Source organism: Colias philodice, chromosome 24, assembly GCF_061535455.1.
Source record: "Colias philodice isolate Cphi_HAF_F1 chromosome 24, ilColPhil1 Martin Lab GWU primary, whole genome shotgun sequence".
NCBI lineage: Eukaryota > Metazoa > Arthropoda > Insecta > Lepidoptera > Pieridae > Colias > Colias philodice.
In genome coordinates, this window is record NC_143109.1 from 5480782 (window position 1) to 5769139 (window position 288358).

General features: G+C 32.7%; 10 protein-coding genes and 2 non-coding genes across 28 annotated transcripts in view; 9 read left to right on the forward strand and 3 right to left on the reverse strand.

Annotated features, from left to right (window-relative positions):
• Nucleotides 1-9726: 9726 nt before the first annotated feature.
• Gat (sodium- and chloride-dependent GABA transporter) lies at nucleotides 9727-33902 on the forward strand. 4 transcript variants are annotated; one of them, XM_089710386.1, is made up of 12 exons: nucleotides 9727-9782; nucleotides 14807-15009; nucleotides 15321-15592; nucleotides 16434-16535; nucleotides 16825-16996; nucleotides 23189-23379; nucleotides 23777-23957; nucleotides 24226-24350; nucleotides 24799-25043; nucleotides 29650-29853; nucleotides 31065-31232; nucleotides 31952-33902. In XM_089710386.1, exons 2-12 carry the CDS (start codon nucleotides 14942-14944, stop codon nucleotides 32042-32044), a joined length of 1821 nt encoding a protein of 606 aa, XP_089566512.1. In that variant the 5' UTR covers nucleotides 9727-9782; nucleotides 14807-14941; the 3' UTR covers nucleotides 32045-33902. The 4 variants fall into 4 exon arrangements, with proteins under 4 accessions (XP_089566512.1, XP_089566513.1, XP_089566514.1 ...); XM_089710387.1 differs by having other exon boundaries at nucleotides 9729-9778; XM_089710388.1 differs by lacking the exon at nucleotides 9727-9782 and adding an exon at nucleotides 12249-12499.
• Nucleotides 33903-35550: 1648 nt separating this feature from the next.
• On the reverse strand, nucleotides 35551-42984 carry LOC149477731 (uncharacterized). 2 transcript variants are annotated; one of them, XM_089710396.1, is made up of 14 exons: nucleotides 42932-42984; nucleotides 42736-42860; nucleotides 42415-42522; nucleotides 41837-42041; nucleotides 40849-41031; nucleotides 40471-40640; nucleotides 40179-40264; nucleotides 39557-39682; nucleotides 38838-38954; nucleotides 38081-38233; nucleotides 37692-37766; nucleotides 37352-37463; nucleotides 36639-36743; nucleotides 35552-36215 (listed from the first exon to the last, which is right to left on the reverse strand). In XM_089710396.1, exons 2-14 carry the CDS (start codon nucleotides 42838-42840, stop codon nucleotides 36039-36041), a joined length of 1722 nt encoding a protein of 573 aa, XP_089566522.1. In that variant the 5' UTR covers nucleotides 42841-42860; nucleotides 42932-42984; the 3' UTR covers nucleotides 35552-36038. The 2 variants fall into 2 exon arrangements, with proteins under 2 accessions (XP_089566523.1, XP_089566522.1); XM_089710397.1 differs by lacking the exon at nucleotides 36639-36743 and having other exon boundaries at nucleotides 35551-36215; nucleotides 42736-42973.
• Nucleotides 42985-44262: 1278 nt separating this feature from the next.
• On the forward strand, nucleotides 44263-50700 carry LOC149477732 (uncharacterized). Of its 2 annotated transcripts, XM_089710270.1 has the most exons (8): nucleotides 44264-44809; nucleotides 45118-45757; nucleotides 46296-46441; nucleotides 46759-46883; nucleotides 48629-48746; nucleotides 49438-49553; nucleotides 49924-50058; nucleotides 50446-50700. In XM_089710270.1, exons 1-8 carry the CDS (start codon nucleotides 44702-44704, stop codon nucleotides 50486-50488), a joined length of 1431 nt encoding a protein of 476 aa, XP_089566396.1. In that variant the 5' UTR covers nucleotides 44264-44701; the 3' UTR covers nucleotides 50489-50700. The 2 variants fall into 2 exon arrangements, with proteins under 2 accessions (XP_089566397.1, XP_089566396.1); XM_089710271.1 differs by lacking the exon at nucleotides 50446-50700 and having other exon boundaries at nucleotides 44263-44809; nucleotides 49438-49549; nucleotides 49924-50011.
• Nucleotides 50701-53445: 2745 nt separating this feature from the next.
• On the forward strand, nucleotides 53446-63969 carry LOC149477733 (uncharacterized). The gene is made up of 10 exons (XM_089710394.1): nucleotides 53446-53604; nucleotides 57245-57430; nucleotides 57872-58033; nucleotides 58496-58666; nucleotides 59352-59478; nucleotides 60084-60252; nucleotides 60780-60906; nucleotides 61456-61590; nucleotides 62055-62603; nucleotides 63765-63969. The coding sequence occupies exons 1-10, from the start codon at nucleotides 53541-53543 to the stop codon at nucleotides 63953-63955; spliced, it is 1881 nt and encodes a 626-aa protein (XP_089566520.1). The 5' UTR covers nucleotides 53446-53540; the 3' UTR covers nucleotides 63956-63969.
• An 814-nt stretch (nucleotides 63970-64783) lies between these two features.
• Nucleotides 64784-117485, forward strand: Cadps (calcium-dependent secretion activator 1). 9 transcript variants are annotated; one of them, XM_089710176.1, is made up of 34 exons: nucleotides 64784-64932; nucleotides 78159-78235; nucleotides 88607-88696; nucleotides 89435-89528; nucleotides 90105-90213; nucleotides 90463-90630; nucleotides 90925-91100; nucleotides 91191-91291; nucleotides 92847-93004; nucleotides 93223-93303; nucleotides 93391-93560; nucleotides 94979-95132; nucleotides 95238-95359; nucleotides 95628-95772; nucleotides 95986-96092; nucleotides 96705-96880; nucleotides 97080-97100; nucleotides 97579-97755; nucleotides 98195-98331; nucleotides 98644-98834; nucleotides 100256-100418; nucleotides 100824-100971; nucleotides 101274-101386; nucleotides 102920-102958; nucleotides 104269-104437; nucleotides 105243-105384; nucleotides 105654-105828; nucleotides 106697-106831; nucleotides 108716-108846; nucleotides 112336-112444; nucleotides 113565-113699; nucleotides 114057-114190; nucleotides 114793-114898; nucleotides 115231-117485. In XM_089710176.1, the coding sequence occupies exons 2-34, from the start codon at nucleotides 78166-78168 to the stop codon at nucleotides 115300-115302; spliced, it is 4218 nt and encodes a 1405-aa protein (XP_089566302.1). In that variant the 5' UTR covers nucleotides 64784-64932; nucleotides 78159-78165; the 3' UTR covers nucleotides 115303-117485. The 9 variants fall into 9 exon arrangements, with proteins under 9 accessions (XP_089566302.1, XP_089566306.1, XP_089566307.1 ...); XM_089710180.1 differs by having other exon boundaries at nucleotides 100277-100418; XM_089710181.1 differs by having other exon boundaries at nucleotides 64785-64932; nucleotides 108746-108846.
• Nucleotides 117486-118200: 715 nt separating this feature from the next.
• Nucleotides 118201-146831, forward strand: LOC149477735 (uncharacterized). 2 transcript variants are annotated; one of them, XM_089710357.1, is made up of 17 exons: nucleotides 118201-118345; nucleotides 131705-131855; nucleotides 133602-133765; nucleotides 134683-134783; nucleotides 136420-136491; nucleotides 136739-136895; nucleotides 139073-139167; nucleotides 139449-139624; nucleotides 139894-139951; nucleotides 140390-140545; nucleotides 141030-141136; nucleotides 141719-141874; nucleotides 142512-142668; nucleotides 143975-144111; nucleotides 144864-145003; nucleotides 145271-145352; nucleotides 145640-146831. In XM_089710357.1, exons 2-17 carry the CDS (start codon nucleotides 131715-131717, stop codon nucleotides 145640-145642), a joined length of 1902 nt encoding a protein of 633 aa, XP_089566483.1. In that variant the 5' UTR covers nucleotides 118201-118345; nucleotides 131705-131714; the 3' UTR covers nucleotides 145643-146831. The 2 variants fall into 2 exon arrangements, with proteins under 2 accessions (XP_089566483.1, XP_089566482.1); XM_089710356.1 differs by having other exon boundaries at nucleotides 143972-144111; nucleotides 145640-146826.
• On the forward strand, nucleotides 132700-132781 carry TRNAS-GCU (transfer RNA serine (anticodon GCU)). Its single transcript has one exon. It is a non-coding gene; the product is annotated as a tRNA-Ser (tRNA).
• Nucleotides 135966-136158, reverse strand: LOC149477737 (U2 spliceosomal RNA). The gene has a single exon (XR_016317586.1). It is a non-coding gene; the product is annotated as a U2 spliceosomal RNA (small nuclear RNA).
• Nucleotides 146832-160092: 13261 nt separating the features above from the next.
• Nucleotides 160093-179318, reverse strand: LOC149477738 (uncharacterized). The gene is made up of 12 exons (XM_089710344.1): nucleotides 178903-179318; nucleotides 172726-173407; nucleotides 171588-171761; nucleotides 170949-171066; nucleotides 170159-170347; nucleotides 169502-169642; nucleotides 165249-165385; nucleotides 164645-164784; nucleotides 163149-163299; nucleotides 162337-162476; nucleotides 161641-161739; nucleotides 160093-161423 (listed from the first exon to the last, which is right to left on the reverse strand). The coding sequence occupies exons 1-12, from the start codon at nucleotides 179111-179113 to the stop codon at nucleotides 160273-160275; spliced, it is 3333 nt and encodes a 1110-aa protein (XP_089566470.1). The 5' UTR covers nucleotides 179114-179318; the 3' UTR covers nucleotides 160093-160272.
• Nucleotides 179319-195313: 15995 nt separating this feature from the next.
• On the forward strand, nucleotides 195314-263697 carry FoxP (forkhead box transcription factor P). 3 transcript variants are annotated; one of them, XM_089710360.1, is made up of 19 exons: nucleotides 195314-196184; nucleotides 216027-216223; nucleotides 216931-217010; nucleotides 220070-220096; nucleotides 244127-244215; nucleotides 244996-245098; nucleotides 245875-246078; nucleotides 246699-246807; nucleotides 248175-248291; nucleotides 248645-248753; nucleotides 249410-249582; nucleotides 251752-251829; nucleotides 252175-252251; nucleotides 253089-253190; nucleotides 253811-253956; nucleotides 258066-258141; nucleotides 261225-261316; nucleotides 261630-261778; nucleotides 262105-263697. In XM_089710360.1, the coding sequence occupies exons 4-19, from the start codon at nucleotides 220076-220078 to the stop codon at nucleotides 262260-262262; spliced, it is 1803 nt and encodes a 600-aa protein (XP_089566486.1). In that variant the 5' UTR covers nucleotides 195314-196184; nucleotides 216027-216223; nucleotides 216931-217010; nucleotides 220070-220075; the 3' UTR covers nucleotides 262263-263697. The 3 variants fall into 3 exon arrangements, with proteins under 3 accessions (XP_089566486.1, XP_089566485.1, XP_089566484.1); XM_089710358.1 differs by lacking the exon at nucleotides 216931-217010 and having other exon boundaries at nucleotides 195315-196184; XM_089710359.1 differs by lacking the exons at nucleotides 216931-217010; nucleotides 220070-220096.
• Nucleotides 263698-278931: 15234 nt separating this feature from the next.
• On the forward strand, nucleotides 278932-282332 carry LOC149477740 (uncharacterized). Its single transcript, XM_089710446.1, has 5 exons — nucleotides 278932-280000; nucleotides 280258-280356; nucleotides 280661-280779; nucleotides 281448-281609; nucleotides 282011-282332. The coding sequence occupies exons 1-5, from the start codon at nucleotides 279043-279045 to the stop codon at nucleotides 282233-282235; spliced, it is 1563 nt and encodes a 520-aa protein (XP_089566572.1). The 5' UTR covers nucleotides 278932-279042; the 3' UTR covers nucleotides 282236-282332.
• A 4965-nt stretch (nucleotides 282333-287297) lies between these two features.
• LOC149477741 (vitellogenin-like) overlaps nucleotides 287298-288358 on the forward strand; it is a 7359-nt gene continuing 6298 nt past the window's right edge. The window contains exons 1-2 of the mRNA XM_089710119.1: nucleotides 287298-287362; nucleotides 288259-288358. The exon at nucleotides 288259-288358 is cut by the window's right edge and continues 2118 nt beyond it. Coding sequence (XP_089566245.1) covers nucleotides 287332-287362; nucleotides 288259-288358 — 131 coding nt within the window. The 5' untranslated portion in view covers nucleotides 287298-287331. The remainder of the gene's footprint in view (nucleotides 287363-288258) is intronic.

Genomic DNA, 288358 nt, shown 5'->3' on the forward strand with positions numbered 1-288358 from the left:
CAAAGTTTCAATTTTGTAGAAACTTAATCCACGTATTTTAACACACACTATGACAGCGCAATTACCTTATGTTTAAAAGACTAATTTTAAGCCTTATCAATACATAAGCTTATTTCATAATAAAACAAATAAAAGAGCCAATTCATGGAAAGGCGTGGAATGCGCGCCGTTTATTTGTGTCTGAGGCGAATCTTACGTTAGTACTCTGACCTACAAGGTTAGATAACAATATAAATAGTTATCGTATTTTCTATTAATTGCATGCACTATAATGGGCAAGTTAAACAATTAAATTTGTCCTTATACGTTTGCATATAAGGGTTATTTTATAGAAATTATATTATAGTTTTAAAAAGGCGCTTGAATAAGGTAAGCTTGAGATAATTTATTGATATGATTATTGCATTGTAATCGTTCCTTGATATGTGTACAGGATCCTTATTATGTGTACAAAGTTGAAATTAAATCTGATGTCCCTTTAAATTGTAAAGAAGTTGGTAACATTAACACAAATGAAGCTAATAAAGGCGTGTAAAAAAAATATCATCACACGAGTTGTATTAGTACAATATTTTATCAAATTAATAAAGTAAGCCTGCCTTACATTATGTTTAAAAATCAAATATTTCTATTAATAGAACAAAAGCTTGGTCATTATTTTAGTCTCTACAAATCAAAAAATATGCTTAGGTAGGTATGTGCTAATTGATTCCCATCTAAACACGTACTTTGTTTAACATAACAGATAAACCGAACAAATATTAACCATTATTTAAAAGAATAATATTAATTTATGTTAGGATTTATTAAAAATATATATTTATTTATAGACGACATTATGCGAAAGGTGATTTCTTCTCATTTTTATAATCATAGAATGTAAAAAGCTTAAAACAATATTCCGCAAGAATGCGAATAATTTATCATCGATGTAATACACGCCATTTTGATCAATTGTTTTTCTAATTTAATCTGGTAACCTACTAACTACCTAAATATTTATATTACCTGCAAAACTTCTTCATAATCCTTTTTTGTAGTTTTTAAATGCACAAACACTTTTGAATCACAACAAAACTAAAATTTAATTTCCCCGTCAATTTGCGAGGGACAAAAAATATCTGTCGTCAAAAGTTTGAATTTCGAACGAAATCAAAATGTGTTTTCTTTTATTTAAAAACCAGCCAGCTATGAAACTTTGAAAGACTTTTCAACTTAAAAAAACATTTAGTCATGAAAAAAATTTAATAATATTTTTGTTTTATATTATTTAATTACTTTTATCGGGAAATAAACTGTCGGTAAAACATTTTACTCATAAGTATTAATATGCTGAAGAATTTTAATTATGTTATTGATGCAGTCCAACTAAATTATAAATTTTAATTTTAATTAAATTTTGAGGTTCACAATTCATAACATTGATTTAAACTGTCCTTTATAGCTTATTTATTATTTTAACGAAAGCTTAAACTTGGCCGCCACCTTCATACAAGTCATTCAAGAAAAGGCCGAAAGCGGGAAACTTATCTTCATTAAATTAATATTCACAACCACGCACTGTCGATATTTATACCCATAAAAGTTCTGTACATTGAATACTAATTTATGTCTATCGGTGAAGGTCACATTTTGACGTGATCAGTAAAATTAAACACATTTTATTGAGTTTTCAATTCTGGCAAGACCACTCCCTAATTTGTATGGGTTCTGTGCTGAGTTTCGCGCCTAGGAATTTTGGTACCTACTTCTTTTTTCTTTTTCTACTTTGGTACTTGATGACGTTTTTAACAAAAACAAAATCGTTAATAGGTATATCAAAAAGAGTTGGTATTGTAATGAATAGAGTTGAAAATGTAAAATAAAAGTAATATAAAGCAGAAATTAGCATTGCTACTTAAAGTTTTTGGATATTGAGCAGCTGAAGAAGTATCTGCTTAGGTAAGTCTTACAATAATTACCTAAAATACCTGTGAATTAATGAAATACCTATGTTTAAAATAAGCCAAGGCATAAAACATAATAGATACCTATTCATAGACATGTAATTATTCACTTTGAGTACTAGGTACCTATGAACGTAGTGCATTAAATTACTTTCATGCATTTTACAGAAAATGGAAAGATCTCGAACCTGCCAAATGGTTAACCATAAATATATCAAACTACAATAATTTAATTTAAGCTCATTTTAAAGTTAATTTTCATATGTCTGCACACAAATCAAGGCGAACGACATAATCTGTGGTTACATCATGCATGCACACAATATTGTTAGTTTAATGATTTACTTAAATACGCTAAAATGCGCGGCAAAATGGCCGAGTGGTGATAATTTCTTTGCGTAAAGGTCATGTCATAGTGGAAAATGGCTTTTGTGCAAATAATAATGAAGGTCTAATAATTTAACCTTAAATAAGTTTTACGTTAAGAAACACTTCAATGAATGCAGTTATACTTAGCAGTTCAAACGAATATTAACTATTGAAAAATTTAATTATGTGGGTATATTATCATTTCATAATACTTATAAGTTATAATATCAGCATTGAAGGTGTAAAAAGGTCCAAGTAAACCTAAGAATTGAAATTAAATCCTAAAACCGTAGTCTTTGAAAAAATGTTTCAGCTTCTATCGCTTTCTCACGCAAGCCAATATATAAACGTCTATGTTTCAACAATTGCTACAAGCTAGTATATTATATTATCTGTGCCTTAAGTATAAACTCAAACTCAAACATTTATTCAATTAAACTTCTTATAAAAGCACTTTTGAATCGTCATATTTTTAACATTTACCACCGGGTATAGGTTTATGGTTTAAATATTACCTATAGTCGAAAATTGTTGTATAAGCTATTTAGAAACTAATAAAATAAAATGATAGTACCGGTACAATATTCCATACACAGATTCCATATCATTTTGTTCTAGCAGCTTACGGGTAATATAGTAACGACAAAGAATTATTATAAAAGTTATAAATCCAACAAAAACTTGTGTAAACGCACCTTTACAATCTTTTGACACGTATTATTACCATTTCGATCAAATGTGTATTTGCGTTTACAATAGATTGTTCAATGGCTATTATTATCCAAGATTTCACATATTGCAAAACTGCGACTAAATCCGGAATTTGATTATTTACATAACTTGAGATTGAACACTCCGAAGTCCGAACCGAATAGAATTAACTCTACTGAAACTGAGATTAAGAGTAGGCAACATCGGATTAATTAATGCATAATATCATTATTATAGAATTATAAAAGACTAGGTTTCCGCCCGCGGCTTCGCCCGCGCAGTCAAAGAAAAACCCGCATAGTTCCCGTTCCCGTGGGATTTCCGGGATTGCGTCATTTTCCCGGGATAAAAAGTAGCCTATGTCCTTTCTCGGGTATCAAAATATCTCCATACCAAATTTCATGAAAATTTGTTCAGTAGTTTAGGCGTGATTGAGTAACAGACAGACAGACAGAGTTACTTTCGCATTTATAATATTAGTATGGATTTTTGTGCTCGATCCTAAGATGTTTGTTTTCTTAACTAGTAATTTAATAATTTATTTCTTTTTAATACACTTAATAATTCAATTGTTTATTATTTATTGCACGTTAAAAGAGTCATCAGTACGTAAATTTACAGAATTATCAAAATCGGTTCATAAACGACGAAGTTATCCGCGAAGACACAAAAAATAAATATATTATATAGGTACGATCGAATTGTGAACCTACTCCTTTTTTTGAAGTCGGTTAAAAAGGACGTTGTTCACAAAAGCTTAAACATAATATTTTAGAAACAATATACTTTTCTCCAGTGTCCATGCATTTATTTCTGTAAATAAAAAGGTAGATAGCGCTCTTTGACAATTTTAATATCACGCACTCTATCGTGCTAACATAAAACTATATTTTGTCCTCTGGAGGTCCTCAGTCCTCCGTCCTCAATCCTCACACATTGTTGACACTATGTTGTTCGTATCTTAAACACTAGATGGCAGTGAAATAAAACCCTCTTATCCTCTTATACGCAGAAGGAATTGATGAGTTTAGGAAAATCTTGAAAATATTGTAAAAAATTCAATTGATTTCCACGATAAAAGAAAAACAATTTACTAGCTAATTATATCCATAAATTAATTACCTACGTATCCTCAGAATATCAAATTAGAAACGATTTGCAATCGTTATGTCTTCAAATATCTATAAGAATTGGATAAAAGTCACTATCATAGGATATAATGTCAAGGTCCTTAGGTCCTTCCTATCTTTGTAACAATAGTGTAGAGATAAAAATTTTATTAGGTTGTAACTTTAAATTTATGCTTTTTGCTTTGAACCAAATTTCAAGACTAATTGTGACTGTATTCTGTGTTGTGTGGGGAAGTACCCTGTAGGTTCTGATACCCTTACGAATGTCGATATTTGAGCGGCTGTATCTATTAATTGCATTAGAAGTTTGATTTTAGACGTGACAACGTCTTATAATTCGATAGAGCCGGCTGCACGCACGAAAAAACATGACTCATGCGGCGTTACCTCGCTTTGAGGCGTTCCATGTAAGGCTTGAAGTGCAAGCGAGAGCGCGGAACGAGCGACAAAGAAGCACAATCGGACGTTGTCACGTTCAACTATCGACAGTAAACCGACTTTACAGACAACCAATTTTTTTTTGACAGCTTCAAGGAATCGTAGATGTTATAGAGTATTCAATTAAATTTAGGCTTGATAGTTGATACATCCACGTGTTCCTGAGAAAAAGATAATTTTTTAGAGATTCTAAAAAAATAATTGCATATTACACGCTATAGAATATAATGCCATAATTATAAAATGCATAATAATGCAGTAAGATTTTTAGTCTAGTAAGGGTTATTCCATGATAGGTAGGTAAATATGTATTAATATTAATACATAATAAAAATCATAATGCGTAGATATATATACGGCTATGGAGATAAAGAAAAAAAAACAGAAAATTCCACAAAACAGTGTTTAAATCCATACAGATGTATGCAACGCTAATGAAAATATGAACTAAAATGATAACAGAGTTAGTTAGTATTGTTTTAAATCAATAAAAATGTGAAATTCGCCATTGATTAGAAAACCTGAATCATTAGGACACAGATAAGCAACAAGTTAGCTTGTAGTAGACTTTTGACATAATTCTTATACAACACTTTCACTAAAGCGCGGCAACGACAAGCCCGTGATTGCTGGGGGCGGCTGGTCCCACGGGAGCGCTCGCATCCGCCGACTTGCGGATGCTGATCCGGTCGGATGCACATGCGAGATGGTATGGGATAGGTCGGAGGATAAGGTAAATAGAGTAAGGTAAGGTTATACACATGTAATTCTAATTAATGCGAGATGCAGACGCTGTGGATGATGCTGATCCGGTCGGTAACAAATAAATAATTTGAATTTGAATTCGGATGCAAGGATCAGGTTGACAGATAACAGTGAAATGAATAGGTATTAATACCTACAGGTAATGGAAAATTTGCATGTGTAGGTATTACGTACCTATTTCAAATGTTGTAACTTTCGTTAACATCGAATCAGTTGTTCGTGGATAACATCTTCTTCTTCTTATATATAAAAATGAATCGCAAAATGTGTTGGTAAGCGCATAACTCGAGAACGGCTGAACCGATTCCGATAATTCTTTTTTTATTGTATTCCTTGAAGTACGAGGATGGTTCTTATGTAGAGAAAACGTAAACATGTACCACGGGCGAAGCCGGGGCGGACCGCTAGTAGAATATAATAATATATTGATATACTGATAATCAATTAAATATCGGTACTAAACACTCGATAAAAAGGTCTAAATAACTCATGAAAATAATAGCTTTCTGCTGGTGAAATAATTTTTTAAATTGGTCCCGTAATTTTTGTATGTGGACAAAACTACGGTAAAGAGCTTGTAAGTTTCAAGACAATGTATTAATAATAGCTGCTTTTTCTAGTAACTATGTAGAAAAAGTAAGTAAAGTAGAAAAATAAATTATAATATATTTATCCCGAGACGTATCCCCGCAACAATGCCGTCTGCATCCATTCGCTCGTTCACACTTAGCGAGTGGGGTAAGCAATTACATTGCTTCCTATACTTCCTGTAGTCAAATTCAGGGTTCAATGTAGGACGTTCATGGCACACTTCACAAGGATGTCATTAAATAGATATAAAATTTATTAAGAATTATTATGTTTGGCCTATCACTGTGTATTATTTCATTTTGTAATCTATACTCTTATACTATATGTTGTGCCAAAGTGAACAAACATACAAACAGAATAAACTAAGTACCTAAGAAGTAGAAAATATTCGTATGTATGTGTACTTACGAATATTTTCGTGAAAATTGATTTTCCATGTTTCGTTATGCTATGTGGCAGATGTATTTGTCACATCAATTACACTAATCCATTTTCCACAGAAGAATATGTCTTCTACTCTACCAAGTACTAGATCGATCATTATTAAATACATTTGGGCAAATTATGCTTAAAAAATATTCCACTTTCAATATCCCTAAGATTTTTGAATTAAAAGTACCTTACTTAAAATAACTACAGAACTATCTTCAAATAAATAAATTATGACATCACTGTCAGAAAATAGGTAGGTACATAGTTGGTAAACAAAAATATCCTCTGCAGTCTACACATACCATTTTTAACGAACAACTACATAAATATATTAATAAATTTATCCTTTATCACTTTTTTAACACTTCCTACTATTAATCAATCATTTAAGGAGATATTAAAAAGAAACAATAAGTCCATAACCAATTAATCATCCAGGAATTGCATTTGTCAGAACCCGGCCCTACATTTCGACCTTGTATCGATCCTGTGACCTACTTTCCAGTTATGGGACCCTTTGAACCTCTATCTATGTATAATTTAATTATTTGTTCCCATAGAGTTAATAGAGTAGGTAATATCTATACATATATATAAAACTCAAAGGTGACTGATATATTATAGTGATCTATCAACGCACAGCCCAAACCACTGGACGTATCGGGCTGAAATTTGGCATGCAGGTAGATGTTAGGACGTAGGCATCCGCTAAGAAAGGGTTTTAGAAAATTCATCCCCTAAAGGGGTAAAATAGGGGATAGAAGTTTGTATGAAACTTTTTATGCGTGAGCGAAGCCGCGGGCAAAAGCTAGTTTTATAATAATAAAAGAAACTAAATGACTGACAATATAAATATGAGCACTATAACGACTCCGACATGTCTCCGACCTTCTTAAACTTAATAAAAAGTGTATCTACCCTTTAATAAGTTAGTTCAGATTATAGAGTATGAGATCTTTATCCGACCTTCAAATATTTAAATAATATTTGAATAATTATGTTACCCCAATATTTTAATTCATTCAGCAATCTCCACTAAATTTTAGGGATGATAAGTAAGTACCTCCCTATCGAATAATAACCTAACATACTGAACAATTTTCAAATTTTCTCATTTGAATGCTTTAATACTAAATAATACTTATAAAATTCTTTAGATGTGGACTACCCTATATTATACTATGAATTCCCTATTAAACACATAAATAATAATGTTACACAGAGAAATTTGTGTTCGATCCTTGAAATTGAAAACCTTCAGGCTTCAGGCGGTAACGTCGATTAAAACACATAAAACCGTTGAACACAATTTTCCCATTAAGTTAACATACATACTTTGGAGAAATGTATCAATGTTCATACATATAAATATAAAGTTTTAAATATTTCGTAAGTAATATATGTACCTATTAACCTATATCAAAGTAGGTTTGATAGATTTCAATAGACAAATCGAAGTTTAACATGTCATAGCACAAGAGGAAAGAATACAAAACAATGCCATGGTTCAGATATTTTTATAGAAAACATAAAGTAATTTGTACTCCACCTCTATTACGATGGCTTTTCTTTATAGCCGAAGGAACCCAAAATAAATCTTTCTTATTATCATACGCATGTTATTTTATGAGTTCACGAGTAAATGGGTGCTGGGGAAACATGATAAAATTTGTTTGTGTTATGTTTAATCATTACAGTATTAGCTATGAAGTTATGCTTGGTTTATTTTCATAAACTTAATACTTGGAAATATTCTTGTTGGGGGTTGACTGAAAGGCTTCTGAAAAGAAAGTTTATATTAATTTAGCTTTCCGCCCGCGGCTTCGTCGGCGTTTTCAAAGAAAAACCCGCATAGTGCCCGTTCCCGTGGGATTTCCGGGATAAATCCTATCCTAGTTAATCCAAGTTACCCTCTATATATGTGTGCTAAATTTGATTGTAATCGGTTCAGTAGTTTTTGCGTGAAAGAGTAACAAACACACACACACACAAACTTTCTCATTTATAATATTAGTATAGGACAAGGTTGGTTCATTTACGATATTCCTTTAATTAATTGTGTATAAAATATTCAAATTAATTTGTTTATTTATTTATGTAATATCCGCTATGTTACCTTAATTTGAATTAAAATAATGTTAGGTATACTCATTAATGATATTCTTTAAAACAAATCATAAGTAGGTATTATTATTTTACGGTTGCAACGAATTATTAAACTTTGAAAATACATATAATATTACTAAATACTAGCTGCTCCGCACGGTTTCACCCGTGGCTCCACTCCTGTTGGTCATAGCGTGATGATATACATATAGCCTACAGGTGGCCTATAGGCTATAGCCTTCCTCGATAAATGAGCTATCTAACACTGATATAATTTTTCAAATCGGACCAGTAGTTCCCGAGATTAGCGCGTTCAAACAAACAAACAAACTCTTCAGCTTAATATAATATTAGTATAGATTTAATAAAATAAGCTCTGACTCTAACAATTTAAGGGCTAAATTTTACCATAATAACTTGGAACTTACGGCGTTATGGAATACATGTTTCAAGTTCATTCTATGTTTGCGATCCTGTGGTGGAAAATTTCGGCGGGAAATCATGAAGCAAGATGGCGGATATTACCCACGCGTCCTTGCAACTTATTACCCCTACGAAGGACCTTTATAAGAAAAGTGTACTTATCGAAAATTTAGTATTTTTTATAATATACTTACACTTATTTACTTATACATTACATATCATACATTACATAATTGATGATTAAAATTTAAAGTAGGTATGTGCGTTTATAAACGCTACCAACAAAGCGCTCTTAATTTTTTTAAATTTATTATTTCATAGACATACTGCTATAAATTTTTGATTTTCACTATAGGTTGGTTTTATAAATAAACAAGAATATATTTAATATCTACATCTATAATTATGTCTGCTTTATGGAAAGATATGCACCGTAATCTACTTTCGTAGTTTCAATCTATCTAAAAACTTTGATTGAAATTCCTTACTCTATCATGACTCTATCACGCTTCAACAAATTAAAAAGGCTACTAGCAAACTAGGTACTACCTGTTGCTAAATACGAGGCCACGAGCAGCAGATAATTTTTCATCTTAATATGAGGCATGTAAAACTTAAGGCAACCAATATACAAATCAAAATTTATTAAAAATATCAGAGTAATACACAATTTAAAACACATCAAGGAACGATTTAAAAAATCTCATATCAGAGTTCGGAGAAAATTTAGTAGGGCGTACAGAATTTACTGTTTTGTACGCATGCGCGCTGTCCAGGATCTTGCCCTGGGTATTGTCCTTTGTCCACACTCCGTACGACCACAGTGAGCGGATCTGACGTCACTAGGCTCTGGATTTCGGCGGGAAAGTAAGTAGGCTTTACTTCCTTTAAACGTAAATGGCTTACTACTTTAAGTTAAGGTAATGAAGAAAAGACGCAAAAAGTGGAATATGTAGGATGATCAACCAGTGATGTTGTTGTTAGGTATTTATTGTCTTTGTGGTAATAACATGAAGCTATTTTCATAACATTTTGATGGATCTTTAACCGATAAGTCGATAACAAACACAAAAAAGAAATAACGGTAGGTACATTATTTTTTTGACTATTTTAGAATAATGTTTTTATCAAAACAGTCAAGCTTCTTTGAGTCATATATTCTTAATTGATAAATAAAGATTTATTTACTTGTTTACGAAATAACATTAGCTATAGGTACAATATTTCTCTCAGTTGAGTGGGCAGTTGATCCGATTCAACCTTCCGTAAAAGCGCCTTTATAGAATCCGATATTTTATTGTCGATCTTTAATTCGATACGATATCGATTCCTTAGTATAATTGAACTGTACCTTGACTGTTTGCTATTTCATATCTATTTTTTTACCTACGTTGTATGAGGACCATAGCTAAAACATAAAAGTATCTAGTCTAATTTAAATTACTCCTTTAAAATAAACTTCTTGTGATAAATCGCCTCAACCTTGTAGAATGCAACCAATCTAAAGACAGTTAAAAATGTTAAAATTATTATTTTCTTTTCGTGAAAAGAGCCGTGTATTTTTATTGAAAGATGAATAAACAGATTTCAGAAATAAGCCGCTTTTTTCCATTCAACTTGGAGATAAAATAGCGTATCAAATTTTTAACATTTTAAAATCCTGTATACATATTGAGAACACGCAGTAACGTGAAGTGCGGAAAACTTGAGTAGGTACCTGTATTAATATATTGTACGTTATAGACACTCAAGAAGGTTTTATATAACAAACCTTCCATCCATACTAATATTATAAATGCGAAAGTAACTCTGTCTGTCTGTCTGTTACTCAATCACGCCTAAACTACTGAACCAATTTGCATGAAATTTGGTATGGAGATATTTTGATACCCGAGAAAGGACATAGTCTACCTTTTATAGCGAAATATGTACCACGGGTGAAGCCGGGGAGGACCACTAGTCGTATATATAAATCCGATATCGTATCGCATAATGTAGATAAGCTTCACGTCAGGATTCATAAGTGTTACTTACAATGTAAGCTGAAAGTAAGAAATAAAGATAGGTAGAAGAGATAGTTATGATAATATGTACAATGTTCTTATTTATAAAATGATTACTGATTAGCAAAACTAATCAATTGCAATATATTCGTTTTGAATCCTAATGTAAATCTTAATCTTAATTCTTAATACTATTATAAAGGCGAAAGTTTGTATGGATGTATGGATGTTTGTTACTCTTTCACGTAAAAACTACTGAACCGATTACAATGCAATTTAGCACACATATAGAGGGTAACTTGGATTAACACATAGGATAGGTTTTATCCCGGAAATCCCACGGGAACGGGAACTATGCGGGTTTTCCTTTGAAAACGCGGGCGAAGCCGCGGGCGGAAATCTAGTAATTCATATACTTCGAAACCTACCTTTTTCTTACTGAAAAGTAAAATCTAGTTACTTAGGTATTTTCAAATTTTCGTGAGCAGATAACTTTCCTTCTACTTCGATTAAATTTTAGGTACCTACTTAATTTATTACTTAGAATTTCTATTAGAAGTGTTTTTGAATTGTTATTATTTTTTAGATAATTTTGTTGTCTCTATGTTCTACAAGTAATAAGTATAGTTTACTGAGAAGCTCTACATACATTGTCTTTTCACGATTCATGATATTCACGTAATACTTGACAAATGATTTTGAAGCAGTACCTATAATCCACAAGGAAATAATATATTACTTATATAAAATACACCAACGGTTAACCTCGGCTTCCAAACTAGGGATATCCTGTGTAATAAACAATATTTATCTGTTAAAATAAACGAACCAGGAAATACATAATGTATAATGCTTACAGCTATTTAATTTTCTTTACTAATGAAATCAAAAAATAGAAAGTTATGCATGATAGAAACAAGGACAATAACCAAAACTCGATAACGACGAATGTTAAGTCTCATTACTCATGTACGTGTACATATTTGAGCTAGATATGAACAAAGTATTTATACTATCTCTACTATTATTTACAAGACATAAGGCAAACAATAATTTCCACACCGAGATAGTAGGAACGCAAAAACTACCCTCCAAAAAAGGAGGGTACTTCCTGTAACCATGGCAACCGTTTTTAAATTCGAAACCCGGTTACCGTAACAGATATTTTTAGCTCCACTTGACGGTGTTGTAGGAAAGGCAGTGGCAACAATCGATCAATTGAACAAACCGGTGCAATGTCATCTAATAGCGCTCCCGCGACTGATCCGACACCATCCGGAGGGTCTAAATTGTCAGCAAACGCTCATAAATTCTTTCAACGACTGACAGTTGTGCGATTCGCATCATCACATGTTCATCCTCTAGCCAGCTATGGCCACTAGAAGCACATTCTCGTTCAAGCATGAGGCGGGACAACACGCACCTGTCAAATTGTCCGCCGCCATCTTGCCTCTGACGTTTGCCGCTGCGTTCAGGAACGCGTTCAGTGAATGTGTATGACGATGTCATTGTGTGTGTTCATTGAATTATAGTGTACGGTGTGTTTCTGTGTGTGCTTTTTTCTGCTAGATTTAAACGGAGGTGGGTTTTTATTTTTTATTTTCGGTGCGTGATATTGACGTAATTTTCTCTGATTCAATACGGTTCTATAGTAAAACGGAACAGAACTTTGTAAAACTAAAATATATCAGATATAAAGGCATCGTCCCCAAAAGTGTAATACTTAAAAGATATTAAAGACGCATATCAAAGGCATAATCAACATCCAGTTGTATGCAAAGCAAATGAAACGCAGTTTGTATTAGGTACTTTGAATTACAGATTGATTTCTTAACAATATTAAAGCAGAAGTTAACCGCACAATATTAAAAATCCGAGTTAGCGATTATAGTATCGTTCCTTTGACCGCTATTAACTTATAACTTTCCCCGCTCTTCTTATTCCTCCCCTACGAGTACCTACGCAGTATTTTCCGGTAAACACACTTAATAAGGAAACCTAGTCTTGTACGAATCAGTTCAGTTACTGAATCAATAAAAAACTTTTATAATATTAATATATATCGCACTATACTTCTTTCGGTATTAAGATAAATCAAAGTACGTCTAAAAGAAGTCTACTTGAATACATGTTTGTATTTGAGTTTATTCCTTTGAGGTTCAGCAACTAACAATAAATCTTTCCACGGTATGACGAATGTCTTAAAATATAACCGTTTAACAATACACGGACTGTGATTCAGCAATACAATATTGAATAGAATAATTGTACCAAACCCGCATATCAATCTTTTTGTCAAGTTCATTTTGCTTGCGTTTATCCCATCTTGATAAATTGCTTTTCAAATGGCATCGAGAATAACAGTTTATATGGGATCAGAAGTGGGATTATTTTTCTTCTAGAAGTAATAATGCAGTAATTAATAGTTTAGGCAATCTTCCGGTTAAATTAATAAATAGGTATTTGTTTCAAGTTCCGTCCCAAAAATCGCAGTAGAAATAATAACGAGAAATTTCAACTATCGTTTAAAGTATTCTATGCTTGTGTATCTACCTAGCAAAAACGTTTTTATCGATCAATATAATGAACGTAATAACAATTGTAGCAAACTTGAAGAGAGGAAGAGCTTCTCAATTAAATAAAGCTCTACATAATATCATAATATTTTTCTTACATTTTAAAATATTTAATTATCCAACCTACTTATTTAGTAAAGCAATTTTTCCTCAACGAACACAAATAGATACATAAATTTCACACACCGTCTTGAATATTGATAAAATGAGAAAGCTGAGCGCGTAAAAATGTAACATAATACACCGAGTACACAGAGACCTGTCAATTCTGCTATTCTTCCTTATCTTCGAGGGCATTTCAATGGAAATCAATAACTCATCTTGAAAAACATCAGATGCTTGACTGGGTTTTTATTCAGAACACCTTCCAGTACTTCCCTCTATATTATTTCTTGGCGTTGAATCATAAGGTCTTCACACTGTTACTTTTTTTTCAATCATCTTCAAAAAAAGGAGGAGGTTTTAAATTGGACTCTTATTTTTTGTTACTTCAGTACTTTCGACTGCGACTGCAATTTTGATAATTATTTTTTTTTATTTAAAAGTTGGTGCCTCCAATAGGTCCATTGTTTTATATTAGGTCTGACAATACTTTGAGGACGGTTTAGTATTACGTTAAAAAATATTATTCCATGCGTTATTAATTTATTGTCATATTATTATTTATCACGTGTTTTCTATTAGTCTTGGTAAAGCAAGATTCGGAAAAACATTGTTTAAGATTTATGGTGTAACTAGGTACTTATAGTTATATTATGTTAATTTATAGGAGAAACTTTTCCATTGATGAAAAGACGTTAACCCTTTGCAAATCTAGATGAAATGCCAGCAAGCCGTAATAGTTTAGATATGTAAATTTTATACACAATTATTGTCCCTTTCAGACTTAAAATGTTTATTTTACTTCGTTACTACATTTATCTATTGAAGCGTTAGTATTTATGTTTTGTTATTTAACAGTTGATATTTAATAATAATATCTAATCATTTTAGCAAATATTTTGCATAAGCGATTCATGCGGACGGATAGAACCGATTTCAAAAAGTGAGGATCATGGTTTAATAAATGTATAACGCATAAAGACGATTTGATATGAAAAAATAAGAATTAATAATGAGTACTACACTCATTATTAATTATTATTTTTTCATATCTTTGCACACTAACTTTTAAAGTGAAAAGCTCTAATGAATTTATAATAGTATTTTATGTTGAACTTACAACTCTCGGTACGAGCATTGTATAATTATATACCGGTTTTCTTTAGATAACTTTTTGATATATATAATGAGCTAATTGAAATAAATTGTTACAGGTCTAATTACTAGTCTAGTCCATGTACTTTATAACAATGTTAAAACACTCTCCCTGACTTACAATCTATAAGGTATATATAGCGAGGGAAATTGTAAAGGAAGATTATTAATTAGTAGATTAACAAATAATTAAAATGGACACGAGAAACGATGGACACGGTGACGACATTGAACTGAGCGTTCAAGGAGCGAGCAAACCCAGGTGAGTCTTATTTATATTATAGGTTTTGGGAAGTACACTGTAGAAATGCAATCTACTACGGGTCTAAATTATATGTACGTAGGTATAACAAATATAATATTTCAAAAGCGTTATACTGAACGTTATCTCTATTTTGTGTCTTTTGTAAACAGATAACTTAATACAATCTTAAGTTACCATATTATTGTATATTTTTCGGAATACTTAAATCATTAAAACGAATTTGTATTTTAACACTATTTCTTTTCATTGCTTATACTTAACTTGGAAATCTAAACAGTATCATTATTTGAATTAAACATGTTTTATAGCGACGTCAAAACAAAATCGGACCTCCCCGAAAGAGGATCATGGGCAAGCAAGTTGGATTTCATCCTCTCGGTAGTGGGTCTCGCGATCGGTTTAGGCAACGTCTGGCGGTTCCCTTACCTGTGCTACAAGAATGGCGGCGGTGCCTTCCTTATCCCCTACTTCTTGACGCTATTCCTCGCAGGGATCCCAATGTTCTTCATGGAATTGGCTATGGGACAGATGCTTACTATCGGCGGCTTGGGAGTGTTTAAGATTGCACCTATATTCAAAGGTAGGTGGAGTTTGAAATCTGTCATTATCAAAGATAAAAAAAAATGTATATGTACTTATATTAAATTTTTTTTGTCAACTTTATTTGTCTTGCGTAAAGACCTCAATTAAGTCATTATATTGGGGTTATAATTAAATCGTCGTCAACTAAATAGCTGTGAAACGTATATACGTACGTAACGTAAACGTATACGTATGCCAAACGTATACTAGAAGGGTGTAACTCGCAGGTTATTAAAGACATTTTAAATTGAATTAAAATTTAATTACTTCATACTTCAAATATTTAAGTAGTTGACCCACTCAAAAATAAAATTAATTAATGTAACTCGCGACATAATTTGGCCATTTTAACTTTCGATATTAACAATAATTAGGTCAACGAGGGTAATTAAATCCACGTTGTTAAAAAGTAATTGCAGTATGAAATGCAACCGTGCGACACACTATAAAGACCCCTATTAAGGTCTAAGACGATCTCCGGTAGGTAATTTAGACCCATTTTCATCCCTTTGTTTAGTTCGTTACAATGCTTTAACTTTAGCAATTTCAGCTGAAAATTACCGAGCATTTGTATCGCGTTTCATGTTCTTTGTTTATAATTTTGTTATTCTAATCCAGCAATATTAACGTTATTTGCCACTTTATCTGAAATTGGATTTCGAGATGGCCATTATGTGGTTATTAATTTTGCCTGTTATTATCACTTTGACGGTGAAAGCACGAATTACTACTACTAACTACTTACGTTTCAATTTTATCTTATAAAGTAGGTATATGATAATATTATTGTCTTATATTTTTCTTCTGTATAAAGGTTTAAATTTGCGATATTATTTTAGGTATCGGATACGCCGCCGCTGTGATGTCCTGCTGGATGAACGTGTACTACATTGTTATCCTGGCTTGGGCGATCTTCTACTTCTTTATGTCGATGCGATCAGGTAATATTCACATTTAATTATCTATATGAGCTATTGCTACCTATTTCCACTAACGCTATTCGATTTTCAGCTTAAAAGTTCACCTAAAAACACTTTTTAATATATTTTCAAGTTATTACTTAATCACGCATGTTTTTATTAATACGCATTGTTTTTACTTTTCGTACAGTCGTAACTATATATGACAAATTTTGACCACTCCTTTATTTACCACTACTATTAACCAGTGTTCATAATTTCTGAAATAATAGGATCTATTCTCAACATATAAACCTCGTATATTCTACAGACGTGCCATGGCGAAACTGCGACAACTATTGGAACACGGACACGTGCGTGAACCCCTACGACCGTAAGAACCTCACTTGCTGGTCCTCGATGAACATGACCACTTACTGCACGCTCAACGGCAGGAATATCAGCAAAGCTGTGCTTTCTGACCCTGTTAAGGAATTCTGGGAGTAAGTAACTATTGACCGAATATCGGAATATTATCAAATAGCTATAGGATATAAACCAACAGTTTCTCCCTGTGGTTTCTCCTCTAAATTATATCATAGATCAGTGTTCTAAAATACTAATATAAGTGATTTTGGATATCCTCCATTTTTTAACACATTATATCAGCATTACATAATAATAAATAAATAAATAAAATCTTTATTTACCAAAAAATTTAAACATTTCATCATTACAGGAGACCCAAACTAGGCTGTTGCCTGTATCTTGGGTATCAAAACGGTGTACAGGTTTCTAGATATGTCGAGTTATACCTTAACTATAATAAAATTTAAAATATAAAAGATAAGTAAATTTAGCGATATGTGTCTAAGTGGATTACTATGTGTGTGTGTGTATTTGTGTGTGTGTGTAAATGTATTATGTATGCGAGTGAGTAAGTTTGGGTGTGAGAGTATTTGTGATTCTGTGCGGATACGTGAGTGAGTGATGTGATTCTGTGCAGATACGTGAGTGTTATGTAAGCGGGTGAGTAAGTTTGTGTGAGAAAGTATTTGTGATTCTGGGCGGATACGTGGGTGAGATCAATAAGTTAATTGTACATTTTAGACCAGATCTTCGGTGTCGCTGTACGTCAATTCATGGAGCCAGGTTTTAATTATTTTCTTACATTTATGCGTGGTGTAATTCTTCAGTGATTTTGCCTTACAGACATTGTTGTAGGTGTGAATGAGTGAATATGATGGGCTTCGTCTGGCAATTTTTGAATTGTATGCAGGGAGTGGGATTCGGAAAGTTCTTTTTCTTGTTAGTTCTTTGTAATCGGGGCGCGAAGCTACAGATTTATGGGTTAGGCAGACTGCTGATAATATGTATAATTGACGAACACGTAGTACATTAAACTCCCGATATAGTTCGTTAGTAGGGAATCTATATGGTTTTTTTAACGTCACTTTGATCAGTGCACGTTGCGCTCTCTCCAACTGCAGAATGTGAGATTTGGCGGCACATCCCCAGACCGAGATGCTGTAGTTTAATACAGATTGACACAGAGATGTGTATACTTGTCTTAAAATGTTAAGAGGGGTACAGTTACGAAGTTTCTTCATTATGAAGATGAGTTTTCTAGTTTTTAATGATACCTCTGCTATATGTTGTTTATAGTTTAAATTACTGTCTAAAGTCACTCCTAAATACTTGATAGAGGTAGTGGCCTCAATATGATTACAATTGCATGTTGGATAGATGATTTTGTCGCTAGTGCAAGAATGAATTTTGATAGACTGATTTGGCGAAAGTTTGGTGTGTGCAGATTTTTTAAAGGACAAGTATTTAGTTTTTTGGAGATTTAAAGTGAGTAGGTTTTTATTGAGAGCTTCTACAATAGTTAATAATCCAGATTCTGCGATCTTGTGTGTGTTTTCCCAATCTGTACCATGAAAGATAATGGCAGTGTCGTCAGCGTAAGCTATTAAGTGGGAGTTTTTTATTGACAGTTTTAGTATGTCATTGATGTAAATAATAAAAAGGGTTGGACCGAGAACGCTTCCCTGAGGAACGCCGAATTCTATTTTTAGTTCGGAGCTAAGCTTTTTGTCAATTTTAATACATTGCCTGCGGTCGGTTAAATAGCTCCTGAACCAATTTAATGAGGTGTCTCTAATACCAATTGACTCTAGTTTCTTTACAAGTAATCCGAGAGATATTGTGTCGAATGCTTTAGCTAGGTCTAAGAAGACGCCAATGCAACAGTTTCCGTTTTCTAAGTGTGAAGATATGGTGTTGGAAAGCAAAGAAATTGCATGTTCAGTAGATTTATTTTTTCTGAATCCAAATTGGTTGTCTGAAATGAGTTGAAATTTATCTAGGTATGAAGTCAGTCTGTAGTTCACGATTTTTTCCAGACCTTTGCCGAGAATACTTAATAAGGCTATAGGTCTGTAGTTTTCCGGGTGATTTTTTATTCCACTTTTATAAATTGGTATTACAACTGCTGTTTTCCAGCAGTTTGGAAACACTCCCGATTCTAAGCTTAAATTGTATATGTATGTAAGAGGATTGATGATTTCAGGAAGAATGGCTTTTATCGTTTGGACTGTGAGATTATCTATACCAGGAGAGCTATCATTATTCATACTGATTATAACTTTACGTACTTCTGTTTCGTCGGTTGGGGGGAGGAAGAAGGATTGCGAAGCAGAGTTACTTATTTCATAGGATTTTATTAAAGCTTCTTGAGATGTGTTTAGTTTATTGAGGATTTTGTCAGATAGAGTTTTCCCGACTGAAGTAAAATATTTATTACAATTGTGAAGGGAGCTGTTAACGTCACTATTAATTTTGAGGAGTTCGATCGGAGAGTTCGACTGATTTGTAGTTTGGCTTATATTTTTGATGGTTTTCCATAGCATTTTTGTGTTAGATTTATTTTGTTCTATAAGATTACTATTGTACTGTATTTTGACATTTCGGAGAACTTTATTGCAGAAGTTTCTGTATCTTTTAAATATGTGTTGACGGAGTAGATCGTTAGGAAAAAGCTTGGAATCTTTGTGTAGTTTATCTCGATGTCTTATGCAACGAATTAAGCCAGGTGTGATCCAAGGCTTAAGATTTGTGAATTTGCGACTTATTACCACTTTTACCGAGTACTTTTCTATGCTTTTAGATAATATTTCATAAAAAGACGAGGATGCCTCATTAACTTGAGCGGAATAGACAGTTTCCTTCCAGTTAATAGATTTAAGTGTGTTTATAAGAGCGTCAATTTCAATTTTCATTCGCCATCGAGGTTCTTTTTGAAATTGCTTTGTCTTCACAACTTGAGCTATAACAATATCGTGATCAGTAATACTGGATTGACATATTGAGCCATAAATTTTTCCAGACGCCTTGATAAAAATGTGATCGAGACACGTTTCGCCGCGTGTAGGTTTAGTAATAGTAGGAAGTAAACAGTGAGATGACATGATACATAAGTAATCTATGGATTGCTGAGTTGTTGGGTTGCAAATGTCGATATTAAGATCTCCAGCCACCACAGCTATGGGTTTATTGCTAAAGGTTTGGAGTAGAGTATCTAACGAAGAAAGGAAAGAATTGTTAACTGGAATGGAGGGGGTACGGTAAATTCCAACTAGTGAAATATTTTGATTTATATTTAGTTTTAAACTATCTGCATTTGCAAGTGAGGAATGTTCGATAACTGAATTGTGGCAATCTTTAACGAAAATAACTACGCCACCGGATTTATTTATCTGGTTTGAAGATCGGAATGAATTGTACCCAGGTAAACTATCAATTATGATATTTTCACATAACCAGCATTCAGTTAAAATAATAGCATCGAAATTATTATGAAACCTACTTAAGTTTGAAGCAAAGTCATCAAAATTTCGTTGTAAGCTTCTAATATTTAATGATAATACCGAAAATCCGTTTGCGTTAAGTTTCAAGCTAAAGTTATTATATTCTTCTATAGACTGGTAGGGATGACATTCAATAGAAATAGATTCATCTAATTCATCAGTTACATTAATTAGTGACATATTGAAAAGATGAATTTATAACATATTGGATTTTACTGAAATAATATTTTGTCATCCCTATAATGAGCTTGAATAAATTATTATGGTTTAAAATGATCTTTTGGGTATTATTACGATTGTATCGCGCGGTTGTTGGTGTTAAAATGTGAGTGTGTGAGTGAACGCGTGAGTGAGTATGTGAGTGTGTTTTATGCTGGAGTGTATGGTGTTGAGTGTATTTACATCTTGTTTTCATCTCAAAGGCACATATCAACTTAAAAATGACAATAAATAACACGGAAAAATAGCTTAAATTAACATTCAACAGAGTTAAATAGAAAGAAATTAAAAACGAAATGAATGTTTTCTTCTCAAAGGCACATATCAACTTAAAAATGACAATAAAGAAAAAGGAAAAACAGCTTAAATTAACATTCAACAATATTAAATACAAAGAAATTAAAAACGAAATGAATGTTTCCTTCTCAAAAGCACATATCAACTTAAAAATAACAATAAATAAAAAGGAAAAACAGCTTAAATTAACATTCAACAAAATTAAATGCAAAGAAATTAAAAACGAAATGAATGTTTTCTTCTCAAAGGCACATATCAACTTAAAAATGACAATAAAGAACATAGAAAAATAGCTTAAATTAACTTTCAACAAAATTAAATACAAAGATATTAAAAACGGAATAAATGCTTTAAAAATTATAAGTTTAGGCTTTTTCACACAATTATTACGTAAAATTATTGAACATAATACAATAGTTGAAACAATGATATTTTTAAACATATTTTTATATAGACCTAATATTGTATTACCACACTTATTTATATAAGAATTTATATGAGCTATAATACAATTAATCAGCTTGTAATGTAGTATATAGAAAGTGAACTTATACTGAAGAATAATACTTAATAGGAAAGATTGCACTATGTTACATTTTGTGAACGTGCCTAGACAAAATATATTATAGTTTAACTTATATTTTAGAACAAAACATGGTATTATGGTAATGAATTTAAGGGTTTGTTGCGGATTTAAGTGGATTGAGTAGTTGGTTGAGATCCTCATGTTTCTTAATGGCGATTGCAGGGTTCCCTTCTTGTTTGCGTATGTAAACGACGCCGTTTTTAACCCAACAGTACTTATAACCACATACCTTTGTCTGTTGTCGAGCGGAACGAAATAAATGTCTGTTTTCTTGAGTTAATCGTTCATTGAAATATATATTCACGTTTTTGTGTCCTGTTGCACTAAGTCCCATATCCAATGCGTTAATTGAATGTTGCTTCATTTTGCCAATTTTCAAAAATTCGTCTCGTTTAATACGGCTCAGAAACCGGGCTATTAAAGGGCGAGGTGATTGATTTAAGTTATTTTCTTTACGCGGGGGGCCTGCACGGGTAATGAAATCCAAATCAGAGTCTTCGATGGGAACACCTAACTTGTGAGTTATTATACGGAATGTATGAGCAGGGTTCTCATTTGGGGTCTCTGGAATGCCTACAATCTCTACTTCGTTGCGGAGTTGGGCTTGTGCGTTTGAGTTCAAACGCTCTTTATATTCAGCCATGGTGTTTTCCAACATAATAATTCGTACTTCTTGACGTTCCAGCTTGGTGTCGAACTCATCAAGACGTAGGTTGCATTTTGAAATATGGTCAGTAAGGGACAGCATTTGTGATTTAATTTCACCGACGGTTTCTCTGATAAGCCTCATTTCGTGAACGATATCAGTGATAGACACGTCCTTCGTGGTATCAGATGGACTGGACGAAGCAGACCTAGGCAGAGGTTCACGGAGAGTATTGGTTTGAGTATTTGTTATATTGTTATTCGGATTTTTCGGATGACATAAAAAACAGGTCCAATTTAATTTAATCTCTTCAGATATCTTCTTAAAATCTGTTATATTTGCACATGTTGTGTGAAAGTAATGTGAGCATTTAGAACATTTCATATTGTGTTGGTTAATTTTTATTATTTTATTACAAGCTCCGCAGTTGCAAGCCATTTTTAAATATAATTTGCTTTAAATCTAAAAATAGAATATCGGTTACGCAAATTCCTTACTTTTGTTGCTTTTGTCGCGTCGCTTCAAATCTGCGACGGAATATTTTCAAAAATAAGAGTCCGTCTCTTTCCCTCGTGAGGTGAAGTGGAGCTGCGCACCGCGAAATTCACTGAATTTAATTTTGAAGTTATTTTAGAATGACGTAACACAGATCGGCACTTTTACACTATTTTGAGACTTATTACAAGAAATGTAGGACTATTATACTGTGAGACTATTATTTTAAATTTATGAACACAAAAAACACGTCTATCCCTGATGAGCCTCGTTGATTTATACATACATACTTTACGCACGATCTATACTTTACCTTTCGATTTGAATAAGTCCTTACTTATCAATACTCAATTTTGGTAAAAACACATAACAATGAATCCTCGTAGTAATCTATTTTTTATTTCATTATTTACCTGTTTTCATCACCTCATATTCTGTTCCGTTCCGTTCCAGCCTTTTAGGACGTCCATTGCAGGACATAGGCCTCCCCCAAAGATTTCCATAACGACCGATCACCTCATATTCTTTACAATTAATTAATAATTCAAATTGTCCATTGATGCTATTCTTTTTACTCCACTAGACGCCGAGCCCTCCAAATCTCAAGTGGCATCGAGCACATCGGCAACATCCGCTGGGAGCTGGCAGGAACACTACTCCTCGTGTGGGTGCTTTGCTACTTCTGCATCTGGAAGGGCGTGCGGTGGACCGGCAAAGTGGTGTACTTCACCGCTCTGTTCCCGTACTTCTTGCTTACCGTGCTGCTGATTAGAGGTAAGGCTCTGAAGGAAGATCTGAATTGTACCCATATTCATTAATAAAAATAGTTGAATTTGAATTTGAAGGCTTTCAGGTTTTAACTGGGAAGATAGGCATAGGACTGTGATATCACAGAATAGTGATGAGTGTTTAGTTTTAAATCGCTTTGTCAATTTGATTGTATATTGATTACTACATAATCAAGTCAGTATAATTGTAAAAACACTTTAACCTATGTATAAATGATTTTTATTATAAAGATGAGTAGAATATTATGTTTTTCGAAACGTATACTTTAAATCGTATTCAAAAAGTTGGATGTTCTCATCTCCAATATTTTTTTTGCTAGAAGTGAACTTCTGTGAATTTTCATAACATTATTTGCAATATTTCTAATCACATTTCTTTCCAGGAATAACCTTGCCCGGAGCGATGGAAGGCATCAAGTTCTACATAATGCCGAACATGTCAAAACTTATGGAGTCCGAAGTGTGGATAGATGCTGTGACGCAGATCTTCTTCTCGTATGGTCTGGGTCTGGGAACTCTGGTTGCCCTTGGCAGTTATAACAAGTTCACTAATAATGTGTACAAGTAAGTTACGAATTTATGCAGATGAATCAAATTAATAACAATTCGATAGAAGTCTCCTAATGGATTTATTAGTACCTTATTACTTACTATTTAAGTCAATATATTGAATTCTATAGGTACATTTGCATATCACCATTAAATTATTGACTTATCCTGTATTAAAATGTGTACCAGTCAATTGTAAGTCCACCTCCTATAAAATACCTCCTATAATAACTTATATAATTTTCATATGCATTAGTGTCCTAATACTAATCTATATTTTCAGAGATGCTCTGATAGTCTGCACTGTAAACTCCAGTACGTCTATGTTCGCCGGTTTTGTGATATTCTCCGTGGTTGGATTCATGGCCCACGAACAACAACGACCAGTTGATGAAGTAGCTGCTTCAGGTATTTTATCATCATCATCATCAACATTTTCTAAGAGATGCCCATTTTTCTGGTCGATTTTATCTTTGAAGCCATCAAGTTTATAGCTAAGCATCATTTAACTTTAAATTTAATTAAATGAAATTGAACGAAGAATTAGCAAGATCTATATTGCACAATTTGTATACACGCAGACTTTAAAATGTTTATAAAATTTATAACGTACTAGAGGTCCGCCCCGGCTTCGCCCGTGGTACATATTTCTCAATAAAAGGTAGCCTATGTCCTTTCTCGGGTATCAAAATATCTCCATACCAAATTTCATGCAAATTGGTTCAGTAGTTTAGGCGTGATTGAGTAACAGACAGACAGACAGGGTTATTTTCGCATTTATAATATTAGTATGGATAATAACTACAGAAACGTTACAAACTACAATTGCATCTACTAATTATAACACTGCTTACAGGTCCCGGCTTAGCTTTCCTGGCGTATCCCTCAGCTGTGCTCCAACTCCCAGGAGCCCCTCTCTGGTCTTGTCTCTTCTTCTTCATGTTGCTCCTCATTGGTCTGGACAGCCAGTTCTGTACCATGGAAGGTTTCATCACCGCTGTTATTGACGAGTGGCCCAAACTTCTCAGACGGAGGAAGGAAATATTCATTGCTATCACTTGCGTCATCTCTTATTTGGTCGGACTGTCGTGTATTTCTGAGGTAAGATTGGTATTAATTTATTTTATTTATTTATTTATTTATTTATTTATGGAACACACAACAATAAATACACATTTCATTATATATAGGATGACATTATCTAATTACATAATTGTATCTTATGTATTTATCAATTATAGGTGTACACAACATTCACATTAATAACACTTATACAATTAAACAAAATAGAAAGAAAAACATAATCAATATACTAAATTTTTATATACTACTGGAAAAACTGTGAATAATTTGATGCTTATACTGTGCGAGGGATCCGAAAAATATATCAAGATCTGGTAAGAGCATTATTTGTTGGTTATAAGTAGCACACAGTCTCGATAATGGAGCATGTTTGCCTAGGTTAGTTTTGCAAACTGGAACACAAAAAAGGTGTTTTACCGGTTTTCTGGGAAGGCGATACGGTATCTGAAAAGCGATGTTAGAAATAATGTCCTCGCAGACAACAGCACCGTTTACACATTTATGGAGAAATAGTAAATCGTGTAATTTGCGACGGTCACGTAACGAAATCATTTTAAAAAAATCTAAGCGTTCACCATATGGGCAGCGATGTGATATACCTCGAGAGGCAAAAGCCAAGTGTCTCGTAAAGGAACGCTGAATAGTTTCAATACGCTGCGAATGTACGGCATAGTAGGGATTCCATACCACACAAGCAAACTCGAGGTGACTGCGAACCAGAGAATTATATAGAACTATTTTAGTTGATGTCCTAAAATGTGAGTCATGTCTTTTAATAAAGCCCAACATCCGTGCTGCATTTTTGATAATATTGTCTAGGTGAGATGTTAACCTAAGTCCGCTATCTAAAGTGACGCCAAGATCCACAATTTGAGTATTTTCAGTTAGTGCAACATTTTCGATATTATATTTAGAATGCAGTAGTGATTTTTTTCGCGTAAATCTTATATAAGAACATTTTTTGGAGTTGATGACCATATAATTAGGTTTACACCAGATTGCTATGTTGTCTAAATCATCCTGAATAGCATTTACGTCTGATAAATTTTCGATCGATTTATAGATTTTTAAGTCGTCAGCAAAGAGAGCATAGTGGCAATGTTTGATGCAGTCAGAAATATCATTAATATAAGTAAGAAATAGCAGTGGACCCAAGTGGGACCCCTGTGGGACTCCAGATGTTGCAGTAAACATACTCGACTTAAAACCCTTCACAACCACTTCCTGCGATCTATTATAAAGGTAAGATGCGAACCATTTCAAAATGGAACCTGATACACCGTAATTCTTTAATTTTATGAGCAGTGTTTCATGATCAACCTTATCAAAAGCGCTGCTGAAGTCCGTGTAGATCGCGTCAACTTGGCCTCCGTTATCCAGTACATTCGTTATGTCAGACAAGAATTTCACAAGATTTGTTTGGATAGAATGACCTTTACGAAAACCATGTTGATGTGGTGATATAAATTTATCCAAGTAGCGAGTAACTATAGGACAAACAAGAGATTCAAAAACCTTTGACAAGGTTGATAAAATAGTGATAGGTCTATAATTACTAACAATGGTTTGGTCACCCTTTTTATATACTGGCACAATCTTGGAAAACTTCCAACGCTCGGGGAATATACCTTGTTCGAGAGACTCATTGAAAATATTAGCTAGAGGAGAAGCTATCGTGACGGCTACACGCTTAAGAAAAATGGGTGGGATAAGATCCGGCCCAGCACCTTTGTTAACATCGAGTTGTTTTAACTTTGCAAGAACCTCTTTTTTGGTAACATTGAATTTGGAACAAGAATCATTATAGCAAGTCATTTTACTCGAACAAATTGGAAGCGCTTTTATTATTGGATTAGAATATATGGATGAAAAATGAGAGGCAAAGAGGTTCGCAATGTCAGGACCGTTTTCTGCGGTAAGATTGTCGAGACACATAACAGACGGTATTGATGATAGACAATTATTTCGCTTACTATTAACATATTTCCAAAATGCTTTACTATCTCTTTTGATGGCTTCTTCAATTTTTTGTTTGTAGTTTTGATGACAACGTGAACTTATTTTTTTGCATCTTTCTCGCAATACATTAAACTCAAACAGATCGCGGGGGTTTCGGAACTGTTTATACTTACGCCTTATTTTATCCTTCTCTTTAATGATACGAATTAAAGCGGGAGAAAACCAGGGAGGATATTTGCTTTTTTTAATGTAACTTTTCGGTACATGATGATCAATTACGCCTTGCAAAACATCATAAAACAGCTCCACCTTCTTATTGATATCATTAACATGTAGGAATTTAGAGTACCAATCAATATTTTCCAGCTCTCGCACAATATCATCATAATTAGCCTTAAAAAAGTTATAGCTAACAAAGTTATTACATCGCAAAGTAGAAGGTACGTTAGATTCGACACACAACAAAAGACTAGGATGATGAGGATCTGGCTTAGTCAATATATCAATCGCCGAGGATACGTTGCAACAAGAGATATTTGTCAGGGCTAAGTCCAACATTTTACCATTGTTATTAAGAACATTATTAATTTTATCAAGATTATTAATGTTTATAAAATCAACAAGAGCACATTCCACATTACCGTGATAGTCAACTGGAACCATTACTTCACGATTAGTACAGATATTGACCCATTTTATATTACCCAAATTAAAATCACCAAGAATTATTACGTTTCCCATTTCCTCTATAACATTATTAGCATTTGAAATAAATCTTTGAAGAGCTTTGTGATTGGTTGGAGGTGGGAGGTAAATAGTACAGATAGGAACATTTTTTACAACACCGTCAATTTCGATTATAACATTTACCCAAAGATCCTCGTATTCGGTTTCGTATTTCAATAGTCTAGAAGACTGAAATTTTCGAGAAACAGCGATTAGAACTCCACCTCCATCCAACTTAGCATTCCTATTACAATTGCGATCTCTACGATATACAGTATACCGGGAATCAAATATCTCACTGCTAGAAATATTACATTTCAGCCACGTTTCACAAAAAACAATTATATCATACGAGTTTAATACTATATTCTTAAATACTTCGTTAGTTTTTGTCCTAAGTCCTCTAACATTTTGATAGTATATGTTAACCATTATGAAGATAATAAAAACCGTCACATTCATACATTAAACAATAATATTAATACAAAGTTAAACCATTTTCTTAATACTATCTAAGCAACGGATCTGCAATGCCTGACTGGTTTCATTTTTGCGCACAAATATTTTTCCATTTCGGACCCAAACAAATTTATAGTTCGTTTCTTTTGCCTTTAATCTAGCAGTAGCATGAAGAATTTTGTTAGCAGGAGTTAAATGCTCAGCAACATAAACTGGCTTATTAGTACCACCAATCCCCAGATGATGTGTACTTAATTTATCATCACTATTACATTTATTATATTTTTGCACCGCTGCAAGTAGGATGTCGCGATGGCGGGGGCTTCTTAATTTGGCAACAACAGCACGCGGCCGACCATCATCTTTATTTATTTTGGCTATGCGAGTTACTTGCACTATATCATCGTCCTTAATATCGGCATTCACTACTTTAGCCAGTTGGTTCAAACAATTCGAAAGATTTTCACTACGGTTTTCAGGAATGCCATTAATTTCCAAATTACTTTCACGTAGATGTTGCTCAGTGTAGGCTAGACGACTTGTGAGATCTTTAACAGTAATCACCAAGGTAGCATTTTCTTTCGTTAGATTAGTCATTATGTTATCATTTTCCTTTACGCGCAGTTTAAGAGCTTCGTACTGGTCGTTTAAAAAAGTAAGTGATTCATGAAAGTCCGAAATTTGTTTTGTTAACGTACTAAACTTGTCACACACTGCTTTGGTGACAGCATTTTGTATCACTTCGGTCATGTCGCTTTTAAAGGAATCCAGTATTTTTTGCAAGCTCGCTTCAGTCACAGGGTTGGAATCATCACTAGCGTTAGGTCGCGACCGGCTTGAGCCTCCCATTTTATTTCTAAGCGTTATATTGCTATCAGCTACGTGTGAGCTCAAATCGTCGTTATTTTATTTATTTATATTTACTACAATAATACAATTCATTATAAATTAAATTAAACTGGCACAAACATAATCTCTTTAGAGAAATGTTCTCTTATGTTCAAGTTCAATCTTATGTTCAGTAACTCTTGATTCTAGTAAAAAAGTTTTAAAGATTTTGATTCCAGTATAAAATAGTATACAAACTGAAGGTCATCACACATTTTAAAATAGAGAGTTGAAGTTCGAATTCAGTAGCAATTTTTTTCTGCTGAGTTAAATTTAATCTTTGTTTACACCCTAATTAAAAGTGGACGCATATTGAAATCATTATGTCATGATTTTTATTTGAGCTCAATCTTTTGCATGCTGTTTATAATAAATACTAGTGGTCCGCCCCGGCTTCGCCCGTGGTACCTACATGTTTAAACTATCCTATCTCTCAAGTTGGATCGAACTGCACATGGTGTGCGAATTTTATTATAATCGGTAGTGGTTTAGGAGTCCATTGAGGACAAACATTGTGACACGAGATTTATGTATATTAAGATTTATCACAAACTTATCCCTATTGAATGAGGAATAAAATCTCTCTTCCCAGGGTGGTATGTATGTATTCCAAATCTTGGACTCGTACGCCGTATCTGGCTTCTGCCTGCTGTTCCTCATCTTCTTCGAATGCGTCTCCATCTCTTGGGCGTTTGGGGTTAACCGCTTCTACGACGGCATCAAGGAGATGATCGGCTACTACCCCACTATTTGGTGGAAGTTCTGCTGGGTTGGCTTCACGCCTGCTATTTGTATTGTGAGTATCAAAAATTCTACTATCGCCCTCAAAATCTTCTATGTTCATTGATATTATTTTGTTTTGGTTATGAATAATTTTTATTACATTTTGTAGAAGCCATTACGTATTTTGAAAATATTGTTTTTTCTATAAATTGTACTTCTTAACCAATTAATTAATAAATTCGTTTAATGCAGCAAAGAACGCAAAATTTGGAATAGAACTTATAGTCCGCCCTTTTTTAAAGAACCAAGAAATAGTTCGAATGTAGAAAAGATTTTCTATTGAAACTCACGCGCAATAGTGTCATTACTTCGGTACCTGTGCTCTTATGAACGTAGCAAATAATGGGTCAATCATTCATTTGAATAGATGCGCTATTGTAAGCTATTAGAATGTCCATTGTGTTGTTTTTAAATCGACATTCCTAGAAAATTACTACTATAGGTAATCGGATGATAAAAGTTGTATTTGTAAATATGTACATAACGATTTTGAAATTAGACATGACAGCTTTTTCCACAATATCATCGAACATTTAACCAATGTAATTGAATTATTCCTTATTTCCAATTTTAACAATCGCCACTATGAGCTTTTATTAGACTTTATTCTTATTATCATAATTTTCTATATATATAAAACTCAAAGGTGACTGATATAGTGATCTATCAACGCACAGCCCAAACCACTGGACGTATCGGGCTGAAATTTGGCATGCAGGTAGATGTTAGGACGTAGGCATCCGCTAAGAAAGGATTTCCCGAAATTCTTGCGGGGAAAAACGGGAATGCACGTACAAAGTCGTGGGCGGAAGCTAGTATAATATATAATTTGTCATTTTACAAACAATCCATCCAGAAGCTGTGAAACCGGCTCCACAATATTTTATCACATAATGTTATCCAATTGTTTTATTCCTGTTATTTATATGTATCACACAATAAGCTATTTCTTTTGTTTGTGATATATCTATTTGCCTTTGTTCCTTTTATTTACAACTAGTGGTCCGCCCCAGCTTCGCCCGTGGTACATATTTCGTAATAAAAGGTAGCCTATGTCCTTTCTCGTGTATCAAAATATCTCCATACCAAATTTCATACAAATTGGTTCAGTAGTTTAGGCGTGATTGAGTAACAGACAGACAGACAGAGTTACTTTCGCATTTATAATATTATATAGTATGGATTAAGTTTATTTTATCCCTCTTATACAAACCTTATCCCCAGAGCGTATTCATCTTCAACCTGGTGCAATGGACCCCAATAAAGTACATGAACTACGAGTACCCGTGGTGGTCGCACGCGTTCGGCTGGTTCACTGCGCTGTCCTCCATGCTGTGCATCCCGGGGTACATGCTGTACCTGTGGAGGGTCACCCCGGGGACTGCTATGGAGGTATTTATTTATTTATTTTTATTTTTTATTTTATTTTATTTTTACATGTATACATAGTTAGATTCCTTACAGCTATTTGTATTACAATATTTATAATTAACTTTAACAAAACAATACGCCAATAAAAAGGAATACCAATAATAAGACAATTAATGTGACAATAGTTTTACATTAAAATTATAACAATGATAAAGTGGAAAAAATTAATTTTTTTTTGGACATGATTTATTTATTTATTTATTACACTTCATATATTAAAAATACTAGTGTAATTGTTTATGTACAAACATGAATGGACAAAGCAGAAAAAAAAGAACTTTCACAAAAAGGCATCATTTGTACAAGGTGGCCTTGTTGCTGAACAGCAATCTCTACCAGGCAACCTTTACTAAATAATCTCTATAATCTAGTAAATCCTCTGTAAGTATATAGTGTTTAATCTTTCATAAGGTCTACTATTTATTCCTATGTTACTATTAAATACTCTATTAATTACTATGTAATAACAATTTATTTATCACTTAACTTATAGTCAATCAATTAATGTGTAGTATATGTATGTAATTTATTTTATTTTTGCGCTTTCGCCTTTATTTTAATACATACAAAAATCGAGACCTCTTTTATTACATGAGAAGGATAATTCAAAAAGGTAGAGATTACAAAAGGTATAACATCTATTTAAAGGTAATTTATTCCATATAAATACATTTTTACAGAAATTCCACACGATCGTCCGCATCCCGGAAGATGTGCCAGCTCTACGCACTAAGATGCAAGCAGAGGAGCAAGCCAAACACGGCAAAGCCTAAACATGATCTCAAACGAGATTCTAATTTACTTGCAAACAAAACGCACAACGTTTAAATGTGCCAAATATTTAAAAGTATTTATCCGCAGTATTATTTATTATTAATTAAGTTGTTTAATCAATAGTGTCGTTATTATTTGAGCTGTATAATTGGCGTGCCAAAATTATTTAGCCGTATAATCAACGCGCTATAAATGATTACTTATATAATAATTATATAAGTCGTATACTCGACGTGCCATAATTATTTAAGCTGTATAACTGGCGTGCCAAATAATTATCAGCCTGTATAATCGGCGTGCTATTAATAATTATTTAAGCCGCATACTCAAGATGACATTATTAAATATTAAGTCGTATAATCGACGTGCCATTATTATTATTAATTATAATTAAGTTTCGTTCTGGGTGCGTCGCGACGCGTTCATGTATGTTTGTTTTACGCTATATTTTCAAGTTAAGTTTACAATGCGATTTAATTAGGTAATTAAAGTTAACTATATATTATCGTCTTCCATTTAGGATGCTTTAAGTGTATTTTACGCGTAGAAACTTGTAGTATTATTTGCATAATCGATTTATACTTATCAAATAATATTCAATATATTTTCCAAGTTTTTGTCTATTATAGCTGTAGTAATGAAGTATTTTAGTAGATATTTAATACTTTTCAGCTTATAATAATAATTAGAGTATAAAGCGTAATTTTATCTAAATGTTGTATTGTGTATAATGACGCCACAGGACACGTCTTAATATAGTCATTTTTAAATCAATGTCTGTTGCAACACAAATTTTAAAGATTAATATTCAATACATGTTCACTTTGTATCGCATGCATTTCGTCGATTTCACATTTAATGTGCATTGTATATTTCTGTTCATAACATTGTTTAACACTAAGAATGATTACCAACATATCGTAGTTTAAGAAATGTTACTTTGGTTTTATGGCTTTAATAGGTTTATGATTTAGTTAAGTTGATTTGGTTATTTTGATCAATTTTAGTTGTAAATGCATTTATAAAAATGTTTATTAGATACGTAATACTCTGTGTTCTATCCGAGACCAAAGATTTTCCACAAATTTACATTCTTGAAAACTTTACAATGTACTGTAGTTTTTTACCAAAAAAACGTAAATTCTTGGCCTAACCTATTTACATTATTTTTCGATTCTATCTATAAATCAAATATTAGTAGTTTTTACTCACATATATATTTAATAAAACTTTTATCGATGCAACAACAGAAGTGTGTGGATTTCAAAAAACTAAGTGTTTATCTGTAATCTATAATAAATAATCATTATAAATGTTTAACGAGTCAATTTCTATAAAAAGTGAACATTCGTAGATGTATGGCGTTTTACAAACAATTATTGCAATTATTATAATCGATTATTATTAAACGATTGTGTACCCCAAATGTAGCGAAAATATTTATTATATTAACTAAATACTTAGTAAATATTAAAAAAATATTTTACCAATTTCTTGATTATAGCAGAATATATCTACAATAATTAGAAGTACTATATCCTAGTATTTATACATAATTATAAAGAATAGTACAATTATTAATCTGAGTTAAAAACGCATAATAAATAATAATGCTCTCTTAAAAGTTATTAAGTATTAAAATATATTCAGCTCTTGCAAAATATAATTTGACATATAACCCATACATATTATTAAATTACATAATTATTTCTTTACAATGTGATTATTAATTATAATTATAACATCCAGGTTACCGTTATTATGTGAGAGATTGTAAAAATAATGTTGTTTATCAATGAATGTCAAATATTTATGTAGCTTAAGGAGTAATCACTTCATTAAATGTTTAAAAAATAATACTTGTTTTATTTTATTGGATACAAGCCCCTCGTACAGATTTCCTTAACCCTGACAAACGTTGGCATTTATTAAATAAATGCACCTAGCCTATTAAAAATTTAGTTGAGATGCCAATGAAACAAAATACTTTTACTAGCGTTCGCTACTATTAAGTATTCTGTGCTTTACATTGCAATTTAAAAAATGTTATAAAACTATAGGTACATGATTTTCAGTATGTAATTACAGTAATTAAATAGGCAACATTTGACGTCTATCAATTTCTTTGTAGGGAGGTAAACTAAAAATATGCCTAAAAATATCGAATTTACTTTAATTAAGTGAATTAATCGATACGGACTTGAAACATTTGTCAATCGGACTTAAAACATATCGCAATTATAAAATTCATCAGACAAATTCCTGTCCAAGTAATAAATTTTCTTCCGTAAATTTAAGGAGCATAATTAACCAAGTATCTACATCAAGATCTACATAATTAAAAAAACAAGGTATAACCACAGTATTACCATTATTTCCTACAGTAGTGCGACGAATGTACTTGTGCAGAGAAACGGAGGGGAACTGGCGGGGGTCGGGCGACGCGGGCCGCGTAAAGCAAACACGCTTAGTTTGCTTTACTTAGCGCGAAAGGATGACGCAGTCGTATTTTTGTGTAATAATTTTATTATACATAGGTACAATTACATATTCTATTATGGCGCGCACAAACTGTTCGGTTTACGGATGTAAATCTACATTGAAATCCCAGAAGGAAACAATATTTCAGAAAGATTGTATTAATTGTATCTGTTGAATTAAAATCAAATCTATGTATATATGTTGTACTCATTATTTTCTAATCAGATTGTACATCCCAATGCGAATGCATTACTTAGTTAAATGTTATAATATACAATTAAGAACATCCAAAAATAAAGTGTCCACGTAAATAATATTTAGCAGTGCAATATCTGTAATTATATATTTATGAACAAATAATTACATCAGATTTAATAATCGCAATTATTTTGAATGTACATATGAATAAAGATTCCATCATAATATTAATAATCACAATTGTTTTATTTCCCATTTGTTGCAACCCTAGCGTATTTTCGTGTGGCAGCGTCATTACCTACGCTGGCGGCGGCATCGCGCGACATCAAAGGCGATTCCTTACTGTAGGAAATAATGGTAATACTGTGGTATAACTATGTACAGTGGAAATTTTCTATAGACCCTGAAGAAAGGTACTTTCAATATTGGAGAAAGCAAATTTTGCTGATAGGAAACATTCCCTTATTGTACAAACCAGGATTTAAATGTTTCTAAAATTCACTTACTATCTGTAACATGACCACGAGGTCGGATTACTGAATCCAGGTAATGACTGCATTATTGCAATATTTATTAGTCTTTGTAAAAAAATATGCTCCTGATACTACTTTAATCAGGTTTCGAAATTATATTTCAAAAAAAAATTAACGATTATACCCAAGTTACAATTAACTAGCATAGTTCTAAGCAAAGGTTTTGACAAATCGTTTATAGGATAATAGTATTGCCATATGAAGATGAATGTACAAAAAGGGTGAAAAATAAAACATTCATTTAATAATAAAAATTCAATATATTACTCTAATAAATAAAATTATTCACATTAACAATATGTAATTGTATTATTTATGAAATTGTGTTAGGAAGAATTTTTTAAATGAAGCAAGTCATTAGTATTTTTCTGACTTCCTGATCTTGAAAAAAACTATTGTGTTAAGTTTTTCAGAATAACACACAATTTATGGATACACACATAGTCCTGATGAAAAAAATTTCATTTTTTTTTTAAATATTAAGTTACTCTGGTAGTAAGTCTGGTCTAGATTGACTTTACGATAGCAACATAGTTTTTATCAGTGTTTCTTGTGTAATTAAACGACATTTTCTGTTTGTCTTTTCAGGCGCTTTTATAGATGCCATATTTTATTTATTAAGACCGCAATACATTTCAAAATTAAAATGCGATGTTCCACTTTGCAAGCTTCGCTGCTATTGGTCAATCGGTTCTTCCATTCTTCAATTGAATATATCCTAAAGAACCTGTTCTTTGAAGGATTCTCGATTCTATGCCCTTGTATTAAGGTTTAGTTCACGTTATCTTAAAGCAGTAGTTGCGGTCTTCGGTCGTCCGTCTCTAGTGAGTTTTAAATGCACTAACTTCATGTGTGTATTGAGAACACCTGATTGGCTGAATTGTGCTAAACATTTTGTACATTTGAACGGCCGCTCGCCTGTGTGCGTGCGCATGTGTGCTTTGCGGGTGCAGTTTCTCTGTAAAAATGAAATAATTTTCAATTGGATCATTTGTTATTGTAGTAATAATATTAGTTAGTTAAAAAGATAATTCTCGAATTGATAATATTATGGCAATAAATCTTTATCTTTATCTTAAAATTTCAGTTATTTTTAAACAAATAGAAACAAATACGGTTTTCTAAAAATATTTCATTATTGTATTCAACATATTCTGCTATAAGTATTTTTCTTAAAAATCAAATCGTATCAAAGGAGTATACAAATGTTTTTGACAGTGACAACATTTATGCTGAACTGACCCAATCGATGTTTTCACAATTTATTTTCTATACTGCAATACTTAACATATTATGAAATAACAATACCCAATCTTTAATTACAAACTAATTATTTATCTACAATACTTAAAATCCTATTAAATAACAATATAAAGCTCACCATAAACACTTTATCGCACATGGAACAGGGAAACACCCGCGGTCTGGTCACACCTTCGTGCGTGTACCGTTTGTGGTCTGTTAGCGACCATTGGTTTACATATGCCTGTGTTTAATTAACAAATATATATATCTATTATTTATGAATATTAGTAAATTTTAAGTGTCCGTCTTAGAATAAACTATCTTTATTAGGAATGTGGTTCAAACTTATGGTTAATAACTTATAATTTTATATCTATACTAATATTATAAAGAGGAAAGGTTTGTACGTATGTATGTATGTATGGTTTTCACGCATAAACTACTGGACCGATTTTGATGAAATTTGGCACAGATAATATGTAGACCCTGAGAAAGAACATAGGTTACCTTTTATTGCGAAATATGTACCACGGGCGAAGCCGGAGCGGACCGCTAGTTGACAATAATTATGTATCTATGTATGTTCCAGTAATGAATTAAACTCAATTTTAATAAACTTAATGTCATTTTAAATACTTCATAAAATATATATATACAGGGTGTGCCATAATGAATGGATAATCTGGTAACTGGAGATAGAGAATGATGTGGCCGTCAAGAAAAATAATTTTTAATAAACGTATTTTTTCGACATATTCGATATTTTAGAAAATTCTCTATCTTTTGTTACATACCAGATTATTAATTACGCCACACCCTATATATTGGTTGTATTTTTTGATTACTTACCTTATCACATTTATCACATTGGAACGGTTTAATGTTGAGATGAATTCTGTTCATGTGTCTCTCTAAATCCCGCTTTATTCCAAACCTCTTGGCACAGTGTTCACATTGCAATCTATAAAATTAAGCAGCCATTTAATTAAGGGCCTAGCCCGTTTGTTTATAACATTTAATTAATATAAGTATTCATACAGATAAATTGTGTCAAACTACATGTTTTTACAATGAGCATTATATGCATATAATTTTTTTTTTTTTTAAATAATAAACGACACTATGGGAATGCCAAATTTCGCCTAGTTTTTCAAAATATCAATAAGTGTGGGTAGTTAAAAATACTTACGGTAACTCAACATACTGAACGTGTGGCGATGTTTTATTTAGGTGTTGTTTTAATGACATTTCCGTTTTGAAATTTCTAAAATCAAAAGAGAAAATATTTTATTTTTTACATTTTTTAGTTCCACACTTTCTTAGATGTGAGATATATTTGAAAAATCTGTTTTTCAATATGAAAATTAAGATAGTATAATTAAAAATATCATTGCGAAAAGACAAACCAATAGGTACACATATAAATATAGGTTATAGATACAGGTATAGATATAAATATAAATGCAGATAAAATATCTACATAAATAAAAGTACAGATAAAACACTGATATAAATATAAATACAGATACTCGATCGAATAAAACTTATTACACTACTACCTGCTAAATGAATACCTACTTATTACACTCGACGCAATAATAATTCTTAGTATTTGAATGTGTTTCTATATGAATCCTCAACGACGCAGCGGAATAGAAGCCCTTACCGCACTGGGGGCAAATATGCCCCTTCGTTTGAGGCACACCGTTGGACGCTTGCTTCGCGTGTTTCCTGAAAATTATCTATATATCTTCTTCTAATATATAAAATTCTCGTGTCACAATGTTTGTCCTCAATGGACTCCTAAACCACTTAACCGATTATAATAAAATTCGCACACCATGTGCAGTTCGATCCAACTTGAGAGATAGGATAGTTTAAACAAGTAGGTACCACGGGCGAAGCCGGAGCGGACAGCTAGTACATATTATATAAATTAAGTATATTTGAAAGTAAAACTTCTTTAGGCGCGTTGAGAGTAAAATTTCAAGGTCGCGTCATGGCAATACCGTCACGTCACAGAGTAAGGCGGCGATTTGGTATCTTTGGATCTTACCAAAGAAGTTTCACTTCTGACATGTGTGCTCGGCACTCACGCTCTTTTTTATATCATTATCTATAGATTTATAACAATACCTGAACTAGGTGTTGCCATAAATATAATCCATTTTATTAAGCGAAAAAATTATCATTATGTAGATTGTCATTCAAATCTATTCAAAATCATTTCATGGCAATAACATCACGTTTGGAGTATCCTTGAATCTTGCCGAAGAAGTTTCACTTCTGACACGTGTTCTCGGCACACACGCTATTTTTTATTTATTATACTTACTTTAGTAAATGCACTCTTAATGAATCAGCATTTACGTAGTTTTTATGGCAATAGTCGCAAGTGACGCGCCGCAGTTTGTGTGAATAATACATGTGTTTCCTTAACGATACTTTTCGCCTGAAATAAATTTCATAAATATAATAATTATAGAGTATATGAGCAGTTAAATAGCAGTGTAGTAGTCAGTTTGTGGCCTTTATTAGTTAGTGTTAAAGGAAATTCTCTTGAGTGAGATATGCCCTATCTCTTTAGCCTACATATTTAAAAGGCATGTACGAAGGTTTAAAAAAAGGCGAGTAAAAATTTGAATATAGCTCATAAATAGCAAGACATAATTATTTTAACTGAGACCATTGTCCTAGTAAAAGATTGGCCGTTTTTTAAACAGCGAAGTTTCACAAAGAGGCTGAGATACTAATTGAACAACTGATTAAGCTAGTTAATATTTTTTCGCCATTTAATAAAGAGGCTAGGCTATTTATTGAACGACTGACAAAGCTAGTTGGATGCAACCTATTTAATTAAGAACTAAATAAAATAAAAAATAAATAAATAAAATTGTTTTATTTCAGGAAATGTCCCTTCCCATATGCAAGTTACAAATTACAATCAAAATACTACTAAATGTATAATATTATGGTTATGGATTTTTATACTAATCTTATTTTTCATCAAAAACGTTAAAATACGTTACTTCATCAATACTTATTTATACTTACTGAAATATCCGTTTACAGAGTGAGCAAGAGAACATTTCTTTTTCATTCGAATGCACCGTATTATAGTGACATTTGATAGTTTCTCTACACACTCGCATTATGCCACATACAGTGCATTTGTATCGACTGAAATAAAAATAAGTGTTAAATAATTACTTATTCTACTAACAAATGGATCTAAATAAAAAAAATAATGTAAGTAATAAAATAAAAAATGTATGCGTGTACTAGAGTACACACGTAAGAAGTGAAACTTCTTTATGACCTTAAAAATGTCACGAGTATGGCGTAACGCAAAAATGTCACGCGTACGGCGTAACGCAAAAATGTCACGCGTACGGCGTAACGCAAAAATGTTACACTAAATTTTTGTCCAACCCCGATAAAGAAGTTTCACTTCAAATAGTGAAAATCATGTTATGTGACATGATGTGATGTGATGTGATGTCATGCCATATTGCGATGTGGTGTGATGTGTTGACATATGAAAACAACATTCACATTTAATAAGGACATGCCAAATTGTTTTTAATTTTTTTATCAATGTATCATAATATAGAATATGAATAAAACTCTTTTTAAGAAGTATTTTCATTTAAAATTAAATCATTATAATACCTACATTTTATGATATTTCTCATGGCTCCTTAATTTCTCGACCGAAATGCACCTTTGTTTACACATACCACATTCATATTCACCATTTGTCTGAAATAAATATTATTAACATAATAAATATCTGTAATATTTTGTTTTGTGAAAATTATTTTCTAAAATTTCGAATGTATGTGATGTGATGTGCTATGCTGTGCTGTGAGATGAGATGAGATGAGATGAGATGGGATGGGATGGGATGGGATGGGATGGGATGAAATGAGACATTATGCTCTCGTTATGCTTGTTATACTTCATACCTCACTGTGTTTCTTCATATGTTTCTCATAAATATCTTTAAACGCGAAACCTTTAACGCAATCCTCACACTTATAAATTGAATTTAAGTACAGCTTTTTCTTTGCTAATAATTCTCTTTCCTTCATAAATTGCGCCTTTGTTATGTATACTGTGTCTACTTTTTGTGCATCTAGAAAAAATCTTAAGAACTTATTATTAGGTAACGAATATATGTTTAGTTACATTTATTTGAAATTAAAAAACATCCAACATGCTTACAAAGCAACAACATTAAGGTCAGTATACAATTTAGACTAAGATTTATTAATTACTTATGTCAAAACAACAAAAATCAGTATCAACTAAATTATATTACAATAAAAAATAAACAATAATACCTTCTATGTCACATGGTGAAATGCATTCTTTCCTCTTAATTTTCGGCTTCTTCTTGAGTTTTGTAGCTGTCTTAATTAATTTATTTACAGATTTTTTATCAATGCTATCTATTAAATCATCTTCAAACTTTACTTCCTCTGTGCTTTCATTTTCTCCTTTTATTGACAGTGGCTCATCATAATCTGTTGATTAGAAATATATAATATATAAATTGTACTCTATTACACCAAACATTGATAGACTATATGTACTAATAATTTCCATATTTGAAACCAATAGAGAAACAAAAATTTAATTCAATGATAATATGTGCATATTAAGAACGAGCTGCTCCGCGGTTTTACCTGTAGTGCTCCGCTCCTGTTGGTCTTAGCGTGATTATATATAGCCTTAAGCCTTCCTCGATAAATGGGCTATCTAACACCGAAATAATTTTTCATTACGGATCAGTAGTTCCCGAGATAAGCGCGTTCAAACAAACAAACTCTTCAGCTTTATAATATTAGTATAGATAGGAACATTTTTACTAAATATGCGCTTTCAATTCATGCTTTCGTATTGTTACGTGCGTTGTTCGTACAGCGCGCGGACGATCCTCTTTGTTCATACAAAACGCTCCATGCGACAACAGTGCGGCACAGATACCGCGGATGCAAAAATTGAAAGTGCCCTAATTTAAAAAATATCACTTATTAGATCTATTTATAATACTTAATTTATTTTTACAAAAATTACAAGCCAATATATAAACTAAAGCTTTAATTTTATTTATTGTAAACTAGATAAAATTTATTAATTAACGGCTGATTTTTCAATCTTTCGTTAAAAATTATTTGTTGAATAAAATATTAAACTACCATTTCAAAAATGTATTCTTATCACCCGTATTTCACAGTTTACAGGTGACATTTTAATATTATCGTATAATACTTTATTGCGTGGTAAGTTTTAACCAAGGATTGAAAAATCGGCCCCAAGTCTACTAACCTATATCATTATCCGTGAAATCCTCATTATTCACATTTTCTTCCTTTTCCACCTTCAATTGGACTTTACTTCTATTAAACACTAAAATAGGAAACGGTTCTTCTTGTATTTCTTCGAAAACATCAATTGTATGTGTGCTTGCGTTTTGTAGATCTAATAGTGGCTGAGTCTCGAGCTTAACAACCTTTATATCTCCATCTGTAATCTGTTAAACTTTCCATTATAAAAGAAAAAATCTAACATTTATTTATTGAATTAGACTTCTTCTAGAAGCACTTTTGAAACGTCATTACATATTTTTAACATTTACCACCGATTTCCAGCAAGAAACTCTATAGTTTTTTTTAAGTTTATTTTTAAATGATATAAAAAAGGCTTTACAATTTAATCAATTGCTTGTTAAACTACAAATGGTCTATAAGTTTGTAAGTAAGTATTTTTTAAATTATTCTTGAAAGTGAAAGCATTTTTTAATAGATCCAGTAGTTCCGGACATCAGAACATACAAACAAACTCATCAGCTTTGTATTATTAGGATAGATTTAACATTAGTTGTCCGTACAATATATTATACTAACACTCTGTAGACTTTGCAGTAACAACTGGTTCCCTTGTACACTATTGATAAAATGTTCAGAATTCTGTGCTATTCTCTTACAAATATAACATAGGCTCAGGCTGTTAGTCTGAAATAAAATGTCATTGTATCAATTATCACATTATAAATGGTTATTAAAATACCAATGTCCAATATTTATTGTTTAGCGATCGTTGGTTGATTAATGTTCATAGGATTGAATAAACTGATTAATAAATTCTTGTAGCATCACTGGCCTAATATTAGTGTATTGTTTTATTAAATACGATTTATTATCCTAGTATGTAATAGTAGAATTCACCTGAAAAATCGTTTTTAAACTATCGTTTTGCACTGTATAAACTTGAGGAACATAGTCATCATTGAAACAGGCAATACACCGTTCGATGGGTTCTGTTACCTCCATTGCTTGTTTTTCCTAAAAAACTTAAGAAACATAGAACATCATTTCAGTTATATTATATTTTATAATGACACCGAATGTATTTACATTTTACGTTTCTGAAACTAATCAAAACATCGCAAAAAATGCCTTTGGTGATTGATTATTTGATTGACAACACAAATAGTGACAATATTCAATGTCAAATTCTAAATCTAACACAGATAATATTATAATATAGTTGCCACTTTATAAAAACAGTGTAGGTATCTAAAGATATTTTATTTATGAATTTGCGCATATTACCCTTTCCTAAATTTAGTAATCACTAAATTTAGAAATGTGCATTCATATTTCCCACGTTATCATCCTAAATACAGAAGTGAGGATGATTTCGCTTACACCTTTTTTTATATGCTTTTTTAGTAAGACTTCATAAATGAATCAGACAGTCAGAAGCACAGAAGCCATACCTCTCTTCTAAATTTACATACTGATATATGTATTAGCAATACATACTCTTAGTTTATAATGAATAATGGGATTTCCTTTTCTAAATTTAGTGGTTAGATTTTAAATAGAGATGTAACGATACCGATACCGATACCGATATATCGGCCGATATAATCGGCAAGTCGATATATCGGTATCGCCGATAATAAAACAACCGATACCGATATCAAACAATTCAAAAAACCGCGCCCATTGCCCAATGAACGATGCGGGAGGCCGCCCGCGCGTGCGCACTTTGTTTTCTGAAAAAACTCTACCAATAGTAAACTTTTACTAGGTACTGATTGTATGTGTATTACTTAAAGTTTAACTGACTTTGTAAAATAATAATACTAAAATAAATGGTTTTGTTGATTTTGATTTGGCATTTTTATTTAAAAGAATACGATTAACATAATAGCATAATTCACTATTTATTTTTCTACCAAGCCATCGATATCGGTATCGCCGATACATTACTACAAAATATATCGGTATCGGTATCGTATCGGCAAAATCATGTATCGTTACATCCCTAATTTTAAACGTAATTTATTCATTATATTATTATCGCGACGTTTCACACACTTTGTAGCGGGTGTGCTGACTGGGAGACTGACTTGATATTTAGTGGCTTAATTTAGGATGGTGTTTTAACGAATAAGAGCATTCTCAAATTCTTTTCTTCTAATTTTTCTAAAGCCCGCCATTCACTACTCGTACCGCGAGCCGAGCCCCGTGATATACCAATTTGTGGACAAATACGTCATCGCCCGCCCCTCTGAACAACGATCATACGTTGTTCTGAGCATCGAAAACACCTGTGGAAAACTCAAAACACACTACACCATGGTACCCACAGATGGTACCGATGCGAGTGTACTAGATAGTTTATCTATGGTATTTATTTATCTTATCTGTATTCTGTGAATGACTGAATGTGTTGTCACTTGTCAGTTGTTTATGGTTGTTTATTTGTTTGGACTTGTGTTTATACTTTATATATTTTTTTTCAATTCAAAGGTTATTAATTTCAGTGTACTTCTAATAAAATATAGAAATAATTTCATTTAATATCCCATTTCAATAACTCAAACTACCTGTGTCAAAGTACTATAATATAAATTTACGCAATCTTTTCATCGCTCATACAATATCTGAAGAAAATTAGATTATAAAAATTCGAATGAATGACAAATGTTTTGATTTTTGTTTAGATATACTTAATAGTAAAAATGCATTTATCGTTACACTAAATTTATACTATTATGATGTACAATAGGTGATTAAACCACCGACTACACTAAACAAACTACACTATTTGGAACATTTTGCTAAAGTATACATACACCTTTGCGCCAATTTATTGGAAATTTATTTAAAGAATAGAATCATGGAAGAAATATGCAGATTGTGTTTAAAAGACTGTACCAGTTCTTTCTACGAAATAGAAGAAGACTGTGCCCTTTTACAACAGCTGTCTTTCTGTTTATCTCATCAGGTATACTTCTAATTTACAACGCACGTTACTATGTATCTTTGTTGTATTTGTTCGTCTACATTATCTGTAGTTACTTCTTAAAATACCTTTAACCTTTAAGTCCTCAGATATACAGCTGGAATCTTGCATGCATGGTTATATTTTAATATTTGATACAAATATTAAAATTTTTCTTTATTAGACAAGCTGCCATCAAGCTGAATCAATATTTTTGCTAACTTTTATTTACTGTCATGCGAGCTTGCTTAGTTAATATGTACAATAACTATGATACACACAGACACAATTCTAATTAAATTTATTTGCAGCTCGCTACAGACAAAAACTTTCCAAAACGAATATGTGTAAGTTGCTCAATTCAAATAGAAGACATTCAGTCGTTTAGACAAATGATTATAGATAACGAACAAGTGTTGCTACATAAACTTGTAGAACTGGGAGATGAAAGGACGAAGAATTATCTTGAAGTGAAGATAGAAATGCAAAATGATGATGAAGCAAATATAAATATCGATAATATTATAAAGGTTGAAAATGAAGAGAATAGTAATGATAGTGCTAAAATGTCAGAAAATGATACAGTCGATAGTATACAAATAGCAAATGTTATTACTTTACACAGTCACATTGATAAAGATATACTTCAAAAAATGGATTATGAGGAAAAATCAGCTTTGGAAGTAGACGTAAATACATGTTTGATGTGTTTCACTATATTTCCAACTAGGAAACTGCTTTTGAAACATTATATGACTGAAGAGAGTAGTAAATATAATGAATTGCTGTCGAAAATTGATTTAAATGAATTGTCGACCACTAAAATTGTTAATGACGTTACAATGTATGGGTGTAAGAAATGTAACAAGGAGTGTAGGACTCAAAAGTTGATGACCACCCATTTGATGAACGTTCATTGTGAGGAGCGCTCGTTTGATTGTAAATTATGTGGTGAGCTTCAAATATTTTCAATATGTTATTTATAATTTTTTTATAGTTTTTGTTTTTATCATTTATATAGTTGTTTTTGCCTGTGGGTTTGTCGCAAGTGCAACAGCATAGCTACATAATCTATACTAATATTATACAGCTGTAGAGTTTGTTTGAACACTCTAATCTCAGGAACTACTGGTCCGATTTGAAAAATTCTTTCGGTGTTAAATAGCCCATTTATCTTGGAAGGCTATAGGCTATATTATATCATCACGCTAAGCACAACAGGAGCTGAGCAATGTGGATAATACCGCAGGGTACAGCTAATGTATATAATTACTAGTGGTCCGCCCCGGCTTCGCCCGTGGTACATATTTCGCAATAAAAGGTAGCCTATGTCCTTTCACGTGTATCAAAATATCTCCATACCAAATTTCATGCAAATTGGTACAGTAGTTTGGGCGTGATTGAGTAACAGACAGACAGACAGAGTTACTTTCGCATTTATAATATATTAGTATGATGTATATAATGTATAATGTAAATCTTGTTACAGGTAGGATGTATATCTCAGCATATGATATTATGAATCATAGCAAGTCTCATGGTAAAAAATACTACTGTTCATTTAAATGTGGATACAGCTCTTCCTATGCACATATACTAAGAAATCATGAAATGTTCCACAAAAAAATGTATAAGGTAATAAACATAAGGTTCATTCCATTGCCCTTAATAGCATTTAATTGTTTATAATAATTAATGTATACCTTTAAAAATATTGTTGTCGCCATAAGCAACTAGATTATTATCTATTTTGTGAGATTGCATTCAATTGTAAAAACTGTGATACCAATTTTCTTTTTTTCGCAATTTAATGCAATACTGTATGTTTTTCTTTCTTCCAATATGTTTTGCGAGACTAATACAAATATCTGATTGATCCTGCGAAATTGTAATTTTATATTTACAATTTTACGGTCACATTAATGTCACTAAAAACATGAATTGTTTTTCAGTATAAATGTGATATCTGTGGAAAGAAGTTTCAAGTCAGAACCTGGTTGGAACAACATCAAAACGTTCATACAGACGTGCGTAAATATGTATGTGATATATGCGGAGCCGGCTTTCATATGGATAGGTATGACACTACCTTATCACAGTATTACCATTATGGCGCTGACTCCACAAGCGAGAGAATCGCGGCGATATTATCGTCGTGCCACGCATTTCTATACACTCTCTATGGAACCGTCTCCACACGGCGATATTATCGCCGCGATGCGACGAGTGGCAATGAGCGTGCAAAACGTCATTACATCGTCGCTAGCCCGCCGCGACTAGCAACGGGCCCGCCGCGCGCTCGCGACGATCGCGCAGCGGGCGCGCTGTCAAACGCAGCGGCATTTCAGCGTTGCCTCTGGTCTTCTCGTAGTTCTCTTCAAGGAAACGTGGCGATACCGTTACGAGTCGCCGCGGAAACGCTGCGATTCCGTTACGACTCGCGACGATACGCGGCGGAATTATCGCTCGTTCGTGGAGATTATCCGACGATATAAGGGCGGACTCGTCGCGATTCTCTCGCTCGTGGAGTCAGCGCCTATTTCCTACAGTAGTGCGACGAATGTACTTGTGCAGAGAAACGGAGGGGAACTGGCGGGGGTCGGGCGACGCGGGCCGCGTAAAGCAAACACGCTTAGTTTGCTTTACCTAGTGCGAAAGGATGACGCAGTCGTATTTTTTGTGTAATAATTTTATTATACATAGGTACTTACATATTATTCTATTATGGCGCGCACAAACTGTTCGGTTTACGGATGTAAATCTACATTGAAATCCCAGAAGGAAACAATATTTCAGAAAGATTGTATTAATTGTATCTGTTGAATTAAAATCAAAGCTATATATATATATATGTTGTCCTCATTATTTTCTAATCAGATTGTACATCCCAATGCGAATGCATTACTTAGTTAAATGTTATAATATACAATTAAGAACATCCAAAAATAAAGTGTCCACGTAAATAATATTTAGCAGTGCAATATCTGTAATTATATATTTATGAACAAATAATTACATCAGATTTCATAATCGCAATTATTTTGAATGTACATATGAATAAAGATTTCATCATAATATTAATAATCACAATTGTTTTATTTCCCATTTGTTGCAACCCTAGCGTATTTTCGTGTGGCAGCGTAAGTACCTACGCTGGCGGCGGCATCGCGCGACATCAAAGGCGATTCCTTACTGTAGGAAATAATGGTAATACTGTGACCTTATCGCCGCGTGATGTAGAACATCGAGAGACAACGCACAAAAAAAATGTGTGCGTGTACTAGTGTACACACGTACGAAGTGAAACTTCTTTATGACCTTATTTTTCAAAAAATAATTTACTATATGCAATTTTACAGAAATACGTCGAACCAAGATGGCGCGTAACGGAAAAATGTCACGCGTAACGATAAAATGTTACACTAAATTTTTTTCCAACCCCGATAAAGAAGTTTCACTTCAAAAAACTACCTTATGGGCCCTTTTCCACCAATAATGTGTGAGGATGTGCAGGGAGGAATGTGTTTGAAAAAACCAATCATATCGCTTCATTTAGTTTAAAGTTTGAAGGGATACTATTGGCTATTTACAAACACGTTCCTCGCTACACATCCTCGCACATTATTGGTGGAAAAGCACCCTAATTCTGTAATTTGTATTGTATATATAGCTTTCTGCTCGCGGCTTCGCCCGCTTTCTTTAAAACCTAATTACTACATAGTATAAAGCAAAGGTCCGTCTCTTGTGTCTGCCTCCAAGGTCTTTAACTACATTTAAAAGTACCTTTTTCAAAATTTAATAAGTGCTAAAATGTTTTTTCAGATATTTAACATCACATAAAACTGCAAAACATCCCGAGACTAGAGCTAACAAGCCGTACACCTGTTCCCACTGTTCCAAGATATTTCACTCGAGAAACAGCCTAATTTTACATCTACAGGTACTTAGAATTATGCTTATAAAGTTATAAATAAATAAATATTTCAGGACAATTTTCACACACAGCACGATCTGATCCCATACTAAGCTTTCGCTTGAGTTATGGAAACCAGATGACTGATAAACATACATATTTTAATTTTAAATAAATACTTATATAGATAATAATCAACACCCAGACACAAAGCTAGTCTATGTTCATTACACAAATATTTTCCACGGGTGGGAATCGAACCCACGACCTCTGGCTTTGTAAAACTGACATGATTAAAAAGAGCAACTATGGAGTTTCTTGCCGGTTCTTCTCCGTAGATAGGTACTGCTTTCCGAATCGGTGGTAAATGTTAAAAATATGTACCTAATGACGTTTCAAAAGTGCTTCTAGAAGAAGTCTAATTGAATAAATAAATGTTTGAGTTTGAGTTTGAGGCTTGGAGGGCAAGGCCACTACCAACCAACACAACCAGTCAGTCCATAATAAAAAAAATATTGGGTATAGGTAGTATTTTTATTTAACTTAAATAAAAATATTTTTTACAAAACGAAACCGCCTTTAGATAGTCAGAACTGAATATGTATGTTTATTAGCCATCTGGTTTCCATAACACAAGTGAAAGCTTAGTATGGGATCAGGCTGTGCCGTGTGTGAAAATTGTCCTGAAATATTTATTAATTATTTGCCTAATTTCAAGGAAAATAACATGGATACTGATTACCTCTGTGACATTTGCGGCAAAGTGATGAAAAACTTGAAACAATTGAAGGCACACAGACGGACACACAATGTAGAGAGGCGTTATGTGTGTGGGTGAGATGGTTTATCTATGTGTACTTTATAATTTGGTTTATCTATGTGTACTTTATAATTCAAACTCAAACTCAAACTCAAACATTTACAATTCCTACTAATATTATGAATGCGAAAGTTTGTGAGGATGGATATGTGTGTGTATGTTTGTTACTCTTTCACGCTACTGAAACTACTTTTACTACTGAACCGATTAAAATGAAATTTAGCACACATATAAAGGGTAACTTGGATTAACACATGCGGGAGCTATGCGGGTTTTTCTTTGAAAACGCGGGCGGAAAGCTAGTAGAATATAATATTTATCTATTCGTAGTAAATAACAAAAAAGATGTGTTTCCCCGCATTCACAAATAAAATTTCCCACCAGGACGTGCAACAAGTCGTTCAAAAAGAGATACAATTTGCGACTTCACGAAATGACGCACACCGACATTAAGATACAGTGTGATTTGTGCGAGCAGACATTCGCACAACGGGGAGGTCTAATTAGGCATATAGCCAGGTGATTTTATATGTATATAGCCTTACTTTTGTGTTATGTGTATATTTTAATATTTATACATTTTTTTAATATTTATACAGTAATGTTGATCAGAAAAAATTAAATCTGTCAAAAAGTTCAAGCCAACTTGTACAGTAACACGTGAGCATAGTACTAAGGGATCCTGGGTTCGATTCCCGGTGGGTATTAAGAAAAAAATGTCTTGGTCTGGCAGCATACAGAAGGCTGATAACTACTTGTCCGTAAAGAAAATCAATCAGTGAAACAAATATATGTGTCGCAGTCATCTGGTCGGATCTGCTATTTGATTGAATGACTAGCGTGTTAATTGAATTACGTCATTCAATTGAATGGGAAATTTTACATGAGAATATTTTTCATTTTCAGAAAACACAAAGATGCAATTAATGCAGGCAATAAAGAAAAATGATGGTTCACAAATAAAGGTGTGGGATAATTAAGTCTTCGAAATGGACTATACCCAAATAATGTGTAAGAGCTTACCGACACGATCGTCGAGATGAATAAAGGAAATAGATCTTATTGCTATGCCATTAGTGCCGTTTTTCCTATAAAAAGTTTATCGTGTACTAAGTTATTAAGAGAAAATGTTATTCAATTCAGAATTTAACTATTATTATAGTTTATAATCACAATATTTGCTACCTCAGGATTGTAAATTTGAACAGGGCTGCCAAAAATAGTACAATATGTTGAAAATTATGTATTTTGGTTATTTATTGAAATAAAACACTCATTTTAATTTCATGACTTTTATTTATCCCTAAAATAAATAAGGTATACATAATCTATACTTAATATTATAAAGCTGAAGAGTTTGTTTGTTTGTTTGTTTTTTTGAACGCGCTAATCTCAAGAACTACTTGTCCGATTTGAAAATTTTCGGTGTTAGATACCACATTCAACGAGGAAGGCTATATCACGTAAAGTATACATCACGCTAAGACCAACAGGAGCGGAGCCACGTGGGTGAAACCGCGGAGCGCAGCTAGTATATTATGTGTTTCTAAGCTAAAGTTTCGATGGACTGTTGTTACTACAGATAACAGAACAGCTAAAAAAATCTTGATGAAATTTAGCACAGAGATAATCTGGGTCTAGGAATATCTATATATTATACAATAATAACATGTTTTATGCCGGTACCACGCGAGCGAAGTCGCTGTATGAAGCTAGTATGCAGTATAATAAAAAATATTGCTCATAACATTTCTAAGAATTACATGAATCAGCACGTATTTTACCATTTATTTAATTATTAAAGCCGCCCCCTGAAATAACTACAATTTTTATCAGGATTCTACTTGCGTACTAACCGGAAATCCTACATTCAGGATTTTTCTATATCTGTATATTTACAAGAAATACGTAGATAGTTACATTATTATGCAGGGTAAAACCACAAAAAAATACAACTTCCGAACCACTAAAAGTTCTAAGTTCTTTACTTATTTAACTACTATCAAAGCTACTATAAAGTATTCTGTGCTTCTGTGCAACTATCTAAATATATAGGTAATTAATAGTACCTACAGGCGAGAGATGCGGGTTCGAATACCGCCTCGTGATTCATTTTTTTCTATTGAAAATTTATATTATCAAAGCTATAAACAATTTATATGTTAATAAAGGAGACTGGAGAGATCAGAAATCATACAAACATTGTAACTGCTAAGTAATTATACTACGTAACATATGCCACAATAACAAGATTTTAAATACAATTTTATCAGTGCCACATGCTGGTCATATTTGGTATTAAAAATCTCCGTCACTCATGAATATTTGAGCTTTTAAGCTTTCTGAAAAAAACTTCAAAAACGTTTCAGTTTAACCAAAGTTTAACCATCTTACAAAGTACGATAATTTTCAAAAATTTCATTGTTATTTTCGTTTAATTTTGTTGTGATCTCTCGAAACTTTATCCCCCCTGACGCATTGAAATCAAGGACCTCTCAACTGTAATACTCGTATATGCCAGGCGCCAGTTACAAGAGACAATTTTAACAATAATTTTAGGCGTACCTACACAATTATTTTTATAGAAATCGCAATCTGTAGGGTCATTCATTTCATATCACAAATGCAATCAATTGGTCATAGTTTTAGTATCTATGTTTATGAATCAGCAAGTTTGGGGTAACTGATAAGATACGATTAAGGGCTTGCTTAATCGCTTTTTACCCGACTACGGCAAAGCAAAAGGAGGGGTTATGATTTTGACAGGCTATGTATGTATGTATGTATGTATGTATGTATGTATGTATGTATGTATGTATGTATGTATGTATGTTCATCTGTTCCCTCGTAACTTCTAAACTACTTATCAGAATTCGACAAATGACATATCATTAGAAGCGTCTTAATTGTCCGCTGGTTATAGGCTATATGGGGTTTCACAAAATCGAATGTGGCGCCCTCTAGCGGACAAAACATACAGAGTAAAAAAATAAAGTTAAGATAAATATGCCGTGTTTGGTATCATTTGAAAGCTTTTTACTTGCACATTTTGAATATATATATATTACTAGCATTTGCTTGTGACTTTACCTGTATTCATGGGCTGATTGCATATAATTCACATCTTTTCGTTCATAGCTTCTTTATTAGTTCATCAATTTAACTTTTGTTTTATACTTTTTCAGCGTCGTTTTTTGTCGTAGTTGGGTTTTAGTTGTTTTACTTTTTATCTTGTTACAAAACAGTAGTTGATAGTATTCATAACTCAGTGAAAAGTCCGCTTCCTTTGATAAAACTCAGCGGCACATCCCGTTTATGTCAAAGAATAAATGCGTAGAAAGGACAGGTGGTCATCAACATTATACCTCCTTTCTAAATAATTAAAATCTAATACAATGTTATGTAATTATGTACAATCCGATGAATGCACACAAAATGTTTTAAAACAGATCAGTTACTGTAGCAAGTTTTTTTTTTCAATCATTTATTCAAGGCTTTTGAACGATTGTTCATGGCAGCCCCATTGTAACAATCAACTTACAAACTAAACACAGATTACTTAACATATATATCTAAATAACAATGAGAACGCCTAGGAGCCAGCGCTATACGTTGAAAGAAAATCTCCCACCATGCCATACACCAACCTGTAGCAAGTTGTATTTACAATCGTTCAATAAAATACAGTATCTAATGATTTAATTAATTATAAGTAATTACTGATATGTTGAACAAAAATGCTATTATATGAAGGCCAAACACAATCCATACACTATTATACCAAAGCTGTTTTTTCCTGGTTAATTTCCGACCACCATTTAATTTGGTGTATCTGTACATAACATATTCTTATCATTGTAACAAAAGCATGAATTTTATGTAGTATTTTAAAATATGTGACCGCAGTACACAACCTAGTTCGATGTATAAGTACTGTATAGTTTAAGCAGATTTAGTGTATTTTTTTAAATATTTATGAAGTTATTTTAAATTAGTGTAAAATGTTATTGAATAGTGTTGTATTGTTGTTTGTTTTGGGATTTTCCCATGTTCCTTTTACAACAGGTAAGATTTATTTTATCTTCTTATATATAAAATTCTCGTGTCACAATGTTAGTCTGCATACTCCTCCGAAACAGGTGAACCGATTCTCATGAAATTTTCTGTGCATATCGGGTAAGTCTGAGAATCGGCCAACATCTATTTTTCATATGTACCACGGGCGAAGCCGGGGCGGGCCGCTAGTTTTATATAAATTTATAGATAAGTACTTACTTTAATCGTGAATATTTTTATACTGGATCCCTAACTTATAATATTTCCAAAAGTAGTCGTTTATAAAATCTTGTTACGATACAAAAGATGCTACCTAACATAAAGGTAGGTATTTGATTAGGTATTTGAAATATTTTAATAAGTAAAACTTTATAGCCATCAATGTGCACCATTGGATCCGTACCTACAAACGTGTAGACTTAATAATCTTATATATAAAAATGAATCGCAAAATGTGTTGGTAAGCGCATAACTCGAGAACGGCTGAACCGATTTCGATAATTCTTTTTTTATTATATTCCTTGAAGTACGAGGATGGTTTTTATGTAGAGAAAACGTAAACATGTACCACGGGCGAAGCCGGGGCGGACCGCTAGTTTATGATATTATTAAAAATCTTTTCTTTAGACTTCATAACAAATTTCAGGATTCTGTTCGTTAACTGAACGGCGTCGATTAAAGGGACTAGGCTCTTAATAATTAAACGGCTGATAAAGCTAATTAGCTGCGACATATAAAACATTTTCGTACCTATGTCTTTATGTCCAAACACCTCTGAAATGGCTGTACCGATTATTATGAATTTTTGGGTATAATTAAGTATCTAGAAACTATTTTTTAATCTCCTATCTCCTAGAACTAAGTGATAAGGGTGTCCTGGCAGATAACGTTAGCCGGGACATATTCTTAGTAACACAACACGATTTACTAATATTTAATCGGTGGTAAATGTTAAAAATATGTATTGACGTTTCAAAAGTGCTTCTCGAAGAAGTCTAATTGAATAAATAAATGTTTGAGTTTGAGTTTTGAGTTTAATAATTTAAATCCGAATGTGTGTTTCTTTGTCATTCTTTCACGTCACAACCATATCACATCGCCGCGATTTTGTGATATGATTTCTGGGGATATTAAAAACATTAGAGAGTGATAGATACTAACTAAGTACCTACTTTTTCACCTGATGCTAAACTGCTGCTGACAGCTAGTTAATTAAATATGTATAAGGGCTGATTTTTCAATCCTTGGTTAAAACTTATTCGTTGAATAATGTATAAAACTACCATTTAAAAAACGTAGGTATTCTAATTGTCCGTATTTGACAGTTTACATGACATTTTAATATTATCGTGTAATACTTTATTGGACGGATAAGTTTTATCCAAGCATTGAAAAATCGGCCCTTAGAGAACAAGTTTTTTAAGTAATTTCCTACTTGTTCTACAATACTTTTTGAATGTTGAATGCAAAAACACATTTTAAAGCGAAAGGTAGCGATATCGATACTTGCGAAGTAGTAGGAAAGTTTAGCTTTTCTTTGGTTCCAAAGCTAAATTTATTGTTAACTAGCTTTCCACGCGGCTTCACACGTAGTTTTCAACGCTGTGTTCTAAAATCTATTTAAAAAAAACCGCATCAATATCCGTTGCGTACTTTTAAAGATTTAAGCATAGGTAAAAAGGGACATAGGGACAGAAAAAGCGACTTTGTTTTATACTATGTAGATATAGCCAAGGGTACATAAATATACACCTAAGAATTGTATAGTAATTTGGTTTATGTAGAGTAACGATGAAAAATAATTTTTCAATAAATAAATGGCTTATTAATTTAATTGAAATTTATTCATAGTTATTTGGCAATCGCTTTTACGATTACTGAAATTTCTAAAAAAGTAACTAATTGATAAATAAATTGAGTCAAAGAACAAAACTATCGAGACATTTGAGCAATTTTTAAACATCTTTTTAGTCCCTCGAGCTTTTTCGATAAAATATTTCTAACAAATTGACTGTAAGTAAAATAAGAACCAACTATTGTACATTGCATCAGCTGAAAATAAACTTAATTAATCAAAATAAATGATGAAATAAATAAACAATTATCAACCGGATGCACGCATTGTTGTCCTCGGGCGAAACTTCCGGTTGTGTAGCGTAGGTGTGACCCTATCGACCTTTTCAATTCCCACTGAGAGCGGAAGATTCCCTGGTGATGGGAAACTTACAGACAATCTAAAAAAGGGCGGTTGAAGACATGGTTTATTTATTTATTACACTGTGTCTACTCACTGTGTTACATATGTGAGGAACTTCAAAAATTTTCCAAGCGAAAAGCTTTCAAAAGGCTGATAATATTTGAAAATGCAATTGCTAGAATTTGAACTTATTAAAAATCTCCATCATGGATATTATCAATTAATGTCTCTCTTGGTAGGCAAATTTCATCCCAAAATAATCTATCGTTTGTATGTCACCATACAAGCCATTTATATGTTTCTTTTTTGCACGCCTCATAAGCGAAGCGTTGAGGTGGGTACTACTGTCACTTCGCGCATAACATCTGATTTTTCAAACTTAAAATGTCTTTATGTATCATACATTGCACTTGTAAGATAATACATACACACACATATTAAGAAAAAACACTATTTTTAACGTTCATGATATTTTTGATGTCATTTTTGTTATTTAAACTAGTTAAAAAACAGTTTAAAAAAGTTCTGTCTTAGACGTCCGTACTCCGTGTGTCTGTATGTGCGGATCCTTTTTCTTGTTAACACGATAGCGACTGAAATACTTTACTAATCGAGTCTTTTTTTTTCTCTTACGCTTGAGTATGCTCAGGAATAGAACCCTTTCATTTTTCAGGGTCTGATTCGATGTGGTTTAATTGTTATTAAATAAACAAAAATAATAATTAATAAATATTTATTAAAAAAAAATTATGAGGCGTGCACTTTTGGATTTTCCAAATTATTTTACAATATAGTGGTCAACGAAGCTAAAATCTTAATACTATTATAAAGGCGAAAGTTTGTATGGATGTATGGATGTATGGATGTTTGTTACTCTTTCACGTAAAAACTACTGAACCGATTACAATGAAATTTAGCACACATATAGAGGGTAACTTGGATTAACACATAGGATAGGTTTTATCCCGGAAATTCCACGGGAACGGGAACTATGCGGGTTTTCCTTTGAAAACGCGGGCGAAGCCGCGAGCGGAAATCTAGTTCATAAATATACCAATCAGGAATACAAATATCATCTGTAGCATACTACGTATCAGTATATCTTTTAATGTAGATCGATGGAGCTGGTGTGTCGTTACCACATTGAAAATCTCAATTAGGTACTAAGAATTTCATTTGATATTTTTAGTTCTTATAGAATTCAAAATATAAATTTAAAGTCTATATAATATTTATAACTAGTTTTCTGGCTGTGATGTCGCCCGCCGTGTCTAAAACCTAATGAATTATACATATAAACCTTCCTCTTTAATCATTGTATCTATTAAAAAACAGCAACAAAATCTGTTGCGTAGTTTTAAAGATCATACTTAGGGACAGGGACAGAGAAACCTGAGAAAGTGTCTTTGTTTTATTCGTAGTGATATTGATAAGGATTTAATTTTCTTCCAGCATCATTTAGCTCATACTCAGACACCATATCGTGTAGGATGCCGCGGCTGGCGCACGGCAGGGTCCGCATGAAGCAGCGTGCTAGGTTCGTGAAGTTCATCTGCCTTCCACGGTACGAGCTCGTGGGGAACAAGTACGCAACTTGCAAGGATGGGAAGTGGGACGTGCCTATGCCTGTGTGTGTTCGTGAGTACATTGAGAAGTTAAACTAGCTTGTTTTAAGCTGAACTTTATGTGTAAAAAATTTCAAAAATTACCGGCATTCCGGTGTAATATTACCTATCATTTGTACTCTATGCTAAAAGTACATACATAGTACAATCTATATATGTTATTACAATTTTAATCAATCTTCACACATAATCAGACTTTCCGATTTTCTTGTAATTACTGTAAGTACTAATTTTTAACAGGTCGAAACTCGAAGCTTTGCTCGAGTTATCAAAATAATCATTTAAAATAGTATAACATATAAACGTAACCATACTATCTTGAGGATAAATCAAAATTGCGAATCACTTGCAGTGGGAACATCAATTATTATTATTCTCATTGATTAGGTATGAATGTAAGTATTAATAATAAGGATTTGATGTTCCTGGTGATGATATTCCCTGAACATTTCAGGCCCTGGTTGCAGTGTACCCCGGGTAGCGAATGGCATCTTTCTGCCCAGTAATGGCTACGCCTGGGTGATGTATTTCTGCCTGCCAGGCTTCAAGCTGGTTGGCTCGTCTGTCATTATATGTGATGGTGTGCAGTGGAACGCATCCGCGCCTATGTGTGTTGGTAATACTGATTTATTTAATCTACATTGTATATAAGAAAAAAAGAGCGTGAGCCGAGCACACGTGTTAAAAGGGAAACTTTTTTGGCAAGATACAAAGATACAAAAATCGTTGCCTTATACCATGACGTGACGTTGATATTTTATTCTCAAAGCGCTCAAGAAGTTTCACTTCAATAAGTGGAATATTAGGAAATATTTGGACAGTTTATTAGTTAGATAGTTACTTCACATATTAACAAGCAAAGAAAATGAAATTATCATGTAATTTTCACTAACTAATTTATTCCTGCCGAGGATCAACTTGAGAATTTCTAAAATGCAATAAGAGATAGCTCTCTTTCGCTCGCATTATCATTTTAACGATTCAATAATTAAAATATCGTTAGCTACAAAATAATGAAGACGTACCTATTTAATGATAACTTTAAGACAGTCTCTATATATCTAAATTTATTTTCCAGACAGCTCGCAGCCTCCTCAATTAAGTTGTGACTTCGAGAGTCCAGACCTCTGCGGTTGGAAACAGGATGAACTACACGATTTCGACTGGAAGAGATTGAATAAGAGGACACCCAGCTCGTTCCTATTTACTGGACCGTCTTTTGATCACACTTTGGGAATAGGGAGAGATGGTACTTAATAAATCTGTAACTTTTGTTGAGTTCTTTGTTTCGTATAGGTACCTTAGAAATGATCATTTAAGTAATAAGCTCTATCATTTTCATGAAATGTTAAAATATTACCAGTTTAGTATTATCTTGTGTTTTAGTTTACGAGAGAATTATACATTTAAGACTTTAACGGAAAAGTCCGATTTTTCAGCTCGATTATTCTTCGGTCGTCTTAAGTCTTCCTGTAACGGCGGGGGCACACGATGCGTTGCGGCGCCGCAACGCTAAGATTTCACCGTGTCAGTGGGCACACGAGCGGTGCGGCGCCGTAACGTTGTTTTGTCGCAGCGGCGCCGTAGCAGCGTTGGACAGTCAGTCCTTCCTTGTGACGCAAAACAACTGAGCGCTGCCGCTCCGGCGTCGCATCGCATTCACCCCTCCCCGCCTCGTCTCGGTGGTTGCAAGTCCGGTGCGGCGCCGGAGCGCATCGTGTGACATGCCACAGATATTTCTATGTAAGACGACGCAGCGACACCGCTCCGGCACCGGACCGCCGCCGCAACGCGTCGTGTGCCCCCGCCGTAAAGTTTGCGAAACGTCGGGTTTTTAATGTACCTAATCAATAATGTATAAATCGCGTTTAACTCAATAATTTATAGATGTTAGCAGTTTGATCAACGTATTTTTATAATATTGTTATTTTTAGGTTATTACATGTACATAGAAAGCACATCAAGACTGGAGAACGATACTGCGCGGTTAATATCACCTATATTTGATAATTCATTGACCAAAGATGGATGTTTCTCATTTTACTATCATATGTTTGGCAAGTAAGTATTACATGGGTACTTTAAAGTTTTATATTAAGTTTTGTTCTTACGGTGTTTTTGGCTTTCTTAGAAATATAGCTTGTAGTGGTTCTTAACCAGAGTATATGTAGCTACAGTAACTATATTTTTGTTTACTTCGTTAATTTTATAACGACATTTTCTATACTGCTCTCTTTGTACCTGCTGTCACTCCAATTACTACAATTTTCTTTCTTTCTTTCTGTCATATCTATAAATAAAAATGTTGTGTGGTTTTATGAAACCACGGTAAAAGTGAAACTGTTCGAACGGTTCCGAACACTGCTTTGTGTAGCGCATGTCGCGTGACGGTCGGCTGCCGAGTAGGTATATCTACCTACTCGGCAGCCGCGATACACGCGACATGCGCTACACAGACCAAAAAGTTTGAGACGATGTAATAAAAGTTTCACTTTAATACTTAATGTGAGATAAAAACGAGAATTAAATAGATTATTACATAGAGAAACACTACAACTGCGAACAAATTGCTCTACAATATTTTACGCTAGCTATTATTGATATTCAGTAACTTCTTGGCACCTACGTCTAATATGTTTAAATTATAACTATCATATTTTTTTCAGAACTTGCGGCGGTCTTCGAGTATACCAGAAACCGGAAAATGTTGATATGCAAACCATATTAAGATCTGAAAATAGGGAAAAATATATTCTTTTCGAGAAATGGGGTAATTTGGGCGACGTTTGGTTTGATGATGTTGCAAAACTAAAGAATTCCTCAGAGAACTTTCAGGTATTTTTCTTATGATTTTGTTGTTATTTGATTTTATTTTGTCTTTGCTTATTACTTTGGTGATCCGTGCAAAATTACGGGTAGGTATTTACTACTCATTATAATAATTAAAACGGTTGTTAGTTACTACTTAGTTATGTTAATTACAACTGCATAAAATACTTATAAATAAATTGAAAATACTTTCCAAGATTTTTTTATTGAAAGAGACGTGTGTTAAAAGACATAATAGAGTAGGTATATTAGACCCATTTTCCTTGGTCACGGCATCACGCGTGAACGGGTGGACCGATTTCGATAATTATTTTTTTATAATATTCCTTGAAGTACGAGGATGGTTCTTATGGAAAGAAAACATAAACATGTACCATGGGCGAAGCCGGGGCGGACCGCTAGTAATATTATAAAATAATTTAAAAACTTTAAGTATAGTTCTCACTTTTTAAATCATCTACCTAATTTCTCCACGTACCTATTTTTTCTTTAATGATATATTAACAGGATTTTTATTATTTTTTCTCTAATAGATTATAATAGAAGGTGTGCGAGGCTCCAGTTTCACAAGTGACATAGCAATAGATGACGTGGCCATTCTTCAGGGCAGTAACTGTACGGAGGCAGCCAGTAAGGCTGTCACTCCTTCGCCTAAATTACGTAAGTGTTTATTATGGAACCGTATTATTTTCTTCATTTTTAGTTTACGTCCATCGTGGTTGCACTAATGCCTTCTAGGAAAGCGCGTACCATCTTAGACCACATCTCAGCTTAACAACAGGCGAGATTGTGGTCAAGCGCTGCCCTATCGACAATAAAAAAATGTCCACTGAAATTTATTTCTATGGTTAGATTATGAGTCTTTGTAAGTAGTATAGTAAATATAATTAGATCCAGCTATCCAATCACGAAAATTCTTTCAAAAGAATGCTAAATTATTTCCAACCGACTTCAGAAAAAGTAGAGGGTCTCAATTTAATTTTTATTTTTTGGGTTCGTTACATCTGCAGTACTTTCGACTAGGTGAACAGATTTTGATAATTATTTGGGAGCTGGTGCCTGCCATATGGTCCTATTTAATTTTGTCTAAGTTCTGACAATTTGACGGCGGTTTTTAGCTATTTTATAAAAAAAGTTTATTCCATCGCGTGTCAATTGGTAATCTGTTTTTGTTATATACTTAATAATAAATAATAATATTTGTCGTAGCGCCAGACTCGTGCGTCGGTCGCTGCGCAATCAGACAGACAGAATTGAACGAGATCGGATGTAGCTGCTCCCCCTACTGCCTCGCGGAGGACACCTGCTGTCCGGACTTCTTCGAAATATGTATCTTTATGCCTGGTTAGTGAGAATATTACTATTTTAATAGTCGATAGATGAGAACTTTTCTATAAGTGATTTATGTACCTATATCCACGTATACCATGTATATTATTCAAGTAGGTATATTTCACCAGTTATGTTTGAGTACAATATGCAATTAAGGGTAAACCTCCAAATTGAAAAATATTACATGTATTTTCTCTAATCTAAACTTACTAATTAATCCATTAAGAATTACTTTGTTAATACAACCAATAATAAAAAGATTTACTTATCTTATATCCAGTATACCTACTTCCTACTTTTTTAATTAAATTCTCAAACACATTTTAATTTATGTTTTTTAATGCCAGAGCAAGCAAAGTGGCACTCTCGTAACACTAGAAGTTTTATAGACGTGTTGCCGACCTTTTAATGACAAATACGCTACAACTCTCTACGAAAACAAACAAAACTATAAAACTATTTCGCATTTCTTACAGACTCAACGACGCCACTAGACGATATAGTTCCAGTAAATAGCACAGAAGAAATCGGGCCGCAAACACAAAAACTTATTCTCACTACACCAGAAACTACCTCAACTTCCACGACGCCATCTACTACTACTGTTACTACTACTACTTCTACTACAACTACTTCGACAACGACTACTTCTACTACTCCTCGTACTACTACTACCACTTCCACTTCAACCACAACAACAACCACACCAAAACCGACTACGAAAACAACGAAAAAACCAACTACAAAATTAACCACTAGAAAACCCACTACTACTACCACGAAGAAACCGACTACAAAAGTTATTCCTAAAACTACAGCTAAAACTACTACAAAAGCTACCAAACCTACTACAAGGAAACCTACTACGACCACAAAATCTACTACAAAAATTTCAACTACAACAGAGTTTGCTCACGGTATCTCAAGAACGTATGAAAATCATAACGTTTATCATGAAATGGTAGAAAAAGCTAAAAAGGAACAACAAGTTGAAACAAGGAAAATTAAACCGCAGAAACCTGAAGGTAAGCTTTATAATCGTGTGCATAAGATCTATTTTATTATTAATTTAACAATTTGGCCAATGGTCAAATCAATTCCTTAAAATATTGATGAAATTGCAAAAAAAAAACGAATTTTGATCAAACCATTATCTCATATTAATTATTATCATTCGGAATTTATTTTCCTTCGATAATAAACCAATTCTCAAAGCTATTTCGAAAAACATTTAAATAAATAAAAAAAAAACCTTCTGTTCTCAAAAATCTCGTAATAAATTAATATGTACTATACACACAGCTTTTAAACATTATGTAAACTGAAGAGAGCTTTTCAGCAGAAAACTGTGAATTGTGTACGAATGAAAGTAGCCCACTGAATAATGTATTGCATCTTACTATAATTGGGCTCCAAGCCAGAATTGTTGTTAATTCCGCTGGATTAATGGAGTGATAAATAAAATATCAAAGCCTGATTACGGGAAAATACTTACATAAGAGCTTTAATTACATAAGGCTATAAATAATTACATAAGGCTTATGTAATTCTGACTGTAATGTTGTTTTTATTGAAATAAAAGAATAATAGATACTCTGGATCTATAGGTTCAAAAAATAACAATTATACCTAATTGCGATAGTTCGTATAACCACAGATTAGATACTTAAGTTATGTACGTAGTATATATCTGTCAACTGTGGTATAACTCCCGGTTGGTCTTAACTGAATAAAGCTACGCAAAATTTACAACAATATCCATCAATAAAAGTTCTTTTACGATCGATCCAGCTATTTTGAGAAAAATAAAAAGACAGAGAGCAAAAAAATATTTAGATACTTAAGTAAAAAATATTACGTTACTTGTTTTAAAGCTTTGATTTAACTTTGCTCCATTTCGTGATTATCACACACAATAACAATAGTATGGACTAACTAGATTTCCACCCGCGGCTTCGCCCGCGTTTTCAAAGGAAAACCCGCATAGTTCCTGTTCCCGTGGGATTTCCGGGATAAAACCTATCCTATGTGTTAATCCAAGTTACCCTCTATATTTGTGCTAAATTTCATTGTAATCGGTTCAGTAGTTTTTACGTGAAAGAGTAACAAACATCCATACATCCATACTTACAAACTTTCGCCTTTATAATAGTATTAAGAATTAAGATATAACAATTTATTTTCAGAATCAAAGTCAAGCAGTACACTCATCATATTACTGACCCTAGGGTTAGTATCAGTTTTATTCGGCAGTGCGATATGTCTGAACAATTTCGCACGGTCGTCCCGTGGTCGTATCGCGATCGCGAGGTTCCGTGGTCGTGTGAGTAACGACCAGGAGGTCCGGTATTTGTCCACGGACGTTGATGATGAATAAATAATTGTAAATAATGTGTGTTTTATTTAAGTTTTCTGTAATGTAATGGGCATAGTAATTAGTAATGTTTTCTATAAAATGAGCCTGTTAACCAAAAGTATACGTAATGTGTAAAAATCCCCTTCTATAAAAATATTCAGATTAAGTATAAAATTGTTCCAGGGATAGTTATGCATAGATAATTTAATACAATTACATCTGTCTCTACATCTTTAAGATTTGTATTTTATGAAAATCAATCTCATATTGTATTAAAACAATATTTGTTTAAAATCATAATATATGTCTTTATAACAAAAAAATATCAGAATACAGAATATACAATAGTAAAGAATATAATACTTATATAATACATACAAAAATTTATAAGTAAAAGTAAGAAAATTGTACTTGACGTTGACTGTAGAGTCACGTAACGTAAGTTAAACTCTGTTACGTAAGACTCTACGTAAAGTAAAGGCAAGCCTTCAAAAAATTACAGCATCGTTCACTAGATGGTGATATTTATAGAAGTAAGTATGTAGCTGAAATCTTACTTTATATCCTGATAACAAAATAACTATACCTTAATTTGTTTGCTAAAATTAATTTGGAAAATAGCAACTCATTTATCAATAAAGATTATGAGATATTAATTTCAAAATTGCAACCCATTCATAGACAGCAACACTAACCGGAAACGCGGGCTTATACAAACCGGTGACCTCGTTTCTAAACATTACCCCGTTTTTACAATGTCACCCACCATGAGGGCGCAGCCTTCGGCGATACCTTATCATAGCAGCTATCGACCGCCGTGCCGCCAATCCGCGGCACGCACGCGCACACCGCACTGCCGGCGGACAGTGTGACATTAGCCCGCACAGACCCGCCACGGCACCCCGCGTAAATAAACTGTAAATACCCCAGTGTTTCTAAATTACACGCCGAATTGATATGGCAGAGACTCTGTCATAATCAGCGGACACAACCAATTGGTAAGTTTAATCAAGCTTTAATCAATAATTGGATTTCTTTTCACTATTTTTAGATGTGCAATTGAGAAGTCGTATATGCGTTATGTTTAATCGCTTTAATATTAATGTAGTTTGTGCTGAAGTATGCATACGCTAGTAAAAGAGATATCTTGTATAATTTAACCATAACAGTGGGTGTACGAAGTTGATAACGTACGTAATTGCTTTTTTACTGTATGTAGTTTCTCTACATTATTCTGTGGCATTACGTCATAATATACCTAATTTATTTAATCCTGACGTATAAAAATATAACTTCATGCGTATGCTTGTATTCTTCTATTTTAATAAGAAATGATTCAACTTAATTGCATGTTTTTTAATTTGCTCTACATAACAATAAATGCAAGCAAAACTATTTTAGTAATATTTACCATGTACATAATTATATGTTTTTCTAAATATGCAAAACAATAAATACGCGCCACATAAAACTAGGACAAAATTGTATCCTTACAAGACATAGTTTGTACATTTTATCATCTTGTCTTGCTGAAGGCCACACACGCCGCTCTTTCTACAGGAAAAGTAAGAAATCATGGTGTAAATCCAGATAGGATTATAGAATAGACAAGGTAAGGTTAGGGATATGGGTCGCTTCCTAAAATGCATTACGTATTCAACTTATGTAGTATTATATATTATGTACTATGTATTGAAGACGCCGGTATGCGGCAGTCCGTAGATTGCGTGAAATGAAAATTCTATATTAAACTTAGCCTATTGTTAGTAAAAGTTTGTTTCAATAGCAAATGATATGTTACAATGAATATTTGTAAGTTTTCCAACATTATACACTAGATTTTTACTTAGTTTTCAACGTTCTTATATTTTCAAAAACGATATTAAAATCTATTTATAGTCAGTGTAGTCTCTTTATTCACCTATTAAAAATAGTTTATTTCAAGTAATGTGATTCTTAAGTTTTCTCTATTATTATTCTTCTCATAATCCATACTAATATTATAAATGCGAAAGTAACTCTGTCTGTCTGTCTGTTACTCAATCACGCCTTAACTACTGAACCAATTTGCATGAAATTTGGTATAGAGATATTTTGATACCCGAGAAAGGACATAGGATAGGTTTTATCCTGGAAATCCTACGGGAACGGGTTTTTCCTTGAAAACGCGGGCGAAGCCGCGGGCAGAAAGCTAGTAGAAGATATGTATTATATCTATTATTAGACTGCAACTTCTAGCGCGAGTAGGATTAACATAAGTTTGATGGCTAACATTACGTATACACTATTATTTATGCTAAAATACCAAATAATACTATTTGATTATGATGGAATTGCAGTATTTTAGACGATATTTTATTTGTCTCTAGCTTTGTTTCTGCCTATTCAAATAATTATTTTGTCCGATATTACAACATCAAAGTTACGTTAAAAAATAGTTAACGTTAAAATTGGTGCTGTCAATAAATGTAGAGTCATTCGTAGATACAATTTTCTTCAAATATAATTTATTTTAAATACAATAGCTGCTTTATTTACCTGTAATGTAAAATAATAATAAGACAAGCATCTAGTGATTCCAGTTTATTTATTTCTTCATTACATAAGCAACGAACTATGCGCAAAATAGAGATAAGAAAATCTGAAAAAAATAACATGAAATAGGCAACATAAACTGAAATAAAAAAGGTTGATAGTTTATCCAAATGCAATATCGTAAATCGCAAATACAGCCAGCTTAGTGACTGTCGGGAAATGCTTAATATAGTGGGTTAAATAAGATTTCCTATTTCTCGAATCGAGCCCGGGTAGAGCTGCCTTTTGGCTGCATTCCAACTTTTCGGGCTGTTCGTTTCAAGGTCTACGACATACATACATATACCTATAGTATGTGGTGGTACTTAACAATGAACCATTTAGCGTAATGTATGCGAAGGTTGGTAGCTTTGGCTTTTGCTGATGGTTAGTTTTTTAATCTATTTTCAAGAGTGAGGGAAAGTTTTTGATTATTAATAAAATGATGTTTATACATATTATTGTAGCCTGCAGGCTATATTATATGTAAACTAGAGGATTGCAGATAATGCAGACCACGTGAAGGATGTTTATTCGTTTAAGGGCTGATTTTTCAATCCTTGGTTAAATCTTATCCGTCCAAAAAAGTATGTATTACACAATAATATACAGATGTCACCTAAAACCTGTCAAAAAGTGGTCAAGTAACACATTTTTAAAATGGTTGTTTAATACGATATTCGATGAATAAGTTTTAACAAAGGATTGAAAAATCGGCCCTAAGTTTAGTAATAACTATTACATAAGGAGTTAATTTTTTTTTAAATCAGGATTCCGCGTTTATTTATAGCGTTTGATTTTTTGCTATAAAAATAGAAAGATTTAATTAAATGATACTTAAATCAATAAACTTATGTTAATTAAGTACATCAGTAGCAAAAAATAATCATTTTCAATCACCTCTTTTGAACTTCATAAAGATTCTAGACATCCATTTAATATACTGATTACACTCATAATAATCGAGGATTTTTTTAAATGTATTTTATTTCAAAACATACTTAAAGAGATTGGCCTAATTTGTATAAAGTGGAAAATGGGATGCTGTTTCGAACCGCTCCTAGATACATTAAGATCATTTAAACCCGGGTTTTATTTGTAAGAGAATTTTGTATTGCAAATAATTAAGCTATAGATAGAATCCATATAAAAAATGAAACCCGTTTTACTCGGTCACGGCATCACGCGTGAACGGGTGGACCAATTTCGATAATTCTTTTTTTATTATATTCCTTGAAGTACGAGGATGGTTCTTATGTAGAGAAAACGTAAACATGTACCACGGGCGAAGCCGGGGCGGACCGCTAGTAGTAGACCGGGAGATACTGACACAAAATTTCGAGTCATTTGTAACAGGATGGCGGTTCTACAGGGTTCTTAGTACGCAATGACAAAAAGAAAAATGATGGTGTGAACGCTGGTACCGGCGGCTTAGTCGCGTGGGCGTTAGTCGAACTCGTCGGAAAATAGCGAAAGTCAAACGATTTGTAACAGTATGGCACTTATTTTTCCTGTAAGTTTGAGGATCAACGAATATAAATACAAAATTTCAAAGATCTAGGTGTTGGAAATCTTCACTTATATAAATTAATAATAAATTTATTTTTCAAGTATGACAGCACTTTTTCCCCCTACTAGAAGTATGGCAAATATAATAATGGTCACATTTTATCAAATACTCTCCAAAAAGCCAAATGCAATACTGGTACAAAAAGATAGGCGAAATAAAAAAAAATTGCAGATTTTCGGCGGTATGGCGACCATTTGGAATCGTCCGAAAAGTATGGCATGGCGATTTTCGTAAATGGCTGCACGACGATGGTTACCTGTGCAAAAGTTAGCTTGGTACAAATGGTTGAATAATTGTTTTTTTTAAATCAACACATTCGCGTCGGTATGGCGGGCTGTAAATCATACCGGAAAAGTATGGCATGACACTACCGCCTACTTCTTTTTTATGGGCTATCGGTAAATTCTAAAATTTTTGTGTTACAAATCGTTTGACTTTCGCTATTTTTCCGACGAGTTCGACTAACGCCCACGCGACTAACCCACCGGTACCAGCGTTCACACCATCATTTTTCTTTTTGTCATTGCGTACTAAGACCCCTGTAGAACCGCCATCCTGTTACAAATGACTCGAAATTTTGTGTCAGTATCTCCCGGTCTATAGGTACATATATAAAAATGAAACCCCTTTTACTCGGTCACGGCATCACGCGTGAACGGGTGGACCAATTTCGATAATTCTTTTTTTATTATATTCCTTGAAGTACGAGGATGGATCTTATGTAGAGAAAACGTAAATATGTATCACGGGCGAAGCCGGGGCGGACTGCTAGTTATACAATAAAAGGCAGCCTAAACGTAATCAAACTATAAAAAACTAATTTGAAAGAAATCTAATTAAAGTAATAATGACTGCGTATTTAGTAAAAGTAGAGTTATTTAACAGAAATACAGTTTTATCATAAACTGTGCCCCGCGGTTTTACCCGCATAGTTCCGCTCCTATTAGACTTAGCGTGATGATAAATAGAGTATATCCTTCCTAGATAAATTGACTACCTAACTAATCAGACCCGTAGTTCCTGAGATTAGCTCTGTCAACTAAAATAAACACTGCAGCTTTATAATATTAGTATAAACTATATAAAAATAAGTAAGTAAGGTTTCCTTCCTGAAGTTCCTGACGTTATAACTCCAGAACGCTCGAATCGATTTCCACGGTTTTGCATTCGTTGGAAAGGTCTCGGGCTCCGTGAGGTTTATAGCAAAGAAAAGGTGTCTCTGGTGGCGAAACGGACTTCGCCAGGTTTGCTAGTATTAGTTTTTTTTTTTTTTCCATGACGCGATCTTGAAATTTTACTCTTAATGCGCCTAAAGAAGTTTCACTTCAAAAGAAAAAATATGAAAGAGAGAAACGTATTATAACATGTTATGATTGTAATTTTCTCCTTATTTAAAAACACCGCATAATACGCCAGGATCTTTTTTAAAAGATACGCTCCAGTGTGATTTAGAATTATGGTCATTGTGTCTTGCTTGTTTACCTACCCTCTGGAAAATAATTGGTTTCTTTTATATTATGCTTTATGACGTTATTCATATTAATATAGCTGTATGAATATTAATCTGCTTAGATACATATCTATATTTCTATAATAAAGACGTGTGGCACTCGGGGACTGCCGCGGTAAAGCATAGCATGCCTTCAAGCCACACCTCCGCCCGTCGGAGGGGGTAGCGTGAGGTTTTTTCGTTACGGAATTTCTAGATTCGGTCCCCGCGCTCAAGGCCTGCGATAGAAGCTATGCAATAGCTTAAAAAATCAGGAACTACTAATTCTAGCACTGTTGGACATGTAGGTAGTAGACACGTGATCCCTATGTAGGCTATGCGTGTACCACTGAGTGCAAAAGACTGTATACGAAAAGGAAAATATAAGGAAAACAAGGCATGGTATAAAGTATTTATTTATATGTATATGAGGATAGAGATATTTCGTCATTCCGCTCGCGAAATAATTAATTAGGTTCAAGGAATATAAAATACTAATATCTTTGAAATTACTTTTGAAATGTCGTTTTATTTCTTAAAGTTAAGCTACTAAATCCCTGTCCAAGTAGTTAAACAAAAAAAAACCGAGATAAAAGGGTATAAGCTTAAAACAATTTATGGCAGAAACAATTAGTTTTAACATGGAAAATTTCAACCCCATTTTACAAATGTAGATATAATCTATTGGGAAAACCGTGTATATAATTATAGAGGGTTGTAACACCGCAATAATTTTGAGGCAACATGGCTTGCCGCAGTGGCTTCTGTTTATTTGATCTCGCTCAGCTTTAGTTAAAATGACACATTTTTCAATAAAATGTAAAGGATAATACTTATGTAATATGTATGTACAATACAGCGGTCTTCAAAGGTTTAGATTATTACATTAATAAGAATTGTGCGATGTCAGAATGTTTACATACATTGTTTTATCTATAACTAGCAAACCGGGCGAACTCCGTTTCGCCACCATAGACACCTTTTCTTTGCTTAATACCTCACGGATCCCGAGACCTTTGCAACGAATGCAAAACCGTGGAAATCGGTTCGTGCGTTCTGGAGTTATAGCATCAGGAAGGAAAACCCGACTTATTTTTATATAGTAGATTGACATATTATAAGCTACCTAAATCTTGGCTTAATCATTTCAGCAGGCTGTGTAAATGCCCATTGCCCCCTAAGTTAATATTGTAAATGTAACGAAATCTTGAATATGATCCTGATTAATCATTAAAGTAAAGGCCTACTCATATTAATTTAATAAATTACCTACCGCCTACTACCTACTTATTATGAAGTACCGTCCATTTACCCCAGAATTTATTACCTAAACACCAACAAAATGAATTCTATTATAAGAACAAACGAGATTTCATTTGAGATTTCAAGCAGAAAATATGTAAATTAAAAAGTGTAAGAAAAAGCCTTAAAAGGAAGCCTATAACGAGCATTCGTGTGCCAATATATAAATTAGAGTAATTAACAATTTTATCCGGGTATCTAAATCATCTAAATTTGGCTATGAATGGTCGGTAATTATTTACCTTACGGGCGCTTGTGCACTACAAGGAATTTTACTGTCCGGCATTCCGATTTTTTACGGTCCGGTTTGGCATGAAAAATCCGATGAATTGGCTTGTGCACCTGTCCGTCTTTACTCGGATCAGTGCGGTACAGTTCAAGGAAGTTTGGCGGTAGAATGCTATCATATTTTTTTTGCATTTTACAATAAACGAGTAACAAATATAGAAGATGAAATATTATATTACTTCGTAAGATATATTATTCTATAAAAGTAAAGTTCCGTAAGAGATTTAAAATGCGTGTTTCACTTATTTATTTTAATCGGTGACGAGGAGCTAAAGCTATTCCCACTTGAACTTTAACTTACCAACACTTACTTAGATAATAATTATAGGTCAATGCATATAAAAATAACAATACCGACTTTTCAAATCACATTGCCAGCTAAAAGGAAGTAAAACAAGAGCTTGCTTTCAATTGGCATATGCTGTAAAAAGAGTAAAATCCAAGCAAGTGGGCATTCGAAAACAATTATATGTACAGCGACTCGTAGACACAAAAAACCATCCGGAATAGGGAAAAGTGAAATGTCGGACAGTAAAATTACGTATAGTGGACAAGCTAGCATTTAGATTAATGGCGTGCCATACCGGACCGTAAAAAATCGGAATGCCGGACAGTAAAATTCCTTGTAGTGCACAAGCGCCCTTTGTGCACTACAAGGAATTTTACTGTCCGGCATTCCGATTTTTTACGGTCCGGTGTGGCATGAAAAAACCGATGAATTGCTTGTGCACCTGTCCGTCTTTACTCGGATCAGTGCGGTACAGTTCAAGGAAGTTTGGCGGTATAATGCCATCATAAATGATTTTTTTTGCATTTTACAAGAAACGATTAAAAATATAGAAGGTGAAATATTATATTATTTCGTTATAATAAAAAGTAAAGTTCCGTAAGAGATTTAAAATGCGTGTTTCACTTATTTATTTTAATCGGTGACGAGGAGCTAAAGCTATTCCCACTTGAACTTTAACTTACCAACACTTACTTAGATAATAATTATAGGTCAATGCTTGGTCAATGTATATAAAATAACAATACCGACTTCTCAAATCTCATTGCCAACTAAAAGAAAGTAAAACAAGAGCTTGCTTTCAATTGGCATATGCAGTAAAAACAGTAAAATCCAAGCAAGTGGGCATTCGAAAACAATTATACCTACAGCGACTCGTAGACACAAAAAACCATCCGGAATAGGGAAAAGTAAAATGTCGGACAGTAAAATTACGTATAGTGCACAAGCTAATATATAGATTAATGGCGTGCCATACCGGACCGTAAAAAATCGGAATGCCGGACCGTAAAATTCCTTGTAGTGGACAAACGCCCTACGGGTTTTTGTATGCCTGCCTTTATAGCTCTATGGAAAGCTGCTTAATTACTTGAGAGTATATATTTTACTAAATTATATTTCCTATTCAGGTGAATAATTAAATTCAACCCTATCAACTTAGTTTTCCCTTATATTTTGTTCGGTATGAATGAAATTGAGCACTCCTTTCCTCCGCTCCTCCTAATTATATAGGTAACATAATTTTTATTGTTAGTGAGAATGAATAGAAAATGTTTGTTTTTCATTTGCTTATCTTTATTTTTTCTAACGTAGAGTTTTTACATAATATCATATCTAATTTCGTCTCATTACCTATTTCACATTACATTATTTAATATTTTAGTCCTTGAATTAGGTAATTATTTAAAGAAAAGCCTTAATAATCAATTAGCACGACTCTAAATGTTATATGATTTTCGTTTTCACGAAAACTAAGGTTATTAAAACCTGAGTTAAAACCGTATAAGATTTGAAATACAAAATTTTTAAATCCGTCTTAGAAGAGCCATAAAAATAAGAGTTGAGTTACCTCTCACTGTAACAATAGATAAGTAAGAGTAAATTTTCTAGTACTTACTGTGAAGTGAAAATGTTTTGTTATAGCACAATGATGGACCTTAGCAACCCTTTGTCTGTGATGCGTTAACAATAGAAAGGGTCATTATAATTTATGCAAGGAAACACGTACTTATTTTTTTTTCATGTACATTGTAGTGTAGGTACTCTTGAAAGAACCTAAAAGCTCTTGAATAGTAATAGTTGATCTGATCTGGTAGTAGAGTTAACATTTTTAGTAGATATACCTACCTACCTACTTACAGGCTACAATATAGATGTTCGCAAGAGTGTTGACACGAAATTTATAAGTTATAATCTTAGTTATAATTCAGTACCTACCTATATATCTTATCACTTTTGTAAATTATCAATATAGGTACTATTACCTAAAACCTATCCTATGTGTTAATCCAAGTTACCGTTAGATCATCATTGACCATTTACGTCTATTTCAGACGATTATCGTAGTCGGTATCGGAGTCTCTATCTACTGAACATCTTACGATGGCTATGTAGACCAATACGCGATGCACAGGTGCGCCCAAATTTGGGACACCTGTGTTCTCCAGGGAGTTGAGCTCCTAAATTTAATTGTAATCGGTTCAGTAGTATTTGCGTGAAAGAGTAACAAACATACATAAATAGACTATTTTTCCATCCATTCTAGCTGCGCAACTTTGTTAACAAAACATTTTACCACGTATTTAACCTGATATTTATTTAATACCTACTAGGCATAATATCCTACCAACAATGGAAATAAAACAATACTTGTATATAGAGTACGCAGAACCAGACGACTGAAGTATCACTTGACTTACTTTAGTTTTGACAAATCCTGTTAAAAACGTGGGGTTTTTTATGTTTGATTATATTTCACGATAAGCTGGGAACTGGATGAAATTTCGTATATACAAAAATATAATAGGCGGGATCAGCTTTTTCAACCGTGGTTAAAATTATGTAGGTAAATAGGTACGTAGTTAGGTACTTAAAACGCAATTCATCCTGTTGAGTAGGTATGTGATATAATTATTTTAAACAATAAGTATTATAATACCCATAAAAATCCTATTTACATATCTTTTGAAGTGTAGGTATACCACAGATACCAAGATTTCCCCACTTAAAAAACAAAAAAGGTATACCACAGATAATTTAATACTATACGTATAGTATATACCTACGTTCAAAGTTTGTGAAACCAAGAGTAGGACGTTTACGTATTTTTATCATCGAGATAAAATGTACGATTTTATGTACTTACTAGCGGTCCGCCCCGGCTTCGCCCGTGGTACATATGAAAAATAGATGTTGGCCGATTCTCAGACTTACCCGATATGCACAGAAAATTTCATGAGAATCGGTCCACCCGTTTCGGAGGAGTATGCAGACTAACATTGTGACACGAGAATTTTATATATAAGACTAGCGGTCCGCCCCGGCTTCGCCCGTGGTACATATGAAAAATAGATGTTGGCCGATTCTCAGACTTACCCGATATGCACAGAAAATTTCATGAGAATCGGTCCACCCGTTTCGGAGGAGTATGCAGACTAACATTGTGACACGAGAATTTTATATATAAGACTAGCGGCCCGCCCCGGCTTCGCCCGTGGTACATATGAAAAATAGATGTTGGCCGATTCTCAGACTTACCCGATATGCACAGAAAATTTCATGAGAATCGGTCCACCCGTTTCGGAGGAGTATGCAGACTAACATTGTGACACGAGAATTTTATATATAAGATTTAAACATCAATTAAAATGTTATAAAAATCATATGTCTGATATTTTAATAATACAAGTTAACAATTAATTAGTTTAACGACTGTCATATTATGTGGCATGCGTGATATCGTCTACATTCAATGTAATCGCTCTCGATGACAATACCGGGAAAGTGCCTTGAAACTATGTGTAATTACGGAAAATTAACCATTTCCACGATAGGTTTATTGTGTAGGAATTTCTGTAAGCTTCTATTTTCTACGTTTCATTTTCTAGATATTTTCATTGGAGACCAATAAATTTTGTTGTATTAGGTATGTGATTTATCATAAATACTTGTTTCCATGTATTAAATTACTCTTTGCTTGCTACAAACAATGCCACATAGTAATTAGTAGTTAACAAATAACAATATAAAATCATTAAATCACACGTGAAATTATTAACAAATAGTATATGTACCATGTATTATATAACTAAACCATTTATTAAAACCTTTGTATACTCGAATGTTATGATTTTGAAATGTTGAGAGTAGCGTTCAAGGTCGCGTCATGGCAATACCGTCACGTCATGCAGTAAGGCGATTTTGGTATTTCTGAAAAGAAGATTCACTTCTGACACGTGTTCTCGGCATACACGCTTTTTTATTATTTATTTTTGGCCAAGAAAAGGCCATGACATGTACCCTTATTATAACCAATTTTACCTTCACCTTTCGATAAAATCTTTTCTTAATTAACTGAAACATGTGTATTTCTTACACGGAGTAGGTATAAAAAATGGCGGCTCTATTGATAGCTTTGCCGTTGAAAGGTGCGATTAATCTTTCACGATATTTTTACAAGAATATTGTTATATTATCTAACGGTTAATCCTATCAGCTATAATAAGATTATTTTCTAGCGTTCTGTTTTACTTATAACGGCTTTGGAATGCTCTATGTTTTTTCTTTTAAGCGTGAATTTCATAATACATTTAAAGATATAGATAAAATATAAATATACTTATAATTAAAATTAATACGTCTGTTTATTTTCAATCTTAATCAAACTTAAATCAGTAATAATACATCTTAATATGTATGAAAGCTGTAGTCTGTAGTAAATGTAACAATAACAGCTTCTCTAGTGGATTTAAAAATTAAAAATCGTGATCATTCACTCGAATGTATCCAAAGATATTTTTTTCGTATATTTCTACACTTTATAAACCACATAATAAACCTTATTAATAAATAAGTAATAATAAATGTTACCATAACAAAATATAGTTCAATATTTAAATTATGAATGACACTGGCTGTATATAATAAAAAAAAGAACAAAAACAAATTTCGAATTTTTGGCGCCAAATGTAACATTTTCACAAGCTTCCACGTAAGCTTCCACGGTTCGTTGTTATTGTGAATAGTGAGTTTAAAACAAGGCTCGGAATATTGCAATATGTAAAGTATTTTCTACTTTAACCGTTTAACCCTTTGTAGCAAAGGCTATTGTATTTTTAACCTTTTTCAGCCTTGTGACTACAGAGTGCAGGTATTTACGGCTTTGAATCCATACAAACTGTTTTTACAATGAATTTAGGATTGTTCTTGTATTATGATTGTTACATCTGTATTCTGTTTGGAAATATATTGAAAAATAACGCGGTTGAAGTTTTTCAGCTTAATTCTTGATTTATTTTTCGCTTCTGTTAATATTGTTCTTCTGTTAATATGAAGTTTATTTCTGGCAATGTTCCTCAGTCATAAACATTGAGTTAATGGTTACTGTATGGTTACTATGTACTACAGTACATAGTAACTCAATGGTCATAAATTGCGATTTTGCATAGGGAAACATATTTATTTATACGATTACCATATATATAATTATCCTAAGTGCACAGTTTCCAATCTTTGATTAATTAAGGATATTTATTTCCCTCGTTGCATCTTATTAAACTCTCATCGAAAATAGAATAATAACTGCGCAGTCTGAAGAAATAATTTAATATTTTAAAAAATAATATCCGAGCTAATTTTCATGTTTTACAATATATCATAGCAAAAAGGATTTTTCTGGGGAAATATTTAATAAGCATGTATGTTTTCATGCTGATAAGGTTATGTTTACCGAAAAACAAGAATTTCCCCTCATCCCCCGGGGATGATGTGATATGGGAGAGATAAACCGTATTACGTGGTTCGTAACAAGATTTTGGATGTATTATATTATGTACCGAATCCCGCGGTTTTACTTGCTTACTTGTAATAATTTTCAATATGTAACATAGAAATTAGAAACCTATTATTTAAATGTTGAAAGAATATTAACTAAATGATGATGAGCAATGGTATAATAGCTCTATAACAAAAAAGAGCGTGTGTGCCGAGAACTCGTGTCAGAAGTGAAACTTCTTTAGCAAGATTCAAAGATACCAAAATTGTCGCATTACTCCATAACGTGACGGTATTACGACCTTGAAATATTCCTCTCAACGTGCTTTAAAAAATTCATTACAAAAATAAAAATAAATATTGAATACATGAATTTAAATAAGGTGTTCTTTGACTATTATCCAAATAAAAAAAGCCATGATTCGAGAACCACCGTCGATTAAAAATACTTCCGCTCCTGTACTGCAGACAACAAGCGTTCTAATTAAAAAAGTAATAAAACCGACAATGTTCGGAACAATACAATTTAATAAAGACGAAGACTTTCACAATTGCATTCGCAAAGCGATATAAAACTTTGAGAGGATATTGCAGCGAATGAATCCGAATTTACCTATTTTTAGTTGAATTAATAAACACAATGCTGTATTGTTGCTTTTATTCAATGTCAAAATGTTGAAGTTCACCGTATAATTTTGTTGTATTTTTAATAAATCTTTTCAATCTCAATTGGTCATACCAGCCAATTATTTTGATAGATATTTTTAAGCTTTAAGTAATAAATTCGGAGTACAATTTAAGTAGACCTACATTATTGTGTAGGCACGTGTAGGTGTAGCTTTTGTCCTTATTAATGTTCTTAAAGGATATTTTTTGACATATTTTGTCGTCTATGAAGTTCTATCCGAAAGGAAAATAGGAAAAAATGTTGTAATTAATAATAAGTCTTGCAATTCTTTCACCATTTTTGAAGTGAAAACTTCTTTAGCGGCGTTGGGTATAAAATCTTAAACTCGCGTCAGGACACGTGACCTGATCGAAAAAGCGTAAGACGGATAGATATCAAACATGCTCAACGTTAATAATCAAGTTTTCACTTCTGCCGGCACTCCCGGAGTGCAACCCGTCTTTTTTTTTTCATATTCCTATAAAACTTGATACATTTGATAGAACCTAGTATAAGGTTATTACATCTTGCAACTTACACACAATTTGTTCACAGAAACACAATGATCGACCCAAGCTCATCTGAAGAGGACAGTGATGATGAACACAAGAAGCAGACCGCGAAACTACCAGGTATGTGTAATTAATAACTTACTAAATGCCCTGTCTTCGTCTGTTTTAAAAAAAAGCCTCTTCATAAAAAGCCTCCATGGAGGCTTTTTTATTTTGCAATTTCTCTCGTTTTTTAAATAACCACCCACAGTTACCTATTATATTCTTTATATCAAAGCTTCAAATATGACGTCAGTCGGCATGAAATTGATTATTTCCGACCCTCAAGTACAATACGACAATTTCCCTTGTGTAGAAACGTGCGTGTTCAAGAGTTATTCTTTTAATTAAAAACCTTATAAAGTTTATACCTAGGTTGTAGGTACTATAAATTCAAACATGCTTGACAATTAGGTTTCTAAGAATAGCATGATTTATATGATTATTGTTTACTGTTGAGTGTAAAGTGACAAGGAACAAGGCATTTCTTGCAATTACGATCACGCGATGGTGTTAGCGGCTGTAGTGTGATAAATTTAAAAGAAGACAGTCAAGAAAGTTCGCTTGAAAAAGGGACTATTTTTAAGCTATTGCATAGCTTCTATCGCGGGCCTTGAGCGCGGGGACCGAATCCAGAAATTCCGTAACGAAAAAACCTCACGCTCCCCACTCCGACGGGCACGGAGGTGTGGCTTGAAGGCATAGCATGCAATAGCTTTACCGCGGCAGTTCCCGAGTGCCTCACGTATTTTTTATTTTTTAATTATTTATAGTACCTATAATAAATGTACTTACTACTCAAAATCAAATTCAAACTCAAACATTTACTTTGAATGAAAGCGAAGATCTTTCGAAGATCTACTGAATGATGAATCGTCATAAGATAGCAATTACCACTGGTTCTGAAGTAACTTTCTGTACAAGAAACTTTGCAGTTGGTCTTTTCAAATACCATAAATATCAAACTCTATATCTGTATATTTCCTTGCAAAATACATGTTTTCAGGTCGAAAACACGACGTCCTCTGTAATTGTTTAGAATTTAGATGAATAAATAATATCGATTGTAATTCACAACCAACATCCTTAAGAATTACCTTTGTGTTTTATTCTAACTTTTAATGTTCTATGTAAATAAAGTGTTTTACGATCCATAAAACTGTAGCTATAAATGCAGTTATATTTATAGATATACCAACGTAATAAGCTTTGCAGTAAAAGTAAAAGGAACCACACATTACCTAGTCAAAGATTTTTATATAAAAACTATTTAAACATTACGGAAAAAACAGCAAATTAAATGTGTCTACAAAGCAATTTTTATCACATTTTACTTCACGAGTTTTCTCACTTCTCAATTTCTAAGACCAATACCGCTTGAGTGCTTACGAACTAAGTTTTCACTGAGCTATTTTTAGAAAAAAGGCGTTTATTTTTTCGTAGTTAAACGGAGTTTTTTACAAAGTGAGGAAGGTTAGTATTAGTTCGAGACTACGGAATGTTATACGATTGAATCTGGCACTAATTTCGATGCATTTAGAAGTGTAAGTAATATTCTAATGTAAAATATCTAGTCAAAGACTAATATGTATTTATACAACTAGAATTTTCAGAAGCTCTTTGAATCCTTAGTCTCATGACAGATGAATTATTTAGCACTGGCTCGTAAAGGTCTCTACAGAGAAGATCGTTTTCTACAGCTAAGCGGATAGTGCTTTCGTCTTTCAAGAGATTATACAGTCTATGTAACGTTTTCAGCGAATTCAATTATAATTTCAATTAGATACAAAAAAGTGAATTCATGTTGAAAATACGAATTAGATATTAATACGTCTTCACTACATAGTATAAAACAAAATAGCTCTTGCTTAAATCTTTAAACTACGCAACGGATTTTGATGCGGTTTTTTTAATAGATAGAGTGATTCAAGAGGAAGGTTTTAGTATATATGTAATTTATTAGGTTTTAGACAAAGGGGGCGAAGCCGCGGGCGTTAAACTAGTGTATTAATATAATAATATGTCTTATTCGTTAGACACTATTTGTAAAAAAATACTTGGATATCAACGGAGGAGTATAATAGGAGTGCCCTACAGTGAAAAATATAATATTTTATATAGAGTAACATAAACAGAGGCCAAGATAGTTTTTTTCAAGTTGTAAAAAAACAAGAAGCCTTGATCCTTATCACAATATAGTGAGAAGTTTTAAAAATAAATTTCTAGTTATTTCTAAGTTTATGGAATGGTCGATGGATGACCTACTTATTTTCTTCTTTTTACTTTATTTTACTCTCCGTCGTAGTTCTAATTAATGTTGTCATTTGTCAGCCCTTTTTACAATAGAACCTTCAAGAAGGCATAGGCACAGTATTACAATATTATTTCCTATTATAATTATGTATAATTTACGGAAGAAAGAATATAAGTGTAATAAAATGCGAAAATGGCGATATTTTTTAGTAAAGATTTAAAATTTCGAGCCTATCGTATGTAGAGACAGATATCTAGAATACAAATAGCGCGCTCCATCTTAGGCCACATCTCAGCTTACCATCAGGCGAGATCGTAGTCAAGCACTTGCCTATCATATTAATATAAAAAAGCTAAATATTGTAATCTCTAATGCATCAGGACACATATAACACGTGTATTTATAGCCTTGTTCAGGCAATGATTATGAAGCCGCTCAAAGTGGGCTTTGTAACTCACGTTACGTAATCTACAAACGCTTCCCTTTGGCTTTATCATGAAAAGTAATCATTTATGGACGAACTTCGTGCTGATGTGCTGTTGTACAGAGAGTTACTTCACTACATAGTATAAAACAAAGTCGTTTTCTCTGTCCCTATGTCCCTTTCTATGCTTAAATCTTTAAAACTATAACGCAACGGATTTTGATGCGTTTTTTTTTAATAGATAGAGTGATTCAAGAGGAAGGTTTTAGTATATAATTTATTAGGTTTTAGACAAAGCTGGGCGAAGCCGCGGGTGGTGAGCTAAAGTTTTAGATAAAAAGAACAAAAGCCGTGTTTATTATTTCGTAGGTATTTAATTTATTACACGAGTTTACATTGAACAATACAAAAAAAATGTGTGCGTGTACTAGAGTACACACGTAAGAAGTGAAACTTCTTTATGTCCTTATTTTTCAAAAAATAATTTACTATATACAATATTAAAGAAATACGTTAGTCACACGCTCGTCGCTACCTACTTAAATATTTACACCGGCCGCTGCTGCAACTCGCTCGCTTCGCTCGCTCGGCTCGTGCGGTAGTTCAAAAGTTAACCTAAGATGCTCGTCGCTTCGCTCCTCGCTACCTATTTACATATTTACACCGGCTGCTGCTGCAACTCGCTCGCTTCGCTCGCTCGGCTCGTGCGGTAGTTCAAAAGTTAACCTAAGATGCTCGTCGCTTCGCTCCTCGCTACCTATTTGAATATTTACGCCGGCCACTGCCACGACTCGCTCGCTTCGCTCGCTTGGCTCGTGCGGTAGTTCAAAAGTTAACCTAAGATGCTCGTCGCTTCGCTCCTCGCTACCTATTTAAATATTTACACCGGCCGCTGCTGCAACTCGCTCGCTTCGCTCGCTCGGCTCGTGCGGTAGTTCAAAAGTTAACCTAAGATGCTCGTCGCTTCGCTCCTCGCTACCTATTTAAATATTTACACCGGCCGCTGCTGCAACTCGCTCGCTTCGCTCGCTCGGCTCGTGCGGTAGTTCAAAAGTTAACCTAAGATGCTCGTCGCTTCGCTCCTCGCTACCTATTTGAATATTTACGCCGGCCACTGCCGTTTTCAGCTTATAAAGGATTTCGACTTAGGCGGATTTTGATTGGACAGAGAGTTTGAGGTTTATTCTTATAAATTTTGAATTCGTAAAATTATAATTGAACACCTGACACCAATCAAGCAAACACGTGTTTACGTGAGTCATAGATTTATTATCGTATACTCCTAAAATGTTTTCTAAGAAACAATAGTGTACTTACATTGTCGGCACGTTCTTAAAGTCGGTAACTTATTTTTGTTCGAACAATAGAGGTAATAAATTCCTAATGATCAAGTTGTAAAGGTTGTAAAATAAAAAATATTCTATATTAAAACGTATATATAATATGTGCGTCATTAATTTCTGACTGTTTCGAAATTTGGTGCAAAATAAAATAGTGTGTAAATAAAATTTGTAAAAAATCAATAAAATAAAACAATTGAGTAAAGATCTATAGGCATATTATGTATGTATTTTTACAAGATATGTATATTATATATTTATACAGGGAACTTCTCAACGTGTTATCTATGAAATTATACTTTTACTCAATTGTTTAATTTTATTTACACACTGTTTTATTTTGCACCAAATCTCGAAACAGTCAGAAATTAATGACGCACATAGTACATAATATATACATATTAAGACAGAGGTTAAGCTTAAATAACTTGAAAAATAAATAACATGATCACGCCCACGTGTTGGTGTTTTAAAAAATTCAATCAAAAACTGAGGTTAACTTTAAATACAATTTTAGAAAAATAAATACCACAATCAACATTCAAATATTAGAAAAAATTGATACCATAATTCCACCCACGTGTTAGTGTATTGAAAAATACAATCAAAAAGTGAGGTTAATCATAAATAACTTAGAAAAATAAATACCATTATTACACCTAAGTATTAGAAAAATAGATATAATTACTTATTTACTTTTTTTAGAAATTCACTGGGATTAGAATTAAAACAAACCCTTTGATTTTGCTGATCACTTTAATATAACATGTATATAGTCACGAGTACGGCGTAACGCAAAAATGTAACGCGCGCGGCGTAACGCAAAAAATGTAACGCGCGCGGCGTAACGCAAAAAATGTCTCACAAAATTTTTGTCCACCCCCGATAAAGAAGTTTCACTTCAATTATACACAGGTCACAGACTCCTCTTTTTTGGTGTCCGATGAAAATAATTTCCAACACATTTCTTAACTCAATCACCTTTTAAGTAATGTATGTAGGTACTATGTATAATGTATATGTAACCATGTTATCTCAAGAGACAATTTTATAACCTAAAGCCTAGATTTTCATCTTAGCTTAAAGTAGCTTATTATAATATGAAAGATATGCCCATGCTAAAGTCTAAAGATCATGGTGCGTGCAGTAAGCACCCTTATTACGCAAGGGTCGTCAGAAGAGCCTTAGCAAAGGGCTGTGTATAATTAAGGGCTAAAATATACGTATATGCTAGGTACAGGTCCGCCATTATCATTATAGGATGCTTCTGTATAATTAATTGATTTGTAACGAAACGATTGAGGTTTGTACCTAATTGACGTCACTGTTTATATGCGATTGTTATTATTTTAATAAGTACACATCTTATCGTTCTGAATAGGGCCTTATAGATTATTGCAATTACAAATTATTTGGTTCTTCTATTTAAAAACATTTTATATAATGCCACGAAATCATTATTTCTGTCTAGTAATTTGAAAAAAATTAGGGATGTAACGATACATGATTTTGCCGATACGATACCGATACCGATATTTGTAGTAATGTATCGGCGATACCGATACCGATACCGATATCGATGGCTTGGTAGAAAAATAAATAGTGAATTATGCATAAAAAGTTACCAACATTTAACAGAGACAACTGTTAATCGTATTCTTTTAAATAAAAATGTCAAATCAAAAAACAACAAAACCATTTATTTTAGTATTATTATTTTACGAAGTCAGTTAAACTTTAAGTAATACACATACAATCAGTACCTAATAAAAGTTTACTATTGGTAGAGTTTTTTCAGAAAACAAAGTGCGCACGCGCGGGCGGCCTCCCGCATCGTTCATTGGGCGCGGGTTTTTGAATTATTTGATATCAAAAAAATTGATTGTTTGTAAAGTAGGTTTACGATCGAGATGTTTACGTGATAACATAATGCAGTGGCAGCGCTCGAGATGAAACGGGAGATCGGTCCGTCTCTCTCTCGTTATACCTGCGATCGCGCTCGTGAGGTTTTGGTGTGACACAAGTTTATGAACATGTCACCCGACTAAAACGATTTTAAAAACGTTATCACGTTAAAAATTAAAAATATTCAAAATTATTTATTTCTTTCCTTTACATAAACAAATTTGTGATTGGAGCACTCCTAGTAAGCAAATAAATGCTTGTGTCAGGAGGTTCCGCTCTTCCTTAACACTATTACAGAAACAGAAATAAAACAATATGAATGAATACAATGCAAAAACATAAAATAAAAGAAAGAATTTAATAAAAAAATATCGGTATCGGTTGATTTATTATCGGCGATACCGATATATCGGCTTGCCGATATATCGGCCGATATATCGGTATCGGTATCGGTATCGTTACATCCCTAAAAAAAATAGATAAACAGCCCCCCTAGTCAAGTGGCTTTCTGTTAGCGTAGCGTTCAATAGAATAGACTACGAATGTATGAGATTGACGTAGGCTGTAGATACGTTTAGCTAGGGGGACGCAGACTAGAGGGGCAGTTGTGTTATTATGAACATATCACTTTCGAATTGAGTACAAACTACAAATATTACTCATAGATTAGGTAAGTAGACATCATTAGTATTAGTATAATTGAGATAGGTATTTAATGTAACAAGAAGCATCCAAAAACTAGTAAGTAGCTAGAAAAATAATATGTAGCTGATAAATAACTACTCACTACAGAATTTGTATAAATAATAATTATCATATTTTTAACACCACCAAAAGAATTCAACCATTAATGCACTCGTCTATTCAGCTGTAAGCTTTAATTTAAAATAACGAGCCAACGAAATAATATTATTCGACCTCTCGAGATCTGGGTTGAAACGCTTCTCCATTTCCAAGAGGTCGTTAGAGTCCAGACTCCGTACCATGAGAATTAAATACATCCCATGAATAAATAAGTGACTACAGAATTAGGGAGTTCTGTTTATTTTCAGATGGCTTAATAAATATGTTTGTTTTTATAGTATACAACAAAGTATCTGTGAGCTACAATTTCGTCTCAACTGTGACACAACAATAAATTACTTTTATTATGAACTAGTTTAAAGATCACGGCTTCGCCCACTTTGTTTAAAACTTAACAAAATACATATTTACTAAAGCATTCTTCATGAACTAACTACACTATCTATAAAAAAACGCAACGCATCCGTTCAAGGTTCATCCATCCATCCGTTGCGTAGTTTTAAAGATTTAAACACACATAGGGACTTTGTTTTATTTTTTACTATGTAGTGAAGTATGTTAATTCTTAATTAGCTCAATTGTTTTTGCTTAATTGAAAACATCGAAACCATATAACAATCAGATACTTAGTTGGCTAAGCTCCACGAAGATTGTTCTGAGTAGCGGAAAATTGGTTAGGGGAACTATTATTTTAATGAAATACTTTGAAAACAATTTTATCTTTACGGTTAGTGAAACCCACGTCTTGCTCTATAATCGGATAAAATAAAAGTTAATAATTTGACGAAATATTATGTTTCATATTTTAATCTGTGAAGAAATTTCAGACGACTACGTATTTCTTAACTAACGTTCAAATTGCGCAAGAAATTGTTCGTGTTTCCTTTTTTTAACAATTAACAACGAAGAAATGTTCACAATGTACAGGACTTCAAATGAACGTAGGTACTTAGGCAACTTAAGAGCAACTCTCGAAGTTTCTTCAATCAAACGGCAACCTTAATAACTAAGTTTCTTACAACGTATCCAATTTCGTTTTAAGTTTCACCCGCTTCGAATTTATGTTATCCTGTTAAAAGTCTGTCGTATTCGAGGCTAGTATTTCAGTTTAAAATATATAATACTAGCTTTCCGCCCGCGGCTTCGCCCGCTTTGTTTAAAACATAATAAATTATATACTTAAACTTTCCTCTTGAATCACTCTATCTATTAAAAAAACCGCACCAAAATCCGTTGCGTAGTTTTAAAGATTTAAGCATACATATGGACATAGGGACAGAGAAAGCGACTTTGTTTTATGCTATACAGTAGTGATTTAATTTTGTTTCTGAACCGTGTTTTCATTTATTTATCCGTTAATTTTAAATGCCGTATTACTTTCAGCCATGTTTGTGTCCATATAGACATTTTTGTGAAAATAATTAAACTTGCGAACATTGCTTTTGAAATATTATATATAACATTACAGAAGCAAAATAAATGGATATTTATTAATAATTAATTAACTATATAAATTCAACAATTTAAATGATAAAATATCTTCGTCGGGTATAATTTTGAATTACAATTTATGCTAGTCTGTGAAGTGACCTAGTTCTTTATAAAACATATTTTCATTCAATCTTTGGTATTAACCATTAATTGAATGAGTTTTAACTGTTATTTTATTTGAATACTTGGCATTTAGCAATATTTAAATACGTTTCTTGTGCAGATTAACTTTGATTGAAGGGTTATTAAATGCCAAAATGTATATAATTATATTATGTAGTACTCTTTTATACCACTATTACACGTGAATCTTTTCACATATAATATAATTGTTAAATAATAAATGAGGGTAGTTTTAATGAGTATCAAGATCAAGACATTGATAATAATAATATGTAAAATGTCTTGATTTTGATTCAGCCTGTAACCACAAAAACGCATTTTAAATCCGCTAAAAAGTGACTAATTTCTTATGAATAAGCATGAAACTGCATGTATTAATTTATTTCCCAGATATCGAAGTCAATATTAATGCACTTCTAATATTTAGAAAAGGAAATGAAGCTACCGGCAAAACAGAAACAACTTAAAATATACTTACACAGATAATTCCACTCTCATTATTCATTCGTATTTGTTCACTCACGATTGTAATATATCCTTTTAAGGTTGATTTATATCCATTTCCAAGAGTAATGTCACGTATAAGCAATATTTAACAGAAACGTCGTATAACTTCCGCGTCTCGAAGCAGAGTGGTCCATATGAGTCATCTGTCGTGTTTATATAATATGCTTAAATGATATTATCTATTGAAGAAATGAGGGTACATCGAAAAACACAAATAGAAAATACTAGTTTGTTAATAAAGAAACGATTCCTAAATAAAACAAGGTGTGCGTGTACACACGTAAGAAGTGAAACTTTTTTATGACCTTATTTTAAAAAATAATTTACTATATGCAACTTTACAGAAATACGTCGAATCACGCGTGGTAGGGATAAGAAAAAGATGGCGCGTAACGGAAAAATGTCACCCGTAACGAAAAAATGTTACACTAATTTTTTTTCCAACCCAGATAAAGAAGTTTCACTTCAATAAACATTTCATAAATTAAACTGTCACGCGTACACGCTTTTCAATTAAAGGAAGACACCAAGGAAATTTATCAAAGAGCATCGCAACAATGAGAATGAGTACAAAGGACAAGGAAAAATTATTATTCCTACTGGAATAACAAATGCCAACCCAGTCTACAAAGTGAACCCTAAAAATACTGAATATTTTTTCGTGAAAATGTTTAATCGTTATATTCTGACCTTGACAATATGAAATGTTTTTTATATTCACAACGAATCGCCAGAATGTTAATTTGCGTGTATTTTTTAAACAAAAAGAGGTTGTAAAATTAGCGAGGTTTCTTTATGTATGCGTATTGCGTACCTACTAGCTTTCCGCCCATGATTTCAACAAATTCCCATAGGAATGAGATGTTTCACCACCGTAAAAAGAAGCTTATTTCACTCTCTAGCCTACTATTTGTCGACATAAAAACAATACCATAAAATAGCTCCATTGCGACCTAAAAAGACGAAATACAAATAAACTATAGCATTCATTATAAAACACATAAAGAAAGGATAACAATTAACGTTATAGTTGACTCGCTAGAAAATATTTTATTTGCTATCGATATTTATTATAATATCAATCTATGGCAAATAGTTTCTTGAAAATTTTCTTCCATTTATTAAGGTAAGGAAAAACATAACAAAAGTTTAATTAATTAACATGATGAGTTTACATTTTTACTGTCAGTTAAAATAGAGGTTATATAAATAGTCTTAAATAAATAGTCATAAAGTTTTATTTATGCCTAAACAATATAATATGTACTTATAAATTTTTAAAGAATAGAAAAAATTCAATGTCAGTTTTCGAACCTGCCTCATGATCGATTTTTTTCTATTCTTTTAAAATTTCTCGTTTATAAAGCATTTGAATGCTATAAAATTAAATCTTATATATAAAAATGAATCGCAAAATGTGTTGGTAAGCGCATAACTCACTAACTGGTAAGAGAAAACATACAGTTCATAATACTAAATATGTACCACGGGCGAAGCCGGGGCGGACCGCTAGTACCTAATAAGAACAAAGATAAAAGACGAAGGACTCGTTTTAACGACTGAAAAAACATATTTCAAGTAATTAAAAATATTTTTTTTCCCAGTTGTTCCTCCCGGTTCATTGGCTGGTGGCAGGCCATCAGTGCGGGGTAAACCAGAACTACCTAGGGGTTCTACTGCCGGGCTACCACCTGGTAAGTATTGGTTAATGATTTTAAATATGGCCGAAAATGTTATGCGTGTGTATGGCTGAAATATTCCTAAAAATTACTTATTACAAGTTATGTATGTTGAAAGCTATGACACAATGATTGAAAAAATATCTGGTCTAAATTTAAACAATTTTTTTATTGTATGTTCTGATTAATATGTACCGTTATAATTCCTTTTTTTTAATTGAATGTACAAAAAGTGCAAACTTGATTTGACATTAATGTTAAATAATTCGGAACCTAACTTTTCAATATAATAGATAGATTTTCTTTTCAACAACCATAAACTATTTCTGCCGTAAAATGCATACGGATCTGAAATAGGACACCCGAGAAAAATCCACAAAGATATATAGGGTCTATTAATACATCGTCTGCAGAATAAGATGTACTAACTTCAGAGTTATTCATTGTTATAGAATGCCAACTTCATTCAACTGAAATAATGCCCTGAGTGCCATTTTCAGGTTCTTTTGTGTTTCCATTATGTCTTTTATTTCGTAATTCACACGGACACTTTATAACTCGAACTTATTCCATTGAAAATATTGCGTAAAAGTGAGCAACGCTTTACAACATTTACGATACAAAATTATGCTTATTTTAAATTTCTCGTCTATAACATTAAAATTAACCTGTATTCAAGAAGTGTAATTTGCTGCAATAGGATTAATTCCGAAGTCCCAGCTAAAGTTTAATATAACTGTGGGATTTATACAGGCGCAAGTCCTCTAACAACTGCACCCCTAGCCGCCCCCCTCCACCCTGCAACCAGACAGAGGGAGGTGCAAGCCCTCGCCCCCCCACAACATGCGTAAGTAGAGCTAACGAGAATATGAAATGCTTAAACAGTTAAAAGCTTTGAAGTGACATGAATATAAAGTGGGAAAGGTTTTGCAGATGATAACTTTCCGGGTATGTTGGAAGTAAAATAAATTAATACTTATAGAGTATGAACATGGAAATAATGTAATATGATACAGTTATGTTTACAAAGCTTTTAATTGTAAGCTACTAAATAGAGTGTCAACAATATAATCAATTTTGAATATTCTAACTCACGACCATTTCGTCTCACGAACCATGTTTGGGTTACTCGTAGATATTAGTTGTAATGGTCGCTTATACATTTACTTCTAAATAATTAATAGAACGATCTTAATCCTTTTATCAAGTTCATATCAAAGTAGAAATGACTTAGATTATATATTATAGTAGATATATAGTACGTAGATTCACAACATAAACTTTCCATACACACTGGCCAATCACACAGTCACATTACCAACAATACCAAAGCTTATTTTGAAGTTTCCAGAACAAAGGTGATTTGCCAAGGTACATGGATGATATCATAACCATTGATTACTTAACGCTATCGATCGTTCAGATCGTTCCTTCGCAGGACGTCGACGGGGAGCGCCAGCTCTGGTGAGGCGCCGGCTCCATCACCAAGCCCTTCTGGAACCAGCCATTCAGATAAAGATCAGGATCCACAGGTACTGTGTAGTTCAGGAAACTAGAAAAATATAATTTATTAATGTGAAGCATTACATTTTGACACATTTAATTTCATGTTTATTGTAAATTAAATGCCTAAAAAGGAAAAAAAAAATATCGAATCGTAGTCATCACGGATGATCCCCTGATTAAGGGTTTGTAATCAATTTTACATAATATAGGAATATCCCAATTGACAAACAAATATTAAAATGAAGATGAAGTATAACAAATTAATTTTACTATAGGAGAAAATCGAAAAGATAGAAGAGGACAAGAAGAGAAGGTTGCAACTGTACGTATTCGTTTCACGATGTATTGCGCATCCGTTCAATGCTAAACAGCCGACAGATATGACGAGGCGCCATACTAAAGTGACTATGCATCAGTTGGAGACGATACAAGCAAGATTTCAGGTAAAAACTGTACTACACTACTAACATTTGTATCACTTTTGTCTCCCTGTGTTTAGGATAGGTTCTACCTTTGAACAATTTGTTATACATTAAAAAGTCGGACCTTGTGATTTTTTTGTATACGATAAAGAATTTTAAATAGCGTGCTTACAGTTTTTTAAACTATAGTTCATTGTCTTGTAACTGTGTAATTGTAACTGTGTAATATAACTTGTAATCAATATAGAATCAAGGGACTTTAAATAATTTCTAATAATTTTTTTTAATCCAAACTATCACGTTTTATATTAACAGGCTTTCCTCAAAGGAGAAACGCAAATCCTGGCTGATGAAGCTTTCCAAAACGCAGTTCAAGCCTATTATGATGTTTTTCTGAAATCTGAAAGAGTTGAGCAAATGGTGAAAGCTGGCGCATGTACCCATAATGATTTCCGCGAAGTATTTAGAAATAACATTGAAAAGCGTGTTAAGTAAGTATTTGAAGAACATTCTATACACGAACATAATACTGAATAAATGAAAGGTAATGTATAAGGTACTTATAAAACCATTTCTTTTAGTGAATGCATTTTCAAATCTCAAGCTGAAATAGATGGTTTAACAAAAGACACGGTTGTAACAACATGGTTGGCGAAACTCGACTGCATCATGAAGGGAACGGGTGAGTGTATTGTTTTTCCAGTTTTCTTTACTATTAGTGCTATAGTTTAACATAAATGTGCTAAAAATGGACAAAGAGCAAATATTCACAAAACACTAGCTCTAAATAACAATGATAGACATAACAATTCACTTGATGAATTTGAAATTGCTTTTAAAATGTTTGCTATTTGTTCGAACAATGAAACGTTTTTAGAGCAACATAATAAAATAAAATGTCTATTAGCATGGTGCCATTTGTGTGAAGTTAATAATGCTTGAGTTTGCAACATGCCTTTGAATGTGTGTTATTAATTTCCGTGTGCTAACTTATTAGTTCTTTCAAGCCTATTCTACGACAGGTAAATGTATTCAATACATAGATTTAGATGTTCTTCCAAAAAAAAAATTAAACCTTACTGACTGATCAGACTTTTTGTGTGATCGTCCTTTTTATTGATAGCTTAGCGTCCCTTAACATATTAGGTTAGATATGTCTGAATTGCATTCTGTGTAAATTTTGATCCCACCAATGTTTTTATAAAACTGTAAGTATTATATAATTTGTGATGTTCCCAAAAAAGTATAAAAAATAACGTCTCGAGTCCTTTCCTATAATCATAAAACTTAACTTGTTTGAGATAACTGAAATCTTGCTAAAAACGAGCTCTAAATCTTTAAAATGCTACTTGTAGAATACCAATCCCAATGGTAGATAAATCTTTATTCAAATAAATCGATAACCAGTTATTTTAACTTAGATTTTAATTTGTGATGTTTATTGTTGTATAATGTTTTGAAATCAATGTGTGTCGCCTGCGTCTGTCTCACTGTGTGTGTTTCTGTCCCACTCTTTCACGATGCCTCTCTCTCACTCCCAGGAATACCAGGTATCACAATATGACAACTGTTCATTATTTCCTTTTCTCATACTTTTCAGCTTTGGTCTTGTGATGTTGCTTCATGTTTGGATGTTGTAGTTAATGTTTTATTATTAATGCCTTATACGTGTATATCTGCTTATTGTGTATAACAATATTTTTTATAACTGTTAACAGTAACAGTTGATGCATTTGTGTATTTTATCATAATTTTAATATCAATGTTATTTATATTATTAAACAGTATTACACATACATTGTTAATGATAAACAATACTTCGTTAATGACACAAGCTTTTAAACTTAGCATATTTTGCTTAATTTACACATATTTTACATACACTTTTATTTTCTGTTTACCCACCTTAGTACTTAAGAACATTACATTTTTCTACTATATAAATAAATATAAAACAATGCACGCTTTCTTTAAATCGTATATATTATAGACATTAATAATGTACTATACTGTACTGTTCCAATATCTACTTCCTATGCATTTATTTTTACTATCACTACGTTTATCAGTTAAAACAAATGACGAAGCAAGCACTATACTTGCAACATTCTCTTCGTTTTCGTAACCTTGCTTTGCCATCACTGGAACCAACACAACTTCCGTTCTCTTCTGTTCTTTCCTTCTCCTCTCCTCTTCTCTTCTCTCCTGTCACGAAATATACACTGATCGGCCATCAGGCATACCAGGAGACGACGAGTCGAAGCGGCCGTCCCGCGCGCAGCAGCAGAGCCTCAACGCGGAGTGCATCCTCAGCAAGGAGCAGCTGTACGACATGTTCCAGCAGATACTAGGGGTCAAGAAGTTCGAGCATCAGCTGCTTTTCAACGCGCTGCTTGTAAGTTGGATTGTTTAACGCACTGCTTGTGACTTTGAATTAATCGTGTTTTCAGGTTATCTAGAACTAAAGTTTGTTGTTACAATTTTCTTTATGGTAGTTAATATGATTGTCAATTGGCGATCCTGCTTATGAATTTGTAGCTATAGGAGGCATTAAAATTAAAATAAAATGAAATGAATATAAATGTGAATTAAATTGTTTATTCTCATGTATAGCTGGATTCGGCGGATGAACAAGCGGCAGCCATAAGAAGAGAATTAGATGGAAGAATGCAGAAAGTCAATGAAATGGAGAAGGTATGTTGAGGGTTCTTCATTTATAAAACCTTATATATACCTTTTATGAAATAAGAAGGTATATTCTACTATCAAACACTGTTTCAGAATCGCAAGTTGATGCCGAAGTTTGTTCTCAAAGAAATGGAGTCACTCTACATAGAAGAACTGAAATCTTCCATCAATATGTTGATGGGCAATCTTGAGTCTCTGCCCGTCTCTAAGGGCGGGGCAGACTCAAAGTATGGCCTCCATAAAATCAAGCGGTATAATCACAGGTCAGTTTGAATTATCGACCCTCAGTAGGTAACATAGTAAATGAAATATATTAACGAACCGAAATAATCAATATTATTAAGATTTATATATATATACTTATTATAATTAAATACTATTCTATTTTAAAGTGATTCAATAAAATTAAGTAACCCTTCAAACTAATCCCACTCAAAAAATGTATTATCAGAATTATATCTTCAATAATTGGTATACCATTGAACACTTCAATATTTGTTTTCCAAATTCTCCCTATGTTTGTTATTTTGATGCTCTATATCTTTGTATTTTTTCTACTTGTTCATTTCTGTTTTGGTTTCTCTGCCCCTGGCACGATACTGGACGGTGTGAAGGAAGTACAAGTAATGAGTCCTTAAATAATAATTTGCGCACGTGTCTTGTGTAGCCCGACTTGTGACACCCTACCCCCGAAAACCTTGTAAATTATACTATCCAAATGTTGTCATTATACAGACCACTGTAGCTTTAGACCGACATAGCGTAGATAGCTTACACTTATGGAGATACAAGTACATAGAGATTTTGGTTACACTCAGCCCTATAATAGATCTCTCACTATTTTCATTTTTATTATAGTGTATCATTGTTTTGTGTCTTCATCGGTAAATGATAATGAGGATAATATAGAACCCCAAACGCATATGTAAACGTGGTCTCTAAATTCTTGAAATATGAAAAATAATTGAAAAAGAAATGACAACTATGGATCCGCTTCCACTTTTTCGCCAGAATGCTTTTTATGAATAGATACTATGAATGAATGTAGGACTCTTGGATAACCAGCTTAAACTGCTAGTCGACAGTATGAAGAAAGCTTTTGATAAGCGTACTATATACGTAGTCAATAACTAACACTCAAAGCGTAAACTTTGCATACAAGGACACATCGACTCACACACTTCTTCGCTTTACATTCTCTTTTTATTTTCACTTTTTCTTCTTCTTTATTATTATTTTTTCTTACACAAGTAAAATTGAAGTCTTCAAAGACGCTTGCTTCTGAATAGGGCTTTGCGTACACTTTGACTATAGCTGTACAGTTATCCATATCACCCTTTCGATCCTTAGTATTAACATAGTTGGTACGTTCCATTATCAATGTAACATTCTCTATTTGCTATGCTTAATCACTCTTGGTCTTGGTGATGGTTCCATATTGTATGCCACCTTTGTTGGGCTTGTGAATGTTTTCTCCTGTGTCATTATTGCCCTATGTGTTTCATGTTGCATTTCTAACCTTTGTGATATTTAATGTTTTATATAATTGTCGATTTTGTGAATATTAATGTAATTTGTCAATGTTTAATTAAAATAATAATGAGAAAACCATCATAAATGAGATAATATTATCTTTTCAACATAATGAATGACTAAAATCTGGTGGTGGTAAAATAAATAGAAATGCTGGACCAGACCCGAGTCCAAGGTTGAGTAAGCAGCTATGTTTCAGATCACAAGGATCTCTAGCGAACAAGTTAACTGGTGAAGGCGACAGCGGTGACGTCGACACACAGCTGACTAAAATGGATGTGGTTCTTACTTTTCAAATCGAGGTAAAAATCACAAACTAAGAAAACATAACAGCGTATAGGAACATTAAACACAAAAGAGTTAATATTTACCATGATTTATGTATAAACTGTACCCTAAAATTATAGGTAGTGGTTATGGAAGTTAAAGGCCTTAAATCTTTAGCGCCCAATAGAATTGTCTATTGTACGATGGAAGTAGAAGGAGGTGACAAACTGCAAACTGATCAAGCTGAAGCATCGAAACCAATGTAAGTATAAACCATTGATTTTAAATGTCTTATTTAGAAATAGTTACCATTAGCAGTTGTCAAAAACTATAGACATAATATTATAATAATACATTGCTAGGTATTTTGATGAATCAAATTAAAACACTGGTCAGTATTAATCTTATTTGAGTAATCCGCTTACACAAAAATGTTAAATATTATTATCACCACACAGTATATAACACTTATTTTAAAAAATGTAATCTATATCAATTATTCTCCGATTTTTCTCTTCCAAACATCAAAGGTGGGATACCCAAGGGGACTTCAGTACAACTCAGCCGTTACCAGCTGTCAAAGTGAAACTTTACACTGAAAATCCTGGAGTCCTCGCTTTAGAAGACAAAGAACTAGGAAAAGTTGTTTTGCGACCTACACCCCTATCTAGCAAGGTATTGACGAATTTCTATTTCTGTTATTTCAAGCATAAAATATTTGAACAGATTATGTAGATGCTATAACATTATCAAAATAACTGTTTGTACCAAAATTACTTTGTATTCGTCACATAGATCTTCTTTCTATTTAATGTGATAAAATTCTCAATGTTGATTAAGGAAACATTATTAACGAAATTGTTTAATTTCATTAAAATTAATTTATAGGCACCAGAATGGCACCGCATGACGGTACCAAAGAATCTTCCTGATCAAGATTTAAGGATCAAAATAGCTTGCAGAATGGACAAACCTCTGAATATGAAGCATTGCGGGTAGTTATACAATTGACTTAAAAATTCAGAGTTTGAAAGATAGCAATACTGTTCAATCTTTGGTTAACATAAATATTGTAGTTACGATAAATTGATAATCACTCTGGATTTGAATCCGGACCCTGTATTAGTAATATAGATAGAGATAAGTATTAACTTTAAAGATTTTTTCATAAATAAGACAAATTGGTAGTGCTTCTACGTTTATTATTATCGTAACCAAATCCTCGTATATTATTATTATAAATGTGAGGATATTCGTATGTTTGCGGATATTATTCTCTTATTATTTACTAGAGGTTCGCCCCGGCTTCGCCCGTTGTACAGTTATAGTTAAATGTTAACGTTTTTTTTTCATAAAAACTATCCTATCTCTCAAGTTGGATCGAACTGCACATGGTGTGCGAATTTTATTATAATCGGTTAAGTGGTTTAGGAGTCCATTGAGGACAAACATTGTGACACGAGATTTATAGTATATTAAGATTACCTATTTACCAGAATAACATAATATGAGCTATAGAAATGGGAAAGGGTAAAACCGCGCGACACAGTAATATCATAGTAGTAATTGTTAAAAATGATATTAATTTTTAAGTATCCGTTCTATAGCTACCTTCACGTAATCGGCAAAGCGGTCTGGAGGAAGTGGAAGCGAAGATACATGGTGCTGGTGCAAGTGAGCCAGTACACCTTCGCACTTTGTTCGTACAAGGATAAGAAATCGGAACCTGCTGAGATGATGCAACTTGACGGGTTCACTGTTGATTATATTGAATTGGCTAGTGGTGAGTTAAATATAGTATTTAATAAGAAATCCTTTGGAAAAGTGGAAATATCGTATCTAGGAATCCTAATTTTTTAATAGTTAAGATTTTAAAGAAGTTAACACTGATCTGGAGTATTGCTTATTTTAACGGATTATTTACATAGCTTTTGATGAAGTAAAGTATAAATTTTTACTAATGATGAGTGATTTGCTTTCAGCTCAACTTATGGTCGGTCAAGGTTAGTAGCAAATTTTAATAGATATACTTTCCTCACTACATAACACCTTAGTTAGTTATTTAGATTCGTGTTTACTTAATTATGAGTTCCATTTTTTTCACAATATAGCCTACATTATGATTTATCTCATCATCATCAATCTCATTCCTTTTCTTCTTTTCAAATATTTATACTTATTTTAAAACTGTTATCTATTAAAAGTACTTCAGCATTAAATTGTTCACATGCGTCTCCAATACCACGACAATTGTCTCTAACATTATTTTTTTCATTTGATCACATAACATTATAAACTTGATTTTCCTGGCGTGGTATTTTTGTCGTCATATTATTTTTGAAGATAGTTTTTTCATTGCATAATACTATTTTAAACCTGACTTTCCCCGTATTCTTCTGGTGATATATTCGATCTTATAGTATTTATACATATACTACTGTAATATATACTCTAAGTATTTGATAATTCCAATATTCCTAGAACTGGAAGGCGCGAAATACTTCATGAACGCGGTACGCGATGGGGAATCCGTTCTCTTGGGGGTGAGCGATGAGAACGAATGCCACTTGTGGGTGATGGCGCTGTATCGAGCTACGGGACAGAGCCATAAACCCACACCGCCTACCACTTCGGATACGCATATTAAGATTATGGGGGGTAAGTTAAAAAGCATTTTTGGGTATTTTAAATGAGGAATGGAGTTGGCTTTTAGAGGGATAAATTAGAAATTCGGAGTTGAATCACTTGTTTCCATTTATTTATTATATTAGAATTAAATTTAAAGTCAGAAAACTTTTTACTTCAATATCATTGATGTCCAATAGATTTTTAATGTAATTTACTATTAAAACCATTTTTTTATGAACAGAATCTGCCTTATTTGTTGAACTTTTCATTTTATTAAATCGTTGTACAAAGTCGTTCATCTGGTTTAAAAGTTTGATTACATTTATTACTAACTATTTCGTAATTATGCTGTTTCGAATTTCACACCTGTTCCTAATTTTTTCTGATAATATATTTTATTTGTCACAAGATTCCAAAGTCCAAAGTCTGTGGTATAATATCAATTAATAATACAATATTTAATATTCAGATGCTGATAAAGCTCGTAAGCATGGAATGGAAGATTATATCCAAGCTGATCCATGTCAGTTTGACCATCATCAACTGTTCTCGATTCTACAATCCCTCACGTTGAAATATCGACTTCAAGACCCTTATTGCTCCTTGGTAAGTGTATACTTATTCAATTATTTCAATCTTATAAAAATAAGCACATTTAAAGCAAACTGTTTTAAATATTCAGATTATTTCATTTGTCAAACTAGACTGCCTGTATTATTACGAGTTATCTAATGAACGATACGACTTTGAACATTACTGTTACAAAATAAGGTGTTAAATTCAATGAATACTTTGTACATTGCCACTTGGACATTTTTTTATTAGTAGGTTTTGAGTCTAGTTTTTTATAGTATGTATATCAATGTTTTTTTATTCTGCTACAATGATGTTACTGTACTTTATGTTATCTCTTACCAGGGTTGGTTTTCCCCTGGACAAGTTTTCGTCCTAGACGAATACTGCGCAAGATACGGAGTACGAGGTTGTTACCGACACTTGTGTTTCCTCTCCGATTTACTAGATGTGGCTGAAAGTGCTACACAAATGGTGGACCCAACTCTAATGCACTATTCCTTCGCATTTTGCGCTAACCACGTACATGGGAACAGGTAAGTTGTGTAAATGCTTTAAATCGATGTTTTAGATGTAAGCAGAATTGCTAATGATGTTAGTGTTGTTGATGAATTAGAAGTAATACGTTAAAGTACAAAAAATGACGCTATAGCAGTAATGCTTGATAATGAAAACGAGAATATTATTGATGAATTAGAAGCGAATAAGCAAACGTTAAAAAACATATTTGATGTTAAGGGAATTGCTATGAATAATAATTTAAAAGTTTTTGGTGAATTAAAAGCGACTAATAATAAAACGTTATCGGACAATTTTATATCCGAGATATTGAATAGTTGTTCATTTAAATATGATATGAATGTTGTCAATTAAGTATCAAAATTTGAAAATGTTTTTCATGAAAATGCTAATTGACGAGCTGATGAAACATTTCTTATTGAAGAAGAAAAGATAAGTAAGTTTTTAATACTCGAAAATATAGTGGTTATTAAAAAGATTTCAAGCAAGTCGACAAAGTATGTTTGTGTCATTTTCAATGTTAGAAAGCATGATTCTGACTAGACTTTTGTGTCTACCTACCTATCTCTATATTCGTGACACTATCGTTACTTACTAACAACCTTTTGTTAAATAATTGTTTATACCAAGTTTATACCTATCTGTTTCTTAATCTTAACATTTATCCTCTTAATTGTAACCTCAATATATTTGGTGTACAGCATTACACAGTATTGGAATTAAAATCAAGCATGTAAAGTATTGCAAAATTGACTTCAATTTTCATTGCATTTAATTTTTCATATTTTCGTTCTTTAAGTTCTTCTGCATTAGATTTTCTTGGATTGGTAAAGACAATCAAATTTTCAAGTTTAAAACTTACAAAAATTAAATTTAATCTGATATCAAGCCCGAATATTTTTTTAAATGATTTTGAAAAGTATGGATTTGATTAATAATAAAACCGAATACATACATTCACAATTTATAATTCCAATACTGTTTGTAGTATTCAGTTCGAATGAGCCTATATTATGTGTATTTCTATAAGCAAAAATATTTAACCCCCTATAACACAACGTCTATGCACTTTATCTATTATATGTGCTTCTTGTGAACTAATGTCCTTTGCATACTAATCTCTGCCTTTTACAAGGAAATTGTGGTATTGGCATTGCGGAAAAATTGAATTTTAAAAGTTCGTAGCGTTACAACAAGCAAAAATCTGACGGAACTTTCTCCGGAATATGAGTCACTTGGTATCGTTTACGATTCGAACACGTCAAAAAATTTTGATAAATCGAATATTTTCGTAGTTCTTTCAGTTACCAATAGATTTTTACTCAATTACCATCATTTCATGATAAATTCACCTGAATAACCAGAAAAAAATCTTTAAAATACTGCAATTTCCTGCCCCCTGCTTGCCCTACTAGAGTACTCAACAAGCCTTTCACAGTACGGCCACGTTGCCTGGCAGGCCCGACGGGGTGGGCAGCATCACGGTCCAGGAGAAGGAGAAGTTCGCGGAGATCAAGGAGCGCCTCAAGACACTGCTGCAGCATCAGATCACTAACTTTAGATATGCGTTCCCGTTTGGGAGGCCGGAGGGCGCTTTGAAGGTAGGTCAATAGAGACAAATGGCGCGATAATAGATCTGGAAGATGAAATGTTTTCACTTAACAGTTCTTTGGCATCATTATTATGGTGCGCAATATTGATACGTTATGACTTGATATTACGCTCTTTGAAAAAATTGCATTCCAAACCAGTAGTAAATGGTAACTATTAATCTAAGTATGTTATGGTGATCCAAAAGCGCTTCTAGAAGTCTAATTGAATAGGTAGAAATAAATGTTTTTGCTCAGTTTTTTTAAATACATTGTCTATATATAAAAAAATATTTTTTTTCAACGGATATTAAAAATAACATTTTTTTATACCTATTTCTCAAATTTTAGTACTAAATTTCGTACGTTGCTTGGTAAAAAATGATATTCATACTACAGGGTAGTTAAACTTTTCAGGCGACATTATTACTCTTGGAAAGAGTTCTAATGAAGGATGTTGTGACTCCAGTAGCACCAGAAGACGTTAGAACCCTGATCCAAAACTGCTTGGAAAACGCCGCGTTACTTAACTATACGACGTTAAGCCAAAAAGCTAATATCGAAGGTATACCTATTTTTTAACGGAGGAAATTGTTAAGAAAAATAGAAATGGTCTACGAATTATTAAGCTTTCTGTTTTGTTGGGAGAAGTCTTTTCCTACACTCTTAAATTTTCTTTTTAATTTATAATTCTCTCAATTGACTTTTCATCATTTTGATTGATTCTTCATAATCTACCAGAATATATTTTAATCAGGACGACAAAGGTAAGTACGTGATACAAAATTAGAATTTATACAATACGGGCTTAACAAAAACTTTTCTTAAACACTATAGTTAATACAAAAATAAATCTATTACAATCAGAGGATCTACGAGGCGATACAATGGTGACGCCAGCGAAGAAATTAGAAGATCTCATACGTTTGGCTGAACTTTGTGTTGATCTGTTACAACAAAACGAAGAACATTATGCTGAGGTATTGATTATTGATTTATATAAAGAAGGAGCTAATCGGTGTGTAGATATAGATGGAGGGAAAGATGTTCCTGATGTTAAATTTATTGAAAATAAAGTAAATGAAGTTTTTGATGTTATTGGTATTATGGTGAATGGTGGAACGTCTTTTCTGAGCCAAGAAATGTCTCAGATTTGAGTTGATAAAAAAATGGAACTTAATTCTGATACATGCTAAAAATGATTATAAATTTAAAACACCGTGAATTTTTGCTAGTGTCTCTGACAATTTGATTGAAATTTTAGATAAAATTTCGTAAAGAATCTATCTACGAAAATAATAATTTGGAGTATAATAGCTTTCACTCGATATTTTATAAAAGACAAAAAACTTAATGTCGCACATCAAAAATTCACAGTTGTGATGTCATAGCACCCTGTCCTATCACTTTTAGTTCAATGATAGCTGAAAATATTTCAAAAAGTGTATGCTACTCTTCAAAAAATATTTTTTAACTGTTCCTTCGACTTTTTTCATTTTCCTTGCTTTTCTATTCACTATCTTACCATAAAGTGCAACGAAAACAATTTTTTATAGTAAAATACTTATTCTAAATATAGTAAAAATCAGTAGGTATGCTATTTGAAACGAGTGTATTAAAAATTTCAACTGCCAATTTAGGATATGACCAAATATCTGTATCCAAGTTATTTTGAGGTAATTTAATGTCAGGTCTACATTTCGTAGTTTTAAAAAATATTTTCAGCTATAAAACGTAATTTCTATTAATTTCTGTCTACAGTAATAGATTTAACAAAATTATTTGCAGTATACATTTTTGCAACTGATTGAATAATAAGATAAAATAAAGTTAAACTAAGGGTAATGATTGAAATTTTCATGCCAATAATATTTGTGTAAGATATTCTATTTAAAAAAGGTAATCTAAATTCTACAATAACACCAATTAACATACTTTTTGACAATATGGTCAAGCTACTTCAAAATGTTTAAGATAACATCGGGAATTTGTTGAATTCGTTTTTCAATATCTATTTCACTATTCCAAAAATTTCCAATAACTATTGTTCTCTGTTGATAATCTTTTTCATTTCAATCAGAAGCAAACTCAATAGTATCAATGTTAACTTGTAAAATTGTATGTGTTTCGTGTTGCTTTGTTTTGGGAGTGAATTTGTATGGTTAATAAAATTACTAACCTACAACGTAAAAAGACTCGGTATATTTATTAAGGTATCTATTGTTTTAAGCATCTCTCTAATATTTATAACCCATTTTATTTCTGAGAAATCCTATGAATGGATCTTCATGATTCCTATCATCATATAGGTATTTGGAATTCATGTTACACAAGTAATGATTTTACAACTACCTTTTTACATTTCTTGTACTACCCGCAATATAGAATATTTGGTGTACACTTCAGCAAAGATAAATATCAACAATGTGTGTAATAAATACAAATTCGCTCACAGACATACAAGCCTGACGACCTTATATTCCACTTCTGTCTTATTTTTTGTTTCTCCGCAGGTTTATAACGCAAAATCGGAATCAACCGGTCAACAAAATGTAACTACTTTGGATGCTCGGCTAACGATCACTTAAATTCACAGACTTGATCATTTCCCACTATGTTGGTCACGGACAAGAACATAATTCGCAAATAGTTTCGTGATCAGACACTCGCTTGCGGCTTAGATTAGATTGAGACCATTGCATGTGGAACATGCAAGGCAGTCAATATTGTATAGATGTGCCAGCGGATACTGAAATCATTAAATATTGTGCGTGATACGTTTTTCGGCATTTATCATTAGCAGTCCAAAATCCTGAAATTTTGATATTTTCACTTTCAACCTACAGTTGTTTATAAAAAAAGGCTTACGCAAACAATAATTGATATTCAAAAGGGGTAGGGATAAAAAAAAATGATGAAGGGAATACAGGAAAAGGCAAAATGAATACAGTACTTCGATATTTGTAGAAAATTAAGTTTTTTAACAAAATGCCAAAGATAAATGCCGAATAAGTATAAATAGCTACCTTTAGTTTGATATTGTTGAACTAGCATTGAGAGTAAGTTGACGCTGCGCAAACGATTAAACTTTTCATTCTAGGCATTACTCAAAATTTATTTTACTTTCCTATAAAATACAGTTACAATTGGCGCGTTTTTAAAGTCACGTCTAAAATGAAAGGTGTTTGAATAATTTTTTTCAACCTCTTCCAATTCTATATTACTATCTCCATCTTGGAAGGTGGGCATATCTACAACTGATTTAATAGATTCTGTTTGCCCTTTGCTGTTAAAGAATTTTACTGCGGGTTTTTCTACACATTTAACACAATTCCTTAATTAATAAGCTTTTGATAATTAGCTTTAACTCATAGATAGATATTACGCACATTATACGAATCTCATTTTGGTTAGTCTTCAACGATTGGTAGATAGATGCATGTCTCTTCTCTCTTACGTGCACATTTATTTGCTTAGAACTATCTATTAAATTGACATCATTTAAATTATAAACAATGCCAATTTGATTCATGGAATTTGCAATTCTTTTATACTCTATCTTTATTTATTACTCCATGATGAAGTTTATATTGACTCTTATTGTAATCTCTTTTAAGTCTAAAATTTACAAAATTGATAAAAAATTAACAACATTTGAAAGTTCTAACTGACAAACAAAATAAAGTTTTCCAATCTGATAGCTTGTAGCTCTATGATATAAATTTTAATTTCACCTCTTACAACGATCTATTGAACACTTTACTCTTTCTACCTGAATAGCACAAAATTTCCTTCGTGTTACAAGCAGAATTACCACCACACTTTCCGTAACTAAAAATTCACAATACTTTTTCCTATACAGGCATTCGCGTGGTTCTCCGACCTTCTTACGGAGCACGCAGAGATATTCTGGGCATTATTCGCCGTTGATATGGACAGGGTTTTAGCTGAACAACCACCAGACACTTGGGATTCATTCCCGTTGTTCCAAATACTTAATGACTATTTGCGCTCCGAGGGTAAGATGAAAGGCAAGCACGTTTTGTTATGGACCTCCTACGTAGAATAGTTTTAGATTAGAATTTAGAACATCATTGGATGCGTTTGCAATATTATAGATAACCCTGGAAATCTTAGATACCTAATTCTAAAATATGATAAAATAGCTAATAAAGATGAATTTAGTTTTTAGATGCCTAATTCTTCAATAAAGAAGAAAGAAAAATAAAAATTTGACTTAATTAGTGACTTAGATGGTTTGATTATTGAAAGTGAAGCACGACTAATAAATAATGAAATAAAGGAATGTTGTGATGACGTGTGAATAAACCCTTATAGTTCTAGTTATAAAATTAGCACCATGATAGATTTGATTTTAAATACGACATTGCATCATAGAATTTCATTTATACTAAACAATGGACAATAAACAAATGAATCTATAATATTGTTAACGTATCCTGAATGCGATCATCATCATCATCGTACGATAGAGTCCCTATAGGAAAATAGATAAAATGCGCCTTTGCGAAAGTGTATAATTAAATAAAAATGTTATTTCATATTGAATTTAAAGTAAATTTGAAAATTCTCAACCAGATTACTAAGATTTTAAGGTATTTGATTGACCTCAATTACTAATCACAAATAAATGAACGATCTTATTAATTTGTGCAAAATTAGTTGTTCTTGTAATACGACTCAACGACTTATCTATATTTTTTAAATTCAAAGAACATCCCTCTACTAAAAATAAAATATCATCTGCTTCTCACGCTTTAGTATCATCACTAACTTATTCTTGAGTTGGAATTAAGAATATATTCTCAATTCCAGAAACCCTAAGAAACGGTCGGTTCCACGAACATTTGCGGGACACATTTGCGCCACTTGTGGTGCGATATGTTGACTTGATGGAGTCGTCTATTTCGCAGTCATTGCATAAAGGCTTTGAAAAGGAACGCTGGGAAATTAAAGGGTAAGTTGAATTAGGAAATGTAAATGTGCCAGTCTATGCATTTTGGTACACTTTAATCAAAACTCAAAAACTTTTTTAATTCATATAACCTTTTTATAGGGCTTAATAGTGTTCAGTTATAGCAATTTTGCAAGTTGTCTGAATGCTTTAGGTTAAAGTAAAAATGGTTAAAATAAATTCTAAAAAACCTTCTACCTATATTCTACCCATAACAGTTATACTAATTTTGAATGTTTTACCCAATCAAAGAAACATTTCCAACCTAACAGAAACGGCTGCGCAACAAGCGAGGAATTATTCTGGAAGCTAGATGCTCTACAGAGCTTCATACGAGACCTGCATTGGCCAGAACCAGAGTTTCGTTCCCACCTGGAGCAGAGGCTCAAGCTGATGGCCAGCGACATGATGGAGACCTGCATACAGAAGACTGAAGCGGCTTTCCAGGTCTGTACCGGTTGTAACAGTTGTGCTATAAATAGTAAGTTATAACAGTTATGTCAACAAGTGTTATAACTTGTTAGAAGTTATGTCTGTTAGCAGTTATATCAGCTATATCGCCAATGTTTAATTCTTAGCAGTTGTAACAGTTATACTACGAGTTATAACTGTTAAAAGTTGAAAAAGTAATATCACCAGCTGTTATAACTGTTAGCAATTGTAACCATTATGACCAGTTTTAATTTTTAGCAGTTGTAACAGTTATATCACCAGTTATAACTATTAACTGGTGAAGACAAGGGCATTTAATCCACAGGACCAAATTTAAAAATTACGTCAAAAACTAAATATCTGGTTAAATGGACAAGCAATAAAACGTAAACAACGATAAAATTTTAATATGAAATCATTCTACAGAACATTATTTTCTTGATAATTAGATCACTATAGGAACAACTTTGTAAGGACAAAGTTTTTGCTACTACTAAACCTATACTTTCATTTTAGTCTATTTTATTTTTCTGCACTCAAGAGGCATTGGCAGTATATCAGCGTCAGGGTTTTTAACTCTGAGCCACGGCCTTAATGGTACTATTTTACTCTGTGTGTGTGTTTTTGAAGTGAAAACTTCTTTAGCGGCGTTGAGCACTTTTTCTGTAATGGGTATAAAATCTTAAACTCGCGTCAGGACACGTGACCTGATCGAAAAAGCGTAAGACGGCTACCATTCCAAAATATCAAACATGCTGAACGTTAATAATCAAGTTTTCACTTCTGCCGGCACTCCCGGAGTGCAACCCGTCTTTTTTTTTATTGTGTTGTTCTATGAATAAATATTTCATCTATCTATCTATCTATCTGTCTATACTTCCAGTCGTGGCTGAAGAAAAGCGTGACATTCATGTCAACTGACTACATCATACCGGCTGAGATCTGCGCCATGGTGAATGTGGCCCTTGACGCTAAGAACCAAGCGCTCAAACTGTGTGCTGTGGAAGGCGTGGATATCGTATGTACCTCTCTGTGATAAAGAGCTGCCTCATACCAATAGATTTATGGTAAATATTTGGTGGTAATGTTGAATCAACATGTTGCGATATAGTCTTGTTATCTTGTTAAAAATTTGTCTAGCAATGGTAAATCAATATGTTGTGAATGTTAACATATTGTAATGCAAAGTTGATAACGTATTTCGAAAAGTGTTGCAGTGTTCATGTCAACATGTTGCTCTGGCTCTGTGTGATGTAGTGTTGATAACATGTTGTAGTGTTGATAACATGTTAACAAGAGTTGCAATGTTGCTGTCAACATGTTGGTGGCAACATTGCATGTTGCAGAGTCGAGACGTGTTGAAATATGCTCGCCTGGTGCAACAAACCAGTTCTTCTAATTCTTATTCATCTGCAGCTTCTATTCCAGCAACATTGTTGATCAATTGTTGCTCATCTAATGTGTACCATGAATACGATAGCGACGTTGCGAGCTACATATCCAAGTTAATATGGAAATGTCTAAATTGCGACGTTGCCAAACCTTTACCAGATTTACCTAACTTGGCGACGGTTTGACAGCGTCGCAATTCGGATATTTCAATATTAACTTGGATGCATAGCTGGAAACGTCGCTATGGCAGTAAATGAGGTACGCTCTTAAAAAATGATCATGTCAACCACAGCCACTAATGCTTAGATTAATTTCACTGCTCCTTTATAATTCATTCCACTACGCACTATAATTCGAATTTTCACTTGTTTTCGCAGGGCTGTCACAACTTTAAATTATAATGCATGTGTGAAATAAATATTTGGAAGAATATCTATTTTTATCATGTCTAATTTTGAATTATAATTATTCAATATTCATTATGCAATTATAACAATTAATAACAGCTTTCTATCAATTTCATATAGATTGCATGCCAAAAATTAAAATTGAAATATACTATTTCTGGCAGCCCTAAAAATTAAAAACCTCATTTCTCATTTAAACCATCCTTGCTATTATCACCGTTGGTTGTTAACATTCTACATACATATATGGGCAATTCGGGGGTTGGTCCAAATTAACAACACATCAATTGGCTTCACACTGCTACCGCTAACGCTACTCGACATTGACGCATCACATACATGTAGACCGCCGGATCGTGATGGAGCTTTTGATTCGTTATTATTTGTGTTGTTGGGTTGTTTGTTAACGGTTTCGGGTTGAGTTAGCGGCACAGTTGCTCACTCAAGGTTTATTTATGTGATTTTATTGTTCAAAATCACTATGTAATGTAATTATATTGTGTGTCTTTATTTGTAACACGAAAAACGTATAAAAATATCAAATGTGTTGATGCCACCATTTAAGTAAATTAAAAACAATGTTGGACCTAAGATAGATCCCTGTAATATACCAATATCTATAATTGTACCATAGTTTGCAGTGTTCTTTGCTTTTATGCCAAATGATAGTAGGAAAGCCACAGAAGGTACGATGTCTTTATTTCTATATTGTTTAGCTTCCCAATTATATTTTATCCAAAGTATTTCCGGTTTACATAGCTAGCTTTGATTTTTATTTAGTCGTTTGTGTTAAAAAAAAATTCATTATTTAACAGTTTTGTATTCATCCTCATCTCTGTATGACTATGAAAAAAGAAATGAAAAGAATCGGTCTAGTGGCTATCGCTGGCCACTGGTATGATCGCTGACCGACCCTTAATCTAACATGCAATTAACGCAGAATTTGAAAAATATTTCGAACGCGTTACTAATTTACTTACCTATTGTTAGTTACAACCGAACCGCTAACAAAACCTAACCCAAATAATCAACCACAAACCGGCATCGAGGGACATGAACATGACACGACACACACAGAATGTTAACACCGACCTCTCTCACAGTACCAGTACCATGCTAAAATGGATGCCCAGATCGAGACGTGTCTGCACGCAATGGCGACCGGCATGACCACGAGACTCTCTGCTGTGCTAGAGGCCACGCTTGCTAAGATCGCGCGCTTCGATGAAGGAAGGTAAGATATATCATTCACATAATATTGTTGAAGTGAAAACTTCTTTAGCGGCGTTGAGCACTTTTTCTGCAATGGGTATAAAATCTTAAACTCGCGTCAGGACACGTGACCTGATCGAAAAAGCGTAAGACGGATGAATATCAAACATGCTCAACGTTAATAATCAAGTTTTCACTTCTGCCGGCACTCCCGGAGTGCAACCCGTCGTTTTTTACAATTCTTTATCCGAACAGCGAGGGAACGTGCTTCCTCAATCTGTGTTCTCCGACAAGTACAATATTGGGGTCTTCAAGGGTAGAGTGAACAGGTGCCTTCTAGGGAAGCGCGTTCCATCTTAGACCACATCTCATCTTAACATCAGGCGAGATTATGGTCAAGCGTTTCCCTATCATAATAAAAAAAAATTGATAGGGTAATATTATTCTAAAAAATATCAAAACTAACTGTAAGGCTTTTTGGGGCTATATCAAAAATAAACGTAAAAATTCATTAACATATCCCGATATTATGCACGATGAAACTCAATCAGCTGATAACGGTGCAGATATATGTGACCTATTTGCAAAATATTTTCACTCAGTGTATGACGGAGCGGAGAACTCGGATCCTATTACGCAACAAGTCCCCACTAATGCTTGTGACAGCCTTGGTTCATTGTATATTGAGCGTAAAAGAATTAGGGAAGTTCTTAAATCATTGGACAGGTCAAAAGGTGCTGGGCCTGATGGATTTCCTCCTATATTATTAGTTGAATGTGCCGATTTACTTTCCTTACCTTTGTGGTTAATCTTTAACGAATCGCTTAATTCTGGAATGTTTCCTATGCAATGGAAATCCGCCAAGGTTGTTCCGATCTTTAAAAGTGGGGATAGTGGTTCAGTTCGTAACTATAGACCTATTTCTATTATATCGACATTTTCCAAGGTATTTGAAATTTGCACGTTGCCTTTTATTCAATATCATTTTAAGAAATATTTAACTGAAAGTCAACATGGGTTCACTAGAGGTCGCTCCACACTTACTAACCTAGTCCATTTTTCTCAAAATATAATTTCTGCCATAGACATCAAACAGCAAGTCGACGTCATATTCACTGATTTTAAAAAGGCGTTTGACATGGTTCCTCATAAAATTTTAATTCACAAGCTAGCAGCACTTGGTTTTTCTGGGTCACTTTTGAAATGGTTGAATAGTTATTTGGACTCACGTTCGTTCTATGTAGTTGCAAATGGGTTCGAATCACCGTATTATAGCATCAAATCTGGCGTACCACAAGGCTCGCACTTGGGCCCTGTGTTGTTTAATATATTTATTAATGACATTGTTAGCTGCTTCCGTAATTCCACGCCATATCTGTTTGCGGACGATCTGAAATTTATGCGTGTAATAACTCACGACGAAGACACTTTTCTCCTTCAACAGGACTTGAATGGCCTTGTATTTTGGTGTGAATCAAATGGCATGAAATTGAATATTGAAAAATGCTGTTATATAACTTTTTCACGAAAACATGTTGGCATTAACTCAAAGTATTACGCCAACAATCAAGAATTAGTCAGAGTTGAAAGTATCAAAGATTTGGGCGTTACTTTTGATCAAAAATTTACTTTCTTAGCCCACATTGAAAATGTTGTAAAAAAGGCCAACCAAATGCTTGGGTTCGTAATCAGAAACGCAAGATTATTCAAATGTCCTAAGACTAAAATTATTCTTTATAATACCTTTGTACGTAATGTCTTAGAATACTGCTCAGTAGTGTGGCGCCCTCACTTTGCTACACATTCACTTAGATTAGAACGGGTTCAAAAAAGGTTTATATGGCACCTTGTCTATAGTCAAAATTTAAGTAAAAGTCTAATTTCGTACTCGAAGCGTCTGGAATATTTTAATTTGGTATCTTTAGAGAGAAGGCGCGATAATTTTGATATTTTATTTTTATACAAATTACTTAGAAATAATATTGACTGCCCTCAACTGCTTTCCTTGATTGGCTTCCGAACGCCTAGTAAATTCCCACGGAAACCAATCCCTCTGTTATCGGTGCCCGTCATGAGGACCAAGTTGGGTTCCTTCTCTCCCTTACCGCGGATATGTAGAAATTACAATCGAATAATAATAAATCACACACTGGATATACATTTTGACAAATTTGGGAAATTTAAAAAAACCTTACTTACGATCAACCATGTCAGTGTTTAATTAATACTACCGCATAATTTTAATATTATGATATTGTATTTTATCTAAGTTTAAAAAAATAATTTAATTCTGTGTTTTAAATGAATTTACTTGACTGTTTTAGGATGTATTTTAAAGTAACGTTTCGCTTTTTACTTATTTTAAATTATAATTATTAAGTATGTAGTTGATTATTATTTTTTACGAATTAAGATTGTGGATAATTTGAATTGAATTAATTTTTAAGTATGTACTTGTTTATAATTTATTAACTGATAATTTTGAAATGTATTGAATGTGTTGTAACGTATTTTTTATAGTGCATGCAGTGCTCATTTTTTATTGGTTGTCCATCATGTTCTATGTTTTTTGTGTATTTTTTATGTAATTTCATCGATGTACAGCTGCTAATGAGCCTTAATAAATAAATAAATAAATAAATAAATAAATTCTGACAGCACCTATCTTACATGAATTACATTAGATGTTTCGAAGAGAAGAGATCAGGGAGATAATCTACAATAACATGTTGAAAATGTGTTTATTTGTCTTTCATGTTGAAAAAGTTTTGGTGTTATCTTTATGACTGGAGATAGATTGCTCTTTATTGTGGAGGAACATTTCTTTCATATAGAATGTTCTTTTGACTACGTTGTTGATGCTCCAAGCTTTAAACTTTCCCCTAATTGAGTTGATAATAGCTTTGTGTAGCAAAACACAACTAAAGAGCCAGATTTCTTGGACACAATCATCAAGGGTAATTCAATTCGTATTTTTATCGATGTGTATTTTGTTTTACTTTTGAGTAAAGCTTTTAAATGTATTGTTCTAAAAAATAATACGGTTGAAACGAAGTAAAAAAAAGAACTTCAAATCACGAAGTCTTAGCACAATTGAGGTAGATGTAGTAGATGCACGACTTTTAAGTTTCCGTACACAGAAGCAATAAAATGGTATTCAAAACTGCAAACATTTTCTGTTTTGTTAAGATTAATATATTTCAGTCATTTGGTTCAAAATAGGTGGGTTTACCGGAAAAAGTGCATCAAGATATATAAAATCATTTTATAGATGTCTACTCAAAACTTCCAGATGACTGAAAATTTAGGATTTTTTATGTTTTTAAAAATTGCACAAATATTCTACGTGGTGTCGAATGATTACTCTTTACGTTAATTCTTAGGTAAAGTTATGTTTAATGTTTATGTTAGAATTAGTTGCAGTAGCATTCTTTTCTGCTTTCATTGTGTTTATGTGTACCAAATATAATTTATTCTAAATACGTAATAATATTCTAAACTATGTTTCCAGCTTGATCGGTTCCATTCTGACCATCGCCAACGTTTCTGGATCGGGGAAGGACATCGGCCAGGGTTACGTTAACTTCATGAGGAATTCCATGGATCAGATTAGGTCGAAGGTAATTAACAAGAGTTTACAGAAAATATATCTAGAGGCCAGTCTTTCTAAAATTTTGATTCTACATATTTTGCTCTTCTTTTAGGAATTTTTTTTTCGACGTGTGTCCACTAGAAAAATTTAATTTTGCTCCAATACGGACAAATTCGGCTTTTCTACAACAGAGGGCGTTAATTTTCAATAGATATATCTATTGAAACTTTGAACCTAAACACATACAAATAAAGTTGAAATTTGTATTAAACGTGATAATAAGAACGGTCGACTGTGACATTCATTGTTATTTAGATTTCTATAGTGACACTCTTAATACTTGTAAATAGTTTGGAAAATCCAAAAGTGCACGCCTCATAATTTTTTTTTTAATAATTATTTATTAATTATTATTTTTGTTTATTTAATAACAATTAAACCACATCGAATCAGACCCTGAAAAATGAAAGGGTTCTATTCCTGAGCATACTCAAGCGTAAGAGAAAAAAAAAGACTCGATTAGTAAAGTATTTCGGTCTCTATCGTGTTAACAAGAAAATCCTCCGCACATACAGACACACGGACGTCCAAGACAGAACTTTTTTAAACTGTTTTTTAACTAGTTTAAATAACAAAAATGACATCAAAAATATCATGAATGTTAAAAATAGTGTTTTTTCTTAATATGTGTGTGTATGTATTATCTTACAAGTGCAATGTATGATACATAAAGACATTTTAAGTTTGAAAAATCAGATGTTTTGCGCGAAGTGACAGTAGTACCCACCTCAACGCTTCGCTTATGAGGCGTGCAATATTCTATAATTTTTAAAAGGAAAACCGGCATTATTTCTAACAAAAAATACTTAACGATGAAATGTTTTGCCTTTATTAATTAATAGTATAATAACAACTTGTGGAAGAATTTCCACAATGGGAAATGCTAAAACACACCATGTTTACACACGCACGTATCGAAAGCAACTGAATAGCGACGAACGCACTGGTGGCTTGGAAGTCACCTGAGTGGCGAGAAGGTCACGTGCGCTTACGACTTCTAGTGTCTTGTTATTTAGATTTCTATGTCCATAGCTAATTCTAATTTTCTTCTACTCCATAAGTAAAGCCTTTAATCCTTCGTGTTGCAGGTGACGGACGAGCTATGGATCCTGCAGCTGTTCGAGCAGTGGTACGGCGTGCAGATGAACCTCATCGGCAACTGGCTGCAGGAGCGCCCCGCACTGCACCCGCAGCAAGTCGCCTGCTTGTCTATTGTTGTTAAGGTATTCGTTATTATTGATTTTTGAAGTGAAAACTTCTTTAGCGGCGTTGAGCACTTTTTCTGTAATGGGTATAAAATCTTAAACTCGCGTCAGGACACGTGACCTGATCGAAAAAGCGTAAGACCGATGGATATCAAACATGCTCAACGTTAATAATCAAGTTTTCACTTCTGCCGGCACTCCCCCAGTGAAACCCGTCTTTTTTTCTTTAAGTTGCTCATTTTTATACTAACGGAACGGAAAAATGTCACGCGTTACGAAAAAATGTTACACTAAATTTTTTTCCAACCCCGATAAAAAAGTTTCACTTCAAAAATTAAACACACAGGTTCTATAAATTATCTCAATCCATTCCAGAAAATGTACAGCGACTTCGAACTCCAAGGCGTGATAGATGACAAGTTGAACTCAAAGACCTATCAAGCTGTTGCTGCTCGCATGCACACTGAAGAAGCAACATGCAGCTTATTGCTCGCGCAACAGGATACCGGGTGAGTGAATGTTGCTTGACAAGGAATCGAACCTGGAGAAAAATAATTCTTCATTAATAGAGATACCAAGTGATAGTGTCTCAAATGGAAAAAAATCCTTTAGAGCAGTTCTAGAAAGCATATTTATAAAGATACTAGATTTCCGCCCGCGGCTTCACCCGCGTTTTCAAAGGAAATCCCGCATAGTTCCCGTTCCCGTGGGATTTCCGGGATAAAACCTATCCTATGTGTTAATCCAAGTTACCCTGTATATGTGTGCTAAATTTCATTGTAATCGGTTCAGTAGTTTTTACGTGAAAGAGTAACAAACATCCATACATCCATACTTACAAACTTTCGCCTTTATAATAGTATTAAGATTAAGATAATAATGCATTTGAACATTACTTAAAACGAAAATAAAGTGCGTTGTTTTTTCCGAGATCAACGGGTCCAATTCCTGGCTAAAATATAAATTTTAAATAATGCCGTTTTAGTTTTCAACTAAATAAGCCAGTAGCAATTTTCGCCCAATTAAAAAAATCACTTCTATGTGTACCATCAAAGTACATGTATACAAATTAAAATTAATAATTCATTCTTAATTAAATATTTCATTAAAGCGGTGGAGACGAAGGATCAGAAGATGGTTCCAAGGCTGGGAAGTCGAAACTGGAATCACTTACAGAAGACGCGAAGCTTGGAAATGTGTCTGCTGTTGTCGGGAAGGTATATTTTATTTAATATTTTGTTACTGGCAACCCTATTTTATGTACTTCTTGTAAATCATTACGGTAACTATTTGTAGTAAGAATTCTAATTTTTAACCCTATACGAATGTAAAGAATATTGTGTGCTTTACGACATATTATTATCTTCTATGTAAAAATAAAATAAAAGCAAGTTTTGCAGTCGCGGTGTTTATATACACTACAGAACTAGGTCGTATTGTAGAGAAGCAAACTGTAGGATACTTCGCCTTTATAATTTTGAAGCTAAATATTCCAATTTGTGCAATAAAATATCTACTTTAAAAATACAAATAAGATATATATTCGCAGATGGGCAACATGTTCGGACGCGGGATCGGCGAGTTGTCAACAAAGTTGGGAGGCGCTTCATCTTGGTTTTAGCGTTATAACGTTTCACAAACATATTATTATGTCATGTTCCATTCCTTTGCATTTCGTGACGTAATGTGATCGAGACATTATTTATTTTTAAATTTCGAAAGTCGTTGTTATTCGACTCACTGTGATGTCAAAATTCTAACATTCCTTTGCATTCATCTAATACGCGCCATTTTGAAGTATTCCGCGCGAAATGGCGGCACTTAATCGTAAGCGAACGTAGCTTAGTTTATCTAGTATTAAAGTAGATTTTATTTTATAAAAAGCTTTATGTACAGTTAGTGAATTCGTTTGGAGCAAATAATATGTATTAGGTGTGAATATAAGAGTAGTATTTGATATCACAATAATTGAGTATAAAAATATTTAGATGTGAAGCATATTATTACATAATATTATTATTATAAAGTATAATACATGCAGTGCTAACAATAATAAAACATATCGCTTTGTGCAAAATATAATAACTACGTTATAATCCATGATAAACGGTATTTACAAAAATATTATAATTATTTAACATGGTAACAATTTATTGGGTCGGTGACGCGAATGAATGAAGAAATTATTTTATTTTATCTGTTTTCTCTTATAGAATATTCTATCTAAATATTTTGTTAATCCTTGTTATGAAAACTGTTTTGCTCATCGATAGTTATAGCTGTAAACGTTTTTAATAGTACTTAATTAAATGACAATTTTCAACGCTACCATTTTCTATTCTATAAAATCAATATTTTTCTAACGTAAGTATTAACAAATTTTGAAACATTCTTTTAAATCCTCCTAGCATACTCACTTAATTCAAAAATGTTAAAATTCGTATATTTTTAAAAAGGTTCATGGTTGAGCTATGGCGTGAAATATTTAGTAAATGTCAACGGAATCAGAGTCCTGTGGTGCCAGTTATAAAATTACAAAAGTAATGGGGAAAAACCATTTAGTTTTGGCCTTTTCAAAATATACGAATGTTTAATAATGTTTTCCTGTAGTGTAAAACTCAATAGTTTCAAATTCTCTATTCTTATAGATCTATTTTTAAATAGATCAAATTTAGTCATCAGTTTTACGACGTAATAAAAAATAATTAATATAGTTACATTTGTTAACAAAAATACTATTCTTCTACGCTATTAAAGTTATAAATTTTGAATGACTAGCGAAAATTTAAAAAATCTTAGATAAAATGTTACTCTTTAAAATAGCGGTTAGATACGCTGATTCGCCTCTATAACTTTTTTGAAATGGCTCGTGAGGTTTATGATTCATATCATTTCATGAAACGAACATTTAATGTATGTATATGCTTTTCGATATTGGTTACATTTGACCACTCAGAAAAATAATTGAAGGAAAAACTGTTTCTTTAAAAAAATTTGAATCAACATATTTAAAAAAATATTAGAATCCTCTTATTGTCAAATGTTGGATCAGAGTTGAGTATTCCTAATCTTTCTTTAATATTCATCTAGGACCAATGTATTTTTGATAATGCTGAAATAAATATTGCCACATTCAAGTTGCCTAAATATTTTCTAACTATTTTCACAATAGATAATTCATACTCTAACCACGTTTGCGAATTCACTCTTTCACTTATTTCCAATTATCTCACTTGTTCTCAATATTTCACTTGCGTTCTATCGTAATTATGTAGGGATATTAAATATTTTCACATAATTTATAACATTTTACTTTAAGCATTTTAATGTGATAGAGATATAATTTAAAGAATAAAGCCAGCAAGATGCTTATTCTATTGAAGACATAAGTTATTAAATAAAATTAAATATAAACTTTCTTAAAAACCAGCTCTACATTTCTATAGCTTGCTTTGTTGATCTATAAAACAGCGAAACTGTCTCATTGATTTAGCAAGTGTATTTAATTAATTTAAAATTCTATTTACCATAATTTAATTCCATACAATCATCATCATTCGAGTACTGAGCTCAATGGAAACGTCTAGAATAAGTGCATTATGAGCCGACTGAATTGATAACAGAATAAGCTTGTATTTGTGTGACATCTAAACTCGCGATGTGTAATTGAAACGTGCCTAAACATTAATCAGCGTTGAAAAACAAAGAAAATTTTAGTATCTACACGACAAGCCGATTGGAACAAGAAACGCATCGCGAGTGCAAAAATACAATAATGTATTTACAATAAAATGTTTACTGTTATCGTTCTTTTATTTCAAATAGAACCCACCACAGGAACCCACTAAAATTATGTGTTGATATATCTATATCTATTTATTATATTCACGACTTGTTAAAATAAGTTTAGAATCGGTTGAATCATTCTAGTTGAATTGTGACAACACTTTTTATAAATGAGAATGAGTCGTCAATTATTCTAATATATATATTGGATGAATGAAAGAAAATATGGAAAGCACACATCTTTAAAACTGAAAATTATTTTATAGTTAATTTCCATAACATTTTTTTCTAATAAATAATTAGTTAAATTTAAACAATGTAACTTTTTTTTTGGAACGTAAAACACGATTACATAAATGTATTATTATCAAATCTAGAATAATTTCACATTTGACACTACGCGAATACGATTACTAACTCTCGACCGGAATTGTGCCAACCAGCATTTTTAAATACTTTGCCCTATTTTTAGGTACGGCTAATAATAATAAGAGGTAGGTAACGTGAACCTCTCGCGCTTAGCTGGTAACCTAGCAGAGAAAATTGTGTTTCATCGAGCAGCGTTGTCGGGACATTTGATTTAAATTCATGGCAACACACATTTTAATTTCTTTTGGTACATTTATTTACTGGTAAAATGTTTGTACACGGCAAATAAATTTGTTTTCATAAACTTATGCGATTAAAAAAGTCGCTTAGTGTACAATTTATTCTTATTCGGTTTTAGTAATAACAAAAACATTAGTGGTAAAGTGCAAACGAAAACTGGCAGCCCTGTGTTTGACAGATCGCATACGCAGTGCAGTGGTGTAGAAAGTGAACGTGTGTGTTGTTTTTAAGATTATTTGAATTTAATGTTTATAGTGATTTACTGAAACGTAAGTATTTTTGACTTAAACTTTATTTATGTAGTGTATAAGTGTTGTCTAATAAGATTGCGGACGTGAAAATATTCTTATTTATAAATTAAACCGGTCGCATTCCCGGAAATATCTGATATGTAGGTCTGAAAAATGAAAAAAAAGTTTGAAGCTGCATCATCTGTTGCATTGCTTGCATTCCGATCGAGTTGCGTCGACATGAGTGGGTTCTTTATGGTCGGTACTTGGTATTTTGGCGCGAATATATTATTTTGCATAAATTGATTTATCCCGGTTTCTTAAAATGGATGAATTCTGGATGATGAACTAACGCGAAATATTGTTCCGATGCTTTTTGTGTTAGTAGGTGAGGGTTGAACACCTGAAATTACACTCTTTTTACCTTAGCCTAAATAACTGAGAGTATTTTTAACGTATTACGAAACAGCTTTAAGCTTTTTTCTTATTGGAATTAGAAATTTTACTTTTTCAGTTCGAAATATGATAAAATTATTTTAAAAAGTATTGCACATACCTATTCTAATTTCGAAATTAGAATACTATCCAATAGAAATATGAAATGAATGAACTATAAAATATTCAAGCTGATTTTTTTCCAATACTTAATTTAAATTAATTCTGTAAGTACCAATTTTTTATTATTTATTAAGTAATAGGTAATGAAAATAATGATTGTATCTAAGAGGTACTTGAATATTATATAGCATTTTAGTGCAAACCACATTATATTTTATGATTTTATAAATTATACTTGACGTTTATTATGTTTTAGGTAATTAATAATTTTTTTAAGTTAAAAATAAATATTTTTACCCTATGATAATTTGCATAAATACAAGTAGATATACATACAATCAAGCCTATCCCGATAAATAATAATCTCAGTCTATATTATATTATATTTAAAGACAGTCTACAAAATGTAGAAGCGTAAAGAGCAAAATTAGTACTTTAAATAGGTATTTCATTAATCTACATATGAATATTTGTGTGATTTTATATGATTGATGAATAAAAATACCACCTTATTCTATTTTAATAATGTTAAAACTTAACATCCTGGATATAATTTAATATGTATAAAAATACTCTCTTTGTCATAAATTTTATGATTTATAAGAGTGTTATTGTAACTCTTTACTATTTTAAATTAGTTATTTATTTGAATTTATTAACATTAGTACAGGCATTTACTTAATTGAATATTTATCTATTAGGTAATATATGTTTTTCAGTATTGGTCCGTTTCCAATGTAGAGCCTTCTGTGTGGTGATATTAAAACAAATATTACAGTATAATATATAATGTGATATACAGGTAAATCACTACAAAGTATAAAACAAAGTCGCTTTCTCTGTCCCTATGTTCCTTTCTATGCTTAAATCTATCAAACTATGCAACGGATTTTGATGTGGTTTTTTTAATAGATAGAGTGATTCAAGAGGAAGGTTTTAGTATACATATATGTAATTTATTAGGTTTAAGTCAAAGCGGGCGAAACCGCGGGCGGTAAGCTAGTATTAAACAAAGTCGCTTTCTATGTCCCTACGTCCCTATGGTATGATAAATCTTTAAAAATACTTCTCTTCTTTTAGTTGTCTTAATTGATATTCATTGAGATTCATTCAAACATATCATATATCCCTGCGATGCTTTGTCATGACTTTGGATATGAATGAAAGGTTGGTTAGATTCATATTTATTTATTTATTGTACATACATGTTGACAGTATAACTAAATAATGATATTAAAGCAGTAACAATATGTTATAATATTGTAAATGGAAAAGAAACTAATATTAATTTATGAATAGTCCTAAGAACATCAATGAAATATTGAGATCTAGGTGTTTATAAGAATTTTTTTCTTAAATTTTACGTAGGTATTATTTTTCATGCGAATGAAAATGTTTTTAAAAAAGCTTTTGCGCTCGCGTCTTCGTTCACATGCACGTCAGGATATCGCGTGACAAATTATTTTCCATTGGCTATTTTACTTGCATCAAGTTTTTTTTTTCTTGGCTTCCAAGTACTATACAGTATACATGTTCCAAATTTCATTAAAAATTGCTTATTGTTTATTATGGTTTCAAGATTATTCACTCACTTCACACACTAACTTATAATATCAGTCGGGAATGTCGTTCAAAATATTGGGTAATGTTCCGAGTAACGAAAAAATAACAATAGAATTACCGAAATGGGCTCAACACTTGAGTATAATTTGTCACTATCGCAAGCAGATAGCTAAGTACCGTAAGATAAACTTACACCATTAGGTAATGTCACATTCTCTGGATAATTGTCTGATAAGATTGAAGAAGAGAGTTATAAATGAACTGCTGGTATCAGCAGAGCTTAGCGGGGATATTAGTTTTAATGGCTATACCTGTATCCTGTGTAGAGATATACATATATGCAAAGTTTATTCTTCCGTTTATTGTACGAATACAAAGTAACTATGACTAAATTCTTTGACAAAGAAGGAATAGATAGATATACGAAATGCGAAATAGCGACCACAACAACTAACTAGCCACTTCTTACTTATTTTAATAAAAATTGGTTTCTGTGTGGCAACATCTGCAATTAATGAAAGTGGATATTTACGATCGGAATTTATGATTTACTATCAGCCATCACCCATCTCCTATTAGATTTCTTGAACCCCCTGAAACTGCTATATATGCCCTATACCCAAACTTTTGAAAGTTACAATACCTGTCTTACACGTGCTCCGAAAAAATGTATCAATTAGCTAATTTTACCCGCATATTTTTTGCACATGACCTTAACCTGGTGTTCCCATTCCAATATTTCAAAATCGAAATAACTCGTTACATTTTGACGTGTCAGGGAAGAATCCTGCCAAATGTGACTGCCAAGATTTTGTCACCTACTCAATGTTGTCGAAAAGTGCTTGTCATTATGCAATTTACGTATTTACAGTATTCGTAAATACTAAGTATTCCGACTCCGACAACATTGCCGACAACGAATTTTCCTTGTTGATCTCGAAGGAATTTATGCAGCAATGTAGCAAAGAGAAATTTCTAGAAGATATGAATATGAATACAACTATATTTACGTATTGATACTTCGTTAAACGTTTACCTACAAATTAATTAAGAGCACTATATACATAAAATTAAAAGATTATGTAAGAAATAATTGAACTAAAAAAAGTGAAGAAAACATACCTACCTGCATGAAAATTGCGATATTAATTTTGAGAGAGAAGCTTATACACAAACCTTATCTTTATTCTGATGTCAACGACATCACATGAAACAGCAGACTTCAAAAAAATCACTGACCATTACAAGCTTAAAGCATCACAATTGCCTCGATTGACCGTGATTGAATTAGGCTAAACATGCATTGTAATCAATATTGACTTGTATCAAACAGGAACCTTGTACCTCGCTTCGATCTCTATCGTGAGTCATTGCTTAATCTACGATGATGTGTGCTTTTGTTGCTTTCTATTCGAATTATAACACACTTGACTTAAATCTAGTTTTAGTGCTATTTCGACCGAAAATTTTATAATTACCTAAGTAGGTATTTGAGTTACGGTGCATTTAGACCAAACGAACATAGAGCTAGAGCAAGAGCATTCCGTCGTGATCTTTTAGTGTAAACGAAAACTCGTATTCAGTATTGTTCAATTATTGAACATTGCATAGAATCTTTTCAAACGCACTAAGAACAACGAAATAATGCTTTTCGCCAGTTTACGCTAAAAGAATTTGACATAGTGGGAATTTGACATAGAATGTGCATTCGCTCGTTTGATGTAAATGCACTGTTATTGCAATATGTACCTATGTAAGAATGAATAGTAAAGGAAAATATGGATAAGATAATTAGACTATAATATATGCTAATAGGAAAATTACACGAAAACATGCAACTGAAGGTGACGCAGATTAACATTTTGTGTGATTATTTTTAGGTACTTTGGTATAAACGGATTATAAACAAAGATAATATACATTATAGAAAGTTGAGCTATGATAGACCCTTGTTTCAATTAGTTAACAGTTCCATTCATAATAAACTATTACGCGTTTGAGGGCAAAGCTATTACCAAATTATCCATTATCATCATTTAAAAAACTCTCCACAGTTAATGATAGACTCTGAAGAAGCTGATACACATCGCATGATACTTAATTTAACTAAATGAGAGCATTTTACATGAGGTAGAAGTCATTTAGATATTTAAAGTTCCCTATATTAGACCTTTCCAACAATGCTGGCTTCGAAGAAATGGATGGTTTTGCTAAATTAACCATCGTACTATCTGAATGTATTACTTGATTAGAATTATTAATAATAATAAACTCTTTGTTAGCAAGTAGGCAATATTACAATTAACAAATTCATTTTACGTCCATTATAAACACACACAAGGGAAGTAAAGAGTTATCATGGTAATAAGGCAACGTCTATTGTCCATATAAAGTAATCATAATTCACAGTCCATAATAAATCGATTTGGTTCATCTCTAAATGTATTAAATTTTATCATATGGTTGGAAAACCTACGTTAAATTGAGCATTGCAATGTGTACAGTGAAAGCTAGTATTGCCATTTTTGTAACTTGTTAGATTCTAATCAATCAAAGCAACTTTTTTTGAAAGGGCAACCGATTAGTATCTACTTAGTACTTACCAGTATAGTGGCATAGGTGTATAATATTTAAATTTACATACGACTGCAAGAATAATGCTTCGTCCCTAAAGATAATTTAAGTTCGTGAGTAAGTTTTACAGAACGCTTAGATAAATTTTATAAAAATGCTAACTACTTCTTCTTCTTCTTATTTGATCGTCCGTTAAAATTATAGGTTGTGTAACGTAAAAAAAATTAACATGCCACCTTCTAGAGATAATTTTATTTTTCTTATTCCTGGACAGTGGAATCTTATCCTTCTATGATATTGTAAGTATTCTTAAAAGGTAAACTATTTACCTTAAAATCAACGTTTTTTGCAATAAAGAACTAATCTCTAAATAAAAACAATGTAATTGATATTATTAAGATTAGGTACTGTTATGTTGAATTTTTAAAATTATAATCAATGTATGAATCACGAGACGTAATCGTGTGCCAAGTCAAAATACATCGCGTCAAATGTAAACAAAGTAATCAGCCAATGTTCAGGCTATTTAATAATGAAGGTATCTATCATCATAATCTATACTAATATTATAAAGGTGAAGAGTTTGTTTGTTTGTTAGAACGCGCTAATCTCGGGAACTACTGGTCCGATTTGAAAAATTATTTCGGTGTTAGATAGCCCATTTATCGAGGAAGGTTTATAGGCTATATATCATCACGTTACGACCAGCAGGAGTGGAGCCACGGGGGTGAAACCGCGCGGAGCAGCTAGTATTATCTAAAGTAGAACTCAATAAGGCCTTTGACTTTGTTCAAAAGTTTGATTAATTGTTCTTTTAATTTGTATACAAATTGTTCACGTAGTCCCTGGATACAACAGTGAAGGAAAACATCGAGACGACAGAGGAAACCGGCCTTCAAAAATCAAATCGTAACATGTGACATTTGCCTATCCACATTTCAAAGAGGATTATAGGTAAACCCTCACAACTAGTGTCACTTCTATGGGTATAAAATGGGAAGATGATGAAGATGAATGAGTGATGAATGAGTATACTAAGAAGTTGTGGGTCGAGGATATTACTTCTAGTTTTTGACGACACAGTTCCACCCTCACAAAATGATGTAGAGTAGCATATTTATATAATTTATGTAATACTTACTCACAAAGTTAAATTATCTTCAGGGACGAAGCTTTATTCTTCTATCCTATCTATATTCACTAATCGTTCTAGAATCTAGATGACTTATAAAGTGAACAAGCTGCCACCAGAATAGAACTATAAAGTGTTACAACACTGGAGTTATGATTTATTAATTAATAATATTGATATTCGTCGATAGGAATAGAGAAATTGTCAAAAATACAGACCAAGTCAAAATTTCTCTTATCTACTTCTTACTACCTACCTAGTGGAATTTTATCTAGCAACCACGCGAGTGAAGTCCTAATGAGTGTATTTTAATTTACAATGAATAGTCAGGAATGCGAATATACAGAGGCAAGGCAAATTAACGGCTTCCATTTAACTAAAGGAGATCACGTGATTCAAAAAATGCATCCTCATAAAATCCAGTCTCGACTTATTTTGCGAAAGCCTTAAAACGGTGACCTAAATGACCTATGAATCATAAATTATACAGTTGTATGTATGCAAATACCATTGTTATGTCTTCAGTAAATAAAACAAAGTTGAAGTTGAAGTCACGTGGCCAATAACTGTAAAGACAGATTTTAATCTACTGCTTTTGAAAAGGTTTATACGAAAGTTATAAAAATTTTGAATCCGCCTTGGACAAGGAACCTTTCTTGGCTTACAGCTGTTATAAGGACTAACCGAGCGCACTTGTATTTCAGAAAAAATAGGGTAGGTACCCACAAAAAATCGTTGAACGAAACGCATCAGTTAACAATAAAAGCACACACACACACTACGCTGCATAAGAACAGCTGTTTTACTTTAAACCTTTTAATTTACTACATTGTAAATTGTAATATCATCTTTTACGAGTGAGTCGAACGTGCCATTGTTATGGCTTGCATGATAACCATAAGTCTTTGTGTGGTCTTTGTTTTGCTCCCGTAAAATAAGCGATTTATGACTTATCCCTTTCGAAGTGGGTCGAAAATTGAACGGTATGCAATTTGGAGAGTCCATTTTTGTGCATTAATAATAATTGGATAACATAATTCATAACGAATGAGTAACGGTAAAACAATTTAAACACTGATTGATTGAACAATGTTAATGGACAGTTTGCGAATTAATTATACGTGTTCTTTGTTATATTTTTTGCATTCATATTTTTTCTCTATTCGTGCTGAAATATCACGTTAGTCGTGTTCATCAATATATGAGATTACAGCAAGAGTGTGAGGATACTCTTAATTTAATTATTATAAGTGTAGATAAGTATTTTTTAGGTATTCGAAACAAGAATTAATAACCCCAAAACCAAATTGATTAATGGTAGTGTCGCAAATACATCTCTGATAAATAATCCACGATATTTAAAGCTATTGTATTTTTATTATTGGCTATTGAAACCGAAAAATACCATACAAAAACCTCACTCCAAGATAAGAAAGCTTCAAGTGATATTATTATCTCCAAGAAATCATTTTGGACGCGTCCATTAAACGTTTCATAAATCATAGAGTCGAAAAGCAATCAATCATATTTAATGTGGCTGTAGCTACCTGACAAATCATTATCTTCAAATAACCTAAGTGCAACCAGGAAACGCAACTATATGAGCCAATGTACGCACCATTGTGACATAACTGTTGGCGCTAAAATTAGCAAATCGATGCGCTGGCGCATCATGCAGGTGCGTAGTGTTGCCACTTGCCATAGACAAAAATAATCCCTAAATTTCGGGGAACCTGATTCATTGATTTGATTAATTTGTTGCTGTGTAAATTTGAACTCGAGGGGTTATGAGATGATAAGAAGATAGACTGCAAAGTGAAGTAGCACATCATCTAGTAGAATTAAATTGCAGTAGAAACAGTCGACCTCATACTAGACAATTTTACTTTATTTTGAAAAAAAAATACGAGAGCAAGAAATTACTCTTTATATATTGGACTCTACTCTTTACCAATTTAAAGATTTATGTCATTTCACTCCATTTCACATGCCACCAATTTTTACAAACTATCTATCAGCCAATTCAAGTAAGCAATCACGATAAAAACCAGAATACACCAAATAGAAATGGCATGCAAAATATGATGTTACGGAGCGAACTAAACATTTCGTCGGGCCATCTTTATGCGCTTTCCGTTCGAAATAGCCGGGGCGTACTGCCAAGTGGCAGGTGAAAACATTATACTCATTCCGGCATACGTGATATAATTACAGGTCCTTTGAACTGAACGAGAGTAGGTTACTGGTAACTGCCCAATGCCAATTTTACCCAGTTTATTGGGTGTAAAGAATGTTCTGTAGTAAGGAAGTAAGACTGAGATAGGAGTGTTTCGGATTGTTTTATTGTTGCTTTCCCGGAATCGGAATTCTGTGGCGAAATGGTTGACAGTTATGAACTGCTTGGCAAATGTTTTGATACGGATGGGTGAACGTGGTAGAGGGAATGAAGTTGGTGAATTTTGTCTAAACATTGTTAATGATTAAAAGTAAGGAAGAGTTCCTCTAGGGGAAATTGTTAAAAGATTTTATTTTTTATGATGATGTGATTAAAAAAATGGGTAAAACTTTCAGCTCAAAAGTACAGTAAAGTGATAGATAACCTACGTATCCGTTTAATGGTAGTGAAACGAAGAAATAGCAAGCATTGCAACCATGTGACGGAAAACATGAAACATTCTGCATTCATGGAATCCAATAAATTTGCATTCGTGTAAAGGAACGGCAAATTAAAGAAATGAACGCAAGACGCATTGTCGCGAAAAAATCGACTAGTAATTGCCCACCTTCACGCTTTCGCATAAATTGGAATAATAGTATCAATTAATTTGCGGACGTTTCGCTGTGATACTTTAAAACGAATAACTGTTATTTAATTTTGAATTTGTAACGGTTTTCGTTTCGGCGTTTGCGCATTGTAATTGATGTTCGAAATGACACTTCAGCTTTTTTTCCTTCTAAAGTGATGCAATTTTTGTTACCTAACCATACTTATAAAATAAAGCTAATGAGTTTGTTTGTTTGAACACGTTAATCTCAGGAACTGCTGGACAGATTTCAATAATTCTCTCACTTTTAAACGTAAGTATATGTAACAAGGGCAGAACTCTAGTGTCAAATGTAAATAAATTTTTGAAGTATCATTTGGTCAATAAAAGTTGCAATACTTTTTAACTACATCGATGCTTTGTCATAGATATGCGTCTGCGACCACTATGTTACGAAACATTTATCATATATGATTTTTTGTTTCTTAAAGAGAGACACATTAGATTTATAGACGCACAACGTGAAAAAATAGGTATTTCATACGTCTCAATAGGTACATATACATCGTGAACAGTACACATAATGTTTTCTTAACATTGGATGGATAACATCGGGTGAAAGCGAATTCAAGGGAAATTTCAAAATTCATCCGAATCTTCAATCGCTTCGCAAACGCCCACACAATCTAAATTTACAAATAAACAAGCGATCGTGAATTTATATTTTGTTTCACTCGGAATGTTACAGCTTTCAAACAGTCGTATTTATAAAATAATGGCAATTCACAGATAAACTTAGGTTACCTGTAATTCCTTAATTTATATAAACACTAGCTTACCACCCGCAGCTTTGCCGCTTTGTCTAAAACCTAATAAATTATATACTAAAACCTTCCTCTTGTATTTACCTATCTATTAAAAAAAACCTCATCCGTTGCGTAGTTTTAAAGATTTAAGCATACAAAGGAACATAGGGACAGAAAAGGCGACTTTGTTTTATACTATGTAGTAATATTCCATCAATTAATGAAAATCTCTTCAGTCTCTCACATAGGACTGAAATCATTATATCTCTATTGACAAAGCTTACTGACTGATAAAACAAAATTAAATAATGAAGGAATATAGATAAATATGTATGGAAACTTCCAGGATAACGTAAGAAAGAAACATCTAGAAACTCGCTAAAAACGTGAAATCTAGGAAGGCAATAGTTTTTAGAAGTCTTGATTAAAATGGCAGCTTTTAAACTGCAATGAGTTAATGTTTTGCATAATAATAAGATTATACGCAACGGTTTGGCGAGAATCCCCGTTATATTTGTAATGCTTACTTTATAGCTAAATAGGCTTAAAATAGCTTGCCAAAAATTTGAAATTACATTTTAATTAGGTAATTTTCTAGACCGATTATTTTTTATATCGGACGGTCTAAAAAGTTATCTATAACAGTATACTTAGATCCACATTTAAAAAAGTTACAAGTAAAGGCTTCGAAAAAGAAAGATCCCATCAAAAACATCCTGTAAAAAACCCAAGTCTCGCAGCTCAGTCTTTCTACCGTCAAAAGTTGTGAGATCCATGTAATACCAAGTCGGTTAATCTATTTAGTGTCTACTTGAAGGACCTTCTGTCTTAAGTTATTACATAAGTTATTATCATGCCAATATTAAAAATATTTAACGTTTTAAACAAATAGATCGACTTGGACATCGCTTGATTTGATTATTAGTATGTATCACACTACACAGCACGACGGGCCAGCGACCAACAGGAACGAAAGTTTCAATCGCGTGAGGCGCGAGAGACAAGAATCTAATATAATATTGTAATATTCATTTTGTTTTCATGCGATGTCCAAGTCGATCTATTTGTTTAAAACGTTAAATATTTTTAATATTGGCATGATAATAACTTATGTAATAACTTAAGACAGAAGGTCCTTCAAGTAGACACTAAATAGATTAACCGACTTGGTATTACATGGATCTCACAACTTTTGACGGTAGAAAGACTGAGCTGCGAGACTTGGGTTTTTTACAGGATGTTTTTGATGGGATCTCACTTCTTTTTGTAGAGCCTTTCTTTTTGATACCATCTACTCAGTCATAAAGTAAAATAGAGGCCAGTCTGTCTGTAAGGAGGCTAGTCGCGCCAACAATTTATATATAACAGATTTAAATTATAATATATTGTTTTATTAGATTTTCGTACTTCAAGACATGTCCAATCATGTGTTTTTCATTACGTCGACCATTTTACAAGTAATAATGTTGTTCAGTTTCATGGGCTAAACACACCCTTACCCACCCTATACCCCCTCCCTTGCCTCATATGGTAGGTACCTATCTACACCTATTAAATTTATAACCACCACCAACCACCAACTGCATAAATAACTTTGTAATCCCATATATTTATATGGGATTACAAAGTTATTGATGCAGTTGGTGTATTTGGAAAACTGGACCGAAATTACAAAATATTTAAGTTTTCCCATGATTAAGACACTAAACTCTATATGTATTCCAAATATGAAGCTTCTAACTCTGCTAGAAGTGCCTTGGACTTTTGATGATCGGTGAGTCAGTGAGTGACAAAATTTAGAAACTTTAACAAGTTGTCATTCTTAAACTACTGGTTCAAATTGACTGAAATTTTAAATATTCCGTGTTTATACAATGCCGGATTAGTTACTGAAGATTCAGGTTTCTTGCTTTATCCACAACCGAATTATAGGGGGTCGAAAAAGGCCCGAATTGCTTCGAGAAAAGGATGGTACGGCCGTGCCGCTTTTTTTTTGCTCGACTTGGCGGGGGCACTGCCGTGCCCCCAGATATTATATTCAAAAAGACTACAATTTCCGATAATTCATAGCATATTTGAAAAACAGATGTCCGAGCTTATAAACAATTGGCTTGATTGAAAGCGTGTCAATCACCAGGTTCCGAGGAAAATTGTGCCGAAACAGAGCTATAACTGTAGGCTGTAAAAATGCTATTTTGATGGAATTAAGCTATCTTGGTTATAGTTCGTGTGTGTAAGCACATGTATTGAGGTATAATTTTTAATGTTAAAGGTACATATGATACACATGCACATTAGCAGCGTTCTTGAGAGGATATAGATTTTTTTATTGCAACCCCGACTCAAGATATAAAGAATAGTGTTTTTTTTTTAGATTTTGGTATCACGATTTCAAAGTGCAGATGGAATTCTATGCCCGCATATATTCTAGCGTTTGTACCTGTAGCACAGATTTCTTAAAGTAGTTACTAGGTATTGTACTTAATAATGAATCCTGTTAACAAATTATGGCTCAATTTTTCGACGTTCAGATTAATTATTTAAAAACCTGGAACCGTTTCTATTGCTTTTTTATTTTAATTCAATTTTCTGATGTTTTTCTTTTATCGTCGTGTCAAAAAATATTTATCTGCTATCCAATTACAATTTTTCTCACTAACACTTAAATATGACAGTTCGCATTTTAAACATATCAAAAAACTCTAAAGAAACGTCAGAAATTTCTTAACATATTATTTTACAGTAGTGAAAACATATTTTCTCCAGTTTTAACCCGTTTAATGGGAAGAAAAATAAAGTGTCGTGTTACGCGTATCTTTAATTGGGACGCGTTATATTTAGAAAATTTCCTGTCTCAGAACGTTCACGCTTAGTCGGAACGATATTTTTTCATGTCCGATAAATTATGAGGTGCGATTTATTATCGTGGTGAATGTAAAGTCATCCATTATATTTTATAGCTTTCTTCTTAGAATTGTACATGTTAGTTTACCACACACGAATAAATAGTTTACGAAAAATTGTACCGTTGTTCATTTAGTTTTAAAAACAAAGAATATAGGTACACTAACTACTTACCTATACGTTTAAGACATAAATTTTATAATAGGAATGTCCAAAGCATTTTATTATTTACGAGCCGCGGCTTCGTCCTTACAACTTAAATAATTATTAATTATATACTTAAACCTTCCTCGAGATCGAGAACCATTAGTGAAAACAGAATGAAAATCGATGTAGTCTAGTAGTTTTTTTGTTTATCGCAAACAGATACGGTGAACCAAGGAGTGATTACAACAGTTATAAACTAATAAAAGTGTTTTGTTTAATATTAGGTACATATTTGTTACACATATAGGGACATCATTGTTTAATTTCTATTTATATTGTTACATGTTATTTACAAATTATGAAAAAATGCGTAATGTGCCATGCCAAAGCCAAATGCATTTGCTATATAATTCAAAAGTGATTTACACATAATAAACTTAATATAAGTAGGAAACAAGTTTAACGCTCTATTATACATAATTTTCCTAACGGATTAAGAAAATATTTATTATTTAGTATTTACTATCTTAAAAAAGTCGTTTACTGCGAAATATCGTTGGGTCTAAATGTCACTGACGTGGAATCGTTACAACAGAAATGCTCGCGTATAAATAAACTACCTATCTCTTTGAACTAGCTAGTATTACAGCTATTTAGGTCTGTTTTATTTGAGAATGGCATGGCTTTGATAGAAGCTTTAACCTACTAGCTCACGTGGAAATGGTCTTTTTTTTCTACGAACGAACACAATATGAATTATATTTGAAGATACTCGTAATATTTGCTCGTACATATGAAAATCTTCCCGCAATTCCGAATTACCATAAAGAACCTTACTTACGTTTTTAATTTTTATAATTATTATGATCAAAATTATTTTTTCTATCTTGCCAGTGTCAACTGTCAAGTAATAAGATTATTCCCGCCAATTTACACACATTTTTGACAGATAAAACAAGATGGCGACCACAATGGAGGCGTCGCAGAGCGTCATCCAGTCGGAGTCGAGGGTCACACACTACCAGGAGGTGACGGAGACGAGGCAGGTCAAGAAGAAGAAGTCCAGTAGACGGCACAAGGATGAAGGGTCCATATCTGTGGTAGGTACATAGATTATAGAGTTTTTTATCTATGGATCTTTGATAATGTTGCTATGTTAATTGTATATTATACTGATACTGATACACTGTTTCTGAAGAAATTTTTAACTTTACAGTTCACATAATATACCTTAAATCATAAAAAATACATATCAAATCAAAAAAATAGGATTAAATATATTAATTTATTCGCTTCATTTCCAAGCGATTACCAAAAATATTTCTATCATCATTATTTATATTTGTTTAGGTTGTGAATGATTGAGACAAACTATGTATATTTAATATTTACCTTCTCTTACAATAACAGATTTAAAGTCGCTGGTAATTAATTATGTTTTATCGAATTTAAATTTTATAGGCTATATTTAAACATGTGTTTAAACTTATTATGGCATATAGCTATATAAATAAAAAATGAATTGCAAAGTGTGTAGTGAAAACTCGAGAACGGCTTGACCACAGAACATATAAAAGGGCTTGACGAATTCGGCAATTTTTTTTAAACCTACTATTTAAGGCATGCAAAACACCAAAAAGTGGCAATAAGTAGAGCAGAATAACACCTGCCGGGGCAGTTTTTCTCTATGAATTATAGAGAAAAACTTAAATAGTAAATAGTACTTAAATAGTAAATAGTAACTTAAGTAGTTAATAGTACTTAAATAGTAGGTTGTATTCATTTTCTATTACTATTGAAGTTTACAATCTAACAGTAAAATGATTCTCATGTGCTTATTACAATCGAGAAATAGGAGATAGGTATACAATAAATACAATACATTTCATACGTATTATAAACACATTGCGTAACTCTTTCTATAATTTCACAACTGTCTGATATGACGAGGTGGCCGAGTGGTTAAGGCGTTGGACTGCTAATCCAATGTGCTCTGCACGCGTGGGTTCGAATCCCATCCTCGTCGATACTTTTTGGTTTTATTTTTATTTATACTTGTATGAGAATATGAAATGTAATGCATAAAGATTTAATAAATAGTAAGTGATTTTTATTTCAAAATACAAATATATTTTTTTTACACATTTTTTTCAAACGTTCACGCGGATTGCATAATTTATTAATTATTTTAATGTTTCGTGTGATTATATCGGTTCAGCCGTTCTCGACTTTGCTCTTAGCAACACATTTGGCATTCATCTTATAGATGCATACAATCAGTGCATTTTTTATTACAAGGAAAATATTTTTAAAAACTATTTCTAATTTAAATTCACTTCACTATCATGATTACTTTAAAACAAAAAGATACTAAAAGCAGCATAAAATAGACTTCCGGGTCGATAAATACATTGGTGTATTTGAATAATAATTTGATATCATGTTCTTGTTTTTTTAAGCTTAAGGGTATGGTCTAGTGGCAATTTTAATTCAGATTCGATCAGTCGCTTTTATCGAGTTGAGTTTATAATATTGTGTTATTATTAGTTTTGATTTTTCTTGATTTATATAGGTAACTATTAATAAATTATATCTACAAATGTAATTCTTGTGTCACAGTGTTTGTAAGCAATCTCCTCTGAAACGGCTTCACCATTTTTTTGGAAATATATTGTATGTGTGTACAGGTCTAAGACAAAATTGATATCAATTTTTAAAACACATAAAATTTCATTAATAAAGGTATCCCCGAAGAACATTTTGCTTTACATTGTCTACTTGTAATTTAAAAGTAACTTACATTAAAACTTTTAATGTTAAACTAACATAATACATTAAATTCACAGTCAAAAAGTTCGGAAAAGCTGTTCAAAAAGATGAAGGCTTCAGAGGAGAACCCAAACTGTGCGAAATGTTCCCGTCCCGTGTACGCCATGGAGAGAGTCAAGGCTGAACGTAGAATTTGGCATAAGGAGTGCTTCCGATGTGTGCAGTGTAATAAACAGCTCACGTAAGTAATTTAAATTTATTAGATTATTATTACTTTTTATCTTCTTCTAATATATAAAATTCCCCTGTCACAATGTTAGTTACCATACTCCTCCAAAACGACTGGACCGATTCTAATGAAATTTTCTGTGCATATCGGGTAGGTCTGAGAATCGGCCAACATCTATTTTTCATTCCCCTAAGTGATAAAAGTAAGGCAGAATAACGTTTGCCGGGACAGCTAGTCTACTATAAAATTTTCTTGTCGCGGTGTTTGTAGTTAAAATCCCCCGAAACGGCTAGACCGATTATCATTAAATTTTGTGTGCATATCGGATATGTCGGAGAATAGACCAACATCTGTTTTTCATACCCCTAAGTTATAAGAGAAAGGCAAATAAAACTCAAGGAATTAAGGACATATTTATTTAACACTGTTATATCCTCTGACTTTTAAGTTTTAATGTAACATAAGATATCATATAAATAGTTAGGTATAAAAGTTTGTATGTTTAAATTTATATAAAAGGACAGACTATTCAAATATGAAGAGACAGCAGATTTGAATTAATTGATGTAATAGTGAATATTTTTAGTTTATATGTGGAGCCTCTATCCATACTAATATTATAAATGCGAAAGTAACTCTGTCTGTCTGTCTGTTACTCAATCACGCCTGAACCACTGAACCAATTTGCATGAAATTTGGTATAAATATATTTTGATACCCGAGAAAGGACATAGGATAGGTATTATCCCGGAAATCCTACGGGAACGGGTTTTTCTCTGAAAACGCGGGCGAAGCCGCGGGCGGAAAGCTAGTGTATAATAATTAATAAAAGTTTCATGAGTCTAAATAATGAGATCCTTTTAAAACCAACAAAAAAGTCCTACAAAATACAACACTATTATAATACACTATAATATTATTTATTACAGTGTAGAAACATACCAGAGCGACCACACAACGCTGTACTGCAAGCCGCACTTCAAGCATTTGTTCGAGCCAAAACCTGTTGATGATGATGATGAAGTTGATGGTGAGGATTCATTATTAAGCTATTGCATACTTGCATAGCTTCTATCGCAGGCCTTAAGCGCGAGGACCGAATCCAGAAATTCCGTAACGAAAAAACCTCACGCTCCCCACGGGGACGGGCGCGGAGGTGTGGCTTGAAGACATAGCATGCAATAGCTTTACCGCGGCAGTCGCCGAGTGCCACACGTTTTTATGTTTAAGTACTCATTTTACAATTATTAAGTATTAACACTATTATTATAAAGAGAAAAGAATTGTTAAAGATAAATTTAATACAGCGCCATCTAGTTACAAAGTCAAAAGTTACTGTTATAGAAAATAGTTTTTTTTGCGCCAATTATTATATAATTTATATATTTACATAATATGTTCTGCAAAATTTCCTACATAATTTAATTTGTTATTATTATCATTTATTCATCTTTTATAACATTTAAAAAAGCATAGGTACATTAGCGGGGCGTAGCAATAGCAACTAAAATTATTATCAAGTCTAAAAGAACCAGTAATAAATTTAAATAAATCATCACAAAATTATACAATTCGCGACAACCTTATAATTCGCTTTAGATAAGCGAAGTTCCTTATAGAACTTGATTTTTTATCAATATAGAAATTAATGAGGTTGCATAATATTTAAAAAAAATAATCATTATAACTGCAACAATAAAAATATCTACGCATTTATAAAATATTAAAACATGCAAGCGAATGAAATAAAATAAATGTATTTTACTAGTATGAAAAGATAATAAATTAATTCATAATGAACGTTGATTATTCTAAAATCAATAATTTAAGGTTTACTATAGATAACATATTTTAAAGTTTGAGTTTTAATTTAGTTTATTAACATCAAGCATAATTAGTTATCATCAAACTATATTTAATCCCGTATAAGTAAGTGTAAAAGTATTTTATTTATTTGAGGCAATTATTAATACAAAATGTGCAGTATTAATTTGTTGAATATTAAATGAATATGAGACTCGCCTAATGAAAATTAAGTGTAAAGAAACAAACATATTACAGTTATCAGTCAGTAGTATTTATTTTCAGTTTTGTATTTGGCAATAAGTTATACAAAATTTTAATAAGAAATCAGTGATTTTGAATTTTTGAGCATGTAACTATTTATACCTAGTAATTATTACTTTTACTAGTTACTAGTGAGATATATTTATTTATGTGGGCCGATCCCGGCGGCACTGCAATGCCGGGCCGACCCGTGACGGGAGTGGAGCGAGCCCCGAACATCCCGTCGGTTTACAAAAATCAGTTTAATATACTGGTCCCGCTGTGCGGGAACTTTCAGATATTAAGCTGAAAAGAACAGATACTACACTTTGATCTTAGCCAAAAGGCCGAGAAGCGATGCCCATACAGAGGGAAAATTTTATTATCAATACGCGGGAAAAAACTTCGATAGCGCGATGTAAGAGAGGTTGTTTTTATAGTAGCGACATCTATGGGCGCGAAATATTTAAATCGCAAACTGCGTGTTAAATCGCAAACTTATTACTATTTACTTAATTTCAATTAAATGTTTAGTAGCTACTAGCTACGCTCTGGTATTTGTCTTTTTATAAGTTTTTATACTAATATTACAGTTTATTAATAGTAAGTGTTTGTTACAGCCACACCAAAGAAACATCAGATGATAATTTGTGAAAGTAATCCCGTGGAGCTGCCGCCAGATGTCGTTAGAGGTAAAAAATGTTATTCTTTCTTTCGTTACCTATGTATACTATTTTATTTCTGGTCCTTCGAGTGCAAGTGATTATTTTAACTTAAATTGAAAAGAAGAATAATATGCATTGTCAGTTTAAAAATTATTCTGCACAGACATTCCTCAAGGTATAAATTAGCATGAAGAAACATTTTTCAAAAAATACCACTTATATTTTACTTTTATTTCAAATTGTTTCATTTCCGTTCAAATGTCTCCTCTTGCAGCATCAGACAAACCAGACCTAGGGCTGGAAGAGCTGGCGTCCCTGGACGTGAAGTCCCGTTTCCAGGTGTTCGAGAAGAAGGCCCAGGTGGAAGAACCCCCAGTACTGGAACGGCATCATCATGAGAAAAGTGCTACTTTGCTGTCCAAACTTGCCAAGTAAGTATTATGTCTTAGGGCCGATTTTTCAATGCTTGGATAAAACTTATCCGTCCAATAAAGTATTACACGATAATATTAAAATGTCACGTAAACTGTCAAATACGGGCAATTCGAATACGTTTTTAAAATGGCAGTTTTATACATTATTCGACGAATAAGTTTTATCCAAGCATTGAAAAATCGGCCCTTACTCAAACTAAATTTAAATTAAATTTATTTATTTTCTCATCACAAATGTACAATCAACACATACATTGTTAATCTATATATCTTAACACTAACATTTGTGAGAGACTGGTGCCCGCGATAAGTATAAAATACTTATGTTAACTCAAAAGGGTTTGGGTAAAGTTGGCGTCGCGTCGAACGATGATGAACGATGAACATTCGCGGCCAGTGGATGAAACTTGGATATTTTAAAAGAACAATATATTGTGAGCAAAAGTTATTATGGACATAAATCTGGAAACGGATTAGGAACAGAGATATTTGGTTTTGTATTATTCATTTACCTAGAATCTAGATGATTTATTATACAATTTTTAGTTTTTTAGGTTTCTCCTTTATTTATTTAAAAATTCTTATCAAAACTATGTATGTATATGAACGCTTATATACGCAATATATTGCTCGTTACTAGCCCATACAAACCCTTTACCCCAAACCCCTTTATTTATTCTTGTAAATTTGTATGAAAAGTTAGCACTTTGCTGTCTAAACTTGCTAAGTATGCTTTTATTATGTCGTTCTCAAACTTAAACCCAAAATTGGATTTATTCCTGTGAAATTTTTTGTGCTTATAAATAGTTTTTTTTTATCTACTTCTAGTAATTTAAATACTTTTAAATAATAATTACCACCGATTTTATTTGTTTGTTATGTATGTATAAATAAATGACTTTTAATTTTAATTTCAATGTAACGAAAATTATTTTTGGGCATAACATTTTATGTAGGTAATATTATGTTGTTTCATTTTATGGAATTAGAAACTTACTTAGCTGATGTTCAAATTCTTTTAATTACATTTTAATAATGAAAGGGATAGGATTTAATAATATAGGGATAGCAATATAGTCATAGAAAAAATATAAATTTCCAAAAAATGTAATAAATATAATAAAATGAAAGTACGTGAGTCACAGTCTCACAGATAACACTTATAAATATTATAATATTATTACGTAGGAAGTTCCCTACTCATTGACGTCATAAATACAACGTCTGTTCACTATTTTTGATTCCAGACCACTCAATCTATTTTTAACTTGTATCAAAACATATTACATTGCTGCATTTGTTTCAACGTGTTTTAAAATAAGCTTTATAACCGCGAAATGTAACGGTAGGAACGAAATTATTACATCTAAAGTGTTCCAGGATTTTGCTAAGTGTTCGAATATGAACTTTATTCCTATATATTAATAGGTTCATTTTTAGCTTATTCGAAACTGTATTAATTCGGAAATAATTTTACATTTAAGAGTAAACCTATTCGAAACGTGATAAGGTTGTTTTTTATGTTACTCGGTTTTTTTATAAAGAAAGCATATCAAATAATGTATCGAAGCCGTTTCCTTTTTAGTTTCGTTCGTTCATTTTTTAGTTATTAGAGTTCGAGTGTTATGAATTATGTGAGAGGGTTTTGTTGGAGTTAATTTTTGTGTTTTAAAATGTTAAGGTTGGTTTTGAAGTTAATGTTTTTGAGAAAATGTTTAAATTGGAAGTGCATGATGAAAATTACTTGTAAAAGTGTTTACATATTTGTTTTGAATTTGAGTAATTATGGTTATCAGTGATTGTGGAATGTGAACCCTTATTATAAAGGATATTAATTAAAGGATACAGACTTTTAAGATATTTTTATATTTTTTTTTTATTAATTTGAGTTCGGGGTTTGTATAGTTCTATTTGCAAATTGAAATAGCTTTTGCAAAACAATTGTGATAAGTTTTAATATTATGTGCAAGTTAATTAATGAGTCTAATCATTTTGAGTTTGAGTTTGAGATTGATAACATTTTTATCATTAAAAGTTGTTAATTGCCATGACTCTTAGTTTAATATTTTTTTGTATGTGTGCTCGGCAAACACGCTCTTTTATATTATTAGGAGAATTCGCATTAAACTTTTTTACAATTTTTTTCTAACACATTTTTGTTGCTTTTTTACCAGATTTAAAGCGAAGGGAATGGATATCGGTGTTTCTGACGAGTGCCTGAACGGCGTTGCCGTCGAACCTAGCTCCAGTGAACATGAGGATGGAGATGGTAATTAACTATAAAAAATATTTTATTTAATGAAAAGAATATGAAAATATATTTAAATTTTATTTAAAAAAGATCATAAAAATAATTTTCTGTTAGTAGTTAGTAGATAAACAATTTTTTTTTTGTGAAAATGAGATATACGTATAAACACAGACTAATAATAATATACTACGTGTATAAACGGTCTGCTGATTTACAGGGTGATGTTTTGAAAAATGTGAAATTAGCTGAAATTATCACACGAACAATTTTTTAATAATTTTTTTTTTCTCCCTCCACAGACGATGATGAAGTCCTCAAAAACTCGTACAAGCACACTGGCAACCGTGAACAACCCGTTTCCTTCTGCAACATGAGCGAAATAGTCGGCCGCTTCGAGAGCGGGCAACACACGAACGAGGAGCGACACCGGGAGCGGAAACAGGAGATACAGAACATCAGGAGCCGCTTGTTTCTGGTAACACTACAGTACACTACTCTGCGACACATTACAGTACACAAGACTGCAACACACTAGAGTACACTAGACTGCAACACACTACAGTACACTAGACTGCAACACACTACAGTACATTACACTAGACTAGTATAATTGATAGTAGACTAGTATAATTGATAATAATTGTTTCAACCTTTTAAAATTAATAAATTTATTAAAAAAATGCGCAAATCGTAGACACTTTCTATCACATTTATCATTTAGTGAGATAATAATGTTTGTTTCAGGGAAAACAAGCTAAAATCAAAGAGATGTATGAACAATCCGTTATGCAGAGTGAACAAGGTATGGAAATATACTACTTATTTCATTATTTTGTCTTAAATTTAAACATGATTTGCTTTTACGTTGTCATTTTTAAACATTATTATGCATTATTACAAAATTATAATTAACTAGCTGTGCCCTGCGGTTTTACCCGCTTTGCTCCGCTCCTGTTGGTCTTAACGTGATGATATATTGATATCTTAGAGCCTTCCTCGATAAATGGGCTATCTAACACCGAAAGAATTTATTAAGAACTAGCGGTCCGCCCCGGCTTCGCCCGTGGTACATATTTACGTTTTCTCTACATAAAAACCATCCTCATACTTCAAGGAATATAATAAAAAAAGAATTATCGAAATCGGTTCAGCCGTTCTCGAGTTATGCGCTTACCAACACATTTTGCGATTCATTTTTATATATAAGAAGATAATAGTCGTTATTTTTTTTTTCTAATAGGAGTAACTTCAGCAGAGAAAATCGCAAAGGAATTAGACTTGGACGCAGAAAAAGCAAAAGCCATCAAGGAGAGGTTTGAAAACGGCGAAGTCTTTAATGATGAAAACCAACCTCCTAAGAATAGAGAGTTTGAAGATCGCGCTGTGTTTAATGAGGGTAGGTATATATTTTATATAAATAAAATAGTAGTAGTTGTTGTATTTGCAAAGAAATAGTTTTTAATGTAGTTATAACAGATTTTTTTTGTTATTCAATTTACCAGTATATTAATGTGAATACTATACAGTATTAGATTTTACAGTACCTATACACCTATAATAAATAAAAAAAATTCTCTGTCTGTCATTTATTCAAGTTCACATCAGAAACGGATGCACTTATTGTAATGTGTATAACTGATAATTAAGCTATACTTTACATCCATTATCCATTATATCATATTTATGTTATAACTAGCGGTCCGCCCCGGCTTCGCCCGTGGTATATGTTTAAACTCTCCTATCTCTCAAGTTGGATCGAACTGTACATGGTGTGCGAATTTTATTATAATCGGTTAAGTGGTTTAGGAGTCCATTGAGGACAAACATCAACACGAGATTTATATATATTAAGATAATAAAAATTATTTATAAATTTCCAGGTATAGCGAAGAAGTCAAGGTCCATCTTTCTGGAGTTAGACGCGAATGCCAAAACAATGCCTCCAGTCTCCCCCCCACCACAGGAAGCGCCTAAACGGAAGGAATTGGTTAGTTTTTGACGTGACAACGTCTTATAATTCGATATAGCCGGCTGCACGCACGAAAAAACATGACTCATGCGGCGTTACCTCGCTCTGAGGCGTTCCATGTAAGGCTTGAAGTGCAAGCGAGAGCGCGGAACGAGCGACAAAGAAGCACAATCGGACGTTGTCACGTTCAACTATCGTCAGTAAACCGACTTTACAGACAACCAATTTTTTTTTATTAATAATTTCTTTTTCTCCTATCTTGTCTTCTCTACTCTTTTCTTTAGTGATTAGATAAGTTTTTGTCAATATTTTCGGAGTCTGCACGGTAACGATTATCTTATTGTGATTCTACTTAAGTATGTGAATTACAAAAAAAAATCATTTTCAAGCATTTACCTACATCCATTTAATTAATAAACCCGATTTTATTTTATAGTTTTTTTCGTTAACAATATTGTTTAGACATAATATTTAATATCCCTAAAAAGTTCAGGGTACTTTTCTGAACCCATTGTTGTTTAAGTAAACATGCTCATATAATATTGTTACATAAAAGTTAAAACTATCATACCATTAAAGACAATATTTCCCAATTTCCAGCCATTCGTGCCAAAGGACGTAGTTCGTGCTGCAGATAAAGTAGAAGACGTCAAAATAGAAACGGCAGATATTTCCGATCGTTTCAAATTCTTTGAAACTTACCAACCTGAGACTAAACGGAAGGAGTTTAGGATGACTCCGCCCAGGCAAACCCAGGTAAATAATATTAGTATTATAAATGCGAAAGTAAATCTATCTGTTTGTTAAACTCAGGTAAATAATGTTAATAAATTACTGAACTAATTTGAATTAATTTTAGTAAACTTATAGAGCGAACCTTGGGAATAGACATAGCTTTTACCACAAAATATAGATTTAAAGGATCTTTACATATTACACTACATAGATAGATATATAGATGTGTTATCAATCATAAAAATATAAGTATTTTTATTCACATTGGAAAAAGATTCGCAATTTAGGTAGAAAACTTAACATACCATCCAAATCACTAGTTTTTGCTAAGAATAATAAAAATGTGTGCGTGTACTAGTGTACACATGTAAGAAGTGAAACTTCTTAATGACCTCATTTTTCAAAAAATAATTTACCATATGCAACTTTACAGAAATACGTCGAATCATGCGTGGTAGGGATAAGAAAAAGATGGCGCGTAACGGAAAAATGTCACGCGTAACGAAAGAATGTTTTTTTCACAAATTTCTTTCCAACCCACAAATTTTTTCACAAATTTTTTTTCCAACCCCGATAAAGAAGTTTCACTTCAAAAATTGGTATCATCTTTTTTAACGAAATATCTATAACAATTAATTTCATTTATTTTTGTTTCCAGCGGCCAAAATCCCCATCCCCAGAAATATACCACGAGCCCAGTGTAGTCCGAAGCGACGAAACCCCGGCCGACACAGGCTTGGCCGCCAGCAGACACACAGCATCCAGGATGATTAACGTCTTCCGGGAGATGGAGACCAGGAGACCGGAGCCTGCTGGTATACTTGAAATTAATATTTTTCCTGAACTGTACCTCTACCATGAGTTGACATAGTTAAATCGTCTGACGTAACTACAATAGTAAATGTGAATAGTTCATATCTTTCACGAGATTATTTACCGTGAATGACGTATCTATCGTCGAATAGTTATAAACTACTAGGGGTCAGCCCCGGCTTCGCCCGTGGTACATATTTCGGAATAAAAGGTAGCCTATGTCCTTTCTCGGGTATCAAAATACCTCCGTACCAAATTTCATGCAAATTGGTTCAGTAGTTTAGGCGTGATTGAGTAACAGACAGACAGACAGAGTTACTTTCGCATTTATAATATTAGTATGGATAACATATGTCAAAATTGGAACTCATGGTGCAAAAATTGTATGGTTACTACAGCAAGTGTAGTATAGTTTACTATACGTTATCTACTGTAGTATACTATAATGCACCTCATGGTAGGCTTTTAGTTCCGCTACGGCACACTAGGGGCGCTGCACGTTTTATACAAACCGCTTACTACAATCGCTAGCGAGTATCATGTGCGTAAACTCATGGTAGAGCTACTGGTATACCTGGATAGGTCGTTTTATCATGATATATGAGCAAAACACATAGAAATCTGGATCAGAATAATCTGACACATTTTTAGGTTACTATGCATTTTGCTATTTTAATTTTTCTGTAAATTTTGATTTAATTGGTTGACCCACATTTTTTAAGACTAATATTTGTTTTTAACCGACTTCAAAAAAAGATGGAGGTTATCAATTCGGCCGGTATATTTTTTGTTTTATGTATGTACACCGGTTACTCTGAGGTTTCTGAACCGATTTACGTGATTATAATTTTTTTAATGTAATAAATTGTAATTACTCTAGATGTTTGAGTGAACAAAAACAAAACAAACACGAACCACAAAACTACTTTTAAATAGGCATGGGCAAACAAGCATGCGGATCACTTGCTGCTAAATCGTCTTAAAATCTCCTAGGCATCTACAGTGATCTCTGAATAGATGTTGACTTTAAAATTGTTTATTAAAATATTCATATTCACAATTATATTAGATCCGGTAAATTCACCGGATTGCCCTTAATATTTAAAAAAGACGGGTTGCACCTCGGGGGTGCCGGCAGAAGTGAAAACTTGATTATTAAAACGTTGAGCATGTTTGATATCCATCCGTCTTACGCTTTTTCGATCAGGCCACGTGTCCTGACGCGAGTTTAAGATTGTATACCCAACGCCATGCAAAATTGCACTTTATTTTTGTAAACTTATATCCCCTTTCCCCCCCCCCCAGCAGGTCCAAAGCCGCTGAAACGCTTCACCCCCCCTCCCCCCGGGGAGCACACACACACGGGCGACACCAGCGAGGAGTACAGTGAGGATAGTGAGGAGGAGTACATGGAGACCAGGGAAAGGGATGAGGCATTGGTGCAGGTATGTGAGTTGTGACCACAGATCACAGAAACTAAAGGGAGATATGGTTAGGGGGCGGGGCCGGTGTCGCAGCAATATGCCCAAAAAAAGAACAAGCTGTAGCGGTGCTGTATACGTACGTCACTTACAATCTAGTGTGCGAACGAATAGTCGCTCTCATATTTTTGTGTGATGACACGCACACAACGCGAAGTATTGTTTTGATTTTGTTTACTGCAGTTGTGTGCGTAAATTTGTAATGCGACACGGTTTCGTACTCAGCGCAAGCGATTGGCATCTCTCTAGATCTCTATGGTTGTGACCCATGTGGTATACATCCTGGTGTGGTGCTTTGACCCATTCTGGGACACCTATATGGCTATAAAGGCAAATTTATCAATAGTCATGTCAAGACTCAAAAAAATACATTAAAACAAACAAAATATACTAACAAAGAATTAAAGAAAAATGCGTATGGAAGCGATATTTGTCTTCTATGTGGAAAGATTAATGATAAATTTGAGTCCGGCCCAAAGGACCATTGAAAATTTTAATATGATTGCATAAACTCGAAAAAAACTGTTAAATTTAAAATACATGTAGCTAAGAATAAATGTATAGCCCGCATAATTCAGTATTGTACCTAGTTAGATGATGTTTTCACAATCTTATACATAAGTGGTTAGGTTTTAGACAAAGAGGGCGAAGCTAGTGATAATGATAATTAAAATCTTATTTTGCCACTATCGATTAATTTTTTTATCAACCATCAGGCTCAACAACTAGCCCGTACAAAGAGTTTCCGCGATCGCTTCGAGAACTGGTCAGAGAGTGAGCGAACACCAACTCGTCCCATCTCTGTCCCGCGCGACGAAACAGAAGAGGATGGAGATTCGCTGGCCACTGCTAAGAGGTAATTATAGTCAACATTAGTTAGGAAAACTTAACTGTAAACTAATTCTGCTATTTAAAATAATAAAAAGTGTATATCCGGCTCGAAGGACCATTTGCCTAATAGTATATGTATGAGTATGGCGTCTCGCTTGCGTAGACTTAACTGTTATAAAAATGTCTATCCGACTCAAAAAAGCATTTATTATCATTACAATTTTATATCTGTTGTAATATATAAAATTCTACTGATTAATGCTATAAATAATGAATTATAATTGTTTGACAGCTTACGCGAAAAGTTCGAGAACATGAAAGTGCAAACGACTACAGTCACCAAAACTTTCGCGCCGAAAGTTAACAGATTTGTGGTAAGACACATACATTGACATTGTAAATTCAATAAAACAACTATCGTTTACATTCTTTTTTATTCAATATGAATATTCAAAAGAATGTCATAAATAAATAAACAAAAAACTTGAGTCTTTCGGGAAAAAATATATACAACACTGAAGGAATTTTTCAAATCGGACCAGTAGTTCCTGAGATTAGCGCGTTCAAACAAACAAACAAACTTTTCAGCTTTATAATATTAGTGTAGCTTGACATAGAACTTTAGTATATAATTTAATTAATTTTCCTTTGTTCTTTCCAGTGATTGCTACCAGCACATCTCCTCGTTACCAAAGCAGTAATTTAAACGCCTTAATCTTACTTGCCGTGTGAAATTAAACATATTTAATTATATTATTTTAGTCAAAAACATAAGTATGACTTGGTATATAAGTTAAAAAGTCATGACAATAAGTATAAGAAACATACCTATTATTATATAAATTTGTTCTTGATTTTATTTACGTTAGATTAAAAAAATTATTTATTATTATTTAAAACCTATTGCAATTTTATTTGACAAAAAAAGTCGTAGGTTTGTAAATATTTTGATATGAAAACTGTAAAACCAACTTGATCTGATTTTTTATTAATCTCATTCGAATTTTAGCATAGTGACTAAGAAAACTTTGTATCCATTAAAATATTATTGTATTTCTCTTTCCTATAATAATTTTTACTAATAAACATAATGTCCTTGCATTTTAATGGTGCTTTTTAATATGAATATTAATTCATAATGTTAACTATATATGTAATATTATATTTTAAAAACTTATCTCTGCTTATATTAAACATTAGTAGTATTAGAATTGTTTAGAATAACCCAATTTTTATCACCATTTCCATCAAGTTAATTAATATTTATTACATTAAAATTTTCGTTTATTTTTCATTCGTTTTTCATTTGTATTTCTCTGTCATATACATTTTAACCACTTAAATACGCACTGTTGTTGTGAACTTTAAAACAAAGTTTTGACTTTTAATTAAGTTCAGCAGTGGTTCATAAAATGGACTCATTATTTTTAGAAATTATTATAATTTTTTTTAAACAAAAAATACATATTGTCAAGTGCACTGAGACATGAATATCTGTGTTTGTACTTACTATATTTTGTAACCCACTAATACAATATATTGTATTCAGATACTATTTAATAATTTTTGAATAATATGTAAAATAATTATTCATGTTATTTCGAATATCTTTGTGCCATTTATATCTATTACTTACATGTATTAGTTATAAGATTAAAAATATGTTATAAAAATTGGATCTATAGTTAGAAGAAATATTATTCGTACAATAATTATAATATACCTAATTTATGAAAGTTCATTATTTATGCATGTTTGTTGTAATCCAAGTGTATTCATTATTTAAGCTTAATTCTTTGACTGATATAAACTTCATATTTGTTTGTACTTAATTACACAGTTCGTAAAAATGTTTTCATTACGATTTTGTAAGAAATTTTTAATAAAAATCCATAAACAGAAAGACATTGTTTTTATTCTCACCACCTCCTACATTTGTTTCCATATTTTTGATTATGATACCGTCTATGGACGATACTTAGTAAAACGACACTAGCGAATCTATTGCAAGCATTATTACAAGATAAGCCGTAGTCAAATTTAGTTAGCTTGAAAAGTTAGCTTTTATTCATATAGCATTTCATAAAAAGTGATTTATCTGGATAATAACCAGAATTTTAAAACGCCTTTCACTTCTGTAGCGAATGGTCGCCACCGGCTAAACGTGTGCGGTACGCCTGAACAAATTACATATATATGAAAAAATGTGTCAAGTGGCTGTGATTGGCCGTGGTCGGTGGCCCGTTTGCACCTACTTTAAATGATTTAATTTGCTAGCCATGGCTTTGCGATCAATCTTTTACGGCCAAAAATTTTGAATTTAATATTTATTGCTGCAAATAACACTTTCATGCTCTCAAAAACTAAGCGAACCGTGTAATAATATATTGTGAAGCGTAAAATAGCACCCTCATATTAAAACTATAAGTACCTGTTACCCGTGGATTAACAGGTTGATCATCATCGATGTCAAATTTTTAATAAAGCGCCATCTATCGGGTGTTTTTACTAATTCAAACCTTCGCTGATGAAGGTTATGTATTTTGGGGGGTTTTAAATTTTGATATTATACTTTTATTTATAAAGGCTGAGTTGCACCATGTTACTTGTATACGTAGTATATTATTATTAGTCTGTGATGTTACTTATGCAATAACAAACGAGTTAAACCTTAGCCTTAAATACTCGTATTTCACCGGTTAAGGCTATTGTTAACGTTATATGTCAAACGCACAGGCTAAGAAGTGTAAAATACAAAAGATTTCATTTGCCTTGAACTTTAGCTATGCTAAAAAATTCACTGTAAAAGTCACAATTACCGTTATTAATAAACTTGACATTCATCGATCGTCGTAACTAGGGATGTAACGATACATGATTTTGCCGATACGATACCGATACCGATATTTGTAGTAATGTATCGGCGATACCGATACCGATACCGATATCGATGGCTTGGTAGAAAAATAAATAGTGAATTATGCATAAAAAGTTACCAACATTTAACAGAGACAACTGTTAATCGTGTTCTTTTAAATGAAAATGCCAAATCAAAAAACAACAAAACCATTTATTTTAGTATTATTATTTTACAAAGTCAGTTAAACTTTAAGTAATACACATACAATCAGTACCTAATAAAAGTTTACTATTGGTAGAGTTTTTTCAGAAAACAAAGTGCGCACGCGCGGGCGGCCTCCCGCATCGTTCATTGGGCGCGGATTTTTGAATTTTTTGATATCAAAAAAATTGGTTGTTTGTAAAGTAGGTTTACGATCGAGATGTTTACGTGATAACATAATGCAGTGGCAGCGCTCGAGATGAAACGGGAGATCGGTCCGTCTCTCTCTCGTTATACCTGCGATCGCGCTCGTGAGGTTTTGGTGTGACACAAGTTTATGAACATGTCACCCGACTAAAACGATTTTAAAAACGTTATCACGTTAAAAATTAAAAAAATTCAAAATTATTTATTTCTTTCCTTTACATAAACAAATTTGTGATTGGAACACTCCTAGTAGGTAAGCAAATAAAATGCTTGTGTCAGGAGGTTCCGCTCTTCCTTAAGGTTGATGTTCCGACCGTCCCTCCATACATTTTTGATTACCTCTAAACACTTAACACAGACACTATTTCTTTAAAACTAATCATTTTATCACTTCTCTATAATGAAATGTGTGCGCGTTCGACCTTTTTAATCAATAATTTACAATATTTACTTAGAAAAACAACAGTAAAATACCGGAAAAATTTGACACTTCTACAGTAGTGTGCGTGACTTTTGCCAAGCGAAACACGACATAAAGCACGACATCTAGCGCATAGACTATATACTTATTACAGATCTAGCGCGTCAATGTCTAAACGAAAGGCGATGTTTAGACATTGACGCGCTAGATGTCGTGCATTCGCGTTCGTTATCTTATGCATAATGAGCATAATTCTAATAAATCAAAGTTCTGTGTAAAAATTGAGTAATTTCATTTCCAATCGTTCAAAGAAAATAACAATAAAATAAAATAAAACTAATGACCTTAGAAACTATGTTTTTTTTTATTTATTACTCATTATTGTTCGTCCGTCGTAGGTCTGTAAACTGTATTGTACACTGAATAGACCGGGAGATACTGACACAAAATTTCGAGTCATTTGTAACAGGATGGCGGTTCTACAGGGTTCTTAGTACGCAATGACAAAAAGAAAAATGATGGTGTGAACGCTGGTACCGGCGGCTTAGTCGCGTGGGCGTTAGTCGAACTCATCGGAAAATAGCGAAAGTCAAACGATTTGTAACAGTATGGCACTTATTTTTCCTGTAAGTTTGAGGATCAACGAATATAAATACAAAATTTCAAAGATCTAGGTGTTGGAAATCTTCACTTATATAAATTAATAATAAATTTATTTTTCAAGTATGACAGCACTTTTTCCCCCTACTAGAAGTATGGCAAATATAATAATGGTCACATTTTATCAAATACTCTCCAAAAAGCCAAATGCAATACTGGTACAAAAAGATAGGCGAAATAAAAAAATTTTGCAGATTTTCGGCGGTATGGCGACCATTTGGAATCGTCCGAAAAGTATGGCATGGCGATTTTCGTAAATGGCTGCACGACGATGGTTACCTGTGCAAAAGTTAGCTTGGTACAAATGGTTGAATAATTGTTTTTTTTAAATCGACACATTCGCGTCGGTATGGCGGGCTGTAAGTCATACCGGAAAAGTATGGCATGACACTACCGCCTACTTCTTTTTTATGGGCTATCGGTAAATTCTAAAATTTTTGTGTTACAAATCGTTTGACTTTCGCTATTTTTCCGACGAGTTCGACTAACGCCCACGCGACTAACCCACCGGTACCAGCGTTCACACCATCATTTTTCTTTTTGTCATTGCGTACTAAGACCCCTGTAGAACCGCCATCCTGTTACAAATGACTCGAAATTTTGTGTCAGTATCTCCCGGTCTAGAAGGTAAATGGTACTGTAGGTACTTTAGTTCGGCGTCGTCGCTCGTCGGCTTGATATAAAATTACATTCTTGATTTCATTGACACGCGCTATGATTTGCGCGCGGAATTTCTTGTGTTGTGAATTTATTTTTGTATGCTATGCATTTTAATTGATTCAAATTGCAATGTTTCTCTAGTATGCATTTGAGACTATATTGTAAATTGTAATAATTGATCGTGGGTATAGTAATTAATTATTCTAATATCGCAATTAGTAATATATGTATTTTCGGTGGGATTCAAAACAAAAAATTGGCCCGTGATTTTTATGAAATTTCACCACATTGCAAATCACATCAATCATAGTTCATACACATGTATGACGAAAGTGATTAGTATTGTGGCTAACATTAAGTACTGAACCGATTACAATGAAATTTAGCACACATATAGAACGTAACTTGGACACATTGAATAGGTTTTATCCCGGAAACCCCACGGGAACGGGAACTATACGGGTTTTTTTTTGAAAATGCGGGCGGAAAGCTAATCGTTCATAATAATATAAACCGTAGCAGGTGGCGTTTTGAAGTTTTGTCTACCCATACAGAAAAATGAAAACCACAGGAGATTGCCCAAGTGACTATGGCACTTGGTATCGCAATCAAACTTATTGTGTCAAGATGAAATATAGCTCAATTTAAAGCTTGATGTTAGTACTTTTAGATATGATTAAAGTTTTTATGTAAATAAGCCGCAGTTCGCGACAATAAAAATAAAACAATAGTTTTATTCAACACTTCAAAAAACTACTTAATCGAGTTTAAACTAACGATGAACGTTAAGTTTTACATTTATTACATAGGTAATATTTTAATTTACAAGACAAATGTGAAAAGTAAATCGTAATTTAAACATTATTTCAAAATAACATCGAACAATGCGTCGAACACATTCATTTGACATTTCAAATAGAAACTATGACATATGACGTTTGCAAGAGAGATAGATATAGGTATGTGTCAAAACAAAACTTTTACTTTTATTTCTATTTATTCGGTATAATTACAACTTAATAGTGATAAATATGATCATTATAAATACAAATAGGAATTAACAATATCACGAACACGTGACACAACTAGTATTTTACCGATTCCATACGTAGTCATACATGTTTCAAAAGAAAAACTTTTACTTTTACTATTATTTCAATTTATCCGGTTTAATTAAGACTTAATATTGATACATATGATCATTATAAATACAAATAGGAATTAACAATATAACGAATACGTGGCACAACTAAAATTTTACCGATACCACCCGTGGTCATTCTCCTTTGTGGGTCATTTGTTGGGTTGTTGAGGAAGTGATTATGAGGAAGAGGAGGAGGAAGAGGAATTTTCACACACAAATTTAGGGGATGCGGATGAGGAAGAGGATATATTTTTGAGGAAGAGGATGCGGATGAGGAAGCGGAAGAGGAAGCGGATGAGGATGAGGATGATAGGAAATTATAATCAAAATTAAAAAACAAAAACTTTTAAAATTAAAAATTAAAACAAAAGCCATTCTCCTGTCTCTACATATTGATGTTTAAGGTTAGGGGAGGTTAGCTCGCCCGATCGCGAATTTACAAAGCCTGTATGTATGTACTATTTGAGTCACGAGCTGGACTCAGATGAGCTTTTGTTTACTTATGCATATTACTCGAAAAAACCCACAGAAAAAAACCTAATCTATATCAGTGCCAGAAGCAACATTAGGCGATTTCCACAAAAAAAAAACTAACTGGTAGATATTATTATGTGAGCTTAAACAACTTGTTTGTTTTTTAATTTAAAATGACTTTTGACAAACATTATTTGGTAAAATATGTTTCTTTTATGAGTATGAGAGAAAATGTTATATTATTATGTTTAGAGATAAGTGTAAGGCGCAGATATAAATATGGCGGTATAACTCTACTCTTGTTCGTTAGTAGAGTCCGACGAGTCGTAACTCATTTGAGTTACGAGTCGTAACTCATTTGAGTTACGAGTCGGTTATGTATTTACATAGTTTAAATAGGCTTTGTAAATTCGCCGCCCGATCGGATCTGCATCCTCATAAATTTCCTCTAAATTTTGAGGAAGCGATAGCGGAAGAGGATTTTTTTATTTTCATTTTTGAGGATGCGGTAACGGTAGAGGAACCCAAAATATTGCGGAACTTCCGCATTATGAGGAAGCGGAAGAGGAATCCTCAACAACCCTAGTCATTTGTAACAGGATGGCGGTTCTACAGCGAAAAAAGAAAAATGATGGTCAGAACGCTGATACCGGATACCTTAAGATACTGTAATATAAAATATTACTAGATTAGATAAAATATTATAGGTAGTATCTTCACCGTGTGTGACGCGCTTTACATTCACGCCATCTAGAGTTAAATCTTTATCATTTTTGTATACGTCTGTGTGTGTAAACGACCCTGTATGCAATGACAGATGTTAAAACGCATAATTTTACCGAATTGGGTGGATTTTAAGGCAATGATATAACATATTTCAATAAAATATAATATTCAGTAACCGCCATGACCTATTCCTAGGTTTGATGACTATTCCAATTACGCAAAAACTCAAATAAACTAGAAATGTAGAATTCAGCGCCATCTAGCGGGATATTGGCTGGGAACAGATCGTAGCAATCACCGTAAGAGTTTTTGCGTAATTGGAAAAGATTAAGGTCGTAGGAATAGTCATGGCGGTTACTGAATATTATATTTTATTGAAATATGTCATATCATTGCCTTAAAATCCACCCAATTCGGTAAAAAAATGCATTATAACATCTGTCATTGCATACAGGGTCGTTTACACACACAGACGTATACAAAAATGATAAAGATTTAAGTCTAGATGGCGTGAATGTAAAACAAGTAGGATTGTTATAAAAATAAAAGTTATATTTGTTGGCGTAAACTATTTTGTTGTAATTTTGGGAAATAAATAATGTCAAAATTGATTACAATAAAACGCAGTTTTATTTTATTACATTACACTATTGTTTTTTTTATCAAAACATGTATTTGAAGTAGCATATACCTATGATATAATATTATGCTAAGAATAATTATTCATACAACAACAAATCTAAAACACTATTTACTATGGAAAAAAACCAGGAAGGTGAAAAAGATATTTACGATTTCGACGCACTCGACTTTTAGTAAAATATAGTAGGTAAAAATTAAACAATGGTAATGTAAATTCTTAACAAACTACTACCAAAATACAATTAGAACAAAAATCATTTGACTTGTTTATTTCACCCAGAGGCCAGAGGCGGCTCGTGACAAAATTGTATAGGTGTTCACTTGAAATAAAACAACGAAAATACAATAGCGTTCGGGATGATTTATTACAAAAAAATGAGCACCACATTTTATAAATGTCTATAACACTAAAAATTACAAAGTACAGGCTATTTCAAAACGAATTCAATGACTAGGTATCAATAATTAGTAAATCACCGAATTTGCATTCGCGAGCGTAGGTATCCATAGTGTTTGTCACTGACGGTCACTGACCTCTATAACTTATAGTTATAGAGGTCAGTGGTGTTTGTTGTGTAAACATGTATGTATTTGAGTAGTTAGTAGCATATTATATTCTGAATTTCTGATCCATGCCTATTCACTCAAAACTAATAACACTAATGATTTGTAACAGTAAATTATTTCAATAGGTAGGTATTTGAACATTTCCCAACAAGACGTAAGAATAATTATTCGTAGGTATACAAGATACAATAACAAATCTAATACACTATTTATTATTTTATTATTTACTAGCGGTCCGCCCCGGCTTCGCCCGTGGTACATGTTTACGTTTTCTCTCCATAAGAAGTAATAGCTAGAGAGCTAGCGCAAAGCTACCTGTATGTATTTGACCAGACCTGGATTTTTGTGTGTTGATTCCCCTATACCTACTATACATGAGATGAGGAGTCACTAAGCCCAGAGTGGTGGACGGGGCGCGCGCTTAGGTAAGACAGGTGGAAATTTTTGGCGAACTTTGAAACCATTTGACCACGTCTGCCATTTTGATATTTGAAAATAGATTATTATTACTATCGGAAAATAACAATGGCAGACCATTATCACGCGGATAACATTCTGGCAGACACTTATGAAAGTGCTGAAAAAAATACAATTTTGAAAGTATTTGACCAGATCTGCCATTCATATATTTTATTTATTAGGGTCTTAAAAACTTATTTTCGAAACGGCAGACATTTTCATTGCGTACAGACTTCAGCAGACAACAAAACTTTACAGACTTCAGCAGTCAACAAGACTTAGCTTCTACATGGTCAGATGTATATATGTATTACGTTCCCTGACCTTACATCAATGATTTACTTTATTAATGTTTTTATGGTCATTTACATTTAATTTTGAAAACTATGGAATAAAATTTATAAATTTGATGATACAAAACTAAATATACATTTGTAAAGAATCTCAAATATAAAATTGTGTTGCAAATAACAAATCATCATTTAAATATTTAGTTTATTTCTTAATTTAAGAAACAATTAACAATTACAAAACAACATAAAAAAACACGCATGCATTTATTGAAATGTTCATTCATCATCACTATCGTATGGCGTTGTGTGACTCGTCTTCATAATCCATTGAATCGGATTCTGTAAAAGTAAAACGTAAATTATATAATAAAAGAAATGAGTAAAGTCAAAAATAATTATTAAAGAGTTAATCATTATAAACTTACCTAGTAAGGCAATGCCTTTGATGTCGCACGATGCCGCCGCGCCGCCAGTGTAGGTACTTCTGCTGCTACATGAAAATATGCTAGGGTTGCAACAAATGGGAAATAAAACAATTGTGATTATTACTATTATGATGTAATCATTTATTCATATATACATTCAAAACAATTGCGATTATTAAATCTGATGTAATTATTTTTTCATAAATATATAATTATTATTAATTACATAATATATTGCACTGTGAAATATTTACGTATCACTTTATTTTTGATGTTCTTAATTGTCTTTTATAAAATTTTAGTGACGCATTCGCATTGGGATCAACAATCCGATAAGAAAAGAATGGAGACAACATATACATAGCTTTGATTTCAATTCTACAGATACAAAATATACAATCTATCTAAAATGATACAACGGATGTTTCCTGCGTTTTCTCGTCAAAATACCGAAACAACGTAATTATTGTATAGTAGTTGGGCGTGAAAGTAAAAAAACAAATGAAAAGTGTTTTCCATATGATTATTTATTAAATTTACGCGATTAAGAATAATTTCAACGATACAATTTAGTAACCGAGAATTCAGAGGATTAAAGAAAATACCTGCCTGATCATTTTATCAAACTCTAAAAGAATTATGGTTATTTCGCATCACTCGGTTTATTAGTTTGGTAATAATTATTAAAGGTAGTTACAACCCTAGCCATTGAGTCGAACGGTAGGCAACACAATATCGACTTTGTGCGGGTACATAATTATGGTACATTTCTTCTTGCTGTGAAGCGTAATTATTATTATTAAGATTTTTTAGGCTATTTTGAATCAGCTGTTCTAATTTAATTCTAGAAATTTATTAAAACGTGATTTTTTTAAAAGTATATTATGAGTTTATAAATACCTCAACCAATAGTTATTGTGTCCTATCCTCATTTCTTTATATCTTGGTAGTTAACTAAAGTGTTAAATTTACATAACCTCAACAACAACATTTACACTGCCACTGCACTAAAACTAATATGGAATCCATCACACAGTCTATTGATCAGATGTTTGAAGTGTTTAACCACAGAATGGATGAGTTCCAAAAGGATCTCCAGACAATTTCAACAGCCCCAATGGGTAGCCCGTCTTCTAAATTAGCGTCTGAATTTACAGTCTTTCGCACATTTGTCTTGACATCACTACAGTGTCTACAGTCTGAGGTTATCCTCCTGAGTAACAAAACAAAAGTACCTACGACGGACGACCACGCTTCGAGTTGCCAAAGTAAAGCAAGCAAGTTTTCCATTTTTCTGTATGAGTAGACAGAACTTCAAAACGCCACCTGCTACGGTTTATATTATGAACGATGGTTATAAAAATAAAAGTTATATATGTTGGTGTAAACTATTTTATTGATCAATAATTTTGGAATTTAAAACTGTCAACATTGATTACAATAAAACGCAGTTTTATTTTATGACACTATTGTTTTTTTATCAAAACATGTATTTGAAGTACCATATAATATTATGCTGATCCAAGCATTTTTACTCAAAACTAATATCACTAATGATTTGTAAAAGTAAATTATTTCAATATACATTTCATAACGAACAAGTAAGAATAATTATTATTATTCCTACCTACAACAACAAACCTAAAACACTATTTACTATGGGAAAATAACCAGGAAGGTGAAAAACATTATATTACCTATTATTTACGATTTCGACGCACTCGACTTTTAGTAAAATATATTTATTTATTTATTTATTTATATACTCTTTATTGCACACACAAAGTTTGACAAAATCAGGATATTATACTAAGCAATTGGCGGCTTTATTGCTTAACAGCAATTTCTTCCAAACAACAAAATATAGTAGGTAAACATAATATTATGGTTTTGATTTTTGCTACTAGTATAAGAAAACTGCGTGTTCAAACTACTTGTTTGTCTGTCTGAAAATTCGGAAGTAGGTACTTTGGTAGTTTACCGATTTATAATAATATTGTATATATCGTTGTTTAAAAAATATTCAAACACAATAAAATATGATATACTGATTTATCACTGGTTTCAGTGATGAACTGATGAGTCAATGTTAGCCACTATACTTTCGTCATACGTGTGTATGATTGATGTGATTTGCAACGTGGTGATATTTCAGAAAAATCACGGGTCAAATTGTCCCACCGAAAATATAACTGCGTTATAAGAATAACTATACCTACGATAAATTATACATAATACAATATAGTCTCAAATGCATACTAGTGAAATATTTTATTTGAATCAATAAAATAAAAAAAAAATAAAAAATAATAATAATACAAAAATAAATTCACAACACAAGAAAATCCGCGCGCAAATCATAGCGCGTGACAATGAAATCAAGAACTTTCGAGCCGACGCGGACGCGACGCGGACGACGAAGGAGCCTAACAAAAGTACCTACCTACAATCATAGGCGGCTCGTGACAAAATTGTATGGCCGTGTTCACTTGAAATAAAACAACGAAAATAGGTACCTACAATAGCGTTAGCAGTACAAAAAAATGAGCACCACATTATAAATGTCTATTTATACACTAAAAATTATAGAGTATTTCAAAACGAATTCAATTATTATTTAGCAATAATTAGAAAATCCCCGAATTTGCATTCGTGATCGTATTCATAGTGTTTGTCTACACTACACTAATATTATAAAGAGGAAAACTTTGTTTGTTTGTTTGATTGTAATGAATAGGCTCATAAACTACTGGACATTTTACCAATGTTTGCAAGTTTGTGATTACTTTGATAGTTTACCGATTTATAATAATTGTATACTTATATCATTGTTTAAAAATATTCAAACACAATATGATATAGGTACTGATTTATCACTGGTTTCAGTGATGAACTGATGAGTCAATGTTAGCCACAATACTAATCACTTTCGTCATACATGTGTATGAACTATGATTGATGTGATTTGGAATGTGGTGAAATTTCATAAAAATCACGGGCCAATTTTTTGTTTTGAATCCCACCGAAAATACATATATTACTAATTGCGTTATTAGAATAATTAATTACTATACCCACGATCAATTATTACAATTTACAATATAGTCTCAAATGCATACTAGAGAAACATTGCAATTTGAATCAATTAAAATGCATAGCATACAAAAATAAATTCACAACACAAGAAATTCCGCGCGCAAATCATAGCGCGTGTCAATGAAATCAAGAATGTAATTTTATATCAAGCCGATGACGACGCCGAACTAAAGTACCTACAGTACCATTTACCTTCAGTGTACAATACAGTTTACAGACCTACGACGGACGAACAATAATGAGTAATAAATTGTTTACAAAAAAAAACATAGTTTCTAAGGTCATTAGTTTTATTTTATTTTATTGTTATTTTCTTTGAACGATTGGAAATGAAATTACTCAATTTTTACACAGAACTTTGATTTATTAGAATTATGCTCATTATGTATAAGATAACGAACGCGAATGCACGACATCTAGCGCGTCAATGTCTAAACATCGCCTTTCGTTTAGACATTGACGCGCTAGATCTGTAATAAGTATATAGTCTATGCGCTAGATGTCGTGCTTTATGTCGTGTTTCGCTTGGCAAAAGTCACGCACACTACTGTAGAAGTGTCAAATTTTTCCGGTATTTTATTGTTGTTTTTCTAAGTAAATATTGTAAATTATTGATTAAAAAGGTCGAACGCGCACACATTTCATTATAGAGAAGTGATAAAATGATTAGTTTTAAAGAAATAGTGTCTGTGTTAAGTGTTTAGAGGTAATCAAAAATGTATGGAGGGACGGTCGGAACATCCACCTTAACACTATTACAGAAACAGAAATAAAACAATATGAATGAATACAATGCAAAAACATAAAATAAAAGAAAGAATTTAATAAAAAAATATCGGTATCGGTTGATTTATTATCGGCGATACCGATATATCGGCTTGCCGATTATATCGGCCGATATATCGGTATCGGTATCGTTACATCCCTAGTCGTAACTATTAGGTATTAACTAAAATATGGTGCAAATAAGCCAAGTGCGTGTGTAGTTACTCAATATTATTGAGTCAATAAGAGTAGGTACCAAAAAATGTATAAATTGTGGCATAATATAAAAAAATGGAAATAAATATGAAATTACATGTCAGGGTAAAAATAAAACTGCATCATTACTATCATAAATCTATTTATTATTTTCAAAAAATATATGTACGAGAAACAATAAATAACTATTTAACGTAATAACGTTAAAATATAAATCACGTTTGTGTGTATGAGCATGACTTATCGTGGCCTCGTGGATTTTACAATCAAGTTGGTGTTTTTCTTATACATTTGTGAATTTAAATTTTCTCATATAAAACATTTTGAGTCTGTACCTAATTTTTCGTCACTAGGAGAGAGCTGGGCTTCAAACTCATTTATTTCACTGGCAAGTTGGAAGCTTTTTTATAAATGTAAAACGTCTTTTTCATAACTTACTTTTAATACTATTATGGAGAACTTAGATTACTGTTCTAGCAAACTTTAACGTAATAAATAAATTATTAAAAATCACAAAAACATAAGTATAACCCTTATTCTATTAGAATATATCAATCGTAGATTTAGTGCAATCTTTAGAATTATGCGTGAATATTTTTAAATTTCCTCTTATAATTTATTTATTATATCGTCGTCTTCATTAAAACTCTTTTAATCACATTCATAACGCAGTTTTAGAATTAAAATTCGGCCAATTTACGATGTTAAACTTTAAAAATTCAATATAAATGAAATTTATTTTTCTCAGAATAATTATTGTTTTAAATTATAACCAAAAATGTTTTTTACATTACATAGATGTTTTTATTATAACTTTAATGTAGTGTGAACCGATTTTTAATACAGGCGTTTAAAACGCAGTTTTTTTCAACACTATTACATTTACAAACAAAAAATACAATGCTGATAATTCTAAAAACAAAACTTTATTTCTTGAAAATTTCACTTTTATCATCTAAATAAAAAACAAATATCTAAAACTGCGTACTCAACCATATACACTGCCTAGCCTCTCAGAGACTCCTTAACCTATATTTACAAGAAAGTTACACTAATTTCGGTTTAGGCATTTACAGGGTGACGTGGATCGCACAGTGAGGTCTTGAGATCGAATCCTTGCAGTATGAGTGTTTATCGTATGAATTATTTTTTCAAGGCCGATATTATAAAGTAAACAGGCGGATTATTTAATTCCATTTTATAGTAAAAGATTACCAAATATTTTTAAAAGAAAAATAAATTTTAATTTTTTGGACATATTATTTGGTATACATATTTAAAAACATTCAGATTTCTTACAATTTTTTCAAATACATACTTTTAAAAATCTTTATGTGTCTATCAAAACCAAGCCTGACATTCAATAGTTCTCATAAATCGTTCCATTAAAATTTGGCCCCAGTCAAGACTAAATGAATCCCTAACACGTTTGACTTAAGTTTAAAATCACTGAGCGATCCACACAAACACACACACATCTAATCCGGAGGTCGATGAACTATTTGCGGTAACTTTTCACAAGCGAGTTCACTCTTCATCTCTTTCGCACACGCGGGCGCACCGTTCGCCGTCTCTTTCGCACCGTCCACTTTGTCATCTTTAACACTGTTCGTCTTAATGTCTAACGTTTTCGTTTCTTTAGCACTTTCTTTACAAGGCGTTGATTTTGAGTCACTCCTGTCTTTCCCACTATCTCTGTGTTTATCGTGTTTCCTGTCAATCGAGCTTCTGTGTCTGTGTTCTTTCTCTCTTCTGTCAGACTTGTGATGCGACTTGTGTTTCGACGGATACCGCCTGTGGTGCTCGTGCGATTTCTCCGACCTGTCAGATTTCTCCGTCCTGTCGGATCTTTCACTCCTATCCTTCTCTCTCTCCTTGCCGTCAGACCGATTGTCGTTCTTGTCCGTTCTGTCAGACTTGTCTATCCTCTCTCTGTCGTATTTGTCTGACCGTCTGTCGGATTTGTCTTTAGTCCGCTCCCTGTCGGATTTCTCCGACCTATCTTTGTGTTCTCTCTCCGTTCTGGCGTCGGATTTATCTGACGCTTTATCTCTATCGTTACTTCTCACTTCACTCTTATCAGATCTCTCTTTGTCACTTCTCACTTCACTTTTATCCGTCGACTTGTCTTTATCACTAATTCTAACTTCAGATTTATCTGTGGACTTGTCTTTATCACATCTAACTTCAGTTTTCTCAAACTTTTCCGAAGTCCGACCGACTTCACCTCTGTCTGAATTTGTTTTCTCTTCGCTTCTCGGGTCTCTCTTTTCCGGTGTTTTCATTTCTGGTTTCTCGTATTTGATCTCTTTCTCGAGTTTTTCCGCTTTCTCTTTTTCAGTTCTGCTTTCAGTTTTATCCGATTTTTCAGTACTTTTTTCAGACTTGTCGCTCGATCGATCGGATTTCTCCGATCTATGCTTGTCTGAGTCTTTATGTCTGTGAGTGTGTCTGTCCTTCTGTTCAGTCTTGTCGCTTCGGTCGTGTTTATCCGAGCGCCTCTCCGTTTTCTCCTTGTCCAAGCTTTTCCTTACATTCGTAATTTTAAGCGCATCCTTTTCTTTGAACTTCGCGCTAAGCGCTCTCATCTCGATCACGCCGCTTTTGTGTTTTGAGGATTTTTTAGATTCTGCAAATAAAAATACATTTGATTAAAAAATAATAAAATTAAACAGAAAGTTATCATTGGAAATGTGGTGTAATATTTTATTTATTATCTAGTTCTACCAACATTTTCTACCAAGCATGTTTATCTTCATCAAAATCACTTTAAAGCACGTTATTACATTCAAATGGACTAAGCTATACTATTAAACAAATAAATTTAAAAAAAACAAATAAATTACCAGTATGATTGATGACAGGTGCGTCAGGTGGTGGCCGTTCATCCGCCGGTGATGATGCTTCAGATGATGGGTAGTATTGTTTGAGACGGAGATGCCACGCTGCAAAACATTATTATTATAAATACTTTAATATAGTCTGTGTGGCCGCAAAAATTTGTTTAGTTATATTAATGTCTGTTTATTTGAGTACTAGCTGTTCCCCGCGGTTTCACCCGCACTGCTCCGTCTCTGTTGGTCTTAGCGTGATGATAGCCTATAGCCTTCCTCGATAAATGGGCTATCTAACACCGAAATAATTTTTCAAATCGGACCAGTAGTTCCCGAGATTAGCGCGTTCAAACAAACAATCAAACAAACAAACTCTTCAGCTTAATATTATAATATTAGTATAGATTAGTAAAGTTATTTGTTAAAAAATAGTTACACTGATTTTAAAACAATCATCATCATGACATTATGCCAGAATGATACATTATTTTATTGTTTTAACTGTTTCAACTTGACTGAAACAGTGAAGATTAGTGTTTAGTAACAGCTAAAGTGTAATCTAAAGCTAAAGTGTGCTAAGTGTATCCTAATAAAAAATGTTTAGTACTATAATTTATTACATGTTTTCTCTTGTAAGTGATTTAACCACTACCAAAAAAAACGCAATATTTACAAGTTACAACAAAAAAAATTGTATGTATATCTCACCTATCGACGTAACAGCGGAAACGGTTCTAAACTGGTGAATAATATTCCTCGGCAGAAAGTAGATGTCATCCGAACACAGCGGTAGTCGGGAGTATCTCACTCCCTCTCGACGAAGTTGGTTGAGTTTCGCTTCTTCTAACCTAATGGCAGAATATTTGATTAAAATCTTACAAATATAACCAATAAAATATATTTTGAACTAGCGGTCCGCCCCGGCTTCGCCCGTGGTACATGTTTACGTTTTCTCTACATAAGAACCATCCTCGTACTTCAAGGAATATAATAAAAAAATAATTATCGAAATCGGTTCAGCCGTTCTCGAGTTATGCGCTTACCAACACATTTTGCGATTCATTTTTATATTTTGAATGTGTAAAGCAAAATTTTATTCATTTCCTCATATGAAATAAAAATTTCTACCTTTACAGTGTATAACCATAAACCTATTAAATTTGAATGAAATTGATTTGAATTTTTTTGCAACCATAGAAAGTTACAGCATTCCTCAGTGACATAGACCATATTCTGAATTCTGATGTTTTTATTCCGGGCAACCTGGGGTTGGCAGTGGCCCTGCCTTCCAAGCCAGGGGTTGTGGGTTCGATTACCACCCGGGCAAATATTTGTGTGATAAACATAGATGTTTGCTCTGTGTCTGGGTATTAATTATCTAAATAATTATTTATTTAAAATTATGTATGTATATCAGCCATCCGGTTTCCATAACACAAGCGAAAGCTTAGTATGGGATCAGATCGTGCCGTGTGTGAAAATTGTCCTGAAATATTTATTTATTTATATAATATACCGACCAAGTGACGCACTGCGAGATGGGCGGCTCGTACAGATCGAGCTGCAGCAGCTGCACCAGCTTGTTGAAGTCGGCCGCGTGGAAAGCGACCACGTCCTTAGTGATTCTACCACGCTCCTGTTCTTCACCGCATTGGATCGCCTTTAGCACGCCTGGGCACACAAATAATATCGGTTTAAAATCATTATTTTACATGCAACACGCTCGCTGTTAAACTAAAGTTAACTTCACATATATGCTAATGCCAGCTGCTAAATTAAACAGTTAACTTCCCATATACGTTAGATTAAATCAAACATATTATTATTAAACCATTTATTGAACAGAAGAACAAAACATGAAAAAGAACAAAATATAAACATCACTATATATAATATCACTAGAAAAATGTCCACTATAATTTGAACGGAAACTGTTGCGTTTGGTCGCATTGTGAATCAATCAAATCGTCAATGAGAGTACTACGATGGGTACGTCAGCTGTACTGCGGCATGTACAACGGGCTGCACGGCTCAGTGCCAAAAGCACTACGACGCGTACGCCCCATACCACACCTGTAGGTACCATAAAAGGTACGGCTACACAACGATCTGTACGCCTTATTTTACTGCACAGGTACAACAAACTGAGATGCTCGTCGTATTTAACACTAGCTGTGCCCCGCGGTTTTACCCGCGTTGCTCCGCTCCTGTCGGTTTTAGCGTGATTATATATAGCCTATAGCCTTCCTCAATAAATGGGCTATCTAACACCAAAAGAATTTTTCAAATCAGACCAGTAGTTCCTGAGATTATATTATACTAGATTTCCACCTGTGGCTTCGCCCGCGTTTTCAAAGGAAAACCCGCATAGTTCCCATTCCCGTGATAAAACCTATCCTATGTGTTAATCCAAGTTACCCTCTACATGTGTGCTAAATTTCATTGTAATCGGTTCAGTAGTTTATGCTTGACAACCATACATACATACATACAAACCTTTCCTCTTTATAATATGTATTAGTATAGATTAGTATAGTAATAGTAGTATATAATATTATATTTGACGACGCGGTTGGCGCAGTGGTAAAGTAACTGCCTACTGAGCCGACGGTCCCGGGTTCGATCCCGGGTCAGGGCAAATATTTGTGTGATAAACTCAATTATTTGTTCTTGGGTCTGGGTGTTATTATCTATATATGTATTTATTAAATATTATATTTATCGTCGCTTAGTACCCACAACACAAGCCTTAATTGAGCTTACTGTGGGACTAGGTCGATTTGTGTAATAATGTCCTATAATATTTATTTATTTACTAGCGGTCCGCCCCGGCTTCGCCCGTGGTACATATGAAAAATAGATGTTGGCCGATTCTCAGACTTACCCGATATGCACAGAAAATTTCATGAGAATCGGTCCACCCGTTTCGGAGGAGTATGCAGACTAACATTGTGACACGAGAATTTTATATATTAGATTAGCTGTATAATATTAGTATATATCGGGGTGCACGCACCGACGGCGGCGGTGGTGATGCGGTCGAGCCCGTGGCCCACGTGGTCGGCGTGCGCGCGCGTGCGGTCCTCGAACAAGAACTCGCGCGCCTCGCTGTACCGCGGCAGGTACTGCAGGTTGCGTAACTCGTTGATGCCCGTCCTGGAATATAACAATAAAATTAATATTGCAGAGAAAAAATTCGTACAAACATAATCGTAGTCATTGACTGACAATGACTCACGCCTAATTACTTGTTATAATAACTCAGGCCCCGAAATCACAGACACAATAGAAAATCTATTGTGTCGTGGACCGATCGGGCGGGCCGTTCGAGGCTCAATGGGTTAGGAACAATAATTTGACATTTGAAATATACAAATATTATGTTAGTAGTTTGCCTAATGATGAGCACTCCTTGTCAAACCCTTTTTTTTACAACTTAATAAATGACTGTGAAAAATGCTGGCAGCCAAATTTTAACTGACGATGTAATCGATATACATATTATATTCTCAGTTAGTAATTATAAATAAACATACAATTTAGGTTTTAGCAAAAAAAAAACGATGAACGCACTAATATTTCTGCTAAATGAAAACAACTATAACTCAATGTACACTTACCGTCTCTTCTTAATAGGACTCTTGCCGAGTTCAGCGGTGGGCACCAACTGTTCACCCGGCCTGATCCACAGTATGGGTCCGTCGTTCGATTCCTGCGGCTCCATTTCTACCGCAGACATGGGGCCCCAGGGCATCGTCTGTAGAAAAATAATTTATTAAGAACTAGCTTTCCGCCCGCGGCTTCGCCCGCATTTTCAAAGATAAACCCGCATAGTTCCCGTTCCCGTGGGATTTTCGAGATAAAACCTATCCTATGTGTTAATCCAAGTTACCCTCTATATGTGTGCTAAAATTCATTGTAATCGGTTCAGTAGTTTTGCGTGAAATAGTAACAAACATCCATACATCCATACAAACTTTCACATTAATTATAATATTAATAGGATTAACTTAAACCTTGATTAACATAATTTTGTTTGTTATCTGCTTAGTGCCCATATTTCCTTTTTTATATTTATAAAAATACTAGCGACCCGCCCCGGCTTCGCACGGGTGCAATGCTGATACTAAATACACTACAGAAAAACTTTTAACGTTGTATATAAAAACATAGCGGCCCGGCCGGCCGGTACCGCTGCAAACGGTACGTCCCGCAATTTTTAAATCTGTAATATCTTCGAAAATATTCACTTAAATCATACGGTGTAAAGGGCCATATAGATCTATATTAAATGAACAATGTATTCAAGGTATTTAATTGGTTATGGATTAATACTGTATTGGTTTAAATCGCTTCAAAAATTAGCCATTATTTGACGTAAAAAGTAAATGACAAAAAAAGTTATTGTGGGTAATCCATAAGAGATAGACATATGCCATCGCGGACTTTTCTGTAGACCTTTTCAATGTGTACAATACTTAGTACATTATTTTGATAAAACTCGTAGGGTTCAGCCTGCGTTTGCAATGTAAGCGGAAAAAATGTAATTATTTACGACATCACATTAGAAACCTCAAAAATAACAGTACTTCTCCACTATTTAATGGATGTTATCATACATATAAACCTTCCTCTTGAATCACTCTATCTATTAAAAAAAACCGCATCAAAATCCGTTGTGTAGTTTCAAAGATTTAAGCGTACAAAGGGACATAGGGACATAGGGAAATAGGGACAGAGAATGCAGTGGCGTGCCTAGGGTGTAAGGACTGGGCAAGCCCAAATTTTTCAAAATGTTTGATGGGTACCCTTTTCATTAATAAGATACCTACCTAGGTATACTGTGTAATTATGTTCGTTATAAAACTTATAAAAAAACGTGAACATATTAGGTACATACCGAATCAAATCTTTTAAATTTTCACGCGCGCCCGCAAACAGTTGAGTCAAACGTTTATTATTAAAATCGATAAATTATATAAAACTGTATGACATTATATTATGAATAAAATTGTACAGATCATTTATATTCTAATTCAAAACGCCAATCTTTCTGAAGGAAAGATTTTATAACATCGGAATTATAGAAAGTAAGTAGGTGTTTGTTTTAAAATTCAATTACCTAACAGCTACTTACTACTACTACTATGGCAATTTACACTGGGGTAGATCCCTTTAAAAATAATAAAAAGTGCAAAAAAATCGCAGTCGGATGAAACCCATTAGAAAAGAAGGGGAATATGATGAAAATTAAAGGAAAAATAAATTACGGTCAATCCGAGTTCGGGAAGTGGGAGGGGGGAGCTTTTAAGAGAAAAAAATGGTTTCTCTCGATTTCCGACAAAACTACAAGTCCTACGGAAAAAAGTTCAGTGGCAAAGTTGTAGGTAATAAAAAAATCTACAACTTTTGTATTGACAATTTTTCACATAACCTCAAAATTTAGGTGAAAAATTCAAAAAACCAAGTTTTTGGTTTTTTATTTTTAACTACTTCAAAATTTATTTTTTTTCTATGACATTTGGTAGAAACTTGCTTTATTATGTCCCAAATACACTGTAATTTATTTGATTGAAAATATTTATTTTTTCGCCTTATTTTGAATTAATACCAAAAAAACAACCTAATTTTCAATCGAAAAGTCACCCGTCAAAATATCAGCTTTTTTCAAAAACTTTGGGAGCCTTTTATTCATCAAAATCTCTACTTTTATATGGTGTAAAAAAAATAAACCTTACCATAGTAAATGTTCTCAGGAAATGCTTACAAACAGTGTCATAATTAGCTTTTACTAAATCAGGCACACTTCTCGAACTCTATATCTTCTCTTATATCGGCTTTTCGGTAATATTTCAAAAGAAAAAAAATTATCTGTTCTAAGTATAATATTTTACAGCATATTCAAAAGCAAAATGATGTCGATAAAAACATTTCAGGTAGTTTGAGAAGTGTGCCTGATTTAGTAAAAGCTCATTTTCACACTGTTTGTATGCATTTTCTGAGAACATTTACTATGGTAATGTTTATTTTTTTTTACACCATATGAAAGAAGAGATTTCAATGAATAAAAGGCTCCCCAAGTTTTTGAAAAAAGCTGATATTTTGACGGGTGAATTTTCGATTGAAAATTAGGTTGTTTTTTTGGTATTAATTCAAAATAAGGCGAAAAAATAAATATTTTCAGTCAAATAAATTACAGTGTATTTGGGACATAATAAAGCAAGTTTCCACCAAATTTCGTAGAAAAAAAATAAATTTTGAAGTAGATAAAAATAAAAAACCAAAAACTTGGTTTTTTGAATTTTTCATCTAAATTTTGAGGTTATGTGAAAAAATTGTCAATACAAAAGTTGTAGATCTTTTTATTATCTACAACTTTGCCATTGAACTTTTTTCCGTAGGACTTGTAGTTTTGTCGGAAATCAAGAGAAACCATTTTTTTCTCTTAAAAGCTCCCCCCTCCCTTTTCCCGAACTCGGATTGACCGTAATTTATTTTTCCTTTAATTTTCATCATATTCCCCTCCTTTTCTAATGGGTTTCATCCGACTGCGATTTTTTTTTGTTTCAAAAATTATCTACTCTAGTCTAATTATTGATACCTAATACAGAAAGGCGTTCTTGGCCAAATAAATACTTATACGTATTTCTTAATAATTAATACGTACATACCTATGAATACGATTTAACGATGAGAAAGCACGCTCCGTGGAAGAACTACTACCTATTTACTAGCAGGAATCGTAACTACCAAAATATGTGCAAGTTTCAACAGCTGGGGAAAGGCTTCTTCTAAGCAATTCTCATTCATGAAATCGTTCGTAAACATTACAATTAAAATTTCGTTTATGTGACTTGTACTAGTTTCGGTAATGCACAAATCGGGAGTTGGTTTTGATGAAGAAATTAATTGTTTTTCAGTAAAGTTTAATGATTTTACCTTTCCCCCGCTGAGCACAAAGCAAACCACCACAATTTACAACACAATCTGCTGTCGCGACACTTATTTTACAACAAAATTCGAAAAACTTAACCTAAATTACACCGGTATATTCACGCGCTCAAACAAACTATAATTTAACAATAATATTCACGACGTTCGTTCGCGCAATCGTAACTATCTTCACACTGTTAAAGCCGGGCATTTTTTCCCTTAGAAATTGCTATAGAGTTCTATAGCTAGGTATGTATCTACTCCGACGAAATTTCATACGTTAGAAGAGATGAGCGCAAAGCCCGGTAAAAGCCCACGCGTGCAAGCGAGACACCACACTGTTTATAATCCATCCAATTTAGGTTGTAACGTCCAAATAAAAGGTACGACCTTATTCCGATAGGAAGAAGGATGAAATTAAAAAGTTTACTCGAATTCGTCATTATTTTATGCTAGGCGTATTATACATATATTGAATTGTAGGTGAGTTTTCATTGAATTCGGAGCAGATTATGAATTGCTCATTGCGCGCGAATATTCAAACGTGAATATAGTTATTTTTCTGTCTCGTAGCGAATTTCTAAGGCAAGCCGGGCTTTTCGGCTTGTATGAACGTACCGCCACTGAGAGAATGCGACTTTGTTTTATACTATGTAGTGATGTTCGTTTATTCAGGAAATAAAAAGTATAATTTTTTTTTCTGTTAATAAATATATTGTCTATTATTATTACCCGTTAAGTTAATTGTACCCGTAAGTTGATGATATTGGTATATAAAAAATTTAAATATAATGTTTCAGAAAATTGTACCTTCCGTGATTTTGTTCTTAAACTCCATTTACTATATATTTTATTGTTTTCCAACTGAACATTCTACCCAAACGGTCTTCTAACATTCCCAACCAACCAAAAAAACATCATAAATCAAACAAAAACCTACCAAATTAAGAAACGGACACTCAGCAAGCATGGTCAGCATATCCGGGAAGTAACCCCCGACCTCCTCGTGTACTGTGCCCACTAAAGAGATCTGGTGTAAGGGTCCACTACGAAACGTGCCCGCTGCGTAGCTTTGTTGAACCTGAGAATCAACGGTTTCTTTGAGAAAACTTTAACGGCGTTGGGTATAAAATCTTAAACTCGCGTCAGGACACGTGGCCTGATCGAAAAAGCGTAAGACGGATGTTTTTTTTTTAACCTTTATATTCCATGCGTAAGACGGATACCATTCCAAAATATCAAACATGCTGAATGTTAATAATCAAGTTTTCACTTCTGCCGGCACTCCCGGAGTGCAACCCGTCTTTTTTTTATTTAAGTATAATAATTACTGTAATATGTTATGTAGTTAGATAAAGTTAATTTAGTGGAGTGAGTATAGACAAAATACTTGAAGAAAACAGTGATTAATTAAAAAAAAATATTTTTATCAGGGGATTTATATTATGAGTGTTTAATGTAATTGTGTATATTTCCAGTTTTATTTTTAAATAGTTGTATCATTTTACTCATTAGGTAAAGTGTTTTTTATATCAGTTTAAAGGTTGATATCTGTAAGTTACACTTAACGATTAAACCTGGTATAAATGGAACTCACCTGCTGATAATATCGACTAATCGTGGTGGTCTCTATATCCGAGGCCCGTGCCAGTACTCCAGCCTTCACCGTGAGGGTGGGATGCCTTTCAGCCAGGTACTTCAGCAGACAGGGTAAACGGGCAGCAGCCCCCCGGACTACACCGCAGACAAAGTTGGCCCAACCATCGCTGTCTTCTGAGAACACCAACTGGAAAAAAACAAAACATTTTAATAAATTGTATGTCAAATTATTGCAAAATTAGTTAAATGGAACAAAAAAATTGGTTGTCTGTAAAGTCGGTTTACTGACGATAGTTGAACGTGAACGTCCGATTGTGCTTCTTTATCGCTCGTTCCGCGCTCTCGCTTGCACTTCAAGCCTTACATGGAACGCCTCAGAGCGAGGTAACGCCGCATGAGTCATGTTTCTTCGTGCGTGCAGCCGGCTATATCGAATTATAAGACGTTGTCACGTCAAAATAGGCAGATGTTGTACTTGAACTTTTAAATAGGTACACAAAAGATGTTAAAACAGTAATTTCTCACTATCATGTTCCGCTATGAATTAATGGAAAGTAAAATAAATTATCAATGATATATGTTTAAAGAAATAAATAAGAACTATTGCAAAAGGCAAACCAAAAATAAATTACACTCTGAAAAGATGTTTGGCAGTTACAGTTTTGAATTTTAGTAAATAGATAACAAAATGAATTGTCCATCTACAACATAACATATAAGTTTTGAATTTTAGTAAATAGATAACAAAATGAATTATCCATCCATAACATATTATAACAAAATAATACCTTAAGAAATTCCTTAGCAAGTATCTCCTGTTGCGTCAAACTGAGCATATCGACGTCGTTCTGATGCAAGTAGACGACACTAGCGCCGCCGTTCGGATGTGTCTCGACCCGCATTAGCCTGGAAAACAAACATTTTGTTAGAGTTATGATTCGCTTTTCGTGGTTATGTTTCATTATTCCCTGAAATTTCATATGAAAATTGTCAAAACTTCTCTGATGGAAAACAGAGAAGAAACATCATTCAAAAAATTAAAAGGCGATTAACTTACTAATCTTTACAGTTATTGTAAGTTGTTACGACTCTTAGAAAATATTTCTTTACATAGTATTATTTTAAGTTAATTTTCTGTAGAAAAAGTGAGTGACTGCTGTCTCAAGTGCGATCTGAATAATCCAACGTACCTATGATACGTTCCTCCAATAACACATGGGTACTGTACGATTCAAACTTAATGGCGGCTCGGAACATCGTACGATCCAATGCAGAAATCAATTTGCACCTGCACGTACTTAGCTTCCGAACCGCCATTAAGCTTAAATCGAACTGTAGAACTGCACGTCAATCGAAAAGGACTGGCCACGCGGGCGCCGCCAACAATGTTGGTACGAGAGCGATCTGTAAGTAATAACCCGACCCACCTATGATACTTGAGCTCCTTCATGTGCACGCTGGTGGCGGCCAGCGGCCCCCAGCCGGGTGCCGCAGGTGCGGCCTGTGCGGCGCGCTCGCGGCGGCACTGCACGCCGATCGAGCAGCGTTTGATGCGCGCACGCCGACGGCACTGCTGGCACGAGTGCCGCGATGAATGTGATCTGGGTGTAATAATAAAACCGTATCTTAACTGATGTTGATGTGATAGATTTTATAACGACGACGACGACAACGATCTGATTCATCATTAAGTTTCATTCAATTGGTCAATAATGGGGAATAACAAACTCAAAAATTACTTAGCATATTCAAAAAAAAATGGTATGTAATTCCTAATGTATTAGGAAGCTCAATTTATATTATATAACGAGTAACATAAACCGTATTTTATAATTTTTGTATTTATAAGGCTTCACCAAACAAGACCAGGTAAAACGCTGTGTACTAAAAAATGAATTAAGGTTAAGTGAATTTAGAATTTGGAGCTTGGAAAAAGAATAGAAGAGTGAAATTCATCTTTAAAATATGATATGGTTCAAATATGTGCTGAAATAGATATTTACGGTTAGTATAAGTGTAGGTACATATTGCTAGACTGGAACTCATATGAAATAGATTAAGTTTAACATTATCTTTGGCTAAATAATACAATCTATATTCAACATTATAAAGCTGATGAGTATGTTTAGTTATAGGGTTGACCGTGTTAATCTCAGGAACTACATATTTGTTTGAATAGAAAAATTATTTATAATAAGTTAGATAGTCTGTTCATCTAGGAAGTCTATGGGCCTATGGGCATAACTATATTATAACATAGCACTACAACTAAAAACAGCAATGAAAACTTGCAAACTTTATTTTACAAGCAAAGTTGCATAGAACAGATTGTCTAAAACTATTGTTAAACTTGTGTTTAAATTTTATACATTATTTTTTAGTAAGTAGACTTTAGTAATAAGGAATAAGAATAACACTTCAGTGTTAGATAAGCCCATTTATCAAGGAAGGCTATAGAGTATAGGCTATATATATCATTACGCTAAGACCAACAGGAGCAGAGCCACGCGGGTGAAATCGCGAAGCGCAGCTCGTTACTTATACTTAAAATTAAAGCTAACTCACCTATCTTTATCCTTGTCCTTATCCCTCTCTCTGTCTCGATCTCTCTCTTTATCCCTTTCAATTTTCACTTTCACATCACTTTGCACTTTATCCATTTCAACCTTAACACTTCTATTAATCCCTTGATACACTTGCGGCGACGTTGCGCGCTCCTGCTTAATTTTCAACGGCAACTCCAAATTACCATAGCACGGTAACTGTCTTCTCGGCGCCGTTTGAAACTTAATTGCCTTTAAGGATAAATTGAAATGAGTGGACAGTCTTCTTGAACTAGTACCTTCTAGAAGCACATTCGCTCTTGTTACTCTCGGATACTTATATCTGTACATAGCGTGTTGGAAGTGAGCGTTGATTATTCGCAACTGCCTAGACACTGACGAATAGATTCTCTTCGTGATGTCATCGCGTGGTATGGTATTAGATAGCTGGGTTTGTTTCCACGACGCGTTGATACCGCCAATGTAGTCAAGCAATGGTTGGGTAACATCCACGCTATTCCCATCAAATAGTAATGGGTTCTGCATGGGTGGTGACTTCTGTAGTATGTTGACAGTGAGGATGGATGTGTCTCCGAATCCTCCAGAGTCGAAGACTGGCCATATCTTGCTTAGTTTCGATGGACGTGTGTTTTCCCCCCATACGCAGAGCTCACTTGAATCAGTGCTGAGCTTGCGTTTTCTCTCTGAAATTAATGAATAATAGATTATTGAGACAAGTTTCAGTAATATCTTTAGTAATAAAAATAAATGCAAAAATATTTTATTTTGTTCCTATGTCTTTCTTTAACATTGCAATGGAGTGAATTTATGATATGACTTTTTTGTTCTGGAAATGGTTAGGAGGCTAGACAGTAACAAAGGCTATTTTTTTACTGTAGTGGAACATCTTATTTCCATGTAAATTTTTTTGACTACATGGTCATATAAATTTACATTACAGTTGCGGTTAGGAACCTAATACAATATATTTGAAAAATAAAATTCCTTATTTACAAATATCAAAATTCGTAAGTAATATGGTGGCCCTCTGTGCTGGTATAGTAATAACTCATAAGTTTTAGTTTAAAAGTTCTGTTTGTATGCCATATATTTATTTATTTATTTATCACAAAAATAAAATTTAATAAACATCAATAGGTAATAAAACACTAAACTTTAAACATGTTATGAAGTAAAAAAGAACTTTACATCTGCTTTCATAGAAGTGAATAAATAATTTGGAAAATCCAAAAGTGCACGCCTCATAATTTTTTTTTAATAAATATTTATTAATTATTATTTTTGTTTATTTAATAACAATTAAACCACATCGAATCAGACCCTGAAAAATGAAAGGGTTCTATTCCTGAGCATACTCAAGCGTAAGAGAAAAAAAAAAGACTCGATTAGTAAAGTATTTCGGTCGCTATCGTGTTAACAAGAAAAAGGATCCGCACATACAGACACACGGTCGTCCAAGACAGAACTTTTTTAAACTGTTTTTTAACTAGTTTAAATAACAAATATGACATCAAAAATATCATGAACGTTAAAAATAGTGTTTTTTCTTAATATGTGTGTGTATGTATTATCTTACAAGTGCAATGTATGATACATAAAGACATTTTAAGTTTGAAAAATCAGATGTTTTGCGCGAAGTGACAGTAGTACCCACCTCAACGCTTCGCTTATGAGGCGTGCAATAGCCCAAATGAATGAATTTGTAATAGACATTTTACGTATTTATTAGTATTATTTAACTTGGTGTTTTTATCTTCTTCTTCTTCTTCTTATACATATATAAAAATGAATCGCAAAATGTGTTGGTAAGCGCTTCACTCGAGAACGGCTGAACCGATTTCGATAATTCTTTTTTTAATATATTCCTTGAAGTACGAGGATGGTTTTTATGTAGAGAAAACGTAAATATTATGTACCACGGGCGAAGCCGGGGCGGACCGCTAGTAATCTATATAAAAGATAAAACTTCTTTTGAAATTGATCTCATTAAATTACATATCAGTTTGAAATATAGTTGTCAGAGTATATTTTATTTTTTGCCTATACCTTATACAAAATGATTCATTTCAAAGTTATTATTATCCAAACATTCTATGATTGATTTTTATATGATGAACAGCTGTACAATTATTTAACAATTTGGCTTCAGTTATTTAATTAACATCATTATTGAATTGAATATAATACAAAAATGAAACCCGTTTCGCGTTGTCACGGCATCACGTGCGAACGGCTGAACCAATTTCGATAATTCTTTATTTTTTATATTCCTTGAAGTACGAGGATGGTTCTTATGTAGAGAAAACGTAAATATGTACCACGAGCGAAGCCGGGGCGGACCGCTAGTTGAATATAAAGTTGTAAATAAATACGGGAACTATATTTTCTATCACCAAAATTTATATTTATCATCAAGTTGTATCACCTAATAAATAGATCTATCACCACGAAATATTTTCGTTCTCAGATAAACAGAAATTGTTCCCAGGTATGAATTATCAAATTAATGTTAATATATGTGTAAAATAAGAGATCGATAACCAATAAAATTATATTGCACTAGCGGTCCGCCCCGGCTTCGCCCGTGGTACATGTTTACGTTTTCTCTACATAAAAACCATCCTCGTACTTCAAGGAATATAATAAAAAAAGAATTATCGAAATCGGTTCAGCCGTTCTCGAGTTATGCGCTTACCAACACATTTTGCGATTCATTTTTATATATAAGATTACATGAATATAAACTTCGTTCTTTTAATAACAGTTTTGTTACTTAAATAATAGCTCTGTGCTCAGAATGGTAGATCTGTCACCAAATAAATCGATTATCGATCCCTGACTGCGACTCCTTTTTATTTGATATTTTGTCACCAATACAGTAGTAACATTTTATTTCGTTCAGATATTAAATTAATAGTATTCGCTACCAATTTAATACATCAATTTATAATTTTAATGAAAAAATGATCAAAGGGGCGGAGACAAATTGGCGCGCTTTAAAAATTGATTATTTTAACTTTAATTAAGTGTTTTATCTACAATTATGCTAGCCATAAGCCAGCTATTAAACCAGAGCTGATTATTCAGTGGTAATATTCAAACAATAAATATTGATTATTTTGACTTTAATAATTGTTTTATTTACTACTCTGCTAAAATTTTTATTTAAATATAATTTATACTACCAGTGGAAATTTAGAACCTTGGGAGTCTAGTTAAGTAGCAGAATCTTTTGGTTGAAACGATGATGACAACCCTAATTTTTTATTTGAACTTAATGCAATTTTCTAGTAACATAATATGATTTATTGGTGATCTCTTTAAATTAGTTTGCTTAAATACTTATTAGGACACACCTATTATAATACATACAAAAACATTTATTTGGTACTAGACCTTATATCTCAGGATTTTAGGTTATTTATTGTGGAACTGATTTGCATTGTATGGTGACTACATTTTGGTGACAGATCTACTATTTTGAGGACAAACGGCAAACCCTATTATTTAAGAAACACAAAACTAATTAAATTGGTGATAGCTTAAATGATACCCAATAAATACTACAAAAGTAATATTTTAATATTATTTATCAAGTACAAAACTTTATTCTTAATTATAGATGTGGTTTTAGAAAATATAAAAATGAAGTTAATATTGTAAAATGCTGCATACTGAACTATACAATACTTTCTACTTAATAATGATTGAAAAGTTTGTGAAGTTTTATATAAAAATTTGAACAGATACTGATACTACAGAGGAATTTTAACATCCCTAAACTAGTTATTAATAATAATTATATACCTACAGGAACAGGAAAGTTTTGTCAGTTTGTGAAGATTTAAGGCAAAAATTATTTTGCATCAGGAAGCATCTTTACTATTCACAACATATAAACGTAAATTTTATTATTCTCTATAGATATTACAAAATAACATTGTCTTCACAATTTAACATATCAATAAACACTATGCTTATTTATTTTTAGCATTTCTGTTGTTATATTCTTCACATCACCTATGGTGTCAAGGCAAATCTATAATAAGACCTAGTTTGCAATAAGTTTCAACTCAACTATTGTATTATTACAAAGGATTAGTATTTTAGCATGTTTTTCAATACAACATCTTGATATAGGCTAGTTCAAATAAGTTTAAGGTTGAAACATAAATAATATTTATTGTAGTAAACAATGCTATTATTAGAATATTCTGTTGTATTGTGCACTATCAACCTCTTCCTATGTGAAAGTTTGTATGGATGTTTGTTACTCTTTCACGCAAAAACTACTGAACCGATTACAATGAATTTTAGCACACATATCGAGGGTAACTTGGATTAACACATAGGATAGGTTTTATCCCGGAAATCCCACGGGAACGGGAACTATGCAGGTTTATCTTTGAAAATGCGGGCGAAGCCGCAGGCGGAAAGCTAGTGATGTTATAAACCTTGACGGATGTTTAAAAGACACACTTTTAGTAATAAAGCTACCCTTTTTTGTGTAGTGTGTTGTTAATAAGTGTTTGTGTCTAATAGTATTGTTTGTTTTTCTTTCAGTCTTAAAAAGTGTTTTCATTCATTTTTATTAAATTAAATATGTACATAACAATAAAATTATGATCACATGGATTAAAAGACGTCTAAAAATTTCCTCAATTTACAATATATAGTGGAATTTGTTTTCAAGTGATGAAAAAAGAAGTTTAAAAAATTATTGTTACTAATTGCAAATAATAATGAATTTCAAAGTAATACAAATACAATATAGGTGATCATTTTAAATGTTAAAACATTGTAAAACATTAAGGACAAAAATCTACATTTTTTCTAATTTAATATAAACCAAATGTTACATGTTATGGAGCCATACATATTTGGTGCAAAACTACTAAACTAATTTGAGAAAAATCACTTAACCCATTGACCACCGAGCGGCCCGATCGGGCCGAGACACAATAGATTTTCTATTGTGTCTGTGATCCGAGGACTGACGGATTAAGGAGATAAATATTGTGGTCTTTTTAACATTAAACCAAAACAAACAAGAACCCCCAATGTAGAAATTAGGTACTTTCCTAGCTGCAAGTATATCTTGAACTAAAATTAAATAGTTTTTAAATTATTTAAATTACTTGATAAACATTACTTACTAGTATTAGTTGTACTTTCAATTATAAGATTGTTATTTACGGAGAGGATTATTCACATAGTCAGCTTGAGTTTTAAGTCATATAGGTACCTAATTTTAAATCAAATGTAGTAGCAAATTTTGTTTATTTGATTTATGGACATCAAATATAAAAACACATATTGCTTATAGTTAATAGGAAATAATAATAATTATAAATGGTATTGGCATAAGTGATGTCTTTAGTCGCTTATATCATAAGATCAGCAACCAATGAATGATTGAAAAACTTAATATGATACTAAGTTTGAACTATAACTTAAACTTACAAAGCTGTATGTTATAGTTGCAGGGCAGTCAGTCACTTAAAATAAAATTTTGTTTCGGACAAAATACCTCAAATGTAGGGGGGTCAAGTGTGACACCCAGATATCTCAAGCTAGTGGCTCTTTCAAGACTCATACAATTGCATTGAACACAAGGGTCGCTCCTGAGACAATCGTGTGCGGATATGTTGAAACTTGAGGGGGGCAAAGAAGAAAGTTTGGGGGCAAAAGTTATGTATTTACTTTTTACAATATTTAGGGTAAGAAGGTTTTGTCGGAGCCACGCTTGAATAATTTTTAGGGCATTTTCAGCTACACTACGAACCTCCTCCCAAGTTCGGGCACTCTTAAAAATGCTTATCTTAAAAATTAGAACACAAATGAAGTGAAATAGTAAATAGAAAGTAGAGTCTTGTAACAAGGTCAGTGTTGCAATATAATCATATTTCATGGTAACAGACAGATACATAACAAAATATCGTATAGATTTAGTGAAGAACTGAGAATTTAACTATTATGGATATTCAAAACGAAGCAAATATGCACCAAATGTTTATAAACAGCAGTGACCTCCATTACAATGATGTAACTTTGATTAAGATAGGTTAACAGTTTTCCCACCAAAACGTTTGAGAGGCTGAAATTAACGTATTGGAAAAGATAGTGTGTTATAAGCTATCAAAATAATACACTTATACATCAATTTAACTATGCATACCTTTGAATTCTCTAGATGTTGCGTGTTTCAAATTAGTTGGCACACTTGGATCGTATCCCAATTTCGAAAGTTTTCGATAAGCGTGACTCATTCGACGACGCTTGCCTCCTTCACCGGCATCAAACTTGCTCTTTTCACTGGTTTCATAGTCACCAAAGTCATGTATTTCATCAACTTTTACATTGGATTGTAAAGAATCATTCGACGCCATTGTTTCACACTAAACGGTGAAATGACGACGAAACAGACACTAAACTTCAATATAACATTATGGAAACTGATTTATTCAATATCACATAAACAGTTACACATAAAAAGCCGCAATTAAATTAGAAATACAATTGTATTGAATATAAAACAAGTTGAGACGCCATTTACTTTGCTGCCTCGAAGTTTTTTTTTTGTTGGCTATATTTTGTGAACGTGTTTTGTTGCCATATATTAATCGTAGGTGAATCGCAGTAAGCAAAGGAAACTTAGCAAACAGCCATGCCATTTGTAATCTAAACTATTTTAAGTGTATGCTAATAATATTATTATTTCAAAATTATTATCATTAAAACAATACAAAAAACACATTGTTTTCTCATAAAATAAAATATTGTATAAAATTTCCAACTGTACAATATCATCATGGCAATAAAGATAATTGTTTATGAACTAAAATGAACCGTTTTGTGTAGATACTTGTGTAAAAATGTAAATTACATTTTCTCATATAATTCTCTCTTATTTATTTTTATGATTTATTTTATCGATGAAAAATTCAAACTAAAATATATTTTCAACGCCATCTGTAATAATCACGTCGTAGTCATAAGTCATAACTTTTACTCTTAGCTTTTACTAAATGCTAACGTTAGATGACGCTTTAATAAAACTTCTATGGTGGACGTGAACCTAGTATAATTTATAGTGTCCGACCGAACTTTCGGTTTCGGTTTCGGTTTCGGCCGAGTTTCGGCCAAAAATCAAGTTTCGGCCGCAGTTTCGGTTTCGGCCAAAATCGGCCGAAACTTTTGCCGAAACCGAAACTTATTTCGCAAGTTCAGTGAACTTAGTTCACACACGTTCACGCTCGCCTAACTTCGTTTTCCTCGGCAACGCTGTGACGGACGCTGTCAAAGCGTTAGTTGACCCACGCTGGTGGAAACAATTTTTGATTATCTATGTTGAGATTGGAACTGGGTGTAATAGTAATTAATAATTATTATTTTTATATAAGAGGTACCTATTAAAAGAGACTGATTATTCTTCTAAGTACAAATACCAATCCAAAGTACCTATTAAAGACTCTTTAATAAAGAGAAAGATCTCAAAATACCAAAACTTAGTATTTAAAGTAACAGTAATAATTACTGATTTGATTTGGATGACTGATTTTACTGAGAACTTAATTCGAAAAAATAATAAAAATTAAAATTGTTATTATTAATATTTTAAAAATATTATTTTTTTTAGTTTATATTTTAAATAAATGATTACAACAAATTTAATGTACTGTGTTTTCATTTCATGCCCTGATTAAGGCAAAATAATAGGTAAAATGCACCAAAGTTCAGTATTTTTAGAAATTTCATACTTGACCACGTGAGTTTCGGTTTCGGTTTCGGTTTCGGCCGAAACTGAAGCCACGGCCGAACATTCGGTTTCGGTTTCGGTTTCGGCCTGGAAACCAGTTTCGGTCGGACACTAATAATTTACAAGGTATTAAATATTTAATTTTCAATAATGAGAAAGAAAACTTACAGGCACTGACGTACGCCATTGTAATTAAATATGTATTATTATACATAATAATAAATATGTATAATTATACATGATAAAACACGATCAATGAACAAGAAAATGTGTACCCACAGTACCTAATTATTACCAAGTACCTTATACCATAGACCCCTGTTTATATTTCAAATACATAGTTAATTCAAATATTAATGTATCATTGTGATAATATTGCTACATAATTGCATAAATTATAATTCTTTTACTTTTCGAGCGTCGCGCGTCGCTCCGGGAGAATAAATTTGTCAATTCTTTATGAACTGATTTGATTGTGTACACAAGGCCTTAGAGCTAAAATAAATAAAAACCAACGACGATTTTTACGACAAGACACAATTATTGTAAAAATTGTGTACATTGGCGGCTTTATTTGAACCTGTAGTTTTAAATATAAAACATAGCGAGTAGTGTATAATGTAAATTTTTACTTTCGATATATTCGTTATGCCGCTCTCTATCTCACGAATTCATAACACCGGTTACACGTGTGCTAATTTTTTATGGATAGTATTTAAAATACGCCTACAATCACAATAGACATATCAACACGTAAACCGGTAAACGATTCATAGGCAAGGCGTGATTTTCGTTGTGAAATATTGCTCCGGTGTATATTAGACCACCATCCATCACCACTGAATTATTTATTATTAATTTACTCTCAACTAGTAACGGCTTTGCTGTGTCTTGCTCTAAAACAATGAAACCTTGATGAAACGGTGTCTCGAATATTAATAAAAAAATATATATTTTTGGTCTATGGTGGTTTAGTTTTTTATTATTGTTTATATGTTTCCGTTAACGTTTTTCTTTTATGGCAATAAGTTTGAAGTAGGTATTTAAGTATGATTTTTTTACCTTTTTAATTATTAAAAAAAAGGTATTTGTAATTTGGCGCCTTGGCGGCATTATCCTAGTTTGAATATATTTTGAAATTTTTTATTATGAGTAGGCTTAGTAGGTACTGAAAAAAGTCTGATGTTATTTTAATCCTTAATTAATTGGCACGTGTTTATTTTTAACCGACCTACTTAATTTCTAATATGCGATTTATTCATTTTTAAGGTTCCGTACAAGGAGGGTTATTAAATGTTAACTGATTTGTTTCTCATTTAATACCTTTTAGTGGCTTATACATGCGCTAATAACCTTGACCATACTTGACGGATCTCAAACCTCTCCCGCTGCACCTTCTTTTTTCCTCGCATTTTGTATTTAAAAAGATACCAATCAGTGAAACAAAAAATCCACGTCAGGGACTGTTGTGTAACTGATAATTTATTAAACATAAAATTTTCAGAGCTCTAAGTCAGCAGGTTACGAAGTTTATAGAGTATTTGCGGAAAAATCGATGACCACGGCACATTTTTTTTCTAGAAATCTATTAACTTTGGAAAAAAGTCCTCGCGAGCAATTAAAGATCAAAGACCATCCTATTTTATATATTTTTTTCGGTAGTGTGCTTTATGTTGTACCAGACTTTATAGAGGTTGAACATAGTCGAAATTGCCGGGTAACGCCTTAATGGTAGAAACTAGAAAGAGATAAAAGCAAGCCGAAAAAGGAGTCATCTATTTGTAGGTAACTATAATATTTTTTATTCTGCTATTTTTAACGTATAACTTTTTAACAGTAAATACAAGTAGGTACATAGTATAAGAGTTGGTAATAAGTATTAAACAAAATATAATACGAGTGTATTGTGATTAATAAATACATTAACATGGAAACTCCGTAGGCATATAATATAAACTCTATTACGTAAGGAGGCCGTAAATTCATACTCATTAGAATACGGACAACGGACTTACCAAAATGTATACTTATTTATATGCAATAGGTACGATACGACCGCGACTGGCCGATTGACCGTGAATTGTTAGCGAATTTTGATGTTTATACTTAGCAAATGCGATAAATAAATTTGCTTAGATAATATTTAAATCGTGATCTGTTTTGAATTTGTTTTAACTAGCATAATAGAGGCGTGTTCGCGATGGTTTTGTATGATACTAGCTTTCCGCCCGCGGCTTCGCCCGCTTTGTCTAAAACATAATAAATTAAGTATATACTAAAACCTTCCTCTTGAATCACTCTATCTATTTAAAAAAAACCGCATCAAAATCCGTTGCGTAGTTTTAAAGATTTAAGCATACATAGGGACATAGGGACAGAGAAAGCGACTTTGTTTTATACTATGTAGTGATGATTATTACCTAATTGCTAAGAAAATCTGGTTTTATTTGGTGTTTGATATGGAATTGTAAAAATTCATGGAATACCTAGTTGTTAATATGTGAAAAATAGTAAAAATGCAGTTTATCAAAATTTTTCTTGTCTGCCTATGCTTTTTACGTTTTGCGAACACAAAATGTAAAGCAACTTGAAGAAGACTTGTGACTTGTTAAATTTATTTAAAAAAGCCAAATGTCACGAAATTTTATTTAATAAATAATACCAATTACACTTTGATTTTTGAAACTTAATTTACTAAATTGCGCTATACTGTAACTTGAAATTTCGTTGCATTATTAGCAAGCGCGGATCCAGGGGGGGGGGTCACGGGGTCATGACCCCCCCCTGGGCTAGGTCCACGACCTAAGTGGACCACTTATTTAATATTAACTTTTTTAAATTAACAAATTAATACTGTTCAATATGATGTTTTTATTGAATTTTGAGACATAAAAGTAATATAGAACAATGAAATCAATTACAAACGGTAACGGAAGAGACTATAACAAACATTATAGAAAAAGTTTATTAGGGTCCACCTGTGGTCGTAATTTAAGGACAAATAACAGGTTTTTCGATTTAAAAAAAAAACTATAACTGCGGAATAAAGTGTAATGGTAAAGTTGTATGTAATTAATTTTTTTTCTACAACTTTTGCTGTTACACTTTTCACACAAAACCTCAAATATCGAAATATCCCAGTTCGTGGATAAGACATAAAATAGCAATTTTTTTTTCAAATGAACACTATAAAATACAGTCAAATTACAACAAAAAATCGGCCAAGTGCGACTCGGACTCGCGCACCGAGGACTCCGAGCAAACATATTTTTTCATTATGTTGTATCTTACAATTTTGTTTAAAGGATTTTTTTCTTTATCTGTGCTTGTAAGTGCTTAAGTCGTTGCTTTTAACCAAATTTCAAGACTGTGTTCACGGGAAGTACCTTGTAGGTTTTGATTGATGATTCCCTTGCAAGTAGTTGCGAATTACAGAATATTTGCCTCTAATTGCTTTTTCTTCAGATTGCTTTGACATAGAATTTGAATTAAATAACAGATTTAAGTTATTATAGACCTGAGTTCTGATGTGAATAGGTATCAATTAAATACATGTAGACGTTCATGAGTAAAGGGATTGTAAGTTTAAAATAATTTAAAAATATATTTTTATTTAATTTAATTAAATAATTAGGGTTTTCGCAGTTATTACTACATCTGTGCTATAACACGATACTTTTTACTCAATTTCAAGACTGTGTTTACGGGACAGGGTGCTCCCTGCAGGTATTGATTCCCTTGCTAATGTCGAAATCCTACGGTCTAGGTCCCTTGATGCTGTGAAAAATTCAAACGTTTTAGCCAACGCAATCAAAAGATGCAGCTGCAATTGCTGAAATTTTTCGACACTCCCTAAGAAATCAAAACCTACAAGGTAGTTCCCGAGTACACAGAGTCATGAAATTTAGTACAATCAAACGTCTTATAACGCAGACTAGCTTACCGCCCGCGGCTTCGCCCGCTTTCTCTAAAACCTTATAAATTATATACTTTTCCTCTTGAATCACTCTATCTTTAAAAAAACTGCATCGAAATTCGTTGCGTAGTTTTAAAGATTTAATCATACATAGGGACATAGGCACAGAGACAGCGACTTTGTTTACTAATTGCGAAAAGCATGAATTTTTCCTTAGATTATAATATAAAAAAATATTAAAAAAAAAATTTAACTTACAACCCATGAACGCTGACATATATTAACTTGATATTCATACCAAAAACTCAAGTCTAAAATACCTTTACGCTATAATAAAATCAAACTTCTATGTCAACGAATCAGTAGATACAGCCGTAAATGCCGAAAAATTTCGCAAATTTCGACATTCGCTAGGGAATCAAAACTCAAAACCTACAGGGTAAGTACTTTCCGTAAACTCAGAATCTTGAAATTCGGTACAAAGCAACATCTTATAGTACAGATACAGGAATAATTGCAAAAAAAATATATTTTTCAAGTTTGTCTGCCTGTGAAGACCCTTTTTCTCAGGAACGCGTGGAGATATCAATCTGAAATTCATACCGAATACTCAAATCTACGGTTCCTTATAGCTGTGAAAAAATCAAACTTATAAGCCAATGCAATCAAAAGATACAGCCATTTATGCCGTAAATTATCGCAAATTTCGACATTATTGCAAGGGAATCAAAATCTATAGGTATTGTACTACCTGTGAACACAGAGTTCTGAAATTTGGTTAAAAGCAATGTTAGCATAGATGGAGGAAATATTGCTAAAACATACATTTCATGCTTATCAAGTATCAACATTCGCAAGTGTTGCCAGGAATCAAAACCTACAGGGTATTTTCCGTGAACACAGAATCTTGATATATGTATTTAATCTTTATTTAATAGAAACTTACGTCTTATAGCACAGATAAAGGAAAAATCGCAAAAAACATAAATTTAATATTAAAACATATAAAAATGTTTGTACGGAACTCTTGGTTCGCCAATCCGACTCGCACTTGACCATTTTTTTTTAAATCTACGTATCAATTAAATTACCAAAATATAGCTTTTGAAAATTGACCACGTCTATGTGACCCCCCCCTGGCACTAAACTCTATCTATTAAAAAAAAAACAGCATCAAAATCAGTTGCGTAGTTTTAAAGATCTAAGCATAGATAGAGACAGACAGCGGCGGGAAATGACTTCTTTTTAACTAGGTATGTAGGTGATGACGCTCAATATTTTATGAGATACAAGGCTTTTAGATTTTAGCAGAGCTTTTAGTGTTACTACCGTGATTTTTAAAATAACAATTTATATTTATAATATTAATATCAAATTATTTTGAATTTATAAACCGGTTATTTATAATTAAAATTTGCGTTCTATTTATGGCTTCACTATCAAGGCCGATAGTTGAACTAGGTATTATTATTCAAGTATAAACCGGGTAAACAAGAAAACAGATTAATACATAGGTATATTTGGATATTTTTTAATTCAGCCTATATTTATTACTTTGATTAAAATTGATCTATTATCATAGAATATAATATATATACTATAACGCGACTCATTATCAAAGTTAACACTTGAATTCATTTTACAAATTTAATAAACTAGCTTTCAGCCCGCGGCTTCGCTCGCGTTTTCAAAGAAAAACCCACATAGTTCCCGTTCCCGTGGGATTTCCGGGATAAAACCTATCCTATGTGTTAATCCAAGTTACCCTCTATATGTGTGCTTAATTTACACAGAACATATAAAATTATATGTTCTGTGTTAATTTCATTGTAATCGGTTTAGTAGTATTTGCGTGAAAGAGTAACAAACACACACATACACATCCTCACAAACTCATTTATAATATTAGTAGGATTATAAATGAGAATTTTTTTTTATGAATCTAAGAATAAATTCGATCATGAGGCGAGATTGAAATCCGCGTTGAAATAGTATCTAATTTTCAATGATTCATTTCATTCATTCATAGATAGAACATAATTGTTTTTAATGAATGCATAGGAAAACAATAACTAATTATGTCACACGGATTTCATTATTTCCGTCTTTGTAGACTAATGACAATGTGATCAACAAGTATAGATAAGTATTTTTATTACTTACTTACATGAGTTTCAATTTTAAATACCTAGGTAAACTTTTCTACAAACTAATTAAGTAGATGACATGAAAAAAGTTATGAAATTTGATGTAGAATTGTATGCTGTATGTTATTTATTTTAGTCTATGAAAATGGTTGGATGATGTTCAGTTGAAAAAGCAGCAGATCAGATTTCTGGCACTGAGAGACCGGTTACGGTACTAGACGCTAACACAGCCGTAATAAAGTTGAATATCGCGTGCAGCGCTCTTTGATCGCGTTCGAGCTCGAAAAGTAAGTCTCAATTCTTATTTCGTTTATAACTAAAGTAATAATTGATCTAGAGAAATAATATTTTGGGATTCGATAGTAAACTCTATTTTCTTACTGTTAACATTTATTTTAGACTTTATGTCCAAGTAAATCTTAAAAAAATGTAATAATCCTTAAAAAAAGGCATAATTTTTGAATAAAAAATGAATCGAGCGAAAATGTTACAATTACGTAACTGTCTAGTACAATGCTAGTACATCGAAAGAAAAAGACCCAATAAATCATATACTAAAGTTCCATTTTGATTGTATGTGTGCCCGTTTCAGAATAATAATGCAAATTCACATAAAATTTAGGGAGCCTCCCCTTAATGGAGATCTTAGGCAATATTTTTCTTGTAATATCCTAATTTTAGTTGTATGTACTATATTATGTATGTACAAATTTAATGTTTAGTACCTGCGTACTGTAACTAATATTACTTCCTATACAACTTATTTGTATTGTACCTTATTGTTAGTGGTATCACTTAAACTAATAAGGTTCTTATTAAAATTGTACTAAACTAGTACCTACTTTTCTCTTGATTCTTCCTACAACATATTTCTTTCCAACCATTCGCTTGTCGCATGCACAGTTATTCCACATGTATTTATATTTGTGATATTATTTTAGCGTTATCTAACACGAGTGTATCTTATCACTGTGATCTCAAAGAGTCCAAATATTTGGTATTAGTAACAAAGCCTACATAATAAACAGGCCACTTCGAGCATTATCAATGGAAATAAATGTATTTTAGTTTCATTATATTACCAACTAGCTTACCGCCCACGGCTTCGCCCGCTTTGTCTAAAACATAATAAATTATATAGGTACTAAAACCTTCCTCTTGAATCACTCTATCTATTAAAAAAAACCGCTTTTAAATCCGATGGGTAGTTTTAAAGATTTAAGCATACATAGGGACATAGGGATTAGGGACAGAGAAAGCGACTTTGTTTTATACTATGTACCTTGTGATAATATATGTCCATATAGGTATAATAGGTAGGGGAGACCGGGTTTGGTTGTCTCACGGGTTGTTTGTCACAGCGGTCTTAACACAAAACTGAACTATCGAATAAGTCTGTTGAACAGCGTGGCAAGAGCGATACAGTGAAAACGCTGTCCCAACTTCGCGTCAGACCGCTCCGATCTGCCGTGAGGGCCTCACACGTGTTTATTGTTTTCGCACAGCAAAAGTAAATTTTTGTGCTGCTGTGTCGAACCTCATAATTATACGTTCTTGTTTTACAGTAATAATCTTTCAGTTCATTTGATGATGATGAAATGTGTTTTATAATATCGTAGTATAGTTTTTTAGATATTCATTGATCGGAATTTATTTTCAATTTTATTTTCATAAAACGTGTTATGGGGCTCGTTGTCACAAATTTTCGGGGGCTGGTTGTCACCTATCAACCAGCCCCCTGTATGCGAGATGACTTTAATTGCGTTTTGAGGTTGTTTGTTTTAGCCGTAAATTTTCAATCAACACCGGAAAATCACCCTAACAAACCTGCTGGAAGTCCATCTGTCCTTGATGACTCTATATTGACTCACGATTATTATTGTTTGCTAAAATTGTGATTGATTAATATTCAGACTGAAATAAAGACCGTAGACACGGTTTCATTTGGTTAAGAGTTCTTAATTAAAAATTATTCCGTAAAATTATAAGATCAAAGTGTGACTTTCTATTTATAAATTGCCTGTTATTTAGTACGTGACTACCTACCCTAGGCATTGTGACAACCATGCCTGACCCGGGGTTATAAGTCACATTTTTCTTTAGAGTGAAAATACAAAATATTTCTACAACTGATAATATTACACAAAAATACGTTTATTTATTTTGTAACAGAATAATTACACTATCTTTTGGTATACAAATATAATTCCTAAACAACGTATTTTGGAAGTTACATAAAAAAAGATAAAAATGTGACTTTCATCCCCGCTCTCCCCTAAGTCAGATATCGCAGTTTTTTTGAATGAAAAGTCAGGTTTTAAATCCTCTTGTAAAAGAACTATGTATAATCCATACTAATATTATAAATGCGAAAGTAACTCTGTCTGTCTGTCTGTTACTCAATCACGCATAAACTACTGAACCAATTTTCATGAAATTTGGTATAGAGATATTTTTATACCCGAGAAAGGACATAGGCTACTTTTTATCCCGGGAAATTGACGCAATCCCGGAAATCCCACGGGACCGGGAACTATGCGGGTTTTTCTTTGACTGCGCGGGCGAAGCCGCGGGCGGAAAGCTAGTAATTAATAATTAATTGAAAATGGCGGACTGTCATCTGCAACGGCACCTGAAAAAATTAAGTCACCTAAATCCTATCTCTATCATAGGTATCTATTTTTGCTGTAACTTAACTGTTGTTTACAAGATGCCTCATACGGCATACCTGCTTACAGGAAGTGGTCCGACCTAAATAAATATTGGTATAACCACAGAACAATAGGGTATAACGCATACAAAAATACTTTATGAATTTGGCTTTTTCTCTACGTCTTTTTTATATAAAATCTTATTACAGTATAGGAGAAATAAATTGATATAATGAAACAAAGGTAGGTACAGACGTACCTATGTTTCATTATAAGTACATACTTATAGGTACTATATCTTAATCTTATTTATTTTTAGGTAACTAGGTACCTATAGGTAATTATTTAGATAATTGATAAATTTTCGATATTGTACCAAATAAACTTAGAATGAATAAAAAATCATACTAAACAAGAATAAGCAAAATAACCACATTTTTTCGATGTCGGTTAGGTATAATTTTTAATTTCGATCCATATAAAACTTACATAAACATAGTTACTAAAATGTAATATAATTCATAGCATATCAGGTCAACAGATCAACTTGTATAACTATACAGGGTGTCCCACAGTTGGTATACTAAGCTCAAAGGAGGTTATAGTTTTACATACGCTGAGTTCGTAAAAAATACTTATAAAATTCCAGACGCATTTTTTTTTCAAATAGATGAATTCTTAGAACTCTATGTGTACACCCATAATAAGCAACCCGCCCAAATTTACCACCCGCCGGTGAGCTATCGTTTAAGATTATGTTTTCATAGACAAAATGCTCACATTAGCGAAGCGGTATATGCCGGCTGCGCGAAGCTAGAGAAGAAAACATGGATTTTCAGGAAAAATTTTGCAAAAAATTTTTGACGTAACTTTGTTGTTTAAGTATTTTTTACATGATCATTGTATGCTAAACTACAAGTCTCTTCGCGCTTAGTATACCAATAGTGGGACACCCTGTATAATGTAGTAGGTAGGTAAATTACATAATACTTTATCCTTAATTAGCTGCTCCACGCGGTTTCACCCCCGTGGCTCCACTACTGTTGGTCGTAGCTTGATGATATCCTCGATAAATGGGCTATCTAACACCGAAATAATTTTTCAAATCGGACCAGTAGTTCCCGAGATTAGCGCGTTCAAACAAACTCTTCGGTTTTATAATATTAGTATAGATATAGTATGGATTATACTTACCAAAACGAGTTGACAAGTACGAAAATAAAATTATACCTAAAAATAGATGTACTGCGTACAATTTATACTGAATATGTGAATATATTTTTAAGCACAGTATTACAATTTTAGGTACCACTTGTTTTTATGTATTGATAAGTGTTACGGTCTATTCGTTGTTATATCGCTCGTGTATTTGACTGTGGCCTTGAACCATAATAAAATTAATGGTTAATGAATTAAATAATCAACAAGTTTTTCAATATGTACTATTAATCTGTAAAATATTTGCATTTTTATATACCGGGTGTCCCACCGTTGGTATACTAAGCTCAAAGAAGGTTATAGTTTTGCATACGCTGAGTACGTAAAAATACTTATAAAATTCCAGACGCATTTTTTTTTTCAAATATGTAGATGAATTCTTAAAACTCTATGTGTACAATGTACACCCCTAACAAGCAACCCGCCCAACTGCCACCCGCACGTGAGCTTTCTTTAAAGATTATGTTTTCATAGACAAAATGCTCACATTAGCGAAGCGGTATATGCCGGCTGCGCGAAGTTTGAGAAGAAACCATGGATTTTAAGGAAAAATTCAGCAAACAATTTTTGACGTAATTTTGTTGTTTAAGTATTTTTTTCGTGATCAGTATATGCAAAACTACAAGTCGCTTCGCGCTGAGTATACCAATTGTGGGACACCCTGTAATCTGTATAATGTAGTAGGTAGGTAAATTACATAATATTATGTACTTTACAAGTACCAAAACGAGTTGACAAGTACGAAAATAAAATTATACCTAAAAATAGATGTACTGCGTACAATTTAAATACTGAATATATGAATATATTTTTAGGTACCTACCACTTGTTTTTATGTATTGATAAGTGTTACCTATTCGTTGTAATAACGCTCGTGTATTTGACTGTGGCCTTGAACTATCAAATAAATGGTTAATGAATTAAATAATCAACAAGTTCTTCAATACTATTAATCTGTAAAATATTTGCATTTTTATATATACATATAACATAATATAGCACAGTCTCACGCTCTCACAAAATATAACTTCCTGATAATATATTATATGTATAGTAAATAAAATAAAACAACATTAAGATAACAAAATAATTTATTTTTATTTATGTAAATAAATATAAGTATATACGTCAGCACCATTAATTGCGTTGCCAAAATTATTCGACAAAAAGATTGCAGCATTCAAAGCAGTTAGCATTGGTCTAATATGAGGAAAAAAAACTACACGTGTAAACTTGTGGTTATAAAAAAAATACGAAAATATATATGTATTATGTATATTTATTTTGCTTAGTCCGGTATACACAAGGTGTTGATTCGCGTAAACAATTCCGCTGTGTGCACGAGGCATAACGCAAATTCTATTTTTAAAAATAATGATACTCATTTAAAGTTTAAACACATTTTTCTAAAGAATAGTTGCCTAATTAAAAATTCGTTAAAGCCTGCATGCATAATATTCATGTCTTACGTTAGCCCGGCCATCAATTCATTATGGTGTATTGTTTTTCAGTACATTTTTATATATTTTGGCAGTATTTATTGAATTCCTTTATCTATACTAATATTATAAAGAGGAAAGGTTTGTAATTAATAATTATGTATGTATGTATGTATGTATGTATGTATGTATGGTTTTCACGTATAAACTACTGGACCGATTTCAAAAATTCTTTCACCATTAGAAAGCTGCATCTTCACATAGGCTAGGTTTTATCCAGGAAATCCCACGGAACGGAACGGGAACTATGCGGGTTTTTCTTTGAAAACGCGGGCGAAGCCGCAGGCGGAAAGCTAGTAAGTTATATAGGTAGGTATAATATGTTTGTGTATATCTTGAAGCCTATGTTTAAAAATGGTAAAGTTCATTGTACATTGATAAGACTTTAGTCTTTGTGTTACCTTAAATTTAAAGAAATAAATAATTAATTCTGATTTGATTTTATGATATTATGATTAGTAAATACACTAAATAGTAATGTTATTTTGAGAAAAAGTAAATTCAATAATTAATCCATTACTAACAAAAGTTAATAATGGCTTTATGAATATAAATTAAACTGCTAAACACTTTTTGATATAACTTTGCTTGTAGATACCTAGACCGACTTAGATTACGCATACACTTCTTATCTCGGTATTGCGCTGCCACAAACAACTTGTTAATTAATTGATTCTTAATTCTTATCAAACACAATAGAAAATTGTAATTTAAAATACAAGATCGTGAAACCACGTGAAACATTGCAAATAATTTCTTTGCGTAAATACGAAAATATTTTACGTAAACAGTTTTATAAAAACGGCTACTCACATACCTGCAGCAGGGGCAATATTGGAATTGCACCCTTAATTGACAACATTTCATTTTTTATAAGGCCATGAAAGAAAAAAACCGTTTCTTTATTTTGCTCTTGCGATTACAGAAAAAAAATTATTTCATTTTTTAATCGCATATTTTAAGAGAAATTAAATAAAAACGATAAATGTGATGATGACGTCATACATACGGAGGAATAAAAATACGCCTTAGCCTAATTTAAAAAAGCTAAAAAAAAAAAACTATCACTGACATTTACAGGGTATGGCATGTGTCAAATTTCATATTAATGTCATTTTTGTGAATTATTCATGTAAACAAACTTTTAAATCGTGTTATTGTGTTTTGGTTTTCTAATTTAATCTCATTAGCGTGATGTTTGTTTGATTGGAGTTGAACCAATTCATTTATATTATACAAATAGTGCCTATAGTGTTCATAATTTTCTTGAAATAAAAGACTTTGTTTACTTACTAAAAGTTGTATTTATTTAACACTTTCCAACGTTTTTGGGATAGTATATTTCTTTCCCAGAAATGTTCAGTACCCCATAACAAATCCTGCATAAAGTCCGTATGTATGACGTCATTTGGCGCTTACGACATTTTAGAATGAGATGATTTTAAAACTCAAAAAGATGAATGAAAACTTCCTTATTTAGAAAAAGCAAAAAATACATGTTTCATAATTTTTGATCTAGTTTTCATTAAAATAAAAAAATCAGTAGCTTAAAATTTTGAAATGTTGTCAATTGGCTCCTTAATTGTGATGTGTAAAGTCAAGCAGGGGCAATTTAAGCCGGCTACTCACCTACCTGCCGCAGGGGCAATATTGGAACAATCTCGGTTGCACGGCTTGCACCGCGGTTGGGGCAATTTCAGATGTTCTCTAAATTGCCCCTGCTTGCCTATACACATAACAATTAAGAAGCCAATTAAGGGTGCAATTCCAATATTGCCCCTACTGCAGGTACGTGAGTACTGAGTAGCCGGCTTTAGAGAACAGCTGAAATTGCTCCGACCGCCGTGCAAACGAGATTGTTCCAATATTGCCCCTGTGGCAGGTACGTGAGACGTGAGTACACGGCTTTATTATGTAACTACAGAAAGCGTTGATACGAGAAACCAGGAAAATGTATGGTGAAAATGTGTGAGCATTGTGAAAAGCTAGATAACATAACAAAATAGTTGTTTGCCTTATCAAAATCAATTTTTAATTAGTTTGAAACTTTAGACTAGTTGTTCATCCCGATTCCCGACACCGTTCGCTTGACAGGGACCAGGGTTAAAAACAAAAATGAATAGTATTGCATGTACGTTACTCAGGAAAAATGTAGCTTTCTGATCGTGAAATAGGTCCCAAACCTTTGATGTTATACGTTAGAAATTAGATTCTATTGAAAACACATATTTTAAATTCATAATAATATTACTGTAGGATAAACAGCTGCACAGTGTGGCCATTATCGATAAATCGATTTTTAAAGACAACACTTTTTAAAAGACTAATTAAGTACTTAGTAATGATTTAATAGTTAAAAGCATAATTATTGTATACCAACATATTTTTCAATTTATTACTCTGTTTCTTTAATTCATATGTTTACCTATAGTAGAACACTGATACATGACTTATAATTTTATTATCATTGTTATAGAAAGATTTTTGCATAAATAGCTTCTATCGCGGGCCTTGAGCGCGGGGACCGAATCGAGAAATTCCGTAACGAAAAACCTCACGCTTCCCATTCCGACGGACACGGAGGTGTGGCTTGAAGGTATGCTGCTATGCAATAGCTTTACCGCGGCAGTCCCCGAGTGCCACACGCACAGACATAATATATTATTATTTATTATACATGTCTGTGGCCACACGTCTTTTTTTATTTATACTATGCATATGATTAGTTTTCAGTATGCATTGATTATTATTTATTGGTCATAAAAAGCATAGGACGTGTGTCCCGCTCGGAGGTCGCGTTCGAACTTCGAAATAATCAAACAGTACGTTTAATAATAATTGTATTAAGGAAACATGAGCGCGCATGTGTTTGTTTGTTTGTTTACTCGCCGGTGACGTCATATGTTTATTCTCGCGGGAGGATTGGGCTGTATTGGATAGTGTGTGGTAATATATAATTTTTATGTTATGAATGTGGATTTATAGTTAAGATGCGATATAATTTGCACTTAATATTTTGTATGAGTTGTAATTTTTGAAAACTGGAAAATTGTTTTTACGTAAAAAAATGTTCAAGAGCTATAAAGTGATTTACTTATCAAAAATATTGTAAATACTTAAATAGTACCTGAATCGTCGTATTATTAAGGTAATGGCTACATCAATGAATTATTTCTCGAAATAAATAAAAAACTAAACTAAAGTTAGTAGGTATATTAGAAACATCACAAATTCAATAACATCACATATATTTACCTTAATTGATTTCTTGTCTATGGTTAATAAATTTATATATATGTAATTTACTTATTATTCACACAATTCAGAAAGTATTACGGAAAACTGTAGCATAACAAATAACAATTAACTCACGCTGCCATTGAAGAAGCAATTGAAACATAATATAGCTGTGAATAAGACAAGTCGTATTCTTTTTGCGAAGTAAATGCATAATTTAGCGTCATATGTCTTATGACTATTAATTTCAAGACGCGCTGGACACTGACAATTAAAAAAAGGAAGTAAGTGGTTGCTGATTGTCGGGATGTCATGCAAGCCGGGTCGCCCCTTGTTTACACACGCACACACAGACGCGCACGCACACGCGGCCGCGCCCGTCGCGTATTTAGGTATATTGTTGTTTATTTTATTCGGCGCTATGCTCTACCACGGGCCGAGCCTTTCGACTCAGTTTTAACGCGCACGGTTTATGAAACGACAACTGCGCTATGTTCGCTCGCTAATTATTCATATCGTAATTCGTAACCGCTTGTCGCGGCGAAAATAGCAACAATCCCGCGATTTTTATTTATTCAATCACAATATATTTTTTTACGCGCCCGGCTCTCGTGTCTCCGCGAATCTTAATGGCAGTTAATCATAGTTTATTTTTAACCCAACGTGTGTTAATAATTGTGTTGGGGCCTCTGATTCGTTCTAGTATTTGATTGAATCGCGTTTGCGGAAGCGATTCGGTGCGTAAAAAAATTGCGAACATTGAGTTTGTTCACCTACAGACCCAGTTACAGAGATAAAGTTAAATAAGATTATAGAGAGATAGATTAAATACTTTTTGGTCGGCGACAATTGGCGCGAAAGATTCAAAAGTTCCGATTTTGAAAACACCGGCGGGAGCGCGGGGCTGGAAGCGGGACGAAATTTTGAAAAGTGTTGAGCATACATGAAATGCCGCGAGTGTTTTTTTAACGCGTTTTCGAGGCTAAGCGCTAGTTGTTTGAACAAGTGTGTTTTCTAATGGATTTATTTTGAGGTGAGTTTAAATTTACTTGTGTTAGTGTTTGTATTGTTTGTTCGTTGTGTTTAGTGTGCGTGTTCGCGCCGGTGGCGGGAAACCGAATACCTAGCCGGTTCTTTGCATGTATGGGTGTACAAATAATATGTGTATGTGTGTATGGAGTTATTGTCACTTTGTTTAAGAGACATGAGGAGGGAGTCACTTGTCATGCATTTAGGCGAGGTTTGATGAGTTGACTTTTTAATTTATATGTTTCTTATATGGAATAGTAACTACGTGTACGCCACGTAAATTATTTACGAACAAATTATATCATTCCCATTTATCTATTAGGTATCGGTTTTTAACATAAGAATGCGAATGTATTATGTACCTAAACACGAAATATAATAAAATAGGTATTTTTGATAGATTTTCCTGTAACTAACTAGCGAGTATGTAAATACTAAATACACGTGTAGATAAATATGTGATAAAATGGGTATCTAATTTATTGTTGATTCATTGATTTTCATTAATTTTGTTCATTAATTTCCTATTATGTGGAACCGACTTTTTTTTATTTGTTGGTTGGTAACTTATAAAAAAGAATTCACGTGTATGTTCTGACTATAATATCTACAAAGCATAAAGATAAGGATAAGTATATAATGAATACATAGGTAGGTACTTACCTAGTTGGTTTAGCTATATTATACACTAGCTTCCGCCCGCGGCTTCGCCCGCGTGGTGTTTTGATAAAAGGTAGCCAGTAGCCTATATTATGTTCTTTCTCAGGGTCTAAAGATTGTCTGTGCCAAATTTCATCAAAATCGATTGAAAGTGTAACAGATAGACCGACAGAGTTACTTTCGCATTTAAAATATTAGAAGGGATTCATACCTATTATGTATCTACTTTGGATATTCTGAAGTAATCATAAACTAGAGGTGAATTTATTTAAAAGCACGGAAAAGTGAAGGTTACCTGTACATAATCAATAATTATTAACAAATAAAAAAATACATATTTTACGTTTTATACGAAATATTACATAAAAATGTATACAGGTAGTATTAAAAATAATAGAGGCTTCATTAGCGTTAAATAATTAAAAAATAATTGAATTTCTTTACATTAAACCATTAAATTTATTTGAAACGAATTGTTTCATTATCCATCATCCAAAACTAAAAAGTATTTAAAAACTAATTAAAAGTTAGACTTAAAGGAAGTATACCTAGTCATATTATGGTTTCAAATTAGATTGAATTGAATTGATTTGTTCTTTCATTTTTATTTTTTACTAGCGGTCCGCCCCGGCTTCGCCCGTGGTACATGTTTACGTTTTCTCTACATAAGAACCATCCTCGTACTTCAAGGAATATAATAAAAAAAGAATTATCGAAATCGGTTCAGCCGTTCTCGAGTTATGCGCTTACCAACACATTTTGCGATTCATTTTTATATATATACTAGCGACCCGCCCCGGCTTCGCACGGGTGCAATGCTGATACTAAATACACTACAGAAAAATTGTGAACGTTGTATAGGTATAAAAATATAGCGGCCCGCTCCGGCCTCCGGCATCGCACGGGTATAAAATACATAGCCGGGCGGCCGCAAACGCTACGTCCTGCAATTTTTAAATCTGTAATATCTTCGAAAATATTCACTTAAATCATACGGTGTAAAGGGCCATATAGATCTATATTAAATGAACAATGTATCCATGGTATTTAATTGGTTAAGGATTAATGCTGTATTGGTTAAAATCGCTTCGAAAATTAGCCATTATTTGTCGTAAAAAGTAAATGACAAAAAAAGTTATTGTGGGTTATCCATAAGAGATAGACATATACCATCGCGGACTTTTCTGTAGACCTTTTCAATGTGTATAATACTTAGTACATTATTTTGATAAAACTCGTAGGGTTCAGCCTGCGTTTGCAATGTAAGCGGAATAAATGTAATTTTTTACGACATCACATTAGAAACCTCAAAAATAACAGTACTTCTCCACTATTTAATGGATCTTATTATACATATAAACCTTCCTCTTGAATCACTCTATCTATTAAAAAAAACCGCATCAAAATCCGTTGCGTAGTTTCAAAGATTTAAGCGTACAAAGGGACATAGGGACATAGGGACAGGGAAAGCGACTTTGTTTTATACTATGTAGTGAAGAAGATTAGATGTAGGTATCAACTACATAGTATAAAACTTGATAAAACCACTATAAAACAAAGTCGCTTTCTCTGTCCCTATGTAGGGTCATAGGGATGTATGCTTAAATTTTTAAAACTAAGCAACGGATTTTGATGCGGATTTTTTTAAAAGATAGAGTGATTCAAGAGGAAGGTTTTAATATATAATTTATTATGTTTTAGACAAAGCGGGCGAAGCCGCGGTCGGAAAGCTAGTAGAGATATAATACCTATACGACTATATTAGTAAAATATGGTTTATAAAAAACCCTTCGCTGTAGTATCAATGGTATGAACCAGCTTAATTAAATTTGAATAACACGTTTGGTATAATTAAAGCATTTTGTTTATCTTGTCAAAAATTAACTTTGTTCATTGTTCATGACCTCACCTGTTATTGTGTTTTTATTTTTAGACTTTTAGATAAATACCTAATGATAAATATATCCATAAATTATTATTGAGAAGATATAAATTTGCGACATAACAGGTTTTGTGTTACAGGCTAGGAAAAACAATTTCAATTGGCTGAAACAATTTTTTGATCAGAAACTATTTTTACACAAATAGGCTATATTTGCAAACTTAACTGGCAAATTTACAATTAATGAAGGCCAAGTCTTAAAAAAAATTGTTGAATTATTTATTATGTATCAAAATAAGCCATCAACGAATAAATACGTATAAAAACGTGTTTCGTATGATATATTATTATTTTTAAAAGATTATCTATAGAAATATATTATATACTTTATTCAGGTATCAATCAATTTAAAAAGTACTTCGATACATAGGTACCAAGATTTTTTTTTGTGAAATCGGTTAAAAGTTAAAAATGCACTTTTTTAAGTCGAGCTGCTTAGAGAAGAGGTCGCGGGTCCTCTCTATTGAATTGACATTTTTGTATGCGCACAAAACCACAGCACAAAACTGACCAGAATTCCCGCCTAATTTGACAGCGATGATACCACAGACTATAACCTTACTATAACCACTACTATAACTAACAGAACATACTCTGTGGTTAAGTAATATGTGGCTATTCACAGTTAGACTGTAGGTGTTCAACAATTAGTAGTGTTTTTTTGGAAAACACTACTAGTGCCGAAAATACTTCCTTTGCTTTGCTTGCTTAGCTTTCATTTCCTATATTTTTACGGAATATCTGTGCTTTCTATTTTAATAGCGATTCAAAAGCTTATCGTGAAAAATGACAAAATGAATTTTTTAATTTCTTCAGTCTTTCTTCAGTATGGTGCAGATGGTCGTGAATGGCAGCATTTATAGATTCTAAAAAACCTTTAATTCCTATAAAATTGAATATCTATACGATAGATACAAATCTATAATCTATGAATCAGTACATTAATCTTACTATAAACAATGCTAAGATAAACAGAGGGTTAGAATCAAAATAAGGGAGTATACCCCTTGGCCATGGCTCTTCAAGAGTTGTTTCGAGAAAGTAATTCTATATTCAACAACAAAGAAAATATTTTATTTAAAACATAGGAGTAAAATACAATAGGAGTAATTAATGATTACCTACCTATGTATTCTATTTATGTTTTCTATCTCGCTTGCACTGACGAGATGGCCATTTTTTAACATACCTACATCAATAAGAATATCTTCATATTATATTTTCGATTAATAAGGTGTCAAAGATATAAAAATAATATACAGGTTTTTAAATAAATAAATTATAATTTACAAAATCTGCAAGGAGATTAAATAAAAGCAAAAGCAATTAAAAATACAAAAAATGTATAAACTTTTTTATGTAACATAAAAATTTAAATAGATACGCATATTATGTATGATTGAGGAAAATATCCTAGTAATAAAATCTAATCTCGCTATTCTTATCCTAATTAAATATTTTAACTTAGGCATTGTAAGAATAATTAAGTGAATTTAAAAAACTTCAGTTACAATAATATTAATTATTTATTTAACTGACAGTGCATTGCTCTTTAAAGGCATTTAAAATATGAATATATTCGTATAATTTGGGTAATAATATTTATTTTTTAATTTTTCACTGTAGGTACTTTTAAAAGGAGATTGTTCTTAATTTGACTTCAGTCGGCTGATTATGTTAAAAATAAAGTGTTTTTTTTATAACAGATAGCATTAGGTAGAATCTGGTAGAATAAATAATTTTTATGATTAATAATATATTATTTGTTTGAAAAGACATTTTATGATTTTATTTTACTATCTCTGTAAAAAAAAAACTATAAATACCTAAGTGATGTATTCGACAAAAATTATTGAACTGTTCATAGATAGAGGGCAAACGATAGTACCTAAGTATACAAAATATGCAATATTGAACATATACATATATATTTTAATTTTATCAATTTTAAACTTCGCATTTACTTACAAGTTTGTATGAACTGTATGACTGTATGATTGCGCGTGAAAAGTTGGCCATCTTGGATTTCCAGTTGCGCACATTTCAATGAAAAATATAATAAAAGTTTTATGATTGGTTAATTTTTTTTTAAAACGATGCCTATTTGTGAATTACCATCGCGTTCCTTATGTGTCGGTACATACCTATGTACACTACATTAAGGGCCGATTTTTAGGGTTCCGTAGCCAAAATGGCAAAAACGGAACCCTTATAGTTTCGTCATGTCCGTCTGTCCGTCTGTCCGTCTGTCCGTCTGTCACAGCCGATTTACTCGGAAACTATAAGTACTACAGTGATGAAATTTGATGGGAATATGTGTTGTATGAACCGCTACAAAAATATGACACTAAATAGTAAAAAAAGAATTGGGGGTGGGGCCCCCCATACATGTAACTGAGGGATGAAATTTTTTTTTTCGATGTACATACCCGTGTGGGGTATCAATGGAAAGGTCTTTTAAAATGATATAAAGTTTTCTAAAAAACATTTTTCTTAAAGTGAACGGTTTTTGAGATATCAGCTCTCAAAGTCGTAAAAAGTATGTCCCCCCCCTCTATTTTTATAACTACGGGGTATAAAATTCTAAAAAAAATAGAGGTGATGCATGCTAATTAACTCTTTCAACGATTTTTGGTTTGATCAAAGTATCTCTTATAGTTTTTGAGATAGGTTGATTTAACTGTAATTTATTATATTTGCTGCTACGGAACCCTTTGTGCGCGAGCCCGACTCGCACTTGGCCGGTTTTTCAATCCATGGATAAAACTTATCCGCCCAATAAAGTATTACACGATAATATTAAAATGTCACCCGTAAACTATCAAAGACGGGCAAAGAATACATTTTTGAAATGGTAGTTTAATACGTTATTCGACGAATAAGTATTAACCAAGGATTGAAAAATCAGCCCTAAAATGTTTATTTTAAAAATTGTTATTCATTTATTTTCAAAAAGTTTATAAAGTTATACGTTTGTGACATTTAATAATTATTGTCATAATTCTTAAACTTAATAATATCAACGAGATATGAGTAAATAATGACTCAAAAATAACTCGTATCAATAATAAGCGAATGTAAATGGAAAATCCAAATAATTTCGGTTTCCAACGACCTCAAGGTAAACCATTGAGTTATGATAAGTTGTAAATAGTAAATAAAAGATTTTAGGGTTATATTATTTACGTAAAATATATAGGAACTACTGGTCCGATTTGAAAAATTCTTTCACTGTTAGATAGCCCATTCATCGTGGAAGGCTATAGGCTATATTATATCACTAGATTTCCGCCCGCGGCTTCGCCCGCGTTTGCAAAGGAAAACTCGCATACTTCCCGTTCCCGTGGGATTTCCGGGATAAAAACTATCCTATGTGTTAATCCAAGTTACCCTCTATATGTGTGCTAAATTTCATTGTAATCGGTTCAGTAGTTTTTACGTGAAAGAGTAACAAACATCCATACATCCATATAATATATATATTAGATTACGCTAAGACCAAAAGGAGCGGAGCCACGCGGGTGAAACCGCGGAGCGCAGCTACTATGAAATATGTATAACTGCAGCTGTGCCTCGCAGTTTAACCCGCAGTGCTCCGCAGTCCGCGCCTGTTGGTCTTAGGCCTTAGCGTGATAATGTAGAATTCCTCGATAAATGGGCTATCTGTGGGTTATCTAACACCAAAATAATTTTTAAAATCGGACCAGTAGTTCCTGAGATTAGCGCGTTCAAACAAACAAACCACTAACCATGGTTATTGTATGTAAGTTTTTCGGGATTATGATTCTCGTAGCACAGTTGTCAGTTGACAGTGGTAATAAGTTTGTTTGATTTAAAATTAAAATTAAAAACGCTTTTAAAAGTGACTAGTGAAATACATCTATAATCACGGAACCTCACACTCAACTCTGTATTTTCCTCAAATCACCGTGACTAGCGAGATTTGTTTATTTTAATTAATGTTTGGACAAGAGGATTCGTCTCAAATTCCTTATTAATTTATTATCTAAGATATTTGTTTTACAGATCACACATACATCGATATTATTTGTTAAATAGCGGCGCGCCCTCGTTTTCCTTTTAAGAATGTGTGACCAGTTTTAAAAGATCTCTCTCATGTATGCATTTTTCTTTGTAACAGGGATCAAGTTACAGTAGATCTAGTAAGTAATCAAATTTTTACGAGTAAGCAACAAATTCGGTTTATTTTAAATTAGTTAAGATTTACAGTTGGTGTAACTGGATGTACAAAATATGAATAAATTAATTTAGAAACTATTTTAATAGAATACATATTAATGTAAGTCGCTGGTCGCAGCCATCCGTCTAGACAATTATGCATAAATTCTATAAAAAGTAACAATTACATACTTTTAATCCCGCCAAGATTTACATTTAAGTTGTTTCTACCTTAAAAAACTTACAAGTTACATCTAAAGTTATTTCATAATAATACAAATACAAGGTTTATTTTTTATGTTAAATTACAGCTTGTTCCTATTATTAGGTACCTACGTTAGTCATTTGATCTCTATGGGCCATTACCTATTGCTATGGGCCAGCTTTGACTCGAATATTTTTAGCTCTATTCTGATTATTAATATGAAAAAAAGTATTAGGTACCTACCTAACTATTCATACACAATGCAAGTTTGACAATTTTTGTTCTAAGTTTATTTTATGCTACATATTCTGGGATTAGTCAGTTTCCGGAATACGGAAGGCCTATATTTTAATCGCATCCTGCTAAAATAATTTATATAATACTAGCTGCCGCCCACGACTTTGTACGTGCATCCCCGTTATTCCCCGTTCTCACAAGAATTTCGGGAAATCCTTTCTGCGGATGCCTACGTCCTAACATCTACCTGCATGCCAAATTGATAGATCACTATATTATTATAATAATAGATTTATTAATTACTTTTAGATGTAATGCTATAAATAAATTACAGTAACTAAATTTCTATGGTGTATATGTGTAGAACTTTCTTCATTAGAAAATTTACTCATGAATTCGATTCAAAATTCGAAAAATAAATGTTATGTTCTGCTTTGGATGAAGATTTCTTTATAGTGCAGAATAACGATTTATTCGAACAAATACGTTAAAACATAATAAATTAATTGTGCTTTAATTTTATCGTTAACAATCACCATTTGAATATTCAAGTAGTTGCACGATACTCGAATTTTTAGTGGTTTTTTTTCTGCAATAAACCACACTTAGGACTTGACGAGCGTTACAAATTGGTTTATTTTTTCTAAAAATAGATGCCATTTGTAGGTAAATTTTCTAAAATCGTCTATTTTAGTTCACCTGTTTGTCAAATTTATGCGTAAATGTATAAAAATAGATTTTATAGACAAAAATCGACGTGCTATGCAACTTGCAAGTTGAATTACTTAAAGTACTATCAATTCAGTAGGAACCGACTGCTGAAGGTTAGAGTTACGAAAATCTTTGGTATTGTGTTAGTTAAGTGTTAGTAAGTAGTTATTTTGTCATATATGTGAAATTTTATGTATCAATGCAAAATAATAAATATCATGTAAGAAGGTTTGATTGTTTTTGAAGTGAAACTTCTTTATCGGGGTTGGAAAAAAATTTAGTGTAACATTTTTTCGTTACGCATGACATTTTTCCGTTACGCGCCATCTTTTTCTTATCCCTACCACGCGTGATTCGACGTATTTCTGTTAAGTTACATATAGTAAATTATTTTTTGAAAAATAAGGTCTTAAAGAAATTTCACTTCTTACGTGTGTACACTAAGTACATGCACACATTTTTTATTTTCGCTTTTGCATTGATTTTAGACATTATTCCTACTAATTTTAGGACGTAGGTACTCTACTTTCACTCTAACTTCAAAATGGCAGCCTAAGACGGTGTAACTTGTACCTAAGTTAAAATGTTCATGTTGTTAACACATTTTTCATTAAGGGATTTAATTTCTTAATATAACTCAAGAACCTATAGGCTATAGCTATAAGCTAACACATATAACATAATATAAAATATGTTGTTTATTTATTTAACCATTTATTGTACCACACCATTTAACAATACAATATACAGTATACTTATATAGTTGTATGGATGCGAGGTAAAGTACAAAAGGTGACCTTATCGCTTAAAAGCGATTTCTTCCAGGCACACACAACAGTGTGTATTATTTTGTCATGATCAATGCCTTGCTTTCAGCCTACATAAATGTACTGTATACAATATATATTATGGTATACAGGTATGAAAAGCAAATAACCTGTCTTAAAAATACAGTCGAATTGAGCACTCTTCCTTTTTTTAAAAGCCTGTTAAAAGGGTATAGGACATAGGTGCTTACAAATAATGTGGTATAAGGGTCAAGGTCAACCGATCACGTGCATATTATAAGTAGGTTCCCAGTGTAGACGAAAAAATAAATTGATTTAGCAGTAAAAGAGGCTGATCATTGCCTTGCATATAGAATATCAGAGAAAATCAATCTGTGAAACAGAATTATATTTGTAGCATGATTTGTAGTAAGTAATAATAAAATCGTGTTAAAAAGGTGGTGAGCATTCAAATGATAAGGTTTGAAATCTTTGAATTAATTATGTATGATTTTTTTGTTTTTATAAGAAACCATAATAGCATAAAGAAACATACACATTAAAGCCTTTTACACTAACGTTTGGGATAGTGATGTAAAATTCATATTTTCATCGATTTTTAAAAACACCTGTTAGCTGTTACAGCTAGTAGGTATGTACCTACTTAACATGTGAAAATATATTACACCAATTTTAGAAAACGTTCAAAAAAATTTCTACGTCTATGAATTTCTCTGCATAAAAAACGCAAGATCCATGTGTGCGTGTGTGCGCGTGTAGGCGTGCGATAGCGTTATCGTGAGCCTTGCAAAAATATACAACAAACATTTTTGTAGTATATAGACGAAGATCAGATCCAACGGTGCCAGGTGATAGTGATAAGGGAATCAGAACTGGGACAGTGTTTGTGGGTTGTTGCTAAGTGCTTAGTTTTTAAATCTATTTTTAGGTTTAGGGATTTTTTTCTGGTATCTAGGTCATATCAAAATTTCGTGATAAAACTTGATTATTGATATATGTATTATGATCTTAATACATTGTGACTCACTACTTTATATAATATGTATTGAAATAAGGACTTACTTAAAAGTGTGCTCCTGTATTACGCTTTTTAATCTTAGATCATTAAGTAATTTTCAATTAATGAATTATCTACTTGAAGAATCAGTCGTTTTATAATAAGCTTATTAAAATATTATCTAGACTCGCGCATATTATGTGTTCACATACCTACCTAGCGAAACGAAAATTTTGTTGTACGATTTATATACGTCTTCAAATCACAGATACATCGCACATAAACACACACAAACACACACAATCCATCCTTACAAATAACTAACCAACTATCCTTACATCGCGTCAATTTAAAACGTTCCATCTGCAAATCAAGCATATACGCGGTTTCAGCACGAAATTGCGCCTTGGTACTGATAAAACAATACAACCTAAATAATGTTGTAACCTCGAATTCTAAATAAATGGCTATCAACAACACTTCCGACCTCGTTATGTATCCTAAACATTGGCGGCACGTGTACAGCCATTTCTAAATTGACTTAAAAAATGTAATAATTCGTTGGGTAAATAGGTTTTCGACGTTTTCATATTTTTCGTCATGTTACTAAGAGTGGGCTTGGAGCAATGTGGAATGGTTCAATTGCGAAAGAAAAGTGTGTATTTTTTTTTGCAGATCCTAAAGGAATACTTAGTATATGAGTTAATCATAATTTTAATATTGTCTTGTAATTAATGAGCCCAACGCGTCTCAGAGTGAACATGTAGATAGCGTCTATCTTTAAAATCAATGAAAGAAAAATCATTTTATTTTTGCAATTTGCAAATGTAATCGGGAGGAATTTACAAACTTAAATATATATGTAGGTATACCTGTTTGAAACAATTTTATTGATTTTTAAAAAAGATCCATATTCAAGGCATTGACAGCTCATTGGTATACGGAAATGATGACGTCACACGCGATTTATAACTTTTTGACATTTCAATTTTGGTGTCGAACCTGCGACCTCTCAACTCAACGGTCAGGGACAAATACTTGACATTACTTTCTCCACTGAACTATCGACCGGAGTCAAGGTCATATGACATTTAATTAAAACCCAGGGTTTTTATAATGGACCGTAAATATCAGATAAAGTTCACAAATTTCAACATTATTTCCCGGCCAAGTGCGAGTTGGACTGCACTCTATTTAATTACTCTTGTACCATGGGAAAGATGTAACATGATAAATCTGTAAGCTTGTTTCTAGCCCGCGGTTTTGCTTCGCCTTTTGAATAAATTTAATCAACTTTAATTTACATTCTGTGAATTTTATTGCAAACGTCTGCCCAAAATGCTCGGAAAAATGAAGTCTAACAAAGATTATTTGTTTTAACAAAAGATTAAAATCAAAGCAATTAAGAGTACGTGCATGCAAGAGTTATAAAAAAAATGCGATATTTTTTTAGTTCTATCATTTAACGATATAAGATAAACGATTTACGTCATAGTTTACGTATCGGCGAATATAAACATTTTGTTTTATCTATCACTGATATTGGACCTATGTTTATTAACCTATATACGAATAACTTTAGCATTTACTACTGAAGTATTTTTGGAAAGGTTTTTTCAATGAAGGGGCAATGGACCTGAAAAATGTTGACTGAATTAACTTAGTTTTACCTTTTTTATATAAGTGTGACTAAACATTAGAAATTTCCTTTTTTTATCATATTGACTAGCTGTGCCCCGCGGTTTTACCCGCATTGTTCTTACTTCCGCTCTTAGCGTGATGCTATAGCCTTCCTCGATAAATGGACTATCTAACAGTGAATTTTTTTTCAAATCAACTCGTGGTTCTTGCAATAAGCGTGTTCAAGCAAGCAAACAAACAGACAAACTGTTGAGCTTTATACTATTAGTATTAGTAGTATAGGTTACGAATATATGTAATTAATATTTTTGTAATTTATAGTTAACTACTAGCTTCCGCCCGCGACTCCGTCCGCGCGGATGTCGGTCATCGCGTGGATGGTTTATTTCTTCATTTTGAGTAACTCTGACAATGACATCTTATAAATATCTATTGGACCCAAATACGGCTAGGCCTATAATAATACGCAACGTGTTGGCGGTTCTACAGAACATATGGATAAAACTGAAAAATTAAGATTATTTTTTTTTCTATGTATTATTCCAGGATAAAAAGTATCCTATTTTACGCCCAGGATAATAAGGTATAATTATACCAAGTTTCATCGAAATCGAACCGGTAGTTTTCACGTGATGTCTTCACATACAGACAGACAGACAGACAGACAGACAGACAGACAGACAGACAGACAGACAAAAAATTTTTTAATCACATATTTGGGTTTGGTATCGATCCAGTAACATCCCCTGCTATTTATTTTTTCAATATTTTCAATGTACAGAAATGACCCTTCTACAGATTTATTATATGTATAGATTTCTGAAATAATATACAACTTAGCATATAAATAGAAATGAAGCGAATATATTATTATGAAATAGTAGGAGGATATGGTGCAGACTGTAGACTAGCTTTTCAAGTTTTGTTCCCAATCTAGTATGATCTAGTTACTGACAAACATACAATTGTCACTGTGTTGTTTTATCCTTATTCAATTTGCAGAATGTTATTAAATCTCAACGAAATATTTCATTATTCAGGGTATTTTATAAAATTATCGTATTGTCACCTGTCAGAGATAGTGATACGTGTACATAGTTTGGATTAAATCTGTCCGTTTTGGTGGTTCAAATTCGAATCAAAAGGTGTCGGTTACACACATACAGGTGAAGACTGAAGCTAATATAAGCGTTTTGAACAGAATTGAAAACTGTCCAAGATCTATAGATAGAATCTACCAATTTTATTACTTTACTAGATTTCCGCCCGCGGCTTCGCCCGCGTTTTCAAAGGAAAACCCGCATAGTTCCCGTTCCCGTGGGATTTCCGGGATAAAACCTATCCTATGTGTTAATCCAAGTTACCCTCTATATGTGTGCTAAATTTCATTGTAATCGGTTCAGTAGTTTTTACGTGAAAGAGTAACAAACATCCATACATCCATACATCCATACAAACTTTCGCCTTTATAATAGTATTAAGATTAAGCAACATACACATATACTGACAGCACAGATAATATAATACCCACTATAGCCTTCAATTACCATAAAAAACAAAAACACAAACAGCAAGCATTGTGTGCATTTATTAGTGTTTTCGTGCTATTTCATGTGTGAATGTATATCGGGTTAGGAAAGGCGAGCATTTTTCCCATAGTCCATTGTTTTGTTTCGCAAGATAATTGCTTAAGTGGTAAATAATTGCTTGCTTTGTACACAATATGTAGTTTAAAAACTTCTTTGTACTTGCGCTGTGGATTTGCATTTGGCTACATTCTCCAGACAGATAGGTAAACGAGTTTTGTAAGTAAACTAGCTGAGCTCCGCGGTTTTACCCGTAGTGCTCCGCTCCTGTTGGTCTTAGCGAGATGATAATTATATAGCCTACGTATAGCCTTCACCGAAAGAATCGGACCAGTAGTTCCCGAGATTAGCGCGTTAAAACAAACAAACTCTTCAGCTCTGTGCTTCAGCTTTATAATATAAGTATAGATAGTATGTTCCCATCTATATATCGATACTAATAATATGATCAGGAACTGATAGTCCGATTTTAATAGCCGATTCAGTGTTAATTAGGCTATTTATGAAGGAATACTATTATATAGGCTACTAGCTTTCCGCCCGCGGCTTCGCCCGCTTTGTCTAAAACCTAATAATTTATATACTAAAACCTTCCTCATGAATCACTCTATCTATTACAAAAAAACCGCATCAAAATCCGTTGCGTAGTTTTAAAGATTTAAGCATACATAGGGATATAGGGACAAAAAAAGCGACTTTGTTTTATACTATGTAGTGATATGCCATCACTTGTGTCTCGTAGACCACTAGGATCGGAGCAATGCGGGAAGAACCGCGGGGCATAGCATTAGCAGCTAGAATATTTATGATATTATTCGTTATCTTCTCATACATTAGATGTTTCTCATATATTAGAGTGTTTCGTCCACGTATAAGAAACATGGGCTCCTTAATCCTTATTGTTATTCATTTCGAGGAGCCGAGCGAGGAGGTGAAATATATAAATTTAAAGGTAATGAACGACTAGCCGATAAGTTATCGGACGATAAAGTGATGTTGAGAAAACCCGAAGGCAAAAGTTAGTGCACTATTAAATTTTCTTGTTATAATTGTATAACATACTAGTTCTAGACTTTATAACTTATAGCACACTAAGTATACTGAAGTATCTAAGTTAAATAATTGGTGTTACTTATATCGTAGTAGGTATTGATAAAAAATAGATTCATGTTACATGTATAATCTATATAATTAAATATAAGTGGAGTGTTTGTTTAAATTACAGATAACTTATTATGAGGTTTTCCTGTAAACATTTAATTTAATGTCGAGTAAATAATATCATTTTAAAATAAAAGATAGATAAGTTAAGATTTTCTCAATATATTGTATTGAGGAAAATTAAAAAAAAACTAAAGACTTTCTTATTAATTCCTGTTCTTATTTTATGTACAATTTAGTTTATTTTTAGAATTTAGGGTACTTTCGGCACAAATACGTTCATTCTATTTTAGAAAATGGATAAGTAATACAAAAAAGTGTAAGGTTTCAACTTTCAGTTTGTTTATAGTTCTAGGTAAGTAGGTATACCAGTGTGGAGATTGGAGAGGTAAAGTAAGTTTGTGAATTGGTTTGTAGGTAATAATTGATATCTGCAACCAGTAACCACTAGTATTGAATGAAATATTCTTATGAATACTTTTGTCTATAGATAATATTATTGACTTTGAATGAAAATCAAATGACAAGCAATTAAAAGTTGAATATCTACAAGGATATAGATATCTAATTGTTCGGACTTCATTTATTTCAATTTTGTGTAGGTCTACACATAAAGACTAACGCAATATAAATTTACCACATAATATAAACTTTAGAAATTTCTTAACATGCGCCAAATAATGCAATTATCATTATAGGTATGAGAATTTGCATATGAAATTTAAAATTGCGTAAAATTAATTTAGACTTATTGTCAAGCCCATTTTATTCCATCCATCAACGACCAATCAAACGTTCGGAAACCGGTTCTAACCAGATTTATTAGCATATGATTTCAAAAGATCGGCATATTTCCGGTTTTCCAATGACTTACCCTCAAATTTATCTCACAACGTACTTGACCAATTTTTTCCTTATCGCAAATTATGTTTATTCGTTTGCGAATATTTACAATTACATAAATGTTGATAAGATGTTATTTTTTAAATAAACAATCAATTTATCGGCTTTTTTTTATATTTTTATAACAATAAGCTTGTTTGTAATTTCGTTTGATCTCATTCCACGTGTTTAATATTTTTTAAGTAGGTAATTTTAATTTATTTTGTTTGCCTCTCAATAATTATAGGTATAATTTATTAAATTACCTATATTATATGGAACCATTGCCAAACCAATAACCATAGATGAGATGAAGAACAGTTTTACAACTTTTTGGAAAGGAGCTGATTGAAACGTCGGGGAAGAAAAGTGGCAAATACCTTTTTATTTCAGATTCTAAAAAGACAAAGAAGGTAAATAAAATAATTGTCTACAATTTAAATTAGAACATAAAAATAAATTTTATGAAACAAAATGAGATGATCCATTGAAATGTTACATTTTTTAGGCCTGACCTTGAGTTTTTTAGAGGACGCAATTTTATTTTTTTGATGTGTAGGGGGGGTCAGTGTGAAGCTAAAACCAAGTTTGTGGGGTCGCCACCCTTGTCCCATGGCCGCCATCTTGAATATAGCGGTTGAAATGGTTTTAACGATATATCTCTTAAACTATTTATCTGATAATAAAACAATTTCAACATTATTTGTTGCAAATTAAATTCTCTACAACTTTGATTCAGTAACTTTTTGTCGTAGAACTATAAATAAAAAAGTTATAAGCGAAAATGTTCAGAAATTAGAGCTATTTATATTTTTCAATAAAACTTTTTTTTATCATTTTACGAAGAAATGATATAAGACTATTTTTGTAGATTGTTTTTCGAGGAACAACTTTTATATACAACATTTTTTCATTACGTCAATAGCTAAGGTTTTACAGCGCTCAGAAGTGAGTACTATTTTTCAGTAGTAACTATACATAATAAATTGGCTATTGGCTCTTTTCCCAGACTCCACAACAATGGAAGCACACTGCAGAACATTTCAGCCCTGCTTTTCGACGTAAAAAAAACGCACTTCCAGACTCTACCTCCTGGGTTGTGGGGAAAAGATTCAATAATTAATTATTAATAATATTGTAAAATTAATTATTAAAAATATTATTATAACAAAAATAAAATAATTACTGGTGACAAATTATTATTAGTACACACATAATATATCGTATTCTGTATAGTAAAGAGTACTTAAAATAGTACTCACTTCGGATGGCTGTAAAACCTTAGCTATTTACTTAATGAAAAAATGTTGTAAATAAAAGTTGTTTTACGAAAAACAATCTACAAAAATGGTCTGATATAATTTCTTCGTAAACTTATAAAAAAAAGTTTTATTGAAAAATATAAACATCTCTAATTTCTGAACATTTTCACTTATAACTTTTTTGTTTATAGTTCTACGACAAAAAGTTACTGAACCTAAGTTGTAGAGAATTTAATTTGCAACGAATAATGTTAACATTGTTTTATTATCAGATAAATAGTTTAAGAGATATATCGTAAAAACCATTTCAACCGCTATTTTCAAGATGGCGGCCGTGGGACAAGGGTGGCGACCCCACAAACTTGGTGATAGCTTCACACTGACCCCCCCTACATATCAAAAAAATAAAATTGCGTCCTCTAAAAAATGCGACCCCAAATGTAACTTTTCAATGGACCAAGAGGAATGTTGATGAGTTGATGTTGTTGACATTTATTAATTTTTACAAATTGTTGATTGTGTTACATTATATTACCAACTATGACGGAACGTATCTATAATTATATTGTATCTAAGATATGTAACATAAAATGTAACATAAGAAATAAACAATCTATAGCTGTTTTAAAAACACTTTATGGTAATGTGGACGATAATGACTCAGCACAAAATTAGCATTTTTAAAAATCTAAATATAAACGTTGTTTCTATGATAACAACGTTATTTATATTTCAAAGATAAACATCTGAATAGTTGACTATAGCACGTCCATAATAATTTAAGATATAGGTTTTCTGTCAATACATTTAAATATATGAGACAACAAACGTTTTAACAATACTATGTAGTTCAAACGACTCATAATGGATCTTCAGCTGTTATAACCACATAAAATAACTACAAGACAAAATTTATTACCGGCTCGAAACGTGCAAACAACACTTTGTGTACAATGCTTAAACACATAGGCGGCTGTGAAAACACACGCACACATTAAAACGAGTTCACACAAAACAAACCAGGAAACGTATAGCGAAAAACAAACAGGGGTCTTTTGTGTTGTGTAAACAATCGGCGGGCTATGCAACAGGCGTGACGTTAAAAAAAACAACAAAGATTCATGGTGTGTGTCATAGATGGCAGTCATGTTCTGCGATTCGAGAATGCTTAGCAGTTCATTAGTGGCGGCATAGATGGCGTGATTGTCAATTTTGATTTTTATGGTTGCCGTAGTATATTATTATTAGTCTGTGGTTGCCGGTTTTATGTGGTTTGTCCTGTGGTTTGTCCGATAAAATCTATAGTGTGTAAAAGCTTCGTACAACATCAGACTTCTATTTGATATTCGCCGATATTTTTTTCTTTGCTTTTTTATGATACTGAGTAACATCGCAGGTCTATTTAGGCTGTGGTTTATGAAAAAACTTAAAACTGGAACCCCAATTAATATTATAGCACAGACTAATAATAATATACTACGTATTATAGTATGACCGACCGCTACTCTAATAAGTTAAAGACGCCGCTATGTCTGTTAAAATTCAGACAACAACAACGTGGTTTTGCAAAATAAGACTCAAAGGTCACATTTTAAAAATATTAAATTTATTCCGTATTTCCTGTATGCGTGTCTATTGACTAAGGACTACCTAAGCTATAAATACGATTTGGCTGGAGAAAAATGGAAATGTACCTAGATTTTTTTTCAATAAAACTGAAGAGGAAAAAAATAAAATTGGAAATTGCATCGACTGAGTACACTATCAAACTTAGAGCATGTTGGTTTAATGCTTTAAGCTATCAAAGCATAGAAATTGTCCGCATAAAAACATAGGAGTCGAAACTGCTTAGACTTAAAAATAAACGTTTTATTTAAACTGGTATTAATCATTGCTTAGAAACAGTCAAAAGGCTTACTATTAAAAATATGTTTATTTATATAACTTGTATACCGACGTGTTAAAACGCTTGTAATGCAAGGTCACTTCTGTTGGGACTTGGGGGTTATGTTTCGTTGTTACAATAACAATTTAGGTGTTTGGTTGAGCTGTGTCATGTTTGGAATATCGGATTACGATGCATTTTTCTCTACTTCAATCGAATATTGCAATTTTTGTTTATATATTTATAATTTAATATTTAAACACTATTGTTTTACCAATGATATTCCTACCTACAATAGGTACAGTAGGTACAACAAGTATAGTGTATTACCTAAATTATCTGTGGTAAAACGTCAATAACTATGCAGAAAGCGGATCAATTCTTAACTATATATTATATTATCATCCCGACAAAATATGTCCGTAAACTATGACAAGACAGATAATAATCAAATAATTACATAAATTACGAATTACGGTTTAAAAACGCGTTTATCGCGATTCATACCTCCTATCTTTCAATCAAGGTTATCCGCACAGACAGACATGAAAACACGTGTAAGGCGGCAAAGAATTCGTCCTTTGACCGCTTTACGAATTTGATTATTTAAATAATCGCAATAAATAGCTGTGACCTTCGCGAAATGCAAATTTATTTATACAACGCTTCGTGTTTCCGCGTTGACACATAAATTACATTACCTAAACGCAAATTAAATATGTTTGATTGACTTGGAATAGCTTAGAAAATTGGGGGGACTAATTTATGAGACCTACACAAATTGCCGACTTATTTGCAAAGGTGTTTGTTAATTTGAGGTTATTCTTGGCGAATTAAAAACTGGAGCAAGAGCAGATATTTTGTGTATGAATGGAAGAGACTAAGTGTTCATGTAGATTTAGTATGAGATTGAAGATTAAGAATTTGATTATAATATTACAAACTATGCTGAAGTTTGTACACTGAAGAAGGCTTTATCTTCGATAGTAGATATTAATATAACTAATAGTAGGTAATAATTATACAAGTTGAATTAATATAATCATCTATCGTATCTATTGATAATCAAATACACACTCAATTTATAATTCTGAATTGCACACGTACATATCGCAGTACACAGTTATACCATTTTCATGCCTATATCTTTTATGCATGTTAACGTGAGCATAATTTAACATGCTTCTCATTTTTCCCTACAATTAATTGGCAAATGTGCTAAAATATTCACAAGAAACAGAACTAAAGGTGAACGAACGTGCTAAATCTAATATCTACAGTAATCTGTTCGTGATGTTGTCTCCAACAGTCAATACAATTCACATAATTTATGTTTATTTGCGTCATACGATCTTTCCGTGATATTTTTTAAAAATACTTTATTTGTAAGCATGTGCCAGCTACGGTGTATAGCTCGAACTCGTTGTTTTATCCCATAAGCGTCCCGACTCCATTACTATTTCAAACGTCAATAATAATAAAGTATATGTTTAGACAAACATTAAAATTATCTAGGATTCTATTAAAAAATGTAAGCATCCACCATCTGTTTTCAATGTCTGGGGCAAACGTGTTCTTATGTCTGAAAGCTTAAGGTCGATGTTCGTCAAGCGTTCGAGTGTGTGGCTCTCATCGTAACCCTTACTTAACATACTTAAAGCTATTGCCACTGGCAGTCGAGTTTATTATTGTTTTTCTGTTCTGTTACAGATTGTATTCAAAACATTGGACCCGTATCGCTTCAGTCATTTCAAGAGAACGACCAAGGTGTGCCGCTGGGTGCCGTTTGTGGTCACTGACTTTTACTATTTTATATTGACCATTGTTGTGTAGTGATTCATATTATTTGTGATATCTGGATGTGTCTCCAGCGAGATGAAGACGATAATCATAAAATAGATGAAACGGTGAGTGAAATTTATTACCTCTAACTAATTCGAAAGAAGATTTTTATCTAATAATTTATATTTTTACTGCCAATATCTCGCAAAATATTATTTTTTTCTACTATCACGTAATAATTAATCGATTACTAATAAAGGCCGTTTTATTTTCAACATTTAACACGATTAATAATAGCTTTATTCCAAGGCTTTTTATACAAAAACTCATCCTTCAAAGGAGGAAGCTGTTTCGATGAAGAAAAATTCAATGACTCGCGATCTATATTGATGAGCTTGCGATTTTTTGTGGAAAAACATATTTTTAACTTAGCACCAATGTTAACAATATTGGTATTTGGGATGAAGGATATTTTTAATATTAAATAAAGATATTGAAAGTGCTCTATAAATTTATTAAGGAATTATTATATACTAATATTATAAAGCCGAAGAGTTTATTTGTTTGAATGGGCTAATCTCAGGAACTACTGGTCCGATTTGAAAAATTCTTTGGGTGTTAGATAGCCCATTTATCGAGGAAGCCTATCAAGCTAAGAACAACAGGAGCGGAGCTAGTGTTTAAAAAGTGAAGTCCCGTGTCCCCTAGTGGAGTAAGGGGCAGATGCATTATTCATACAATATATGTTTCACTGATCTATCTTCTTTAGGGATAAGTAAGTCAGCCTTCTGTGGCTTGCCAGACTGAGACCTTTTTTCTTCGTCTCCACCAGGAATCGAACCCAGGACCTCTCGGTTCTACGCACATGCGTCAACCACTAAACCAAGGAGGCAGCTAGTATATTTAAAATAGGTATGTATAATTATTATATTATGATTTATTTCACGGGTATATAAAAATAATGCTTTGTATTAACTTAAATTATAATCAAATTCAATTTTGAAAATTATTTTTTTGCGTAAAGTGGGGGCGCTAATGTATTATAATAAATGAATATAATTACCTATTCAAAATGAAACAGTTAAAAATGTATACATTAACGGTTTCAAAAAGGTTTTTATGATTTATATGGAAGAAGACTATATTATGTACATAGAAAAATCAAAAAAGGCATGGGCTAACTACAAATTCATGTTTTTGCCCATATTTTCACTCTCATATTTTAAAAGAAAGAAGGAAAAAGTAAATTCCAAGCTTTTAATACGATCACATGTAGAAATATTTAAAAACATATACATAACTAGCGGTCCGCCCCGGCTTCGCCCGTGGTACATATTTCGCAATAAAAGGTAGCCTATGTTCTTTCTCAGGGTCTAAAGATTGTCTACAGTGCCAAATTTCATCAAAATCGGTCTAGTAGTTTATGAGTGAAAACCATACATACATACGTATACAAACCTTTCCTCTTTATAATATTAGTATAGATATGTAAGTTATATGTTTTACATCTATGATTACGCCTTAAACATTTAAAACACAGACCGTGTTTTCCAAACAGCAATTTGACGAAAAGGTAAACTTTTAACAGGCGGAGAGGTGGAATCTAAACAACTCGACCATATCACACTATCGATATTATAAACAAGAAAATCGATTGAAAACAACTATGTTACCCGAGCGTGGCCATTTTTATAAATATTGTGAAACTCAGATAAGATTGTTTAAAAATAATGCAACTATTTTTAAAGACGTATGCAGAAATAATGCAGACGATTGACATTTTAATAAATGTGTATCTAATAAAATCTAGATGTTAAGTGACTTTAATTAACAGTTTATCATATTTTTGGAGCTTATACAAATAAATACATAGATAATATTAATAGCGCTTAGATAATAAAAGTGTAGCGTCATGGCATGTAAGGAGCTTATGATTCTGCTTCATTTTTTTTTATCACAATGAATATTCCATATCCTTACTAATATAAATGATCTTCTTCTCTTATATATAAAAATGAATCGCAAAATGTGTTGGTAAGCGCATAACTCGAGAACGGCTGAACCGATTTCGATAATTTTTTTTATTATATTCCTTGAAATACGAGGATGGTTTTTATGTAGAGAAAACGTAAATATGTACCACGGGCGAAGCCGGGGCGGACCGCTAGTGATATTATAAATGCGAAAGTTTTTGTTTGTTTTTCATTTCGCAAAACAACGATTTTATTATATTTCGTGTTTGGAGATATGTAGTTCGGAGACTAGAGAGCGATACAGGCTTTTTACCCCGATGAAGAATTTCATTTTCGAGTTTACATTACACGGGTGAAGCCGTGGGAGGAAAGCTAGTCACTACCTACAAGCTACATGGTATAAAGTAACGTAAAAGTACGCTTTCCACTGTCTGTCCATGCGTATGCTTACATATTTGAAACTATATACGTCTCGAGGAAGCTCTTTCTCTCTAATTTATCGAAGAAGCTCTAGTCTATTTCATTTATTTTTCACATAAAGCGGGCGAAGCCACTGTTTTAGACAATAATTATATATACCTACTACCGGCCCGCCCCGGCTTCGCCCGTGGTACATATGAAAAATAGATGTTGGCCGATTCTCAGACTTACCCGATATGCACAGAAAATTTCATGAGAATCGGTCCACCCGTTTCGGAGGAGTAGGTATGCAGACTAACATTGTGACACGAGAATTTTATATATAAGATATTATCTAATACTTATTTAATATATCATTTTCTGTGTATAATTCTAACCAAACGTAATATTTTATCTAACATCGATGTATTATCACATACACAGCTTGTGACTATCAGCCAATTAGATAACAAGAATAAACACAAACAATCAATGCTTTGTTATAGGCATATTAAAATATTGTTTAAATAACACTCTTTATTTATATTAATATAATTTATCAGCGAGTTATCGGGACCTCCAGCTTTATTGTGACATTAGTTATTTAATATTTTCTATTTATTTATTGTATTTTAAACTAGCGTCGCCTTCTAAAAGTACGAATTTTTTGGCCAAAGAAGCTCTTCAAAACAAGCTATATACATACATACAGCAAGGTTTTAGAAGAAGTTAGCAATAAGGAACTTGATTAAGTCCTAATTACAAACATGATTATGAAAATACTAATAAGGTAGTAACTTATTAATACACTAGCTGTGCCCCACAGTTTTACCCGAATTGATCCGCTTCTGTTGGTCTTAGCGTGATGATATTATAGCCTCGATAACTGGGCTAGGTATCTAGCACCGAAACAATCTTTCAAATCGGACCAGTAGATAGTAGGTACTAGGTACCTACCTGAGATTAGCGCGTTCAAACAAACAAACTAAATCTTCTATAATATTAAGTATAGATATATACAAGGGCCTCATAAATGTAAATCTCATCTTAAAACTAAGCCACTGGACCATCTTTAAGAACGTAATATTTATTTTTAAAATATTATCTTCTTGATAATGAGGAATAACGGTCAAGGCATTTTGTGGATCACTTATTTTGGCAATACACGTTGTTGATAAAATGTTTTCCTCATCATAAAGTTTTTTTGTGTTGCTAAGATGTTTTTGGAGCATGCAGAGTTAAGACTTTTAGCTGAAAAGATGATAAGAATATCAATATGTCCAAGTTATAAAGTTAAGTGTTTTGGAAGGTAGTTTAAACTTATAAAGGTGAAGAGTTTGTTTGTTTGAACGCGCTAATCTCAGGAACTACCGGTCCGATTTGAAAAATTCTTCGGTGTTAGATAGCTCATTTATCGAGGAAGGCTGTATATCATCACGCTAAGACCAGCAGATGCGGAGCGATGCGACGGGGCACAGCTAGTTTAAACATAACTAGGTACCAAGGAGGAGGAAAACACAATACATATTAAAAATACAAATTTATTACTAAGAAAAAGCTAGGAATTGAATTATCATACGATGTTTCTTTTATTTTCAGAGACCAATGGTGCAACTACCTCTTCTAGTAAGTAATATTCAGTATTTATTCCTACTATGTATATATAAATAAATTAACTAAAATCAATGCAGGTAAGTAACAGAAACAGTAGAATAACTGAGACTCAGAATACCTACTTTAATAATAACATTATCTTTAAAGTAGCGTTAAGACTTAAGAGCTTAAGACAATATATGTACTTATAGGTATATCATAAAGATTTGCTTGCAATCTAATGTACATTAAATCATTTTCATTTTTCACTGAAATAATTATCTTCACCTCTATTCCAACACTTGAAATATATAAACAACAAAGAGGAACAAAAAACCGCAAAATTCTATTTTTACTAATAAAAAAAGTACAAAATATGAGAACTCTTTGTTATTTTCAGACTTTAAGAAGTATTTCATAATCTCTCATAAGGGTCAAAGTTCACAATAGACTAAAGAACCTTGCGACAATGGCAGTATCCGAAAAATAAATAGGGGTCACAATCTCAGAATTACTGTAAATATAAACAAATGATTATAGCGATTGATGACGTCATACGTATATGGGAACGTATTCTCGAATATTCTCTTACCTTCTAGAATATTCTGGAATACTTTTAAGCTATTGCATAGCTTCTATCGCGGGCCTTGAGCGCGGGGACCGAATTCAGAAATTCCGTAACGAAAAAACCTCACGCTCCCCACTCCGACGGGCACGGAGGTGTGGCACAGTCTATGGGCACAGTGGCATAAAGGCATAGCATGCAATAGCTTTACCGCGGCAGTCCCCACGTCTTTTTTACACGCTTTATATTAGCTTCGACGACGCGGTTGGCGCAGTGGTAAAGTAACTGCCTACTGAGCCGACGGTCCCGGGTTCGATCCCCGGTCAGGGCAAATATTTGTGTGATGAACTCAATTATTTGTTCTTGGGTCTGGGTGTTATTATCTATATATGTATTTATTAAATATTATATTTATCGTCGCCTAGTACCCACAACACAAGCCTTAATTGAGCTTACTGTGGGACTAGGTCGATTTGTGTAATAAATAATAATGTCCTATAATATTTATTTATTTATTCACCTGTAATATGTTTGTAACCGACTTCTTTGGGCGTGATTTTGACCCACTTTAAACGGCCAGATTTCGTTCAAACTTTGTAGATTTATTTAGGACCGATGACAATACACTAATTTGATAAAATAAATACAGTGAAACTTGGTTAAGTGGGACCTGGATAAGTGAGAAACCTCCATAACTGGAACTCATGCTGAGGTCCCAACACTTTGGCACTGAATTACCTCTGTTAGTGGGACGAGGTAAACCTCTATATCTGGGATTTGTTCTTTCGATTTATCATCATAGTTACCTCTATAACTGAGACAGCGAGTAAATTTTATATGCATAAACCTCTGTAACTGAGATAACATTGTGTGTTTACTCATTCTTATTCTACCCACAAATTCCACACGTAATTCCAAGTACGTAAGTACAAATTTTGAGCTTCAATTACCTTCAGTTTTAGTTTCACTTTACTATCATACAGATTTTTATTTGAAAAATGTCAAATTATTATTGGAACCCTCTGTAAATGAGACAGATATTTATTTATACCTGTATATCTGAGACACTGGGTAAGTGGAATACCTCTATAAGTGAAACGAAATTGCAGGTCCCTTGATGTCTCACTTAACCAGGTTTCACTGTAATAGTTAAAAAAAATAAAAAACACGCGTTTTATAGAAAACCGAACTAAAAGCGTGTTTTTTAGTTTTTTTAAACTATTATTATTATTAGTTCTTACTTTCTCTGAGTTCTACTTTGTCTGTAGCTTTTAGTTCTACTTTGTCTGTAGCTTTTAGTTCTACCTTGTCTGTAGCTTTTTTAAGTTGTTCTCCATGCATAATATCATAAAATATCTATGTATAAATATTGAAAGCATATTAAAATGTATGCTAATACATATAAAAACTGAAGATTTTGTATCATTTTATATGTTAATTGACATGTAAAAGAGAAAGAAGACTACGGTCATCAACCTGGCTTAAAGCAGGCTACAGGTAAAAAAATCAGGTACTTACGTAATATTATTCTACATACAAAATTTTAGCATTTTTTCAGTACTTATATACAAAGGTGTAGTCCTTCTCGTCAGTTTTAAAATAAACTTATGTTATAAAAAACACGCTTAAGCTCATGAATTTATTGTATTATTGTTATATAATTTGTAACTATATTCTTGCAAATAATTAATAAATATTATTTGAATTTGAATATCAATTATTGTCACTGATCCTTGATAAATGTACACTACAAAGTTTGAATTAAATCTGTCCATATAAGGGCCGATTTTTCAATGCTTGGATAAAACTTATTCGTCGAGTAATGTATAAAACTACCATTTTAAAAACGTATCTAATTGCCCGTATTTGACAGTTTACGTGACATTTTAATATCATCGTGTAATACTGTGTGTAATACTATATTGGACGGATAAGTTTTATCCAAGCATTGAAAAATCGGCCCTTAGTCGGTCAAAATCAAGTCTAGTACCTACACATATTATGTCGGTTACACAGATGAAGCTAATAAAAGCGTGTTAAAACGAGGAAAGTCATTGCTATTGCCAATAAACAAAGTAACGATTTAACTCTTTTCTAGTTCTGGTTGTATAAAGGGGAAGTTTTTATTAGTACCACAAAAGTTAATAGCTACTAAATGACTCTACCTAAGCATTTTCTTTACGACACTCAAAGGGTTGCAAACATAGTTTTATGACTAGTTTATGGATTAAATTATACCTTATTTATATCTTTATAATAAATGTATTTATGGGAAAATAGATTTTATTTAGAAAATAGATTGAAAAGCTGTGTTGCTATACCTAGATGTATGTATAGATTTAATAATTTGGGTTGCTAGAAAATTGCATACTTACCTATAGAAATATGTTTTCTTAATATTATACATTCTTATAAAATATTAATTATTTGTTTCTTAAAAAGTTAAAAATGTATACTATTTTACAAATAAAACACTGAAATGATTTGGCAAAAATTTCGTATGCAGATAGATATTGACCCGTAATACCTAATACTGTTATCCTCATAGAAGGCAAGAAACACCGCTATCCGAAGCTTATGAAAATTCTAGAAACTTAACCATTAAGGGCCGATTTTTCAATCTTTAGTTAAAACTTATTCATCGAATATCGTATAAACAACCATTTTAAAAATGTGTCCCTTGCCAAATTTATGACAGTTTTTAGGTGACATCTTTATATTATTGTGTAATACTTTATTGGACGGATAAGATTTAACCAAGGATTGAAAAATCAGCCCTAAAAGAACTTACAAACAACTAACAATATTAAATTCTCAACGTAACACCTTCAAACTCAGAGGGATGTTTTAAATAAATTAAAAACTAAAGCCCAGCTCTATATTAGATCTAAACCTAGCTATAGTCCAGGCTATATTCCCGCCGCCATTATTGTGTATAGCTCATGAGATGAAGAAAATTTTCTTTACCGTACTTACTTATTTTTTCTACGGAAAATTAGAAAATATGAAATTTAGAAGATTTAGTTTAACAACTATGTTTTTCATTTAAAAATATGATCTCAGTAAGTCTGAAGTATTTGCAATATTATCTTGTTCTTAAGTAAAGATATGATTACAATAACTTAAAGTACGGTCTACCAAAGTACATATATGTACATATATACGAATCAAGTATTCGTTAAATTTATATGTAGGTATCTTCATATTTTTATAACTACCCTCAGTTTAAATCTCACAAAGTCACTACTTAGAAAGTAATTACTTTGTGAGGTTTAAACTATCCTACGATCCTATCCTATCCTACTAATATTATAAATGCGAAAGTTTGTGAGGATGTGTGTGTGTTTGTTACTCTTTCACGCAAATACTACTGAACCGATTACAATGAAATTTAGCACACATATAGAGGGTAACTTGGATTAACACATAGGGTAAGTTTTATCCCGGAAATCTCACGGGAACGGGAACTATGCGGTTTTTCTTTGAAAACGCGGGCGAAGCCGCGGGAGAAAGCTAGTTAATTCATAAAGTAAAGCTATTTATTGCTTTTTATTATAGAAAAGTTTAATTGTCAAGTAGTAAATCTATAAAGGATTTTATTTAAATATTTGTTTCCGTTAGAACGGCTACCCAAAGTCTTGTAAATTAAAATAGCACAGAACCTTGTTCATTGACTTTAAATTTGACCAGATAAAAGCAGAATAAACCAGATACATCCACCGCTAGAGTCTGCTTTGTAACAAACAGTGTTTTAAAAAATACATGAATATATACATAACATTTTTACAGATAAAAAATAATAGCTTATATTCTTCAAGATTTATTATTTTGTAAACGAAAATAATATTATAGGTACGTTCATATACCTAGCACATTTTACGACGATTTTAGTTATATTTGGTAGTATTTAATATTAATATTAGGTACATTAATCATTAACATTTTTATTAGATTTGTAATTTGTATACATACAAGCCGACCTTGAGTGCGAATTTTATCAAATCTCGAGACACGTGGAAATATTAAGTAGGTACGATTAACAATAATTGTGTTTATTAGTTTTATAATTATATTTTCCTGTTATTAAAATAGAGATTTTTTGAGCTAATCTAGTATTTACCGGTTTTGCATACGTCATGTTGCCAAAAAATATCGAAGTTATATTTGAGGTGTGTGTTTATCGCGTAGAGTTATCAATGAATGTATTGTTTAAATATAGAGAGGAGGTATAAAAGGTTATTGTGATATTAAAATGTGTGGAAATAATAGTTGATAACTCCTGTATAATGTGGAGGAAGGCGGTCGCTTTTAAGAGGCAAAGGGCGTCACTGTTCAGTGGGCGGGACCCCGCCTACTCGCTCATAAGCGCTACTGCCTCCATCTTTTCATTTCCACCAGCCATAAAGAAAAATTCAACAGAACATAGACAATATTTTATTTATCTTCGCGTATATTTTGTTAGGATTTCTGCTCTTATTGTTGGCGATTAATACTCTACGTGATGTTAATGTCAACTTATAAGAATAACGCATGTTATTTACAATTAAGTTTTTACAGTGGCTAGGTTGAGTTTTCTAATTTATGTACGTAATAATTATTTAGTTAAAATGCTATTGTTTCATTATTATATGTACGTAATAAAAATAAAAACTAGTTTACAAGAATGTAAATATTAAACATAAGCATGTAGATAGATAGATATATATAGTGTAAAAATAATAATTTAAATTTGTTTTTTTATGTCGTTAAGTGCAATGAAATTGACATAATAAATAATGATAACAAATTCTGTTTAAATTACATAAATTAAAACAATAACGATTAACGCCCATAATGTAAGTCAGTTATTTCGTATTTTTCTCGGAAGATAAGTTTCCTTAATAATAAGCAGTGCAAGGGAATCGATATACCAAATCAATTGCTAATAAAAAAGTCAATGTCCTATACCGGGAACGTCTATTACATAGAGATTCGGTAACGAACAAAATTCGGATACTCATAGTAGGTCAAATACAGATATCCTACCAAATAATTTTTCTCAATGTTTTTCTGCAATAAATTGAAGGAGATACCACTGATTTGGAAATCAATGAAACTGCTGCTCAACTAATTATGAATTCACGATTTTTGAGGCCTTAACTTGGTGTTAACCATAGACTTTACAATTAATTATTTTTATTTTAACAGCAGAACATTAATTGAATGACGTGTGAATAATTTAAAGCTTTCGCATTTATTAATTTAATTACCTAATATTTTATCTAAATTGATACATAATGTTTATCAAAGTAAACTGATATTCACCAATATTTATTATAATAATACAACTTATAAAAAAGCTAGATTGTTTTCTCATAAACATATTATTTAGATTATATTTAAATTCCATTTTTTATTTCATCACTGATATTTTAAATGTTTTAAAAATTAAACACATGCAAATGATAATGTAACAATCCTTTAGATAATAAGATATATACAATTCGAACAAAAATTGTAGAAGAAACTAAACTCAATATTATTTGTATCATAATTACACAAAAAAAAAATGTAACCGTCAAAGTTTTTATGATGTTAGTTGTTATATTTTTGGTTAACTTAACTTAATTATATTTTGGTTAAAACGATAAAAAATGACAGGTTAAAAAATAATTTTTCTGTATATTCGGTTCGGTGTGAAAGTAGCCGCGCATGCGCAAAACCAATCCTATCGAATTATAATTGAAATAAATCCGTCTTCAAGACTCTACAATTGCTTGAAGCCACAACTGATTGCTACCCTTCATCATCCCCTATGTTTCAAAACGTACCCTTAAATTATTTTTATGACATCAATAATATTATTTTATTATTTTTCTTTCAGAACGAAATAGCTTAAACCTCGTGCGTATATTTCTCAATATTTATAATATTATAAAGCTTGCGATTTGCGTTTGCGTATTGCCTATTAAAATGGGAGCGTCCATTTAAAAATCTGCAAGAAAAAATAAATATTTGGAATCGTCGATAGCATTTTAGCCGCTCGCAGCGCGCATGCGTGCCGCCCGAAACGTTTCCCTGTCAGAAATATGCAAATTAATCTATAAAAAAGCAATTTAACGAATCCACTACAACATCTCTAGAAGCTTATAAATCTAGTTGAATTTCGTGTTATTTGCTGTTATTTATAATGTGTAGTTGGCTGGATGCGTGGCGGGGCAGCGTAGTGGCGTCCCTGTCTGGGGCCACGGCGCATGCTCGGCTGAAATGTTTATATTATTTGTATTTGAGCTGTGTATCACGTAAACTATAACTACCACAGCCGTAGCGCCAATACTGAGGGCAGTGCCGCCCCTCCCCGCGCCGGTAGTTAAATATTTCTTGCTTATTTCGACGAAGCATTGTTGTTGCCGCCGCGTCGAAGGCTGTTGTGTATTGTTTAGATGCGCGCTTTCCAAGCAAATATTTTTTTTTATCGGATACTTTGTAGCCAGTAACTTTGGTTGACGAGTACGTTATTTTCGATTGTATTTTATTGAAATGCAGCGCGTTGCAGTGTTGTAAATAATTTGCATTCTGAACTGCATCCGAGTCGGTACTTATGAGTGGTAGTTTTTGTCGCTGTAAAGTGTCGGTTTTTTTTACTTTTTACGTATTACCGATTAATTATGGAGTGTTTTCACGAATTTAACGCGTCGTGAGTGATGTTTGTTGAGTTTATTTTTTTGAACTCTCCTCGGGTTTGATTTTATTTGCGGCCGGATTATTTTATTATTTTGGTGGTTTTGGAAATGATTCAATTATACGTAAGTAATAAATTCAAAATTTTAAATTTCAATCACATCATCAAATTAAATACAAAACAAATCAAATTACATTTCACAGTTCATTTCTCATAAAACAGTTGCCTATAAAAATAATTCTCCAACCATCATTGGCCATTACAAATTAAAAACTAAACGTATTTCAAAAAACGAACGCACCGTGAAAATGGCGCGGAAAAGTTTCAGCTGTAACTTATAAGCACGTGGCTCGTCGCTCATGTGCTCCCGACCAATCACGGGTGTCGCTCATAAGCGGGCGGCCAATCGCGAGCCCCTATTCAGCGCTGCATTGAACAGCTGATAAGAGACGAGCTTTTTGCGTTCGAAATTATTCGAAACTTCATGTTGACATTTTAATTTTTTTTATCGTGTTGCATAGGCTATAGAATTTTGGTTCTTTTTTTTTTAAGAAGGTGGCAAGGGTTGGCCGCTGGTTTAAACAGTTTTTATTAGTAGTGTTTTATTCATTTAATTCATATTGTTTCTGAACATGATACTATAGGTATTATAATTGTTAATTTCTATTTAAACATCGTACTTTTATAATTAATATGCAAATTTTGAGATCGTAAAACGGAACTTTTTATTACGTTAAGACTAAAAATACCCAAGAATTTTCGTATCTATACCTACATAAATAAATTTACCTATATTTATGAACCAAGCTAATTTGGAAACGTTTAAAATAGATCTAGATTTAATTAAAAAAAAACTCACTTTTGTATCTATTATTTAAATTTCTATAGTTAAGTACATCTAATTACTTTTTTTTAGATAGGTATTTAATTGAAAACGCCATTATTTTGCGACGTTTTACTTCAGTACAAGGATTTATAAATAATATACCTACAGTATTTTTTATATTAAGGCCTGATTTTTCAATCCTTGGTTAAAACTTATTCGTCAAATAATGTATAAAACTACCATTTTAAAAACGTATTCTAATTGCCCGTATTTGACAGTTTACGTGACATTTTAATATTATCGTGTAATATTTTATAAGGGCCGGATAAGTTTTATCTAAGCATTGAAAAATCGGCCCTGAAGCATTTTTGATTTTGATATATTCTTACGAAATACGTAGATATTTAATTCATAAAAGGATTTGGGGATAAAGATAAAGAAAGTCTGAGATAAAAGCTATGCAATAGCTTAAAAACTAAAAGCACAACTCATAAAATTATTGTATCTTTTATAACTGTACAAAGTTTGAATTAAATCTGTCCGTTTAAAGTGGGTCAGTATAATAAGTCGATTACATACGAACATACAAGTGAAGCTATTATAAGCGTGTTAAAACACATTTACTAATTCCACTTATATTAATTTTTTAAGTTATAACAATAATTACAACAGATTTCGTAAAGTAGGTAAATGAAACTAGGGGCAGTCAATGCGTGTTTATTTTGAAATCTAATAGTCTAAAATTTTTTAATCTGTTAGTAACAATACCTATATAATATGCTTTTATATGTAAACTAGCTTACCGCCCGCGGCTTCGCCCGCTTTGTCTAAAACCTAATAAATTATTATACTAAAACCTTCCTCTTGAATCACTCTATCTAAACCGCATCAAAATCCGTTGCGTAGTTTTAAAGATTTAAGCATACAAAGGGACATAGGGATAGAGAAAGCGACTTTGTTTTATACTAGGTATATGTAGTGATGATGATACAATAAGTATTTCTTGCCTCAAATGCATACGTTTTTATAAGGCTATGTCATTTGCATCTTGTATTGTTTCTGTTACTTCGATTTTTAAGGCATTAAACTTTTCATTTACAATTTACAAGTAGGTGTACTTAAATGAAGTATATTGTTAAAGTAATTATGTTATAATTATGTATAATTTACGCCTAAAGTGATGAACGAATTACAATAATGAAAATATTGATATTTTAGAAAAAGAGGATACAATACTTTGAAAACAATATGTTGAAAATTTAAATCGAAGGAAGTGAACGAAGAATGGATATATATACGTACGTACTTATTAATTAAAAATAATATGTATACAGTTTCAGTTAATGAATAAACATGCATTTAATAAAACCAAGATTTTCCTACAATTTTTTATTTATTTTTATTATAAGTACTTGTATTCATAAAACTCAGGTATAAAAATGAAGATGTAAACAATTAGTTTAAAACTAAAAGATCGTTCAATTCGTATTAAGTATAATTTAAAATCAGTCCGAAATTAGGTCATACTTTGTGAAGAATGTAAAAATACTTGTTATTTTAATTTAGGTCATAAAATACGATAGAGATAATGGCGGTCTGAGATATTCTTCGTTTTATGACAATCAGCATATTTTTATTATGAACTAGCTTTCCACCCGCGGCATCGCCCGCGCAGTCAAAGAAAAACCCGCATAGTTCCCGTTCCCGTGGGATTTCCGGGATAAAACCTATCCTATGTCCTTTCTCGGGTATCAAAATATCTCTATACCAAATTTCACGCAAATTGGTTCAGTAGTTAAGGCGTGATTGAGTAACAGACAGACAGACAGAGTTACTTACGCATTTATAATATTATATAAGTATGGATTAAGTAAATAAATGATGTTTCTTCGCTATGGTACAAGATTCTTAATATTTATAGATACACTTTTGTCTATCTCTTGATACATATTTTATGATTTAGAGTTAAAAAATGTTGTCCTAGTCAATTTGATTCCATAAAATGTAGCCTTCTCGAATGTCATTTATCAGGATTTAAAAATTAATTTAAATCCACAGGCATTCCTACATGGATGGTTATTAGGCTATTTATAATATTGCTAACTATAGCACAGATTACTAAATAATTACTGCGGCCTGCGGCTTCACTTGCCTTCTCTGGTAAAAACAGACTATAATCTTTATATATAAAAATGAATCGCAAAATGTGTTGGTAAGCGCATAACTCGAGAACGGCTGAACCGATTTCGATAATTCTTTTTTTATTATATTCCTTGAAGTACGAGGATGGTTTTTATGTAGAGAAAACGTAAATATGTACCACGGGCGAAGCCGGGGCGGACCGCTAGTAATCTATACAAATTTAATATAGATCTGATTAACTGTTTTTGATTAAAAGAGTAACAAACATCCATCCATTTAGGGCTTTGCAAATAAAATATAGATTCTTCATTCACAAAGAAAATTACATCGAAATATTTTCTCGTATTTGCGTTATTATAATTATTGCAGGAATATAATTATGATCCAATCCTTTGATAAAAAAGGGGCGTAGGTATTAGTAACATATTAGATTATAGTCTGTTTTCTTTATATCCATACTGATATTATAAACCTGAAAAGTTTGTTAGTTTGGTTGTACACGCTAATCTCAGGAAATACGCGTCCGATTTGAAAAATATTTTCAGTGTTAAATAGCCCATTTATCGAGGTAGCCACCGTAGCCTATAGGCTCTATATCATCAAACCAAAACTAATAGGAGCTGAGCAATGCGGGTAAAACCGCGGGGCACAGCTAGTAATATAAATTATAATATGTTTAGTTCGTAAATCAGTGACAATTAAAACTAGACTCATTTTGAGGTGTGAAATATAAATTTTGGTACATAGAGATTATTTGATATGGAACATCAAATTTCAGATAAAATCTCTCAAATCTTATCATTATGGGTTTTGCTTATTTATGTTTTAATTTACTCAATAAAAATTCTTGCTTTGATTTTTATAACCGAATCATAAATGTTTCTTTAGTATTTTATTATATTTGATTTTAAAAAGAGCATTTAGAAATTTAAATTCTTTAATTTGTTCAAGTGTAGTATTTTTATCAATAACTAGCTGCGCCCCGCGGTTTCACTCACGTGGCTCCGCTCCTGTTGGTTTTAGCGTGATAATATATAGCCAATAGCCTTCCTCGATAAATGGTCTATCTAACACCGAAATAATTTTTCAAATCGGACCAGTAGCTCCTGAGATTAGCTTCAAACATACTCTTCAGTTTTATAATACATAATTATTATAAGTATAGATTTTGTGATGTTACGCTTATAAACACAGACATCATCATATTACCTAAATTCTAAATATCTTATATTATTTACGTAATACGTGTTTGAATTAGTATTGTTTGTTTTTTCTGAACGAGGTAAATAGGTATCTTATTTGTTTTCCTGTTAGTTTTTATAACTTTATTTTTAAAATTCCTCAAGTCAATATCTTAATCATATTGCAAAACTAATGTAAACCAATTCAAAATTGTGAATTAAGACAAGTAGAACGGTTATCAAGTATTTTATCTTATTTTTTTTAAAACGTGCAAATTTAAGTTTTTTAATTCAATTCAATTTTGGATAACATTCTAAGTGGTTTGAACGTATAATTTTCATTCACATTTCGTACGTGTAGAAAAATAATGCAATAAAGTCATTTCATAAATGGATTTCGAAATTACAATTTAATTATTCTTCTTTAAACGTAATATTGAAGATACTACTAACTCTCTTAGACACCTAATTTTTTGTATAAGTATAATAGTTTTGATATAAATCAATCGAAATAAAAAAATCTCACCTATTAAGCCAGAAAATTAAAAAAATATCACAACCTTATAGTAGAGCCTCTATCTCATAAAGGTATACATTTTCGTGTCTTACTAAGGAACCTGCCTTTCTTGAATCGTGCTTGAATCAGTTTTGCAAACAATATACATAACACAGTGTTATACACACACGTATTCCTTCAGTTTCAGGCAATTGCCTGTGAGTTTGAGTTTGAGTTTAGAACCATAGGAACTTGAGATAAAGAGTCATTTGTAGCTGAATAGATATTTTATTGTTAATGTGGCCATAAATAAATAATATATGGCTTAACTTCAAATTCTAAGTTATAAGTAAGAGGAGATACTTCCAGTAGTCTACTCTACAAAAATAAGTTAAAAAATATTAATTATCATTCTGATTATTTATACGAACAAATGCTATTTCGCCAAAAAAGAGCATTTCAGCTTTTAAAATAAAATCTCATTTTTATTATATGTACCGAGACAATTATTGTCCATATAAATAGGCTTTTTTCAGGCGTTCATATTTTATTAATATAGTACTATATTCGAAAACAATTGGATTAATATTACCCTATATATCATAGAATCGTCTCTTAAACGATTTGTAAGCCATACTAAGCCAGATTACGCACTGAAAATATATTTTAAAAGGAAAGCTGAAACCGTAAACCTGAATTCGTTAAAACGTAAAAATAAACGTTCATACGTTTAATTAGCGGAGGAAAAACTTAAAGCTCTGTACATACTGGAGTATAATATAAATCTTTATTAAGGTTCTATAGAGGTCTCTTAAAAGCGGGTAGGCGTGGTACTTTTCAGCGGGCTTCTGTGATTGGTCGGGAGGAATGGGGCGCTGTTCAGCGACTGCCTTCCTTGCGAACTTTGCGAACATTTTTAATGAAATTCAGTAATTATCCTTCGATGCTTTTAAATGATTTGTTTTATAAATTATTGATTTGCTGTGGGTGGTATGATGAAAGTTTTTTAATCGCGAAGTTTTTGGAAACCTACGTGGGCTTATTTTTTCAATGTTTCATAATTTTTCATGGTAGATGCAAATAGTGTTGCTATGATTATTTGTTTCGATTTAAATCTAATTAACAGTACGTCTTGTTTATTTTCAAAAACAAAAATTTAATTATTTTGCACATTTCCTTTCCAAATTTTAGTTCTACTTTTTTTGATTAAAATTGAGATAACTTACACCAACCCATATTAGAGAAATTAAGATCACTGAACCATCAAAATAATTTACTATTGATTCCTTAGTATTCTCTCTCTTTTTCACGTTATTTTCCTAAAGAAAGAAAAGCAGTGACATTGATTAAAAAAGTTTAAGTTAGTGAGCTTTTATATAGGCTGTTTATACAAAAGTATTAGTTTTTTTTTTTGTTTTTATAAACATCGTTTATTAAGAACTTAATATTTGTCTTGTTATTATCTACTGTGTTCTACTTTTAACTACCAACGATTAGATATATAAATGAAACCCGTTTTCCTTGGTCATGGCATCACGCGTGAACGGGTGGACCGATTGCGATAATTCTTTTTTTATTATATTCCTTGAAGTACAAGGATGATTCTTATGTAGAGAAAACGTAAATATGTATCTACCACGGGCGAAGCCGGGGCGTACCGCTAGTAATTAATAATTGTTAACTCGATTATTCATTTGATAATACCTACGGTACTTGATTTAATTTAATATAGTGGTATACACTATATATATATATATATATATATATATATAGTGGATATAAATCAATCAATCTTTAAAAGTTCATTTTAAGATTTCATAGTATAGAAATCACTATGTATGAGAAATTCAAACGACTTTTTATAAACCCATTACACACATATTTAACGTAAAATAAAATAAAATAAATAAATATAAATATTTTCAGGACAATTTTCACACACGGCACGATCTGATCCCATACTAAGCTTTCACTTATGTTATGGAAACCAGATGGCTGATAAACATACATACATACATAATTTTAAATAAATACTTATATAGATAATAAACACCCAGACACAGAGCAAACATCTATGGTCATCACACAAATATTTGCCCCGGGTGGGAATCGAACCCACGACCTCTGGCTTGGAAGGCAGGGCCACTACCAACTAAGCCAACCGGTCAGTCGTATCATTATAATAATTATCCTCGAATAAAATTTATTTATTTCAAAAACGAATAAATTCATTTAAACAACATTAAATTCATGTAAATAATGGCGCTTTCGAATTTATTAATCCAAAAATCTTTTAAAATTTATTTATTCGTTTAATCAAAATTATAAATAAATAAATTACAAAACAGTTAAAGATTAAACAGGATAATTACTTAAATGTCACACGAAAAATCCGATAAATAAATGAGATAAAATTTAAAATAAACATTTTCGGATTTCTTTTTGAAGAAAACATCACTCACGCTCGCAAAAATCAAACTTGAACACTGACAAAAACAACGAACTTGCATCTCACTGAAACATTATAATCTTATCAACAATGGTTTAGTGGAATAATGTGTGAATACATAACAATAAACAAATTTTTAAGACTATGACTGATATATTAGCTCTGTATATCATTTGCTAGAGAAATTAATTAAAAATAAGTGAATAAATCTCGGGAAATCGACACAATTATACCAAGAGAGAAGAATTTACTATGTTGTACGCAGTAAGACAGGTAAGTGATTTTTTTTAACTAGGTAATACTCATGCCTTTACGCGTTGGTACATTAAAACAGTTTTCGTATTTTGTAGGTTTCTATATTAATATGGGCTTCAAAGGAGAAGTACTTGCTAAGTCCTAAACATTTACGTTAATATTTTAAATCGCACAATTTAAGTGTGTGTTTGTTTTCAGCGTTTTTCAGCAGTATAGAAGTAACAAGTTGTACATCTCAATATATGACGTAATTCTCATGATCCTTGACCTAAGGTTGCCTGGAAGAGATCGCTGTATTAGCGATAAGGCCGCCTTTTTGTACGTTTTTCTATTGTCTGTGTTTTTTGTTATTATTTTGTTTCTGGTGCAAATAAAGTATTCATTCATTCATTCATTCATTCATCTGCAACCATAGAAACCTTTTGTGATTTCAATATCTTTATAAATTTATATTGGGATTTATGGGAAATATTTGAAGAATACAAAAAAATCGATTCGACTTTCATCTAATCACCTTTCAGGTGAAAGACGCGTGTTTGAATCCCACCTGGGGATCGAATTATGTTTATCCTTCTAATTTATAAAGCATTCGAATGCTATAAAACTAGAATATCAAATCTTAATATTCTTATAAACTAAACCTCGTTTTTTGGATTCGTACCAAGGTATTCGTAGCTTGTTGAATATAGGTTCTGGTTAGTTGGTAAAAATTACCCTATTTGAAAAAAAGAAAGAATTTTTCATTCATTATAGCCCCGAAAATCCTACGGGAACGGGAACTGTGCAGGTTTTCCTTTGACTACGTGGGCGAAAGCTACTTACTATCTACTACATAAAAATAAGTCGGGTTTTACATCCTGACGCTATAGCTCCAGAATGCACGAACCGATTTCCACGGTTTTGCATTCGTTGGAAAGGTCTCGGGCTCCGTGAGGTTTATAGCAAAGAAAAGGTGTCTCTGGTGGCGAAACGGAGTTCGCCCGGTTTGCTAGTACTGTATATATTGGTCCCAAATTTATCCATTGTAGAGTTATAATTAAAACTTTATTCAAGCAATTTGAAACTTAAATTGTTTTAATATAAGTGTATGTATGTACTTTGCAAACATGGCATGTTTACGAAACATCGCCGTTCAACAAACCACACTTGTGTTTTTTGTAAAAAACAAAACAATGTAACCCGATAACTAAACATTAGTCATGTATGACGTTGGTTATATTGTAAAGATTTCATTATTGCGAAATAATAAAACACTAATTATTATCTAACTACATCCATGTATATTTGTATAATACTACAAGGAATATTAGTTAATATGATCCTATATCGAAATTCATCCGAAATGAAAGTCGTGATTTCTCCAATTTCAAACTGAATTTTATAAAAAAAAATCTAATATGTAGGTATGATCAATTAAAAAGTTAAAATACAGGGTGTCTCAAAAGAAAGTTTATATTTTGTGGATGAATAAAAAAAAAGTAAGCGGTGTATTGAAAAAATGTTTATTAATTATTAAAGTGCATAATATGGGAATTTATTTCTTAAAATAATATCGTCCAAATGCAGTCCATTGCGTTCACGGCACTCATTATCGAACACTAAAATTACAGTATTTATGACAGCTCGGCAGGTAGACACAGTGATGGCTGCCATTTCGTATCGGATATTTTCTTGTAAATGCACTAGAGAAGTTGTTTTTTTGGCAAACACTTTATATTCAAGATACCCCCACTGTACTGCAATGGTACTATTAATATTTATTATCTAATATCATAATAATAACACCTACTCTATTTTAAAAATCACTTGAATCTTGATTAAAAACAAGCAATCAATATAATCGATTGCATGTCTTTGACCTTCACAGACAAATTGATTAAAATTAAAATTATTTGTGCAATAAACATATTTACTTCCGCGAAATAAGCTGGATTATATAATTTGTTGATCATCCTATCACATATGTTTACTGTATCACGTATCGAGTGTTATTTGTAAACGTGCCTATTTAAATAAATAATAATGTTTATTTAATTTAAAAATCATGATTGAAGCCGGAAGTGAAAACTGAACCCAGTCTTTACTTGAAAACCGACCAAGTATTTAAAATTTTTGAAGTGAAACTTGTTGTGCATTGAGAGTAAACTCATGGCAATACCGTAAATTCATGGAGTAGCGACGAAGAAGTTTCACTTCTGACACGTGTGCTCGCAAGCACGCTCTTTTTGAAGTGAAAACTTCTTTAGCGGCGTTGGGTATAAAATCTTAAACTCGCGTCAGGACACGTGAAGATGGATACCATTCCAAAATATCAAACAGGCTCAACGTTAATAATCAAGTTTTCACTTCTGCCGGCACTCCCGGAGTGCAACCCGTCTTTTTTTTTCTTACTTTTGCCCCATAAAAATACCAGTATGGATCTTAATTTTAGTCGTTTTTCCTATTTTTAAATCATGTCTAATTGGATTGAGATATTTAAACTGAAATGACTAGAAGCCTACATTCTTTTCATTTATTTCATGACATAAGAAGAGCTTTATAAGTAGGTCAGCTTCTCTCAGAAAAATTCTCTCTACTTAACTTAATATCTCTACTTTAATTAAAAAATAAAGGACACAGAAATCTGGCTATATATTCTTTGTTTGGTTCTACTGGTATATTTCTTTAGTTCCCCTTCTCTAATACGTAGTATGTTTTTCATGATTTAGGAATGGAAACCAATAGAAAATACTGGTCCGGGAGCCAGCAGCAGATTTTATGACCAAGTTCCTCTCAAGCGGTAATTAGTAAAATGCATCAAAGTATAGTATTATGAAGCCTCGTGAACGTCAGCTGGAGCTCGGTTGGGGGGATGAGCGGCTGTAGCCTCCCACGCACGTAGGAAAAAAAATACATTCATTCATTTCCTCTCAGCTAAAAATTTGTCAAATTGTAGCTAACCCAATATCTCAACGAAAAAAAATAATCAGCTGGTTACAACGTTGTGTATTATACGTCAGCTGGTGTCTCGAACATGAAAAAAAAAACAATTATTTTCCGTGATTTCCTCTCAAACAAAAATTTACCTGATGATAGCTTATATGTAACTGTGGATAAATATATAAGTCAGCTGGCTGTATCTTGGTGGAAAAACCGTCAGCTGATACTTTGAAAGTTATTACATAGGAGTTAGACAGAAGCATCTATTGCCAATTTATATGCATCAGCTGACTAGGTTTTCCTCAACTTATTGCTAGCTGATTTTTTTTATTTATCGCATCAGTATATTAACAATCAGCTCACATATTTTCATCTGAGAGGAAATGGCGTATCTTTAATTATTCGACATTGCGCTTCAATATAAGAGTTGAATTGAAATAAACATTCAGTATCAATATTTTTGAAACGAATTAGTATGTAATCAAATAATTTTATATATTTAAATAATTAAATAATCAATTAGCAATAAATGAACTAGTTACTCGATAAATAATATTTATTATATAAATTTGATAAAAAATGATAATGAGAACAATATGATTTATTCGTTTTCGCTCTGGCTTGAGTCACTTTCCTCTCTTTCCGATTCATTATCAGAGTCGATAAATACCAACGATGTAAGTTTTGCAGGACGTCAACGTAAAGTCAGATTGAAATAATTTCTCGTAAATTTTAAATGAAGAGTTTGTTTGCCATATGTACGGATTTAATCGTCTAAAAAGATCAATGATTAACGTAGTTATTTTTATTTAATACTTTTTAGTGTATTTTTCAACACGAATCCAACGAGCCCGAACTCGATACCTAAAGTTGAGTCAATATATTACCGAGTTCCTATGGCCACCTTCCGATTCCATCATCAAATTAGCTCTATATCATGATAATGTTTCATCGCTATCCAATTTACATACGTATACAAAATTTCAGCTCCATCGGTTACCAGGAAGTGAATCAAATTTACTTGCTTCATTTCAATTAAGTCATCGAGATTAGAAAAAAATGCTCATAAAATAAAAACTACTGGGCCTATCCGAATAAAATTTTTATGGGACCAATTCGACACCATTCCGCATCAAACAAAAAAAAGAATCACCTAAATCGTTTCAGAAACCTCGGAGTAATCGGTGAACATACATAAAAAAAACATACCGGCCGAATTGATAACCTCCTTCTTTTTTTTGAAGTCGGTTAAAAAATCATCTAGCAATAAGTTGAGGAAAACCTAGTCAGCTGATGCATATAAATTGGCAATAGATGCTTCTGTCTAACTCCTATGTAATAACTTTCAAAGTATCAGCTGACGGTTTTTCCACCAAGATATAGCCAGCTGACTTATATATTTATCCACAGTTACATATAAGCTATCATCAGGTAAATTTTTGTTTGAGAGGAAATCACGGAAAATAATTGTTTTTTTTTCATGTTCGAGACACCAGCTGACGTATAATACACCACGTTGTAACCAGCTGATTATTTTTTTTCGTTGAGATATTGGGTTAGCTACAATTTGACAAATTTTTAGCTGAGAGGAAATGAATGAATGTATTTTTTTGTCCTACGTGCGTGTGAGGCTACAACCGCTCACCCCCCCAACCGAGCGCCAGCTGACGTTCACGAGGCTTTATAATACTATACTCTGAGGCGTCTGACGAATTTTCTCTTGAGAGGAAATAATTAACCAAATTTGCACCTGGCTCCCTAACCATACCCCTTTTTAAAATCACTACATAGTATAAAACAAAGTCGCTTTCTCTGTCCCTATGTCCCTATGTATGCTTAAATCTTTAAAACTACGCAACGGATTTTTATGCGGTTTTATTTAATAGATAGAGTGATTCAAGAGGAAGGTTTTAGTATATAATTTATTAGATTTTAGACAAAGCGGGCGAAGCCGCGGGCGGGGATCTAGTAACTCATAACTTGAAGTAAGTAAGAAGTGAGACTTTAAAACACAACAAAACAAGTCGTAACTATGTGTAAATGTTTGCATGAAAAAGCTAGATATGTTTTGGGTTTTATACAGTCATGAGTGTTTAACATTTATCAAGACAGTTAAGCAAAGGTTTAAAATTTAGATATAACTGGAGCTATGTACAGTTAAGTTAAATAATGAGTCCACTTGCATCTAATATTATTTTTAAGTGATAATATACGTTTGTATTTTATGAATATATTACATAAGTGCTTGAATACATTCGAGTCACTTTTTTATATTGAAACTAGCTTTCCGCCCGCGACTTCCCCCGCTTCGTCTAAAACCTAATAAAATATATACCTTCCTCGAGAATCACTCTATCTATTTAAATAAAACGCATCAAAATCCGTTCGGTACTTTTAAAGACATAAACATACATAGGGTCATAGGGATATAGGGACAGAGAAGGCGACTTTGTTTTATACTACGTAGGTAGGTAGGTAGTCACAAGATCGACTTATAATAAGCTAGTTTTTATAGGGCCGATTTTTCAATGCTTGGATAAAACTTATCCGTCTAATAAAGTATTACACGATAATATTAAAAAGGTCACATAAACTGTCAAATATGGGCAATGAGAATACGTTTTTAAAATGGTAGTTTTATACATTATTCCACGAATAAGTTTTACTTTTAACCAAGGATTGAAAAATCAGTCCTTAGGCGAAATAATTTAAGACATAACAGGAACGATAGCTAAAATTATCATATCAACTGCATTGTAACCTTTATTACAATGCAGTGATTTAGTCATATTAATCGATCATAGATTGTTTTTATCAATATAGGGATGTTTATAAAAATAGTACTGTGACATAGTTTACATTGAACACTTGCTAGATGTTTATGTAGTTCGTTCAAAACATGCCTCTTAAGCATTGGGTGAGCTCATAGTTCAAACATGTTTGTTACTTATAAACACATATATACATATACATGTTGTAATAACATTTTAGGTCGGTTATACACTGTGGACTGCAGTATTTCAGTTGAACGGTTTAAAAGTACACATAACGTAATATTTTAGGTCGGTTATACACTAGGCAGTGGCTTTGCGTCTGCGGATGCGGTTCTACCGAATACCCGCGGCCCCGTCAATAAAGCGGCACGGCGGAACAGAGTGGAGTTTAGTCGGTAAGACCCTGCACTCAGCAGGGTGAGTCCGACATAACCCAGGGCTCTTCCCCCGAGTGCCCTGGGTATGCCTAAATGCATTCTCCACTATAAAAAAAAAAAAAAAAAGGCAGTGGCTTTGTGTTTGTGGTCTAGACTCTATGTAATGCTTTTTTATGGAAATTAGAGACAGATATAGAGTTAGCATGTTTGAATTTAATCTTTGATCGCGTTTTAGCCAATTTCAAAGAAAACTAGTACAAATTTTTCTTTTGTCACGTATTTGCTTCATAAAAAACGCTTTTATCTTTTATCAATATTAATTTTATTCCTGTTATTCGAATAATTTTTCGAAAAGCTTTTGAAAAGACGTTTTAACTCTGGGGCTTTATACCTTTATATGATGCTACTTTCACTGAAGAATTGTTTAAATTTGTATATTTTTATTTTAGTTATTAATAATAACCACAGAGATAATAACAATAGGAACAATTCTTTTATTTTATATAAATTACAATGTTATATTGAAAAACATTTCATGATGGAAAAAAAATCATATTAAAATGAATAAAGTGTAAACACATAAATATAACAATCATTAAAAAATCTTCATTCTTATATAAATTACTAATAAATTAATTTAAATAGCTTATAAAACCTTGACGAGAATTTATTAGTCTGTCTGTGTTAGACTTAAATTTTTATAAGTCGAGCAGTAATAAATAGTGTTTGCTTTGTAATAAAATAAGTTAAATACAATAAAATATTCATGTTTACTGTCTGTGACAACACATTATATAGGCAATGCGTTATATAAACATAGTTATTTGAAAGACATTTTTTTGTTTTTTTACGTTTCTAGACTCGTGTGTACACGGTTTTAAATTTGTACTTATTTTCAGCATAATTCATATTATTTTCTGGAAATAACTACACTTCTGTATGTAAGCTATTCTTCTATACTTAGGTACTAATATTATTAAGCTGAAGAGTTGATTGGTTGAATATGCTAATATCAGGAACTACGGGTCCGATTTGAAAAATTCTTTCAGTGTAGATAGCCCAATAATTTATCAAGAATCTATTATTAGGGGCAATGTAGGCAAAACTCCGGAGCAAAGCTATTTCTACTTATGAAATACTAGCTGCTCCGCGCGGTTTCACCCCCGTGGCTCCACCCCTGTTGGTCGTAGCGTGATGATATATAGCCTATAACCTTCCTCGATAAATGGGCTATCTAACACCGAAAGAATTTTTCAAATCGGACCAGTAGTTCCCGTGATTAGCGCGTTCAAACAAACAAACAAACAAACAAACTCTTCAGCTTTATAATATAATTATTATGTTTCTCTCCATAATACACGGGTACCACCAGAAGGAAGGTACCCGGTCCTTTGGGAGGCTTACGTGGGGACACAGGTCCAACTCGCAGAGGCCCTTTAGAGAATTTTAATGTGTTGTGGGACACCAGCCGCAGCCTGCCCATGACTGCACTATAGCTACTCCCCGACACCTCGCCACAAGGTGCCCTGCGGGGTAACTGACTGCACGGCTGGGATATCTACTGTAGATATGCCAACCGGGGGCGATGGGGTCGTCACATCCCTACGCCTTAATTATTATTATTATTATGAAATATAAGCTATAGATATCTATGCGGTATTCTAAGATGGATGGAGGATGCCTGAGGTTTTAATCATTGCATGCGAAAAGAAATACTTAGAAAAGGCTTTTTTAATTCGAATTATTTTAATTTGAACATAATATTTATACTAAGAATAAAGAGTTAATTTCTCAATTCTCAATTGAGATTTTTTTGCTTCAAACATTAAGGAAAATGGTTTTAATGTGGTTTTAATATAAAAATGTTATTTTGACAAGAATAAATTGCAGTTGAATACAAATATAAAAGTGATTATATATTATCTTTTTCATGAACCCATATCTTTTCCATAAATCATATTTGTTGACTTTAAAAACATAATAAATATGTTTAATAAATACAGAAACACAATATTTTTGCTGTTTTTTCTGTTGCTTTTTATCTTAATCTTAATACTATTATAAAGCCGAAAGTTTGTATGGATGTATGGATGTTTGTTACTCTTTCACGTAAAAACTACTGAACCGATTACAATCAAATTTAGCACACATATAGAGGGTAACTTGGATAAACACATAGGATAGGTTTTATCCCGGAAATCCCACGGGAACAGGAACTATGCGGGTTTTCCTTTGAAAACGCGGGCGAAGCCGCGGGCGGAAATCTAGTTATAAATAATTAAATATGTATTATAATAAATATTTCAATCCATACGTTCGTCTTATCTCAAATTACCTAGCTGTGCCCCACGGTTTTACTCGCATTTCTCCGCTTGGTCTACCGTTAGTAACCTAAAGCATTCCTCGATAAACGGGCTATCTAACACCGAAATAATTTTTCAAATCAGACCAGTAGTTCCTGAGATTAGCGCATGCAGAATATTTAAAAATGTCTTGTGAAGCAACGCGCTAAAATTTTTACGATTAGCAAATAATTTATTTAACCACATTGTCTGAATAATTATGGAATAAGTAACTTTAGATAATTTTACATTATTTGCTTTTAAAAACGCTCTGTTTAACTTAAAAATAATTTTAAACTTTTACAGAAGAATGTTGTTAATTAATGAAATAAATACAAAAAAAACAAAGATAAGAGAATTCACACTAACGGCCTCGTTTTTTTAATAATTAAAAGCACTTTTATGTGACTAATATCAATTTATATGTACAAAAGACAAAGAAATAAATTTAATCTTTCTTATTTTATAAATGCGAACAATTTTACAAATTTAAGGATGTATCTATCTGTATGTTTGTTACTCTTTCACGCGGAAACTACTGAACGGATTTTGATTATAAGTGGCACTATAGGTAGGTACTTGCTTTTGATGAAATTTAATGCGTGCATAGTTAGTGATTTAAACCAATGCAAAAACAAGGAGAATAATACTTTAAAGTAGCTAGGACATCATCATCACCGCCACCATTATTATCATCAATCATCATCATATTTAATATGTCAAAAGGACTGTAAGATTATAAACCTTAACTTGTCTAATAATTCTACCTTGTATTACACCGAATGTATTAACTATTAAGTAGGTATATCAAACATAATCAACTTACACATATTTTGCTTTTTTACCTCCCCATGGTTGCCTGACAGAGATCACTGCAGAGACGCCAGAGAGATAAGGCATTTGTCCCTAAAGGAAATCAATCAGTGAAACAGATATATGCGTAATTCTTTACCTTTTCCCACTAGAGAACACTGGACACTTTATTTACAACTAGCGGTCCGCCCCGGCTTCGCCCGCCCGTAAAAGATGAAATAAAATACATCAATATACAGCTAAAGTCTTTTTTTCATCATCAGGGTCCGGAGCCAGCTCTAAACTCAAGTCCGGGTGGTGCTGCGAAGCCGCCGCCACTCAACTCCTTCGAGCTGGACCGCTGTTTGGACAGGTAATATTAATTGGTATATTTATTAAATAAAACAGCTATAAATAAACCCAGGAATAGAAAATAGGACCTAAACAAAAGCTTCAAAAGATCCTGGCAACTTTTCTAGAGCACATTTGGGTTACCACATTTTTAAATATCGCTATATTTACCAAAAAAATACTAATTAATGATTTATTTTTTAAAAAACATGAATAATTATTTTAAAAGAGTGACGCGTACACCAAGAATTCGTTCAGTTTTCTAGCATAATCTTATTTACTTTGCTTTGGTGAAATCATCAGACGTGTGCAAATAGGTGTGTACATGACTCAAATCGGTCATGACAGAATGCCGTTATTTATGCTGTGGAAATCAGTTTAAAGTTTAAATATCGGTTTTATGATATTTAAAGTTATAACCAAATTCTAAACGGTGGCTTTCCCAATCTGTTGGTGGAAGTAGAGATTTTTCAATTGTTATTTTTATTCGCACATGGTAGAATTTTTCGTTTTTATACTTTTTTATATATTGTTAAGTTTTTTGAGATTGCACTCAACATTTTTTATAACCTACATACTTTCATAATAATTTTGGAAGCTTTTACATATAGAAGCACATTATTTAATGTGCTTCTATGTGCTCTTCCAAATGTACTGTTCGTCGACATAACATAATATGTCAGGTGGATTATGGCCAATACTCTCATAGGTGGCCCGTGTCCCAGCAGTGGGAACATAATATGATGATGATGACTAAAATATAGGGTAACACCTATAACACCAAAAACTTTACACTCTACAGAGACGAGTCCGGGAGGTGGGGCGAGGCGGCGCGGCGTCGCCGGCGCAGCTCGCCCCCACGCCGCTCACCGCCACGGGAAAATGAGCCGCTTTCTTTGGCTAGGGTGAGTTTTAGTTTAATATTTATTTGTTGTACTAGTGTATTTAAAACCTAATAATCATGTAAGTCAGGGGTTTTGGTATAAAACTTGTCGTAGCGAAAGTTAAGCAGCTGTTTAATTAAGAGCCTAGCCTCTTAATCAAACGGCGCCTTTAATGACATAGATTATTCATGTCATTTATGTAAGGCAAATAAATAGTATTTGAATATAATATTAAATGCATTGATAAGTTGCTACTGAATACGATAAAATTTTACAAAAAAAGCTTTTAGTTAGTAGGTTTAAAGTTTTTTTTTCAAGTTTTTTTTTTCTACATTTTTACTACGGAAATTTTCGTTAAAATTTACATTTTTTGAGTTAGTCACAGCTTCATACACATAAACCGGACCGGGCAAAACCGAAAAATATCATAAATAAATAAATATATTAATTAGTCACTCATCATTCGAGCACTAGTCTAACGAATATAATATACTTAATAAAATCTAAGTTAAACCTCTACTTACCATTTCACCACAAATCTATACAAAAAACATCTCAAAAGCAACAAACCACATTTTTGAAATGAAAACTTCTTTAGCGGCGTTGAGCACTTTTTCTGTAATGGGTATAAAATCTTACACTCGCGTCAGGACACGTGACCTGATCGAAAAAGCGTAAGACGGATACCATTCCAAAATATCAAACATGCTCAACGTTAATAATCAAGTTTTCACTTCTGCCGGCACTCCCGGAGTGCAACCCGGCTTTTTTATTTATACAAAATATACGAAAATCAGGCCTCCGCCCCCACATCCCCAACCGGTGGCTCCACACAATCAAGCCCCGCGCCCGCGTCCCCCGCCGGCAGCGGCACCGCGCCCCGCTCCCCTCTGCCCCTGGTAGCCCCCGACCTGCTGGCGATGCAGCTGCTCGATCAGCACTCGCAGCTGCAGGCGCTGATGAAGCAGCGGCTGTTTCATCAGCACCACATGCAGAAGCAGGTGAGATTGAAAAAAGTGGTAAATGTAGGTCCAGATAGCTTGTTTAAAAGTCTACTTAATGATTGTATGTATTATGATACTAAATAATAAATATTATTGCTTCCTACAATTTCTTCCCTGAGAATAAAAAGGATAGTGAGCAATTGTTCAGCTATAATCAGTTTATTCTCCTTTATCTTGTAATCAAAGTATGTCCAATGTCCATCTGTGAAATGATAATCTATATTATTCATCTTCTTCTTTTCTCCATTAATAATTATTAAAACATGTTTAGAATTGTGTAGCAATTGCAAATGTGTAACTACCTTATTTTTAACTTATTTGATATTTCTATAAAAAATATTGATGTACATAATAATATCTTGAGTGTCCATTGCATCTCAGACATGAAAAGTAGCATTTTTAAGCTATTGCATTGCTTCTATCGCGGGCCTTGAGCGCGGGGACCGAATCCAGAAATTCCGTAACGAAAAAACCTCACGCTCCCGACTCCGACGGGCACGGAGGACGGAGGTGTGGCTTGAAGGCATAGCATGCAATAGCTTTACCGCGGCAGTCCCCGAGTGCCACACGCCTTATTTTTATTATTATAACCATAAATATTTATTTGATTTCTCTAGCACATGTCATCCGAGGCAGCCAAGCGCTTGGAGCAATCTCGGTTGCAGGATCAGATCAATCTCAATCTGCTTTCACAATCCCACCTTCAGCCTCCAGACAGTTCACCAGGTAAGACCTCTATCATATTATAAATTGCATTTTTTACCTATTATGTTTTTGTGTACGTCGTCTATTCTTTACGATGAGATTTTATCTTTACCCTTTACCTTTTTCAAATGTTAAATGCTTTAAAATTATAATATATGTAGAACCTTCATATTGTTAATTGGTTTTTAGTTGAAAAATTATGATAAACATTAGTTGTAAATTTCAGTCAAATTCTAGGATTGTTCTTACCAATAATTTAATTTATTATCTAGTTTATTATCGATGTCAAGTTACATATCCCAGTTTCAAATATTACCTTCTTTTTACTTCTGTTGTAGTTCAAAAACGGTTATAATAATCCTATCGTACCAGATTTACTTCAAGTACTCCATAACATAATTTTAAAGTGAAACTTTTATTACATCGTCTCTAACTTTTTGGTCTGTGTAGCGCATGTCGCGTGTATCGCGGCTGCCGAGTAGGTATACCTACTCAGCAGCCGACCGTCACGCGACATGCGTTACACAAAGCAGTGTTCGGAACCGTTCGAACAGTTTCACTTTTACCGTGGTTTCATAAAACCACACAAAATTTTTTGTTTTATTTCTTTCCTTTACTGTAAAGGTTGCCTGGTAGAGATTGCTACCTAGCGATAAGGCCGCCCTTTTTTTTAATTTATTGTCTATTTCTTTTTGTCTTTATGTCTATAGCAATAATAACTCAGGCCCCGGAACCACAGACACAATAGAAAATCTATTGTGTCTGGGACTGATCGGGCCGCTTGGGGCTCAATGGGTTAAGGGATTTTCATTTCATTTCATTTCCACCTTTTTGGTCCCTAAAGATAAGCACTCTTCCACCCAGGGTCTCTCCGGCAGCAGCTGGGAGCCCAGCAGCAGCAGCTCGTGTAGCACCTGCAAATACATTATTCAATTTATTACTTAGTTTAAATTTGTCGACGTCAAGTTACATATCCCAGTTTCAAATATTAGCTTCTTTTTACTTCTGTTCTTGTTAAAAAATGATGTAAATAATCCTATCGTCATAACCGGATTTACTTCATAACACTACTCCAGCTTCATGGTCCCCGACGATCATAACAGTTCAAACTCAAACTCAAACTCAAATATTTATTTATTCAATTAGACTTCTTCGAGAAGCACTTTTGAAACGTCAATACATATTTTTAACATTTACCACCGATTCGGAAAGCAGTTTCTATGGAGAAGAATCGGCAAGAAACTACCTAGTTGCTCTTTTAAATCATTTCAGTATAACAATTTAATTTTACAAAATATGTAAGTAACTGTACGTATATATTATCATAATATGCCAAAGTTCTCCACTATGATCTACTCTATGGTCCCTAACGATCCTCTTCCACCCAGGGTCACTCCAGCAGCAGCTGGGAGCCCAGCAGCAGCAGCTCGTGCAGCAGCTGCAGGCTGTGCAGCGTCAGTACTTGATGCATGCACCACTTTCTGTACCACCAAACGCTCCACCTGGTGAGTGGTAGAAAGATCTGGATTTAAAATTGGTAGTCATATTTTGTAAAAAATATTTTGTATAAAATAAATGAGTTTTGTTTACATATTATTTTATTATTTAGTCTTTTATGGTTGAGTTTTTTTGATATTATAATTTAGTTGTTCACTTAAAAATTCCGAAGTATGTAACTAAGATTTTAATTGACTAATTATTTCAGTTACAGAGAGAGAGAGAGAGAGAATTTTTATTTTACTATATTTGAAAATTTTACTATCCCTGGGCAAAACTAATTATTTTCGAACTACTTAACATTTTATCAAAATTTGTTTAGTATTTTAGCTCAATATTATTCAATTATTTTTAATCCTAGGTTTAATGCTATGGGGTAGTGAAATAGAAGAGCACCCTCTGTACGGAAGGGGTGTGTGCAAATGGCCTGGCTGTGATGCTCTGGCCGAAGATTTCCAAGCGTTTTTAAAGTAAGTTATTTTTATATTTACTAATAAGATAATATCTAAATTAGCGTCGACACCTATAATGTAATAAAATTCAGAATTAAAATGTTAAATCACATTTATCTCCATATTTATTATATAATATCGAATTGCATAATTTGAAGATATAAATTAGTCTTGTGATCATATCATATTTTGATACATTAGTTTACACCTTTTTTAAGTGATTTGAAAAAAAAAATCTTATTTTTGCAAATGTGTAATTGTAAATGAAAGATCTGTGCTCTTGAAAAACAGTTTTTACTATCTTGGGTCACTTTCACAATTTGTGCAAATAATTGAGTTACATGTACTACGTATTAGAGAGGACATCGATACTACACTATTTGTAACACGAGTTGGAGTCAATCGTCTCTAACTTATTTTTTTTTTGTTACATTGCATTGGTTGGTTTTAATTGCTAAGTCTATTCATATTTTTTTAATAAGATAAACAATATTTATTTGTTACATTGATTGGTTTTAATTTATAAGTAACAATAGGCAGAATATCTACAAAGTGTATGACTCACTAGCCGCCCCGCGCTGCTGCGCGCCGCGCACGGATTTTGTTCGTGGTGCCCTCTCTAGTAATAATACCTCAATGGTGCAAATAAATAAATTAATTATTTACTACACCAGGCACCTGGAAGCAGCCCACACACTCGACGACCGCTCGGCAGCCCAAGCCCGCGTGCAGATGCAGGTGGTCGCGCAGCTCGAGCTGCAGCTGCGCCGCGAACGGGACCGACTTGCAGCTATGATGCGGCACTTGCATGCAGCTCGCGACTCGCATCACCATAAGATGCCGCATGGTGAGACATAGAGTTATAGAGTTACTAGGTTTCCGCCCGCGGCTTCGCCCGCGCAGTCAAAGAAAAACCCGCATAGTTCCCGTTCCCGTGGGATTTCCGAGATTGCGTCATTTTCCCGGGATAAAAAGTAGCCTATGTCCTTTCTCGGGTATCAAAATATCTCCATACCAAATTTCATGAAAATTGGTTCAGTCGTTTAGGCGTGATTAAGTAACAGACAGACAGACAGAGTTACTTTCGCATTTATAATATTAGTATGGATACAAAAGAACAGTATACACATATATTTAAAACTTACCACGGGTATTGACCGCCTCCTCGGTACAGTGGTTGACGCGTGAGTGTAAAACCAAGGGGTCCTGGGTTCGATTCCCGGTGGAGACGAAGAAAAAAAAATGTCTCGGTCTGGCAGGACACAGAAGGCTGATCACCTACTAACTATGTACTTGTCCCTAAAGAAAATCGATCAGTGAAACAGATGCATCTGCCCCTTATTCCACTAGGGGACATGGGACTTCACTTATGGGTATTGAACATGCATATCATGACTACACATAGACATATAATAGAAAAATACAATATACGCTATACCAAAATATTATATACACTAAACATAGAATTTCATCGTACACTAGATTATAATGTTGAATAGGCATTACATTCACTACGCATACAATTTCTACCGATAAACACTTACCATAGACATACGTGTTATGTAAAGATATTTTTAAATTAAACTTCTTTAAGCGCGTTGAAAGTTTATATTTCAAAGTCGCGTCATGGCAATACCGTCACGTCCATACATCATACCATCTTCTCTAATTATCCTAGCCATATTATCATGTACACTACAAATAGAATTTTTTAGAACTATAAATTTATAAATATAATTTCTACCCATGAACCACTTACATTTACAATACGCAAAATTTTCATATCACTACGGCTACAAGCTCAAGTGTTGTTCCAAGACTTATAGCTTTTTTTATCCCTTTCAAGTTTTCACAGTTTTATAGAGGGAAGTTCAATTTTCTCTACAAGGTCCTAAATAAACGTATTCCTTACAACATAGTGACTTTGTATTCTTACAACAAATAAAATTTCTATTTTCGCGAGAAAAATAGACATTATCCGTTGCTTATTAAATCTATTTTTATGTTTTTTATTTCCAAGAGCAAACAAATAAAAGGCAATAAACTTTTTAATATTTAAAATCTTCCAATTAGCTGACGTATTTACTTACCTTACTGTACTTGTGCTAAGTGTTGCGATTCCATTTTTTGTTAGAAATGCGTCCAACTCTAAAATAAAAATTAATATGTAACAGGAAATTTTGAAATTAAGATACTTAATTTTAGGGCATTTTTTTGCTTGTTTGTTTACTCGTGTCTGACTAAAATATTTTATAAATATGGCGCATCGTGGAATATTTTTTTGATATAAAACATTCAGAATTTTCCGTTTTGGGAAAGTTAGTAACCGTAAAAAGTAAAGAATGATTAAAAAAATAAAACCGGCTAAGTTCGAGTTAAACTCGCGCATCGAGGGTTCCGCGCAAACCTGTGAACAAAGAAGTGATCCTATAAGGATGCCGTTTATTCTTTTTGTGGTTCGGAAGCCTAAGAGCCGCCGTACACGGGCAGCTCGAGCAGTTAACGGCTGAGCGACGTACACGGACTGCTCGAGCTGTCGCTACAAACCGCGCAGTTGACGGTTTGAAGCAGTCGCGACTCCTCGAGCAGTCCGTGTACGGAAGTGAATGTCTATAGTTCACCGCGCAGTTGCGGCTTCAAGCTGTCGGTCTCAACTGCTTGAAGCAGTCCGTGAAATGCCCTTGTAGGTAAATGAATTTTCACTAAAGTAATACTTTTTTTGACGTGATAACGTCTTATAATTCGATAAAGCCGGCTGCACGCACGAAAAAACATGACTCATGCGGCGTTACCTCGCTCTGAGGCGTTCCATGTAAGGCTTGAAGTGCAAGCGAGAGCGCGGAACGAGCGACAAAGAAGCACAATCGGACGTTGTCACGTTCAACTATCGTCAGTAAACCGACTTTACGGACAACCAAATTTTATTATTAATAGTAATTGTAATTGAAACTATAACTGTATCTTATGGATCAAATAAAGCTTTATTTTATTTTATTTTAATACTTTTACCTTTCAGGGGGTGCTAATGAAGGAGCATCTCCAGGCCCCGTACGGCGTCGTGTGTCTGACAAATCTGGTGTAGCTATAGCAGGAGGTAATGTATTATTTAGTTGCTTTATTTATATATTAAATTTTGTTTCCATTTTGTCCATTTTGTTTTTAAAATAAGATTTAGGTAGGATATATTTTTTTATATTTCGAAGAGAAAACGACTCTAGGCTATTTTATTAGTTCTTACAGTTTGGATATTAGAAATAGTTAAATTTGTTATTTAAAAATGTTCCATTTCCCAAGGTCTTCCATATATGCTCGAAAGAGCTGGATTAGATGTTCAGCAAGGTAAAATCTATTAAAGTTAGAAATGTACATTTGTTAAATATAAATTATCAGCACAATAATTATAATGGTTATATTTAAGTCGCAAACTTGCAAATTACAGAAATACAAAGGAATCGTGAGTTTTACAAGAGCGCTGATGTGCGTCCGCCTTTTACTTATGCGTCGTTGATTCGTCAGGTATGTTTGTTTTTCTTTAAAAACTTGTATTTTTTCGTAATTTCATGTATCATCTTCATAATATGCTTAATATTAATCCAAATCGTTTCAGTATATTTTTACATAAAACGATGTTTTAATTTAGTATTTTAATTCGCGTTTATCTATTTTTATTTATAATTTGTGTTAAAAAGCCTTTTTATGATTATTCTTTGGAAATAAGTAATTCATGATTAAAGATTAAATTAAAGATAAAATTATATTAAAATTCGATCATTTGAGTTTACCTTATTTATAAATAGATGTCAAACTTGATCAAATGAGTAGAATTTAATAATACTTATTTTATGAAGATAATATAAATGCAAATATTTTTGTGAGCACATTAAAACTATTAATTTCCTTATAAGTTGTCTGTCTGTCTGGACAAGCAACACATATCTACATATTTATACAAGTTTATGAATTATACTATGAGTGGGATATACATGAATATAGATCGCGTATAAAAAATCTTTAATATGTGTTAATTTTTTTAGGTTTTGTTCTGAATTTTTTATAATTCTGATATTAAGACTTTCATAGAATAGCACAGTTTCACCCGCGATTTAACCCGTGATCAAAATCAAGTTTTTCCATAGATCATATTTTATTCTGATGTAGAAACTATGTAACTTTGAAGTTTCATCCAAATTCGGCGAATAGTTTTCGTGAAACAAACATACCTACATACAACCATCCTCACGAAGTTTTTCATATATAATACTAAAAGGATTCAAGCATAAAAACAATTGGATAGACGTTAAGGATATCATATGGTTGTTGTAGAACTAAACTATACATTTCTAAACTTTTCAGGCCATCATAGAATCTCCAGATAAACAACTCACTTTGAATGAGATTTACAACTGGTTCCAGACCACCTTCTGCTACTTTAGACGTAATGCAGCCACTTGGAAGGTAAGATCTTAACATTCATATATAGACGACTTTATAGTAAATATTTGTAAATGAGTGATTAAAATATACAGAATTAACTGTAAGAGACAAAATTATATGTATAATTGTTCTGTTATTAATAATTTGAGTTGAATTTTTAATCAAATATTCACTGGATGTTGTAATGAAGGTAACTTTAGTAATATTTTGTATAAATTATATGGTTTAATTAGCTTTAGATCACACTTGTTGAAATAAAACCTACTATGAAGAAAGATTAAAAATTACAATTATGTAATAATATTAATGTCATATTTGTGAAAGTATTAATTTCATACAAAGCATATTTTATTAAACTTAGTGAAAATGCATAATGACATTGTGTTAAATTGAAACTATTCTGTTTAATGTTATAATAAAGATACACATATTGATATTAGATATAACAAACTTTATTCCTTCGAATTGAACTATGAATACAAAATAAAGTTTTACATAATTAGCTAGTTAAGACTCAACTTAGTGATACAAAATCGTAGCACTAAAACATACAGATGCTAGTTAAGACAAATATAACAGTGTATACGAAAGTCGTATAGCTATAAGCAATTATCCAAGCGTAACCCAAGCCCGTGAAACAGAACGCGGTCCGCCACAACCTCTCGCTGCACAAGTGCTTCATGCGCGTGGAGAACGTTAAGGGCGCGGTGTGGACTGTAGACGAGGTGGAGTTTTACAAGCGGCGGCCGCAACGCGCCGCGCACGCGCCGCCGCTGCACCACGCGGGGTACGGCACAGCGTCGCCTGGCCTGCAAACTACACTATACATGACGGACTATACATTAAACACTTGACCTAAACACTAGACACTAAATAAATGAAACACATTTAACACAATGGACACACTATGACACTAAAAACAATAAAAACATAAACACGTGACGATGTATCACGCGGGGTACGGCACAGCGTCGCCTGGCCTGCAAACTACACTGCACAGAACACACTGTACATTGTATACTGTAACATAACACTAAATAGACACACCAGACCTTCTACTTACATTTAATACTCACTTAATATGCTCAAAAACTTGACATGACTATAGAACACAAAAACCCGCGCCGCCGCCGTACCACGCGGAGTACGGCACAGCTTCGCCTGACCGTCGTCGTCGCGTAGATTGCAACACTATACATGATACACTTTACATGAAATACTAAGCTGACACAATAGACATACTCAATACATTGAATACAGCATATAATAACCAACACACTACATAATACAAAGAACTCCAACTGGCACACTTACATTAGAATCAGTAAAGATACAAAGACACCGACCTACACATGACCTAAAAACTAGACATACTAGACAAAATCCCATACAGATCAGGACATGACACACTAAATACAATAATTACAACTTACTATCATATCACTTTAGAAACACTAAGTACAAATTCGCGCGCCGCCCCCGCTGCATCACGCGGGGTACGGTGTAGCGTCGCCTGGCCTCCAACTTACACTATACATTATACATGACATACTGTAAACAGTAAAAAAATATACACAATAATGAAACTTAAACACAAAATTTGCCACTTTGCCACATACACCCTTTCGGGTACCACACAGAGTAACCTGGCTTAAGTTAAGGACCCGTACTACACATAATAGACTCTACATGATGGACAATACATGAAATACTCTGACAAACCTATACCTATAAGACACACTGAAATTAGACAAAACACAAAATGCATAAAACGATGAACTACAACTTGCACACTATCACATTTAAAACACACAACACCCCACCGTACATGCTATACATAAAGCACTTTGATGACACACACTACCATCTATCACTACCATAATTATCCCACTACCACATCAAAAACAATATGATAAACTTATGTTTGATCCAGTAAACATAGTAAATAAAATAGATATAAACAAACTTCTATACAAAATTTAAACTCTAATATTATTACAAATCAACATTAATGTTGAGTATTATCATATAGCACACAAAATCACAAATACACACATATTCACAATAGGTACTGGAACTCAACCATATCTTCGAAATATTATCACCATAACTATACTGACACTGAAGTAAATTGAACTAACACTATACGTATACACATACAAATTTAACACGATTTTCCTACTATAAAATACAAAAAGCTCAAAATGTCTTAAACACAAACGCAAATTGATTCAAAACATACATAAAACTCATTCACCCAACACTTGTTACACATGCAACACTAATTCAAAATGACCAAGAAAAAATTACACTATTTTACCCACAATTACAGTGACGCTAAACTGAAGTTAAAAAAAAAACAGCACACAAATATTTATACATCAAATTACTTGCAAACAATATTCGTTTAACGTGCAAGCATTTCTAAACACTTATTAAATCCCCACACATAACATTAATAAGCACCTCTTTATGATAATACACCTAAATTCTTTGAAATATTGATTCATAAATTGAATTTTAAGCAGTCAACTCAATGCAGACACAAGCAAAGTAAACATATTTAAAAATAATAACAATCATCAATGCTTGTTATCCTAACAATAAGAAGCAAATGGAAAATATTCTAAGAAACGAAACAAATCAATCAATTTATAACAATTTAGTAAACATTTGAAACATCACAAAAATTACTAACAGGTGTATTATTCAAGACTTAAACATTAGCATTCAAGAGACACGTAACTGACTTATATTTTATTACCAAGCCTGGAAGTCGACATAATATCATGAATACTAATAATACCCATACCACAAAACACGTTAACTATCGTACCAACACTTAACAGTACCACACTAAACCTTAATTATTATCAAATCTTCTCTTATTTTCTATCTAACTTAGATATAATTCTTGTCATGTAAATAAATGTTTCTCGTTTCAGATTTCAATTTATAATTATTTGTGTAGTTGATTTTGGATGAAATTTTGTAAGTCGCATTATAATCGCGGTTCGTTCTATACGTGGATTATAATGTGACCTATTGTATTTAGGATTTGTTATTTGTGTGTGTTCGTGGAGTTCAGCGCTACGGTGAATAACATTTTTCTCGCTTGCCTATTAACCAAACTCCCATTCGTCCTATCCTTGGGGTCTCTCGGGTCATCCTGCATGATTATTTTAAGATGTCGAGTCAGATTTCCACGACGATCTGAATGTGCTCCCATCGCTGTATCCATATAACCATTTATATAGCCTGAGATTGGAGCACATTGTATTTTAAGGGCAACACAGGTTTAGCAAAATAACCATAACATTTGCTAAAGAGAAATGAATTATAGAATGCAATCCGGACGAACCTGTCTCTACACAAATGTTTCGTGCGCTACGAGGATGACTTCGGTTCCTTTTGGATGGTGGACGATGCGGAATTCGTGAAGAGACGGCACCTTAGTCGCGGGCGGCCAAGGAAATACGAACCCGCGCCTCCCGGACCCAACGCTCCACAGTAAGAGCGCAGCTCAGTACGTGCGACCGTCCAACGAATCTTTGTGCTCATTTTGTTCAAGTTTCTCTCGATCTGACAAATCACCGTTTGATTTCGGACCATATTTTAATGGATTTACAATTAATGGCGTTCTTTTCATAATAATATTGACAATTTGTATCAAAACTCGTGTTGAATAACCAATTACTATTTTGAATATTTATAATTCAGCAATTCCAAGAATCGTTGGGCGATCGCGTCCACATTAGTATTTACGTGAACTTTCGAATCCACCAACAATATTCATCACACTGATGATTCTTGGTTCACGAATAGTTTGATGTTTCTCACCGTTCCGTAAGGGTGTGTAATTAATGTGTAAGCTTAGATATACCCGACATGTCATGTTAGTTCATATAGATTCATATGTGCGATCACAGCTTCAGAGTGCTTAAATCTTTGCACACAGTAGTAACATAGATATTGTCAAGTAAACATTTTAGTATGTCGTCTATATAGGTTTCAGCACTCTGTAGATCATTAGAAATTAGAATGCCGAGCTATAACAAATTGTTTTGCAATAGATATTAACATCATATCGATCGAATTATAGTATATTTTAAGCTTAAATCATAATATTTTGCAATTGTAACATTAAGTCTTTTATATCCGAACCTGATGATATGCATAACTGACATCATACGAAATATAATCGAATATAAATATGTTATGCATGCTTTATCCACCTGCGGAGATAAAACGTCGGGATGTGTAAAGAATAAAAGAAAATGTATTTATACTTATACATAAATAGTTTTATTTTATTGTTATGCATGTTTATTGCATTTAAAATGTTTGTAAGATGGATCGTCGTTGGATATTCAAGTAAGATTTAAGTGTTTCTAAATTTTATTCCCATTTACTTGCATGTTTTTTTAACCTTTTTTTAGAGGTAAGTGTTGACGCTTTGCTTGTGCGTTTTGTCGCATGATAGTTGTAATTTTTTTCTACTTTTTCTTCTTGCTTGCTTTTTTTCTATTTTTTATTCTATTTATTATCTTCTATTATTTAACATTAACATCACATTCACCAACGACACTGATACAGATAATTGGACTGTTTAATTTCAAAATTATACACTTTACAATGTACACATTTACATAAAACACAGTATACTTAAATTTGACGAACATTTCCGTCAATGGAGGTTTGAAAAGGCCAGGGGTATGCTGATCTTTATATTTTTTTCTTTGATTTGTCAAAAAGTTAATCATAAATTTAATTTTAAAATCAATTTAAAAAATACTTTCAATAGTTATCAATTTGTTTTCAAATAAAATTAAAGATTGATTGAAAAATATATTGTTTTAGCATTCAGGTAATTTCATAGAAATATTTGATTGACAGGTTTATGGGTGCTCAAAGTCCACCAATGATGACAAGCCCTCATGGCTACAGCGAGGCTTTGAAACGAAATCTTCAGGTATTATTATTTATCATTGAATTTTTAGTTCTTTAGAATTTTATAAGTGTGTATCATGAGGAAATTTTTTATCATGAGGATTGATTGGAAGCAGAGTCTTTCATTGGAAACTAAAGTAAGATACCCTGGTTCATATCTTTCTTAATACTTATGTATTACTAGTGGTCCGCCCCGGCTTCGCCCGTGGTACCTACATGTTTAAACTATCCTATCTCTCAAGTTGGATCGAACTGCACATGGTGTGCGAATTTTATTATAATCGGTTAAGTGGTTTAGGAGTCCATTGAGGACAAACATTGTGACACGAGATTTATATACAGTGTAAACTCTATATAACGACACTCCATGTAACGTCAAACTCCGTATAACGTCAAGATTTCTCGACTTTGGTTGGTTTATATTGTTGTCTATACAATAATACACTCCATATAGCATCATGCTCACTCTAATTAACGACCACAATAAGACATTACCACTAGGAACTAGGACTAGGAAGTACTGACTAAGTTGCCGAAACCAATGAAAATGTAGTTGTTTACATTCTTTTTTACTGACATACCGAAGATTCTCAGAAATGCAGTCGTAGAAAAATAAAGAAAAAATTCTGCATGCCGAAGAAGATGGACGATCTGCCAAAAAATTGAAGAAACCTCAATATGAAGACCTTGATCAAGCGATGATAACATGGTTTCATAGGCAATGTCAAAATAATATTCCTGTCTCTGGACCAATCATGCAATTTTCCCTTTCTCTCCATTTAACGACCACTCTCTATAACGTCGAAAAATGCACGGTCCCTTAAGTGACGTTATATAGAGTTTACACTGTATATGTATTAAGATTTATAAACATTTTCACATTAATACTAGTCCATTGAATAAAAAGTTCTAGAGTGCGTGAGTTAGTAACGTAAGATGTTTCTTCGGAAACATGTCAAGAGTCTCTAGGTAATAAACATACTAAAACCCCGGGCCACTAGGAGGAGCCCCGGAGTGGGGGGAGGGGGGAAATGGGTCCATTTTTTCATTTTTCGCTTAAATCTCAAAACCGGTACGTGTTAGAGAAAAACTTTCAAGGAAAAGTTGAAAGGCCATAAAATTATCTACAAGTTGTACCTAAATCATATTTTCCTATATCCTACCGTTTCTGAGTTATACGCAGTAAAACATGATTTTGGCTCAAACAATTTCCACATCAATCGATCAAAAAATATTTCTTTCTTCCAAAAAACTCAAATGTGCAACTTGTGACCGGTACTGATAGATTGCTCATAATTAGGTCTATAATTGGTAAAATAAACACATTCCTCCATGGAAGCCTTTAGGAGGAATCGATTGTCAAAATATTATATTAGGGTAGTTTGAGTTACTGAACTTGATCTTTTTATTTCTTTCTTCCAAAAAACTCAAAAGTGCAACTTGTGACCGGTACAGATAGATTGCTCATAATTGGGTCTATCATTGATAAAAATACCAGATTCCACCACGGAGGCGTTTACGGGGAATTGAATTTTATTAGGGTAGTTACGATACTTGAACTTTTTATTTTTTTTCTCCAAAAAAACTCAAAAGTGCAACTTGTGACCGGTACTGATAGATTGCTCTTAATTAGGTCTATAATTGGTAAAATAAACACATTCCTCCATGGAAGCCTTTAGGAGGAATCGATTGTCAAAATATTATATTAGGGTAGTTTGAGTTACTGAACTTGATCTTTTTATTTTTTTCTTCCAAAAAACTCAAAAGTGCAACTTGTGACCGGTACTGATAGATTGCTCTTTATTAGGTCTATAATTGGTAAAATAAACACATTCCTACATGGAAGCCTTTAGGAGGAATCGATTGTCAAAATATTATATTAGGGTAGTGTGAGTTACTGAATTTGATCTTTTTATTTTTTTCTTCCAAAAATCTCAAAAGTGCAACTTGTGACCGGTACAGATAGATTGCTCATAATAAGGTCTATCATTGATAAAAATACTAGATTCCACCACAGAGGCGTTTACGGGGAATTGAATTTTATTAGGGTAGTTACGATACTTGAACTTTTTATTTTTTTCTTCCAAAAAAACTCAAAAGTGCAACTTGTGACCGGTACCGATAGATTGCTCATAATTAGGTCTATCATTGATAAAAAAACCAGATTCCACCATGGAGGCGTTTAGGAGGTATTGAATTTTATTAGGGTAGTTACGATACTTGAACTTTTTAACTAACTACCCTAATAAAATTCAATTCCCCGTAAACGCCTCCATGGTGGAATCTGGTATTTTTATCAATTATAGACCTAATTATGAGCAATCTATCTGTACCGGTCACAAGTTGCACTTTTGAGTTTTTTGGAAGAAAAAAAATAAAAAGTTCATGCATCGTAACTACCCTGATAAAATTCAATTCCCCGTAAACGCCTCCGTGGTGGAATCTGGTATTTTTAGGAATTATAGACCTAATTATGAGCAATCTATCTGTACCGGTCACAAGATGCACTTTTGAGTTTTTTGGAAGAAAAAAATAAAAAGATCAAGTTCAGTAACTCAAACTGCCCTAATATAATATTTTGACAATCGATTCCTCCTAAAGGCTTCCATGGAGGAATGTGTTTATTTTACCAATTATAGACCTAATTAAGAGCAATCTATCAGTACTGGTCACAAATTGCACATTTGAGTTTTTTGGAAGAAAGAAATATTTTTTGATCGATTGATGTGGAAATTGTTTGAGCCAAAATCATGTTTTACTGCGTATAACTCAGAAACGGTAGGATATAGGAAAAAATGATTGAGGTACAACTTGTAGATAATTTTATGGCCTTTCAACTTTTCCCTGAAAGTTTTTCTCTAACATGTACCGTTTTTGAGATTTAAGCGAAAAATGAAAAAATGGACCCATTCCCCCCCTCCCCCCACTCCGGGGCTCCTCCTAGTGTCCCGGGGTTTTAGTATGTTTATTACCTAGGGACTGTTAACATGTTTCCGAAGAAACATCCTACGTTACTAACTCACGCACTCTAGACCCCCCTTGGAGGGACTCATTCAATGGACTATACTTCAAAAGATTGGAAAATAAATGACATTTTCATTTCAGGGTATGATGGAAGATTGCAACCTAGCATACATGTCTACGGATGATCATATGATGCAGACAGAAGATTACCAATCTTCGCATGAGGATTATAGGTACATATTTTTATTTTATTGGCACATTTTTACAAAAAAAAGGATAAGCTGATATTTCTCGTGAGTAATTCAGCTCCTTATAACGAAAATATCTAAAATAAATAAATGCTATCCTCATATCCAAAAATTGCCTGAAATATAACGCTAATGTGCTAAATTACCTTGGCTTTCGCATATCACACTCAAATGCTCAAAATCTTCTAATAAATACGGATTTGTTAATTCTGAATCCACTGTTTAAAATAAAGAAATGTCCCATTTAATTTAACTTTTACAGAAATTCATTATAATCAATACCATATTATATTTTCAGCCGGCCTCCAATAATGAACGGTTACGGCAACAGCAGTTCGTCTCACGACGTAAAAGCCGAAGATCTCAGCGGCAACGAGGCACAGGATATTAAACCTAATATTTATGCTCTTAAGAATGAGATGCAAGCTTCCGATTATACTAATAAGGGTAATTAAACTGTTATTTATAACTATTTAACTGATCCCTTGCTAAAAGAATATAAAAAAATGAATATTATGTACCTATCTAATAATATTAGTTACCAGTTTAAACAATTCAGAAACTGAACCTTCAACATCATAATTTTAATATTATCTATCAATTTTCAACAAAGTTTACTGAAATTCTATTTCTTTTTACATTACATTAAAATACAGTAACTCATATTTAGATTACATTTCTTTCTACATTCTATAAAATTAGTAGAATTTTTCATTTGTTCTGTGTTATAATTATATTTTTATTTAAAGAATTAATTAATAATAAAATTACAGGGGACTACTCAAATTCCACTAAAGAAACATCGAGCAACCGTTCAAGCGAAACCAGTCCATACAACGAGTATCGTCCTGAAGATAGATACCGCGCTCTTTCGCACATTAAGGACGAAGCAGAGAATCTGTCGCTCAATGAACAGAGGAATGACAAATAGACGGAGAAATAGACAGAGAAACGACAAATAGACAGACGAAATACAGAAACAGACAAAAATCAAAACATAGACATTTATGAATAGACAGATCGAGAAACAATAAAAAAAGAGAAACGACAACAACAAATAAGTAGATACAAGTATCTTATTCCAGGGATTATTATAGTATCCCCCAATTTCCAAGTGAGAAATCATCGAAGTGAATTTTTAACGGAATTTATGCGTAAATTCGAATTTTATAGAAAATTTTGAATTTCCAAGCAATTTCTCGTTTTTACGTAGCAATATCACAGTACATTTACGGGTGTAGTTTTAGACCACGGTGTAAATGTGTTCATACGAGCGGTTAATAAACCAAAAACATTTCTTTTCGCCCGGTTTTAACGGGACATCGAGTATTATAGTTTTATTTCTATTAAGTTTATAGCTATTTTGAATTGTTAGTTGTTAGATTAGGGATCGAATTGGGATATTCGCGCTACCCTAAAAGGTTCATATCAATATTGAAATATTTAAAAAGTATTTAATCATTATTTGTAACGAGTAAGAACAATAAGTAGTTGTATTTGTAAGTTAGTACGTTCACGCATAGCGTTTTGGTTGGTTATACAGACGCATTCCTTGTTAGATTTTATGTACTCATTTTTTTTAAAGTTCAAAAAAAATCGTACTTTACTAACAAGGAATATGGATCTCAAATATTTACAATAGTTCAATTAATGTAACGTTTGATACTTTTCATTGTATACGGAATTGATTAAATGATCTGACATTTTTTATTTTTATTTTGTAAGCGTGCCATAGTGTTGCCGTGGTACTATTGAAAATATTTTGTGATTTTTTTGTTTTTTTTTTTTCTGTTTATTATATAGGGTGTACATATTTATCGTGATGCGATGTATAATAAGTGATAAGGTAAGTTCATTTAAGCGTTTACTTAACATATATTGCATATTAAATCGTTCATGTTGTAGAGAATTTAGGAACTTAGAAAATTTGTATTTAGTGATATGCGATATGTTTTTTTGTGCATTTTTTGGTTGATGTGCATTTATTAAGGTATTTCCGAATATTAAATATAAAGAGGGTGGAAATCATATCACAATATATAGATGTAATAGTAGAACAGCTTCGATGAAGGCATTTAAAGTAGAAATTCGATATAGCACAAAGTTTTCACCATTGATAAAATATAATAATTATTATTACTATAGTACATGACGATTTTTGGCTTTCACTTTTAAACGAGAGAATTATGAGTATTGTTGTTGTATTTCATTAAAAAATCCGCAAAGCGCACACTTTTTTTGTAAAAAAATTAAGTAGTTATTTTTTTTACATTCTTGTTTACAAATTGTATACATAGATACATGTTATTTTTTATGTCAAGAAGTAATTTTATACTGAAGTTATTTTTGTTATTTGCAATGTAAAGGCACGGAAAAATAGAAAATAAGTTTTGTATTTTTACAAATTTGTTTTTTTAATGTGTTAAGTCGATATTGAAATGATGTCTTTGAAGAAATTTGCAATTATTGTTCTATTACATAACTAATGTATGCAACGGTTTACATCAAACGAACATAGAGCTAGAGCAAGACCTTTCATGATCTTTTGGTGTAAACGAAAACTCGTATTCAGTGTTCGAACATTGCATAGAATCTTTACGAACGCTCTAAGAACAGCAAAAGAATGCTCTACGCCTGTTTACACTAAAAGACTTTGACATACTGGGCTTAGAATGAGCATTCACTCGTTTGATGTAAACGCACCGTAAAACAATTGTTTATTTTTGTATATTGTAAAGTTTAAATAATTTGGCGGGAAAGTGTGCGCCTTTTATTTCAGTACAAACGATTATCGAGGAATTGATTCCGTACAATATTATTATTTAGATAATTTATTTTCCACTGTATTCCGTGTATATTTTAGGGTTTCATTTTCCTAAGTGATAAAAGACAAATGCCAGTTTCTAGCTATTATAAGCCGTTTCGTACCAAATAGGCATTTTATGTAGATTATAACTAGGATTATCTGATGTTTTAGTCTCGTTACCTATCGTGGTTTCGTCGTTCATTGATCATTGTAAATTAAACTTAATATTAAATACTTAATTAGTGTTGTATTAAACCAAATTATTACAAATAATGTGTTGTTTTTTTACCTGGTGTTGTAACCAGTTAACCCTTTACAGCCCACGCCCTACGGCCTACAGGAATTATTTAGGAGGTAGGTATTCATTTTCCTAGATATTGCTGGCACATGAGATCATATTATGGAGAAAAAGGTTTGTATTAACTACTACCTATATACCTATATTAGTTCTTTATCCGAAGTTTTAATTGAATATGAAGATGCGGGCATATAATATATTAACTATAAAAAAAAAACTTTTTACACAGACGTGTAAAATAAGAATAATTTGGAAAATCCAAAAGTGCACGCCTCATAATTTTTTTTTAATAAATATTTATTAATTATTATTTTTGTTTATTTAATAACAATTAAACCACATCGAATCAGACCCTGAAAAATGAAAGGGTTCTATTCCTGAGCATACTCAAGCGTAAGAGAAAAAAAAAGACTCGATTAGTAAAGTATTTCGGTCGCTATCGTGTTAACAAGAAAAAGGATCCGCACATACAGACACACGGACGTCCAAGACAGAACTTTTTTAAACTGTTTTTTAACTAGTTTAAATAACAAAAATGACATCAAAAATATCATGAACGTTAAAAATAGTGTTTTTTCTTAATATGTGTGTGTATGTATTATCTTACAAGTGCAATGTATGATACATAAAGACATTTTAAGTTTGAAAAATCAGATGTTTTGCGCGAAGTGACAGTAGTACCCACCTCAACGCTTCGCTTATGAGGCGTGCAATTCAAAGGTATGACAAAGTCAATTAATTTTTCGACTGTTTAATAATAAATCCCTATTCCAAGTACTTATGAATAAAATTCCACAAAGTCTAAACAATGTGAAGAGCGGATACGTCTGTCGTTTTATTGTGTCTCTTATGTGTTACATCTCGGAAAACATGTGATATGAATCATACACTTCTTCTATGTTGTAATATTTTAATGATAATTCGATTTATATTTATACAGGGTGTCCCAGCAACGGTATACTAAGCTCCAAGGAGGTTATAGTTTTGCATACGCTGAGTGCGTAAAAAATACTTATAAAATTCCAGACGAATTTTTTTGACAAATAGACGAATTCTCAAAACTCTATGTGTATACCCCTAACAAGCAACCTGCTCAACTTTTCCACCCACACGTGAGCTATCGTTTAAGATTATGTTTTCATAGACAAAATGCTCACATTACCGAAGCGGTATATGCCGGCTGAGCGAAGCTAGAGACGAAAACATGGATTATATGGAAAAATTAAGCAAAAAATTTTTGGCGTAATTTTGTTGTTTAAGTATTTTTTACGTGATCAGTGTATGCAAAACTACAAATCCCTTCGCGCTTAGTATACCATTTGCGTGACAGCCTGTATATATAATTTTATTTCTTAGTGAAATTTAAGTAAAATTCCTAATGTGAAAATTTCGAAAATTAGTATGTAGATATATGTATCTAAAGATACATACAAAGATATATCCTTTTTTTATACGATAATAATAAGACAATAGACATTTCGGTTCAGAAAACAGTTTCTACAAAGAAGAACCAACATACCAACCAACCAACCTACAACAACATACAAGTTTTCTTTGACTACTTAAAATCTACTTACCATCAATTATTAAGTTGAAGACCTACTAAAGGTTGAAGGTACTAAAAATTAAAACCTAAGCTACGAAAAGCTTTTTCTTTAGTTTTGTTACAGCTTTGTTACTAAATAATATGAAAAGGTGAGGTGTAAAAATGTTCTAAGGCGTTTGTTTTTATTATACTAGAGTCTAGACAGATCTAAACATACCTATAAATTAAACAGAACTATACATAAACATAACCAAAACGATGGATTACTATAAAATGACGTGTTCACACTTTTATTTTACAAATTTAGGCACGTGTTTGGTTCGTCAGCAATTCTTAGTATTTCTGACTGTTCCTTTGGTAGGTAGGTAATAGTTATTTTCGCTTTTCAATGTCATCATGCTTCCTACTTAAATATACTGTAATGCTTTAGTTTAAAAAAATATACAAAAAATTTACTTTTTATAAAGCTCTACCACACATAATATAGCGGTCCGCCCCGGCTTCACCCGTGGTATATATTTACGTTATCTCTCCATAAGAACCATCCTCGTACTTCAAGGAATATATAATAAAAAAATAAATATCGAATTATATCCACCCGTTCACGCGTGATGCTGTGAGTTGTGACCAAGGAAAAAGGGTTTCATTTTTATATATTTTATAGATTATTATGCCGATGATCTACACATGCGCGAGCCTCGAAGTCACTGGCCGAAGCCTATTTATTTCATAAATGGGTATAGAAGTAATTTAAAATTATTAAAAATATTTTTACCTACATCACTTTTAGACTTGCAGGTACATACCTTACTTACCGTCGATTTTATTTACTCTATATTTATCTCTTCTATAACGATAGACTAATTAAAAAGTTACCTAATAAAGTTGCTACTGAATTAAATAAACAACTACAGACTGAAAAATCTTTATTATTCTAAAAAGTGAAAGCAATAGATGAATGGGTTGAAATATTTTTTTTTAAATTCTTTTTCATAGAATAATTTCATCAATATGCCGCCCTGCAAACGCAAGCGCGCTTGATTTATGGCCAGAACAAGTGCATTAGTGACGTTCCTGTGTTTCAATATCGATAAGAAATATATCGATACTTAATTAATTATATTTTATTTGTACAATCTGTTGTTTATGTTGTATATATATGTACCAGATAACCTATGGTAAATCTGATAGAATCGATACTTTTTTATACTTTCATAAAAAAGCACTTACTTAAGCAGTTCTCTAATTTTAGATTATAAAATGGTATTGATCTATAGATTCTCATTTTCAAAACGATATGATCTTGTATTCTTGGTACCTACTTAAATAAATTGATTTTGTTTATTAATTTCAGCTCAAATTTTTTTATAAACTTAGATAATATTTTTCTATTGCCTAATTAAATTTACAGTGAAACAGTCAAACAATCAAATATTAACATTCAATAATTATATTTAACTATCGATAACTAGCACATCACTACCCTCCCTACGCTGACATGTGGCTCTTAATTATAACACTGCGCGTACGCATCTACAAAACCAGTGAATCGACAAAAAATCTAAAATAACTGTATATTTAATACCGATCTGGTTACTGAACTCTTCTAAAATAAAAAACACGTTTTTTTTCCACGCACATGTCTACGAATGGGTTAAGATTTTTTTTCTAAAAAAGTGTCATTCCGATTCGAAATGGAGACTTAGGGGTTAATTTAGTATTTTGTAGTTTAATGTGTATATATTTTTTCGTTTCTGAAAGGGATGAGTAATGGTAGAGCATATGTTTATTATTACGATTTTGTCATGCGACACACGTGAGAAATCTTTTTCTTGTGTTTTGTGTTAGATAGATAATTCCTAGACGATTGGGTTATTGATAAACCGCGCTTTTATATATAGTTTTTTCAGGCATTCTATGAAATCTTACTTATTAAAACATGACATTTTGTGAGGATGTAGTTGCGATTTGCCACGGGCATAATTATGAATTCGTAAACATAATTTTATGAAACTAAAAAAGAACTAACTAGTGAAAACCGAAAAAAAATAGCCGTAGACTGCATCGAGCCTTTTTAACTGTCACATAACTGTAAATTGCTATTCATAAGTCGTAATGTAGAGAAGTAGTTACCTGAAAAACCGCATATTATATCATGGGGAAAATATAGGTAATTACTAATTAGGTAATACATACTAATATTCATACCTGTGTTCAAAATATCAATTGTGATTTAAGCACATGAAAAAATATGTTTCTGATTGATTCATCATCATATTTATTAAGAGTGGGTACCTATAAGTAAAAGAAAAAGGTCTAAAAAGTAAATTAAATTGCTAAAATCAATAAGTACCTTCTGATTATAAAGCTCATTGACCACAATGCTAAAAGTCGGTTAATAAACAGGTATACCTAATTACCTAACTATAAGCCTAACTATATATCTACGTATATATATCATTGGTTAAAAAAAATACTGACAGAAAATCCTGAATTTTGGAAAGGCTCCAAAAAACTTAGTTCTCGTTTACCACTAGCATATTGCCAAAATGCAATCACAATTGCAAAAATATTACCAGACATTCAAGACTAGCATGGAGAACATTACCCTAAAAATCCACATATATTTTATTGAGAACTAAATAAACACTAGTAACGCGTTCAAAAGGGATAATTAAAAAAAAACAATCATATCTCGCTTTCAAAGAAAGTTTATTTATAATCAAAGGTTTTTTCCATATCTTAGAGGCGTGTGGCACAATTACGTTCAACATTATCGTATTTATATCTTGCCTTCGACATGTGCGCGTGTGCTTTACCGCTTTATGGTACCAAGTGTCGGCCCGCTTCTGAAAAAGAAAAAAAATGGAAATTGATATATTTTTGATTGCAAATGAAATTATTTTTAGGGTATTTGAATAAGCCTTGAGGCGAGTAGAATAACGCTAAAATAAAGATGTTCTTATATTTCTACAATATAATTATATTTATAGTAGAAAACTTGAAATAAGATTACAGAAAGTTTCAAATACATATATCGTAAAATTCAGAATAGAGCAAATACATAGGTACATAGTCGTAGTAGATTCGAATATACAATGTAAGTAATGTAACATACCTACATAGTTTGCAAAATCTAATATCTTGTTCGCATACACAGTAGGTAAGCTAGCACCAGGAAACATTTAGGTATGTCGATATACACCTAAATCAGATTATATCTATAGATACAGTCTCTTGAATACTTACGCATCAAAATAACTGTAATCGTAAACTAAACTTATAATATAACAATACAATTTGTATACATCTACAAAAGCTTTTCTTTACTTCTTACGCAACTATATTATAAAAAGATACACAAAATACAATTTACTATAGAAGTAATAACAAAATTATAATAGTTTACTTTCTATTGCAAAGCGGGCCGCAGTTGGTTGACTGCGACGTGCGTTATGTTAATTTGGTGTACCACCGCGACGCTCAGCGCTTCTCAAACTGTGCCTTTCACTCATTTCTATTTATTGATTTTAGAATTTTATTATATTTCTATAGTCATACAAGGTGGACCAAAAGAAGTCATCCGATGTTGTTTGGCTCTCATTTTTTTTCTAAATGAAAAACTTCGATTCTGTTTTTTGATTATGTTTATTTGAACCTTTAAAATTTTATTGGTTAAGTCGAGAAGATGATATCGGCCAAATGGGCGCCGTCACAATTGATTGCCATACGGGCTCGTTTTATGGCATTTCTCATCTTCTTCGGGCGACAAATTCTCGCACTCGTGTCTAATGTTGTCCTTGAGGGCTTCCAAGGTCTCAGCCTTGTTCACGTAAACACGGGACTACAAAAAAACCCCACAAAAAAGTCTGGAACGGTTAAATCGGGCGATCTTTCGGGCCAGTGCAAATCGCTAAAACGAGAGATGAGGCGACTCGGGAAAGCCGCCCTCAGAATATCGGTTGTGGCTCGCGCAGTGTGTGCCGTTGCTCCGTCCTGTTGGAACCACATATTCTCCAGTCCTAATTCGTCCAATTGCGGCAGAAAAAAACTCAGTCAACATGGCCCTATGGCGTGCACCGTGCCCGTAGCATGTTTCCGGCAACAGCGGCGATATTCTCGGCAGAACGGGCGCTCCGGGGCCGGCCACTCTTGGCAACGTCTCGTGTGGTCCCATACTCTTCAAGGTTGGTGGCCAAACGGCGCAGTGTTTGCGCAGTAAGTATCGGACGGCCGGGGAATCGGCGACGAATTGTTACGCAAAAAAGTTGACACGATTATTCCGCGTTATTGGGTACTGTATCGCTCCATGGCTTGTTCACTTGTATTCTACATCTGTCCAGTACACAAATGTCAAAACAGATTTGACATTGGCGGCCATTTGCAAAAATGAGAGCATCTTCCAATAGGGTGATTTCTTTTGGCCCACCTTGTATATTAGTATCTGCCAACACGCACTTGGACTTGCTGGATAACTGAGCCCTCAGATCAGTGTCGAAGTTGTAATCTTTGAACATCAGCGTAGACCTTTTTTTTTTTTTTTTTATAGTGGGGAAATCTTCCAAAGATTTCCCCACGGATTCTTACCGACTAAAACCCCACTGTGTTCCGTCGAGCCGCTTTAATGATGGGGCCGCGGGTATTTGTTGGAATTCTTCCGCGACATCAGCGTAGACCTGAAAAAACATGTTTTTATTTAAAAAAATATGTACAGCTTAGGGATAAATTATAAAGCATTTTGTTAAACATTGAAACATCGTAAAATAAATATAAAATATTTGTAATACATAAAGAAAAAATAATCTGCTAAGATGTCATATAGGTAAGTATATTGTTGTATTAAGAAGTAGTAACAAGATCTAAGACATATAAGAGATTGAGATTATATATTCATAAATGGCACGATAAAAAAAACATAGATGTATTTTTATTGTTAAAGTGTATCTTAAAACCATTCATACTCATAAACGCTTCTATAGCCGTTAGAAAACTTAATTTAGACAAAGTTTGAGAACATGATGCCGCCGACAAGTGTAAGTATTTCTCGTTCGTCCTAGATAACGCGAGATGAAACAATAGTTAATTTAATATCTCCATTAATCATACACTTAAAATTAATTTTGGTCAGCCTTGAGTTTTGTTTGGCTTTCGATTTCACGTGTTTCGTATTAGAGATAGTAGAAGAATAATTTGTTAGATTAGGTTTTGATGTAGATAATATTATTGTTGTTGTATGTTCATTTTTTGTGTAAGATCAAATTATTTAAGGGAAATGTTTCACAATATTTTCCGGCCAGTATTATTTTACAATTACAAAAATTGTAATAAAATTACTGCATAAGTATTTCATTCGTGTTCATACAAATATTAATAAATATAACAAAAATATTTAGAAAATTGAAAGTCTATTTTCTGTTTCCATATTCCAATACTAACGTAACAAATTATTTTCCAACATTATTCAAGGTAGATCTCAAAATTAAAACACAATTAGAAAAATACATATCTACCTATGGAAAATAGCTCATTTTCTGCAACCGTTATCAAAACGCATAATATAAAATTTTTTTTTAATAAAAAAAAAGCACTCTCGTAAAAACGCTTGATAAAATTTCATTAGCCGCTGAGTTGCTTACGCGCAAAAAAAAAAGGGTCTCGATTGCCACCTGACCTTTGACGGAATCTGGGAATACGACGCGCCGTAATAAATCTTTGATTGTGACTCGCTCCTGAGGCCCACTTGAAATGTTTTAACTGTTCTGAATAGCCAATAAAACAAGCTTATACACTGTGTTTGTTTTTTTTATAGATCTTGTTTCCGTATTTTTCAATGAACCTTGAAACTTTTAACTACCCAAAATATTAGCTACTTGTATGAAAAAATGCGTTTTACTAAAAATTTAGATCGACAAGAGCATTGTTTCTTATTTTATTCATAAAGTAGATTAATTACTAGACACATTTAATCACACATGGATATATTTTATGTGGAATAAAATATTTAAAACATAAAGGGAATCCTAGCGTAAAATGCGCTGGCTGAGTAATTTACCGCTAAATATTTACGTAACTTCCATGCGACTTTGTAAGAAAACTATAATACATAGAACAAAAATAAAAGTTTGTATGTAAAGGACATTTCATTATCTTTGTTTTAAATGTAAAAGTTTATAAACTTTTTTGTGAATTCGAGTCAATATTTACAAATTAAAAACAAACAGCGCGTTTTTTAGTCAATTCGCACTCTGTGTTTTATTTGCTAATTTAGAAATTATGACCAATCTTTCAACCAATCAAATCTTTACATTAAATATGTATAATAATCAAGAATTAAAAAAGTACAATACTTGTTGTTATTGTATTCATATACAATTAATAAAAATTAAAAACTAAAAGCAAATAAATAGACCAAATCCGCTGATGGCTAATGTCGTCACGTGACATATCGCAAAGATGGCGGCCATTAGAGCAAGGGTTGTCGCGCGTTTGGCGTGAAATAAAATACAAAGAAAATGTATGACATTTATTTATTCGTTTCTTAAAAAATAATTATTTTAATTACACTAAGTTTTATATAAAAACATATTATGTTTATTTACAAAAAAAAAGTATAATATTAATATTAATTATTTACATATTTTTTAATAAATAAATATACGTATACGCATATTTATTTATTAAAAAATATATAAAATACTATATATATTAAAAAATTAGTATATATATACTTAAAAATAGTATGTATATACTTAAATAAATAAATAGTTAAGTACCGCCAAAGCTTTATGAAATGAGTAATAAAATCGTAAGTCAAAAAAAATCGAGTAAATTAGTTTGCCGTTAACCAATGCATAAAAACCACAAACACCTAGAAACCGCAAAAAAAATACAATTAATAAACAAGCCACCAACACATATGGTCATAATAAAATGAAAAATGCAAACGTGACGCGCGTGCTAGGTGCCAGCCCTGAGAGCGAAACTTACTTTGCTTGTGGTAACGATTCTTACCAAAACACTTACCTGTTTTGTACATACTCACGGGTTGCATAGATTCGAATAATCCAGAATATCTATAAAATGTTTTAGGATTTTAGAACATATTATAGTTAAAATAATGTCTAAACTATATATATAACGCAAGGTTTTACGTATTTTTGAATAAAAGAGTCAATTATCCTCTTCAAAATATGTAAACCACGCGACGCCGGTGTGAATGTGTTCGAATCATTCAATTTTTGTTTCACGAAACATAAAATATTGTATAGAAATATTAAAATATGAAAGAATAGTCTTTCTAGATTAATATAATACCTCAACTGTATTAAATAACAATATATTAAAGTACTTACGGCATTTTTTCTTGTAGCACACACAGACGTTCACTTATCACAACACAAAATGGCGACGTCAAGCTTTATTTCGTCTCGTGTATTATGAATTAGTTCTATTATGTTGCCAACTTGTATTTAAAGGTCGGATAATCTATTAGTCTATGGTTTAAAAACGTTTCACGAGGACTTTATGAACTACAAAATAAGGTTTAAAGTCGTTTTATAAAAACTGGTCGTTGGTAACGATCATAACCGGAAGCAATCAAGGGAATTCAGTTTTGGTAATGATCCTTACCAAAAGCAACTCAGCGGTTAATAAATAGTTTTATAAGAAAGCATGTTACAGTCATTAAGTCGTTTCGAATCATCTATGTATAGCGAGACACACATGTCATGCATAAGTGCAACGTAATAATAAAATGAGCTGACATTTTATAGGCACTTTTCACATAATACTGAGAGTTTATTATGATTGTGGAACGACGATACATGAATAGATTGTCACAATCATGGAGTATATTTTTTTCAAATTAAGTGTAACTAGGCAATTCAATTTGGGTGAATAAAATAAATTCCTCCACTTAATTTGATGTTTTGTGACGTATTATATTATATTTATATACTTATATACGTTATAAATAAGAAATTTAACGTTATTGGAAAACATATAACTTATCTGTATTGGATTTTATATAATTACAACATGTAGGATGTATTTCTGAGTTGGATGGCTGTGTTGGATATTAAGGCTTCTATTTTCCGTAACGTGTGTACACGTTACAGAAAATAGAAACGAAGCAGTAATTAAAAATTATAGTTACGTTGTAGAGCTGTATTAAAATATACCAGTATGTCTAATATTTCCGTCCCTTTAATTATATAAACTGCAACCTTTACTCGGTCTTAAGACATCACGCGATAAAGTATACTACACTTTTCTTCCAGTCAATATGAACGCACCGTTGGACCCTGGATGGATCCTACGCGTGCATACGTTATTGGTTTTATTTTAATAACGGTGATGTTATTGATATTAACTTTGAACATGTTGTCGGGCGAAATGTTTTCAGATTGATCGTTTTAAGTTTATTTTTATATAACCTGAAGAATATTTTGTTGCGACTGAATCAAATTTGGACATTTTCTTATTGATTTAGCAGGCGGATTTTGAAACGACTGTTTTTATTTTTTGCTTAAATCAAGTATATTACCTAAAATATCGTATAGTTAATAGTGTCTACGTATCTTATCTATTAGGAAACTTCTATGTTTATCAATATAAAATATTTTCTGTAAAGTCACTGTCCAGAATCCAGATAGAAAGTTAAGATGCACCCTTTAAAATTATACCTAGGATTAAATACAAAATTGCAACGTAATTGTAAAAATTTTATTTAAGTAAAAATACAGACAGAGAGATTTCAACGCAGCTTTTTACTGCACTTCTCAGGCCTAAAATTAAAATTACCTATGTATATCATTACTAGATTTCCGCCCGCGGCTTCGCCCGCGTTTTCAAAGGAAAACCCGCATAGTTCCCGTTCCTGTGGGATTTCCGGGATAAAACCTATCCTATGTGTTAATCCAAGTTACCCTCTATATGTGTGCTAAATTTCATTGTAATCAGTTCAGTAGTTTTTACGTGAAAGAGTAACAAACATCCATACATCCATACATCCATACAAACTTTCGCCTTTATAATAGTATTAAGATTAAGATTAAGATTAATTAACTTAAAAAATCTGTACCTTGACATAAATATCTTCCTCATAATATAACTAATAATTATTTATATCGATTACACGTGTTTTCGATGTTTACACAAAAAGTGTATTCACCCTGATTGCAACTATGTCTCTATTACATAAATGTGAACTGTAGTTCAATGATAGATACATGCAATGTGTGGATATGCGTAATAAATATGCCTCTTATTTGATGATAAATATATTAATGAGCTTTAGGAATTCATATACGCGATTAGACTTTACCTTTTTAAATGTGCATGGGTGCTGCGTTTTTCATGAAGAGAATCACCAGCTCATTTGTCTGCTAAACTTACTTAGGACATAATACTTAAAAATGTTTAAAAAAATAACGGTTAATTTAACGACTGAAAAAATTATCGACTGGATTGAACGTGGAATAGAATACGGGTAGAGTCATTTTCGTATTACGATTTCATTACTATGTTTTTGTTTAAGCACTCGATATTCAGCTCGTTTGGTACCTTATAATGTTTATTGGTTTTTAAGTTCTCTTGGTACCACTCCAGTAAGACTTCAAGTTTAAAGGTATTTCGTTTTCAAGACTTTAAATCTCGAGAACGAACATTAAATTATGATTGACTTCATACTGGTTTCAAAATAACAATGAACAGCTTTTCATTTTATTTTTACCATGTAATAGGCCTCTATGCAAGATAACTATTTAGTATTTACTAGCTTTCCGCCCGCGGCTTCGCCCGCTTTGTCTAAAACCTAATAAATTATATACTAAAACCTTCCTCTTGAATCACTCTTTCTATTAAAAAAACCGCATCAAAATCCGTTGCGTAGTTTTAAAGATTTAAGCATACATAGATACATAGGGACATAGGGACAGAGAAAGCGACTTTGTTTTATACTATGTAGTGATGATATCCAGGATGCTTATGTTATTTGACTCTGTAAAAGATATTTAAAGTTAACAGAAGATTCTGTGTGTTGCACTTCTACCCACTACAATTTCTTGCAGTTTTTGGTGTTATTCTTCTTATGGTGAATTTACATCAAACGAGCGAATGCTCATTCTAACCACATAATATGTCAAATTCTTTTAGTGTTAACAGGCGTAATGCGTTCTTTATTCTAAAGGATTTTCAGCAATGTTCTAATACTGAACAACACTGAATACCAGTTTTCCTTTACACTATCACGGAAGAATGCTCTTGCTCTAGCTCTATGTTCGTTTGATGTAAATGCACCGTTAAATGGCAATTCCAGCAAATCCCACTGAGGACTTTTTGTGCCAATTACTTGTTACACACTGCCACTTCGTGGCGTTGTACCTGAAACTCTTTTTTAAATCAGAAGGCTTTAGAAGTAACTGTAGCTTTAATGATAAGTATTAAAGCTCTTGTATAGAGCTTCAAGCAAAAAAGTGCAGGCATCTTAAAACATTCAACGAGAACGCACCGCGTTCACTAACTAAAAGAAATAAAAAATAGAAATTAGAGAACCTAAATGTACTTAAACAGCTTTAGATTATTATGATTAGTCAATTATTATACCAATGTTCATAAATAAATAGAAAATAATAATTACGTACGGTCGTAAAGTGAGAATTAGGACTCCATTTGGACACGTTAAAATTCAATTAAAATGTAGACATAAAATAGGCAAACAATCACAAAAAACAGTAGTATTTTCGGGACAGTAGTAAACATGAGGAGGCAAGACTGAAAAAAATTACAAAAACCACTAAAGACACTTCGATGACACGTGTTTTTCATATTTATGTGAGAATTTTAGTGCCACAAGATTTTAGCGTAAAAAGTCCGTTGAAAAAACCGAGTGGGAACGTCTTCACGTTTGACAGGTTGTAAGAAAATTGACATGTTTTTATTAATCATATCGTTTGAGAGAAGTTTTATGATAATTAAACAAACCGTAGATAATTGATTTTATTTAGTTAATATTGAATCTCTAACTTTGTTTCATTATCCTCCTAAAAACGTGAAGAAAAAGAGTGCGAGTAGCACATACCTAATATTTAAACCTCTTGTTAACAATTTATGATTTGGTAATTAACAATACAGTGGTAATTATCAATGAATCTACATCTACACTACCAACGTGATCTGTTAGTAATTGAACAAATTATTTCCAAAATAAAGCAAAATCTTGTTAAATTTTTGATTTTATGGCATAGCAATATAAATTTATAAAGCATCTTGTTATAATATAATGGATTGTTGCTAAAACCTACGTGGATTGAATAATTAATAATTATAAATTGCGTCTATTTTCAAAATAGGATAACATTTAAACATATCAACTAAACTAGATATCCTAGTTAGTATCTAATAATCCTAGTAAATACGTAACGTAGTCAGTTCATCATTTAACTGAATTCTTATCTGACAAACCTATGATTTTTTCTAACTCCGATTGAGAAATAGTAAATGGCGCCAAAAGCAGATTCAATCAACAATCCCGTACCCACAAACACTCGCATTCAAAACTAGTCTCTATCTCATAGCAATAAGATTTATGTGAATGACAATTTCACAATTCTTCCTGAAAAATTAACGTTGTCGTTCAGAAACACATGTGTGTAGTTTTTTCGCTATCCCGTGTGCTCCTGTTATTCCCGTTTCGTATCTCAATCAGTGCGGTCGCGTACCCCTTCCCGCGTAAATGAACCGTCAAAGTGACAGCGCGCCATTTTTGTGAAAATTACGGAAAAGTGTTGATCACGTGAGTACATAGATGTTTTTTTGTGTTTAGTCTTCTTTAGTGAATGTTTTATTTTCTTTTAATATCTTAGGTATTTTAAATTATAGTTCTACAAACTTTATAATTAATTCATATGAACCTATAGGCTACAAATTAGAATAATGTATAGGTTTGAGAACATAAAATTATACGTTTTTGCTTTTATCTATCTACTTAATAATTGAGCACGAAAATAATTTCCTTTTGCACGCCTCATAAGCGAAGCGTTGAGGTGGGTACTACTGTCACTTCGCGCAAAACATCTGATTTTTCAAACTTAAAATGTCTTTATGTATCATACATTGCACTTGTAAGATAATACATACACACACATATTAAGAAAAAACACTATTTTTAACGTTCATGATATTTTTGATGTCATTTTTGTTATTTAAACTAGTTAAAAACCAGTTTCAAAAAGTTCTGTCTTGGACGTCCGTGTGTCTGTATGTGCGGATCCTTTTTCTTGTTAACACGATAGCGACCGAAATACTTTACTAATCGAGTCTTTTTTTTTCTCTTACGCTTGAGTATGCTCAGGAATAGAACCCTTTCATTTTTCAGGGTCTGATTCGATGTGGTTTAATTGTTATTAAATAAACAAAAATAATAATTAATAAATATTTATTAAAAAAAAATTATGAGGCGTGCACTTTTGGATTTTCCAAATTATTTTCCAATTACTTAGATTTTTTTAAAATTGAAAAATGCGACTTGATATATTATTTTTTAAAATTACTTAATTTTTTTTTATTCTTATTCAAAGTTTAAAAAAAATTGTTTTTCATTTCGATTTTTTTTAACTATTCAATAAAAAAAATAATTCAAAATATTTATTTAAAGAAATAGACTTATTGTGTTCCAATTAAAATGACCTAATATATCTTGTTATAGTTGTAAAGCGTATTTTGAATAATAGCAAAATTGTAAAAATAGCATTAATCAAACTTGACGTCATTGAACCTATATTTCAAATTTCCGTTAATTTAATTCAAGACACTACAAAAAACGATAAACTTCCTACCACCAATATAAGGTAGCTATACGGAACACGTGTTGCAAAATGTGTAATAACACTAGTAATTAATTTTATAATTCGCAGATGCGCGAGCCACGCGAGTTCAGACTTGGAGAAAGTTTATTTTTATAATAATAGCAAAACCATATGCGCGAAACCAACTCCAACACATGTCAATAACTACCTCTACCCAGAGATTACTGAACTTTGTAGGCAAATGAACTTATAGCCATGGCCGACTATGATATCATACCTTGCTACGACGACGAACAATTATTTCAAGACAAAAACGACAATGTTACAGATCTACACGCTTATTACATGTCACAATTCAATTTAGAATTAGAGAACAGCAAAACGAAACCAAAAGATGATAGTTTTAAATATGGTATTGAAGAAAGCTTCGATTTTGAAGTTCTCGAAAATTGGACGACCACAGATAACTCATATAATGTCAGCGATAAGACCAAAACTGATTTCGAAATGATAGACGAAGTTATCGACGGTAACATCAACGATCAAAATATAAAGGAAGTTTTGCTGGATTTAGACAGCATTGACTTTGATGATAACAGTTTCAAATCTGATGCTTGTGATGAGAAAACGAAAACAAATGCTACTTTAGATATAAATAACGATTATATAGATGATGAATCGTTGATTGATGAACTTTGTAGAGAAGACAGTGAAACTTGTCGCTTAACTCCAGATGCTTATAACGAAGACTGTTTTAATTTGATTGCAAGTGACAACCAACTGCCTTCAATAGAAACAGCGTTCACAAAACGTTATTGTAATTATACAAACAACGAAGAAGCTTTGCCAACACAAGATAATTCTTGCGGGAATACTCAACTACAACAGAATCAGGTTGTAAGCAGTATTGAACATTACAGTTATCCTAATAATATTCTACATAATTTAGAAGGTGAACGTAATTATATTTTACCTGACACTCCAACAAGTTGTACCGAATTCAGTTTTGAAAGACACGAAAGAAAAGCATCCATATCAGAATCGATAGAAAGTTCTAGTTATTATGATGAAAACTCAGAAACGTTTGACGAAGATGAACTTTTCATTAATTTAGATGATTTTGGATTAAATTTTGAAAGGGAAAATGAATTCGCCGCTTCTTATGATGCGAATAATGTTACGACTGAGAGGAAAGCGGAAAAAGAAAAACAAGGTAATTTATTTTCCTACATTGATTCTATTTATATTTTTTAGTTTCATGAAAGGAAGAGATTTCAATTGAATTCTAATTCGCATGTCAAAACGAAACACATTTTTTCTACTGTGTTTTTTTTAAACTTACAAACAATATCACAAAACGTTCCTTATGTTGAAAAAACTTAACGTAAACATTTACAAGTCGGTGTACCTTTGTAATAACTTGTCATAGCTTGAAGTGCGTTGTAAATCAATCATTATGTTTGTTTTAAGGTGAAAGGGTGTGCCTTTGGGAACAGTGCTATGAGAGACACGCGAACCAAAACATGCTGGTTGAGCATATTGAGAGGGCACATGTTAATACTTATAAAGGTATGTTTATTTTATTATTTTTATTGTTATAATGAAGACATTAAACTGTATATTTATGGTTGTGAATATTTTCATTTAGAAGGGCCAATAGATAGGATAGAAGGACTAAAAATGGATATAGTTACAATTGAAATAAAAATTTCATGGTTATAAACTTTTTTACATAAAAATTAATATCTTAAGTTATTATTAGTAGACATGGGGATTACAAGCCTAACAGGAAAAATAACCAATACTTTTCTACGTATTTTATCTAACTTTTAATATAGTTTCTTAAATTCATTAATACTCTATTATTTTTCAGGAGACGAATTCAGTTGCCTGTGGAAGGAATGCGCCCGCGCACGGCGTCCGTTCAACGCGCGGTACAAACTGCTTATTCACATGCGTGTGCACTCCGGACATAAGCCTAATAGATGCCATGTTAGTATAAATAATAAAATATAATATTTAGTTTTTCTTGAGACTTCAAAAATATTTTACTTATGTATGTAGCAAATTATGTACATACATATATATCAACTTAAATAGCATGCGAAATATATTGTCTTTCTAGAAATACGTCTTCAATTTACTATTTAAAGTTCCCTATCTTTCATTTTCATAAAAGGTAGATATAAAAGCTTTCATTAAATTTTGATACTCGACGAGATAGAGAAGGTCCTGGCTTGTACCCCTTAATCCGGAACACGTCCTAAATTCTCGCATTAATATAAATCCTACTAATATTATAAATGCGAAAGTTTGTGAGGATGTGTGTGTGTGTGTGTGTGTGTGTGTTTGTTACTCTTTCATGCAAATACAACTGAACCGATAGCACACATATAGAGGGTTACTTGGATTAACACATAGGATAGGTTTTATCCCGGAAATCCCACGGGAACGGGAAATATGCGGAAATATGAAAATGCGGGTGAAGCCGCGGGCGGAAATCTAGTTATAATCTAATCAGAAAATTTACGTAAAATCAAAACCCAAGCAGAAAATAGGGCTTTTAAGTTTGATCACCAACTGACTACTCGACCAATGAAGAAGATTTCATCTTCCTCTTTCCTTTACTTAAGAACAGAATATTTACTTATATTTCACAGCATCCAGGCTGCGGCAAAGCGTTCTCTCGTCTGGAAAACCTGAAGATCCACGTGCGCTCGCACACCGGTGAGCGACCGTACGCGTGCCCCGCGCCGCACTGTCGGAAGGCTTTCTCTAATTCTTCTGATAGAGCCAAGCATCAGCGGACGCACTTTAATGCTGTAAGTTATAAAAATATTTTAATACATTTAATTCGTAAGATGTGTGATTGCCATAGATTGTTGATTGATCCTTCCATAGGATCTTGACCATCTTATACTGGAGCATTCAGCTTTTCAATTAGTAGTCATATTTTATAAATCCACTATGTTTTTTTGTATAGTTCTGTTTATGCGTTAAATTTAAAGTGTGTAATAATCATTTTAAAAATAAATAAAAATAAAGAGACCAGAAAACCTTTGAAGAATACAAAAAATTGCTACTAAGAGCCTTACCTTTTCCATTCTTTCAACTCATACAGGTAAATGGTTCAATGATATAAATTTGTAAATTGAAAAAAAAATGGTTCAATGATGTCAATGATGCCATTCCAAGTCGATCTTACCAAACATATTCTTTCCAGAGACCCTACGCCTGCGGTGCAATCGGTTGCGGCAAGCGCTACACCGACCCATCCTCCCTCCGTAAGCACGTCAAGTCTCACCCGCACATCCCCGCGCCCCGCGCGTGCCTCCCCCCCGCTAAACCCCTCAAACGTACAGAGGAACAACTAGTACCTAGCTCCCCGGCCAAACCCGCGACATTGAGATGTATACGGGATAAACTGACAGTTCCTATGAAAATGTAGTTTGAAAGAAGAATTGGAAGAAAACAAGGAATTAAAAAGACGTATTTCGTATTATCGTAGCGATGTTTAAGACCGCTAGCATAGGTAGGTACTAAATAGGTGAATAGACACCTAAATGATTCAGCCAACACCCCTATGTAATTAAAAATACTATAATTTGATATTTGGTCCGAAAATCTTTAAAACACCCTTATAATAAAAATAATATACAGGGTGTCCTACTATTGGTATACTAAGCGCGAAGGGACTTGTAGTTTTACATACACTGATCACGTAAGAAATACTCCAACAACAAAATTACGTCAAAAATTTTTTGCTAAATTTTTCCTGAAAATCCATGTTTTCTTCTCTAACTTCGCGCAGCCGGCATATACCGCTTCTCTAATATGAACATTTTGTCTATGAAAACATAATCTTAACGATAGCTCACGTGCTGGTGGCAAAGTTGGGCGGGTTGCTTGTTAGAGGTGTACGCATAGAGTTTAAGAATTCATCTATTTGAAAAAAAAAATGCGTCTGGAATTTTATAAGTATTTTTTACGTACTCAGCGTATGCAAAACTATAATCTCCTTTGAGCTTAGTATACCAACAGTGGGACACCCTGTATAAATGATGACCTACTTTGAAATTGTAATGTTTCGTATTTTTTAATTTAATTTTATATACTTGAGATTAATGTAAATAACTTTGCTCAATTATAAAGACTGTAGATATATCACTCGCTCAATTAGTGTAATATTTTGACACTAGTTTTAAATACATAGTTACAATTAAGAACTTGTGTTCAAAACACGGCCTTTTAATGGTTAAGAAAACAATATAATAATGGTAGAGCTTTATAAATTTCTAGCTTTTAGCTGCGTCTTATTCCGATATAGTTGAGAAATAATTGAGTTTATGAACATTTAAATAATATATAATATCTACAATTTTACATGTTTCAGAATCTTATTAAAAAATTAAAAATGATCTACTGAAGTAATTTTTTGGAAGAAAAGACGCGGCATAAAGTTAGTTATTGTAATAAAGATCTCAATAAGTATTTTTCCATTTACACCTAGATTTGCTCAAAATGTTTTGCCTAAGACTGTATAATATAGATAAATTGTTATTATTCAATAATATGTTTACTAGTAAGAGTAGGTAAGTAAGTTTTTGCTGTTTGCATATATTTTGATAAGGTTTATATTATAAATAGAAATGATAGATTTTAACTGATTTTAAACGCGATTTATTCATTATAATAGGTATTATTAGTTTGACGGTTCGCACACTGAACTAATGAATAAATCGCGTTTAAAATCCGTAAAAATCTTTAATTTCTAAATGTTACTCGCGTAAAATCAAACACTAGGAAATACTATTATAATTATAAATAGATTATATTCATGTTCTGAAAAACAATATTTAGGACTATTTTTATCAAAATATAGTTTTGAATTGTTCTATATTTAGTTATATGTTATTTTTTAAGTAAAGTCGATTTAAGAGCGAATGTACAATGATGCTTTCCAAAGAATCTCTTTTGTTAGATTATTTTTAAGTATTATTTCCAATATAAGATCTCCAATTTGCTCATTGAAAATTATAGTTAAGTATTTAACGGCAGATACTGCCTAGTATTAATAAATATATTTTAATTTTTATTCTGTGTTATTTTTTACTTCCTTTCCTTCCTGATCCTAGAAAAATGAGAGTTTTTATACAAGGTGTCCCACTATTGGTATACTAAGCGCGAAGGGACTTGTAGTTTTCCATACACTGAACACGTAAAAAATACTTAAACAACAAAATTACGTCAAAAATTGTTTGCTAAATTTTTCCTGAAAATCCATGTTTTCTTCTCTAGCGTCGCGCAGCCAGCATATACCGCTTCGCTAATGTGAGCATTTTGTCTATGAAAACATAATCTTAAACGATAGCTCACGTGCTGGCTCGCCGCCAGTTGGGCGGGTTGCTTGTTATGGGTGTACACATACAGCCGTACAAATAAACGAGTTATAGCATTTTATGCAAAGAATAAACTAAGAATAAGGAAAAATCATACAAATAAACACGAAATAAATGTAACCTAGTATAACTTCGTAATAAGTATTCATACTAATGCTATTCCGTCCTTATTACGGCTACCACGGTACCACCCTAGTATAAGTCTGACATAACCGAGTTATAAAATATTTTTTAGTACATTGTGCTGTGTTTTACAAGTTTTAGAAGCAATTTTCAATCTAAATTTGAGATAATAGCAATGAGAGTAATACGGGAAGTAGAAAAAGTTGAGCAAATTAATAATTTCATTACGTACCTATTGAAATGGAAAATTTTGTATGTAATGTCAAAATATACGAAATTATGAAAAACCCTTTTGATATTTATAATGATTTATTTATTTACAACATGCGCCAAACCATACATACATAAAACTTATTTCTAAACTTAAATCACAATAATATACACTTTCGTTGAAAATATAAATCTTCTAAGCCTGGAGTTGTATGTTTTGAGTACCAGTTATTTGGCAACTCTCTATCTCAAGGTGGGTTTATCTTCTGTTCTCCAGATATTGGATAGCGTTATCTATCATTTGCTTGCATATTTAATGATATATTTAAATTATTTCCAATAGATATTTAAAAAATAAATAAACAGAACATCGTATGATGAAACTTCACAACAAATTCGACGAAGTCAAACGAGCGTCAGCAAATTATGAACAATCAATCGTACTTACAATACAATTTATTTTGTTTCACTGGTTACTTTTCAAAGGTTTTATACTCGAACGATTGTTTTTATACGCTTTTATTAGCTCTACCTAAGGGCGTTTGTCCACTACAAGGAATTTTACGGTCCGGCATTCCGATTTTTTACGGTCCGGTATGGCACGCCATTAATCTATATACTAGCTTGTGCACTAGACGTAATTTTACTGTCCGACATTTTACTTTTCCCTATTCCGGATGGTTTTTTGTGTCTACGAGTCGCTGTAGGTATAATTGTTTTCGAATGCCCACTTGCTTGGATTTTACTGCTTTTACTGCATATGCCAATTGAAAGCAAGCTCTTGTTTTACTTTCTTTTAGTTGGCAATGAGATTTGAGAAGTCGGTATTGTTATTTTATATACATTGACCAAGCAGTGACCTATAATTATTATCTAAGTAAGTGTTGGTAAGTTAAAGTTATTCCCACTTGAAGTGGGAATAGCTTTAGCTCCTCGTCACCGATTAAAATAAATAAGTGAAACACGCATTTTAAATCTCTTGCGGAACTTTACTTTTTATTATAACGAAATAATATAATATTTCACCTTCTATATTTTTTACTCGTTTCTTGTAAAATGCAAAAACAATCATTTATGATAGCATTATACCGTCAAACTTCCTTGAACTGTACCGCACTGATCCGAGTAAAGACGGACAGGTGCACAAGCAATTCATCGGTTTTTTCATGCCACACCGGACCGTAAAAAATCGGAATGCCGGACAGTAAAATTCCTTGTAGTGCACAAGCGCCCTAAGGGCGTTTGTCCACTACAAGGAATTTTACGGTCCGGCATTCCGATTTTTCACGGTCCGGTACGGCACGCCATTAATCTATATACTAGCTTGTGCACTATACGTAATTTTACTGTCCGACATTTTACTTTTCCCTATTCCGGATGGTTTGTTGTGTCTACGAGTCGCTGTAGGTATAATTGTTTTCGAATGCCCACTTGCTTGGATTTTACTGTTTTCACTGCATAATATGCCAATTAAAAGCAAGCTCTTGTTTTACTTTCTTTTAGTTGGCAATGAGATTTGAGAAGTCGGTATTGTTATTTTATATACATTGACCAAGCATTGACCTATAATTATTATCTAAGTAAGTGTTGGTAAGTTAAAGTTCAAGTGGGAATAGCTTTAGCTCCTCGTCACCGATTAAAATAAATAAGTGAAACACGCATTTTAAATCTCTTACGGAACTTTACTTTTTATTATAACGAAGTAATATAATATTTCACCTTCTATATTTTTTACTCGTTTCTTGTAAAATGCAAAAACAATCATTTATGATAGCATTATACCGCCAAACTTCCTTGAACTGTACCTCACTGATCCGAGTAAAGACGGACAGGTGCACAAGCAATTCATCGGTTTTTTCATGCCACACCGGACCGTAAAAAATCGGAATGCCGGACAGTAAAATTCCTTGTAGTGCACAAGCGCCCTAACCCTTCCTTCCGATTCTTTTAGGACATATTTAATTTTATTATGGAGCGATAACAATATTTGATGAATTAAATGTTATCTTAGCGTATTTCCAGTGAGTTTTTTTAAAAAGTATACTTACTGTTTCTAACTGTGTTTCTCTCGTCACTAAGGAAAATATTGAAAACTAGCTTCCACCCGCGACTCCGTCCGCGTGGAAAAATTAAGATTTATTTTTTTCTACGTATTTTTCAAGGATAAAAAGTATTCCATTTTATGCCCAGGGTAATAAGGCATCGTTAGTTTGAACATACAACAAATTTTTTAATCACATATTTGGGTTTGGTATCGATCCAGTAACACCCCCAGCTATTAATTTTTCAATATTTTCAATGTACAGAATTGACTCTTCTACAGATTTATTATGTGTTTAATAGATATGACTTCGACTAGGTACATTAGTTAATGTTTAATGAAACTATTACCCAAAAAATGAAATCTAGTAAAAAGAAGAAAACTTTCATAATAAAATAATATTAAATACATATTATGTACATAAATTAATTTGTAAAATATTTGATGAAACAAAGTAATATAATATTATGATTTCTAGAAACAAATTGAAGTTTATTTTAAAACTTGAACTATTTAATTTAGAAAAGTCCTAAGTTCGATTTTACTCTCAATCATAAAACAACTTCTAACGTTCACAAAGTCTTTAAACCCATCAATAAATCATCATCAAATCAAATCAGCACGAATTATACAATGTTGTTATCATTCTAGACCTCATCTAGGGTCACTATTACACGTGTGATTACTATGTATATAAGATGGGTCTCTTGGTCCAAAAGACAAGTACTCCACCGACCTTCCTTGCAAGAACTGGACCACCGAACAGCTATCATGAAGATTGTGGTCCTAGCGGCCCTTATTGGTGAGTTATCTGTATTTTGAATTATATTCTTTTCGAATTTTAGAACGTTTGCTTTTGTTTGTGTGATTGTTAAATAGAATTGTAGTTTTGAATTTGAAAATGGAACAGGTTTTATTTATCGAATGTTAAGTTCTGGAATTTTTAATTTGAATAATTCTTATTGAAAAATGCAACTCATTATTCGACTTTAATAAATTGATATATGTTGTATTTTAAATTGGTTATTAGTTATTTAAAGAAAATTATTACAACTTTAATTACTCAACAATTGTAAGTATCATAATATGAAAAAGTTCAATTTCCTTGAAGATTTTTTTTCGAGTTACGTTAAACGGGACGCATCCTATATGCGTGCGTACATAAGTATTTTTTTTGGGTTTTATTCTAGACTTTTTTTTTATAATTATTTACGTGAAAGCATGTACTTATGTAATTGTTTCGAAGAAGTTCGAATGTTAAATTTTAGAGCTTATTAATATTTTTTTTATTTGTTTTGTACTATGAAATGAAAAATATGACTACAAACTACAAAGCAAATATATTATAACCTAGCAATCAACAAACGTTCATACTACTTTCATTGCTTTAGTAGTGAAGTTGCTATACTTCACCACATAGTATAAAACAAAGTCGCTTTCTCTGTCCCTATGTCCCCTATGTATGCTTAAATCTTTAAAACTACGCAACTGATTTTGATGCGGTTTTTTTTAATAGATAGAGTGATTCAAGAGGAAGGTTTTAGTATTATAATTTATTATGTTTTAGACAAAGCGGGCGAAGCCGCGGGCGGAAAGCTAGTGGAGAATAAAAATGTAATTTATAAGAGGGGACATATTTTTAGTTTCAATTAATGTTTGATTGTAGGATTATTCTTAACATTTTATTTTCCATTACAGCGGCCGTATCATCGGGCCGTCTTGTACCCGAACCCAGCGTAGACCCCGCCCAACCACAAGGACCCTGGCAAGTTGGCAAATTGTACAAGTATGATGTCGA

Excerpts from the sequence above, each read along its gene's own strand:
- Gat (XM_089710386.1), top strand. The coding sequence starts at position 14,942 with ATGGACACGAGAAACGATGGACACGGTGACGACATTGAACTGAGCGTT. Across the intron at positions 16,536-16,824 it reads CTTTATGTCGATGCGATCAG|ACGTGCCATGGCGAAACTGC; the intron begins GTAATATTCACA and ends TATATTCTACAG. Across the intron at positions 25,044-29,649 it reads GACTGTCGTGTATTTCTGAG|GGTGGTATGTATGTATTCCA; the intron begins GTAAGATTGGTA and ends CTCTCTTCCCAG.
- LOC149477731 (XM_089710396.1), bottom strand. The coding sequence starts at position 42,840 with ATGGAGGTAACAGAACCCATCGAACGGTGTATTGCCTGTTTCAATGAT. Across the intron at positions 42,523-42,735 it reads GTTTAAAAACGATTTTTCAG|ACTAACAGCCTGAGCCTATG; the intron begins GTGAATTCTACT and ends ATTTTATTTCAG. Across the intron at positions 37,767-38,080 it reads TATTGCGTCGAGTGTAATAA|AAATTTCAAAACGGAAATGT; the intron begins GTAGGTATTCAT and ends TTTTGATTTTAG.
- LOC149477732 (XM_089710270.1), top strand. The coding sequence starts at position 44,702 with ATGGAAGAAATATGCAGATTGTGTTTAAAAGACTGTACCAGTTCTTTC. Across the intron at positions 44,810-45,117 it reads CTTTCTGTTTATCTCATCAG|CTCGCTACAGACAAAAACTT; the intron begins GTATACTTCTAA and ends ATTTATTTGCAG. Across the intron at positions 48,747-49,437 it reads GCCTAATTTTACATCTACAG|GAAAATAACATGGATACTGA; the intron begins GTACTTAGAATT and ends CCTAATTTCAAG.
- LOC149477733 (XM_089710394.1), top strand. The coding sequence starts at position 53,541 with ATGTTATTGAATAGTGTTGTATTGTTGTTTGTTTTGGGATTTTCCCAT. Across the intron at positions 58,034-58,495 it reads ATCCGCGCCTATGTGTGTTG|ACAGCTCGCAGCCTCCTCAA; the intron begins GTAATACTGATT and ends TTTATTTTCCAG. Across the intron at positions 59,479-60,083 it reads TACTATCATATGTTTGGCAA|AACTTGCGGCGGTCTTCGAG; the intron begins GTAAGTATTACA and ends TATTTTTTTCAG.
- Cadps (XM_089710176.1), top strand. The coding sequence starts at position 78,166 with ATGATCGACCCAAGCTCATCTGAAGAGGACAGTGATGATGAACACAAG. Across the intron at positions 102,959-104,268 it reads AATCAACCGGTCAACAAAAT|GCATTCGCGTGGTTCTCCGA; the intron begins GTAACTACTTTG and ends TTTCCTATACAG. Across the intron at positions 113,700-114,056 it reads GCTTGTCTATTGTTGTTAAG|AAAATGTACAGCGACTTCGA; the intron begins GTATTCGTTATT and ends AATCCATTCCAG.
- LOC149477735 (XM_089710356.1), top strand. The coding sequence starts at position 131,715 with ATGGCGACCACAATGGAGGCGTCGCAGAGCGTCATCCAGTCGGAGTCG. Across the intron at positions 136,492-136,738 it reads GCCGCCAGATGTCGTTAGAG|CATCAGACAAACCAGACCTA; the intron begins GTAAAAAATGTT and ends CTCCTCTTGCAG. Across the intron at positions 141,137-141,718 it reads CGCCTAAACGGAAGGAATTG|CCATTCGTGCCAAAGGACGT; the intron begins GTTAGTTTTTGA and ends CCCAATTTCCAG.
- LOC149477738 (XM_089710344.1), bottom strand. The coding sequence starts at position 179,113 with ATGGCGTCGAATGATTCTTTACAATCCAATGTAAAAGTTGATGAAATA. Across the intron at positions 171,762-172,725 it reads AAGGACAAGGATAAAGATAG|ATCACATTCATCGCGGCACT; the intron begins GTGAGTTAGCTT and ends TATTACACCCAG. Across the intron at positions 171,067-171,587 it reads AAGGAGCTCAAGTATCATAG|GCTAATGCGGGTCGAGACAC; the intron begins GTGGGTCGGGTT and ends TTTGTTTTCCAG.
- FoxP (XM_089710358.1), top strand. The coding sequence starts at position 216,176 with ATGTGTCTCCAGCGAGATGAAGACGATAATCATAAAATAGATGAAACG. Across the intron at positions 246,079-246,698 it reads AGCACCACATGCAGAAGCAG|CACATGTCATCCGAGGCAGC; the intron begins GTGAGATTGAAA and ends TGATTTCTCTAG. Across the intron at positions 248,292-248,644 it reads ACCACCAAACGCTCCACCTG|GTTTAATGCTATGGGGTAGT; the intron begins GTGAGTGGTAGA and ends TTTTAATCCTAG.
- LOC149477740 (XM_089710446.1), top strand. The coding sequence starts at position 279,043 with ATGGCCGACTATGATATCATACCTTGCTACGACGACGAACAATTATTT. Across the intron at positions 280,001-280,257 it reads AGCGGAAAAAGAAAAACAAG|GTGAAAGGGTGTGCCTTTGG; the intron begins GTAATTTATTTT and ends GTTTGTTTTAAG. Across the intron at positions 280,780-281,447 it reads ATAAGCCTAATAGATGCCAT|CATCCAGGCTGCGGCAAAGC; the intron begins GTTAGTATAAAT and ends TATATTTCACAG.